This window comes from Myxine glutinosa, chromosome 11 (genome assembly GCF_964187855.1).
Source record: "Myxine glutinosa chromosome 11, kmMyxGlut1.1, whole genome shotgun sequence".
Taxonomy (NCBI): domain Eukaryota; kingdom Metazoa; phylum Chordata; class Myxini; order Myxiniformes; family Myxinidae; genus Myxine; species Myxine glutinosa.
The window spans coordinates 16,825,012-17,064,386 of record NC_136271.1 but is presented as its reverse complement, the minus strand read 5'-3'; the positions used below and the strand labels follow the sequence as shown (position 1 = coordinate 17,064,386).

The following is a 239,375-nucleotide window of genomic DNA, read 5'->3' as shown; positions in this document are numbered from 1 at the left end:
TCAGAGATCGCAAACCCTCGCCAAGATGTATTTTCAGTGGTTTTTAAGGCTTTTGTGATAAAACAAATATGTCGGCCGAACCACATGATCGATGACGTCAGCATTTTTTTTTTCTCCACTAATTTATTCCGAGATTATGCTCAAGAAATTTCATCTTGATCGGATGACGTTTTGTACTTGTCAAATTATGATGTCATAATGGAGGCACCTATATCATCATCATTCACAGATGTTATTCCACATGGAGAGTTCTTTACAATGAGCCATGTCTTAATTTTTTCTATTCAGCACTTTCGGAGATATAGAGGTGCAAAGTTTTTCGGTTTTTCCAAGATAGCGGCCGAACCACGTGACCGATGACGTCATTATTTTCTTTCTCCACCAATTTATGTCTACATGACGCTCAATAAATTTCATCTTGATGGGATGAAGTTTTGTACTTGTCGAATTATGATGTCATAATGGAGGCACCTATGACATCATTAACATATTTTATTCCACATGGAGAGTTCTTTACAATGAGCCATGTCTCAATTTTTTCAATTCAGCGCTTTCGTCGATATCGAGGTGCAAATATGGCGGCCGAACCACGTGACCTATGACGTAATAATTTTCATAAAATTTTTTTACAGGTGGAGTTGCACCCATGGTGAAAATTACCTGTCAATCGGACCAAAGGTTGCAGAGAAAATCATATTTATTCTGTGCGGACAAACAGACAAACGGACTCAAATGCAATACCCTCTCCTCGGGCGAGGGTAACAAGGGGTCAAGACATAGCTCAGCCGTTCGACAGAAGCTGACAACCTGCACTAGTTGCCAATTTAACTGCATGTGAAAAAGAAGGCAAGCATCAGACCTGGCTTTCTGACATTTTTCTCTTACATAGTGACGAGGTCCGATGTCGGATGTCCGGAGACACGAAAGACACTGCACTGAGAATACAAGCCGTTTAATAGTAGAGTAAATACACATGCGGGAGAGAGAGATCAGCTCGAAACTGACCAGGTCCCTTCTCAAATACAATTCTCAGTGAGCTTCATTTTATAGGCAAGGTCCAGCGCAGCAGAGATAACTATCTCTGCAGGCAGTTTCCGACAAGGCCAAGGCTTGTGCGCAATGCACCGCACCCAGTACCTTGAGGGTCACTCCATTGGAATGCGGGATCTTGGTTCAAAGGCAGGACAGCACCTGTTTCTTGTCATTTGTTAGATAAGCAGAGAGAATAACGTGAGAAGAAATCAAACACCGATTCCCACTCTAAATAATGTGTTTTGACCAAGCCTCAAGGATAAATATGCAATAAAATAAGATAAAGCATGGGTCAGCAGGTTTCAGAAGGGAATTAGCTGCAGTAATCAAGCAGAGTGAGTGGAAAAAGAAAACAAAGGTATATTCCTTCATACCAATTCCAACAATAGTCAACACGTTTCTGTCATCGGAATCTTTTCTGTTCCTTATCCAGTGGAGGCTGGAGTGACCGGAAACAATGCCTTAGGCGCAGCCTTGTTCCTCTTCTGCATAAACGAACTCATTGCTTTGTGTACCCTCTTCGTTTTTTGTCGGTAATGACACATTGTTGTACAGTAGTTAATCATACTGCAACATGGAAGGGGAGGAGGGTTGGGATCCATAGCTAGATTGTGTTAAGTGTAACGTGGATTGTGTGATCACATAGTATAGATTCCTTCTTGTAACAGATAAATGTTGAAAATGCCTGTTGAAAGGCGAAGCTGGGGAAGGGTGTTTAAAACAATACCACAAGGAAAAGTACTTCACACTTTTTCTTTTTAGCTGCGACGAGCAGCTCTATGAGAGGACCGCGTTGTTGTTCTTGTTGTTGGGGTGCCTTTTTGAATAGCGCATGCGCATACACTCGGACGTGCGTTGGTATGAGGTAAGAACATCGCGGACTAAAATCGCGATTTGTTTGAAGAAACCGGAATAAATTCAAATTATCCCTCTGCCACCCAGAATTAACATTAATAAATAACATTAATGAACTAACATTAACAGAAATAACATTCACGTCCATACATTATATGTAATCGGTTGATGAAGCTTGTTGCGTCGCAAAACAAAGGACAAGACCAGAACTGAAAGACAAAAAGACGCTAGTGCATGCGTATAATTTAATGACTGGTCGAATTTGGTAGCGCATATTGCAACGGATATCCTCATGATTCTACACGTCGCAGCTGGTGACCACTGGTTATTGTACACCGCTCCTTTCCTATGCCACCTCCAGGCATTGCAAATCGTCATTGCCGGGCACCGAAGGGGGCTCGGCAGTGACGCACGCTGAAAGAGAGTACTCAGTTTTCACTCTGGTTTCTTGTTTGTTTTCTTGTTTGTTTTCTTGTTTGTTTTCTTTCTTGTTTTCTTGGTTGTCCGGGCGATATCTCAGCCATCCTTTGAGCTAGGAAGCTGAAATTTCGGCACAGTAGTGAGCAAGTCCTTTGTCAAATACGGTATTTTTTGTTTTTTGAATAATCAATTAATTGAGGAGTTATTTAATTATTAGCGTTTAATTAAGTACTTATTTAATTAATTAAATTTCATTTCTCTTCTGACCATTATTAACTCAGGCACCTTTTGAGTTAGGAAGCTGATATTTGGACATGCCAATGACCAGGTGATTTGGCTGCAAAGGATATTTTTGATTTATTAATTAATCAATTAATCGATTAATTATTTAATTATTCGATTAATGACAAAAAAATTTTTTTTTTTAAAGTTACAGATTCTGATGAAATAGTGGTAGTTTATGTGTTCTCTGACCAAATTGATTAATAATTTAATTTTTTTATGATTATTATTTATTTATTTTCATTATTAATCATTTATTTATTTTCTTTCTCATTTGGCCAATATCTCAGGCACCTTTTGAGCTGGGAAGCTAATATTTGGACATGAGTGACCAAGTGATGTGGCTATCAAGGATATTTTTGATTTATTGATTAATCATTTCATCTATTAATTATTTATTGATTAATCGATTAATTATTTATTGAGTAATCAATTAATTATTTAATTTTTTATAAATGACTTATTTAATTAAATTTCTAAAAGATACATCTTCGGATGAAGCACTAGTGGTTTAGTTATGCGATTAGCCAATTGATTATGAAAATATTTTGTGATAATCTTTTATTGATTTTAATTATACAATTAATCAATCAATTAGTGTACACCTCTCCCTCCCAATGCAGCCTCAATGAGCTGCACTGCGGTATTGCCGGGCGCCAGAGGCGCCCCGGCAATGCCGCGCTGCAGCATATTTAATTATTTGGCATGGGGCGGTGTACTTTGAATGTATTTGTACTTGTTTTTCTCTTTTTCTTGTTTTTATACATGGTCGAGGCTTGTGGAAGAGCTTGGATACAGGACCTAAAAGGACACAACATAAAGCAAACGACAGGAGACGGAAATGCCAGCAGCAGTGAGGAGGGAGAAAGTAGATGGAGACGGACAAAATATGTAGGTAACAATGGGTGGTAGGGGAGAACGCAATGGGTGAACAAGATGGATACATAAGCAATATTTTGTGAGTGGAGGGGGTGGTTTAATGGGTGTAGAGAAGATCATGGTTTTGGATGTGGGATGACGAGATGGTGTTGAACATTGAAGACCTGGAGGGAAGAATGAGATTGAAGAGTGTGGAAGGTGGTTCTGCAGGTGGGAAAAAGAGGAATAAGTGAGTGGAGGTGACCAATGGTTCTGGATTTTGGCAGTTTCACAAGGACGGGGTGGTTGGTGACTGCAAGCGTCCTGCAGATACCTGGTGGGGAGGACGGGGGAGGGGGAGAGGTACAGAGCACATACAGGGCAGATGGTGTCGGACCAGAAACGAGTTCGAAGAAGGCAGAAAGACCACCGTGTCATCGATGATGAAGTCATAGGCCCATTGACTCAGCCTCATCGTGCGAGATTGCAATGATCTTGAAAGCCTTGGTTGCCATGGTGTCAAGCTGAGCAAGGTGTGACACAGGGGAACTATCCCAGATGGAAGAGCAGTACTCTATCAAGCTGCGGATGAAGGCCTTGTAGGTGGAAAGGAGCTCAGGTGTGCCAAGGAAGGACTTTGCATGACGGAGGATGCCCAGTCGGGGTCTGGCTTTGGAGGCCAACCTTGATATGTGGATTGCCCAAGAGAGATCATGGTTGAGATTGAGATCCACCAGTTTGAGTGCCTGAACTTCTTAGTGGGTTGTTGAGAAAGTAGATGTGAGGATTTGCTGTGTGGTCCTTTCGGAGAGTGAGACAGAGATTGAGTGGGATTGGAAGACATATTGAAAGACATATTCCAAAATCTCAAGATTGAAAGTCATATTCCCAATATTTGACCAGTTTGTGATTTTCTCAAGTTCTGAGCAGAGGGAAGAGTATGCTGCCTGTCTGTCAGAAAGATGAGGGATGTCACGGCAGAGTGTGGAGTCGTCAGCAAAGAGATAAAGAGGCTTTTCCAGAGAGTGAGTGAGATCATTGATGAAAATAAGGAATAATATGGGGCCTAGAACACTGCCTTGGGGCACTCTAGCCTTGGCAGCGATAGGAGAAGAAAGGGTTCCGTTGAGAGCCACATGTTGGTACGAGCATGGAGTTGGCCTTGGATTCTGTAGGCAGACAGTTTGGAGAGTAAGGCAGGATGCCAGACTCTATTGAAAACTCGATATATGTCAATAAATATGGCCCTGATCTCATGTCTGACATTGAGGACCACCATCCATTGTTGAGTGAGTAGAAGCAGGATGTCCAAGGTGGAGTGACCTGGTCTGAAACCAAATTGATTATCTGAGATTAGGCTGTTGGAGAAAAGGAAGGATTTTATGTCAACTGTGATTGTGGATTCCATTATCTTACTGATGATTGGAAGTAAACTAATTGGTCTGTAGTTAAGGGGATGTTTTTTTGATCCTTTTTATGTAATGCTGTGATGTTGGCAGATTTCCAAGCAGATGGAAGATGACTGAGGGCAAATGAAGTGCAGGGAGAGCAGCAGAGCAGATTTGTATGACGTGTGAGATGATGCCGTCTGGTCCAGTTGCAGAATCAGTCGAGGGTTGCCAGAAACTTTTCCATCTTCTCAGGTACAAAAGATCCAGAATCCAGGAGCAGTTCAGTATGATTGGGAAGGGTGGTACAGAGGGAGGGGTTATAGGGGCACAAAATTTTGAAGCAAACACAGAATTAAGGCATTTGGCCTTTTCATGAGCAGAGTTGGTTGTGGTGCCATTTAAAGTGAGGGAAGGGATGGAAGGGGTGTTAAAATGTCCTTCCCATTGGTGTTAAGCATTCTAACTAGATAACATGTCTCCCTCTGGGAAGTCTGACTGAATGGTGGTCATGATGGCATCATCTTTCCAATTGTATAAATAAGACCAGTTCTCTTTGTTAATCCAGTTGGCGGTTTATTGCAACTTCAACAATGAACACGGTCTGAAAGACATAAGAATGAACATAATGATCAGTAATGATTAAGAATCCTCTATCTCCCCCCAAGTCTTTGGCATGGAAAATATAAGTGTATAACAAGTATGTGTGTCTTTTGGCATGACAAAGACTGAGAATATGAAGAATATATGTAACTAACTTTGAAGCTAATTGAAGAACTGGTGAACCAGAAATCAAACACAATGTCAGTAATGGTCAATGCCAGAATCACATGTCATAGTCAGAGTGCCAGGCAGGCTTGCTAGTGCTTCGGCCGGACCGTCTGGGTGCAGCAGCTGGTTTGTCAAGCGCAGGGCGTGTGGTAACCGTATTGGGTTTGGGACCACTGACTTGAGGAGGTGACATTGGAGGTGCTGCACTGATATGCCGAGTTACCTGCGATGACTTAGTCATAGATGGGGATGTAGCATCATCAAAGAGCTGATGGTGGCCAGGAGGGCTCCGGTTGACCCTGGGTGATTCAACAGGAAACGTAGCAGGTGGCTGCGGTGGAGTGGTGTCAGAGTTGATGGTGGGATGTTGCGGTGGCATTGGACTAGTAATGGATGGGCCACAAGCCTCCTTGTGACTGGCCGGGGTTGTGGTGTGCACATTGCATGGGTGTGGGATGTTCTGCCGAACCATTGGTCTCTGCACTCCAATATCACCATCTATCGTCAATCTTGGTAGGGGTGTTAGCACAGGAATGTACTTTCGCAGGAATTTCCTATTGCGCAGAGTAACCCTTCCTGAACCGTCAACTCTTACCACATATTGGTCAAACTGGTGAACTTCGATGATGATGCCGGTTTTGTCCCATTTGAGGGGGTGTGGCCCGGTCTGATTCTGGATGCGAACACAGTCGCCGACAACAAGGGGCAAGAGTCTCTTGGTATGTTCAGACCAGCGCTCAGCGTCTCTCATGTGGCGGTTGCGAAGTGCTTCCTCCCGAGCTGCCAGAGTCCCATGCCAGGTGTTATGAGGTTTGTATCTGCCAGGTGGTATTGGGATGAAGTCTCGAATTTGGCGGCCAAAAATGCACATCGCTGGAGAGAGTTTTGTGTCTCTGTCTGGAGTATTTCTATACTGTAGCAGTGCACGTTGGAATGCATCGGTATCAATGCCTCCATTAGAGCTAGTGTTGTCCATGAGAAGACACTTCACAGTCTTGACACCAACTTCAGCACGGCAGTTGCTATGTGGATAAGCTACTGAGGAGAGTCGATGATGTACACCCCAGTCCTTGAGGAATTGACGTGTAGCGACAGCTGTGAATTCAGGACCACCATCGGAAGCTAATTCATCAGGGATACCAAATGTGACAAAGGTACGTCTTAGGCAAGCGATGAGTCCACCTGCACCATGTGAGGCTCTCTCAACTATCGGCCAGTTAGAATACCGGTCGACCACTACCAAGTAGTTGCATCCTTTGTAGTGAAAGTAGTCGGCACACATGCATTGGAATGGATAATCTGGAGGTGTCAGAGGAGTGGGTGGTGCACTTGGATTGGAGGGCGCAATCCGATTACAATGGTAGCACCCAGCACGAAGGGCCGCAATGGCAGGGGCGATGCCAGGCCAGAAGAGGGAAGACTCGGCTCTCGCAGTCATGGAGGTGACCCCTTTATGGGCAGCGTGCAGAGCGGCTAACACTTCGTCCCTGAGAGACGGTGGTATAAGGACACGATCCTCGTAGAGTATGACACCATCAACTGTATGTAGACTATCTCGAAATTGGAAGTATTCGCGTAGGGGTCCAGGGAGCTCATGACGGAATTCAGGGATACCTGACTCGATAAGGTCAACAAGGCTCTGCATGTTATTGTCACTCGCTATTGCGGTTCGAACCCTGTCCCAGGTTACAGATTTGAGGCTGAGTGAGGCGAGGGAGGACATAGCAGACGTGGAAACATAGTCGTCGGGGGTTTCTGGTGCTGATCTACGTAAGCCACTCAGGACGGTTTTGGAATGCGTCAGGATGATGGGTGTGGAATCAATGGCCGCCATATCGTCAGTGAGGGTCAGTTTCACAGGCTCTCCAGTAGGGTGGCGTGATGTCTAATCCCCGGCACATGGACCATCCGGAACCTGTATCGCAGGGTCTTCTCCTTCAAGTTCCTAAGTCGAGCGTTTGAGATATCCTCTAGACTTCGATCATTAAAGAATAAAGATCCTGAGCAGAGGTTTGTGGTCAACAGCGATTATGAGGTCTTCACATCCCAGAACAAAGTATCTGGCCTTGTCTAGGGCATCAGCAACTGCTAGGGCCTCACCCTCAACTGGTGCATAATGTGATTCAGCAGGGTGGGTGAATCTGCTGCCAACGAGTGTGATTTTCCATCCTGTGACAACAGAAGGGTTTTATGTTGGTACAGGTACAGTGTTTCTGCAGTAGCCAGAAGCCAATGCCAGTCTTGGACCAGTCTGTAGCGAGGCACGTGGGCTTGCTTGGGTCGAATATCCGGACACCCTCCTCGATCTCACTGGCAATGACAACTTTCGACTCTTCAAATGCATCTTGGAGGTGCTCATCCCACTTAAACGGTGTACTAGGTTTAAGTAGTTTCCGGAACGGCAACATTTTCTCTGCCATACTGAAAGCGTATGACACTTGATTGACAAGTCCAAACTAAGAACGTACATCTGTGATGTCTTTGGGTGTTGGGAAATCGAGGATCGCACGTAGGTATTTCCTGCAAGGACGGACACTATTGGGAGTTATTTGGAACCCAGCAAATTCCACTATATCTTCGCCAAACACAAACTTGTCAGGGTTCAGGGTGATTCCATTCTGTCCACAGGTGTCAAGCCACTGAACAGCCTGGAAGAAACTGTCTGCCAGCGAGTCAGACCATAGCAAGACGTCATCAACGCATTTGGTCTTATTGGGGATGTCAGACACGATCTCGTCATAACGTCTTGTATATCCATCACCAGACACAATATACCCTTGAGGAGCTGTTTTATAGCGGTATCTACCCTAGGGTGTGATGAAGGTGGTCAGGTGCCGGTCTTCTTTGCAGATGGGCACGCTGTGGTAACCGTTCCACGCATCAAAGACCGTCTTCTTGTTACCGTTCGGAAACGATCTCGCCTGATGAAAGGGTGATGGCGTGTGATGTGTTTCCCGTGTAGCATGGGCGTTGAGGGCCTGGAAATCAACGGTGCGGCGTGGCTGGCCATTCCTCTTTGCACAGACAACCATTCTATGGCACTAGGTGACGGGTTCACCAATGGGGACTGGTTCAAGCACACCCAACTGTACATCGTGGTCTATCCCAGCTTTGACCACATCCCGCCAGTGTAGTGGGACTGGTACACCGGTATTGCCACTGGTACACCGGTATTGCCACTGTGGTGTGCCACTAGTTCAGCATTAGGACCCACCATCAGTTTCATGGGCGGGCCATCCATTAGAGGCAATGTTTGATGCTCACAAGTGTTAAATGTGCTTGACTTATAGTATTCAAGGAGATACTGTTGTAGCTTCATGCGATTAGCATCAGTTGCGGGGAATGGCAGCTTTGTCGGGGGTGGTGGGGGTCGACGACGCTGAGGGCAACGGCACGCTGTAGTGGGGTCTTCCTGTAAGACTGCTGTTGCGTCCGGCTGCTGTGCTGTCAGGTCTACACCAATCTTGGGGAAGCTATCCGGGATGATGTGAAGGGCGACACAGGCTTCTCTACTGAGGAAGAGCTTGTCAGAGCTTTCTGTGACATAGGTCATTTGCCTAGTTTCAACAGCCTGACCCCATTTGTCTTTGCCCGACAAGCGGAGTACAGTGGCCCCAAGGATATTGATGCCTCCATCCTTGGCAGTGCGCATTCTCATGGTTACTGGGATGAGGTCAGATTTGCGCAAACCAAGGCGGTGGATGACCTTTATACCAGCAAGGCAACTCTGGCACCCTGTGTCTGCCATCGCGGGGACATGGCAAGTCATGGTCTGGGTGGAAAGGTCAAAGCCAAGGGCTGCGTAGTCTTCGCGCATGATTTTGACAGTCACACGAACAAATGGTTGAGGTTTTGAACCCTTCCTGATCCATGTATTAGAGAGTTTGTCATAAACATGGTGGTCAAGGGTGATGGAACGCTCACTGCGTGATCGACCCGAATTAATAACATTATCAAACTCATTACATTCATGCCCAGATATGTTAGGAGTTTCATTTGACTGTTGTTCTGATACGTGGACAGTACATAAAGTATCAAACACAGCATTTTCACTGTTATTAGAAGAGGCACTCGTGCGTTTGGGTTTGTTCCTACTGCGACATACACTCTCCATGTGATTATCGCGATTGCAATGCCCACATCTGTGACCATATGCCGCGCATTCTGTTTTGCGAACGTGGGCTGGGGCGCTCTTCCCGTGTCCCTTTTTGCCACAGTAGGAGCATGGGTCGTTTCTGTCCTTGATGGTTACCTGCTTGGCCTTTTGATATGTGCTGCTAGCTGCTTCCACTGAGTGTGTGTCCAGTCGTGTAGATGCTGACCGTTTGCCAGATTCTTTAGCCTCAATGAATTGGAAAACGTCCTCCAGGATCATGTCCTGGTTCTTGTCACCAAGGAGGTCAAGCTGGATTTCAGGGTCAGCAATTCCTCGTGTAAGAACATCACGCACGATCGCTTCTGTGTAGTTAACTTCAGCATCACAACTAGGGCATTTGATTAGGAATTTGCATATTCCCGCTTGACCACGTAGGCGGGCCCCGAAGCTGCGCACTGTCTCATCACGGTGTTGACGCAAATTATGTAGTGCTACTCTGGCGACCATAGTGTTCTCTCCGCGAACAGCAAGTTTTTTAATGGCTGCCATTACCACCTCGATGGGTTTGTTTGAAAGGCTACCACCTGTCGATCCTGTTAGATCCTTGCGCAGAGGTTCGTCACAGCACTCCAGTAACTGCACTACTTTATCGCGGCCAGTGATTTTGGTTGCATCGACGTATTCAGACCATCGTGACTCGAAGTGAGCCCAATCTTCACTGGAGCCAGCGGCGACAATTGTGGACCTTTTGACTTTTTCAACCTCGGCGGCATGTCCAGGGGCGTGTATGGCACTGTGGGCAGTGATGAGTGCGGCCACGATAGCAGGAGCGAGGTCTTCAGTGGTGTAGTCACATCCGGCGATTGGGCATCCCACAGCAGGCGTCGTGGCTTTGGTCAACCTGCACCGTGTTCATGAATAAGGCCAGTTCTCTTTGTTAATCCAGTTGGCAGTTTATTGCAACTTCAACAATGAACACGGTCTGAAAGACATAAGAACGAACATAATGATCAGTAATGATGAAGAATCCTCTATTGTAGATTCCCTTTAAATAAACCACCAAGACTGCCATGTTCACGCGAGGTAATCGTGCAAGTTTCAAAGTCCACTCATTTACAGGGATGATGAAGATTGGGTAGAACGCACCCGTCCACAGGCCTCGCACTGGCCAACATCGTCCGGAGATTTGCAGTACCATTTTCCCAATCTTATTTTGTCATTTTTATTATGTAAGATGTGAATACAAAAACTCTGGCTCTGTTATGGAGGTAAACAAAACAGTTGTTGGTTAATAGCTTTTTGGGGTTATATGTAGTGGTGGATATCTATCTATAATTCCAGTAATCTCTGTGTGTCTGTGTGTCTGTGTGTCTGTGTGTCTGTGTGTCTGTGTGTCTGTGTGTTTGTCTGTGACCGCTGTTTCTCGACAACCACGGGTCCGATATACTTGAAACTTGCCAGGTATATTGCTGGGGACCCGAGGATGTGCCTTTTCAAGGTTTGAAATTAATCGGACAAGTACCTACCGAGCTATGTCCAAAAAACGCTTCAACCAATCAGAGAGCAGCGAGCTATCACGTGTGCCGAACCGTTAATGCAATGCAAGCGTTAATGCGTTAATGCAAGGCTTTTCTTTTTTTCCCTCTTCTCTTTCTACTTTTCCTTGCGATTAAATTGCAAACAGCCAAAATACGTTGGCGCTAATTGAATAATTGGCCATTAACACTAAAATAATCGTAACTGCGATATGCCAACTTCCGGACAGTGCAGCCTTCCCTGTTGTTGTTGTTTGCAGCAGCTGTTTGCAGCAAGGCAAGGCTTTTCTTTTTTTCCCTCTTCTCTTTCTACTTTGCCTTGCGATTAAATTGCAAACAGCCAAAATACGTTGGCGCTAATTGAATAATTGGGCATTATGTTTTACAACTAATAAAAACGAATTTGCGATTCATTCGCTTTCCTGCGCGTTTGTGTACGCGATGGCGATTTCTTTACCAAACTCCGGAAGCCGTTCGCTTTGGACCGAACCATTGCATGTAAATAGAGGGGGGGGATTGTCACCACTCGCAAGCCGTTCGCTTTGGACCAAACCATTTCATGTAAATAGGGGGGGGGATATAATTTTAGATATATATATAGTACGGGCATGCCCTAGTTTATAACAAATTGCATAACTCACGCCCCGATGTAGTGGCTTCATGAAAAAGTCTTTTGTTAAAGACCAAAAGACCAATATAATCTTTCTTGATAGATCGATTTCCATATAATTTCTCTCGGAATGCAAAGGATTTGGACTCAGAATGTCAAGGATTCGGACTTGGGATGTCAAGGATTCGGACTTGGGATGCCAAGGATTTGGACTTGGGATGCAAAGGATTTGGACTCGGAATGTCAAGGACTCGGACTCGGAATGTCAAGGATTCGGACTTGGGATGCAAAGGATTTGGACTCAGAATGTCAAGGACTCAGACTCGGAATGTCAAGGATTCGGACTCGGAATGTCAAGGATTCGGACTTGGGATGTAAAGGATTTGGACTCAGAATGTCAAGGACTCAGACTCGGAATGTCAAGGATTCGGACTCGGAATGTCAAGGATTCGGACTTGGGATGTCAAGGACTCGGACTCGAAATGTCAAGGATTCGGACTTGGGATGTCAAGGACTCGGACTCGAAATGTCAAGGATTCGGACTTGGGATGTCAAGGACTTGGCCTCGGAATGTCAAGGATTCAGACTTGGGATGTCAAGGACTTGGACTCGGAATGTCAAGGATTCGGACTTGGGATGTCAAGGACTTGGACTCGGAATGTCAAGGACTTGGACTCGGAATTTTTTTTTTTTTTTTTTTTTTTTTTTTTTTGTATACAAGATCGAGGCTCGTGAAAGAGCGAACATTAATCACACAGAAAGACAAACAGACACACAAAACAAATAACATCGGGAGCGGCAGACAAGATGGGGAGAGAGGGGGAAGGACACAAACACAACATTTGAGAGCAGGGACCGAGAGACATGGAGACATCGAGAGCACTGTGGGAGGGAGAGGGCTTTGGGGGGGGAGGCATGGGAAGGGGGGGGGGGGGTGGGAGAGGTATAAAACATATGGACACTGCCAAGACTTCCAGGAAAGAAGTTGGAATTTCAAACAAGGTGGATCTGGGGTGAATTAGTGGGGGTAGAAAAGATCAAGGTTTTGGATGGGGGAAGATAAGAGATGGTGGTGAACAGCTGTTTTAAAGACCTGGAGGGAGGAGTGTGATTGAAGTGAGTGTGGGAGTTTGTTCCAGAGGCGGGAGAAAAGAGGAATGAAAGAGTGAAGGTGAGCAGAGAGCCGAGATTTCGGCAGTTTAACCATCAGAGGGTGGCTGGCAGATCTTGTGCGACCTGTAGGAATATTTGGGGGACAGAGCACAGAGAGAGCTGGGGGAGCAAGGCCGGAGAGGAGTCGGTAGAAGACAGAAAGACCACCTACCTGCCTGCGGTGAGTGAGTGAAAGGCCCTCAGAGATAGCTTCATCGCGGGAGATTCCAATGATTCTGAAAGCTTTGGATTCAACAGCGTGAAGCCGAGCCAGGTGTGAGGCAGGAGCACCAGCCCATAGGGGAGAACAGTATTCCATTGAGCTGCGGATGAAAGCCTTGTATGTGGTGAGGAGCTCAGGTGTGCCGAGGAAGGACTTCGCACGACGGAGGATGCCCAGTCGGCGACTGGCTTTGGAGGCCAGCTTGGAAATGTGGTTTTCCCAAGAAAGATCATGGCAGATGGTGAGACCCAAAAGCTTGAGCGACAGAACTTCTTGGAGAGGATTGTTGAGAAAGTAGATGGGAGGGTTGTCCAGTCGAGCTTTTCGGAGAGACATAGTAAGAGAGTGAGGTTTGTCAGGATTGAAAGACATGTTCCACATGTTTGACCAGTCTGTGATTTTGTCCAGGTCTTCAGAGAGTGAGGAGGCTGCAGACTGCCGATCTGAGGGAAGAGGAATGGAGCGGCAGAGAGTGGAGTCATCAGCAAAGAGATACAGAGGACTCGGACTCGGAATGTCAAGGATTCGGACTCGGAATGTCAAGGATTCGGACTTGGGATGTCAAGGACTCGGACTCGGAATGTCAAGGATTCGGACTCGGAATTTCAAGGATTCGGACTTGGGATGTCAAGGACTTGGACTCGGAATGTCAAGGATTCGGACTTGGGATGTCAAGGACTCGGACTCGAAATGTCAAGGATTCGGACTTGGGATGTCAAGGACTTGGACTCGGAATGTCAAGGATTCGGACTTGGGATGTCAAGGATTCGGACTCGGAATGTCAAGGATTCGGACTCGGAATGTCAAGGATTCGGACTCGGAATGTCAAGGATTCGGACTTGGGATGTCAAGGACTTGGACTCGGAATGTCAAGGATTCGGACTCGGAATGTCAAGGATTCGGACTTGGGATGCCAAGGACTCGGACTTGGATTCGGAATGCCAAGGACTTGGACTCGGATCAGGTGGACTCGACTACAACACTGGTGGAATGCGCCCATCCACTGGCCTTGCACTGGACAATATCGTCAAGAGATTTTGCAGTATAACTTTTTGGGGGAGTTGATCAGAAAGATCTCTAACAGGTGAGGGCGAAACGAAACTACCGGAAGTAAGCTGAAACACGTGTCCTTTTGTGGTTTGTTTTCAACGTATCCAATCACGTGACTGTTGTCGCGAAGGGTGCACGAACCGGAAGGGTACGTAGTTCCGCGGACGCCTACTCTTTGGTTGTGCGGAGGCTTGGTGAATTAATTCTGCCTGCATCGTCTGTTCATGTAGAAAATGACCAAGGATCAAGTACCCCGCGGCACTACCAATCAATATTCGAGGGCAATTACTAAAAAAAATCATGGGGCAACAATATTGTGCTGTATGTAAATTAGTGTTTGATTGATGCGCAAGTGGTGTATGTAGATTACTGTATGTAGATGTATGTAGATTACTGTATGTAGATGTCTGTAGATTACTGTATGTAGATGTATGTAGATTACTGTATGTGGATGTATGTAGATTACTGTATGTAGATGTATGTAGATTACTGAATGTAGATGTATGTAGATTACTGTATGTAGATGCATGTAGATTACTGTATGTGGATGCTTGAGCGCCGCCTACTGGGCGGTGTGCGTGTGCACAACCACAAGTAATAAAGTACGTTGCATGCTGTGCCTGGGGGCTGTGGCCTTGTCTCGTCTCACGTACTCGTATCGTCAGCGAGCACCAGAAATATTATTGATTAAAGTACATCATTCAATTGAACGTTAAATTATTTAAATATAAATAGTTGTACATGGTGTTAACGACAGGCACACATCATTATATTTTTCTTCACAATTATTTCGTCAGCAACTGTTGGGATTTACAATTTTGTTGGGATTTATTTTTTAATATCAAATAACTCCTTATTTAAACTGATATCTATTTTATATTTTCAATATTCACCGGATTATTGAGATTTGATTAATGTGGGTTCGGTACTCTTCAGAGAGAAATTGCGGGTGTATTGCGCAGTTGTGCTGTACTTTTCCTTCTCACCTTTTCAGGTGCTGAATATCGGACGTGAGTAGGAAAAAAAAAATCAAGACAAAAACCTTTTTGTGACATGGATACATACATATATACATACATGTTTAATAAATATAGTTGGTCATTTCAATTACACAATGAGATGTGTATTTTTCTTTTGGCGCCAAATTTGTGTGGTGAATGGATGCTCTGGCTGCTTCTCTATTCAGCAGTGAGCGCTCTCTGTGGAGTTTGTTTAATTTTTACGCACTCTCCATTTCGTGCGTTCATTGTTCACAAACACTCGCACTCTCTCTTTCTCTCACACGGTTTTATCCTTTTCGGCGGCGTTCATGGACTGACACGTCACACGTTCATGGTTTGATGTCTCTCTCTACCTCACCTGCCCCGTTCCACCGACGCCATGGCCTCTCGAGGTGATATCAAGCAAATTACAGGTGCGGAACCTTCTTGGCAGGTGGTACTTTGGTCATTGATTCTGGTGATAGGTGTGGGTGGTATTTTAATTTTGTAATCGGGGATTTGTTTTTGCCTTTTAATTTATTGTTTATCGAATCGTAATTTGCGTGATATCGACACCTCACCTGGTCATGTCATTGTGATGCCAATACTCCTCACCACGTTAAAAATACCTTTTGGGTTTTTTGCTGTGACGGAGGGAATGGTAAGTCAAGATGGACACTTTAGTTCCACATAGATAACCACGATGTATGGAATTTTATTTCCTCTCTCTCTACCCTATGTAAGACTTTAATGATGATCATGTGGTTCTTCAGCTTGGCGAAAGCACAAGATCAAAGCGCAGAGATCGGGAAACCTGAAAGAAGAGGCCGCGACCTGTAACCAGTTGGGAGAGCTCCTCTCGAAGCATGGTGAGCGATGGATGTGTACCTTGGTGAGGTGTGTGTACCTCGGTGAGGTGTGTGTACCTCGGTGAGGTGTGTGTACCTCGGTGAGGTGTGTGTACCTTGGTGAGGTGTGTGTACCTTGGTGAGCGATGGATGTGTACCTTGGTGAGCGAGGTATGTGTACCTTGGTGAGGTGTGTGTACCTTGGTGAGCGATGGATGTGTACCTTGGTGAGCGGTGTATGTGTACCTTGGTGAGGTGTGTGTGTACCTTGGTGAGCGATGTATGTGTACCTTGGTGAGCGGTGTATGTGTACCTTGGTGAGCGAGGTATGTGTACCTTGGTGAGGTGTGTGTACCTTGGTGGGGGAGGTGTGTGTACCTTGGTGAGCGAGGTGTGTGTACCTTGGTGAGCGAGGTATGTGTACCTTGGTGAGCGAGGTATGTGTACCTTGGTGAGCGAGGTATGTGTACCTTGGTGAGCGAGGTATGTGTACCTTGGTGAGCGAGGTATGTGTACCTTGGTGAGCGAGGTATGTGTACCTTGGTGAGCGGTGTATGTGTACCTTGGTGAGGTGTGTGTACCTTGGTGAGCGAGGTATGTGTACCTTGGTGAGGTGTGTGTACCTTGGTGAGCGAGGTATGTGTACCTTGGTGAGGTGTGTGTACCTTGGTGAGGTGTGTGTACCTTGGTGAGGTGTGTGTACCTTGGTGAGCGATGGATGTGTACCTTGGTGAGGTGTGTACCTTGGTGAGTGAGGTATGTGTACCTTGGTGAGCGAGGTGTGTGCACCTTGGTGAGCAATGTATGTGTACTGTTGTGGATTTGAGAATTATGTTGTGGTTTTTTTATTATCGTTGTAATGAAGCTTGTGTAAATATCACCCTCCAGTTTGTGTGTAAAGGTCAAAGGTCGTCCCCTTAGTTATTCCATATACAATCACGTAGCAAATCATAGATTTCCTTTTTTTAGTAGTTATCTCCTTATTATGTGTATTAGTTCAAGGCTTTGTCTTCCATTAATTGACACTCCATTGCACCGAATTCAAATAAGGTAGATTCCCTTCGCATTCCCCTTTTTGTCAGCCATTGCCAACTGCATTGGGCGGTTTTCTGCGTGCGGTTTTCTGCATTCGCCGCTGCTGCTTTGGGACCGTGTTTTTCGCCGCAAGACTCCATTGAGCACGAGGTCATCTCGGAGCAGAAGGTGGGAGGAGTCAGCCCAGCGCCAGGAACAAGGCGTGGCCTTGCCAACGCCTCCTTTAGGGGCGGGATCGGTGAGCCCTCGCGACCAATCAAGGCCGAGGTGAGCTCACCGATGGGCGTGTCCTGGAGGCCGGCGGCTTGATCGCCCCAGGTGCGATAAAAGCGCGCGCAAGCCTTTTGAGGGAGACAGCAAGCTATTTGTGAAGGAGAGACGGCAGATGCGTGAGAGAGTTGGCAGTGCACCGAAGCCCAGTCGAGTCCAGTCCAGTTGAGGAGGAGCGGAGAGTCCAGTGGAGCGGCTGACCAAGGAAGCCCCCACAGCAGATGAGTGAGGAGTCCACCACCGCTGAATCCACCGCAGCTGGGTGGGGTTGAGTTTCTAACGGCAGTTCGACCCGCGGCCGCGAAGCAACGCCGCCGGACGAACGAGAGTGTGGAGAGTCGGCGGCTGCTCCCTCCCGGCCCGATCGTCCTCTGGTCTGAGCTGAATCTTCCCTCCTTTCCAGCCACTCGTGCCTGCCTTCATTGCCCATTCGTGTGAGTCTGTCTTTGTTTGTTCTGTCCTGGGTTTGTAAGTAAGACTGCCATAGGTAAGCTAGCGTTGCACTGTGTCATTCTGGTCCGTCCCTCTTTCTGTAATTATTTTCTTATTCTTCCTTCTTCCTTGGTTTCTTTGATTGTGTAAAGAGTAGTAATAAATTATATTTGTTCTTCCTACTTCTGCCTTCTTCTTCACATCCGTTCGTCTTTGAGGTTTCCACATTGAACACCTGTGGCACGATTTGGCCAACGTTCAAGGATCGGGTTAGTTTCTGTTAATAGTTCGTGCTGCGGTTGCTAAAACCGCTCGGCAATTAACATCTGTCCGCGGTCCGAACGGGGCTGCGCACCTGCCTTTCCGGAGGTAGCTGTGCAGCGTCAGGGACCCCGTCGGTCAGTCAAAGACGAGGGGATTAATCCCCCCTCGGTAAGGGGAACAGAGGCCGACGTTGGGTTCCGTAACAGTACCTTGGTGAGCGGTGTATGTGTACCTTGGTGAGCGGTGTATGTGTACCTTGGTGAGCGGTGTATGTGTACCTTGGTGAGCGGTGTATGTGTACCTTGGTGAGCGGTGAATGTGTACCTTGGTGAGCGGTGAATGTGTACCTTGGTGAGCGGTGTATGTGTACCTTGGTGAGGTGTGTGTACCTTGGTGAGCGAGGTATGTGTACCTTGGTGAGGTGTGTGTACCATGGTGAGGTGTGTGTACCTTGGTGAGCGAGGTATGTGTACCTTGGTGAGCGGTGTATGTGTACCTTGGTGAACGAGGTATGTGTACATTGGTGAGCGAGGTATGTGTACCTTGGTGAGGTGTGTGAACCTTGGTGAGCGAGGTATGTGTACCTTGGTGAGGTGTGTGTACCTTGGTGAGCGAGGTATGTGTACCTTGGTGAGCAGTGTATGTGTACCTTGGTGAGTGAGGCATGTGTACCTTGGTGAGCGAGGCATGTGTACCTTGGTGAGCGTTGTATGTGTACCTTGGTGAGCGGTGTATGTGTACCTTGGTGAGCGGTGTATGTGTACCTTGGTGAGTAGTGTATGTGTACCTTGGTGAGTGGTGCATGTGTACCTTGGTGAGCTGTATACGTGTACTTTGGTCAGCGAGGTATGTGTACCTTGGTGAGCGAGGTATGTGTACCTTGGTGAGCGGTGTATGTGTACCTTGGTGAGCGGTGTATGTGTACCTTGGTGAGCGGTGTATGTGTACCTTGGTGAGCGAGGTATGTGTACCTTGGTGAGCGAGGTATGTGTACCTTGGTGAGCGGTGTATGTGTACCTTGGTGAGCGGTGTATGTGTACCTTGGTGAGCGGTGTATGTGTACCTTGGTGAGCGGTGTATGTGTACCTTGGTGAGCGAGGTATGTGTACCTTGGTGAGCAGTGTATGTGTACCTTGGTGAGTGGTGCATGTGTACCTTGGTGAGCTGTATACGTGTACTTTGGTCAGCGAGGTATGTGTACCTTGGTGAGCGAGGTATGTGTACCTTGGTGAGCCAGGTATGTGTACCTTGGTGAGTGAGGTATGTGTACCTTGTTGAGCTGTATACATGTACCTTGGTGAGCGAGGTATGTGTACGTTGGTGAGGTGTGTGTGTACCTTGGTGAGGTGTGTGTACCTTGGTGAGCGAGGTATGTGTACCTTGGTGAGCGAGGCATGTGTACCTTGGTGAGCGAGGCATGTGTACCTTGGTGAGCGTTGTATGTGTACCTTGGTGAGCGGTGTATGTGTACCTTGGTGAGCGGTGTATGTGTACCTTGGTGAGTAGTGTATGTGTACCTTGGTGAGTGGTGCATGTGTACCTTGGTGAGCTGTATACGTGTACTTTGGTCAGCGAGGTATGTGTACCTTGGTGAGCGAGGTATGTGTACCTTGGTGAGCGGTGTATGTGTACCTTGGTGAGCGGTGTATGTGTACCTTGGTGAGCGGTGTATGTGTACCTTGGTGAGCGAGGTATGTGTACCTTGGTGAGCGAGGTATGTGTACCTTGGTGAGCGGTGTATGTGTACCTTGGTGAGCGGTGTATGTGTACCTTGGTGAGCGGTGTATGTGTACCTTGGTGAGCGGTGTATGTGTACCTTGGTGAGCGGTGTATGTGTACCTTGGTGAGCGGTGTATGTGTGCCTTGGTGAGCGGTGTATGTGTGCCTTGGTGAGCTGTGTGTCTGTGCCTTGGTGAGCTGTGTGTCTGTACCTTGGCAAGCTGTATGTTTGTATATTTATCTTGGCGAGCTGTGTACGTGTACCTTGGCGAGCTGTGTACGTGTACCTTGGCAAGCTGTATGTATGTATATTTATCTTGGCAAGCTGTGTATCTGTACCTTGGCGAGCTGTGTAGGTGTACCTTGGCGAGCTGTGTACGTGTACCTTGGCAAGCTGTATGTATGTATGTATATTTATCTTGGCAAGCTGTATGTATGTATATTTATCTTGGCGAGCTGTGTATCTGTACCTTGGCGAGCTGTATGTATTGTTGCGGATATGAGGACTGTATTTTTTTGATTGTGTTGTATTGTATTGGAAATTGTGATGAATTATTGCTTGAGTCTGGCCCCTCCTGCCTCCAGTGTTGTGTAAAGGTCAAAGGGCGTCCCGGTAGTTAATTCCATAAAAGCACACATTGAAGGACACGATAAAACCCTTGTTCAGTAGTTTATATCCTTATTATGTGTTTTAGATTAAGGCCTTGTCTTCCATTAAAATGACACTCCATTGCACCAAGTGAAAAAGATAGATTCCCTTCATCCTTCATTCCCATTCCCAAAACCTCCATTTCCCCTTTTGTAATGGCCAAGCCTCAATTTGGCAATTACATCCCCTCCAAAGCTGCCATTGGCCACGAGGCAGGGTCGGGGAAGAAAGGCGTGCCCGCCCGTCGTCATCAAGGGCGGAGCCAGAGGGTCGCGCGACCAACCATGGCCGAGGTGAGCACACCGATGGGCGTGTCCTGAAGGCCGGCGGCTTAATCGCCGGCGGCGTTATAAAAGCGCGCGCGCAAGAGTGACCAGGGCTGAGCTGCGTGGTGAGGTCCATGAAAAGAGCTGAGTCGTCAGAGGAAAGCTGCGGAGTTGTAAGGTCCAAGAGAGAGAAGGGAGATCATCCAGCAGCGATTCGTGTTCAAAGGAGATCATCCAGGAAAGCACAAAGCTTGCTATTCGTCGCCTTGCTCGCCAGCAGCAGCGTCCACAGCAGCAACAACACTCAACAGCCGCTTGGGGCCTGGACGGCGGTTTTGAGCAGGGCCACGAAGGAACGGCGGCTGCCCAATGCGCCGATCGTGCTGCCGGACCCGTTGGACCTCCCTCTCCTTCCAGCCAATCCACTCTGCAATTCCCCGTGTGAGTCCGTTTGTTTGTTCTGTCCTGGGTAGTTAATTAATTTTGTATAAGCTAGTATTTTCACTGTGTCTCTAAAAGCTTCTGTATATTATTTTATTATCTTTCCTCCTCCTTGGTTTCTTTGAGCCTGTAAATAGTAATAAATAGTAATCGTATTTCAAACCTTTTTTTGCCTTCGTTTTCCTCTTCTTCACATCCGTGTCGTCTTTGTCTTTTCCCTATTGAATATCTGTGGCGCGATACGGCCAACGTTTGGGGATCGGGTGAATCGGGGAAACTGTTAGGTCGTGGTGCCATCCGCTCGGCAAACCAACATCCTTAACCGCGGACCGTAACAATTGGTGCCTGGGAGTGGGATTCGGGGCCCGAACCAAATTTTTAAAACATTTAGAAAAAAATTTGGTCAAAATTTGGAGCGGCCGAAATTTGTTTTGTTAAAGAAAAACCCGAATTTTGAAATCGCGCCATGGCTGGTCAAGGCGATCGGATGCAGGTGGGTGAGCTAGAGGAGGGGTTAGGAGTAACCCAGGATCAGAGGGACGAAGTAGAGGAGAACATTAGCAATGTGGTTGAGGAGGTTTCAGGCGCGCAAAATGGCGTCCTCGCGCACGTGGTTGTAGCGGCACCAAATTTTGCCGCGCCCGTGACCGTAGCAGCACCAAATTGCGCTGCGCACGTGGTCGCGGCAGCCGAGCCAGAAATGCCAGAGTACATGCGAGTCTTTATGATTCAAATGATGGCAAAAATGGATGTCCAAAATGATAAGTCCACCCGAGAGCAAAGAGAAATGGGTGAGCGGATAAGGGACGAATTGGGGGGCAAAATGGGTGAAATGGGGGGCAAAATGGGGGGCAAAATGGGAGAAATGGGGGGCCAAATGGGGGCAATGAGGGGTACCGTTGAGGGGTTAGACAAGAAATTTGAGGGGTTAGACAATGGGATAGAAGGGGTGAAACATGGGTTAATGGGGTTAGAAAATAGGATGGAAGGCAAATTGCGGGAAATAGGGGAGCAATCCATCCGCCCGAGAAATTAAACAAATGGGAGAGCAGATAGAGGAGGTGAAAATCGGGGTAGAAACCAAACTGGATGCTCAGAGGGATGAATTGGAACAGATGAGGGTAGCATCTACAAAAGAGAGGGAGGAGATGAAGGAGGAGATACGACGAGGTGTAAGTGAGGAGGTCTCGGGGGTACGCGAGGAGGTAAAGCGAGGTGAAAAGCGTATGGAGAAAGAGGTGAGGAATAATACGGCGAGGTTACAGGGGGGAATAGAGGGTCTGACGAGGGGAGTAGAACAGCTGACAGTGGGACAAAAGGAACTCGTGGACCAAGTGGAAAAGAACACTGCAATAATCGGGGGGTTAAAAGCGACACAAAAGGACATGAAAAATGAATTAATAGCGACACAGAAGGAATGTCAGATGGTACATGAGGGGTTGACGAAGAAGTTGGAAGAGGTGACAGAAGTAATGGAGACGAAGGACCGAGAGGTAAGGACGCACATAGAAACGGTTAAAGTGGCGTGGCGTTAGAGGAAGAGATAGAGGGGGCGCATCGGGAGATGAAGGAGGTAAAGGAAAAATTAGAGGAGGTGGAAGAAGGGGTGAGTGAAATTAAGAAGAGACGAAGGGAAACTAAAAAGGAAATAAAGGAGGAGGTAATGGAATTGGTACAAGGTCTGTGCTCGAATCGTGATGATGTGCTCACTAACCAAATAAAGAGTTTGCAGGTGGCAGAGGAGGTGCGGAGACGAGGTGCCAAGGTGAGTGGCGATATATTCGGAAATGCATATGATGTGAGGGGAGCTTCAGTCGGCTTGGGGGTTGATTTGGATCCGGGCGTTCGTGAGGGACCAATGGTGAGATGTATGACTGGTCCGGAGTGTATGGACAGAGGAGGTGTGCAAGGAGGTCTGGCTATGGGGAGTGAGGGGGGTGCTGGTGAGCAAGGGTGTGCGGGTATGGAGTGGGTAGCGGGTTGCGGAAGGGCGGCCCAGGCATCGACACCAGGAGGGGTAGTGTTTGGAGGGACGGGGGATGCGCGGGAGCCCCCCGGGAATAGCGTACTGTGGGAGCCCGAACGGTTTGGTCCCGCGTTGATCCCGCAAGGAGTGACGCGCAGGGTCCGACCTTCGGCGCCCACAAGGTCCCACTCGCGCCGTATGACGGCAAAAGCGATTTGAGGGCGTACCTGGCGCAGTTTGAGTACGTGTGTAAAGGCAACGGTTGGAATCCGGACAAAGGTGGAGTACACCTGGTAGGGGCACTGCGCGGTGCGGCGGCGGAGGTGCTGACAGCTTTACCACCGGGTGCTCTCACCCTGCCAGCTCTCCGTGCGGCTTTAATTAATCGTTTCGGTATCGAGCAGCAAAGTGAGCTTGTTAAAGCTCAACTTGCGCAGCGAAAACGCAAGCCCCAGGAGACCATCGGGGAACTTGCGCACGATATTCGCCGCGCGGTAGGGATTGCACAAGCGGACATGGCAACGAGTTCTCAGGAAAGCCTGGCGCTGGATCACTTTATCCAGGCCCTTCCGGATCTGGAGCTCCGACAACAGCTCGCCATGTGGCGCCCGCAGACCATGAGTCAGGCGGCCGACGCTGCAGCCCGTTGGGAAGCAGCGAGGCCCCTGGCCCGGGGAGGCGAGCGCCACGCAGTGGCGGTGCGTCAGGTGGGGCCCGAAATGGGGGGCGGCCCCCTAAGGGGGCCCGCCCCCGACGGGGGCCCTGACCTGGAGAGCATGGTTCGGAGGCTGGTGGATCGGCGTCTAGCGGGACCTGGACCATGGCAGGCGGCTCCAGTGGTAGCCCCCGGTAGTCCCCGACAGAGTACCCCAATTCGGACATACAGGGGGGGGAATTTGGAATACCGGAGGCAAGCACCTTACCAGGTGAGGTGCTATAATTGTGCTCGGATGGGTCACCGTGCGTGGGAGTGTCGAGCTCCGCGCCGGGATGTTCCCCGCCAACCGATGCCCTCAACTCCGCCCCATATCGATCGGCCCAGCCGACCTCAGACACCCCCCCGCCAGGGCCCGGGAAACTAGAACGTGCCGGGCATGCAGGGCGGTGTTCGGCAGTAGGGGATGGGGAGAAGCCCTCGTTGACGCGACAGGTCATTCATTGTGGCCAAATTGGAACAGGTAGTTTGACAATTCGGTGCAAAATTGCCGGCGTGGGGGTAGACGCCGTGGTGGACACGGGAGCTAGCGCCACGATCATCAGCCCCGTGGTCCTTAATTCGAGTGCAGACGGCTGGGGTAAAATCCAGCGTCTGGAAAATCATAGCTTGCAGCTGGCTACCGGGGCAACGGATCCGATCATAGGGCGTGGTTTTGTGACCCTCAAGTTGGGATCGGTAAAGCAAGAGATAGAGGTTTGGGTGGCGGAGGTGTGCGACCCGTGCTTTATAGGGTTGGATTTGTTGACTGCCGGCGGTTGTAAAATTGACTTGGGCCGGGGGATCCTGCAATGGGGGGTGGAAGAGCTACTGTTGGAGGGGGTGAGCACGGCCGAGAGGGTGGAGGTGGAGGCTCCTGAGGCCGTGACCATCCCTCCGGGGGCCGAGGCCATAGTGCCGGCCCGATGGTCAGCCCGCCCGACATGGCAGGAATCCTGCGGCGAACCGGTGGCAGCGCGATCCATACCTGGTTTAATCGTGGGCCGCACCCTTGTAAAAACGGACGGGCCGGTAGTGGCCGTCCGAGTAATTAATATTAGCACAGAACCACGCACTATAGTGAGGGGCACAAAGGTAGCTGGCTGCACCCCAGTTAGAGAAGTCGCGTCAGTGAGGGGCGAGAACATCCAGCCGAGCCGGCCCCAGGGGGAGCCTTCAATAAGTTCTAGGAATTGGCCCGATCCCATTTGCGAGATGGTAAATCGGAGTAGCATAGAGTTGGGAGGTACCCAGAGGGAGGACTTACACAAACTGGTTGGGTCCCATTTGGACCTCTTCTCCTTGTCCACCCAGGATATTGGACGTACGGGCCTGGTGAAACATCAGATCCACACTGGTGAGGCCCGGCCTATTCGTCAGGCCGCCCGACGGCTCCCTTGGAGCAAGAGGGCGGAAGCTGACGAGCAGGTTGAAAAAATGCTCGACGCAGGCGTGATCGAGCCCTCGGGAAGTCCTTGGATGTCACCTGTTGTGCTGGTCAAAAAGAAAGATGGGACCACGCGGTTCTGCGTGGACTATCGCCAGCTAAACAACGTGACACTCAAGGACTCATATCCCCTGCCAAGGATTGATGACACCCTCGATGCCGTTGCGGGCTCAAATTGGTTCACAACTTTGGACCTCAAGAGTGGGTATTGGCAGGTGGAGATGGATCGGACAGGGAAGGAGAAAACGGCATTTTCCACAGGTAAGGGGCTGTATCGGTTCACTGTGATGCCGTTTGGTTTGTGTAACGCCCCCGCCACCTTTGAGAGATTAATGGAGCATGTGCTAGGCGGCATGCCATGGCAATCATGCCTGACGTCCTGGTACATGCCAAGACCTTCCCCCAGGCGTTAGCTAATTTGGACCAGGTGTTCGGGTGCCTCAGACAGGCAGGGTTAAAGCTGAACCCGAGTAAGTGCACTTTGTTTGCAAGAGAGGTGGCCTATCTAGGTCACGTGATCGGCTGCGAGGGGGTAAAAACGGACCCAGACAAAATTAAAGCGGTAGAGGAGTGGCCCGCACCACGTACCATCAAAGAGGTGCGGGGATTTTTAGGACTCTGCTCCTACTACTGGCGCTTTGTGGCGAAATTTGCGGAGTTGGCCCGTCCCCTCCACCGGCTTACGGAGAAGGGGACGCGATTTAATTGGACGCGGGAGTGCCACGAGGCCTTCCAAAAATTGAAGGGGTGTCTAACATCCACACCCCTTCTAGCTTACCCCACTAGCGACGGGACATTTACCCTGGACACGGATGCGAGCCAGGAAGGATTGGGCGCAGTTTTGTCTCAGACACAGGAGGGCGTGGAGAGAGTGATTGGTTATTATAGTCGGGCCTTAAGTAGGCCCGAGCGAAATTATTGTGTCACTCGCAAAGAGTTATTGGCTATGCTGGCTGCCATGAACCATTTCCACCCGTACCTGTACAGGCGGAAATTTTCGGTTCGAACTGACCATTCCTCCTTGCAATGGCTCCTTCGGTTCAAGGAACCGGAGGGCCAAATTGCAAGGTGGTTGGAAAAGTTGCAGCAGTACGATTTTGATGTGACCCATAGGGCCGGGAAGGCCCATGGTAATGCAGACGCACTCTCTCGGCGTCCTTGTCTGGGGGAAAACTGCAAATTTTGTGCGAGACACGAGGAGAGGGAGCAATTGGGCGATTCTGCCCCGATTCTCGTCGTCCGGGCAACCCGGGTGAGAGGGCCAATTTTGCCACTAACCGCGGACGAGGAATTTGGAGATTTGGCTTGGAGCACGGCCCAGCAGGAGGATCCTTTCCTGGGGCCGGTGTTCAAATGGGTCAGATTGGGGCAAAGACCAAAGGGGGAAGAGGTCACCCCCCTCGGGGCGCAAACAAAGGCGTATTGGGCTCAGTGGCAGACCCTGGAGTTGGAAGGCAACATCTTATATCGCAAGTGGGTGGAGGTTCCCTCTGAAAGAACTTCCTGGCTGGTGATAGTCCCTGACAAATTTAAGAACGTCATATTGCAACAGGTGCATGGTACCCGCTCCGGCGGCCATTTGGGCAGGACAAAGACAATATCTCGGGTCCGCCGGAGGTTCTATTGGGTGAATATGGGGCGCGACATACAGGACTGGTGTCGGAGATGCGACGCCTGTTCTGCCAAAAAGGGACCAGCACGGAGGATGAGGGCCCCCCTTCAATTACATCAGGTGGGGGCCCCCCTTGAGCGGGTGGCTATGGATATTCTAGGACCGCTGCCCCGCACCCGCCAAGGTAATAAGTATATCCTCGTTGTAATGGACTATTTCACCAAGTGGCCGGAGGCCTATGCCCTCCCCAACCAAGAAGCAGGGGTGGTAGCACAGGCCTTCGTAGAAGGATTTGTATGTCGGCACGGGATTCCACAGGAGCTGCGCAACGATGAGGGACGAAATTTTGAGAGCCAATTATTAAAAGATGTGTGCAGACTCCTGTCAATTCGAAAGACCAGAACCACGCCCTTGCGGCCACAATCTGACGGGATGGTGGAAAGATTCAACAGAACATTGATCCAACAACTGGCATTGTTCACCACCACCCGTCAGGATGACTGGGATGAACATCTCCCGTACCTGTTGATGGCCTACCGAACTAGCCAGCACGGGGCCACCGCATGCAGTCCAGCGTTGCTCATGTATGGGCAGGAGTTACGGGCTCCCGCCGACTTGCTATGCGGTCCCGTGCCAGACACCACGGATACACCGCCGAGGGAGGGTTACGCACGTCACCTGGAGGAAGGCATGGAGCGCGTCCATGCCTTCGCCCGCCGCCAGCTCCATCTGGCGGGGGCCAAGATGAAGCGCAGGTACGACGACCGGAGCCAGGGGAGTCAATACGCTCCGGGGATGAAGATTTGGTTCTTTAATCCCCGGAGGCGGAAGGGTAGGTGCCCAAAACTCACCTCCCCCTGGAAAGGCCCGGGAGTCGTCCTGTCGCAAGTCTGTGACGTGGTCGTTAAGATCAAAATGGGGCCACGGCCCCCACCTCGGATCGTCCATGCCGACCGGATAAGACCTTATGCCGGCGAGCAGGCGCCCTCATGGATCGCCTCGGCTCTAGATGCCGAGGCAGGACCCAGTACCTCTTGCGACGGGGGCTCGTAGCGTCAGAGGACTGGGGGGATGGTAGTGGAACGTCCCCGATGTGGTGGGATGGCAACGCTGTCATCCCTCACAACGGGGGCAAAGGAGCACTAGATTTATGGGGTTTATGGCAGTCAAAACTAGCCCGGGAGGGTTAGGATATATCGTGTGTAGGGATCTAGAGAGATGACCTTAGGTAACGTTAAGATTAGGTAGTGACAATGATACCTGTAGTGGGGACGCAGGTAGATTAGAGTGGATGATAATGACGTGGTATGTGCTTAGTTTAAAGGGAAGACGGGGAGCACTAAGTTAGCAGGGCAACAGGTAGTTCAGATGATGCCGTGTGTGTGAGGATCGAAAGTGTATTGAGCAGGGTATGAGTAACTGATTGTGATTGTGAGTAGTCGTGTGATTGCACAGGTGTGCAACTGGACAGGTGGATGGAGCAGTGTATGAGTGATAGTGATATGAGTTGTGCTGACCAAATGGTCCAGGAAGGAAGGAGGGTGCAGGTGGGCCCAGGTGTGATTGCACAGGTGTGCAACAACAGGTGAATGGAGAACAGGTGTATGGAATAAATGGTATGGAATATATGGAGTATTGGAATGGATGGTCGTGGAGTGAGTATGGTGGAAACTGTGGAGTGGAGTGGATGGTGCGAAGGTGTGGATGGGGGAAAGGAGGATGGACCCCCATCACGAATACCCGGGGAAGGTAGTGTAAGTGTTAGGTAGAGGGTATAGGTAAATTGTGGTTGGATATTGGCATCTGTGGTGCGTGGTGAAAGAATGGTATTTGGATGGGTGCATTAGTGTTGTGGAAATGGCTGGGCGTGTAGCCTGTTAGTGTGTGTAGTTGGTTTGGGCACTCCACCACTGTGAGGATGTCGGCCAGGTGAGGCCGCAGGTGGGCTCTGGGAGCCGGTAGTTGTGGATGGGGCCCGAGGATCCGGAGGACGGACCCGGGTAGCCCAGTGCCAGAGGGCACCAAGGGGTGGCAGAGCCAGGAGGGGCCTTCCCCAGTTAGTTAGGTTAGGGTGAGGAGCTAGGTAAGCTCGGGTGGCAACTACAGTGGTGGAGGTGTGCAGGTGGGTAGACCTGCTGGGAGAGCTACACGCCCCAGCCCAGAAATTGTGCAAGGGCACCGGGAGATGAATCGGGGGAGTGAGACCCCAAATTGAGAAGCACCACAGTTTGGTCAATGGGAATTGGTTTTTAGAACCCATAGTGTAAGTTGGCCAATGGATTGGCAGGGAAGACCCCGGGTAGAGTAAAGTGTGTTGAAGTAATTTAGAGGATAGTTAGGATTGAAGTCTCCTCGCACCATCTACATCCACTCACCTGAGGTGACGTAACTCCACACCATGCCATGTTTTTATTATTTTTGATGCAAATGTTTGGAATGTGAGACGCATCATGACGTGGGTGTGACATTGTGCTTGTTGTTCCATCTCTCCCTCCTTATGAGGATTGATGATGAATTGGGTGATGGCAAATTTTAGATAGAGGGATTGTGGAGACGAATTTGGTATAGGGGAAATATGGGGAAGACGTGACAGTAGTGACGGATTTGTAAATGTGTAGATTGTTGTACATATGGGGTAAGGGCAAGGGTAGTGTAGGTGACAGGGGGGTGACGTACGGTAGGGACGAGCTTTCTCACTTCGCTCTCCGTACGCACTTCGCCTTGCATTGCCTTGTTTGATGTGTACCCTTGTGACCTTACCCCTCGCTCATCTGTCTGTCCCCCCTTTTGTCTCCCACATGAGGACCTGAGCGCCACTGGGCGCCGAGGGGAGCGTGCGTGAGTCGGCCATTGTGCGCCCGGAACTCCCAGAACCAGCTGTCTGCATCGATGCACCACATTATGGTCCACATGTCTGTGGCCGAGCACCACTTATGGACCCCATGGGTTGGGGCATGGCCCCTCTGCTGGAACCGGCCATGAAGGCCCGAAATCTTGCTGGCGGACCTTGGCCACAGGGCACCGATGCCCCACAGGTGAACCACACGTCGTCGGCCCTGTGGGCCATAAATAAAGAAAATAAAAACGGACACGGTAAGTGCATTTTATTGCAAATAGGCCGCCAGCAAAGGAAAAAGACAACAACTGGAAGAAAATAATAATAGCCAGCAGAGGGAGCCGAAGAGCAAGAGACCACCTGCAGGGTTAGGGGTTGTTGTTTTTATTTTTTATTCATTGAACAATGATGACTGTGCACCGATTGGTGCCTGAGGGTGTATTGGTGCGTTTTTGGGTGCTTTCATGGTGCATTGATGCAGAGCAGACTGTCTCCCCCCCAGAAAGAACAATCACAGGTCTTGGGTTGCGTTTTGTAAATAAAGTAGCGTCACTGTAAATAATGCTCCCCACCGTCAGTGTGTAGTTTGAAGACCATTCCGCAATTCGGTTAACTGTGGGCGTGAGTCTGTTAGGTAGGGTGCAATGGAGCAGCGGGACATATTTATCTATGTTTTAAAACTGTCGCACTCAGGGTCAGGTTAAAAGTAGAGGGAACTACACCTACGTGTCACACTAAATTAAAGTTGTAGGCCCGGGAAGTGCCTAAGAGGAGGAGGGTGCAGTGTTGCGGATATGAGGACTGTATTTTTTTGATTGTGTTGTATTGTATTGGAAATTGTTATGAATTATTGCTTGAGTCTGGCCCCTCCTGCCTCCAGTGTTGTGTAAAGGTCAAAGGGCGTCCCGGTAGTTAATTCCATAAAAGCACACATTGAAGGACACGATAAAACCCTTGTTCAGTAGTTTATATCCTTATTATGTGTTTTAGATTAAGGCCTTGTCTTCCATTAAAATGACACTCCATTGCACCAAGTGAAAAAGATAGATTCCCTTCATCCTTCATTCCCATTCCCAAAACCTCCATTTCCCCTTTCGTAATGGCCAAGCCTCAATTTGGCAATTACATCCCCTCCAAAGCCGCCATTGGCCACGAGGCAGGGTCGGGGAAGAAAGGCGTGCCCGCCCGTCATCAAGGGCGGAGCCAGAGTGTCGCGCGACCAACCATGGCCGAGGTGAGCACACCGATGGGCGTGTCCTGAAGGCCGGCGGCTTAATCGCCGGCAGCGTTATAAAAGCGCGCGCGCAAGAGTGACCAGGGCTGAGCTGCGTGGTGAGGTCCATGAAAAGAGCTGAGTCGTCAGAGGAAAGCTGCGGAGTTGTAAGGTCCAAGAGAGAGAAGGGAGATCATCCAGCAGCGATTCTTGTTCAAAGGAGATCATCCAGGAAAGCACAAAGCCTGCTATTCGTCGCCTTGCTCGCCAGCAGCAGCGTCCACAGCAGCAACAACACTCAACAGCCGCTTGGGCCCTGGACGGCGGTTTTGAGCAGGGCCGCGAAGGAACGGCAGCTGCCCAACGCGCCGATCATGCTGCCGGACCCGTTGGACCTCCCTCTCCTTCCAGCCAATCCACTCTGCAATTCCCCGTGTGAGTCCGTTTCTGTTTGTTCTGTCCTGGGTAGTTAATTAAGTTTGTATAAGCTAGTATTTTCACTGTCTCTAAAAGCTTCTGTATATTATTTTATTATCTTTCCTCCTCCTTGGTTTCTTTGAGCCTGTAAATAGTAATAAATAGTAATCGTATTTCAAACCTTTTTTTGCCTTCGTTTTCCTCTTCTTCACATCCGTGTCGTCTTTGTCTTTTCCCTATTGAATATCTGTGGCGCGATACGGCCAACGTTTGGGGATCGGGTGAATCGGGGAAACTGTTAGGTCGCGGTGCCATCCGCTCAGCAAACCAACATCCTTCAACGCGGACCGTAACAGCATGTATATTTATATTGGTGAGCTGTGTATCTGTACCGTGGCGAGCTGTGTACGTGTACCTTGGCGAGCTGTGTACGTGTACCTTGGCAAGCTGTATGTATGTATATTTATCTTGGCAAGCTGTATGTATGTATATTTATTTTGGCGAGCTGTGTATGTGTACGTTGGCGATCTGTGTATGTGTACGTTGGCGAGCTGTGTATGTGTACGTTGGCGAGCTGTATGTATGTATATTTATCTTGGCGAGCTGTGTACGTTGGCGAGCTGTGTATATACGTTGGCGAGCTGTGTATGTGTACGTTGGCGAGCTGTATGTATATTTATCTTGGCGAGCTTGTGTACGTGTACCTTGGCGAGCTGTGAACATGTACGTTGACGAGCTGTGTACGTGTACCTTGGTGAGCTGTGTACGTGTACCTTGGCGAGCTGTGTACGTGTACCTTGGCAAGCTGTATGTAGGTATATTGATCTTGGTGAGCTGGGTGTATGTATATTTATTTTGGCGAGCTGTGTACGTGTATCTTGGCGAGCTGTGTACGTGTACCTTGGCGAGCTGTGTACGTGTACCTTGGCGAGCTGTGTATGTGTACCTTGGCGAGCTGTGTACGTGTACCTTGGCAAGCTGTATGTATGTATATTTATCTTGGCGAGCTGTATGTATGTATATTTATCTTGGCGAGCTGTATGTATGTATATTTATCTTGGCGAGCTGTATGTATGTATATTTATCTTGGCGAGCTGTATGTATGTATATTTATCTTGGCAAGCTGCATGTATGTATATTTATCTTGGCGAGCTGTGTATGTGTACGTTGGCGAGCTGTATGTATGTATATTTTATCTTGGCAAGCTGTATGTATGTATATTTATCTTGGCAAGCTGTATGTATGTATATTTATCTTGGCAAGCTGTATGTATGTATATTTATCTTGGCGAGCTGTATGTATGTATATGCATCTTGGCAACCTGAATGTATGCATATTTATCTTGGCGAGCTGTGTATGTGCACGTTGGCGCGCTGTGTATGTGTACGTTGGCGAGCTGTGTATGTGTATGTTGGCGAGCTGTATGTATGTATATTTATTTTGGCGAGCTGTATGTATGTATATTTATCTTGGCAAGCTGTATGTATGTATATTTATCTTGGCAAGCTGTATGTATGTATATTTATCTTGGTGAGCTGTGTATGTGTCAGTTGGCAAGCTGAATGTATGTCTATTTATCTTGGCGAGCTGTGTATGTGTACGTTGGCGAGCTGTATGTATGTATATTTATCTTGGCAAGCTGTATGTATGTATATTTATCTTGGCAAGCTGTATGTATGTATATTTATCTTGGCGAGCTGTGTATGTGTACGTTGGCAAGCTGTATGTATGTATATTTATCTTGGCAAGCTGTATGTATGCATATTTATCTTGGCAAGCTGTATGTATGTATATTTATCTTGGCAAGATGTATGTATGTATATTTATCTTGGCAAGCTGTATGTATGTATATTTATCTTGGCAAGCTGTATGTATGTATATTTATCTTGGCAAGCTGTATGTACATATATTTATCTTGGCAAGCTGTATGTATGTATATTTATCTTGGCAAGCTGTATGTATGTATATTTATCTTGGCAAGCTGTATGTATGTATATTTATCTTGGCGAGCTGTATGTATGTATATTTATTTTGGCGAGCTGTATGTATGTATATTTATTTTGGCGAGCTGTATGTATGTATATTTATTTTGGCGAGCTGTATGTACTGTACGTATATTTATCTTGGCGAGCTGTGTATGTGTACGTTGGCGAGCTGTATGTATGTATATTTATATTGGCGAGCTGTATGTATGTATATTTATCTTGGCAAGCTGTGTGTATGTATATTTATCTTGGCAAGCTGTATGTATGTATTGTCGCGTAACCGTGATTAACACCACAGTTACGGATGACCGATTTGCGAGACTTTAACTCCCGAGGCGAACACTCAATGGCGGACTCAAGTTCAACACCAACGCGCGGAATGGCGGGGCGCAGCGAAGGCTCCGCAACCTTATCTATTAAAATCAAACACCCAGGAAAACTGCGTTCAGATATTATGTACAAAAAGTAATATAAGGGTTTATTAGGAAAAGTAAAGCCAGTGAAAAAGCCCGCCGGTAAATCTAATAATTCTAATAACCCTAAATCGGGACGTCCCCACACGACTGACAGCAAACACAAACGAGGGAGATTAATCACGAAAATAACACGTCCCGTCGTTCAAAATATACGCGGAGATCGGGCTTATCTGTCTTTGTCGTCTTGTATTGTTGGTGTCCAGCACCGCTCCTTCCGGCCCGATCGCACACCACGAGGCCCCTCGCTCCAAGCACCACGCGTCCGACGCAGGCCAGCGGCTCCACTTGACCAGGGACAGGAAGGACTCCTTTCAACTCCACTCGACTCGACGACGCGGGAGTGCTGGCAGCCAAGTGCCAACGAACTGCTCAGTGCCAACTGGGTGTGCTCTCGTGTGTCTCCTGCGACTCCCTACAACCCGAACTGCACTCGAACTGCGACTGGAATGGCGTGTCCTCTCCAACTCTCCACCACCGCTCAACTCTCTGGTGCCTGCCTGCGTCTGCCAGTGCCTGCCACGAACTCAACTCAACTCCACTCAACTCAACTCAACTCAACTCAACTCAACTCAACTCAACTGGCGAACTCTTGAAATGGCGTCCGACCGTCGCCTATATTGGTGGCCGATGACGTCACATTGCGCACTCCTCAGCCAATCAAAGCCTCCCGCGACTCCTGACATCTCCCCCGTTACGCGACCCTGCGGTCCTGGCATAACACGTGCCGGCCAGGTTTGTAGGCCTTTGGAGGTGTACACGGTGGCGGCCAATCGTGGTGGTGTTTTTGACCTGGTTTCCTGTCAATTTAATACGAAGTCCTTGTCAGGGAAAGGGGATTATTTAATGTTGCGCTAAGGACCTAACTAATGTTTATGTGGTTTGCAGTGCCATAATGGACAAAGGTTTGACTACTAGGTGAGACTCACAGGGGCGTTACCTTTAATCCCTCACTATTTAACACTCGAATCTCCAGGTAGATCCACACTCATACATCTTACCCCGACAACCGCCTAAACATCAAGAACTTATTACATGTAGAGTCCCTGTCACGACAGCCGAATACCTACCTATTCAGATCTACCTAGCTCTAGATGTTGCATTACCAAATTCATAACACAGCCCCCCCCCCTGGAACCGTAGCTCCTGCAAGGTTCACCGCAGGGCTACCATTCCAGCCTTAACACTTACTGTCACACACTTAATTAACCTACGAAATAAATCAGGAAGGGCTGTGGGAAGTGAGTCGGACTACCTACCTACACTTCCTTAACATGCTGAACCCCTTAACCATCATGCAAGTATGTACATCTTCTTCGTTGTTCCTGTGGAGGGAGGAAACAACAACACACAACACTAACTTAACCACAAAACTTAACCATTTTTCCAAAACTCAAAACTCTAACCTTTGTACATACCCCGGTCTACAGACCGCGTCCCCCGGTGGATGCCACAAGACACAACCTTACCTGCGGGGCCATCCCCAATGCATCCCCCTAAATTTTTCCACGGCCCTGTCCAGATGTTACAGGTGAGTGACACGGCTCGGTGGATTTCGCCCACATTCATGCTACACAGACCCCTTAACCACTCATTCTCATTCCATAGGTCATCAAGGCATTTCAAAAATCAATAAGGTTCTTCTTCAATACGCCCCCCTGCAGGACCATGGCATTGATGTCATTCACGTGTGTGTGCATTCCTCAACTAGGCAGCGGGGAGGTACCGCACAAAAAGATGGTGGGGGCGCATCAGGCTGTGGTGCCCGCAGTCCCAAAAACAAGTCAACCGACTTACAAGTTCATTGCCCCCCCCCCCCCTTTACCTCTTGGCCCCATGACAGCCCAACAGCCCCTTTCCGCCGTTACCTCGCCGGTGAGGGTCTCCACACACACCAGGCTCCTTTGCCTCCTGCTTTCGCGCAGCAACACGGGTCACCGGGGGACTTCCTCACCCCGCGGCGCCCAACCAGACCCTCCACCGACGAGCTCCAATTTCCAGTTACCACCGGCTGCCAGGGGTAATTGCCGCAGAGGGGGGCCCGCAGGCATCGCTCCTCAGAGCTTGCTCTGTACCTGCGGACACACACACCTTCCCCACCCATGGTCCCCAAAACACACTTCCTCCCCCGCTGCCATTCAATTCTCCACACAACTCAGCACAATTCAGTACAATTCCATAGATGGTGTAAAAGGTGTTACAAGGCTTGCCATGGCCTGCTACATGTGAAATTCCCCCAGTTCACATTTAAACCATCACATCTTCCCAAAAGCACATTTCCAAAAGCACAATTATCACCCCTCATTATCTCCAATAATCATCACACACTCTCCAGGTTCCACTCTCACGACCACATCAAAACACCTAACCACAACACAAAAACATACGCCACCCACAAGACACTGTGTGGCTCCCATTCCATCCCCTCACCGGCCATGTCATCACTCACACCCGCCTCCCAACTCCAATTTACATGTCCCCAATTTCCAAAGCAAGTCCTGAAGCCTGGGACAGTACTCCTCAAAACACTCACCTCAAGTGCAGGTAGTTGCAGGTTGGTCAGGTCCAAGAGCGTCATCCACCCTTCACAATCCCAAAATTTCACATTGGGCCTACCAAATACTTCCAAATTTCTCTTTTGTCCCCACTACACTGGCAGGTATGTGGATCCGCATCCAACGGTGATCATCGCTACACAACTACCTACAGCCACGTCAGCTCTGCACCTCTACCGTGCAAGGGTCACCGGGACAAGGTGAGCAGTCAAAACGCCAACATGGCCCATGAGTGTCCATAAGGGTGCGACCCACCATCCATCCTTCGGCCCCCCTGCGAGGAACACAGCTGCAGCAGCCCCAGCTGGCCAATGTGGTGAGCACTTGCTGCCACAACACACACTACCGCACACACAACCTCGGCCCTGGGGGGCACGGTCGCAGTGCGTGGCATCCCTACAGCCACGTCCCCTGCACCTCCCCATCATCCCCCAGTCCGACTACAGAACTGCAGCCCCCCAGTGCTCACCCACACTTGACCACACCAAGGTCCAGTCAACAGCCATGCTCCACCAGGAGACCCACCCAGAAGACATGGTCCACACACCTCGGACACGCACAGCACCACGTTGACCCTCAGGCTACACAACTACATCCCCATCATCCCGCGTCCCAAATATCAGCACAGTTGCCCCCGCAACCAGTTGAAAGCTGTGTCTTGCTACCCTATTAGTTTCATCACAGCCTCCAACACTTTGGTCTACACACCTGGATCAATAATGGCGTCACTATACAGTGTCCACCATGGCATTTCACAATCCACCCTTAAATTTGCATCTAACCCACAGATTACCCATGCCAAACATTTGTCACCTTTTACTAACCTCACCAAAGAAGGATGCTTTGCCATACACATGCCAGCCGAGCATGGCCCATATGCTCGGCTCGTTACACATCTCCCGATTCACATCCCCATGGCTCTCTTCCCAACCCGAGAGTCCATAAATCATAACAGAGCATCTGTGGAAGGTCACTCACACCATCACGTTCCACAGATGCCCCAATGGTTGTCCGGCAGGCTATCTCCATCCCTGTCCATTCGGTTTGACCCGCGTCCATCGACCAACACGGCATGGCAGGTCATCACATGCCAGTTGTCCCAAAGTCTCAGGGAGAGGGTGTCAGGTCGCATGCCCGGGTGATCACTACATCAGGCCTAAGCTGGCCATCTGCGGTGCCACCACCAAAGCGCGACCCACAACACCTCCCCCCCAGTGGTCCTCAATATTTGCCATCCCAGGCTTGAGAAACCACCTCGGACCTCCCTGGAGGTCTTAACCCCCACCAGGGTCCGGTGACCCTGCCGGCCCGAGCCACCAGCTCGGACGGCGCCCCGACGGACAAGGGACGCCACACTCCACCAGACCCCCCGTGGGACCCAGGTCGTACCTCGACACCCAAGGCTGGACCCCACGTCCAAATCTCGCCATCACAGCCCCCCAGCTGGCTGGCATACCCAAATTTTGAAAGGGGCAACTTTTGCCCGAGGCCATCACCCATGACCTCTCCATGTCCAGATCCCGCAGCCCGGGGACCAATCCCAACCATGGCTGCTCCAAATCAAGTTCCCATTGTAATTTTATTTTAAATTTTATTTTACAAATTTTCATTCCCACCGCCAAACCGCAGCTGCAGGGAACAACCTCTACCACCGGTTGTTCTGCCCCTCCCTGCAGTTGATCCAAATTCCCTACAGGGACCAAATCTCCAGAAGCTCTATCTCCCGATCCTCCAAGATCCAAATCCAGCCTGGAGCCAACACACTCCCCCAACTGGTTGTCCAATTTTGGAGCCTCTGTTTCCAAATAGCAGTGTACAGTGAGCGTCCCCTCGGTCATTCCAACCACCTCCTCGGACCAACTCACCTCTTCCCCCAGACTCCTTTGGGCCTGAACAAGCTCTACCTCCATGGGACTGTCACAGGTCTCCAGCCGCTGGATCAAATCATCCTCATCATTACAAATCATTCCTGGCCCCGCCAGGCTTTGATCAATATCCCCAATAAATACCCGGTCCGGCTCTATCGCATGGACCCCCAAAAACTCTACCCCCTCTTGCTCCGCACCACCGCCCTGGTGCTGCACAATTCCAAATTCATCCCCCGGTTGGGGTGTTGTGACATCCACACGGTCCCGATAAACAACCAGGCCAGAATGTGGGAAACATTCCCCATTACAACTCTCACATTCCAAATTTCCTTCCCCGCTCACCTGTGGACCCTCCACGTTTACCTGCAGGCATTCCCCATCTACCTGTACACATTCCCCATCCACCTGTGGACATTCCCCGTCCACCTCTGCACCTGCAGTCTCCCCATTTACTTCAATTGCCATTCCCTGTGCAATTCCCAATTTTGCCATTCCCGGTGCAATTCCCTGCTCGTGAGCAACATGCACATCTGCATGGGCCGTACTCTCTCCTGTTCCCAATCTAGCTTCCCCCCGTTCCGATTCAATTTTTGCCACCTTTGGCTTCTCCTGTGCCCCCCTTTGAGTTTCTACTTTACCCTCAAATTTCCCCAGTCTGTCCGTAATTTGGTTTTGCACTCTCCCTTCTATGCCATCAATTCGTTCCCCCAGCTGCTGTGCCATTTCCCCAATTTTTCCTTCCAATTGTTCATTCCTTTCCTTTATTTCATTCCTCCATTCCTTCCCCTGCGATTCCATTTTATTTTCCAACCCACTTTTCATTTCTCCCATATCCTTACTCATCCCCTTCATTCCTTCCCTCCATTCCTTCCCCTGGGACTCCATTTTATTTTCCATCCCACTTTTCATTTGTCCCATTTGTTCCTCCAATCGCTCACTCATTCCCTTCATTCCTTCCCTACATTCCTTACTCATTTTATTTTCCAGCCCGTCAATTTTTCGAAGCAATTGACCCAACATCTGGTCGGTTGTCGGGGCCGTTCCTACTGCTCCCGACTCCCCGGTGGGGGAGGGGGATAAGTTGGTGCTCGGGACGAGGGAGGTTCCAAGGCTCACCTCTGCATCTATTTCCCCTATTTCCGGCTCACTCCCAACGCTGACGGAGGCCTCGCTGCGCACCTCCATTTCGTCGACCTCCGACATCCGCTTTTCGGAAGGTCGTTCCCCGCGCGCGTATTTATTTCAATTCCAAAAACACAATTTAAATTTGACGAAGACGCGATATCGCGCTCCGTATGCCCAATTGATTATTAAATTTCTCCGCCTCGCCTATCCAAATTTTGCGTTCGAACGTCGGACGCAATGTACGCCCGACCGTGTCGATGTCTCGCCGCGGACAAAAAAGAATTTGTCCGACGGGTTCAAATCCTACACTCCTGACACCACTTGTCGCGTAACCGTGATTAACACCACAGTTACGGATGACCGATTTGCGAGACTTTAACTCCCGAGGCGAACACTCAATGGCGGACTCAAGTTCAACACCAACGCGCGGAATGGCGGGGCGCAGCGAAGGCTCCGCAACCTTATCTATTAAAATCAAACACCCAGGAAAACTGCGTTCAGATATTATGTACAAAAAGTAATATAAGGGTTTATTAGGAAAAGTAAAGCCAGTGAAAAAGCCCGCCGGTAAATCTAATAATTCTAATAACCCTAAATCGGGACGTCCCCACACGACTGACAGCAAACACAAACGAGGGAGATTAATCACGAAAATAACACGTCCCGTCGTTCAAAATATACGCGGAGATCGGGCTTATCTGTCTTTGTCGTCTTGTATTGTTGGTGTCCAGCACCGCTCCTTCCGGCCCGATCGCACACCACGAGGCCCCTCGCTCCAAGCACCACGCGTCCGACGCAGGCCAGCGGCTCCACTTGACCAGGGACAGGAAGGACTCCTTTCAACTCCACTCGACTCGACGACGCGGGAGTGCTGGCAGCCAAGTGCCAACGAACTGCTCAGTGCCAACTGGGTGTGCTCTCGTGTGTCTCCTGCGACTCCCTACAACCCGAACTGCACTCGAACTGCGACTGGAATGGCGTGTCCTCTCCAACTCTCCACCACCGCTCAACTCTCTGGTGCCTGCCTGCGTCTGCCAGTGCCTGCCACGAACTCAACTCAACTCCACTCAACTCAACTCAACTCAACTCAACTCAACTCAACTCAACTGGCGAACTCTTGAAATGGCGTCCGACCGTCGCCTATATTGGTGGCCGATGACGTCACATTGCGCACTCCTCAGCCAATCAAAGCCTCCCGCGACTCCTGACATCTCCCCCGTTACGCGACCCTGCGGTCCTGGCATAACACGTGCCGGCCAGGTTTGTAGGCCTTTGGAGGTGTACACGGTGGCGGCCAATCGTGGTGGTGTTTTTGACCTGGTTTCCTGTCAATTTAATACGAAGTCCTTGTCAGGGAAAGGGGATTATTTAATGTTGCGCTAAGGACCTAACTAATGTTTATGTGGTTTGCAGTGCCATAATGGACAAAGGTTTGACTACTAGGTGAGACTCACAGGGGCGTTACCTTTAATCCCTCACTATTTAACACTCGAATCTCCAGGTAGATCCACACTCATACATCTTACCCCGACAACCGCCTAAACATCAAGAACTTATTACATGTAGAGTCCCTGTCACGACAGCCGAATACCTACCTATTCAGATCTACCTAGCTCTAGATGTTGCATTACCAAATTCATAACAGTATATTTATCTTGGCAAGCTGTATGTATGTATATTTATCTTGGCGAGCTGTATGTCCGTATATTTATCTTGGCGAGCTGTATGTACGTATATTTATCTTGGCGAGCTGTGTACATGTACCTTGGCGAGCTGTATGTATGTATATTTATCTTGGCGAGCTGTAGGTATGTATATTTATCTTGGCGAGCTGTATGTATGTATATTTATCTTGGCAGGCTGTATGTATGTATATTTATCTTGGCAGGCTGTATGTATGTATATTTATCTTGGCGAGCTGTATAGTATGTATATTTATCTTGGCAGGCTGTATGTATGTATATTTATCTTGGCAGGCTGTATGTATGTATATTTATCTTGGCGAGCTGTATGTTTGTATATTTATCTTGGCGAGCTGTGTATGTGTACGTTGGCGAGCTGCATGTATGTATATTTATCTTGGCGAGCTGTATGTATGTATATTTATCTTGGCGAGCTGTATGTATGTATATTTATCTTTGTGAGCTGTATGTATGTGTATTTATCTTGGCAAGCTGTATGTATGTGTATTTATCTTTGCGAACTGTATGTATGTGTATTTATCTTGGCGAGCTGTATGTATGTGTATTTATCTTGGCGAGCTGTATGTATGTATATTTATCTTTGCGAGCTGTATGTATGTGTATTTATCTTGGCGAGCTGTATGTATGTATATTTATCTTGGCGAGCTGTATGTATGTATATTTATCTTTGCGAGCTGTATGTATGTGTATTTATCTTGGCGAGCTGTATGTATGTATATTTATCTTGGCGAGCTGTATGTATGTATATTTATCTTTGCGAGCTGTATGTATGTGTATTTATCTTTGCGAGCTGTATGTATGTATATTTATCTTGGCGAGCTGTATGTATGTATATTTATCTTTGCGAGCTGTTTGTATGTGTATTTATCTTGGCGAGCTGTATGTATGTGTATTTATCTTTGCGAGCTGTATGTATATGTATTTATCTTGGCGAGCTGTATGTATGTATATTTATCTTTGCGAGCTGTATGTATGTGTATTTATCTTGGCGAGCTGTATGTATGTATATTTATCTTTGCGAGCTGTATGTATGTATATTTATCTTTGCGAGCTGTATGTATGTTTATTTATCTTGGCGAGCTGTATGTATGTGTATTTATCTTTGCGAGCTGTATGTATTGTATATTTATCCTGGCGAGCTGTATGTATGTATATTTATCTTTGCGAGCTGTATGTATGTGTATTTATCTTTGCGAGCTGTATGTATGTATATTTATCTTTGCGAGCTGTATGTATGTATATTTATCTTTGCGAGCTGTATGTATGTATATTTATCTTTGCGAGCTGTATGTATGTATATTTATCTTTGCGAGCTGTATGTATGTATATTTATCTTTGCGAGCTGTATGTATGTGTATTTATCTTTGCGAGCTGTATGTATGTATATTTATCTTTGCGAGCTGTATGTATGTGTATTTATCTTTGCGAGCTGTATGTATGTATATTTATCTTTGCGAGCTGTATGTATGTGTATTTATCTTTGCGAGCTGTATGTGTGTGTATTTATCTTTGCGAGCTGTATGTATGTGTATTTATCTTTGCGAGCTGTATGTATGTGTATTTATCTTTGCGAGCTGTATGTATGTATATTTATCTTTGCGAGCTGTATGTATGTATATTTATCTTTGCGAGCTGTATGTATGTGTATTTATCTTTGCGAGCTGTATGTATGTATATTTATCTTGGCGAGCTGTATGTATGTGTATTTATCTTGGCGAGCTGTATGTATGTGTATTTATCTTGGCGAGCTGTATGTATGTGTATTTATCTTGGCGAGCTGTATGTATGTGTATTTATCTTGGCGAGCTGTATGTATGTGTATTTATCTTGGCGAGCTGTATGTATGTGTATTTATCTTGGCGAGCTGTATGTATGTGTATTTATCTTTGCGAGCTGTATGTATGTGTATTTATCTTTGCGAGCTGTATGTATGTGTATTTATCTTTGCGAGCTGTATGTATGTGTATTTATCTTTGCGAGCTGTATGTTTGTGTATTTATCTTTGCGAGCTGTATGTATGTGTATTTATCTTGGCGAGCTGTATGTATGTGTATTTATCTTGGCGAGCTGTATGTATGTGTATTTATCTTTGCGAGCTGTATGTATGTGTATTTATCTTTGCGAGCTGTATGGATGTATATTTATCTTTGCGAGCTGTATGTTTGTGTATTTATCTTTGCGAGCTGTATGTATGTGTATTTATCTTGGCGAGCTGTATGTATGTGTATTTATCTTGGCGAGCTGTATGTATGTGTATTTATCTTGGCGAGCTGTATGTATGTGTATTTATCTTGGCGAGCTGTATGTATGTGTATTTATCTTGGCGAGCTGTATGTATATGTATTTATCTTGGCGAGCTGTATGTATGACGTATGTGTATTTATCTTGGCGAGCTGTATGTATATGTATTTATCTTGGCGAGCTGTATGTATGTGTATTTATCTTGGCGAGCTGTGTACGTGTACCTTGGCGAGCTGTATGTATGTGTATTTATCTTGGCGAGCTGTGTGTATGTATATTTATCTTGGCGAGCTGTATGTTTGTATATTTATCTTGGCAAGCTGTATGTATGTATATTTATCTTGGCGAGCTGTGTGTATGTATATTTATCTTGGCGAGCTGTATGTTTGTATATTTATCTTGGCAAGCTGTATGTATGTATATTTATCTTGGCGAGCTGTATGTATGTATATTTATCTTGGCAAGCTGTATGTATGTATATTTATCTTGGCAAGCTGTATGTATGTATATTTATCTTGGCGAGCTGTATGTATGTATATTTATCTTGGCGAGCTGTATGTATGTATATTTATCTTGGCGAGCTGTATGTATGTATATTTATCTTGGCGAGCTGTATGTTTGCATATTTATCTTGGCAAGCTGTATGTATGTATATTTATCTTGGCGAGCTGTATGTATGTATATTTATCTTGGCGAGCTGTATGTATGTATATTTATCTTGGCAAGTTGTGTGTATGTTTATTTATCTTGGCGAGCTGTATGTATGTATATTTATCTTGGCGAGCTGTATGTATGTGTATTTATCTTGGCGAGCTGTATGTATGTGTATTTATCTTGGCGAGCTGTATGTATGTGTATTTATCTTTGCGAGCTGTATGTATGTGTATTTATCTTGGCGAGCTGTATGTATGTGTATTTATCTTGGCGAGCTGTATGTATGTGTATTTATCTTGGCGAGCTGTATGTATGTGTATTTATCTTTGCGAGCTGTATGTATGTGTATTTATCTTTGCGAGCTGTATGTATGTGTATTTATCTTTGCGAGCTGTATGTATGTGTATTTATCTTTGCGAGCTGTATGTTTGTGTATTTATCTTTGCGAGCTGTATGTATGTGTATTTATCTTGCGAGCTGTATGTATGTGTATTTATCTTTGCGAGCTGTATGTATGTGTATTTATCTTGGCGAGCTGTATGTATGTGTATTTATCTTTGCGAGCTGTATGTATGTGTATTTATCTTGGCGAGCTGTATGTATGTGTATTTATCTTGGCGAGCTGTATGTATGTGTATTTATCTTGGCGAGCTGTATGTATGTGTATTTATCTTTGCGAGCTGTATGTATGTGTATTTATCTTTGCGAGCTGTATGTATGTGTATTTATCTTTGCGAGCTGTATGTATGTGTATTTATCTTTGCGAGCTGTATGTTTGTGTATTTATCTTTGCGAGCTGTATGTATGTGTATTTATCTTTGCGAGCTGTATGTATGTGTATTTATCTTTGCGAGCTGTATGTATGTGTATTTATCTTGGCGAGCTGTATGTATGTGTATTTATCTTTGCGAGCTGTATGTATGTGTATTTATCTTTGCGAGCTGTATGGATGTATATTTATCTTTGCGAGCTGTATGTTTGTGTATTTATCTTTGCGAGCTGTATGTATGTGTATTTATCTTGGCGAGCTGTATGTATGTGTATTTATCTTGGCGAGCTGTATGTATGTGTATTTATCTTGGCGAGCTGTATGTATGTGTATTTATCTTGGCGAGCTGTATGTATGTGTATTTATCTTGGCGAGCTGTATGTATGTGTATTTATCTTGGCGAGCTGTATGTATGACGTATGTGTATTTATCTTGGCGAGCTGTATGTATGTGTATTTATCTTGGCGAGCTGTATGTATGTGTATTTATCTTGGCGAGCTGTGTGCGTGTACCTTGGCGAGCTGTATGTATGTGTATTTATCTTGGCGAGCTGTGTGTATGTATATTTATCTTGGCGAGCTGTATGTTTGTATATTTATCTTGGCAAGCTGTATGTATGTATATTTATCTTGGCGAGCTGTGTGTATGTATATTTATCTTGGCGAGCTGTATGTTTGTATATTTATCTTGGCAAGCTGTATGTATGTATATTTATCTTGGCGAGCTGTATGTATGTATATTTATCTTGGCAAGCTGTATGTATGTATATTTATCTTGGCAAGCTGTATGTATGTATATTTATCTTGGCGAGCTGTATGTATGTATATTTATCTTGGCGAGCTGTATGTTTGTATATTTATCTTGGCGAGCTGTATGTATGTATATTTATCTTGGCAAGCTGTGTGTATGTATATTTATCTTGGCGAGCTGTATGTATGTATATTTATCTTGGCAAGCTGTATGTATGTATATTTATCTTGGCGAGCTGTATGTACACTGTGTTCAAAAAGTATCCGACCTTTATTTTTCGTGCGTAAAAAAAAGAAGAAGCTAGGGAGGCGTTGATTGGTGCACGTATGTAGGCGATCCTAATGCGCACGCGTGAATTTTTTCCCACCTGCAGAAGCTGTCATTCGACGGCAGACCGCCGATGAGTGAGGACATGTAAGTGAGCGCCGTCGGATTTTCGTTTTTGACAAAACGACGGAAAAACTTTGACAACGCTACTGCATCAAATTTTGTGTAAAGCTTGGCGATTCCCAAGTGGAAACGATCCGCAAGATTCAACACCGTTCATTCCATTATGAAGGAGGATTTGGGCTTCAGGAGAATCTCAGCGAAGTTCGTACCAAAGCTGCTAACGATTGAGCAGAAGCAACTCCGTTTGGAGATTGCACAGGACATGCTGGAGACTGTGAACAGCGATCCCAGCTTCCTCAACACAGTGATCACTGGCGATGAGTCCTGGGTTTATGGGTACGACCCAGAAACCAAGTTGCAGTCATCACAATGGAAGCATCCAACATCCCCGAGGCCAAAAAAAGCAAGGCAGGTCCGCAGCAATGTCAAAGTCATGCTGACTGTCTTCTTCGACTCCTGAGAAGACATCATGCGGAATGCGACGGACCAGCTGCGCGCCATCCCAAAAGAGGCGTTCCAGCGCTGCTTCCGACAGTGGCAGAACCGTTGGGAGAAGTGTGTGGCAGCCCAAGGGGACTACTTTGAACGAGATTATTATAAAAAATTTTTTACCTGGATGCGAGTATCTTTTATGAACAAAGGTCGGATACTTTTTGAACACACTCCAATGTGTGTTTATCTTGGCGAGTTTTTTTTTTTTTTTTTTTTTTTTTTTTTTGTATACTGAATCGAGGTTCGTGAAAGAGCTAACATTTATTTCACAAACAAATCAACCAGACAAACAAAATATACAAAAAGAGGGAGCGGAAGACAAGATGGGGAGAGAAGGGGAAGCACACAACCACAACATTTGAGAGCAGGGAGAAGTGTGGGAGGGAGAGGGCTTGGGGGCAGGAGGTGTGGGAAGGGGAGGGGGGGGGGGGGGGGGGAGAGAGGTATAAAACACAAGGGGACCGAAATTCGCGGGGGTAGAAAAGATCAAGGTTTTGGATGGGGGAGGATAAGAGATGGTGGTGAACAGCTGTTTTAAAGACCTGGAGGGTGGAGTGGGATTGAAGAGAGTGAGGGAGTTTGTTCCAGAGGCGGGAGAAAAGAGGAATGAAGGAGTGAAGGTGAGCAGAAAGTCTTGATTTTGGCAGTTTAACCATAAGAGGGTTGCAGGCAGACCTTGTGCGACCTGTAGGAATATTTGGGGGACAGAGCCCAGAGAGGGCTGGGGGGGCAAGGCCAGAGAGGAGTCGGTAGAAGACGGAAAGACCACCAACCTGCCTGCGGTGAGTGAGTGAAAGGCCCTTGGAGTTAGCTTCATTGTGGGAGATTCCAATGATTCTGAACGCTTTGGTTTCAACAGCGTGAAGACGGGCTAGGTGTGAGGCAGGAGCACCAGACCAGAGGGGAGAGCAGTATTCCATAGAGCTGCGGATGAAAGCCTTGTATGTGGTGAGGAGCTTAGGTGTGCCAAGGAAGGACTTCGCACGACGGAGAATGCCCAGTCGGCGACTGGCTTTGGAGGCCAGATTTGAAATGTGGTTTTCCCAGGAAAGATCATGGCAAATAGTGAGACCCAAAAGCTTGAGTGACAGAACTTCTTGGAGAGGATTATTCAGAAAGTGGATGGGAGGGTTTTCCAGTCGGTCTTTTCGGAGAGACATCGTAAGAGTGTGAGATTTATCAGGTTTGAAAGACATGTTCAATTTGTTTGCCCAGTCTGTGATTTTGTCCAGGTCTGCAGAGAGTGAGGAGGCTGCAGACTGCCGATCTGAGGGATGAGGAATGGAGCGACAGAGAGTAGAGTCGTCAGCAAAGAGATAGAGAGGATTTTCAAGAGAGTCAGAGAGATCATTGATGAAGACCAGAAAAAGCACAGGGCCAGAACACTACCTTGGGGAACTCCAGCCTGAACAGGAAGAGGAGATGAGAGAAACCCATTCAGGGCCACACGTTGACTACGACCAGAGAGGAAGTCCGCCAGCCATGCGTGGAGATTTCCATGGATACCAAAGGAGGAGAGTTTGGTGAGCAGAGCAGGGTGCCAGACCGTATCGAAGGCACGTGAAATGTCAAGGGAGACAGCTCTAATTTCCTGTTTGGCGTTGAGGACCTCCATCCATTGTTGAGAAAGCAGAAGCAGCATGTCCAGAGTAGAGTGACCAGGTCTGAAACCAAATTGATGATCAGAGATCAAGCCATTGGAGAAGAGGAAAGATTTCATATCTGAAGCAATGATGGATTCCATGACTTTGCTGATAATTGGGAGAAGGCTGATTGGTCTGTAGTTGCTGGGATCTGTTTTTCCACCTTTTTTGTGCAAAGCGGTGATGTTGGCTGATTTCCAAGCAGATGGCAGATGACCTTGAGCAAAAGAGAGGGTGAAGAGAACAGAAAGAGGGAGTGAAAGAGCGGAAGCACATGATTTTAGGACCCGTGGGCTGATGCCGTCAGGACCAGTTGCAGAATCAGAGTCGAGGGTTGACAGAAACTTTTCCACCTTGTCAGGAGGAAAGGACACAGAGTCCAGGAGCAGCTGGGTACGACTGGGTATGGTGGGTACAGAGAGGGATGGGTTTGGGACACAAGATTTAGAGGCAAACACAGAGTTGAGGCATTCAGCTTTTTCACGTGCGGAGTCAGCCGTTAAGCCGTTTGAGATGAGGGAGGGGATGGAGGGGGAACAAACATCAGAAACAGATTTGACCAGACGCCACCAGCATTTGGAAGAGGGAGACAGATAAGAGAGTTCGGTCTTGAGAACGGTGAGATATTGTTTCCTGGCTCTCCTGAGGGTGGACACACACTTGTTTCGGGCTTTGTGAAAGGAAATGAGATTTCCTTCCATTGGATTTGCTTTCCAGGAGACGAAAGCAAGTTGTTTCAGGGCAACAGCCTCACCACAAGATTCCGTGTACCATGGACGGGAGGAAGGGTATGACAACTGAAGACGAGATGGGATAAATCTGTGCATGAGAGAGAGCAATTTACTTTGAAAGAATTCCCAGGATGAGTTGATGTCAGAGGCGGTAGAGATGGGAGACCAGTCCAGATGATTGATGGCTGCTTGAAGACCGTGCCAGTTGGCCTGAGTGAAATGCCAGACTCGTCGACGCTGAGGAGGCTCTCTGAGAATGGTCAGAGAGATGTCCACTTTGACAAGCACATGATCAGATGAGCCGATTGGAGCAGAAGAAGAGCAGCAGACATTTTCAGGGAAGTTTGTCATAACCAAATCCAGAAGAGAAGATGCTCCGTTGACTGAGATCCGGGTCGGGAAATTGACAGATTGTGTCAGTCCCAGTGAGTCGCAGAAGTCCTTTGCTGAAGAGCCATGGCTGGTGAGAGAGGTACCCACACCCAGCCAACTGGCATGGTGACAATTGAAATCACCACATATGAGGAAGAGAGAGTTGGGATGGGTCAATAGAAGTTGGTCCATATTATCAGACAGCGAGATGTAGATGGAGTCATCGCTGTTTGGTGGACGGTACAACACACATATGAACAAAAGGTGCTAGCGAAGGGGAAGCCGTAGCCAAAGGTATTCCTGGGGGTGAGGTGGAGAGAGGGCAGTGGAGGGCGAGTGAGGAAGAGAGTTTTTTATAAAGATAGCAACCCCACCTCCAGGACGAGGCTCAGGTCTATCATACCGGAGGAGGGAGTAACCTGGGAGAGATACCAAGGCATCAGAGACATCATGAAGGAGGAAAGTTTCTGTTAAGCAGATCACATCTGGTTTGTCAGAAGCAACCTGTATGGAGAGATCAGTCAAGTTTGAGCGAAGGCCCCAGATGTTTGAGGTCCATACCGTTAATGAAGAGGAAGGGGGAGCATCGGGTCCAGAACAGGGGGGCGGGGAGGGGTCGGGTAAGATGTGGGAGAGGAGGAAGAGGTAGGGAGAGCTGTTGAAGGTGTGTCAGAGATTTCAGAATAGCTTGGAGAAAGGGAAGAATGGGGTGGACAAAAGGTTTGATGGAGATTGGGTGAGGCACAGTGAGGTGTTATTTGAGGAGGGGGAAGAGCGAGGCAGAAGGTTGGGGGAGATGAAGGTGAAAGTTGGAAGGGGGAAGAAGCAGGGAGGATGCTTTGAGGAGGAGGGGTGAGAGGGGAGTCTAGGAGGGGAGGAGCGAGGGAGAGTCTCGGAGGGGAGGAGTGTGGGGGGAGTTTAGGAGGGAGGGGAGGGAAGGGGCAAGGGGGGAGATTTGAAAGGGATGGGTGATGGGGAGGATTTGGAGGGGAGGGGTGAGATTGCATTTTGAAAAGTGTACGATTCATGGGAAACAAACATTTTTTGCAAAATGAGTTTGAGACCTTCGAGTCAAAAATACGTTTGAGGACACTGAAGGAGGGTTGGAGTTCTGGATAGTTTAGGGAATGTAGAAAGGAGGAACTGTAAGAGATGGTATTATATATATTTTTTGGAATGAATAGATTTGGTGAGCAAGACGAAAGCATCCTTTTGTAGGAAAAGAAGAAAAGGGTGTTATAATATATGAGAGAAAATAGTTGTTCAGGGGAGAGATTATACATTTCTAACCGCGTGATCGCGAACGAAGAACGAACGAACAAATAAGAACAACAAATAAACGAATAAGACCTGGGAAGGAAATATTTTTTGGGGTTTTTTTTTTTTTTTTTTTCAGTAGAGATATTAAACAAGTAGGTATGGGGTGAACGACTGGGACGAAACAGAGAACGAAAATAATTGCAGCGCATTCGACGAATCGCTGAGAGAAAAACAAAACCACAAGGTCGGAGACGGTACGGTAGCCTAAGCCTACGAGTACTAGGCCGCAGAATACTCGATACGAGTGTATGTATGTATATTTATGTATGTATATTGGCGAGCTGTATGTATGTATATTTATCTTGGCGAGCTGTATGTATGTATATTTATCTTGGCGAGCTGTGTATGTGTACGTTGGCGAGCTGTATGTATATGTACCTCGGTGAGGTGTGTATGTGTTAATTGACATATGTGGGAGAATTACACGCCCAGACCAGGAACCCAGGTCCTCTGGTGAACCATACCAGTGCTCTGCGCATGCAATTTTCCCACAATGTCATTTAATTAGTTATGATTTTGTTAATTTATTTAATTGTGTATATGTACATTGGTGTCCATTTAGTACTCCATAATGTCCATTTAGTACATTTAGTACTCCATAGCATCTGTGTATATGTACATTATTTAGTACTCCATTTAGTACTCCATAATTTATTTAATTGTGTATATGTACATTGGTGAAGTGTGTATGCATTTACCATGGTGAGGTGTATGTATGCACCTTGTTCTTCTTCCTCTGATTCGGGGTTATCCAAAGCTTTTTGAGGGGGTTTCATTTTGCCGTGAAAACCCATTCTCTAAACATTTAGTACTACATTATTTCTCTAAACATTTAGAAGTGTGTATGCAGTACACTCCATTTAGTACTCCAGTACTCCATTAGTACTAAACATTTAGTTTTGCCCCCTCCGAGTCAAACAAAGCACCCATTACAACTCTTGCCAGGACACTGCTTCGGCAGCACCTCGCTCTTTGGAGAGTATGGTGCTGCGTTTTTGTTTGTTGTAGCCGTATCTGGTTGTGGGATGTTACCTGCACACAGTTAAAATAACGATCTTGGTTTCACTTATTTCCGACAAATTCCATGCCCGGCCACCACCACCCATTATAATTTTTCTTCCGTCCAAAAGACAGGTGGATGGGTCGCTAGCTAAGGTACCAGCTTATAGCTGCTTTGAATGATGACCCAGCTATAAGCTGTTTCCCTGGTGTTTCACATGCAGGCGACATACATCGGTGTACGTGCCGTCCATCGGAAGGACGTTAAGCCGATGGACCTGTCCGCCAGAACTGGTCGTCAGTCGATGGTAAAGATCCATCCGTGTCTTTCGTGAAGAGTAGACAAGAAGTAAAGCTATTTACTTTCGCCAAATTTGAAATTACTGCTCTAACCACCTCCAGTAAAATGTCAGGTCTCGCCGGCCGGTTCAGGAAAGACTCCGGCCACGTACCCCTGTCCCCCTACAAGAAGCTTGGATAATTGGGCATTTAAATATATATTAGCAGTAGTTGTTTGAGAACTCCTTGATAATTCAGTGCAGTTTAATTTTTTTACAGACACAGACCTCCGGTTCCTCCTTTCCTCGATGTTTCCCACAGAACGTCACGAGGAGGCTATTGAAGAGTATCGGCAGGAACTCCGTCTCTCAGAGGCTCTTGAGGATGTGCTGGGAGGGGCCGTGGCATCAAGAAAAGTTGGCGAGTGTTGTGCAGCACTCGGTAATTACTCAGAAGCTCTCAGTGTGAGTGCAAACTATCAGTGCAAATGGTTATTTTGGGATAACCGTTTGCTGAATCAATGTGTTTATTTTTCCACTGTTGCTAATGAAAGATAAGACGTTGGCACAATTCTTCATGCTTATCCTGAGATTTGCACAGACTTGCTCTGAGTGTTTCTGTTTCCAAAAACGGATTCGAATCCTTTATTGCATCCGTCTCCAGCACCAATACCGACACCTGGAGCTTGCACGCTCTGTGGGGAATGAGGTGGAGGAGCAGAGGGCCTGGGCCACCATTGGCCGAACGCATATTTTCCGACACGAGGCCAAAGTCAACCAGGGAAGCGATGAAGCTGGAGGTGACGACGTGCAAAAACACCCTGGTGGTGATGCGTTGGTGCAGGCAGAGGAAGCTTTCCGTGAAAGCATGAAAGTTCTGGATCAACATTTGGAAGGTGAGTTGGAATGTTTAGCGCACAATTGGCTGCGCAGCCACAACTTTCACACCAGCTTGTTGGAACACGAGACATTGTTGGTAGGTCTCATAAACTGCATTGCTTTGTCCTGCATTTTACTTTAGGTTCCTTGCCTGAAAAAGAAACTGCAGAAATGCGTGCTCGTCTCTTCCTGAACTTGGGTCTAGTGTACGAACTGCGGGGCGTCACCGAGCAGTGCGCCTACTATTTGCGCCAAAGCATCTTCATCGCTGAGTGTGTACCATTTCCATGTATTACTGTTTATTTTTACCCTCGCCAGAGGAGAGGGTATTGCATTTGAGTCCGTTTGTTTGTCTTTGTCCGCACAGAATAAATATGATTTTCTCTGCAACCGTTGGTCCGATTGACAGGAAATTTTCACCATAGGTGGGCCTCCTGTTTATATATTTTTTAATGATAATTATGACATCATACGTCACATGGTACGGGCGCCATCTTGGAAAAACCGAAAAGCCTTGCACTTCTATGTCTCCGAAAACGCTGAATCGAAAAAATTGAGACATGGCTCATTGTAAAGAAGTATCCATGGGGAATAACATATGTTAATGATAATGTCATAGGTGCCTCCATTATAACGTCATAATTCGACAAGCACAAAACTTCATCCGATCAAGATGAAATATATTGAGCGTCTTCTCGGGATAAATTGGTGGAGAAGAAAAAAAAAACAATGATGACGTCATCGGTGATGTGATTCGGCCGCCATATTTGTATTAACACAAAAGCCTTAAAAACACTACAACCACGTCCTGGCGAGGGTCTGCATTCTCTGATTGCTCTTTGTTGTTGTTTTTATTGTCAAACCATTGGATCTACCTTATCATAAAGGTATTGGTTGGGAGTTGCAAATATTTACGTCTACCATCTAAAGGTGGACAAAAGTTATGTTTTCACCCCTGTCTGTCTGTTTGTGAGTAGGATATCTCAAAAAGTTATGCACAGATTCAGAGGAAACTTGGTGACCAGGTTAGGTGTGTAACAATGACGAATTGATTTGATTTTGGTGAAGATCCGAATTGGGATCTTAGAATATTTTAAGTGATTCTTCACCATTGAAAGGACCAAAAACGATATCTAATATGATATATGAGCTATGGATGGATTCAGACGAAACTTGGTGGACAGGTTGGGTATGTGACAAGGACGACTTGATTCGATGTTGTTGAAGATCCGGAACCGGATACAATAATTTTTAATTTTTTTTAACAAATGAATATACACCATTGAGAGATGGTGCCAAAACGATATATCGAATGATATTTCAAAATGTTATGGACGAGTCATGACAAAACTTGGTGGATGATTTAGATAGATGACAAGAATAAGCCGATTAGATCCAGATCCGGTCTTTCAGTGGGATACAAAACGTAAACTGTTCAGCCTGGCTGAGATTCGCGCTCTGCCGAGTGCCGTTCTAGTTGTGACTGTGTCTGCAGACTTGCTTTATTCATGTTTGAATAGGTTTGGAAATAAGGATCTGTATATACATCTGAGCCAGGAACTTTCAATGAACTTGGAAAAGAGTCATACCATCACACTTATTTTGACATCATTATCCTATTATTATTGCACCATTGTTGATGATTTATATTTTTATTTGCATTGTTCAAGATCTTGGTGTCAATGAAGGAGATAGCTATTGCAATGTATCTAAGCTGCAGGTTAAAAAAGACCAGTGGTCCTACAACCACATCTCAGCACTACCGCCAAATACAACAACAACAACAGGCATTTTAAGGCCATTTTCCCTGCTAGAGTGGGGGTTAGCCTTGCGGGCCTCATGACAATCTTCTCCATTTTTCCCTATTTTCTGCATCTCCCCTTGTTAACCCCCTTGCCCGCATTTCTTCTTCCACCATCTTTAGCCAAGTCTTTCTCGGTCTTCCCCGTCCTCTACTTCCTTCTACATTCATTTCCATCACTCTTCTCAACCAGTCACTTTCATACTTCCTCAACACATGACCAACACAACACTACCGCCAAATGCAGGTGCCAATTTCCTTGTATCATCGTTGTCCTTCGTAGCCAAAGATGGTGGTTCACATGTGACATGCGAATAGCTGGGAGTGTGAATTTTTCTAGTGGGGGTTACAGTGATATAGCAAGGGATACCTGAGAAGACGAGACCACTTATTACCTGTAGTTTGGTGCAGGGATTTTGAATTTGACCCTGGTGCTGGCAATATCTCACATGCTCTTCATGAAAGGCACTGTGGGGTGTTTGACGTCCACAAAGTAATTCTCACTGAAGGGTCTCCAGCTTAACATCCATCTGAGGGACGACACTTGGTGACGTTACACCATGCCTTTGAAGCACCAGTCCAACAGTTTATAGTTGGGATAAGTTGGGCTGTGAATCAAACCCAGACTAGACTGTTCCAAGTTGAGTGTGAACACAAAACATCGAACTTGGCCAGTGTACAGTCACGCAATAGCCGACTTTTCAAAATATTTTATGGAATCTTTAATACCCTCAACTTTATTGTTGACTCTGTGGAGTTTTCCAGTTCTGCACTTCCGCATGACATGCTGTCATCGCACCACTATAGCAGGTTTTGGTTAAGTCCAACCTTGTTGGGGCACCTAGACGATTATGAGCATATTATGAATTCGACAATCTTGTCCGTCCCTCCTGTTACTTGCTTATTTGACCATTTTATTTTATTGCAGTTAAGCTGCTATATCCATCCACAGTCAGCCGCAGTGTTGAAGAAAGTTGCAGGCCACCATCAATTTTGTTGACCGAGTTCTGAAAATGTTGCCGTTTGTTCTGCATGTTGAGCTTGATAACTTGTCGACTCGTTGATCATCTGAAATATATGTTGAATCATAGGGACTCGTTGAATATTAAGCGTTTGGTTTATCTTGATGCTCGTTGTTTTTCTATTTATTTTATTTTACATGAACCTAGCTTTGTGTTTGAATCTTTTTTCTTTTTTTTTATAGACAGCATTCTTTGCTTGAGGACGTTTATAGAGGAAACCTGACACTAGGTGGCTATCATTTCCATTGTGGGGATGTGCGCTCGGCTGTCCGACGGCTTGAGGCCGCAGGTGATGCTGCGCAGAGACTCGGCGAGACAACAATGCAAGCAGAAAGCCAAGCAGCTCTTGGACAGGTATTGTAATTAATTGCCTAAATTTAGTGATTCCACGAGCTTTTAAAATAGCTGCTACTACTTTATGGCTCATTAAAAAAGTTATCTTATGTTATTACTGTTATTAGTACACACAGCAAACTAGACCCAGCAAACTAGTGTTGAAATTAAACTCGGTTGATTAAGGAAAGAGGGGCAATATTATTATTTCTTCATTTGTGTACAAATTTGAGGCACAACAGTGCAATAGTAACCAGAGAGTTCATAGAACATGATACCCCTTGTTGTGTTTAAGTGTATTTCAATTTTAATAAAATAATGATTTCAAGGATTCATTGTTTAAAAAAAAAAACAGGAAGTTATCTCTACTGAAACCGAATGCAGCGTCAATCAGAATTGTACACATGGCTATCTTGGCGGCTTATTCTTCACACTCTGCCATGCTACACCTTCTCATGCTATGTATCGATGTACAGTCAAATCTCGCCATCTGCGTGTTCATGGTCTGCAATTTCACGCATCTGTGCTTAACTTTTAGACACCCTTTCTAGACACCCTTTCTCTCCCTCCACACTGATACTTCTGCTTACCCGCGGAAAAAGTGAACACCGCCCACCTTAAACTCGCCCGGTTTTCATAAGTTTTTAAAGAGTTTCAATTTTTGGAAAACAGTACTTTCATTAATTTACCAGGTGATGAAAGTTGTGGTCAGGTTTCATTGGAATTGTGTGTGTAGTTCATGAGAAGAAAGCAACTACCTATGTTAGACCCCACCCCCGCCCTCCCCATAGACCCTAATATAACCTGACTTTCTTACTGCCGTGAACAAACTTTGGTACATCATGGATGATGATGGTTGTGGTCAGGTTTTAATCGAAATTGTGTGTGTAGTTATATTTGGAAGGAGGGGGGGGGGGGGGGGGGGGACTTAACTTAAGGCCCAATAACCGACCCACTTTGACCCCTAGCCAACTCCATTAGACCCCAATTTTTTTTTTTTAATGCCGTGAATAAACTTGAGTTCCAGAATACCAAATATTATTTTAGACAAGTTTTGTCACAATCCCCTCAGCAGTTTCGGAGAAGTTGCAAGTGTTTACGGACAGACTGACGGACTAACGTGCCATCCCATAAGCTCTCCAGAACGACGTTCTAGGTGAGCTAAAAACTGAAACTTATCTCGTTGACTCGCATGTTATAAACTATTCGCCATTCGCAGAGGTTTACAGGAACGCAACCCCAGCGGACGGTGAGGTTTTACTGTATCTAGTGTTTCTTGGAACTATTATGAAGACGACCTGTGCTCTGGTGTTTAAGCGTACAATTCAATTTAAATCAAAGTTGAAAGATGTTTAAAGGCATATAAATAAATTAATTTTATGTCTTACCGACGTTTTACACAGTGTCTCTTACATCACCCTATTTAACACGTTACATTAGTTATTTGTGCCTGTTAATTGTGTCCTTCATAACATCCTGAAAAACAGTAAGCTTCCTGTTTGGAATGATTTTCGATTTTGTTTGACTATCAGGCAGACAGACTAAAAATATTATCTCACTCCTCTCTGTGCATGTGCGTTCGGGACAAATTCAAAGCCAAAGCACGGTAAAATGAGAAACTTTCTATTTGATGTTCCGATTCATATTCAATATATAAGTCGATTTAAATAAGTTGCTCCTAATCATAAACTGATAAGACAGACAGACATGAATCAATTGTTTAACCCGGATCTTTGCTTCGCATGTGCGGGGTAATTATAACGTTATGTTTGAAAAGTGTCACCTCTTTATTAATGAACTGAATGTTCAAGTCATCACTCCATAAACAAGCTGTGCGTTTTATCTTTTTGCTGTTGTATGCAACAGAAAATATTAAACCGCTTTTATTAGTTAATCTTTATGCAGTTGTAAACACCACCATTAGAAAATATTTGTTTCTATTTTTTTAAGGTCTTCCTCTCACTTGGAGACTTTTCTGCTGCCAAGAGAGCTTTGCGAGCTGCACGGCGTTTGGGCCTTCCTTTTGAAACGGATCATGAGTGCGTTTTACAGCATCTTCGAGAAGGTATGTGTAAACTTTGCTGTGGTTGCCATTTTACAGGGTTAAAGATTTTCGAGGCAAGGGAAAGCCATTTTCTGAACATGTGAAATATTTATTGAACAAGCACAGGCTTAAAATGGTGGCAATGATGACACCAAAGTCATATTTTCTGCAAACTAAACTGAATTGTGTAAAATTTAGTTTTTTCCGAAGTTGGCATGTTAAAGGGTAGTGAAGTCCCTGGTGTTGACATGATAAGAGAAACTGCAATATTACAGGTTATGATACAGTACTACAGTGTTCATGTGAAATATATATATATATATATATATATATATATATATATATATATATATATATATATATATATATATATATATATATATATATATAATTATATATATATACATATATATATATATATATATATATATATATAATTATATATATATATATATATATATATATATATATATATATATATATATATATATATATATATATATATATATATATATATATATATCTATAATTCCAGTAATCTCTGTGTGTATGTTTGTATGTTTGTATGTTTGTATGTCTGTGACCGCTGTTTCTCGACAACCACGGGTCCGATATACTTTCAACTTGCCAGGTATATTGCTGGGGACCCGAGGATGTGCCTTTTCAAGGTTTCATATTAATCGGAGAAGTAGTTACCGAGCTATGTCCAAAAAACGATTCAACCAATCAGAGAGCAGCGAGCTATCACGTGTGCCGAACGTGGCGAACAGACTCTGCCTCGGACGGCACATTTGAGAGCGTATTCATTTATTTCACGTTGGAAAACTATGTTGCCGTTAAACTATGTTTAAAAACTAATTAAAACTAATTTGCGATTCATTCGCTTTCCTGCGCGTTTGACCCCGTTTGTGCACGCGATGGCGATTTCTTTACCAAACTCCGCAAGCCGTTCGCTTTGGACCAAACCATTTCATGTAAATAGAGGGGGGGGGATTGTCACCGTACTCGCAAGCCGTTCGCTTTGGACCAAACCATTTCATGTAAATAGAGGGGGGGGATTGTCACCGTACTCGCAAGCCGTTCGCTTTGGACCAAACCATTTCATGTAAATAGAGGGGGGGGATTGTCACCGTACTCGCAAGCCGTTCGCTTTGGCTTTGCGAATGGACCAAACCATTTCATGTAAATAGAGGGGGGGGGGGATATAATTTTAGATATATATATAGTACGGGCATGCCCTAGTATATATAATGTCGGTTGGGTAGGGCATATCTAGATCCAGGTAGATCTGCATAGGTAGGTGCTTCGTCTGTCGTGATCGGGAAACCTCATCTGTAATTTTTGTTTAGGTGGTTTGTCGGATTAGGTGTATATCTGTGATGATACAAGGATGATCGTGTGTTAAATAGTTGTAGGGATTAGGCTAATCCCCGCATGTGTGAAACCTGTAATTATCCTGGTGTCCCATATGGCAATGCACTCTTATACAGTAGATAAGATCCATTAGTATGAATGAATGAATGAATGAATGATTGTTTTAAGGCCATTTTCCCCGCTAGAGCAGGGGTTAGCCTTGCGGGCCCCATGACAATCATGGTTCCCTGTTTGAGGCAATGTTTCTATGGCCGGATGCCCTTCCTGACGCCAACCCTTAGTCGCCTCTTACAATGCGCAGGGATACGGTGTACCTATTCTAAACCGGGGTACACACCGGGATCATTCATCCCAGCAAGCTGGTACTCAAAATTTGCCGACCTCGGAAGGATGACAGGCTGAGTCAACCCCCCTGGTGTTAATTTAGCGATCGACCGGGATTCGAACCCAGGATCCTAGGATCCCAAGCCGGCACCCTAACCACTAAGCCAACACCAGGCATTAGTGCACCACATTAATTAATTCCCCCGCCGCCACAATGACTGACCGAAAAGACAAGCTGGAAGCGGCCGCGCAGTGGTCCACCATGGCGATCAGACATCGACCAGGCAGGCTGGGAGCCACGCCCAGAAGGACTCTTGATTGACAGGGGTGAAGGGCGAGCAAAGAGCAGGCCACTGATTGGCAGGGTAGGGAAGGATGTGTGATTGGTCAGGGGAAGGGCAGAAAGCTTTCCTGTGATTGGTGGAAGGAGCGACACACTGATTGGCCACCGACTGATGGCGTGACACGAAGGGCAAAAAGCGCTCATCCAATGAGAGGAGACCAACCCATTCAGAAGATTCGAGAGGTCGAGGGGCTGGTTGGAGGAGAGGAGGGCTGACGTCACATGGCGGCGAGTAAAACCTCTCGCTTGCCGACATTTTCTCTCTTCCCTTTGCCCTCTTGCGTTGGACTGTCCCTCTGCGTTGGAGCTCTTCCCTTTGCCCTCTTGCGTTGGAGCTCTTCCCTTTGCCCTCTTGCGTTGGACTGTCCCTCTGCGTTGGAGCTCTTCCTTTTGCCCTCTTGCTCTGGACTGTCCCTTTGCGCTGGACCTGTTCTTGCCTTTGGAGTTTGGTGGAGAGACCAGCGCCGACAATCCTCTTCCCCTGCGTTCACATACAAACGACGATTGAGGCTTGCAATTGGAGCGCTGACGAGCGATCGCGCGGGCATGCCGAGGGCCGCTCCACGCCAACGACCAGGCAGCTCCCGACCAACACCAGCGCTGCGTCGGACGAACACGCTCGATCCCAGACCATCCTTGATGAGGACACACACTGCAGATAGATAAGACGCACCACACAGAAACAACGTTTTCTTTTATTCACTCTTCCCCTGTGCTTGTATTTGAAGTGAGGTGTGCGGGATCCCGATTTAGGAACATTATTTATTTATCCTCACGTCCATTGTTCTCGGGTTCCGTATAATAAATTGTTCTTTTTTGTACATAAATTCCGTTTCGTGTGAGTTTAATTTCCTGCAGGTTGAAGACTGCCCGGCGAGATCGTGTCAGGTAAATCTCGCCGCTTCTTCCTCTTTCCTTCTTTACCCCGCGCATATGTATAGCGAAATCCGCCATTGAACGTCGCCTCAGAGTTAAAGCTCGTTTTGGCTATTCATGATTTCCCCGGTCTTGACCGAGGGAGAGTCGCGCTACAATATATATTTATATATGTTTATATGTATATCTATCTATAATTCCAGTAATCTCTGTGTGTTTGTTTGTTTGTACGTTTGTCTGTGACCGCTGTTTCTCGACAACCACGGGTCCGATATACTTTAAACTTGCCAGGTATATTGCTGGGGACCCGAGGATGTGCCTTTTCAAGGTTTCATATTAATCGGACAATTACTTACCGAGCTATGTCCAAAAAACGATTCAACCAATCAGAGAGCAGCGAGCTATCGCGTGTGCCGAACGTGGCGGACACACTCTGCCTCGGATGGCACATTTGAGAGCGTATTCATTTATTTCACGTTTGCAAACTATGTTGCCGCTATGTTGGCGTTAAACTATGTTTTAAAACTAATGTTCGCTTTGGCGTTGCGAATGGACCAACACATTTCATGGACCAAACCATTTCATGTAAAGCGTTCGCCGTTCGCTTTGGCGTTGCGAATGGACCAAAACATTTCATGAACCAAACCATTTCATGTAAATAGAGGGGGGGATATAATTTTAGATATAGATATAGTACGGGCATGCCCTAGTATATATAAGTTCAAAACACACCTGGTCACAAGTGTGCCGCTCTGACCGGGTCCTCAGTCGAGGTCCTCAGCATCATCCCGTTTCGGCCCTTCAACCTCGATACGGTCAGCTAAGGTGGGCCAGCAGGGGCACATACACATCCACATGCAGCAACTACACCTGGATGTGTACATACCCCCACCCCCAGCCAGTGCGAACGCAGACTACAACAACAACACCTCCACATCCAGAATCCACAACACAATAATCCACAACACATCCACAATCCACAACACCAAACAAACATCGTGGAACACTCAAACACCCACCTTTATACCCTTCACCACTCACCAAAAAAACACACCAGATCATTCATACACACACATCCACACACATGCACACACAACACCAACCAACCACCGACCCTAACAACATACACCACTCAACATACAAAAACGCACACTCGTGCAAAAATTAATTCATGCAAAAACACACACCCTCACCCACTCACTCACTCACTCACATACACAAAATAATAAATAATAATAGTAACAAAAAAAATAAATAATAATAATAATTTAAAAAACCACACACAACCAACCACCAACCCTTACCAACATGCACCACTCATGCAAACATGCAGAAACCATTCATGCAAAACCACACCCACTCATGACACACTCCTGCAACACACACACACACACACACCCACACACACACATATACACACACACACACATACACACACACACACACACACACACACACCTCCATTTCTATTCTGTAACCTCAACCTACACCGTTCGACGTGCCTCCATAAACTTCCTCCACATCCAAAATGAGCCTTTCAAGGCAACCTGGGCCACCTTGTCACACATCCTCCTTCTTTCTGTCCCACACACTCCAAGCCGAGCAAGAAATGCAGAAAAGGAATTGCCAATTGCCAATTGCCAAAAGGAACACGAAACTCGCCAACCCTTCTCCCGGCACTCTGCCTCCAGCTCACTGTACTTTCCTCTCTTCCTCTCGTGCACCTCCTCCATGTTCTCTTCCCAAGGTACAGACAATTCCCCGAAGATGACCTGTCTTGTTGCACCTGACCAAATGACAATGTCAATCTGACAGCCCTCGTCACACAGATCTCCTCTGGGAATACCAATTGTGGCTTTAGGTCTGCCACCACCTGCCAATCACAAGCATCTGAAAGCCCTCTTGCTTTCCACCGCCTCCTCTTTCCACCTCTTACCACTTGGCCCTCCTTGACAAACCACACCTCTCCCCCATCAGTCTCCTTCTCCACTCTTCTCTCTCTCGACCTCAGCACCTCTTGTTGCACCATCTGCACCACCACCGCCAGCACCTGATCATGTCGCCACCTGTATTGTCCTGCTGACTATGCTACTGAACATGCACTCAGTGCATGCTGCACCGTTCCCACACCTCCACACAAATAACATCTCTCCTCCTGCAACAACCCCCACAATCTCAAGTTTACTGGTGACGGAAGCACATCATACGTTGCCCGCAACAGGAAATTCAACAATATTGGCTCCATCCTCCAAATCTCTTGCCACTTCAACATCCTCACCCACACACCTTCCCACTTAGTCCAAGCACCTTGCTGTGCCTGACCGACTGCTTTCACATATCTCCCCTCCTCTTCCTTTCTTCTCACCTCCCTCTTAACCATCTTCCTCCTCTCTTTCACACATGCCTTTCCTCATCGCTCATGCTTCATCCACCCCAAGCCATGCTGTACCATCCCCATGACCTCCTCCTGTTGCAACCGCTCCTCCATCTCGTCCACCTCTGCTCTTGCATTCCAATTGCTCTTGCTTCAATATATATAATATTGCTTCACTTCCATAGATCTAATTTTGGTGTTCACTTTTTATGCAATTTGAAGAGAATGGGTTCAAAAATGAAGTACGAGGTGTGATTATGATTGTTTGAAAGGAAGAAAGAAAGAAACATTGGAAAATAAGATACAGTGGTGAGAAAAAGTTTGTGAACCCATGTGAGGTCTCATAATAGATAAAGAGAACCTGATTAAACAAATGGCACACAAAAGCATGTACTTTTTCCTTTATTTATTGAGCAAAATGATCCAACATTCAATTTCTTTGTTGGAAAAAGGATATGAACCTAAATTACATTTTCCACCAAACTTCAACCAAACGTTTCCTGTAACTCTTGATCAGTCCTGCACATCTGCTTGGAGGAATTTTGGCCCATTCATCCCTAGAGAACTGCTTTTACTCAGATATTTATGGAGTTTCTTGCATGAACTGCTCACTTCTGGTTCTGCCACAACATTTCAATTGGGTTAAGGTCTGGAGCCTGACGTGGCCATTCCAAAATGCAAAATATTTTCTGCTTCGGCATTCTGTTGTAGATTTACTTGTGTTTTTTGCATTGTTGTCTTGCTGCATGACCCACTTCCTGTAAAGCTTCAGTTCATGGACGGATGTCCTGACATTCTCCTGTATAATTTCCCGGTACAATCCAGAATTCATGGTTCCTTCCATGATGGCAAGCCGTCCGGATCAGGCAGCAAAGCAGGCCCAAACCATGATACTACCACCACCATGCTTCACGGTTGGGATGAGGATCTTATGGTGGAATGCAGTGTTTGGTTTTCACCAAAGATGACGTTTCTCATTTAGGCCAAAAAGTTTCATTTTCGACTCATCTGTCCACAGAATATTATGCCAATAGCCGTCTGGATCATCCAGGTGATCTTTGGCAAACTTGAGATGGGTGGCAATGTTGTTCTTGGAGAGCAGTGGTTTCCTCCTTGCTATCCATCCCCCCCAAGCACCCCATTCTTGTTCAGTGTTTTCCTGATGGTAGATTCATGAACACTGACATTAGCCAATGCAAGAGAGGCCTGCAGATCCTTAGACGTTACCCTGCGGCTCTTTGTGACCTAGATTATTGTATGTCTTGCTCTTCAAGTGATATTCGTTGGACGACCGCTCCTGGAAAGAGCAACAATGGTGTTGAATTTTCTCCATTTGTACATTATCTGTCTGTCTGTGCATTGGTGGAGCCGAACATCTTTAGAAATGGTTTTGTAACCCTTTCCAGACCGATGAGTGTCAACGACTCTTTTTCTGAGGTGCTCATAAATCCCTTTTGATCGGGGCATGACACGCTTCCACAAACCTCCGTGGTGAATAACAAAGTTTATCTTTTCATATAGGGCAGGGCCACCCAAACTCACTCCTGATTGTCATCCCATTGATTGAAACACCTGACTGTAATTGCCCCCTCAATTGAGCTGACTAACATCGAGGTTCACATACCTTTTCCGACAAATAGTTTGAATGTTGGATCATTTTGCTCAACACATAAATGGAAAAGTAGTTTGTTTTTTTTGTGTGCTATTTGTTTAATCAGGCTCTCTTTATCTATTATTCGGACTTAGATCTGATCACATTTTAGGTCAAATTTATGCAGAAATACAGAAACTTCTAAAGGGTTCACAAACTTTTCTCACCACTGTACCTCCCTCTCCATACAAGGGCAGACAAATATAAATATCCAAACTGTGTTAATCATTGAAACATATGATACAACATTGATGCTCTTCATCATTAACACTGACACAAAAAGCTGAGTAAAATGTCGTAAATCCTTTTCAACCGCAGAGAGGCTGCTCTAGGGTCACACACGGTTCTTACTCTGAATGCAGCATATTTGAGCACGTGTTTTATACATTCTTTCCTTTTTTTTTCCTCTATCCTTATAAAATATCACTTGTGTATTTTTATAGGTCATCTTGGATGTCAAATGCAAATGTGTTGTCGTGCACTTGTGATGTGCTCAGCTTTGCGTGGTCAAAAGGTGGAGTCTCGGTTAGCAGCCTTGGGTGATGACGCACACGAGGAGCGCCTCTCTGTGTGTGAACGACTCGGGGACCTGTGCAGCAAGGTTGGATGCAACAAGTTGGCAATGCGCTACTACAGACAGCAGGTGAAGCGAAGGTCATGATTTTCAAGGATGTTGCTTGGGAGGTTGTGATGTTGGTTTTGCCAGTCCTTGAGATGCAAGGCTGTGGTTTGTAAGGAGTCGTTAAAAATGTATTTGTAAAAATTGCGGAATTGAAATGTTTTTTTTATGGTCAGGGTTGGCAGGATGACCGAGAGGTATGCACGCTTTTCTCCAAACTGTCGAGACTGGGTTCATATCCCGAACCAGCTGTAACTGTCATCCCAGTGTTTCACAGGCAGGGTGATTCATCAATGTGTGTATCATCCCTTGGATGGGCGTTAAATTGGGCGTTCTATCTGTTGACATTAGGTGGTGGACGTTAGAGATCCCTTCGTGAAGAGAAGGCAAGCTATTGCTGGTACCCTGAACAAATGTACCCCAAGGCAGTGTTCTGGACCCAGTCCTATTCCTAATCTTCATAAATCTGTTTGACTCTCTGGGAAATCCCCTTTATCTATTTGCTGATGACTCCACTCTCTGCCGTGACATCCCCCATCCTTCAGATAGGCTGCAGCCTCTTCCCTCTCTTCTGACCTTGACAAAATCACAAGCTGGTCAAACACTTGAAATATGTCTTTCAATCCTGGCAAATCTCACTCTCTCACTATTTCTCTCCAAAAGGACCATCCAGTAACCGTCCCCTCCACTCAATCTATTTTATTAATGGTCCTCATTGAGGAAGTCCAGGCACTCAAACTCCTGGGTCTCCCGAACAGCCATGATCTTTCTTGGGTAAAGCACATTTCAAAGTTGGCCTCCAAAGCCAGCAGCCGACTGGGCATCCTCCTTTGTACAAATTCCTTCCTTGGCACACCTGAACTCTTATCCACTGACAAAGCCTTCATCCGCAGTTTGATGGAGTACTGCTCTCCTCCTGGGCTGACTCTCCTACCTCATATCCTGCTCATGTTGACATTGTGGAAACCAAGTCCAAGATCAATGGAATGTCCCACAATGAAGCTGAGCCTATTGTCCTATCACTTCACCATCGCCGACATGTCTTTCAATCCTGGCAAATCTCACTCTCTCACTTTCTCTCCGAAAGGACCATCTGGTAACCGTCCTCTCCCCTCCATCTATTTTATTAACGGTCCTCATTGAGGAAGTTCAGGCACTCAAACTCCTGGGTCTCCCGAACAGCCATGATCTTTCTTGGGTAAACCACATTTCAAAGTTGGCCTCCAAAGCCAGCAGCCGACTGGGCATCCTCCGTTGTACAAATTCCTTCCTTGGCACACCTTTGCCTGCTTCCACCTTGTATTTTGTCTTGCACCCTCTAGTCTTTTCTTGCTTTGTTCGCCCCATCCCAACCCCCCCCCCCCCCCCCCGCCCCCTATTCCCCCGGGTTTGTGCAAGGCACACAGGGTCCATCATTATCCCACTTATGGTGAAACTACCTAAATTCAGGGTCACTTCTTACCTCCGCTCATTTGTTCCAATTTTTCCCACCTGCGGAACCCACTTCTACATTATCTTCAATGTCATTCTTCCCTCCCAGTCTTCAAGACAGCTGTTCACAATCTCAGATCATCCCCCCAGGGGTCCCAGCCCTCCTATTTTTCCTATTTATTCCTACTTTTTAATAGGATCCTATAAATCTCCTATTTTTTGGTGGAAATTCCTATTTTTCCTATTTTTTAACCCTCAATGTTCCAAAATTTAAATTGATATATTAATTAGTAGAATTTCTGTATCTAAGCGTCAGAACAGACATTCCTATACCAATCGTCAGCCATGGAATTGCTTTCTGGGTCCATAATCGCAAGACAAATTTCCAAAACGACTTTAAGCTCAAATCCCCGAAGAACATATGTCTCTTTGTCTTTTTCTCGAAAACCGTTTGTTCGATCGATTTCACAAGTGGTGAGTGCATTTTTGAGGACTCAACAAAGTGCAGTGTTGAGGAAAAATTGAGTATGCAGTGATGACGTCACAAATAAATACTGTACGAAGTGGAGGCATGTCGTTTACACCATGGTGTAAAGTACGTGTTGTTATTGATCTCGACTGGAAATGATATGTATATCTTATGTATATTATGTTATTGTTATTTTTGACTTTGTCCTAATATTAAGTATATCCTTCCAAACAATTGTTTTACCTTTATGATTCGTGCTTCATGCTATTCAGTAACAGAATTATAAAAGATAAAATGAGATGAAAATAATATAACTATGTTTATCACGCATTTCTCTTGGATTATCTCATATACTTTGTGAAGAATGACTGAATGATACCTTGACCATTATCATTGTCCTTTGTCTTATTTCAAAAGTTCAGCTGAGCTCAATTTTTAAGGTTTGTACTTTACTTAGAGTAACAAAACCAACTGTGAACTTTGCGGTTATTCAGTTATTACTAACAACCTTTCCCTAAAGATTCTACCTGAAATTGAACTTTTCTACTAATTTGCTAAACATTGACATTTGATACTACATGTTTAACTCAATCTTTCGCTTATTACAATGAGATTGTATTTTGCCTAAAACTAATAGTATTTGGCAAAGAACTAATTCAATCGACAATTCACACATTTCATCATTTAATTGCAGATAATAAAGAAGGACCACGACACAAAATAGGGATTACAACTTAATTCTGTATACTTTCGTGTGGTAGTTGCATATTCAGCTTTTAACAAAATTACAGTAGAATTAAAATTTACATACGCAATGCTGCACAATAGGTAATGCAAGCAATGTAGGACAATAAAAAAACAAACAAACAAAAAACAATAAAGACTGTTAAAGTCTTGTTGTTTCATAATTTTCTGAAGATAGTACAACAACAATACCAAAGATACATAATTGAATTGTCATCGCTTAGCTTGAACTCAGATTAGTGTTCAAGCTATTCAGCAGTGGAGAAAATGCAATTATCGGGTGGTAAACATGTTAGGACATGTTATTTATCATCTTTCTTGTTTCAGGTATAATCTGCAGACCGGTAAGAAATTTGTTGATTTGCCTTTAAATTACTTTGTTTGTTCTCATTATTTTACTAACTTATGTTTCAGTTTTGAAAAAAAAAACTGTTTGGTTCACAGTTCTTTCCACTTCATGCGTTAACAGGTTAGGATTTTCTATGCTAATTCATTTAATCTTATCTCATATTTGTTTTCTTTTTGACAGGTATACTCCCAGCAGTATAATGCCTGGTGGGAGAACTAAATTTAACCCAGAGTGGTTGAAAAGTGGACATGGATGTAGGCTTTCTGACTGGTGTCAGCCTAGCAAGTCCTCAGTGTTCTCAGCTTACTGCTCGTTGTGCCATTCGGAAGTGAGGTGTGACAATCAGGGTGTGAAACAACTGACACAACATGCCCAAAACAAAGGGCACCTGAAGCGTGCGAAGGAACTGCTGGGTGGGTCACAGACGTTGCTGACATTCGTTCAACCATCAACTTCATCTGCTTCAGCATCAGGGTCAGCTTCTACAGATGAGCCAAGTCGTGCAGCTTTAGTCTGTATGTCCAAAAAAGACGCTATTACAAAAGCAGAACTTCTATGGACATTGAAAGTTGTTCGTTCGAATCTGAGCTACTCTTCCTGTGACGGTTTGAAGGATCTTCTGCAGGCAATGTTTCCTGGTGTTATCCCGGATGGTTTCTCAATGAGCTCATCGAAAGTTTCATATCTCATTAGCGAAGCCACAGGTCCTTATTTTCAGGACATGATAGTCACTGATGTTAAGAATTCAGCTTCTGGCTTCAGCCTCATGTATGATGAAACCACCAATAAACAGAACTTGAAGCAACTAGAAATCCGTGTATGGTATTGGTCTGATGCCGAGGAACAGATATTAGTATTTCACCTCAAAACTTACCTCATGGGTCATGCAACTGGAGAAGATTTGTCCAGGAAAATAATCTCTGCCTTGGATGAATCGAAACTGCAGCTTCAGGATATTATCATGCTCGGCAGTGATGGGCCTAATGTGAGCACCACTGTGTGGAGACAGATTGACAAAGCCATTCTCGACAACAGGGGCCCTGGTCTCCTTGATGTAGGGACATGTACTCTCCATACAGTACACAATGCTTTTGCCAAAGGACTTGCAGAGTACTGTGGAAACCTAACTGAGCTTGCAGTGGACATTTTCTACTGGTTCAAAGGCTCTGCTGCTAGATCTGTTGATTTTCAAGACATTCAGCATAAATTGGGTGCTGTTCCAAAAAAGCCTTTGAAGCATGTCGAGTGCAGGTGGTTGACACTGGGACCTGCAGTGGAGCGGCTGATAGAGATCTGGGAATCTCTCAAAGAGTATTTCTTGGTATTTCTTCCAAAGCAGCAGCCAAAGGACATGTTTAAACCCAGGTACAAAAGAATCAAAACAGAACTACAGCGACCGGAAATAAAAGCTCAACTGCATTTCCTGAAGTTCTTGGCAGCAACATTTGCAGAGTTCCTCACCTTCTTCCAGTCAGAGCAACCACTTGTGCACATTCTATATGACAAACTCCATGACCTGCTCAAAAAACTGATCAGAAGAATTATGAAGACTCCTTCAGTTGATGCTGTGAAAGACATCTCAAACCTTGATGTTTCCATTGTTGCAAACCAGCTGGAGAATGAATCCATGGGTGTGGGAGAGGATACCCGACGGTGTATCGCTAAGTTGAAAGTCTCTGAGAGGGAAAGGATGTATCTTGGGATGAGGAAGTGCTACCAGGCAGCCATAGTACACCTACAAAAGAAGCTTCCATTGACAAACAAAATCCTGAAGAATGCCAGATGTCTGCAGCCACAAAACAGGACTGCTGCATGGTCTCTTGAATCAGCCAAGAGCCTGTCCAGACAGCTGAAGAGGAATATTGACAGTGACAGCATTGCAGATGAATGGAAGGTGTACCAAGAGGAAGCCATTCCTACTGACTGGTCCCAGGAAACACAGGAGAATGAAGAAGAAGTCTGCATGAAGAGAGTGGACAGTTACTGGGGAAAAGTGTTGGCTTTAAAAGGCTGTACGGGAAACTGTAAATTCCCCCAAGTGAGACAAATGATAAGGATTGTCCTTGCACTGTCTCACGGAAACAGTGACGTGGAACGCGCGTTCTCAATCAGTGGGAAAAGTGTCACCAAGGAGAGAGTTAGTCTGAGCGAGGCATCAATCAATGGTCTCCGTGCAACAATGGATGGCATGAGATTGTATGGTGACCGGCCCGAAATGGTCCCAGTCACAAAGGGACTCCTCTCGTTAGGACGTTCTGCTCACATGCACTATATGCAGAGACTTGAAGAAGAACGAAAAGCCAAGGAAGATGAACAGAAAGCCAGGGAGAAAACCAGGCAAGAGAAAGAAGAAAGAGAGAGAACAGCTAAGATTGCTGTAGAGAAGGCAGCGGAGCTGTCTCGTAAGAGCGAGGACTTGAAGAAAACAGAGAAATCTCTGGCAGCAAAAGAGTCATCTCAGCAGATGTCACTGACTGTTAGCAACAGTCTGCTTGATCAAGCAAATAAAAAGCTTAAGGTGGCGCTTAAGAAAGGTGACATGACTGAAATTGCAGTAGCTCAGGCCATGCTTGAGTCTGCTCAGAAAAAGATTCAAGAGACACAGACTCGTATGGTGGAAACCAGGGAGGCGCAGAGAAAAGTGGAGAAGAAAAAGCAGACTTTGATAGAGTCCATGGTGGCTGCCAAAAAGAAGAAGTCATAGTTTTTGTTGTCGATGTTAAGACGGGTGGGCCCAAGTTCATTGGGGATGTGTCCATGCCCATACATGTACATGTATTTGCATAAATCTTGCAGCAATAAAGCTACCGATGTTGTTCCAATGCTGAAATCTGTGCTATTACTTCCTAGTTTTTTCCTATTAAACTCCTATTTTTTGTGATCAGAATTCCTATTTTTCCTATTATTTTGTCAATCAAAGTGGCTGGGACCCCTGTCCCCCACCCAAAACTATGATATTTTTTACACCTCAAAACCATCTGAGCCCCATAACCCCACCCCTTCCAAAATTTTGCTTTTGTATCCATCTTGTCCACCCCTTGTGTTCTCCCTTACTGTTTGTTCATGTCAAACTATTTTCTCCCTCCGCACTGCTATTAGCTTTCCCCCCATTCTCCTGTTGCATCATGATCCGTTCTGTGTTCTCGCTCTTCCACGAGCCTTGACCACGTCTGCAAAAATACATTATTTTTGAAGTGTAAAGCTATGGAAATTTAGGAGAGTGTTCGTCTCCCTTTTCTTGTGTAATTGTAAACCCCCAATAACTTAATCTTACAAAGCAGCTGCAAAAGGAAAGCCTTTTTGTGGAAGAGTTAAGTGTGAAGGGAGTTAGTATAATGTTTTTGACTCCTCTTATTCATGTTCACCATTCCAGTATATTTGTCATAATAACCTTGTAGTGACATTAATCAATCCATCAGCTATTGAGATATAACATCTGAGTTTTTTTTATGGCATTTGTATCAGTCCTAATCACTAAGTTTTATTATTATTATTTATTATTATTAATTTTTTTTAATCTTCCTCCCCAACTCCCTTCTCTGGTTATTTTGTATGTTTCCTACGAGGCAGCTGTCTTCAGCAGAATTGCTTGGTCGACCTCTTCCTGAAGTGGCAGTTATTCATGGCTCTTTGGGAGCAACAGCTTTGGAGCTGTCACAGCCTGGAGATGCAGAGAAACATTTTCAGCGAGAGATGGAGCTACGGGAAGGCACCACCAAGCAGGTCTTCAAATAAAACTATCTGTTCAACCGCTGCAGTTCGCTGTTTCCTTCTCTCTTCACTCTCTTCTTTCTGTTCATTTACTTGTCGCATCCTTATTGTCCCATTGTCAGCACGTTGCCTTCTACCCTCTGTTACCTCAGCCTTCCATGAAGTTTGAATTTACATGCAAAACCACCAATTGTTTGACTGTTTTGTATTATTTGTTTGATTAAATGGCATACTATTGCCAATATCTGCAGTATGGTTGTAAATGTGAACTTGATTTTATGTCTGGGTTGGAGGGTATGAGGGCAGGAGCTTGGTGAAAGAGTGGTATCCATAAAGTTGGTTGTTTTTTGGGGAGGCTCGCGTTGGCTACCTGCATAAAACGATGAATATCTTGTTCACCCATCTGTTGTACAGGACTGCCATTCATGGCTCAATGTGGCACAAGCACGTGAAGATGCCCAAAGTGCCTGGCCCGAAGTGAAATCTGCTTTTGAGTGTGCCTTCGTATGCGCCCATCATTTTGGCAAGCTTGGATTGCAGGTTTGGACCTCATCTCACTAAAAACAAAACAACAACAGGCATTTTAAGGCCATTTTCCCTGCTAGAGCGGGGGTTAGCCTTGCGGTCCCCATGACAATCTTCTCCATCTTGCCCTATTTCTGCATCTCTCCTTGTTAACCCCCTTGCCCGCATTTCTTCTTCCACCATCTTTAGCCAAGTCTTTCTCGGTCTTCCCCGTCCTCTACTTCCTTCTACATTAATTTGCATCACTCTTCTCAACCAGTCACTTTCATCCTTCCTCAACACATTACCAAACCATCTCAACCTGTTCCTCTTCACAGCATCAATCACAGGCTCTATTCCCATCATCTTTCGCAATTCATCATTTGTCTTCCTCTCTCTCAACGATACTCCGCACATCCACCGAACCATTCGCATTACCTAACGTGAAATTGTTGTCAAAGTACTACATTTCGAGTTGTCGCCTTTGGTAAAAGGATGTTTGCCAGTCCCGTTTTGTTTACCCAACTACTCTGATCTTTGGTTGTTTTTCATTGTGAAACGTGATATCGCGACACAAGGTTCTGTTGTTACATTCCAATATGTTTTTCTCCGTTTCATTTAGCGTCACACACTGCGCTTGTTGGCGGAGTCGGAGGAGCTCAACAAGCGGCCGGATGCCGAACAGGAAAACACGGCACAGCGTCTGGCAAACCTCAAGGAGGCAGGATCTCCCAACAGAGAGGAATTGAGTTCCGAGGACGAAGATAAATCGGGAAATGCATCAGACTCTGACATTGATTTGGATGCGTCAGATTCGAGTAAGTAAGCCGTATTGGAAGGGAGTGTGGGAAGTTCTGATAACGTGACCTTTTCCATCCACAAACTTAAATAGTAGCATCAACAATCTATTGGTATTTCCCTTCTCATGCTGTTTATTTATAACACACCGGCTTCCTGTCATGAACATGTTGGACAGTTTCCGTTTGACATTGGCTTGATGTTTTAGATCTGATCTGAGCAGTGTTGTGCTTGCCGTTCTTAGTGTCGTGAAGTTGAATGTGGACATGCATGCTGTCGCCTACAGATTCTGATGATCATGAAGAATATGATGGTGCTTTGAGTGCCAAAAGGAATGTCAACAAGGTATTGCTGTGGGTGTAACAGGTGGATGTAGGAACAAGGAAGGAGCCATCGTAAGAAGGTGGATTTTACAATAAAGAATTGGTGAGAGGTTGTTGTATCCTTTTTTGTTGTTGTTTCAGTGGAACCGACGGAATGAGAAGGGGGAGACTGTCCTCCATCGAGCTTGTATTGAGGGCAATGAACACCTGGTGTGCTTGCTGCTTGAACAGGTGAATGGACCTTAACTGTACTTTTATCGTAGGATGTTGCAGTGGCTGAATAGTGAGGACGGTGGACTTTTCCTAGAGATTGTGGGTTCATGGTGCATATATGGTGGCAGTGTTAAACTATGTTCGTCTCAAGAGAGTTACCTTGTAAGTTTTGAATTTTCAACAAAAGTCCAGTTGGCTCATTAATGACCTTAAGGGAGGGGCTAATCTGCCTGGCACACATGTTCTGAGCTCAATGTTATGCAAGTCCACTCTACACTTTGTGATTGATTCTCCAGGTGTGAACAAAGTGGAAATAGGATGGCCAACGTCATTCATTAGTATCTTCATTAGTTGGATTGCTGGCAGTGAGTTGCTCGGAGTGCTCATACTTTGCATTATATGCATAAAGCAGGGTAAAGATCGAGTCAGTGCCGCAGCGGAGTATCTGTCTCGCAGCAAGGTAAACCCACATTGGTCCAGAGGATGCATGTGCGAAGGCTCCACCAACAAACATGCCCTTGACGACCTTCCCCTTTTCAACAAGTAGATTTTTTTTTACTTCCTCAAAATCTCTTAGACTATTCTCTCTTTCTTCACTTTTCTGTAGATACGCAGTTTTTTTTATTTTAGGCCTGCCCTTTATGAGCATTCATTGGCTGTGACTGGAGCCTTTAACGTAAATTGAAAAAAAAAAGAAAGGGAGAGGGATTTAAAATGGCAGTCCAAAAATGGTAAATATCCGCACATGTTGGTCGAAAGATCCGCACGTGGTTTCACTACATCCATCTACCGGAAGCCTACCTTCACTGGGCAGTATACTCGCTGGGATTCCTACAGCTCCACGAGACACAAAATTGCCTTGATCAACATCTTTGTGAACAGAGCTCGGAGGATTTGCTCACCTTGTAATCTTCCTGCTGAATTGGACAAAATCGTGAATATTCTCGGTGACGATGGTTATCCGGAGTATACAATCAAGAGATATGTGCCCAAGTTTCTCAACACAACAAAGGAACACAAGATCGGTCCTGACAAATGTCCGGTGTATATCAGGATTTCATGGAAAGGACAATCATCACAAAGGTGTGAAGAACAAATCAAACATACGGTATCAAACACGTACCTGGCTGTGCAATCTCGAGTAATCTTCACTTGTTGCCGTCTGCTCACGTCGGTCAACAAATTAGCAATGTTATACATGAGTTTAAGTGCCGATGTGAAGCTCGGTACGTGGGCTGTACAACCCAAAGGTTGGCTGATCGTATCAAACAGCATGTTCCACTGGCGATTTGAAGAAAGAACTTGGGAGTGAGGACTCAACTGGTACGAGCATGCAAGAACGTTCAAGGACCGTCGCCATTTTGTCTTGTTCGTCTGCCATTGCACGGCACCTGGTTGCCAACCCCGGTTGTGAAGACCAGTACAATGCAGATCTGTTTTAGATATTGAGCCGAGGTCGAAGTACGTTACATCTACGTATGTCAGAAGCAACCTTCGCCCATTCCACGGACCCTACATTGTGTCGTCAAAATGAATTTGTACATTCTCTTATTCTCTTTCAACACGGAAAGATTAAAGGTGTTTCCTCGACCCATCGATGGTATGTCTGCAAATTGTGAGTCCCCGGCTTTGGGGGAACCCCATCCCCCCCTCCCTCCAAGGTATTTGTGCTGGTGAATCATCGCTATCAACTCCGCTCCAACCAATCTGAGCCAGAGATAATGGTGACTTAGTCAACCAATGGGTGTTCAGATTTCCAATTACGTCATGACTGATGAACCATTGGTGTCGCTCTTACAAAGACATGCTTATATATGCACAATCTTTCACTTCCTCTTTCTCTTGCTGTGATTTACCTTGAGGAGTTCAGCACGAAAAGCTTCCGTTATTTTTATTGTCTTGTTTGTTTTCTTGTATTTTAAAGTTCTGTAGTACCAAACATCCGTTCAATGGCCTCTTTGATTGTTTTTCCTCATGCTTTCAATTCCCAAGAGCAAAGTGATTTTGTATCTTTGATCTTCCATAGGCAGCTGGCTTGAGATCTTAGGGTTTTGAGTTTCGAGCCCCTATCGTGTAGTTGAATTAGCACCAGGTGGGTTGACTCAGCCTGTCATCCTTCTGAAGTCAACAAAATGAGTACCAGCTTGCTGGTAATGGGGGGCATTGCATCAGCTGCACAATCTCGCCTCCAGAAAATGATGCAGCCAAGCAGCCACAGGCTTCCTACGAACCATTAACAACCCTGTGGAACTGGGAATATTACCAACCCTGTGGTATCTGCCAGGACTTATATAAGCAGTGTGGTGTAGGGTCGTAAACACGACAGTACAATTCTGAAGAATGCAGATTTGGATGAGTGGGTGGAGGGGTGCGGTTCGATCTGAAGAAATCGATATTCCAGCAGCTACTAGACAAACAACAGGCATTTTAAGGCCATTTTCCCTGCAAGAGCGGGGGCTAGCCTTGCGGTCCCCATGACGATGTTCTCCATTTTGCCCTATTTTCTGCATCTCCCCTTGTTAACCCCCTTGCCCGCATTTCTTCTTCGACCATCTTCAGCCAAGTCTTTCTCGGTCTTCCCCGTCCTCCACTTCCTTCCACATTCATTTCCATCACTCTTCTCAACCAGTCACTTTCATCCTTCCTCAACACATGACCAAACCATCTCAGCCTGTTCCTCTTCACAGCATCCATCACAGGCTCTATTCCCATCATCTTTCGCAATTCATCATTTGTCTTCCTCTCTCTCAACGATACTCCACACATCCACCGAACCATTCACATTCCACCCTTTCCAGCCTTCGTTGCTGCTCTACATTCATTACCCATGTCTCGCTCCCATAAATCATGACATTTCTCACACATGCAGCATACACCTTTCCCTTCAGCTTCAACGACACTCCCCTCCTCGTCAGCACGCCACTCAGTTCCCGAAACTACTTCCATGCACATCTCACTCGAGCAACCGTGTGCAGCTACTAGAGGTGCACATTTAATTGATCCTTACTCCAACCACGTTGTCATTGCGATTCCTCCTTTGACCATTAACAAAATATCAGGTCTAAGTGTTCCACAATTGTATTGAATGGAGGGAATTTAAACTTTTTTTTTTTTTTTATTCAACATATTGTTACATTTGTGGGGGTAGGTAATGAAATACCTTAGTCAAGGTGAGATTGTACAGGGTAGGGTGCTCCGACTGTCTCAAAGAAGAAAAAAACCTTCCTGTAATTAAGTCAGGCCCTTGGGTATGTATATTTGTCTCCATGCGAAGGGTGGAGCTATGCTAATTAGTTAGGGTATAAGGGTAAATTCCCTGTGTGCAGTCGCCTCTGTATTTTTCCCTTCGTTCTTATAAAGCGCACTCGGGCAGCCTTGACCTTGGCACATTACAACACCGACAAGCCCGACAGAAACCCATCACATTTGTCGATTGGCAAGGCAACCCCACCCCCGAATGTTCTCGATGGGCGTCAAGAAAGGCCAGAAAGGGAATTGGTTCGAGGGTGACGTCAACGAAAAGAGGGGAAGGTGCGTTCCACCATCTCTCTCTCTCTCTCTCTCTCTCTCTCTCCCTCCCCCTCTCCCTCTCCCTCTCCCTCTCCCTCTCCCTCTCCCTCTCCCTCTCGGTCCTGGCTTTGGTCGTGGGCGGTCACACTTTGGCTTGGGTGTGCTCGTGAGGACAACTTGTGGAGCTCGGGAGACTTTTGCAATGTCGGAGGAGGTGGTGCTGTTTGACGGTGGTGCTCTTCGGAGACTGAGGAGATAGCGAGCAAACAAAAGGAGACTATCCTGTCTGCTTGCCTCACGGGTTCGAATCACGGCTGGCTATGGGCGCGAATCCGCGCCATCTTGTGTGCTTCCCGTGTGGGGTGGCTATACCGCGGATACGACCATCAAATTCCTAAAAGCCTCGTAGACCAGAGCTGAGTGCCAGCCGTTTACAAATACAAAACATTATTTTATTTATTTATCATTCCCTTGTCTGTAATTTCGTCTGAGGGGAGGATCCTTATTTAGGAATTTTAGTTTTACCTCACCTTTTTCATCGTCTTGCAATTATTTTCATTACATCCTTTATTTTTGAATTTCATTCTTGTATTGTGAATTTTACTTGTCCTGTACGTTTAATTGTTTGTGGTCTCGGAAAACCCTCGTCGCGTCCGCCGGTTCAGTTAAGCCTTGTCACCCTCCACTACCCCCGCGCATGTTAATACCGCCATAGTTGGATAAACGTCTCGGAGTTGAAGCTCGGTCGGCCATCCGTCACCCTGCGGTGTTCACTACAGGGTAGACACGCGACGATATGTTTAATTTATTGGATAGGTATTAAATGTTTGGTTGCTTTCTTTGGATTTCATTTTAATTTTGCTGTTAACATACTGGAGTTCTTTCCAACATGGTGTTTGCTCACTTATAAAATTGACAAATTGGTAGACACTGACAGAAAAACGTTATGCCTTCTGAATGCAAATGAATGCAAATGATATAATTTAATTTTTCCTTTCTACACAGGGTCATCCCCGAAATCCTCGAGATTACTGTGGATGGACGCCCATACACGAAGCATGCAATCACGGACATTTAGGTTTGTCTAATCGACTCACGAACTACACGTTTACCTTTAATACACTGGTAGATCGGGATGTCCATCGGCTGGGCGTGTATCGCGATGATCTCGTCTGTGGGTTTGTCCGTTTGTTGGCAGAATAACGGGACAATGGGGATACGAGGGGAGCTAGGATCGCCAAATCTGGCACAGGGTTTCATATTGTGTCTCAAAGGAGTTCAACTTTGAAATCACGATGACAAAATTTCAAATTAGTGCAGGACTGTAATATTTGCTAACGCCGTGGCCACGTGACAGTACAGGTTAGCGCCCGCTGAGTCGGCCGCACACTTTGACTCGTGTTTTGTTAAAATAAAACAACGGTGTGAGTGCGTTCTTGTTGTTGCCAACCATTTTTATCATGGATTATAATGATCTTTTTACCTCCACCACTGAAGTTGGATGGACATTATGTTTTCACTCCCATTCGGATTCGTCCAAATTTTGTTGGAGAGGTTGGGTATGTGACAAGGGCGAAATGATTCGATTTTCTTGAAGATCCAGATCCGAGGATTTTTTAAGTGACTTCACTTTTGAGGGATAGGCTAAAAAAAACAATATATAGCACGATATCTCAAAAATGTATGGATAGATTTGGACGAAACTTGGTGGACAGGTTGTGTGTGACAAGTAATGATTGATTCAATTTTGGTGATTTGAATCCAGATCCGGATCAAATCATTTGTTTCAGTGATTTTTCACCATTGAGTGATAGGGCGAAAAACGATATATAGCTTGACGACTTGTGAAAAAACTTGGTGGATGAGTTGGTAAGAGACAAGAACAAGCTGATTAACTTTTGGTTCACGTCTGGATCGGGAAAAAACTCTCTCCTAGCTAAATTAGTCCTTGAGCCAGACCAAAAGTAATGCTCCGGCGGGGGGAGTAATTCTCATTATGATTTTCCATTAGACCAATGTCTCAAGTGTCAGAAAAGGTGTGATGGACATCTGAGAACGGTAGCTTAGTGCCCGGATGGACGCCATCTTTGAAACCACCCAGCTCGAAAATGCCCATTTGGTGGGGTACATTGTTGCACGTGTATCTGGACTTCTATACTAGCTATCGATGTGCGGTTGACGACTAAATATACGTCCGATGTGTACCGTCTAAATAAAAAATAATATGAAGCATTTTGTTTTAGATTAATTATTATAAAAATCAATTATCGAAAAAAAATCATATATTTTTCAATATTTTATTATTAGACTTGTACTTTTTTTAGTGAAACAACACTGGTATGATTTTCCAAATTATGCATTGTGCTACACCGTTTATCTGTCTATAAAAATAACTCAAAAACTAAAACATATCATCCACCACGAGTTTACAACAAATAAATGTAAAGAGGCATAAAATGACTTAGGCCGCCGCTGGCATTATCTATTCTGACGATAACGCAAGTTAGGAATGTCGTACGGAGAGGATTTTAACACCATACGATATCTAATAAGCAGGCGGAAATTGTTACATTGGAAATCTGCACTTTGGTGGCCATCTTGGATTTCAAAATGGCCGCCAATTATATTAATTATTCATTACTAGAGTTTGGAAAGACGTATGGAGCTGATTTTAACACCATACGATGTATATTCCTAATAAGCAAGCGGAGGTATCATTGAACATGTCATGTTTTAGTCAAATAACACCGGTATGATCTTCCAAATTATACATTTTGCTAAACCGTTTATCTGTCTATAAAGATTTTCAGGCAATTTGGCCTGCATTATAATAGAGAACAACATATGCTATACAATATACAGTGCACACAAAGTTAATCATCAGAGTCGCCATCAGAGTCATTGGCATCCTGAGCCACGATAGCATCATCCTGCACCATGTTGGAGCATCCCTGCAGCTTACACACAACAGTGCACTTCAACCCATTCAGTATGCAGGAGCAATCTGACGGTCGACACGTCCTTCTGCATGTGCATGAGATGAGATTCAAGACGACATCTGGAGCTGGTAGACCCGCCATCCATCGGATTGTGAGCGAACCGCCATCATCGAGTTCCCAACCATGTCCTGCTGATGGTGTTGGGACGTCTGGTAGGTTTTCAAGGCTGCGTCGCCAGATAGCCGCCTGATAGTTGGCCCTAAGCGTATGCTGCATCAAGGAGTCTTCACAAGGCGGCAATTGTCCAGATTCGATCTGGCCCTTCTTTGCACAGAACATGTGATAACGGAGCGAATTAACACCGACGATCTTTGTGTTCTTGGCGTACAACTGACACGTGAAGGCCTGAATGCTATTGAAGACGTCTGTTGGTACATTCCACGAAGATCCCAGATCTGTGAATGCTTGAAGATACAGCTCATTCGCTTGCACACGCTTCAAAGCCTTTATCTTTCCTTGGCTAGCCAGAGCACTCACAGTGTCACACCCGCTCCATGCATGAAGCCCTGGCAATGCACTGCAAACTCCAGACCCCAATACCGCAGCCAACTTTCCAACGTCGATCATTCTGACTCGAACCTTTGTTCCTCATCTGATGAAGAGCTGACTATCGATGGTTCTGCTGAGATGAAGACTGATGATCAGAACGTCGGTGTCATCTGCCACTAAGATGATCGTCTTGTAGTGGGTAGCGGCGTGCTTTGCGTGGAGAAACATACGCGTGTCTGCTTCCTCGTGGCTACATTCGAGTGCTTGCACCAACTTCCACCTATCGCGGGTCAGTACCAGACATTTTTCACCACAGGTGACATACAGTGTTCTGTTGCCTAGCTTTTCGCGATTTGTTTCATGTTTCCACGACTCCGCCAGAAACACAACCAGTTTCTCCTTTGTCTGGCTGCAAGCAAGGAGACGCCGCCAGTTCATGATTTTGTGTGCGGGTCTGATCTCGCTGAAACTGATGCCTTCATTTGAACTGCGGTTCACACGCTCAGCTGCTTTGATGGATTCTTCTGTGTATGTGTCAAAGACAACATCGATGCGCTCACTGCCTTGACCAGCGTGAAGCGCTGCAGCAAGGATGCGGTCAGATAGTTCTTCGAACGTGTCGTTCTCGCCATGCATCTTTTGTATGAGAGCCATCGCATCAATTATTGTTGCACTTCGCTTGTCAACGTTCTCGGCTGGTTCCACAAGACCTTCCATGTGTTTCGCAAGTGCAGCTTTGTTCGTTTTTTTCATTGACCCATCAACGTTTGCCAAAGACCATGGTAACGGCCCTAGTGGGTGACAAAGGACAAGTTGCATGTCGAGGTTCCTTGTCTTGGCGATGAGTATCATGGTGGCAAACAGTTGTCTGTCAGCTCTCAGGACGATCTCCTTGTTTGTGCCCTTCACAACTTTCTGCTTGATCTTACCAAAGGTCTTCAAGTTTAGCTTGTTCAATGTGTCATGAAAGCCTGTTCCCTCTTCAAGACGTTTCTGGAAGCTTTGATACGCCGCTTCCCCCTTTTGCAGGGTGTTGAGTAGGTCATTAGAAACGTCCTCCCTCGCAGCCGCTCCGGTAGATATACTGAGAAGACATGACGGATCATCGGCGAATGGATTGGTCCAGTCATTTTCCAGTAGATCACAGATAGCTGTGACGCCAGACTCATCACGTTTGATGCGAGAAGTAGACAAGTCAGGGTGCTTGGCGTGAGATGTGTCGCTGCCATTCACAAGGATAGTTTCTCGTAGTTGCCTCAGTGCAGTAGCCCGATTTTCTGCAGTTAGATAGTATCGTGACACAGCCCCTTGTCGAAGACTAAAACCTCGTGTTCCTCCAGCTGTTTGCGTATCTTTGTTTACTGTTTCTTCTGTTGTCTGATCAACAGCGATTCTGGCAAATGGATTCCCTGGTCTAAGCTGTATGGAGAAGTAGCCTTGATTGAAATGCCTGTACAACTCGGGGCATGTTTCGTGGAGTTGCGTCATCTGTGCATAGTACACTGGTAGATATCTAGCATAGTTCACCTTGTTCATTGCGAAACACCAAGGGATCACTCTTCTGACACAAGCCAAGTGAAGCATCCAGTCGCCTTCTCTATCCGCACGAATCAACCCCAGCAGGGTCTCTACCATATCAATATACATCATCCAGAAGCGAGCCAGGTCTCCATGTTTGGTTCGCAGAAAATGTAGGTATTTCGCAAACATGTCAAAGCTCTGTACACATGAATCATCATCGAGAGCAGCAGCGAGAGTCTCGTGGCAAACATCCTCCTTGATGCTGCGAATTTTGAGGTCAGTGCTTCGAATCTGGGGTTCCTTGTCAGGATGATTGCTTTCTATCCACACCTGGAAGCCCTTCCAAATGATGCGCATTAGTGCCTCGTACATCAACTTGTGGAGTCGCACAGCACGGTTGTATTGCTTGCCTTCCAGAACCCTGTTGATGGAACCTTCAGCGATTACTCCTGACTCAACAGCTACATCCCGAAGGCCTGCATCTCCAAACATTTTCCCAATGCTCGACATGAAGTTACAGATGGTATGGAAGTTCCCCATCATGAGCACGATTCTTCCATATCGATCGACATCTTTCCATGCTATTTCGGTCGCCTTAGCAAATAGTGCCTGGTCTAGCACCACCGGTATACGCTCAAGCTGAAGTGATGACATGATGTTCAGAGCTTCTCTGAGGATTTCTTGCACCGTTGCCATATCTGTGGCAGGCGCGTTTATAGTCGGCAGGTAGCCAACTGCATCTTCCGTCACCTGAACACGATCTCTAGTCATGATGTTGAAACCAGTCCACGAACTGATTGTCTGGTCGCATGGTTCCAGCATGCGAGTCATAATCCATACGTGATTTCGGCGCTGCGCAAGGGATGTTGCGCCTGCAAGAGTGTCAGAAAGATCTGCAGGCTTGATTGCAGGTGGGCCCTCTCGTTTCCCACCGCTGTATATTGGAACTAAATCGCTGGATGACGGGATAGATCGCTTCTTATCTGCTTTGGATACTGCCGATGGAGGTTGGGGCGGCAAACACGACTGCGACTTCGGTTGGACGATGATACCGTTGACGCGATGCGATGTTCCGCCACCACTCAGCGATTCCTCTAGCCTGTTGATGTTATCGAATGCTAATACAGTCGGGACCGAAGGGTGCACATGTGACGGAAGTGGTACTGTATCTTTCTCCACACTTGCTAATTTGTCTATGCATAGCGCTGTCTCGATTTCTTCCAGAACTGTGTATGAACATCCGTGCCCGAGTCGATTCAATATTCTGATGACCTCTGTATTACCGGTGAGCGTTTTCATGACCCACGGAAGTAGGACATGCTTCGATGTTCTGATGGTACCCCGGTGTACAGCATTGATGATATCTTGAGCCATCGACCATACCAGTGTGTCGGCACGCGCAGAGCTACCCCCACTCCCGCAAATCAAAGTATGCAGAAATACACGAAGAGAATCTGGTATCTTCACATAATCTGAAGTGAGTTCTGCTGGCTGAGGCGGCCAATCTTCATTGTAATGAGCATCTTTGATCTGGTGTCGCAGTGAAGTAGCTGCACGCACAATGTTACTTTCACCGTCCGTTCGTTCAAATGCTTTCACTTCTGCTTTCAGGTTTACGCACTCTGCAGCAATCTCTCGCTTTGTCAGATTATCGGGCATCAAGTATACACGGTGTTTCACATTGAAGAAGATGAGCGATTCTCCAAACTCTCTTTGTAATGTGCGCTGCAGATTCTTCTTGATGGAGTCACGAACATCAACTGAAAATGTATCTGAAGACAGGATATCTGTTGCAACATCAACTATTGGAACAATCCTCGGGTTCAAGAACAAGTCAGTGCGAATGAAATTGAATATACATCGTATCATTTCTTTTTTCTCGATATTATCTTCAATGTCAGTTTCTACTTGAGGTTTTTGGGGCCGTGTGTAGTTTCTATAGCAGGAGAAGTGGTAGTGAGCCTCAGCTGCAACCATATCTCGTGTAGTCAATGCCAAAACTCTCTCATCATTGCGAGCTGTCGCAGCATCTCTTATTGTCTTATCTGCTCGAAGTTCAACAGCCAAGACAACTGTTTCACGGGTACGACTGCCTTTTATGAATTTTGAAGCACGCTGGCAAAAAATGCATTTATCATCGTAGACCGTTGAAGTTGATCCTGTCTCTTCCCGTGATGATCGCCGTCGCACCGCATCGCCAGTATCAACTGAAGAACTTCTAGCTGCATTGGTCAAAGTAGCTAGGTGGTTTTTGTGAGTGAAGTCTGATCTACAAGCCCTATGGTATAATATTGGAATATTAGGAAGTTCAACTGCGCCTTCTTGGACTAGCTTTAGAATTGGATAAAAGTTTCTAACTGCGGCTGCGTCACACAATGTCTTCCAAGAACTGTTGCCCGCTGCCTTGCTTAGTTCAGAGAGTGGCGACTTCTTGCTGCACAGGATGCACGTTCCGGACTCAGGTTCAATCTTCGCCCGTTTCGCCTCGACACCGGCCATCTCAGCTGAAAGAACAAAAAGACTGACGTTAGATTACTCCGATATCCGAAAAGCTCGCCAGCTTACATAGACATACTCATCCAAGTCAGTGAACATGTTAGATGGCGCCACAATACAACTCTATAATAGAGTTGTATGTGGCGCCATCTAACATGTTCACTTTTAGTTCTTAAGCCACCCACCCCCCCCCCCCCCCCCCCTCAGAAATTAATCAGGTCACCGCAACAAATCTCAGACTGAGATATAGAATATAGAATATAGATATAGAATAGACTGACGTCACTTTCGGCACTGGGTTCTGTGGGTTGATTATCGGCGGGAAATTCCAACTGACATAGTTTCGGTTTGTGGAAAGTGCATGCCTTTTCATATATTTTTTGTGTACACTCGTGGTGGATGATATGTTTTAGTTTTTGAGTTATTTTTATAGACAGATAAACGGTGTAGCACAATGCATAATTTGGAAAATCATACCAGTGTTGTTTCACTAAAAAAAGTACAAGTCTAATAATAAAATATTGAAAAATATATGATTTTTTTTCGATAATTGATTTTTATAATAATTAATCTAAAACAAAATGCTTCATATTATTTTTTATTTAGACGGTACACATCGGACGTATATTTAGTCGTCAACCGCACATCGATAGCTAGTATAGAAGTCCAGATACACGTGCAACAATGTACCCCACCAAATGGGCATTTTCGAGCTGGGTGGTTTCAAAGATGGCGTCCATCCGGGCACTAAGCTACCGTTCTCAGATGTCCATCACACCTTTTCTGACACTTGAGACATTGGTCTAATGGAAAATCATAATGAGAATTACTCCCCCCGCCGGAGCATTCACTTCAAAATATGGCCGGTTGGCTCAAGGACTAAATAGCATGCCTGATGGAAATGCCATATTTGGCAGCTGGCAAACCCCATCACATGACAGATAATATGTAAATTAATAAGAATAGAAATACCCTCTTCCTACAGGAGCGTAATAACCCCTCATACCTGGCAGGGATCAGTGAAGCACTTGCACTGCATGCCGCGTGTACAGTGCAACACTGCAAGTCTTTTCCACCACTGACTCGTAATACACTGTCCCATCACTACTAGATGGTGATATTCGGTACATTTTGCATCAGGAATTTGCATCATCCCCCCTCAACCCCCCAACCCCCTTCCCACCTACACCCCCATCTCCCGAACGCCGGTAATTACGATATTTGTTTAACACCGAAAACTCCTCTGGGCACAACCCAAGTACAACCAACAAATTTCAGTCGTTCCGTCCAGTGGTTTCGGAGTGCATACAAGATGCACACGCGCACACATATCCATGATGCTACGAGGAAGTAAGGTAAAATACCCTGATGTGTGTAATTTTGAGCCTGTTTTTGTGTTTTGTGTTTTGATGTCTTTTGCTCTTTATTTTTTCTTTATTTTTTTTTCTCTCTCTCTCTGTCTCTCTCTCTCTCTCTCTCTCTCTCTCTCTCTCTCTCTCTCTCTCTCTCTCTCTCTCTCTCTCTCTCTCTCTCTCTATCCTTCTTTCTCTATCTCTATATCTTTTTGTGTATGTGTGTCTAAGGCGATGTGAACTCTTGCAAATTGGTTTTGTAAGGCTCACTTGTATGTGCCTGGATAGGTTTGAGGGTAGGGGAGTAGCAGCCGAAAACTATATCCTATTCAGGTTATTACTGATGACTCCACCTTTACCTATCCAGATCCCTCCTGATAACTCCATCTTTAACTATCCGGGTTCCTCCTGATGACTCCATCTTTACTTATCCAGCTTCCTCCTGATGACTCCATCTTTAACTATCAAGGTTCCTCCTGATGACTCCATCTTTACCTATCCAGCTTCCTCCTGATGGACTCCATCTTTACCTATCCAGGTTCTTCCTGATTACTCCATATTTACCTATCTGGCTTCCTCCTGATAACTCCATCTTTGCCTATCTGGGTTATTCTGGATGACTTAATCTTTACTTGCTCAGGTTCTTCCTGATGACTTCATCTTTACATATCCAGGTTCCTCCTGATAACTCCATCTTTACCTGTTCAGGTTCTTCCTGATAACCCCATCTTTACCTATCGAGGTTCTTCCTGATGACTCCATCTTTACCTGTTCAGGTTCTTCCTGATAACCCCATCTTTACCTATCTACGTTCTTCCTGATGACTCCAATGCTGTATTTGGTGTGTTATTTGATTCTAATTCTCGTAACTCTAAATTCTAACTGTGGGATACATTGTGGGATTTCGTAGCAAAAATAAGTTGTCAAATCATGTCAAAATTCTTATTTTCACTTTTGGTTTCCACCTCCTCTTCTTTTTCCACCTTGCCCTTCTGTCGAGGATTTTAAATTTTAGATCAATATTAGGTCAACATAAATTGTAGTGGAAACAAGTGAATCCTCTTGGATTGCGCTGAGGTTCGGGCTTGGAATTTCTAGGAGGAAGTATAATTTGTATGCAATGAAAGTACATGTAATATGGGATCGAGTAAGCTTCACCAGTGCTCGTGCGCGAATTTACGTCACGTCGGCAGCGAGAAGGCGTTCCCCAACACGAACCAATCAGGAACTGCCACGCCCACTTATATGATCTCCGAATTCCTGTGACAGGAATTAGCGTTACACTGGCTGGAAGTCAATCGCTAGAGGCGCTTCCTCAGCGCCAATCACCAGTGCGCGTGCGCGAATTTACGTCACGTCGGCAGCGAGAAGGCGTTCCCCAACACGAACCAATCAGGAACTGCCACGCCCACTTATATGATCTCCGAATTCCTGTGACAGGAATTAGCGTTACACTGGCTGGAAGACAATCGCTAAAGGCGCTTCTTCAGCGCCAATAATTCAAGTCCTCTGCATGGTTTTACAATGAAGAGTTTAATACTTGGGAGGGATAAGGCTTTTGATACAAACATCATGTACATAACTTGAGTACAAAAATTGAAAGCACTAATTTGACAAAAAACCAATGACAACCAGCCTATCTCTCTCTCGACACTCCAGTTGAGCTCAATGATGTACTCCAGCCCATGGCCGATTACATCATCATTGAAGGCCAAAGGCAGATACAATATTTTGGGTTATGTCGGAGTCGATCAGAGGTTGTACCACATACACGATAGGACAAATGTAGACTGTTTGGTGCCAAGGGCATCTTGACCTTTGTATGAAAATGCATATATTCAGTTTTAAAACAATTTTCTTAACCACAATACAATTACTAATTTACCAACATTATAATTTAAATCCACGTCCATTTAAAATGGTATACTATTTCGTTAACATTCAAGATGGAACATATATATTTTGTATTAATAATAAAGCAAATATTTCTTTTTTCAAGATCGAGTACAAAAGTGCTGCATTTATTAATCCAAAACAGAGGCCGCTGTGACCATGAGCTCCACACGTCTCCCAAAAACACACCACACGGGGAGTTGGCTGGCCTTTACCCTACCCCACCATTTCACCAGGGCTGCTCCCAACACACCACACTCAGAGCAGAATTCTCTTTGACAAAACATAGTCTCCAATAATCAATCACCTTGTAATTATCCACGTAAAATACATTTCACCTTGTAACATCCTCGTACTCAGTAAATATGTATGTGTGTGTGTGTGTGTGTGTGTGTGTGTGTGTGTGTGTGTGTGTGTGCGTGCGTGCGTGCGTGTGTGTGTGTGTGTGTGTGTGTGTGTGTGTGTGTGTGTGTTGAATAAATAAAATCTTCTACACTTCCATTAAATTTGTGTCATTAATTTCAGCCAATGATATTTTACATTAATCGGGACCTACGTTACCTTGCAGAAATTGTGCGAAAACTACTCGACTATGGGGCTTGCGTAAATGATCCTGGTGGTCCACTATGTGAGGGTGTTACCCCACTACATGACGCCATCTCAGCTGGTAACCAAGATGTGGCTGAACTTCTGCTGCAAAAGGGTGCAGATCCGCTTCTTCAGAATGCAAAGGTTGTCCACAGAGCAATGTATATTTGATTACTACCTACTTTTTCACCACACAATCTTTTATTTTTTAGCTTATCTGTAATTGGAATTCCAGATAAGGTATTGTCATTGTGCACCATATATGTCTGTCCGTTGCCTATTTCGACCTTTCCGGCCAAACCGCTGGGCCGATCCAGCTGAAGTCAGACAGCAAAGTTCTGCTCCTAACACTGGTAACGGGGGTTGCAAAGCTCGTTCCACAGTCACGTGACTGAAAGTGTGTCAAAATGACGGACTTAGTAAATTCCTTCAAAAATATATTTCTCGAGATCCACCAGTCAGAATGCTACCAAATTTGGGTTATAACATTAGGCCAAAATAGGAGTGTTAAATTGCAGAGGTCATGCCAACCACGTGACCGGAAGCATGTCAAAGTGGCTGGCAGTAAATTTTGGGATAATCATGTAAATTCCTTCAAAAATCTTCTTCTCCAGACCCACTATTCAAATGCTACCAAATTTGGGGTACAACAATAGGCGAGGGTAGGGATGTTAAATTGCGGAGATCATGATCACATGACCGGAAGTGTGTCAAAATGGTTGCCTTCATCAATTATTTGGAAAATCGTGTGAATTCCTTCAAAAATATTCTTCTCCAAACCCACCAGTCAGAATGCTGCCAAATTTAGGATACAACATTAGGCCAGGGCCCAGATAAGCTATAGGTCGTCCAGTGGTCCTATTTTTGTAATCCTATGTCTTCGTTCCTTTTCTCATTTACTTTTCATATGTTTGCACACACAGGTGGCTCCCTCACTTCAATAATACCATCAATGAATCGCATAGGATTGGAGCAACAACACCTGTAGTCAGCAAAAGTAAATGGGCAGCTTAAATTAGGAAAACATTTTAAAAACGCATAAAGACCTGCCTTTTTTCTACGGAACTGCAGCAATTCATTTCCATTTTTATTGGAAACACTGCTAGTTCTGATATGATGTGCCCAAGAGCAAAAATGGTCATCTTTTATTGCCTTGGATGTTTAAGCAACCGCACGGTACTGCAGTTTTGCCTCTATTTGGTTGGCGTATCGGCTAACCCCCGCTCTAGCAAGGAAAATGGCCTTAAAATGCATGTTGTGTTGTTGTTGTTGGTTGGTGTATCACCCGCTTTGCTGTTCAAACTCCTCTTTTAGCATTGTAGTTAAAAAGAGTGGCTACGGCTGTCTTCTTTGAGGGATAGCAGTCCTTTAGGCAAGTCTGTTGCCCCCTTTCAGCTGGATAATGCACCTGCATAAAAAACCACCGTTTAGAAAAAAAAAAAAAAAACCCCCCCCCCCCCCCCCCCCCCCGTTTAGAGGCCATTTTTCCCCGCAAAGCAGGGGTTGGCTTTCGGGGACCGTGGTAGTTGTTGTTTTTTTTGGTCCCCTTTTTGAAGCAATGTTTTACGGCCGGATGCCCTTCCTGACGCCAACCCTTTTTGCCGCCTTTAACGACAAACAGGGAATTACCAGTGAACTGGTACTCAATTTGCCGACCTCGGAAGGATGACAGGCTGAGTCAACCCCCCTGGCATTAATTCGGCGATCGACCAGGATTCGAACCCAGGATCCTAGGATCCTAAGCCGGCACCCTAGCCGCCAGCCCAACACCAGGGATAAATGAACATAATTTATAAAAGGGACATATTCATATTGTTACAGCCATGGGCTTCGGGATATAAGAGGGGAAGTGCCTCAGTTCCTCCCAGGCTACCGGACCTGAGGCGCACCAAATACCAATAACTCTGTGCTCCGACGGGTTGCTAATCAACCGAGAACGCCAATTGGTTGACCACGTGGCCCAGGGTCCTCCGTCTAATTACCGTTTAACTGGGGGTTACGTGATTTTCTCGCCAGAGAATGTGCCCTCGTTTATGCACTGAACTTATTTTGCCTTCAGATCTGGGATGCTGCTGAGCAGAACTGGCAGTGCACACCGGATAATCAGATTAGAGCCATTTGGTTGGGGAATTAAAAGTCCCCAGGATAACCTGTATGTGCACGGTGCTATTTCAGAACAATGAAGGAAAGGACACATCCAGCAGATCGGAAGGCATCATTCAACAAGCAGTGAATTTGTTTACAAGTGTTGGGTTGAGGGGGGAGCACATAAGCAATCATTAAGCAATGAATGGTACCAGTAATCAATGTACAAGCAATCAATGAGCAATCGTTGGTACAACGTATCAATAATATACAAGGGATCAAGAATGTACAAAGCACAGGGACACAGAGCAGAGTTGTCCTGATCTGTCTAACTTGTACATCTAACGAGCGAGGTACCCGTGCCATACATGGGTGGGAAGCCAAAAGGAAACAAACAATGTGGAAACGGTGAATGCTAAACCATGGAACCAATAAATTCCACATTTTTTGAATGCCACCTTCAGTCAAACATCAGGCACAGCTGGATCGTGAAAGACTTGGACAAAAAAATGTACCCCGTCTGAATGGTTCTATACCCAGTTCATGGTGAATCTGCGTATGGCGAATCCGCGAATGTCACGGTTAGAAAGTAGGAACCCTCATAACTGTCTTCGTTGAGGAATAGCAGTCCTTTCTGCAAGTCTTTTGCCCTCTTTCAGCTAGATAATACAACAGGCATTTTAAGGCCATTTTCCCTGCAAGAGCGGGGGTTAGCCTTGCGGTCCCCATGACAATCTTCTCCATTTTGCCCTATTTTCGGCATCTCCCCTTGTTAACCCCCTTGCCCGCATTTCTTCTTCCACCATCTTTAGCCAAGTCTTTCTCGGTCTTCCCCGTCCTCTACTTCCTTCTACATTCATTTCCATCACTCTTCTCAACCAGTCACTTTCATCCTTACTCAACACATGACCAAACCATCTCAACCTGTTTCTCTTCACAGCATCAATCACAGGCTCGATTCCCATCATCTTTCGCAATTCATAATTTGTCTTCCTCTCTCTCAACGATACTCCACACATCCACCAAACCATTCGCATTTCCACCCTTTCCAGCCTTCGTTGCTGCTCTACGTTCATTACCCATGTCTCACTCCCATAAATCATAACACTTCTCACACATGCAGCATACACCTTTCCCTTTAGCTTCAACGACACTCCCCTCCTCATCAGCACGCCACTCAGTTCCCGAAACTTCTTCCATGCACATCTCACTCTAGCAACCGTTGCCGAGTCTGATCCACCTTCTCCATTCAGCATGTCTCCTAGGTAACAAAATGTTTTCACACCTTCCAGCTTCACGCCGTCTCCAAGATCCAACTCAACATTTCCTCCATCTGCTGCTCCCTCTGTGCACACCTTGCACTTGAATGTAGCTGCCACACTGGTTCATGACCCTCTCAAGCCACTACATTTTTGATGAACCCACTCAGCGCACATTGTACATTGAATGGAGTTCACTCCGACACCCTTCCTGCACACGGCACACGGCCACTTCCCAGTTCTTTCCACCTCACCACATGCTTTACCACTTGCCATTACCTTCGTTTTTCCGATATTCACCTTCAGACCTTTTGTCTCCATACAGCTAGATAATGCACCTGCATAAATGGGCATAATTTATATAAGGGACATATACATATTATGTATGGAAGAGGGAGTAGAATGCAAGTTAAATTGGGTAACAGAAGGGATTATGCATAAGAAGGAGGTTTGGGAGGGGAGATTGAATGAAACAAAGTGGGTGGGAGTAGGGGAGGGTTTGAGAGGTGGGGATAGAAGGATGTGCAGGGAACATCTAGGACTCCAGGTAATAAAAAATTCCCCTATTCTTGAGTATGTAATATGTACTCGTAGATACCGTTGAATTGCTACCATTCATGAGTTTTCTTTGAATCTTCTTCATTCTAATTACGTCTGTTATGGCTTGATAGGAAAAGCTTTAGACATTTGTAAGTTTCCCGATGTCCAATTTTGTTGAATCTGATGTAACGCTAATGTTTGCTGATCGCTACTGAAAATGGATCACTGTCGTAGAAACGTTTTGATCTGCACCACCTGCAAATCGCACGCTGCCCGTTGTTTGACAGGCATCTTGGTAATGTCTCATCGGTGACATTATGATTGTACCACTGTTAGGGGGAGACATCACTGACTGTTTTGCAAAAATGGTGTCACGAGTATGGAGCACATCTTGATGATGAGACGCGGACCTCGGCCAATAATCTTGCCCACAAACTACGCAATGCCATGATCAAAGGTGTGATTTTCTTTTTTTTGTTTGTTTTTTTGCTTTCATTTAACTATACATGATGTGTTTTGATCAAGATTATTAATTGCATTTTGTCGTTCATTCTTAGGAATCCTACCAGGCTTTGCTATTTAATGCTTTGTACACTGTTACCAGAAGTGATTGACTACACCCACAGTTTAAATGAACCGTCCCAATATACAAATGGGGAACCCAAACGCTCAGACCACCTCGACGCTAATATATCCCTTGATACCCTCCCTACAAAATAGATATGAAGTCTCTTTCCAATTTTTTGATTTGTAAAGTGGGTAATTTTGCAATTAAAAAGTAGAAATCTTCTTTCACTCTTAGCCATGACGTCACTCTCAGAAGTCGACCGCCATATTCGTATTGTCTCTGGGTTACATCGCGATACGATATAACTCAAAAGGTCAAATAATTTTGGTTTTTCCACAAATATGCCGGGTCAATGTGTCCTTGGTGGTTGTGGTAATACAAATTGAAATGGTTTTATGCCACACCAAATGGCCAAAAGACCCTTAGTTTGCCAGAAATTGGACAAGGTTTGGCTGAAATACCTGATTGGATCGAGCTGATAAAATGTTCACATTTGTGCTCGGAACATTTAACAGACCACTGTCATGAAGCAACAGAGATGGCTATAGATATTATGGTTATCCGCTGCAATTGAGAGAGGATGCCACTCCCACGATTAAGCGGAAGAAACAGCCGTCACTCAACTCTAAGACCATCTCTACCCAGTTACCAGCACATGTGCATGGGTGATTCCAGCAGTGAATCAAACACATGTGTTGGCCTGCCAGTGACCGATCTTGCCTCACCACCACCCAACCCATTTCTCCCCCACCCCCAATCTCCTCTACTGGGGCAGGGCATCGACTCGGCACGGACACGACGGTGGGACAAGACACAGCACAACCACGGCATGAACACAGCATGACTACAGACACAAATGGCATCCTGGGAAAGTAAAGTATGACACAGGATAATCCTGTAACTAACAAAGACACTGGGTCAGCCTGTGAGGATGGGACAAAGCATTCGCTGTTCATTTTGCCGGCGGTGTCCATGTGTGCCTGGGCGGTGTCCGAGTGTGCCTGGGCGGTGTCCGAGTGTGCCTGGGCGGTGTCCGAGTGTGCCTGGGCGGTGTCCGAGTGTGCCTGGGCGGTGTCCGAGTGTGCCTGGGCGGTGTCCGAGTGTGCCTGGGCGGTGTCCGAGTGTGCCTGGGCGGTGTCCGAGTGTGCCTGGGCGGTGTCCGAGTGTGCCTGGGCGGTGTCCGAGTGTGCCTGGGCGGTGTCCGAGTGTGCCTGGGCGGTGTCCGAGTGTGCCTGGGCGGTGTCCGTGCTGCGTCGGTCCGTGCTGCGTTGTGCTGTGCTGTCATGTTCTTGCTGTGTCGTGTCTGTGCTGTGCTGTGTCGTGTCCATGCTGTGCCGTGTCCTTGCTGTGCTGTATTGTGTCCTTGCTGTGCTGTCGTGACCTTGCTGTGCTGTGTTGTGTCCGTGCTGTGTTGTGTACGTGCTGTGTTGTGTTGTGTCCTTGCTGTTGTGTTGTCTGTGCTTTGCTGTGTCGTGTCCTTGCTTTGCTGTGTCTCCTCGCTTTGCTGTGTCGTGTCCTCGCTTTGCTGTGTCGTGTCCTCGCTTTGCTGTGTCGTGTCCTCGCTGTGCTGTCGTGTCCTCGCTGTGCTGTCGTGTCCTCACTGTGCTGTGTCATGTCCTTGCTGTGCTGTGTCATGTCTGTGCTGTGTCGTGTCCATGCCATCTTTCTTCTGGAGTAATGTAACTGATTTATCAATTAATATGAAAACCCTTATAAACCGTCAATTGAACGAAAAAATAAAACCTACCAATCTGAAGTGAACACGTGACCAGCGTTTTATCCTCACTAACACCTCCATTGTCGCCATGTTTGTCTGAATTGCTCGCACAAGTCTCAAAACGATACAGCTCCATAATTCCCCTGAAAGTGTTTCCAGTAGTTTCTTCAAAATTCTGCTGATCAGTTTCAACATACTGGGATCCTTCGGAGATGCTAATGACGATGGAATCGGTATCGGAATCCGAGCTCGGCATGCACTGTTTCTCTATGTAAACTGCCATTTGGATCAAGGTGGGTTATGAGTGTGACATCACTGGCGAAATTGGAAATTGACACACTTTAGGGCTTTTTCGGGACTTTGTGATTGGCAAAAAATTTCAAAATGTTTTCCCTTCAGATTAGACCATGATTAATGATTTTCAATGGTTTTCAGCAAAAAAAAGCATTTGTGTTGGTTTCATTATGACTGCCTTTTGTAATTTGTTTGAGGATGACATGCACGTTCAAAATCTGCAGTGATCAGTCCAGTGCCCTGACTTGAACTGAATCAAACCCTGGGATGTTTGGATGCCGACCTGACCCAGGTGTAGAGTTACGTATCACAACCGAACACAATTTAATTTTCAAATAAGGAATGGCATGATATTATCTCGGAATATACAAGTGTAAGCGATGACGGCAACCTATTAGAAAATGAAGGAAGGTTGTGATAAATGAATAATCCTGCATCTTTCCTTCCTGCTCCATTCGTTTTGGTCATGTAGGGTATAAAATACAAGACCATAACTTATAAATATTGCTTACTCCAGTGAATGTTTTTGATCAAATATGAGAATACCTTGTATTGCTCTGCGGCTGCAGTTGACCCCATGACCAAAAGAGACCTAACAGCTGTAGCAGACAACATATTTGACATGGAAGGAGTGCCGTCTTCCCATTCTCGACCGACCTGTCGCAAAACATCCCAAGGCCGGCCAACAGACCCCATTCGTGCTCGTGTGAAACAATCCAGCCGCGGCCTTCCTGCTATTCTGCCACCGCCCGCATCTCGCGGTCCGGCTTTACCCGCTTCGTATCAGCATTTTGGCAAACGGTAATTTAGGTTTTTATAGTGAAGGATAGTTAGGGTGAGGATGATTGTTGGGGGGGGGGGGGGGGGGGGGTTCATAATAAATTCATCTGATTATATCCACATTAAAAGTTTTTATAGCTCATCATTCATTTTGGTGTAGAAAGAGAAGAGCAAAAAATAAAGGTAATTTATTATTATTTTTATTATTATTATTTTTTCTTTTGCAATGATCTTGTTAAAATTTGTCAAATACTTAAAAAACATTTTTTTATATAGTTACCAATGTCTACATACACCAGTTACCAATGTATTGCTGCTTTTTCTTGCTTTCCCATTTTTCCCTACTTTATCAAATAATTTGTTTTAGCTTTTAACAGGAGAGGTCTTTGTTTTTGTTTTTTGTCTCCCATTTAGACCACTTGGAGGGAATGGTAAATCACAGCGCAGAAGGTCAACACAAGCAAAGTCTGAATCCAGACATTCTGAACACCACCCGCATCTTTTTCATGGCCCTCAAGAAACGTTCCGGCCATCCCTCGGTAACGATGAAGCGACGAATGCTTCCTCGTTTCATTCCCCTGCTCAGAACTCCTTGAACAAAGATAAAGAGGTCTCCAGTATCTCCAAAACAACTCGACCGGCTCTCATCCCAGCGGAAGACTATGTGGTGGATGACTGGCTTGTGGATGACATTGGCGATACGGCACGGGCTGCTAAGAGGGCACGCACGGATTCGACCAGCCCTACACCCCCGACACGGACTCGCCCTCACCGGACCACTCAGCAAAGGCTTCCTGTCGAGCGCACAATTGTCGGCCGGACCCACACTTGGGTACTTATGCCAGTCATCCATTCCCATCTTTTGAGTATGCGTGTCCGGATCTTTCGCTTCAATGCAAACGTTGTTCTTTTTTCTTCCATTTATTGTTCCCCGCTCCCTTGACGAGGTCGGAGACCCAACCAATGATAAATTTAATCCGACCGACCGATCATCTGTCCATGTACTTTTGTGTACACATTATTTTAAAAACTGTTAAACATTCAGCTTTCATTTTGCAGATATCTATACCCCATGACATTATCAACCAGATTAGATCATGGCTGTGATTGGCTGAATTGGGTTGTTGCCATGGCAACAATCTTGATAACTTGGCTTGTGTCCACGATATTTTAAAAAACGTTCAATGTTTAGCTTTCATATTACACGGATCTATTCCTCCTACCACCCAAAAGGTGGGGCACCGGGAGGGAGTATCAGCTCCTTGTTTTTCACATAATTAATCTCAGCTAGGCATAGCTTTATTTGTTTTTTCACCCAATTGATCTAAAAATATTGTTCACCAAATGAAACTGACCCAACTGTCAAACAGTCAAACAATGAACTGCCAACTTTGTTGAGTTGCAGATGAAATTAGATATTTTTTTCAATGACTATTTAAGGAAAGTACAGTGAACACTTAAATATCGCAGGGGTTACTACGTTCCTGGAAAATGCTGCGATATTTGAAACCGCGTTGGCTAAAACAAATTTTACTATGGGGAAAAGGGGGATAGGTTCCTGGGTTTCGGGAATATATCAAGGAAGCTGGGCGGAAGCCAAAAATATACACATCACAATTTTTAAAAATGTAAAATAAATATAAATCAACTTTCCGATGAAGTCTTCTGCTGTGTTGAAGCTGCTTTAATGTCCAGAAGCGATCGAACGTGCCCCCTAGCCCCCACCATTCCTCCCCTATTAATCCCTTAAATAGTTTTCTTTTGCAATCTGTGGATGTGTTTTTCAGTCGTATCGTCTCAAAACTCGAAGAGATTAACTTTGTAAAATTGGCCGTGATGTCCGTAAGTCTGTTAACTTTTTGCTATTTTTGCTACTCCTCCCTTATCACCTGGCTGATCGTTCTTATACTTGACAAATTATAGTAGCCTGCACAATCACTTGGGCTTCGATTTTTCCATTGCGGATCATGGGGGTTCGGGGTGGGGGGGTTGGAGAGGGAAGGAAGGGGGGTAGGTCCCCCTGCTGCTTTGGATTCCTGCCCGTCTCTTATTTGCCAAGCAATTCCTCTGAAGCCCGATACAGCCCTTCTATTCGATGGTCCGCAACGCTGTCTTAGATTTTAGATCAGAGGGGCTTCCAGGGGATCAGGGGAGGGTCCCCCCAAATCCTCCCTTATCACCTGGCTGATTGTTCTGAAACTTGACAAATTACAAGACAGTAGTCCGCACAACCGCTTGGACTTCAATTTTTCGATTTCAGGTCATGGGGGCTCCCGGGATTGGGATTGGGGGGGGGGGGGTCCACCCAAATCAGAAATCAGCAGAGGTCTGAACTACAACCTCAAGAGACAACCGCCAGCCCACTCGGGGCTACTTATTTATAAATTGCTCTGCAACTTTGCAAAGGACTTCTGCGACTCACTGGGACTGACACAATCTGTCAATTTCCCGACCCGGATCTCAGTCAACGGAACATCTTCTCTTCTGGACTTGGTTATGACTAACTTCCCTGAAAATGTCTGCTGCTCTTCTTCTGCTCCGATCGGATCATCTGATCATGTCCTTGTTAAAGTGGACATCTCTCTGACCATCCTCAGGGAGCCTGCTCAGCGTCGACGAGTCTGGCATTTCACTCAGGCCAACTGGCACGGTCTTCAAGCAGCCATCAATCATCTGGACTGGTCTCCCATCTCTACCACCTCTGACATCAACTCATCCTGGGAATTCTTCCAAAGTAAATTGCTCTCTCTCATGCACAGATTTATCCCATCTCGTCTTCAGTTGTCATACCCTTCCTCCCGTCCATGGTACACGGAATCTTGTGGTGAGGCTGTTGCCCAGAAACAACTTGCCTTCGTCTCCTGGAAAGCAAATCCAACGGAAGGAAATCTCATTTCCTTTCACAAAGCCCGAAACAAGTGTGTGTCCACCCTCAGGAGAGCCAGGAAACAATATCTCTCCGTTCTCAAGACCGAACTCTCTTATCTGTCTCCCTCTTCCAAATCCTGGTGGCGTCTGGTCAAATCCGTTTCTGGTGTTTGTTCCCCCTCCATCCCCTCCCTTACCTCAAACGGCTACACAGCTGACTCCGCACGTGAAAAAGCTGAATGCCTCAACTCTGTGTTTGCCTCTAAATCTTGTGTCCCAAACCCATCCCTCTCTGTACCCACCATACCCAGTCGTACCCTGCTGCTCCTGGACTCCGTGTCCTTTCCTCCTGACAAGGTGGAAAAGTTTCTGTCAACCCTCGACTCTGATTCTGCAACTGGACCCGACGGCATCAGCCCACGGGTCCTAAAATCCTGCTCTGCTGCTCTGTCTCACCCTCTCTCTGTTCTCTTCACCCTCTCTTTTGCTCAAGGTCAACTGCCATCTGCTTGGAAATCAGCCAACATCACCGCTTTGCACAAAAAAGGTGCAAAAACAGATCCTAGCAACTACAGACCAATCAGCCTTCTCCCAATTATCAGCAAAGTCATGGAATCCATCATTGCTTCGGATATGAAATCTTTCCTCTTCTCCAATGGCTTGATCTCTGATCATCAATTTGGTTTCAGACCAGGTCACTCTACTCTGGACATGCTGCTTCTGCTGTCTCAACAATGGATGGAGGTCCTCAATGCCAAACAGGAAATTAGAGCTGTCTCCCTCGACATATCACGTGCCTTCGACACGGTCTGGCACCCCGCTCTGCTCACCAAACTCTCCTCCTTTGGTATCCATGGAAATCTCCACGCATGGCTGGTGGACTTCCTCTCTAGTCGTCGTCAACGTGTGGCCCTGAATGGGTTTCTCTCATCTCCTCTTCCTGTTCAGGCTGGAGTTCCCCAAGGCAGTGTTCTGGGCCCCGTGCTTTTTCTGGTCTTCATCAATGATCTCTCTGACTCTCTCGAAAATCCTCTCTATCTCTTTGCTGATGACTCCACTCTCTGCCGCTCCATTCCTCTTCCCTCAGATCGGCAGTCTGCTGCCTCCTCACTCTCTGAAGACCTGGACAAAATCACAGACTGGTCAAACAAGTGGAACATGTCTTTCAATCCTGACAAATCTCACACTCTTACTATGTCTCTCCGAAAAGATCGACTGGACAACCCTCCCATCTACTTTCTCAACAATCCTCTCCAAGAAGTTCTGTCGCTCAAGATTTTGGGTCTCACTATCTGCCATGATCTTTCTTGGGAAAACCACATTTCCAAGCTGGCCTCCAAAGCCAGTCGCCGACTGGGCATCCTCCGTCGTGCGAAGTCCTTCCTCGGCACACCTGAGCTCCTCACCACATACAAGGCTTTCATCCGCAGCTCAATGGAATACTGTTCTCCCCTATGGGCCGGTGCTCCTGCCTCACACCTAGCTCGGCTTCACGCTGTTGAAACCAAAGCTTTCAGAATTATTGGAATCTCCCGCGATGAAGCTATCTCTGAGGGCCTTTCACTCACTCACCGCAGGCAGGTAGGTGGTCTTTCTGTCTTCTACCGACTCCTCTCCGGCCTTGCACCCCCAGCTCTCTCTGTGCTCTGTCCCCCAAATATTCCTACAGGTCGCACAAGATCTGCCAGCAACCCTCTGATGGTTAAACTGCCGAAATCTCGGCTCTCTGCTCACCTTCACTCTTTCATTCCTCTTTTCTCCCGCCTCTGGAACAAACTCCCTCACTCCCTTCAATCCCACTCCTCCCTCCAGGTCTTTAAAACAGCTGTTCACCACCATCTCTTATCTTCCCCCATCCAAAACCTTGATCTTTTCTACCCCCGCTAATTCACCCCAGATCCACCTTGTTTGAAATTCCAACTTCTTTCCTGGAAGTCCTGGCAGTGTCCATATGTTTTATACCTCTCCCACCGCCCCCTTCCCACGCCCCCCCCCCCCCCCCAAGCCCTCGCCCTCTCTCAGATCTCTCGATGTCTCCATGTCTCTCGGTCACTGCTCTCAAATGTTGTGTTTGTGTCCTTCCCCCTCTCTCCCCATCTTGTCTACCGCTCCCTATGTTATATGTTTTATGTGTCGGTTTGTCTTTCTGGGTGATTAATGTTCGCTCTTTCACGAGCCTCGACCTTGTATACAAAAAAAAAAAAAAAAAAAAAAAAAAAAAAAAAAAAAAAACTCCATAAACCAGTGAATAAATAAAATTAAAATAATCACTTTTATCTATCGTTTTCCACTTTGGTGCCATTCCATTATTAACGGTTCGTGGAAACCTCATTGTGTGCGATAATCACGGTTTAGCTGAAAAATTGCGATAAGTCAAAATTAAACCCCGCGATAACTAAATTGGTTCATCGAGGTCGCTGCGATTGGTCAAAACCTGTGATATTCAAGCGTTTACTCAATGCACTTGGTGACTAGCAGGATCATTTCACATTAGCATTGAAATAAAAACGTCACCACTTCCAATTTTGATACTTGGTTACAGTATCAAATGGGATACTAACTTGTGCAATACAAATTTTGACTTCCTGGGCAAAATAACCCAATATCGAGAATAATGTTCAACTTTTACAAACTCTTAACTTTGTTCAAGTTCGCTTGCAGAGTTGCTAATGATACCATTAGAAAGCTTTTTTGGACTCGCATTCGATTTGAGTTTTGCTAATACGGCCTTTGTACAATCTCCAAGTTTGAGTCTGAGCTTCCCATGGAATCAAAGGTTAGAAACAATAAGATCCAAAAAAGCGTGTAGATCCAAAAAAGTTTTTGCAAATGGCGATATGACTGAATGGCCTTTGTCTGTGCTAATTTAACTGTATAACTGTGTTATGGAACAACTTTTCTATGACCAGTAATTACCTCCACCACCAAAGGTGGATGGAGGTTATGTTTTCACCCCTGTCTGTCAGTCTGTCTGTCTATTTGTGAACAAGATCTCTCAAAAAGTTGTGGATGGATTTGGACGAAACTTGGTGGACAGGTTGTGTGTGACAAGTAAGAATCGATTCAATTTTGGTGAAGATCCGGATCCGGCTACCAGAATTTTTAAAGTTATTCCTTCACCATTGGGAGATGGGGCCAAAAATGATACATAGCAGGATATCTCAAAAAGTTGTGGACGGATGATTTTGATTAAATGTGATTCTGTATTGTGATTTTCTGGTCTACTCTGGGATACAAAACGTAAACTGTTCACTTGGCGGAGGTATGCTCTCTACTGAGTGCCGTTCTAGTTTAACTTTGATTGGTACCCATGATGAATAGGCATGTAATTGTGACCTCTCTCAAGGTAGCAGGTCCTCTGATCTAAGTTTTCTTTCTGCCAAGAAAAGTAGAATAATGTGTCGATGTACAGCACTTGTTGAAAAGAAGGAAAATTTTACATTAAATTAATGGTCAAAGTCAATTTCCAGGAGGTTTTGTGCTCGTCGCACATGATGTACCCTCTTCTTGTGTGGTCCATGTATTGTTCATCTAATTTGCCAGTGACTACTGCCTAATATTTGGCAGGATAGTGCAAAGATGACCTTTGAGCTGTGCGGCCTGGGTTTGATTCCCAAGCCGACTTTAAACCGTCAGATTGGTGCTTCGCAGACAGGGCGTTGCACCAACGTGTGCGCAGTCTCCCAGATGGACGTTAAGCTGGGGACCTGTCTGTCAGCATAAGATGGCCGACGCTAAAGAACCCATGGTGTCTTTAAACAAAGAAAAATGGTCAAGTTATCGTCGCCATCCTGAAGAAATTCCAAATTCCTGCTGTGGGGAAAGCAGATGCAAACTCCCTTGTGTAATTATTGCCGTGTGGTTGTTTTAGCCCCAATTAATGTGCATGTGTAGCCAAGAGCATTATGGTTATATAATGTATATTATCTCCAACAACTAAAGTAGAACAGTAAGGTTGCATTGTTGGGTTGATTGGGTGAACATAGCTGAGGTTGGGTATCTGCTGACGTAGGCCCATGGCCACGGTTGTGGTTCACTATTTGTTTGTAAATTATTATCGTTTTGCTGTTCGCATCTTGCATCTTGCATCTTTCACCAAACCCAGCAGGACAATTCCAGTTCTTTGTCGAACCATCTTGAGAACCCCTCCACATCGTTTCAATACACAACTGCTGCTCCAGCTTGTGCTGCTCCCTCGGTTCCACCCATGAGAATCAGAGTCAAAGTTCAGGAAAATGTTTTCCTCATACCAGTGCGTTCCAGGTATGTTAACATGGAGATGGAGATGCGTGCCCTCATAATTATTTTTTGGTGGAATATTGCAGCAACGTGCGGACTATTCTGTTGCTCTTTCGTTGTGCAGTGAACAGGAAGAGGCCACAGTGGAATGGTTATGTGGTCAAGCAGCTGAGAGGTACTACAGGGCCACAGGCCTCCTGCCTGATATTCGGCTGTCACAAGATGGAGCTCAGCTTGCTCCACACGATCGTATTGCTGATGTTCTTCTTTCTAATGAGGAGGTGCTAGTTCATATAATATAGTTTGCCTTTGAAGTTTTCCCCGGGTTCCTCGGGTTCCTCGGGCGAGTGAAGCGTACTTCGAGCTCTCCACGGCATCGAAGTTTAAGTGTTTTCCCATTCTTGTCTTTGTCAAATTTCCACTGGTTATTTTGCTGTGTACGTGTTATTGTGTGTTTCTGGTTGGTATTGGTTTGTAATTCGTACAAACTTGTGTGTAGTTAATCGTTTTCTGAGTCGTACCTCGTGCGCGGCCTGGTAACTTGGGGCTTCCCTCCCCCGTCGGTGTTTTGTCGGTTTGGGTTATTTCCTCCGCTGCATTGCTTGTTTCTTTTATTTTATTTTCTCCCCCTCACCTCACCTCCCTAGACAAAGAATTCTATGTTGATTCTTTCTCCCCTCCCGGACACGTTTGTTCGCTCTCCTCCTCGTCTCGGCTTGTGCCCCGCCCCCTGTATCCCGTTTCTCTCCCGCCTCTGCTCCTTCCTTCTCAAATCCATGTTCTCGCTTGGAGACTTTTCCCAGATTGTTTTTCATGGTTTTCATGGTTCTGTTTGGATATTGTTGGAATATGTTTAAACTGCAGCCGTGATGCTGACGCCGCCCCCTCCCCCCCCTCCCCCAGAATTTCCATGTTTTAAACGTTTCCCAGTGTGTACCCTGGTCAGAATAGGTACACCGTATCCCTGCGTGTCGTAAGAGACGACTAAGAGGGTTGGCGTCAGGAAGGGCATCCGGCCATGAAAGCATTGCCTCAAAGAGAGAACCATGACAATTACAACTACATATTGGCAGGGTGCAGCCCGAAGTGGAGATCGGTTTCTGAGGTTTGGGACATGGAATGTAGGGACAATGACAGGGAGATCAGGAGAAGTGGTGGAAGTATTGGTCAGAAGAAGAGTGGACATATGTTGTGTGCAAGAGACGAGATGGAAGGGAAGTGGTGTGAGAATGGTGAAGGGTAGGCAGGGACAGAAATACAAGTTTGTGTGGCAAGGGTGCCCGGAGGGCGTCAATGGTGTTGGTGTCCTGTTTTCTGAGGAGTTTGTAGACAGTGTGGTGAGTGTGACTAGAGTGAGTGATAGGTTGATGATGGTGAAAATGATGATTGGAAAGCTCTTGGTGAACGGCATCTCGGGATATGCTCTGCAGGTTGGTCGAAGCAATGAAGAGAAGGACAAGTTCTGGTGTGCGATAGAGAAGCTGATGGAAAACGTGAAAGATGAAGAAGTTGTTGTGGTGGGAGGAGACCTGAATGGACATGTGGGAAGGAGTATGGATGGTTTTGAGGGAGTTCATGGGGGTTACGGATATGGTGTGAGAAATGGAGAAGGTGAAAGGATTTTGGAGTTTGCTGATGGAGCTGATTTGTTGATTTGTAATACTCAGTTCCAGAAAGAGGATAATAAGCTTGTTACATACACGTCAGGTGGGTCGACGACAACCGTTGACTACCTGATGGTGCGTAGGCGAGATAGGGGGCACCTCCGGGACACAAAGGTGATCCCGGGGGAGGAGGCTGTTTCACAGCACCACTTGGTTGTCTGCGACATAAAAATGAAAGGTGCGAGGAGAGCTCGGCGGGTGAAGTACCAACCAAGAATGAAGGTGTGGAGGTTGAAAGAGGTGACAGTAAGGGAGGCATTAAAAGAGAGGCTGAGTAGGGTAGAGGATGATGTGGTTGAGCTTGAAAGTGGTTGGATGTCAATGAAAGCTAGTCTGTTGGGAGCCGTTGGTGAGGTATGTGGATGGACAAAAGGACCACCGAGGCACTCGGAAACATGGTGGTGGGATGATGAAGTTGGAAAGAGGATTGACGAGAAGAGGAAGAAGTTCAAGGAGTGGCAGAAGGCGAAGGGTACGGGAGCAGAAACAGCAGAGCATGAAAGTTATAAGGCAGCCAGGAAGGCTGCAAAGAAAGAGGTAGCAAAGGCGCAGGAGGCATGTAGGAAAATGTTCGGAGAACGCTTGGATTCGGAAGAGGGTCAGAAAGCAGTATTCAGGATTGCAAAGCACATCGCAAAAGAGAGGTGTGACGTGATGGGGGTGAGTTGCTTGAAGGATGAAGTGGGACAAATCGTTGTCGACCCAGATGGAATTAAAGGAAGATGGAAAAGATATATGGAAATGCTGTTGAATACAGAGAATGAATGGGATGGCAACATAGAGACTAACCCAGTTTTAGGACCGGCAGAGAAGATAACTGAGAAGGAAGTTGAGGAAGCGACAACAGCAATGAAGAGTGGAAAAGCGGGAGGGCCGACGGGAGTTGTGGGAGATATGTTGAAGGCAGCAGGAAGTTGGGGTGTGAAGAGAATGACAGAGATCTGTAATCTGGTGGTGAAAGAAGGCCGCATTCCAGTGGATTGGGAACTGAGTACCCTCGTCCCTCTATACAAGGGGAAAGGTGACCCTCTGGAGTGTGGCTCGTACCGAGCGATAAAGTTATTGGAGCATGGAATGAAGGTATTGGAAAGGGTGTTGGAGAGGAGGATAAGGAAGAAAGTGAAGATCGACAAAATGCAGTTTGGATTTATGCCAGGAAGAGGAACGACAGATGCACTTTTCATTGTGAGGCAGTTGCAGGAGAAGTACATGGAGAAGAGGAAGAAGTTGTTTTTTGGGTTTGTTGATCTGGAGAAAGCATTCGATAGGGTTCCACGCAAAGTATTGACATGGGCATTGAGGAAGTTAAGATTGGAGGAATGGTTGATCAGAGTAGTGATGGCAATGTACAAAAGAGCGCGCACAGCTGTAAGGACGTAGGACGGGAACAGTGGTGAGTTTGAGGTGAAGGTGGGAGTGCATCAGGGGTCGGTACTAAGTCCACTACTATTTGTAGCTGTGATGGAGGTGCTGGCTCAGAACGTAAAGGAGGGTTTACCGTGGGAGTTGTTGTATGCAGATGATCTGGTGTTGATTGCGGAAAGTATGGATGGACTGAAGGAAAAGATGAACAAGTGGAAGGAATGTATGGAGACAAAAGGTCTGAAGGTGAATATCGGAAAGACGAAGGTGATGGCAAGTGGTAAAGCATGTGGTGAGGTGGAAAGAACTGGGAAGTGGCCGTGTGCTGTGTGCAGGAAGGGTGTCGGAGTGAACTCCATTCAATGTACAATGTGCGCTGAGTGGGTTCATCAAAAATGTAGTGGTCTGAGAGGGTCATTTACCAGTGTGGCAGCTACATTCAAATGTAAGGTGTGCACAGAGGGAGCTGCAGATGGAGGAAATGTTGAGTTGGATCTTGGAGACGGCGTGAAGCTGGAAGGTGTGAAAACATTTTGCTACCTCGGAGACATGCTGAATGGAGAAGGTGGATCAGACTCGGCAACGGTTGCTCGAGTGAGATGTGCATGGAAGAAGTTTCGGGAACTGAGTGGCGTGCTGATGAGGAGGAGAGTGTCGCTGAAGCTGAAGGGAAAGGTGTATGCTGCATGTGTGAGAAGTGTTATGATTTATGGGAGCGAGACATGGGTAATGAACGTAGAGCAGCAACGAAGGCTGGAAAGGGTGGAAATGCGAATGGTTCGATGGATGTGCGGAGTATCGTTGAGAGAGAGGAAGACAAATGATGAATTGCGAAAGATGATGGGAATATTGCCTGTGATTGATGCTGTGAAGAGGAACAGGCTGAGATGGTTTGGTCATGTGTTGAGGAAGGATGAAAGTGACTGGTTGAGAAGAGTGATGGAAATTGATGTGGAAGGAAGTAGAGGACGGGGAAGACCGAGAAAGACTTGTCTAAAGATGGTGGAAGAAGAAATGCGGGCAAGGGGGTTAACAAGGAGAGATGCAGAAAATAGGGCAAAATGGAGAAGATTGTCATGGGGACCGCAAGGCTAACCCCCACTCTAGCGGGGAAAATGGCCTTAAAATGCATGTTGTTGTTGTGAAAGGTAATATGAAATGATCCCCGACCCATTCCTTTGTGGGTGTCGGGTAGTGTTTTAGGCCACCCACAAAAAGTAGACTGGGCAATGCTGGGTACCATTGCCAGTATTAAATAAGGCAATTCACTCTGTATTTATGTACACTACATGACCAAAAGTATGTGGACACACGAACATCGAACATCCCATTCCAAAATCATGGGCATTAGTATTGAAGTTGTCCCCCTGCGTCCCCCCCCCCCCCCACCCTCTTTGCTGCTATAACAGCCTCCACTCTTCTGGGAAGGCTTTCCACTAGATGTTGGAACATTTCTGCGGGGATTTGCTTCCATTCAGCCACAAGAGCACGAGTGAGGTCGTGCAATGATGTTGGGCGATTCGGCCTGGCTCGCAGTCGGCGTTCCAATTCATCCCAAAGGCGTTAGATGGGGTTGCGGTCAGGGCTCTGTGTAGGCTCTGTGCAGGCCAGTCAAGTTCTTCCACACCGATCTCGACAAACCATTTATGTATGGACCTCGCTTTGTGCACGGGGGCATTGTCATGCTGAAACAGGAAAGGCCCTTCCCCAAACTATTGCCACAAAGTTTGAAACACACAATCATCTAGAATGTCATTGTATGCTGCAGCGTTAGGATTTCCCTTCACTGGAACTTAGGGGTCGAGCCCGAACCATGAAAAACAGCCCCAGACCATTATTCCCCCTCCACCAAACTTTACAGTTGGCACTATGCATTCGGGCAGGTAGCGTTCTCCTGGCATCCACCAAACCCAGATTCGTCCGTCGGACTGCCAGATCGTGAAGAGTGATTCATCACTTCAGAGAACGCATTTCCACTGCTCCAGAGTCAAATGGTGGCGAGCTTTACACCACTCCAGCCGACGCTTGCCATTGCACATGGTGATCTTAGGCGTGTGTGTGGCTGCTCGGCCATGGAAACCCATTTCATGAAGCTCCCGACGAACAGTTGTTGTGCTGACGTTGCTTCCAGAGGCAGTTTGGAACTTGGTTGTGAGTGTTGCAACCGAGGACAGACGACTGTGTTCAGCACTCGGCGGTCCCGTTCTGTGAGCTTGTGTGGCCTACCACTTTGCGGCTGAGCTGTTGTTGCTCCGAGACGTTTCCACTTTCCAACAACAGCACTTACAGTTGACCGGGGCAGCTCTGGTAGGGCAGAAATTTGACGAACTGACTTGTTGGAAAGGTGGCATCCGATGATGGTGACACGTTGAAAGTCACTGAGCTCTTCAGTACGGCCCATTCTACTGCCAATATTTGTCGACAGAGATTGCATGGCTGTGTGCTTGATTATATATACCTGTCAGCAATGGGTGTGGCTGAAACAGCTGAATCCACTAATTAGTAGGGGTGTATGTATTTATGGATATATGTATCTTTGTACATCTAAAAAAATCATGACTGGCCCGATCTCCACCAAATTTTGCATCCGTGTTGGTAGAACCCAGGGTAAACCTCCATGCACCCTCCTCGGAAGATGACTTGCCAATGCTTCCAAATGTGGCGGGTGTTTCTACTGCATCACCTTTATGTGTGCCACCTGGTGACTCTTTCCTGTTAGCCACGTTGTGATGTCAGGCAAAGGGCATGCGGGCCATCCCTCAGTCCCGACTACATGCCAGCAAGGTTCTTGTTTTTCCATGATGTGTTACTAGAGTGCACAGTTTCTCACATTTAAGCATTAGGTATGTATTTATATATTTCAAAATTGCACATACAACAACAACAACATGCATTTTAAGGCCATTTTCCCTGCAAGAGCGGGGGTTAGCCATTAAAATTAATTTGTTGGACCTGATCATTATTATTAAAAAATTGCACATGATCCAAACAAATGAGTGAGAAACACCCTGAGTGTTTGAATTGTTCGACTCTAGTCTTGTATTTGCTTCCTGCAGGTTCTGGCTGAGGTGATCAATTGGGACCTCCCACCCCTGCCACAACGCTACTCTAAAGCATGCCAGTGCCTGGCAGTGGGTGTGTAATATATGTTTTGTTTTTTTTGTATACAGGATCGAGGCTCGTGAAAGAGCTAACATTTATCACACAAAAAAATCAAACAGACACATAAAACATATAATAAGGGGAGCGGTGGACAAGATGGGGAGAGAAGGGGAAGCACACAAACACAGCATTTGAGAGCAGGGACATCGGGAGATCTGTGGGAGGTAGAGGGCTTGGGGGGAGGAGACGTGGGAATGGGGGGGGGGGGGGGGGAAGGTGGGAGAAGGACACTGCAAGGACTTCCATAAAACACAAGGACTTCCAGGAAAGAAGTTGGTATTTCTTAAATAGTGGATCTGGGGTGATATTAGTGGGGGTCCTGTTTCTGCTCTGTGTTTTGACGGCTTCCGTGTTGTCACAATTTGTTATAATTAATGCTGATTGCTATAAATAGTTTTATTTGTCTTGATCCTTCCATAGCTGAACATCCTTTCATCCTGAGAGTCTTCAATTCTCTACAATCTACTCCTGCTGGCATGGAGCTGTCTGCTCAGATCAATGGCTATGGCTTGCCAGGCCCAGCACTTGTGCCGGCAATACGCTCCCTCAAGCTGCAAAATTGTTTGCGGGAAGTGTTGCTCAGCGGGAATCGGCTTGGGGATGGACAAGCCAATGAGCTGGGCGCGTTGCTCGCTGCAGTGCCAGGCCTAGTGCGTCTCGATGTGGCCGGGAATACCTTGACGTCCTTTGGACTAGTTGCCATCTTTGAGCGAGTGTCTGCAGATAGAATGCAGGTTTGTGATGACTGCTCATGAATGTCGATGAAACTCCACAATGGGGAGAAGGGAGACATCTTCTGAACGTGTTCCTTATCGGGCAGTATTTGGTTGGCTTTCACATATGCAACATCAACATCGCAAGCCACACTTTGTTGCTGTTGTCTTGTATATTTATTTCCAAGATATTTATTCTCTGAGCTTTGCAATATCCTGCAGACTCTAGAGGAGCTGAATTTGTCATTGAACCCACTGGGAGAGACCGCAGGTCCTGCTCTCGCTTCACTGATCCAGCATTACACGGCTCTGCGCAAGCTTGGCCTACAGGCCTGTGGTCTGTCTGCAAACACTGTGCAGAGCTTCCAGGCTGCACTCTTGGGTAAATATTTTCTCCACAATTTCACAAGCCATTTTCTTTTTCATCACCCTTCTTCCTCACTTGTATAATGAGCATACCAATACAATTACGTTTGTGCAGCCATTACCACGGTATTGATTTTATAAGGAAAAACCTACAAGAAAACCACAGTTCTGTTCTAGGGCGGTATGTGTAAGTAAAATGTATTCCCGTTGCAAATATTTTGACAATTATTTACCCTCTGAAGCTACCACAGATATGTCTTGTCTATCTCTTGCATATTTTCATGAAGCTGTATGTTTCTTACATAATAGTTATCTGCCTGACAGAAAATTTGCTGAGCCAGATGGGTGCTTCACTCACATTGGCCTGATCAGCCAAAGTTTAACCTTATACTGGTTGATATTTTCTTTGAAATGTTTCTTAAAGTCCATGTTGTTAATTCAGCAAATGAGAAAATGTTTATATATATATATATTTATATATATACGTATATATATATAAGCTTCTTTTTTTTTTTGTCTTCTCTCAAGGTGCCAAAAATCTATGTTTCTTGAACCTCTCTCATAACCCACTGGGTGATGGTGGGCTGAGCAGTCTGACCTCTGGCCTTCGCCATGACCAGCTTTCTCATCTCAAGCTGGCAGGCATCACCAGCGGTGCACGAATGGGCCAGAATGATCCTCTGGCTGTCCACCCTCTAGCATTGCTCTGCAAGGTTTCTTCTATTTTATTTTTCCCATGTATGCACATTTTCGCATTCATGGCAACTATTCCCTAATCTCTTAAACACACCTGCACTCCATATTGCTTCAAGTATAATTTTCTTTTGTAATATTGGTAGGATCGCCGCATTTGGACCAGGGACTGCTGGGTGGACTAAATGTCAAATCCTTCATACGCACTATCACCAATTTAGCAACCTATCATTGAAAGAGACGATGCATCGTCCTCTGGGAAAGTCGAATAGATTTTTACTTAGACATTTTTGCATGTCGAAACACTAACTATAATCTGTCGCTCCAGCCCGATTGTCCGTCTGACAGGATGGGCCCAAGCGAAGGACCAGACAAACCGACAATGGTTAAAAAAAACCACCTGTGAGGTAATGGCGTCTATTTCCCATTGTCTCGTGTTTTAACCACGCGGGGTTATCTACCAGTGTAGAACCGAATACTGAGCCACACACAGAGGTGAATGGAATAGGTTTTAGTGAACTGGGGTAGGGAAGATAGGTAAAGAGAGTACGTATTTATAGATAGTATTCACAATGATGCAATTATAATAATTCCTCCGCACCCACAAAACGGCATCTCCTTGACCGCGTAACTTAACCACTCATCTCACAGGTATATTAATACAGTGGTAGCAGACAAGAGTAAGGACGAAGGACGGGAACAGTGGTGAGTTTGAGGTGAAGGTGGGAGTGCATCAAGGGTCGGTACTAAGTCCACTACTATTTGTAGCTGTGATGGAGGTGCTGGCTCAGCACGTAAAGGAGGGTTTACCGTGGGAGTTGTTGTATGCAGATGATCTGGTGTTGATTGCGGAAAGTATGGATGGACTGAAGGAAAAGATGAACAAGTGGAAGGAATGTATGGAGACAAAAGGTCTGAAGGTGAATATCGGAAAGACAAAGGTGATGGCAAGTGGTAAAGCATGTGGTGAGGTGGAAAGAACTGGGATGTGGCCGTGTGCTGTGTGCAGGAAGGGTGTCGGAGTGAACTCCATTCAATGTACAATGTGTGCTGAGTGGGTTCATCAAAAATGTAGTGGTCTGAGAGGGTCACTAACCAGTGTGGCAGCTACATTCAAATGTAAGGTGTGCACAGAGGGAGCTGCAGATGGAGGAAATGTTGAGTTGGATCTTGGAGATGGCGTGAAGCTGGAAGGTGTGAAAACATTTTGCTACCTCGGAGACATGCTGAATGGAGAAGGTGGATCAGACTCGGCAACGGTTGCTCGAGTGAGATGTGCATGGAAGAAGTTTCGGGAACTGAGTGGCGTGCTGATGAGGAGGAGAGTGTCGCTGAAGCTGAAGGGAAAGGTGTATGCTGCATGTGTGAGAAGTGTTATGATTTATGGGAGCGAGACATGGGTAATGAACGTAGAGCAGCACCGAAGGCTGGAAAGGGTGGAAATGCGAATGGTTCGATGGATGTGCGGAGTATCGTTGAGAGAGAGGAAGACAAATGATGAATTGCGAAAGATGATGGGAATATTGCCTGTGATTGATGCTGTGAAGAGGAACAGGTTGAGATGGTTTGGTCATGTATTGAGGAAGGATGAAAGTGACTGGTTGAGAAGAGTGATGGAAGTTAATGTAGAAGGAAGTAGAGGACGGGGAAGACCGAGAAAGACTTGGCTAAAGATGGTGGAAGAAGAAATGCGGGCAAGGGGGTTAACAAGGAGAGATGCAGAAAATAGGGCAAAATGGAGAAGATTGTCATGGGGACCGCAAGGCTAACCCCCGCTCTAGCAGGGAACATGGCCTTAAAATGCATGTTGTTGTTGTTGTTGTGGTAGCAGACAAGACAAAAAGGTAGAACCTTTCCCCCGTGCGATGCTGGCGTGGGAACAGTTTATCGGGTCCTGGCTGGCACTCCACCCACCTGGTCTCGTCTCCTGCCCCTCTCCAGAACACCAACCGTGCAGTGACGGTAATTGTCCGTGGCGTGACCTCTAGTCTGTGAGCGAGCGTCGGGTTGATCAGGAGCCTGAGCCACTTCCACGAGAGGGCGCGCAGAGAGAGACAGACGTGTGTGTGTGTGTGTGTGTGTGTGTGTGTGTGTGTGTGTGTGTGTGTGTGTGTGTGTGTGTGTGTGTGTGTGTGTGTGTGTGCGTGCGTGCGTGCGTGCGTGCGCGCGCCCATTTTGAAACCAAGCCCATATAAAGTCCACACCCCTTTACAAAATGTTCACCTTTTATTGCCTTATAGCCTATAATTAAATTGCTTTAAATCAGACTTTTTCCATCTTTATTTATACATCATAATTCATAACCCACAACTTCCAAGTGAAAAATTCTACATATTTCAGAAAATTTATTAAAAATACAAAATTTGAATAACTTGGTTTTATGTGTCCACTCCCCTGAGTTAATACTTGGTGGAAACACCTTTGACAGAAATTACCTTTGACAGAAATTACAGCTGTGAGTCTGTTGGGATAGGTCTCTACCAACTTCGCACACCTTGATTGGGCAATATTTGCTCATTCTTCTGTAAAAAATCCTCTTCAAGTTCATTCGAGTTGTGTGGGGAGCGTTGATGGACAGCAATCTTCAAGTCATGCCATGGATTTTAGATTGGATTTAGGTGGGGGCTCTGACTGGGCCACTCAAGAACATTTATATTTTTGTTGCTTACCCTCTCCAGTGTAGCTTTGGCTGTGTGCTTTGGGTTGTTGTCATGATGAAAGGTGAACTTCTGTCCCAATTTCAGCTTTCTTGCAGAGGGCAGAAGGTTTTCCTGTCGGAATTTTCTGTATTTTGCTCCATCCATTTTCGCTTATATCCTGACAAGTGCCCCAGTCCCATAACATGATGCTGCCACCCACATGCTTCACAGTAGGGATGGTGTTCTTTGGGTGATGCGCCGTGTTGGGTTTTCGCGAAACATAACGTTTTGCATTTAGGTCAAAGAGTTCCATCTTGGTTTCGTCAGACCACAAAACTTTTGTCACATGGCTTCAGAATTTCCAGAGTAATTTTCCGGAGTTTTTTTTGCATATCTCAAACGGGACTCAAGGTGGGCTGTTTTTAGTAATGGCTTCCTTCTTGCCACCCTACCGTACAGGCCAGACTTGTGGAATGCTTGGGATATTTTTGTCACATGCACACAGTGACCAGTCTTTGCCATAAAGGCCTGAAGCTCTTTCAAAGTTGCCATTGGCCTCTTGGTGGCCTCTCTGATCAGTCTCCTCCTTGCTTAGTCATCCTGTTTGAAGGGACGGCCTGATCTCGGCAGGGTCTTGGTGGTGTACCATAAGGGGGGTGGACACTTGTCCAACCAAGATATTCTTGTTTTGTATTTTTTATTTATTTTCAGAAATTTGTAGAATTTGTATTTCATTTGGAAGTTGTGGGTTATGATGTTTAAATAAAGATGGAAAACGTCTGATTTAATGCATTTTAATTCCAGACTATAAGGCAACAAAAGGTTAAAATTTTGAAAGGGGGGTGTAGACTTTCTATTGGCACTGTATGTATGTTAGTCGTGGCCAAAAATATTGGCACCCTTGAACTTTTTTCGAATAACACAATTTTCTCGAAAAAGAAGTTGAAATTGACCACAAAATAAATTGAGTCCACAATTTTCTATTTCACTGTTAATATTAATTAATATATCCTTGAACAGAACTTAATATATCCTTTAAAATCAGAAAATAAACAGAAATGGCATTGACAAAATTATTGACACCCGAGACTTAATATTTAGTAGCACAGACTTTGGACAAAATAACTGCAGTCAAGCGCTTCCTATAGCCATGAACGAGCTTCCTACACCTCTCCACTGGCAGTTTGGCCCACTCTTCTTGTGCAAACTGCTCCAGTTCTCCCAGATTTGCCTACTCCCAACTGCTGTTTTCAGATCTCCCCACAGGTGTTCAATGGGATTTAGATCTGGACTCATTGCTGGCCACTTCAGAACAGTCCAGCATTTTGTCTTGAACCATTCCTGGGTGCTTTTTGAAGTGTGTTTGGGGTAATTGACCCCAAGTAGGGATAACCATGATCGTCAAAGCTCATGGGAGACCCCGCTTTCTGACACTGGGTTGAACATTGCGCTCCAAAATTCCTTGGTAATCTCCTGATTTCATGATGCCATGCACACATTCAAGGCACAGCAACTCATCACTAACACATCCAGTGTTAGAGACAGCACAGCAACCACAAAAAATCACTGAACCTCCTCCATGTTTGACTGCAGGGAAGGTGTCCTTTTCTTTGAAGGCTTCATTTTGTTTTCTGTAAACATAGAGATGATGTGCTTTACCGAAAAGCTCTAATTTGGTCCCATCTGTCCACAGGACATTCTCCCAGAAGGATTTTAGATTGTTCAGGTTTGTTTTGGAAAACTCCAGTCAGGCTTTATTATGTCTCTCTCTGCCAGCACTGGGGTCCTCCAGGGTCTCCTACCATAGAACCCCCTTTCATTGAGTTGTCGACGGATGGTGCGAGTTGAAACTGTCGTGCCGTGTGCCTGAAAGTGATCTTGAATCTGTTTGGCAGTTGATCGAGGTGCTTTCTCCACCATTCAAACAATCCGTCGCTGCAATCTTCAATCAAGTTTTTTCTTGCGGCCACGTCCAGGGAGGTTGGCTATGGTGCCATGGGCCTTAAACTTCCTGATAAAATTGCTTATGGTGGTCACAGTAACATCAAGGTCTCCGGAGATGGACTTGTAGCCTAGAGATTGTCCATGCTTGGCTACAATTTTGGGTCTGACTTCCTCAGACAATTCTCTGGTTTTCTTTCTTTTCTCCATGCTCATTGTGGTGCACACAGTGACACAAAACAGCAGAACGACTCCTTTTCTATCTTCAAACTGGTTCAATGAGTGATTTTTATATTGCAGGCACCTGCAACTCACCATCGGTGAGTTGAATTCCAAAGTAAAGGAGAATTACCTGCTTGAAATCTAATTATTTATAACGAATTATTTATAACGAAGAAGGAGCCACAAATATTGTCTGGGCCATTTTCGGATTTCTGTGTGGAATAAGCTAAGATTTAGTAATTTTTGCAGCTTTTTTGTTTTGTATCACTGCAAACCAAAGAAATACATATGTGGATACCAAAATATCTTTTAATTTCAACAATTTTCCTGAAGAAATGGTGCATTATTTGAAAGAAGTGCAAGGGTGCCAATATTTTGTGTGTGTGTGTGTGTGTGTGTGTGTGTGTGTGTGTGTGTGTGTGTGTGTGTGTGTGTGTGTCTGTGTCTGTGTGTGTGTGTCTGTGTCTGTGTCTGTGTGTGTCTGTGTGTCTGTATATGTAGTATACAACAACAACAACAGGCATTTTAAGGCCATTTTCCCTGCAAGAGCGGGGGTTAGCCTTGCGGTCCCCATGACAATGTTCTCCATTTTGCCCTATTTTCTGCATCTCCCCTTGTTTAACCCCCTTGCCCGCATTTCTTCTTCGACCATCTTTAGCCAAGTCTTTCTCGGTCTTCCCCGTCCTTTACTTCCTTCTACATTCATTTCCATCACTCTTCTCAACCAGTCACTTTCATCCTTCCTCAACACATGACCAAACCATCTCAACCTGTTTCTCTTCACAGCATCCATCACAGGCTCTATTCCCATCATCTTTCGCAATTCATCATTTGTCTTCCTGTCTCTCAACGATACTCCACACATCCACCGAACCATTCGCATTTCCACCCTTTCCAGCCTTCGTTGCTGCTCTACGTTCATTACCCATGTCTCACTCCCATACATCATAACACTTCTCACACATGCAGCATACACCTTTCCCTTCAGCTTCAACGACACTCCCCTCCTCATCAGCACGCCACTCAGTTCCCGAAACTTCTTCCATGCACATCTCACTCGAGCAACCGTTGCGGAGTCTGATCCACCTTCTCCATTCAGCATGTCTCCTAGGTAACGAAATGTTTTCACACCTTCCAGTTTCACGCCATCTCCAAGATCCAACTCAACATTTCCTCCATCTGCAGCTCCCTCTGTGCACACCTTACACTTGAATGTAGCTGCCACACTGGTTAATGACCCTCTCAAACCACTACATTTTTGATGAACCCACTAAGCGCACATTGTACATTGAATGGAATTCACTCCGACACCCTTCCTGCACACCGCACACGTGTGTGTGTGTGTGTGTGTGTGTGTGTGTGTGTGTGTGTGTGTGTGTGTGTGTGTGTGTGTGTGTGTGTGTGTGTGTGTGTGTGCGTGCGCGCTCGCGCTGTCAGCTGTCAAACCTCGCCATCCGCAATTTTGCTTATCTGCGCCTACCTTGTCGACACCCTTTCTCTCCCTTCTATTCGCACCGATACTCCCCTGTAGTCGCAAAAAGAGAATGAGCCCCGCCCACCTTGAACTCGTTTGGTATTCACAAGTTTTTAAAGACTTGCAGTTTTTGGATAACTGTATTTTCCTTCATTTAACATCACGTGTTAAATTACAATACTGTACCTTATAGCCAAAAAATATATAATTTTTAAACTTTTCATTCTGCATCTTCCGGCAGCATGCCACAATGTAGGAAAAATAAACTCTGTCCACCTTAAACTCGTTTAATGTTAACTTTTTATAACACTTAAAATTTTTAAACACTTTTGGTTTGGCTGCAACATAACAAAAGCAACAGTATAATGTAACAAAATAATCTTTCTGAAGAAAAAGAAGGATCGTGATTGTGGTGAATCAAAAGAACTCGAACGGCACTCAGTAGAGCGCATACCTCTGCCAGACTGAACAGTTTATGTTTTGTATACCACTGATAGGCTGGATCTGGATTCAGACCTGAACCAAAATCTAATCGGCTTGTTCTTGTCACCAAACCAACTTGTCCACCAAGTTTAGTCTTAACTCGTCCATAACTTTTTGGCCTGATCTCTCAATGATGAAGAACCACTAAAGAATTAAATAATTCTCGTATCCGAATCAATATTCAGATCTTCACCAAAATTGAATCGATTTGTCTTTGTCCCACACCCAACATGTCCAGCAAGTGTCGTCCAAATCTGTCCATAACATTTTGACATATCGTGCTATGTATCGGTTTTAGCCCTATCACTCAATGGTGAATTAATCATTTGGAAATTAAATAATTCTTGTATCCGAATCCATATTCAGATCTTCACCAAAATTTAATCGATTTGTCTTTATCCCACACACAACCGGTCCTCCAAGTTTCGTCCAAATCCGTCCATAACATTTTGAGATATCCTGCTATGTATAGTTTCTGGCCTCGTTTAGGTGAAGGTGAAGAATCACTTTAAAAATTCTACCAGCCGGATCAGAATCTGGATCTTCACCAAAATCTAATAATTTCGTCCGTGTCACACAGACGACATCTTTGCCAAATTTTGTCCGAATCTGTCCACCACTTTTTAAGATATCGTATTAACTTTTTGAGATGCATAACGACTTGTTTCAAAAGAAATATCAAAATTCGTGGAGCCATCAGGGTCATATTAAAACTCTTACATCTATTTCATTAAATGCTAATCAAGATTGAACTTTGACTCCACAGGAACTACAGGTTCAACTATCCAAAGTCAAATGGAAAATGTTTGTAAAAGTGAGAGGGTGGGGGGGAGGTGTGGGGGTTGCGTTCCCATGGTGGGATGTCACATTTCCACTGAATACCTTTAATAATAGTTTATTATTTATTTATTCATTTATTTTGCGGTGGGTGCAACGGAAAGGCAATTCCACATGAAAATGAAGTTTTGATGCAACGAACATACCACAGAACGTATGCTTATTATAATGAGACTAAACCACATTCAATTTGAAGTATTTTAAGGCAACAACAAAGAATGCAACTTCAGTATTACACAGCGACATTTTGAGATTGCTGCGATTACCAGTCGAGTAATTATCTTAATTCATTTTTATTTTCTCAGGCTGGATGTTTGCTCAAGGATTTGGATTTATCAGCAAACTGGCTGCATGATGGATCTCTCACTGAGCTCAGCAGGTGAGCACTGATTAAAAACATCGTAATGTGGTGGACACGAAAGCTCACTGGCGTGAGGGCATCATTCCACGCACCAAGTGGGCAGCGGCCACGCCCGAGGGATAGGCGTGGCCGCGGGATATACACTGGGCGCGCAGCCCGGAGCGAGCAGTGCGGATGAGTGAGCAATGAATAAAGAGCTCGATGATAACCAAAGCGTTGTGGCCTACCTTTGTTCAACGTGTGTGCTCCCGCACCACATTGGTGACCTCCGACTGGTTCAACCAAAGTTGAACCCCCGAACGCGCAATGGCCATCAACGCGATCAAGCTGCCGGAGTTCTGGGAAGCGCAGGCCGACACCTGGTTTCTTCAAGCCGAGGCCCAATTCCAGCTCCCGGATGACACGAGGTACGTCTACGTGGTCGCTGCCCTTGGCTCCGGCACGGCCGCGCGCGTCGTGTCCTTCCTCCGGCACCCGCCGGACGAGGGCAAGTACGCGGCGCTCAAGCAGCTGCTCCTCGATACGTTTGGCCTCCCAGAGGCCGACCGCGCCGACCGTCTTTTGCACCTTCCCGCCCTCGGCGACACGCCCGTCCGCCCGCATGGATTACATGCTAGCCCTGCTCGGCGACGGCCGCGCGGATTTCCTGTTCCGTGCTCTCTTCCTCTGCGCGCTGCCTGTACAGGTGCGGCTCGCGTTGGCCGGGTCGACCATTACGGAACCGCGAGCCCTGGCCCGGCCAGGGAGGCGGACAAGTACTTCGCAGCCCACGACGCGCGGCCGGCATATAGCACGGCCGTCGTGGGTCCCGGCGCTGCGCACGGCGCGGGTGGTTCGGATCCTTCCGAGCACGGCGTAGGTTTGGCGGATCGCCGCGTGGCATGGCGTTCGGTTCCTTCCGAGCGCGGCGTAGGTTTGGCGGATCCATGCGTGGCCGCCGCCACGCCCCGCCCACAACCGTCGTCGCAACCGGTGCGGCGACCACCACCGGGCCAGACCTGGTGCCGTTTCCATGCCAGGTTCGGCCACAAGGCCAGGTCCTGTCCCCCGCCTTGTACTTTTGGCAGGTTGGGAAACGACCAGGCCGGCACTCGCTTCCTGCCATGAGCGTCGGCCATACTGGCAGCCTGTTGTTCATCACGGACACCTTATCCGGGCGCCGTTACCTGTGCGACACGGGAGCGCAGGTGAGTGTCATTCCCGCCGGTACGTCCGACAAGCAGTCCGCGGGCCGGGGTCCCGCGCTGCTTGCCGCCAATGGTACGTCCATTCGCACGTACGGAAAACGTTGCCTTTCTCTGCGGTTCGGAGGGCAGGTTTTCCGATGGTCGTTCGTCACTGCTGACGTGCCTATGGCACTGCTCGGCGCGGACTTCCTGTGTGCCAATGGTCTACTGGTGGACGTCAAGCACAGAAGGCTTGTCCAGGCTGAGACGTTCAGCTCGCTCGCTTGCGCACTGCCCGCCTCGTTGAGCAGCTCCCGGAGCGGCTCATCGAGCGGCTTGCTGAGCGGTTCGGTTCCGGCCAGGTTCATCTGTACGCTTCCGGCAGCAAACGAATTCACCCGCCTCCTCGCGGGTTTCCCGGCCCTCACGCGGCCCACCTTCTCGGCGGGGGCCGTCAAGCACGGGGTGGAACACCACATCCCCACCGCCGGGCCACCGGTCTACGCCCGGGCACGCCGCCTCGAGCCGACGAAGCTCGCCGTAGCTGAAGCGGAGTTCACGACGCTGGAGCGGCTTGGCATCGTGCGGCGCTCCGAGAGTGCTTGGGCGTCGCCGCTTCACATCGTGCCAAAGCCCGGCGGGGGATGGCGACCGTGCGGGGACTACCGGCGCCTCAACGACGCCACCACCCCCGACTGCTACCCCGTCCCCCACATCCAGGACTTCTCCGCCCGGTTGGCGGGCATGTCCTTCTTTTCGAAGGTGGACCTCATACGCGGCTACCATCAGGTCCCCGTCAGGCCGGAGGACATCCCGAAGACGGCGGTCATCACGCCGTTCGGCCTTTTCGAATTTCTTCGGATGCCCTTCGGTTTGAAGAATGCGGCTCCGGCGTTCCAGCGCCTAATGGACAGCGTCTTGCGCGACTTGGATTTCGTCTACGTGTACCTGGACGACATCCTCGTCGCCAGCGCGTCCCGCGTAGAGCACCTACACCATCTCCGCACGCTCTTCGAACGTCTGGGCCGGCATGACCTCATCGTGAACCCCGCCAAGTGCCGCTTCGGCGTCGCCGACATCGACTTTTTGGGGCACCGCGTCACCAGGCACGGGGCCGTCCCCCTACCGGCCAAGGTGGAGGCGGTGAAGGGGTTTCCGCGCCCCCGCACGATCAAGGGGCTCCAGGAGTTCCTGGGCATGGTAAACTTTTACCATCGGTTCCTGCCCCGCATCGCCCAGCTCCTGCGCCCCTTGCACGAGGCCCTCCGAGGGAAGCCGGGCAAAGGTGACGTTACCTGGACCGAGCAGATGGACGCGGCGTTCGCGGGCGCGAAGCTCGCCTTGGCTAACGCCACCATGCTCGCGCACCCGGCGCCCGATGCACCGATCGCCCTCACCACCGACGCCCCGGACTACGCGGTGGGCGCGGTGCACGAGCAATGGGTGCGTGGTGCCTGGCAACCGTTGGCGTTCTTCAGCCGGCAGCTTCGCCCGCCCGAACGCCGCTATAGTACCTTCGACCGCGAGTTGCTCGGGCTTCACCTGGCGGTCAGGCACTTCCGCCATCTGCTCGAGGGCCGTGCGTTCACGGCCTTCCTCGACCACAAGCCACTGGTTTTCGCGATGGGCAAGGTTGCCGAGCCATGGTCGGCCTGGCAGCAGCGTCACCTCTCGGCCGTGTCCGAGTACACGACGGACATCCGGCACGTTGCGGGGAAGGACAACCCGGTGGCGGATTGCCTTTCCCGGTCCGTCGCCCACGCAGTCCACCTTGGCATCGACTATGCCCGGATGGCGGCGGACCACCATCACGGGCCTCCGCGTCACCGAGTTGCCGTTCGACGGCGCGGCCCTCTTGTGCGATGTCTCCCTCGGGCGGCCTCGCCCCATCGTGCCCGCGGGCTGGCAGCACCATGTTTTTGACGCCATCCACGGCCTGCCCCACCCGGGCACGAAGGCCTCCCAGAGGTTGGTCGCCGACAAGTTTGTCTGGCATGGCCTCCGGAAGGCCGTCCGTGGCTGGACCAGGACGTGCCTCGCGTGCCAGCGCGCGAAGGTGCACCGGCACACCCAGGCCCCATTGGCCCCGTTTTCGGTGCCGGCACGTGGGTTCGACCACGTGCACGTGGACCTGGTGGGACCTCTGCCCCCCTCGCGGGGCTTCACCCACGTCCTCACCATGGTGGACCGCACCACCCGGTGGCCGGAGGCCGTGCCTTTGACGGCGACGATGGCGGCGGACATCGCGCAGGCGTTCATCGCTGCCTGGGTCACCTGGTTCGGCGCCCCCTCGGACATCTCGTCCGACCGCGGCCCCCAGTTCACCTCGGAGCTCTGGGGGGCGGTCGCGCGGGGGCTCGGGGTCCAGCTGCACCGAACCACGGCCTACCACCCCCAGGCCAACGCCCTGTGCGAGCGGTTCCACCGCTCGTTGAAGGCCGCGCTCCGGGCCACCCTCCGCGAAGGCGGCTGGGTCGACCGGCTCCCCTGGGTCCTGCTGGGCCTCCGGACGGCACCCAAGGACGACCTGCGCGCATCCGCGGCGGAGTTGGTCTTCGGACAACCGCTGCGGGTGCCGGGCGAGTTCCTCCCCGACCCCACGGCACCATGGTCCGCGGCGCAGGAGCGCTCCGCGCTGCAGGAGACCGCCCGGAGGTTCGCCCCGGTGTCGACGGCGCACCACGGGCACCCGCCTACGCACGTCGCCCCGGAGCTTCGCACCGCGGAGTACGTCTTCGTCCGGCACGACGCCCACCGGACACCACTGCGGCCCCCGTACGATGGGCCTTTCCACGTGCTGGAGACCAGGGTGAAACATTTCACCTTGGACATCGGCGGCACTCCCGACCGCGTCTCGGTGGATCGCCTCAAGCCGGCCCACCTCGATGTGGACCACCCACCGCCGGTGACTCGGCCCCCGCGTCGGGGCCGCCCCCCTGCGGGCGGACCCCCGGCACCGCCCAGGCCCGCCGGCACGCCACCCCCCGGTCCTGCACCCATCCCGGGTGCAACCGGAGGCATCCCTGCACCCCGGACGCCGCCAGTCGCCAGAGGGCGCTTCGGCCGGGTCATCCGGTTGCCGCGCAAACTGGCCCTCCAGGTGCGCGGGAATTCTGGGGGGGCGCGTGTGGCGGACACGAAAGCTCACTGGCGTGAGGGCATCATTCCATGCACCAAGTGGGCGGCGGCCACGCCCGAGGCATAGGCGTGGCCGCGGGATATACACCGGGTGCGCAGCCCGGAGCGAGCAGTGCGGATGAGTGAGCAATGAATAAAGAGCTCGATGATAACCAAAGCGTTGTGGCCTACCTTTGTTCAACGTGTGTGCTCCCGCACCACAGTAATCAAGATCAGTTGTCATTATTGGTGCATTATTTTTGCAACCTGTACTCATTTGAGTCTAACATCGAGGTGTCTTGCTCATTATAAAAATAAGATAAAAACCACATTTAGAGGCCATTTTTCCCCGCGATGCGGGGGTTGGCCTTTTTCGGGGACCATGGTTGTTGTTGTTTTTTGGTCCCCTTTTTGAAGCAATGTTTTACGGCCGGATGCCCTTCCTGCCGCCAACCCTTTTTGTCGCCTTTTACGACAAGCAGGGAATTACCAGTGAACTGGTACTCAATTAGCCGACCTCGGAAGGATGACAGGCTGAGTCAACCCCCCTGGCGTTAATTCAGCGATCGACCGGGATTCGAACCCAGGATCCTGGGATCCTAAGCTGGCACCCTAGCCGCTAGCCCAACACCAGGGCTCCGCTCATTGTCAAACTAAAAACGGATTCTCATTTTTAACTTCTGCCAACCGAGATTCCGTATCGCACCTGATTTGCATTCTTTGTTTGAGTCACTGCAAGCCAATCTTCCCTATCAACAGTCACACGTTTATTTTCTGCTTGATATAAATATTCATTTTGTAGTAGGCAACAACCACTTTGCTGAATCTGCTTGGATGACAAGATGGCCCTGGTGGTGGTGGTTCATGGTTGACACAAACGTTTTATTTTATATATATATATTGTCGTGTCGCTGGGGATTAAGATCCCCGAGCTGACGTCTGGCCGAAACGAGCTTCAACTCCGAGGCGTACTCCGAACCTTGGTGGGATTGTCTTTGGCGCACGCGGCAAGGCCCGAGCCTTATCTAATCGGGAACACGCGCAGGGGTTATCCGAATCCACAAACACAAATGCGGGACAGAAAAATCCACAATACAAAAAAGGAAGATTCGACAAATAATGATTTAATGAAAATACATGCAAATAACAACGAAAGGTGAGGTAAAAACTAAAATTCCTAATTGAGACGTCTCCACTCAGACTCGTATACAAACAAGGGAAAAAGATAATGAAAGAAAGAAATAATGTTTTGGTGATCGGCCGGCACTCAGCTTTGCGTCCCCAAATGGCTGGCAAGGCTTGCTGGTCGTCGCCTCGAACCACCGTTCGGGAAACGCACAAAATGGCGTGGAGACAGGCCAGTAGCCAGCCGTCGGCGTGAGGCAAGCAGGCAGGATCCCTCTTTGTTTCGCTCGTGACCCCCTCCTTCTCCGCAGTGCACCACCGTCAACCAACACCTCTTCCTTCCACGTTGCAAAAGTCCGAAAGCTCCGACACGTCTCCTCACCAGCGCACCCAAAATCACAGCGTCCACTCGAGACGAGAGAGAGCGAGACGGAGACAGAGACGGTGAGACGCGTCTTTTTTTCCTCCAGTTCTCGAATGTTCCACCATGACGTCACACTGTCCAATCACCGAGCGATATCCCATCATCCATGGTGCCTCCAGCAATCACGAAGCTCGGGGCGTGGTCTCCTCGTCGTCGGAGGGCGGAGTCTAATCTCCGTTCGGGAATGTTCGGATGACGTCGATGGCCGTGAGATGGGGCTTGATTGGCACGATCGACAAATGTGCTGGGTGTTTGTTAGCCCTTGTGGCGCTGTGAGCGAATGGAGTCCGTTTGTTATAGTTGTTGTTTGGTGGGCTTTTTAATTGCAATAAAGACGGAGGGAAGATCACAGGAGGCAAACACGCACTGGGGAATTTAACCTTACAGATCCTGCCTAGACAGCAGAATTCCACTCCTCCGTGTGGAGACACCTAAACACTTAACCGGACATTCGACTCCACTTAGATACATTGAGATTGCTTCTTCTTCTTCGCAACACTCGGAGCATGCTAATTTATACGATTCTATCCCGACTGAGGTATTTCATCTACTCCCACAAACACAGCTATATATATATATATATATATATATATATATATATATATATATATATATGTATATATATATATATATATATATATACACACATATATGCATATTGTTATCATAGTTATATTAATGGTGGTCAAAGCATTCTGGGTAAAACCAAGAAGACAGCCAGAATCGTCACGTGTCCTGTTCTTGAACAGAAAAAGATGAAGAAGAACGAGAAGCACGATCGTGGATTTTTGAGAAACAACACACTCCAACACAGAATGAGATAGACGCGTATCAATCAACAAGGTCCTTGTAAGGGAGGACATCAAACAAGCTCAAGTTCACAGAAAAAAAATCGACATCATTTAGTGATGAACATTGTTCATGTAATTGTGTGTTAAATTCTGCAGTGAGTTCTAAAAGTGCTTTGAATTGGTGAAAGACCACCTACAAGCAGACACACACGCAGATAGACACACACACACACACACACACACACACACACACACACACAGATAGACACACACACAAGACTTGGGGAGACGTGTGGCCTATTTATTGACGTTCATTGCAGCAGCAACAATTCCTCTCAGCAGAAGCTAGCAACCCAAGAATCACCGTTTGTACTTGCTGATGTGCACATATGTAGTCTACGCAACACAATCTACATCGCAGACCTTTAAATCTTCGAGACCGCTACTGTTACAGCCACATACCAACCTTTACGGTATCTTCCCAGCGCATGCCCAACTGCGAACACGCTGCTTTCCTGTTGAGTGTTTTCCAAACTGGTGTAGGAACGGAAGGATCGACTCACCGTACGATACAACGAAGTCCAAAACTGCCCAGTATAATCTTGAAAAAAAACAAAAAAAAAACCACCTTTAGAGGCCATTTTTCCCCGCAAAGCGGGGGTTGGCCTTTTTCGGGAACCGTGGTTGTTGTTGTTTTTCGGTCCCCTTTTTGAAGCAATGTTTTACGGCCGGATGCCCTTCCTGACGCCAACCCTTTTTGCCGCCTTTAACGACAAGCAGGGAATTACCAGTGAACTGGTACTCAATTAGCCGACCTCGGAAGGATGACAGGCTGAGTCAACCCCCCTGGCGTTAATTCAGCGATTGACCGGGATTCGAACCCAGGATCCTAGGATCCTAAGCCGGCACCCTAGCCGCTAGCCCAACACCAGGGTTAATCTTGAAAGTTGTTTCAAAATATCCAGCTATTCTTGGGATTAAGGCAGCAAGTCTTGGCACTTAAATTTTTGACATCAGGTGGTACTGTCGAAGAAAGCAAGAGTTGGACGTCCCATGTGAGCTCAAAGTTTGACCAAACGTGCATCATGTCTTCAAACATTTGTAGACGATTCCCGATGAAGCTTTGTTTTGTCGTCATGTGCAAACCGAACACCCAAGGTGACGCCTGATTGGTGCACCCATTGCCGATCTTGCTGAAGATGTGCGCTAATGGTTGATGCAATTGTTGAAGGTGTACACTGCAGGTTAATATTTTGTTTGTATTTGCTCAGGTTCCTGGTTTGCTGCCATTCTCTGCAGCGGTTGGATCTGTCTGCAAACCCTGGCGTAACCCGCATGGGTCTCGAGGAGCTCTTAACTGCACTGCACAGCAATCAAATTCCGTTGCACTTTCTCAATGTTGCTGGTACAGTATTTACCATGTCCAATTCTCCTCCTTTTGGAAAAGCTGTATCTTTGTACCGTTTTCACGAGGACGTCATATTGCATGTATTGATTTATCTTAGCCTCTGTTGTCCATATTGTGGTGTCGATGGTTGTTTTTCCCGGTTCTTTGTGAGTGTACACAACTATTTCGGCTCTGTGAAAACTTCTAAACTTAAGTATGTCTCCTATAATTTCAGGGATGTACTTACTTGGTCCAGTTGCATCAATTTTCTCTTTTGGTCTCCTTTGCTCACATCTCTCATTTATCCTTTAGCATCCTTCTCCTGTTTACAACTCGAAACCTGTCAAAAATGGGGGAAATTGTTTTTCAAAAACCATACAAACCCCCAGCAATGGCTTCACTTCCCTTCCCCCCCCCCTCCCTTTCCTTTTCCCAATCCACACTCTGCCAACCTCAATGGTCCAGGCTAACTCCTAACCCATAATAATACCTATACCTATGCCTGTGCACTTCTCCACTTGATTTAATGTCGTCTCTTCACAACTCTTATGGCCAATAACTCTGACCATTTTACCTGCACCACCATAGGTGGACAAGGTTGTTTTCACCCATATATATATATATATATATATATATATATATAATGTGTGTATTTGAACAGGATATGTCAAAAAGGTGCAGATGGATTTGGACAAAATTTAGTGGACAACTCGGGCGTGTGTGACGAGGATGAATTTATTGGATTTTAGTGAAGATCTGGATAAGATAATTTATGAAGAGATTCTTCACCATTGAGAGATGCAAACATAAATCGATTCCCACCCAAATTCAATCGATCCCCGCTATTCCGAGTAACACAAATTTGATTGTAGACAAAGGATTTATTATGGGCATGCGATAACAGAAACTACTTGACTGAATCCTACAAATTGCAAATTTCGCCTTTGTTTGACTTGTATGCACTCATGAACCCCTGGATGGAATGAGTTGAAAACTGGTGGTTGTACTCGAGATGTGCCGAGGAGGATTTTAAGTGCTTAAAAAATAAAAAGAGATACTCTCAGGGGATTCAGGGTGGGTGAAGAACATAAATTCTCTCTATGTAAATGTATGTGGCAGAGCACCATTCCTGGTGGGAGGGGGTTTTACATACATGTCTTACTAAAATTCGCCAATTCTGAGGGAGTTAACCAGTCAGTAATTCGGAGGGAGTTAACCCGTTCCTCAATTCTGAGGTAGTTAACCACCAGCCATATGTGTGATGACTCTATTTACATCTCGCTGTCTGACAACATGGACCAACTTCGATCCACTCATCCCAACTCTCTCTCTCTTCCTCATAAGTGGTGATTTCAACTGTCATCATGCCAGCTGGCTGGGTGTGGGTACCTCTCTCACCAGCCACGGTACCTCAGCAAAGGACTTATGCGGCTCATTGGGACTGACACAATCTGTTCAATTTCCCGACCCTGATCTCAGTCAACGGAGCATCTTCTCTTCTTGACGAGGTTATGACTAACTTCCCTGCAAATGTCTGCTGTTCCTTTGCTCCAATCGGTTCATCTGATCATTTGCTTGTTAAAGTGGACATCTCTCTGGCCATTCTCGGAGAGCCTCCTCAGCGTCGACGAGTCTGGCATTTCACTCAGGATGACTGGCACGGTCTTCAAGCAGCCATAAATCATCTGGACTGGTCTACCATCTCTACTGCCTCTGACATCAACTCTTTCTGGGAATTCTTCCAAAGTAAACTGCTCTCTCTCATGCCCAGATTTATCCCATCTCGTCTTTCTCCTGTCCATGGTACACTGAATCTTGTGGTGAGGCAGTTGCCCTGAAACAACTTGCCTTCTCTTCATGGAAGGCAAATCCAACGGAAGGCAATCTCCGTTCCTTTCACAAAGCTCAGAACCAGTGTGTGTCTACCCTGAGGAGAGCCAGGAAACAATATCTCTCTACTCTCAAGACTGAACTCTCAAACCTGTCTCCCTCCTCCAAATCCTGGTGGTGTCTGGTCAAATCTGTTTCTGGTGTTAGTTCCCCTTCCATCCCCTCCCTTACCTCAAACAGCTAAACAGCTGACTCTGCATGTGAAAAAGCCGAATGCCTCAACTCTGTGTTTGCCTCAAAATCTTGTGTCCCGAACCCATCTCTCTCTGTACCCACCTTACCCAGTCGTACCCAGCTGCTCCTGGACTCTGTGTCATCTCCTGACAAGGGGGAAGTAAAAATCAGTTTGTCAAACCTCAACTCTGATTATGCAACTGGACCAGACGGCATCAGCCCACGGGTCCTAAAATCCTGCTCTGCCGCTCTATCTCAGCCTCTCTCTGTTCTCTTCACCCTCTCTTTTGATATAGGTCATCTGCCATCAGCTTGGAAATCAGCCAACATTCCCACGTTACATAAAAAGGTGCAAAAACAGATCCTAGCAACTACAGACCAATCAGCCTGCTCCAAATTATCAGCAGTCATGGAATCCATCATTGCTTCGGATATCAAATCCTTCCTCTTCTCCAATGGCTTGATCTTGGAACATCAATTTGGATTCAGACCAGGCCACTCTACTCTGGACATGCTGCTTCCACCGTCTCAACAATGGATGGAGGTCCTCATTGCCAAACAGGAAATCAGAGCTGTCTCCCTTGACATATCACGTGCCTTCGATACGGTCTGGCACCCAGCTCTGCTCACCAAACTCTCCTCCTATGGTGTCCATGGAAATCTCCATGCATGGCTTGCAGACTTCCTCTCTGGTCATAGTCAACGTATGGCCCTGAATGGATTTCTCTCATCTCCCCCTTCCTGTTCAGGCTGGAGTGCCTCAAGGCAGTGTTCCTGGCTGGCCCAGTGCTTTTTCTGGTCTTAATCGATGATCTCTCCGACTCTCTGGGAAATCCTCTCCATCTCTTTGCTAATGACTCCACTCTCTGCCGCTCCATACCTCATCCCTCAGATTGGCAGTCTGCAGCCTCCTCACTCTCTGCAGACCTTGACAAAATCAGACTGGTAAAACAAGTGAACATGTCTTTCAATCATGACATATATCACACTCTCACTTTGTCTCTCCGAAAAGACCATCTGGACAACCCTCCCAGCTACTTTCTGAATAATCCTCTCCAAGAAGTTATATCACTCAAGATTTTGGGTCTCACTATTTGCCATGATCTTTCCTGGGAAAACCACATTTCAAATCTGGCCTCCAAAGCCAGTTGCCGACTGGGCATCCTCCGTCGTGCGAAGTCCTTCCTTGGCACACCTGAGCTCCTCACCACATGGAAGGCTTTCATCCGCAGCTCAATGGAATACTGCTCTCCCCTCTGGGCTGGTGCTCCTGCCTCACACCTAGCTCGTCTTCACGCTGTTGAAACCAAAGCGTTCAGAAACATTGGAATCTCCCGCGATGAAGCTAACTCCAAGGGCCTTTCACTCACTCACCGCAGGCAGGTTGGTGGTCTTTCCGTCTTCTACCGACTCCTCTCTGGCCTTGCCCCCCCCATCTCTCTCTGGGCTCTGTCCCCCAAATATTCCTACAGGTCACACAAGATCTGCCTGCAACCCTCTTATGTTTAAACTGCCAAAATCAAGACTCTCTGCTCACCTTCACTCCTTCATTCCTCTTTTCTCCCGCCTCTGGAACAAACTCCCTCACTCTCTTCAATCCCACTCCACCCTCCAGGTCTTTAAAACAGCTGTTCACCACCATCTCTTATCTTCCCCCATCCAAAACCTTGATCTTTTCTACCCCCACTAATTTCACCCCAAATCCACTTTTTTGAAATACCAACTTCTGTCCTGGAAGTCCTTGGGTTTTATACTTCTCCCACCCCCCCCCCCCCCCACCCTTTCCCATGCCTCCTCCCCCCAAGCCCTCTCCCTCCCACACATCTCCCTCCTCTCAAATGTTGTGTTTGTGTGCTTCCCCTTCTCTCCCCATCTTGTCTTCCGCTCCCTCTTTTTATATATTTTGTTTGTCTGTTTGATTTGTTTGTGTAATAAATGTTATCTTTCACGAGCCTCGATTCTGTATACAAAAGAAAAGAAAAGAGGAACTGGGTGATTTGCCATAAATTGACTGTCAGAATTCAGCTTGAATTGTTGTACAGTCCTTGTACATGATCATTCGTGATCACGAAACAGCCTCACAAGCAAATCTGGATTTAATTACAAAATGGAGATGGGTTTAAATCAAACTAAAAGGTGGAACTAAATAGCGGAACCTTTTTTCATTCCTCTGCAGCCAATGGTTTCCAGTTGTCCGTCTGTCTCTGCGTCCCTCCTGTTGTCGGTTTGTTTGTTTGGTGTTACCACTATAACTTATAAACCGCTGAAGGGATTTCAGCCAAACCTGGGACAGGTATGAACTTGTATGAAATATAAAGCCGAGCTGAATCATTCTTGCATTCAATAGGTCAAAGATCACCCATCTTAGTCCTCATTTGAAAATCATATATATTGAACATACCTCAAGTTTGAAGCATCTTCTGTTGTCTGTTCTTCTCTTGTGCTCTCGCTCACGTGACCTTTAAGTTTTCATGTGACCGTTGAGATCAAATGTACTAGCTGGCTGGCTCACTTAAAGGAACATAGATGGGTGTTCCCAGGTCCCCTTGGGTTTGTGATGGCTTCTTCTTTTTTCCCATATAGGCTGCCAGATTGAGGGGCCATTGGTGAGCATCATAGACGACCTGAAATGCATGTCACACCTCTCAGGCCTCCGTCTTTGCTCATCTGCATTGGCTACTGAAGATCGCCAGGAGCTCGTTAAAGCCTGGGAGGAACGTGGCGGCACAATGAGTGGCCTTTCTTCCAAAATGAGCAGAAGTCTCATTCTTACGGCAAGCAAAGCTGAAACTGTGTGATTTGCAGAAAGGTTTTTATTCAGCAACTGAGTCGTGGACCTCTAACGATGCCACTGTCTGATGAACTTTTTTTTAAAACACATTCTCCAACATTTCTTAAACCACATTTACTTATTTATGACCTCTGGCACTTTGAAAGAACGCTGCATTTGTATGGGATATTCTTCGACTTATTGCAGGAATATTAATACCGGCAAATTATGGCGATGTTTTCTTAGTTGAGAGCTCTCGTGAATTGATAAATAACCATGTGTCGTTGATTGAATTATTTATTGGGCAGCTTGGGATGCGGTTGCTGAGTAGTGCGGGATGCACGTCCCATATCAGGTCTATGCACGTGTGCGCTAAACTACAGGTAGTGTGGCTCCCACTTGAGATTATTCTGGATGATAACACCAAGGAGTTTGAGAGAAGACAGCTTCTTGGCGGATAAGTTCGTTTAATTTCCAAGCTTGTGAACACCTCTGAATGCTGTCAAGCAAACTCACAAGGTAGTTCGCAACTGAACTATGCTTCCCCTTCATGTTGTCGTACTGTTGGCAATAGATGCCATGTTGTATATCTCTCATCACCCAATCGGCAATAAACCCGCTCAAATACCCATGCGATTGATTGCAGGTGTGACAGTGATTGGGCGGAGTTCATCATAATTAATAAAAGGGGTACTCTTCGGAACTGGGCATAATAAAACATACTAAGGCAGTTTTCCAAATCTGGGGAAACATCCAGATCTGAAAAACAAACGAGAAAGCATCTGTAAATGCAATGCCCATCCTCATCTGCTTTGTATTCAGACGACTTCTTCCGTATGCTAAACATAACAAACGGAAAAAAAAAAAAAAAACTGAAGATTTTCAGTGACCATGACCTTTTGACCTCAAAACCAATATGCTTCAATGACCCAATATGCAAACTGTTCAAATTTCAGGTCAGTCGGATGAAAATTGACGATTTTATGCAACCTTGACCTTTGACCTAAAAAAAAATCCACTTCTATCTTTTGATTGAACCAAGTGACCCAATATGTAAATTCTTAATTTCAGGTCAATTGCATGAAAATTTGACGATTTTATGTGATTTTGATCTTTTGACCAAATTTTGTCTTCTCCATATTCTCATAAAAGTTTGAAAATTTGATGACAATCTCATATGGTGGTTATCTATCACCTGGACAAACACACGTACGTAATTTGAAAACTCCGTCTCTTGCTGTGCGGGGAACGGACTCATTAAATATTTCGGTAAGAGTTTCCAAAGTCTCGTACGCAGATTCCTTTTGGAGTCGTGTAGGTTCAGCCGGATGGCTGGTTTTGGATGTATTGAGTTGCTTTAAACAGGTAAACATCAGATGTTGTTCTGATCAGGGGCGGTGGTGCTGGCAGATAAGGTGTTGACGCAGATAAATTTGAGAAAAGTGTTGTAGATTTATTTCATTTGCAACTTCAAAGGCCGATTTATTACTTTCAGTAAATGATGCAAACCTTCAGAAACGTGCTGCACAAGAAAGAAGAGGTGACTAGGGAGATGGGTAAAGTGGGACATCAGGCATACAAACAAAGAAATAAATGAAGAAAAAAAAATTACCCCACAAAGAAGGAAGGAAAGGTTAGTGGAGAAATTTTGGGTATGAATGATGAGATGTTTGGTGAACCGTCATGTCGAAGAAGGAAGAGTGGAAGAAAGAAAGAGTGGTGTTGGAAGGAAGAGTGGTATTGCACAAACCGAGGAAGGAGGTTCCATACACATTAGAAAAGAGGAATGGAAGTGAGCAATAAGCCTGGAATATACGAAATAAATAAATAAGTCTGCCAATAATTGTGGAAATTTTGTTTTATACTCCAAATGCAATGCGCAAGCAAGGTGTACACAAGTGTAATGTCCACGTCTGCAGGTTTGAAGTCTGCTACAGCAAACAGATCCATATCCACTCATCTCATTGACCTTTGACATGGAAAGGGGAAGTCTCCACACACAACAAAATCCATTTTTATGTTTAACTGTTTGATGCATCCAGAAGTAACTACACAAGCATGTTTATTGAAATATTTGTGACATTCCAAATCAAAGGCAATGTATAAAAGAAGAAGTAGAAGTCCTTTGCCATGAACACCATGGAAAGTTTTAAACAACAGCTTTTGTCTTGGATTTGAACACGTGAGTTTTCCAGAAGAGAAATGTCATATTTTGTTTGCTCTCCACATCCTGGCAATATCTTCCAGTCGAGCGTCAAGTACGTACGAGTGAATATGATGAAGCGGTACGTTACACGCAGGCACGCAACGAGATAGCAACAGGTGCTTGCACAGATTCATTTTGGTCAGCAAAGAACTGTACCGTACCTGCAATGCACAGTGGAACACCTCATTTAACAGGTATTACAGGGAAACAAATAACTTTGATGCAAAAAAAATAAAAAATATTCAAACATCTTTATTTAGTACCAGGAAATACAACCCGCCACTTCACCAACCGGGATATTGAGAGAGGGGAAGGGGAGAAAATTGTCTTCCTACTCATGTTCAATACGTCACATTCAATTGAAATGAAGTTGTTCCTCGATCATAAACTGTTTTTATACAGACAGACGGACAGGAACCAATTACTTAACCCAGCTCTTTTCCCTTCACGTGTGCTCGGAGTTACTATTGGCTAGAAAGAACGGGAACATCCACATAAATGCCACGGCTGCAAAGGCCCGTCGGAGGCTAGGTATTCTGCGTCAAATGGTTCACCTGGTCATAACCCCAACAGATCTCAATCATTTACAAGGCACAAGTCGGGAGCACAATGATGACGCCGTTGTGCATCGTCTTATCTCAAGTCGCCAAAGTAGAGCTCACATTGGTTAATGACTAGGAGGAAGGAGAGAGATGTAAAAGGGCACGTGCGGAGTATTGTGGTTGGGGCCAAACATTCCGCCATACTTGCGTATGGAATAAAAAGATGGCCCTTTAGTCCACAGATGTACGCATTCCTTTATATGTACTGGATATGATTTACCTGAGTCGAGTTCCTCTGTTATGACAGACGCGGCTATTGGTCTGTAATGCTTCTGCAAATGGCTTCCTGAAGATCTTCATCTGGAGAAGACAAGCAGTAAGAAGAAGAATGCTGGATGTACATTTTACAAGCTTTATGTTGGAACATGATCGCCGTAAGCAGCACAAGTACACACAATCAGAAAGCTCCTTACAGGTAGTTCCATAAAGGTGTATCGATTTATTCTTTGTATGGAACTATGGATGGAGAGTAGAGGGTTAGTGATTGGCTTATTCACCATATCATGTACCTGGGCCTCTGATTGTGTTGCTGAAATGTCACAAGGAAACAATATTTGGAAAATGTTTGATATTTAGTAAAGTTGGAGGTGGAAGGAGTTGGGATTACAATGACATGAATCCAATGATTATTAAATTATAGCTGGCAGCTCTGGAAATTATATAAATAAATGTATGCATCCGGTTCTTGTGTTTGGGCATCATCGCAAAAATGGTACCGATTCTCTTTTCAGCAATAATTAATATTTTATGTCTACCTGCAAGTCCTGCATCACACGCTCTACATAAGGGATCATGGACTGCTCCACCTGGAGTCTTGTGTTGGTCAACAGTGACCCCCTGCTCTTCGCATCATTCTCCGCCTTCCTGTTCACAAGTGCCATGTGTAGTCTACAATGTGATGCTGTGTCCATACCATCACTACTTGAGAAACTTGAGAAACGAGGTGCCAAAACTGCATCATTGGAGGTGTGGGTCCGCTTGTGCCATTGTTCCTCTCGTTCCAGATATTCTACAATGAGGGATAAAGGTGCAAACTTCTGCACAAACACGTTTAATGGAAAAAGATGCAAAGTTCAAAATCATGAATGGAGCAGAATTTGAAGGGGGGGTGGGAAACAACCCCCACCATTTCATTCATTATGATGTAAACAAACATACACAGGACAGGGCCTTCGGTGGTAACACGGCATGGTTGTGCCGGTCTAGAAAATACGAGTCAAGTTTAATATATATATATATATATATACTGAGTGCATGCTAAGTGGCATTGGCAGCAGGAAGATACACACTACTCACAATAACTTGCGGATATTGGCAGGTTCTTCGGTGTGGTTGATTTTTTGGATTAATTATGTTGAAAAAAAAGTTGTTGGTCCTAATTCCATGGTTATTAATGTGTGATAAAACACCATTCTTGATTTCAATACCCCAACCCTAACCCCTATAAAAAAAATAAACTCACTCCCACAATATCCCTAACTTATTGTGAGCAGTGTAGATGGCAGCACGATCAAGTGCTAGCAGTGGTTGTGGAGATGGGTGTAGTAAGAGGTGACGAAATCGGGAGAGAGAGGGGAGTGAAGGTTGATGGGAGAGCGGTGTTGCTCGTCAGAGGGCCATGTGGTAAGAGGTGGAAGGTACGTTCAATGTAGGATAAGATATAATTCACAATGCATTGCATTTTTAAGACTAGTACACCCGCTAACTACGGGAGCTGCAGGAAGGGTCATTCCTCTGGAGTATATAGATTACAGTCGATCTATGGTCTGGTCTCAAGAACATTGGGTGTGTTCATTTACCAAGTTTCTTGTGGAGAGATTGCCAAGTGATTTAAGCATTTGAGCAAGCACTCCATTCAAAACCGTTAAGGAATGGCTGGCTTGGCAAGCGCTAGCTAGCTGCTTGGTAAAGGAGCACAACCCGAGCTTCTCCCTTTCAGTTTCGTGTTAAACAGCAGGAGCGAGTTTCAAAAGTTCATGACGAAAAACGCCACGTTAGCGCCAGAAAGGGCCATGTTATTAACCCAACATTTGTGGGTTATGTAGAGTACAGTAGATCTTTGCTCAGTTCTGTAAGTAAACCTTACTTCACAGATGTCGGGATTCCTCCAAATTTCTTCATTCAGTGTTATAAAGAGCATTAGCGACTGTTTAAAAAGCTAATCATACGTGTTTGTGGTTTATAATATTTTTACTTTCTGTAGAAGCCGTTGCTCCCATGGAAACGCCATTATAACTATAAGCTATTTATTCATGTTATCACTGCAGGAAAAATGCCTTGGGAAAGTGGGACATTATTAGTATTAATATTGTTTTGTAATAACATTAACAATACTAGGGCATGCCCGTACTATATCTATATCTAAAATTATATCCCCCCCCTCTATTTACATGAAATGGTTTGGTCCAAAGCGAACGGCTTGCGAGTGGTGACAATCCCCCCCCTCTATTTACATGAAATGGTTCGGTCCAAAGCGAACGGCTTCCGGAGTTTGGTAAAGAAATCGCCATCGCGTACACAAACGCGCAGGAAAGCGAATGAATCGCAAATTCGTTTTTATTAGTTTTAAAACATCGTTTAACGCCAACATAGCGCCAACATAGTTTGCAAACGTGAAATAAATGAATACGCTGTCAAATGTGCCATCCGAGGCAGAGTGTGCCCGCCACGTTCGGCACACGCGATCGTTCGCTGCTCTCTGATTGGTTGAAGCGTTTTTTGGACATAGCTCGGTAGGTACTTGTCCGATTAATTACAAACCTTGAAAAGGCACATCCTCGGGTCCCCAGCAATATACCTGGCAAGTTTCAAGTATATCGGACCCGTGGTTGTCGAGAAACAGCGGTCACAGACACACAGACAGACACACAGAGATTGCTGGAATTATAGATAGATGGGATTATCATTAATTTTGTTATTCAAAGCGTCTTTGGAAGAATGCCACGATAAAGCTAATTTAACATTTATATACACCTCAATGTGGAACCCCATTGACGGCAATGGCGGGCAAACTCGCTCGGGGGGGGGGAGAGAAAACCCCTTTGGGGAGGGGGGCAAATTAATGCGCTACAACCTTCATTGTGTAACCCTTCGTCATCCTGTCAAGTTTGGTTGAGATTGGATAAGTAACGATAGAATGTATTGGCGTCAAAAATTAATCAGACAGACACAAATGGCGTATTTTAGTATGATGATGGTGGCACCCAGTTATGAAGTTTGGTCTTGATTCGGTGCAAGAAATCTTGAGAAACAGCTTTCACTTTAGTTTCTTGTACATAATACACACCCCAAATTTTGTTCACATATTTCTGCGTTTATTTTGATAAAAGTGTGTTTTAAATATGAGTGATTAGGGCATACATAAAGGACTTCTCCGATGCTCTGGGAAAAATCCTATTTCCTTTTTGCAGACTCCACGTTGTGTCATACAGTAGCCCTACCCACTGTCTGCTGATGTAGAAATGATGACACTGGCCTAATATATTAAATATGTCCTCCAATCCTGGAAAATGTCAGTCTCACCATGTCGCTCTGCAAGAAGAGTAAAATTAGCCCATCTATCTATTTCCTTGGTCAGCTGCTGGAAGATGTTCAGTCTCTTGAAGCTCTCGGTTTAACCGTCAGCTGTGAACTTTCCTGGGCTGACCATATTGCAAGGCTAGCCTCCAAAACCAACTGGGTATCCAACATCATTACAAGTCTTTCCTTGAAAAAAATAATAATAATTAAAATATCAGAGCTACTCAACCAATGAGGCTTTTGTCCGTAGCTCAATGGAGTGCTGCTCTCTGCCATGGGGTGGCACCCCAGCATCACATATTTCTCTGTTGGAATCTAAAGCTCTCAACATTATTGGAATCCCCTGCGATTATGCCAGAATGTAAGATCAGTTGTTCTCAAGATGGAAAAACATCGGTGATCTCTCTGGTTGATCTCCCTCTGCTCTTTCAGCCCTCCGACTCTTTCCAGCAACTCCCGGGTTGAAAACTTCCAGCGCCCCCTCTTTATTTTAAACATTTTTGTGGTCTTTTAAAGCACACCAACTATTTTGTTCCTCGCTTTTCCTGTTTGTGGGAACCCTCCTTTTTTAAACTTATTGTGGTCTTTTAAAGCACACCAACTCTTTTGTTCCTCGCTTCTCCTGTTTGTAGGAACCACCTTCCAGAGGCTGTTCCATTCCACTCTTCGCCCCGGATCTTCAAGCAGGCCGTGCACCTCCATCTCATGTCATCCCCCATTGACCCCAACGCAACCCTCTTACTTGCAGGTTGCTGAGCTCCACTGTTCATTTGGCCTCTTCCTGTTCGATCATTCTCTTGCTTAGTGTCAAACTGTTGCCTCCACTACCAGTTCATACTTTTCCATCACCTTGCTTTTCCATAAGTCTTGATATTTTAAAGAAAAAAAGGGAATTTTCATGCATATGAAAAAAAATAATCACTTTAATCGACAGACAATTTGACGATTAATTGTAACCCTTCACACATTTTAATCAAACTCTCACTATGGAAAATGGTTCATCGTAGCAACGGATAAGTTTTAAAGCAGGCTCACCCTCTCGATCTCGCTTTTTCGCGTTTCCGTTGTCAGTCGTGAGGCCGTGCCCAGTGTGCCAATTGTACAAATGCTCTTGGATAACACCTTGGACAGCCTCAAGCCACATGCCGCAGGAATGGCAGAAGGCCGAATAGTGGCCGAGAAAAGCACCACCGTGGATCCGGCTCATGTGAATCTTCAAAACGCTTTCCGTCTTGGACTTGAGGGAGCAAATGTGACAGTGGAAGCACAGCTCGCTTGCCTGAAACACACACAGTCTGGTGTCAATGAAGGCCGATTACCTAAAATTACCTGGAAAAACTACTGTGAGAGGCCCTTCTCGGGATGCAGTCATGACGTCATTGTGACAGCATCATCACGGCGTTCGTCCAGGTCAGCCAACTTTATAATCTTCATAGAACGCCCGACCGTTAAAAGTGCCTCCTTGTTGATTAGTGGCGCAGAAGACAATGTGTCCATGTGGCAGATGACACTTGATGGTTCCAGATCATGCAACAATATCTGTAATGGGACTCGATTTCACGTCCTCAATCACAGTTAAGGATGCTTCCGAGCAAAGTCATCGAGTGGATTTGACAGGGTTGTGATGATGCCCTAAAGAGCCCCATAAAACAAGGCCCGTTTTGTTTTTTTTAAAGAAAGAACAAAGACATTTATGTAAAATATAATGTATTTTATGAATGTGTAAATGTTCTCGTATTTGATGCAATGGCTGAATTATTATCTCCACCACCCAAGGTGGATGGAGGTTGTTTTCACCCCCGTGTGTCTGAGCTGGAAGTGCTCCCCACTCTCCATACAGTCCAGGCTTGGCCTGCTCGGACTACCATCTGTGCAGGTCCTTCAAAGATCACACGAGAGGCCAGCAACATGAAAACGACGAGGCAGTCCAGAGAGCCGTGCATAGCTGGTTGCGGAGTGTTGGACCGGACTTCTACCCCAGTGGGATTTTTAAGCTCGTGCAGCGCTGGCAGAAATACGTGGATCGTTCTGGAGATTTTAAGGAAAGTAATGTGGTATGTCCAGTTACGATTGACTACATCAGTTTTCTTGCATGTGATTTTGTTGTACTGTACAATAAACGTTTCACTCATACCGATTCAAAAAATTCAAGTTCTTCCTTTCTCCAATCGCTAAACTCACCTTCATCGTTTTCAAATGTATCTCTGAATTGAAAATCTCAAGAAAGCCAGTTTGTAATAAATATTCGATTTTCATTAATCGTTCCTTTTGCACTTCTTCCATGTCACACATTTCCCTGTCTGTTCCCTCCTCTTCTTGTACTCGCCTGTATCCTACCAACCCTATCTCTTACCAGCATATTACTCCAGGTCCGCTCCCTCCTACCTCCATTACATCACTGTCTTCACCCTAACCCTCCCTTTCAAAACTCCCCCCTCACCCCTCCTTTTCAACCCCTCAGATCGGCAGGCAGCAGCCTCTTCACTCTCTGCAGACCTGGACAAAACCACAAACTGGTCAAACAAGTGGAACATGTCTCAATCCTGACAAATCCCACACTCTCACTTTGTCTCTCCGAAAAGTCAGTCTGGAAAACCCTCCCATCTACTTTCTCAACAATCCTCTCGAAGAAGTTCCGTCACTCAAATCCTCTCTAAGCATCTTGATGGAGTACTGCTCTCCACTCCAGGCTGGTGCTCCTGCCTCACACCTAGCATGGCTTCAAGCTGTAGAAAGCAAATCTTTCAGGATTATTGGAATCTCCCGTGATTAAGCCGATTCTGAGAGCCTTTCTCTCTCTCACCGCAGACAGGTAGGTGGTCTTTCTGTCTTCTACCGACTCCTCTCCGGCCTAGTTCCCCCAGTTCTGTCTGTGCTCTGTCCCCCAAATTTTCCTGCAGGACGCACAAGATCTGCCAGCAACCCTCTTCTGGTGAAACTATCAAAATCAAGACTCTCTGCTCACCTTCACTCTTTCATTCCCCTTTTCTCCCACCTCTGGAACAAACTCCCTCACTCTCTTCAATCCCACTCCTCCCTCCAGGTTTTTAAAACAGCTGTTCACCACAATCTCTTATCTTCCCCCATTAGTCAGGTTCACTATGTTTTTTCGTTCAAAATCATGGTAGATTAGCAAACCTATACATTTTTGGAAACGTTATTACATGGAAAATCTGAAAATCAATGTTTACATTTGCCAATTCCGACCAATTCGATTCGACCAATTCGACCATTCGACCAATCGCTTCGATCGACCATTCGATCGATTCGATTCGATCGACCATTCGACCAATTCGATTTGCCAATCAATTTGACCGACCTTTGCTTGTGTGGAACGGACTGTGAAAACGATGCGGACTATATTGTCGGATACGACACACAGGACAGTGATGACGAACTCTAAATGGCATATTCTGTAATCGTGTATGTTTGATGCCATTGACTGCCTGTGTATATTTTGTCATTGACTGCCTGTGTAGATGTGAAGTTATACTGACTGCATGTGTATATATGATTTTGCTGACTGCCTGTGTATGTTTGGTGATATGAATTATTGTGACACATTTTGATGTTATTAACTGCCTGTACAAAATGATAACATGTATTTGATTATGCAACATATCGCGAATATAAAGACAGTATTTTGCAATTCAAAACCTTTGATTCGTGTCTTACCATTCCCCATAGCACTAATTTGATACTTTCATTGGATTCCTTGTCCCTGAAAATATAGGTTTAGTATATTTTAAAAAGTTTTTGGGGTAATTAGAGGCAGAAGTAGAACAAAATATGTATTTTACAGTGGCCATTTTGAAAATCCAAAATGGCTGCCATACAGGTATCTCTCCAAATGTAAACATTGATTTTTAGTTTCCTTATGCTATAACCTTTCCAAAAATGTATAGGTTTGCTAATCTACCCTGATTTTGAACGAAATATAATTTATTGACATAGTGAACCTGACTACATCCAAAACCTTGATCTTTTCTACCCCAGTTAAAACACCCCAAATCCGCCTCCTTCAAATTCCCCGTTTTCTTTCCTGAAAGCCCGTTGTGCCCATCTTCTTTATCCTGTGTACCCCGCCCCAGCCGTCTCTCTCCAACAAATGTCCCTGTTCCCTACTGCTGTTGTAATTCCCTCTCTCTCTCTCCCCCTTTTCTCCCACCCCCTTTGTGTTCTCTGTGTTAGCCCTTATTCAAGCCTAAACTAAGTTGACGACACAAAAAAATGGCCAACCGTACGTGGCATTTTCTCGATGAAGGGCTATTACGGATATTCAAGTCAAAATTCTTGACACCGAGACCCAAGGCAAAATGGTCGCACACAACATCGACCGTGAAGTTCTCGCATGAGGAAGTTCCAGATTTAAAAGCAGTTTTTGCGTCATTTTGAAACACTCGGTAAAGTGCCACACAGCATTATGATCGAAATTGTACGCCACATGACACTGAACATTATGCGGAACTTCCACCTGTTCCTGTTAATACTAACTATTATACTGCTTTAATTCACTTTAAGTTCATCTGTTCCAATACTTATGCTTACCTAAAATAGGATATACAGTCACGTGAAAAAGTAAGTACACCCCATGTAACGTTTTGACTTTTTCAACATATTTCAACATAGCTATTTGATCTTCATTTCAACAATATTGATAGATAAAGGTGATATAATATAACAAATATCATGAAACATTTACATTTTGTAGTCCATTGTATAATTTAAATAAACATAAATGCCAATTTCGCATGTGGAAAAAGTAAGTACACCCTTGGCTCCAACAGGTGGTATTGCCCCCTTTGGCAGAAACAACCGCAAGTTCGGCGTTTCTGATAACTATCTAACAGTCTCTGACATCGACTGGGAGAAATTTTTGCCCACTCCTCCATGCAGAATTCTTTCAGCTGTGCGATGTTTGAGGGGTTTCTTGCATGCACAGCTCGTTTCAAATCCCCCCACAACATCTCGATGGGATTTAGATCCGGGCTTTAACTTGGCCATTCCAGAACCCTCCATTTCTTTCTTTTCAGCCATTCCTTGGTGGATTTACTGGTATGTTTAGGGTCATTGTCATGTTGGAAGGTCCAACTTCGGTTGAGCTTCAACTTTCTGACATGGCCTCACATTATCCTCAAGCACCCTCTGGTACAATGAAGAATTCATAGTGGATTCTATGATGGTGAGCTGCCCAGGCCCTGATGCAGCAAAGCTGCCCCAAACCATAATATTTCCACCACCATGCTTTACAGTTGGTATCAGGTTCTTGTGGTCAAATGCTGTCTTTGGTTTTCGCCAAACATGTCTTCTGGTACTGTGGCCAAATAGCTCTACCTTTGACTCATCTGTCCAGAGCACATTGTTCCAGAAGTGCTGGTCTTTGCCGAGGTGTTCATTGGCAAACTTTAGTCTTCCCCTGATGTTCTTTCTGGACAGCAAAGGTTTCCTCCTGGCACACCTCCCATGTAGATCAAATTTGTGCAGCCTCTTTCTAATGGTAGACTCGTGCACTTTGACATCAACAGTGGCAAGAGCTACCTGTAGGTCCCGTGATGATATTCTGGGGTCCTTAGACTTCTTTCAGCATCTTGAGGTCTGTCTGCTCTCGGGCTGAAATGTTGGGGCGGCGTGGCTTGAACAAGTTGGCAGTTGTTTGGAATCTTCTCCACTTGTAGATTATCTTCTGGACAGTCGAATGATCGATTTCAAATTGTTTGGAGATCTTTTTAAATCCCTTCCCAGACTCGTAGGCATCTATAACCTTCTTTCTGAAGGCCTCAGAGAGCTCTTTTGATCTGGGCATGGTGACGCCGCACACTTCAACAACAAAGAGCAAACCAAACTGAATGTCTGAGGTTTAAATAAGACAGGTTCCTCAAAGATCCTCTCTAACAACATTCTAATCATTTGCATCTGAGCTGGTGCACCCGATTCAAATTTTAGGTATTTGAAGTAGTGATAAATGTAGGGGTGTACTTACTTTTTCCACATGCGAAATTTGCATTTATGTTTATTTAAATTATACAATGGACTACAAAATGTAATTGTTTCATGATATTTGTTATATTACATCACCTTTATCTATCAATATTGTTGAAATGAAGATCAAATAGCTGCATGTTGAAATATGTTGAAAAAGTCAAAACTTTACATGGGTGTACTTACTTTTTCACGTGACTGTATACACATGCCCATGACTTGACGTAACTCGATAACTAGTTCCAGGTAGACATACATTTCAGTTAATTAACGAACAAAATTACCAAAGGCTGCTCTTCATCACCTGCAACACGTGAGTATAAAGTTCTTCTTCCGAGCAGAAGCTCAATCCACAGCGACAAAGGTTTTCCGTTTTGGTTTCTGAAGCGGCAGTCTCCTTGTCAGCCACAGGTAGACCACTGACGTGAGAGAACTCCTGCAGTGATTCTAATGTAGTGAGCATATAACGAATGGTATGCTGTTTTGCTTCAGCATGCTCAAAGCATGACGGTAAATCCGAAAAGAGCTGGCGACACGTCCAACAGCTTCCACGCTTGCGAAACACTGCCGCCACGTCCGCAGGCGCTTTCCCTGCCAGCGCCACTGGAGTTCCTGTTGGGCATTTATATCTGCGGAAGAGAAGTTGAAATAAGAGGGTGTTTGTGCATAAACTCGGCAAAATAATGGAAATAGAGAAAAGAGCAGGCATACTTGAGATGGCTGCAAACTTGACTATGCGAAGTAAGAGCGCAAGCACAATTGCTGCAGTTCACCGTGAACGGCACGGCTCGACACAGTTCCTCCAGCTTGTCACGAGCCACCTTGGGGAAGGGCAGTGGAGCTGCCATGGCTTCGTCCTCTGGCAAAAGGACAAGAGAATGACGGTGCTATTCGAAAGTCATATTCACGACAGGATAATGGAATGACGTCGGCCTGTTATTTATTAATTCTTTTCATTTAAAATTGAGGAAGACAAACTCAAAATGGAAAATTTATAAATTGCAGGACAATGCCTGTGGGAAACAAACCCACACAAAATAAGCAGGGGGCCCTTACAGATAAGGGAAATCGATGTGAAATTGTGAATAGTTGCCACAATGAAGGGATTGAGAATGCAGTGGGATTTGAGAGATCATTTATTCGGCCAAGGCCGAGCGAAGCGAGATAAAGGCCGTTTATTCCCGATACGTATAACACCCCGGTATAACACCCATGCCTGCAGAAAACACTTTCTGGAACACCAGCCACATTTTCCATCCAATAATCATGTAACTTTATTTAAACGTTTTCCACGGGTTTTCTTTTGTTGTAGGTTTCGTGTCAATCGCTCAAGCGGTTGCAGAGAAAGCAAATGAAAACGGGAATAAATGTGAACAAGCGTTACGCCTAGGTCCCCCGTCGGTGAAGTGATGTGAGTTGACAAAGTGGAAGACACAAGGCGGCCATCTTGGATTTTGACGTGGCGACCCAATTTTCAATAGCGTTCTTCCTTATGCGTAGATACACCCACACACCAGATTAGAAGTTGGTAGTTAGTTTATATTTCAAGATATTTCGCTCACAAGGTTCAGACATACAGACTTGGCATTTAATATGGAATATATTTTTTTTCTTGACTTGGGTTTACTTTCGTAACTCAGTATTTCAATCTGGTGAGTTTCTTTTACACTTTGATGATTTATTTGTTAAAAGAACCATGTCACTGATTGTCTGCCACAGCAAGAAGTCCACAACAGGATTATATCACAGGTGGCATGACAAAATGTACGGACAGGTGCATTTGATGATTGGCTTCACAGTCGGGTATACAAGGGTTGTTGCGTTCTGTAATAGTGGAAAACAACTGCTGCACGTCTCCAAAAGTTATTGCCGCTTCCTCTGGAGATGGTCCTTCAACTCGACAATGCTGTTTGTCATGGAGTGGTGGCTTTACGAAATTACGGCATGAAACAGCGTGCTATTGCTCGGCAGTATGGCATCACTCAAGGTCAGGTGTCAAATATCCTGAAACAAAATGCTCAGAGGGGTGTCCCTACTCCAATACCGAGGCCAGGACGTCCCCGCAGAACCACAAGGAGGGATGATCGCCAGCTGCACCGGTTAGTCCGCAATGGCCGTACCAAGTCAGCTAATCGGCTTAGGGCTGAGTGGCAGCAACTGACAAATGTGCCTGTATCCAGAAGGCTAGTCAACCAACGACTGGTTCAAGCAGGCTATCGTGCCAGGCGTCCCCTGAGAAAGCCACGCCTGACCAGACAACACCGCCAGCGCCGATTGCAGTGGGCCAGAGAGCACCGTCAATGGCAGCCAGGACACTGGAATCACATGATCTTCAGTGACGAGTCAAGATTTCTGGTCTATCATCAAGATGGCCGCGTCCGAGTGCGCAAACAAGTGCATGAAGCCGACAACAAAGATTGTATAGTGCCAAGAGTCCAAGCTGGAGGTGGTGTGGTGACCGTTTGGGCTGCTTTTCATGCAGGGGGCAAAACTGACCTGGTTGTTCTGAATGGAAACCTGAACCAGTTCAAGTACAGGGCCATTCTGGAAGAAACATTGCTTCCATTTGCTCGTGCAGCCTTTCGAGGAAACTTTGTCTTCCAAGATGACAATGCACGGCCTCATCGTGCTCGTATGATCCAAAACTTTCTTGCTGACCATGGTGTAGAGCATATGGAGTGGCCTGCCATGTCCCCGGATATGAATCCGATAGAGAACTTGTGGGCAGAATTAACGTGTCAAATCGACAACTTGGCCCAGCAGCCTGCCTCTGTGCGTGAATTGCAGCAGGCTATTGTCACTGCATGGCAAGCGATTCCTGTCCAAACCTTGGCAAATCTCGTGAACAGCATGCCTCAACGTGTACGTGCTCTCCTGAATGCTCGTGGGGGTTACACGAAGTACTGAACTGTAATTTTACTGTCTGTAATCCCAGTCGTAATTTAACTTTTGTTTTTGTTGAAAAGATTTTTGGCTAATGTGCAAAATAAAGAGATACTTCTGGAAAATGCACAGAAGTTTAACACAGTACTGTCGGTGAATTGAGTTCGATATCAGTTTACATCACTTTCAAGGATCAATTTATTTGTTTCGAAATGTCAAATGTGGTTTTTGTTTCTTTTAAAGGTCACATTAACAAAATCTAGAATAATTTCAACATAATTCCAATGAACTTTTGGTTCTAAGACATCTTGAAAAGTAAGTTCACCCCCACAAAAAAAAAATTCCATATTAAATGCCAGGTCTGTATATATATATATATATATATATATACTGAAACGCAAAAGAAACTTACCACCTTTGAAACCTTTAAATATCAACAATAACACTGCGTGTAGTAAATGTGTGAACTTATTTGTGGACAATAGTGTCCTCACTGTCAGACAAAACGGTCACGGATGGTCACTTGAACCTTCAATGGTCACTTCATAGCAGAGCTGTTGAACAGCCGTTTTGACTGTCAGTGATTAGCCAAGGGGTACGGGATGATTTTAATGAGCTGCACGTGATGTCTTTATATTGGCTTTAAAAAGGCCAGTGCAAAATGGGCATTTTGACCGAAAAATTTGACCATTTTGACCAACTTCAAAAAGACCGAAAACGCAAAAGAAACTTACCACCTTTGAAACCTTTAAATATCAACAATAACACTGCGTGTAGTAAATGTGTGAACTTATTTATGGACAATAGTGTCCTCACTGTCAGACAAAACGGTCACGGATGGTCACTTGAACCTTCAATGGTCACTTCATAGCACAGCTGTTGAACAGCCGTTTTGACTGTCAGTGATTAGCCAAGGGGTACGGGATGATTTTAATGAGCTGCACGTGATGTCTTGATATTGGCTTTAAAAAGGCCAGTGCAAAATGGGCATTTCAATCAACGTGCCACGATTGTCAAGGGATCAACGGCAGCGTGCCCTGGGCATGCTGCAAGGCGGACTGAGCTACCGTGAGGTGGCACGTCGCCTTGGCTGTTCACACCAGACGATATCGGCCCTGGTGGACAGAGACACCCTCCACAACTCTGCAGATGACAGACCTCGATCAGGGAGGCCAAGAGTCACCACTGCAAGGCAGGACAGGCAGATGGTCCGAAGTCACCTGCGGGATCAATTCCGTCCAGCATCCCGCACTGTGGCAGAAACTCCGGGGCGTGCAAACCCACGGATCTCCAATGATACTGCACGAAGACGACTGCATGACTATGGTCTGACTGCCAGAAGACGATACAGAGGCCCCGTGATGACGGCTGCCCATCGCCGCAACCGACAGAGATGGTGCCAGCAGCATCAGCGGTGGACCTTGGCGCAGTGGAACGAGGTCGCTTTCAGCGATGAGTCAAGGTTCTGTGTGGACAGTCCTGATGGGTGTGAGCGTGTCTGGAGAAGAACTGGTGAGCGATATGCCGATTGTTGCGTGCGTCAAGCCAACAGGTGGGGTGGCCCAAGTGTGATGGTGTGGGCCGCCATATCAGGCCGGTACAAGACACCACTGGTGGTTGTGGATGGGAATCTTAACACCCAGCGGTATGTGGATAACATCCTGCGACCTCATCTGCTGCCATTCCTGCTAGACCACCCAGAACTGAGAACCTTTCAGCATGACAACGCTCGTCCCCATGCTGCTCGCTTTACCACTGCACCACTGCATTTCTCCAAGGCAAGAACATCAACACCATGCAGTGGCCTGCGCTCTCCCCTGACCTGAATCCCATAGAGCACCTGTGGGATGAGCTTGGGAGATGTGTAGTTGGCAGGGCCAGGACACGGGCAGAGCTGCTTCAGACATTGAGGACTGAGTGGGACAGAATCCAGCAGCAATCCATCCAAAGACTGGTAGGCAGTATATGCCGATGATGCACTGCTTGTATCCAAAACAATGGTGGCCACACACGCTATTGAAAGGGGACTGACATTGCAACCTGTGCTGTTCTGTACTGTAGAACAAACTGATGAGATGGTGTATCTTGGTCAAAAACTTGACATGTCATCAATAAAATGCCAATGTTTCAATTAGCAATTATTGTTGGTTTGTTATATTTTGAACTGTTACAATTTTATTACATTTCAAACAAGTGGTAAGTTTCTTTTGCGTTTTCGGTCTTTTTGAAGTTGGTCAAAATGGTCAAATTTTTTGGTCAAAATGCCCATTTTGCACTGGCCTTTTTAAAGCCAATATCAAGACATCACGTGCAGCTCATTAAAATCATCCCGTACCCCTTGGCTAATCACTGACAGTCAAAACGGCTGTTCAACAGCTGTGCTATGAAGTGACCATTGAAGGTTCAAGTGACCATCCGTGACTGTTTTGTCTGACAGTGAGGACACTATTGTCCACAAATAAGTTCACACATTTACTACACGCAGTGTTATTGTTCATATTTAAAGGTTTCAAAGGTGGTAAGTTTCTTTTGCGTTTCAGTATATATATATATATATATATATGGTGGTGGCCATCTTGGATTTTGACGTGGCGACCCAATTTGCAATAGCGTTCTTCCTTATGCCTAGTTGCCCCCACACACCAAATTAGAATTCGGTCATTCGCTTATGCACGCATGCACGGACGGAAGGGAAAACCATAGTCCCCCTTTCGCTCTGCGATGCGACGGGGGACAAAAAGTGAGGGCCTCGGCCGACATTCCAGAACATGGTCATTGGTCAAGGATGTCTGTGAATGCCCACTACTTGTAAGGTAATGTCACGTGCACACAATGATATTACAAGAAGTCAAGTGGAACAAGTCACATGGTATTTCCCCTAAGCACAAACGGCTACCGGTATCTTTGTAGAGGGCCGCACTTGATCCGATCCGACCCCACGTGCCTCCAAGACAATCCGTATTTCGTGAGTCAAAGGCCTTTTCCATTTAGATGTAAGCAGCGATGGTCAGTTTGTTTGTAGTCCAGATCATCGGAGATAAACCACCCTAACAACTCGGTTTCTGCCTCGGCCACGTCCTTGGTGCTAGCCGCCATCATTTTCAATTCACTAAACATAAAGTCTGAGCAAATAGATACGTCAGTAAATAATGACATTAAATGTAATTTTGCGATCAGCTCGGCCACCCCAGAAATGTATGGATGACTCGTACATACATACTGGTTCACTCACAATCAATTATTGAAAACACAGGAAATGCGCTTCATCCAAGTGTGAGACAAATTAGAACTGAAGCAAATGACACAATTTTTTTAATGTATTTTTAATACTGGCAGAATACCCACCGACCCCTCTGGGTGGGTAGACTCTACATTTTACTTGCTGATGAAACTATAGTCTGCGTTTTGCAAGATGTCTATAGATGTTTGTGTGGTGTGTGTCTAAAAGGGTCTAGATGGTCCGTCTAAACTTAAAGGGTCCGTTCCAATAGTAGTTAGGGTCTAATAAAGGATCTAAGGGGTCGAAAGGATCTAATATCATGTAAATGTCTTAGTGGTCAAAATCCGTCTGAAGTTCCAAATGATCAAGGGTCCAAACAGTCTAAAGGGGTCTAAAGATGTGTAACATGTCTAAAGGGTCTGATAGGTACAAAGAATCTCAAGGGAGTAAATGTATAGTGTTGTGGGGTCAAAAGGGTCTATGCTGTGGGTATAAAGGGCATAAAGGGTGAAGAGGACTAAAGTGTTGAAAAGGTCTTAAAGATAAAAGGAGTCTTAGGGTCTGGAGGCTCTTAGGTGGTCTAAGGATTATGACATTTACAACAGGGTCTACAGGGTATTCGTGGATTAAGGGTTCTTTTTTTTTTTTTTGTATACAGAGTCGAGGCTCGTGAAAGAGCTAACATTTATCAAACAAACAAATCAAACAAACAAGCAAACAAAGTATATAAAAAGGGGAGCGGTCGACAAGATGGGGAGAGAAGGGGAGGAAGCACACAAACAACATTTGAGAGCAGGGACATCGGGAGATGTGTGGGAGGGAGAGGGCCTGGGGGGAGGCAGGATAGGTATAAAACGTAAGGACACCAAGGACTTCCAGGAAAGAAGACAAAAGTCACCTCAAAAAAGTGGATTTGTGGTGAAATTAGCGGGGGTAGAAAAGATCAAGGTTTTGTATTGGGGAAGATAAGATGGTGGTGGTGAACAGCCGTTTTAAAGACCTGGAGGGAGGAGTGGGATTGAAGAGAGTGAGGGAGTTTGTTCCAGAGGCGGGCCTAACGGGATTTTATGGATCTAAAGCGTCTTGGGGGTCTGAAAGGTCTTTGGGTTGTAAATGGTCTAAATGGGTCTAAAGGGTCTAAATGGGTCTAAAGGGTCTCAAAGTGTATAGAAGTCTAAGGGGTCCAAAGGATGCAAATGGCTAATGGCACCTAAAGTGTCAAAAATGTATAAAGGGTCTTAAAAGGCATAAGGGGTCTTGGTAGTCCAATGTTTCTAAAGGTTTAAAGGTACGTTCCAATGGTATCTATCTATAATTCCAGTAATCTCTGTGTGTATGTTTGTTTGTATGTTTGTATGTTTGTATGTTTGTATGTTTGTCTGTGACCGCTGTTTCTCGACAACCACGGGTCCGATATACTTGAAACTTGCCAGGTATATTGCTGGGGACCCGAGGATGTGCCTTTTCAAGGTTTTAAATTAATCGCAGAAGTAGTTACCGAGCTATGTCCAAAAAACGATTCAACCAATCAGAGAGCAGCGAGCTATCACGTGTGCCGAACGTGGCGAACAGACTCTGCCTCGGATGGCACATTTGAGAGCGTATTCATTTATTTCCCGTCGGCAAACTATGTTGGCGCTATGTTGGCGTTAAACGATGTTTTAAAACTAATTAAAACTAATTTGCGATTCTTTCGCTTTCCTGCGATATGCGACCTTCCGGAGCTCCTGTGAGAGCGTGCGCCATTACGGATAGTACGGGTACGGGCATGCCATATGTTGGCGTTAAACTATGTTTTAAAACTAATTAAAACCATTTCATGTAAATAGAGGGGGGGGGGGGGGGGGGATTGTCACTGTACTCGCAAGCCGTTCGCCGTTCGCTTTGGCGTTGCGAATGGACCAAAACATTTCATGGACCAAACCATTTCATGTAAAGCGTTCGCCGTTCGCTTTGGCGTTGCGAATGGACCAAAACATTTCATGGACCAAACCATTTCATGTAAATAGAGGGGGGGGATATAATTTTAGATATATATATAGTACGGGCATGCCCTAGTGTAATTAATAGACGTAATCACCGTGCAACCGACGTTCGAACAGTACGTAATTGAGCCATATAGTCACGTGGGTTAGTGGCTGTGCATAGATACACTTGCTACATTATATACAGATTATTATTCCCAGTTTTAACGAGCCGAGTAATCAAAAAGTGAAAGTTAGATCGGCCACAGCTGCAATCATGGGAAAAGTGGACGGTGCCTTCTAAATTGATGACTTTTCCAGACTTTCAAAAACGTGGATGAATCCTAAAGCAGAAGGGAAATGTAGGTGAGAAAAGGTGGAACAATAAAGTAAAATGTCCAGCGGACTTCCTCAGACATTTTGGCAAAGTGACCGTACCGGACAGGTCGACGGCATGGTGATTATGAGAGACCGCAGCCATGTGGTCCAGGCATGCTTTACGGCTGTTGAATAGGTAGAAGCAGCTGGGACAGGCAAAGCAATGTATCGAGAGTGGAGGAGTGTCGGCCTGTTGAGTGTCAGTACCAGCGCAGCTCTCCTGGATAAAGACAGAGTATGACGTCATTAATAAATTGATTAAAAGGCATCAAAATCAAATCTATTCGTACTCGTCATACACCCAACCTGTCCACCAAGTTTCGTCTGAACCCGTCCGTATATTTTTGAGATATCCTGTCCACAAACAAAAGGACAGAGGTGAAAACATCATCTCCGTCCACCTCTGGTGACAGAAATAATAAATTAAAAGGCCAACATTGACACAGGCTTTCTTCCGCACTAGTAGGATTGAAAGTAGATTCTGCAGTAAATGAATGCTTACTGATCCACAAACATATAGGAGATAATTTGAGACGTAGTTATAGGCACAGGGCGGCTCACCGTGATCAGGTGGTTTGTATAATCCTGGTAGTTTGCGAAAACTTTATAGCACATGACGCAGCCAAAGTGTTGCTCATTCAACAAGCCCAACATGGCAGTAGGGTCGCAGGGAGAATGATCAAATCTGCACAAGGGATGGGGATCGGATAACATTTTACCTTTCACCCCTTGGTGGTATGCGTTATTCAACAATACACACTTATAAACTGCAGGTGTTCAAAGATAGGTTATCTTACTCTAGCAGATCTATAGAAAAGATCAACCTCAAAAACATTATTTGTTGTCTTCTGCCTGGGGTCCATTTGTGATCTTTGAGTAGTCCGTGTTCATGCTCCACGATTATTCATGGAACACCTGCTTTCTGTTCGTGCTTCGCTGTCCGTTCACAACCCTTTAAGCACTTGAGGCCTCACCGTTGTACAACCTTCAAAATCTCATCCTTTGTATGCATTAAAATTCCTTACAATCTACAGATTGTACTGTGCAGAAGTTCAGGTTATTACAATGATATTCATAGTTCAGGGTAAATTCATCCAATTATCAGTGAAAACAGTCACGTGTTTATCTTACTACAATTCACCAAATGTCTGTCCGTCTGTCTGTCTGTTCGAAGGTACCGTAAAAACTGCTGAACCGATCGCAACGATATTTTGGGTGGATAATCCTGGGATCTCCAGGAGTAAAATAGGCTATTTAGTTTTCCCAATTTCAGCTTTAGTCTCCAGCATTCTCAGGTTTGGACTCCCGCATAACATTCGCGTTCACATAACGTTCATTGTTCTCATTGTGACGATGTTGCTTTCCCGGGTGCCGCACGATCGGTGCAGCCGTTTGTGTGGCACCCGGGAAAGCAAAATGTCTCCATCGATCGCTAACAGATCGCTGTCTCCATCGATCTTGCCAAGGCCGTAACAGCTATCGGCTCAAAATCCTTTTAACTGTTGATTTGGTATAGTTACACGTTTCGGGAATTTGGTACACGTATCGGGAGTACATACGACATAGCGATTGTGAACACGATTATCGATCACGATTCACGATTCACGATCATCACGGTCATAGTGTATCGATCACGATTTGAAACACGATGGAATAATATTTACCGATATAAACAGTGATGTGGCTTTTATTGAAATTCTAAAGATACTGTTTAGATTTTGATGATTTGCGTGTGATATGATTCAACGGATGTTTATATGAATCGTTTAAAATAAAAAAAGCCTTCAAATTCTGATATTTTGCATTTTCATTTGGGCCTCCCAATTGGAGAGTTATTGCAAACAAGAAAGAGCATTCAGAGATTGCAGACCCTCACCAGGACATGTTTGCTGTTTGTGTGGTGTTTATTAGCTTCTGTGGTTGTGTGGTTTATTGAAGACATAGATTTATGTTCAATCCAATATGGCTGCCGAACCACGTGACCGATGACGTCATTATTATTATTATTATTATTTTTCTCCACCAATTTATCTCTCGACGTTCAAGAAATTTCATCCGATCGGATTAAGTTTTGTACTTGTCGAATTATGACGTCATAATGGAAGCACCTATGACATCATTAACATATTTTATTCCCCATGGAGAGTTCTTTACAATGAGCCATGTCTCAATTTTTTCTATGCAGTGCTTTCAGATTATAGAGGTGCAAAGTTTTTCGTTTTTTTTCCAAGATGGCGCCCATACCACTTGACCTATGAGTCGATCATTAAAAATTCTACGGGAGGAGGCGCAGCTATGGTGAAAATTTCCTGTTAATCAGACCAATGGTTGCTTATTCTGTGCGGACAAACAGGCAAACAGACCCAAATGCAATACCATCCTTAAACAAACAAACGGTAATCAACATCCTTTATAAATACACGTGATACAAACTCCTTTAGTAAATAACAAGAACGGTGTCATTTTATAGTTTCAGTCAATACTTTGTGTGTTCGCTCCCTGCCTTCTCGAGTGCCATCACTCTTTTACCCATTCTTCCTGTTTACGACTGAAGCACTCTCACAGGAACATTGTACCAAACATCCTGTAGTACATCCAACAGTTCTGCAAGGTTAGTCGGGCTCATGTTCTATTTTTCCAGGTAATCCCGTATGGCCTCGATGAGACTCGTCCGGACTATGTGGTGGCCATTCGAACACGGAGCACATCAGCTGTAACCTTGTTCTCCAAATAGTGTTTTACTATATTGGAAGTGTGTTCAGATCATTATCCTCTTCCGATTAAACGATTTCCACGCGGAACTGCATGGTGCTGCAGTATCTGCTTGTACTTCTCTTTTGTTAGCTTGCCATTGATTTTAACAAGTTTTCCTGCACTCAAAAGCAGAGATACAACCCCAGCTATAGTCACAGAGCCTCCACTGTGTTTAACAGTAGTCTGCAAACAGTGTGTCGTAACATTCTCCAGGTATTCGGCATACAAACTGGATCCACAATATTCAAACTTCGATTCAACAGACCAGAGTACCCGATTCCATTGATCAGTCGCCCAATCCTGGTGTGGCCTTGCAAATTTCAGTCTTTTTGACCTATTCTTTCATCTCAATAGTGGTTTCTTTGCTGCAACTCTGCCATGGAGACCTGCTGCAATCAGCCTTCTGTGTACAGTGTTGGACGAGATGTTAATGTTCAGGCCTGCTCTCATTTCATTCGTCAGCTGCTAACTCGATTTTCTTCGATTACATAAGCTGAGAAACTTCCAGCGTCTTGCCTTGGGGAGGTTCTTCTGGGTCTTCCTGGCCTGTTCTTGTCTTTAATCGAGCCCGTTTATTTCAGGCGTTGCAAAGTGTACCTCACACCATTGTCGGAGTCTCAATGAGGATGCAAAATGAAGTGAAACACCTGAAACACAAATCGGTTGTTGTTGGTGGTGGTGGTGGTGTGCTCATTCCGTGCCCCGTTGTATATTTTTATATTGCTTTGAGATGTATTACTATATAGAATTTTGTGCACGACTCCTGTGTTCTCCTAAAAGGTTCCTGCCATCGTAGAATAAACTACTAGTTTGAATCACTACATTAACTCCATTTCACACTTGTTTTTAGTCAATGCCAGTTTTAGTCAAAGAGGGCTTTTAAAACTCCGAGACTCCGAGATTAAACGGACATGAATTATTGTTCCAAATAAATCGATTATTAGCTTTCCAATGGCACAATTATTAAAAGCAGGAATCGCAAATACTCGAGCTTCCTCTTCAAGCCACGCACGCGTGACATGTCCCAACAAAATAAACCATAAATTCTAAAGATATCTAAAAGATTCCTTCAATTTAATAACTATCCAGATCAGCAAATGGGAATCGTACATTATACAGGTTTCAACCTTTCAATCAAACTCTTAACAGTGGGCCCACAACCTTAGTTGTGTCTGAAGGTCATCCAATCAGGCAGAGAGAAGAGGAGACAGACCGAGAGAATGAAACCAAGAATTAAGAGTTCAAAGTGGTGCACAAGTTACTGCCGATGAGGAACTGAATACCTTTTCATGTGTCCCTGGAGTAAGAACATGTTGTCAAATCTCCGGTTGCAGTTGACGATGGGACAAACCAAAAGGGTATCAGGTTGTTGGACTTGAGGGTGCAATTTACATCCATGACGAGCAATGGAATCGCGTGGATTCTGCCTCCCTAGGAAAAAAATAGAAAAAAGGTTTGACTTTCAAGTTCATTTACTTGGAATGTTTGCTCTAAAGACCACTAATGATTACAAGGACAGGATTCAAAAGAAATTTATACTAGAACGGCACTCGGTAGAGCGCCTACCTCCACCAGGCTGAACAGTTTACTAGTTCTGTATCCTACTGTAGGATACAGAATCCCCAGGAACAGTTTTGTATCCTACTGATAGGCCGGATCTGCATCCGGACCATTTGGCCTCGTCGCACAAAAAATCTATAATCAGCTTGTTCCTGTCACTTAACCAACTCGGCCACCAAGTTTCATCCGAATCCATAATTTTTTCAGATGTCGTATTATATATCGTTTTTGGCCCTACCACTCAATGGTTAAGTAAAAAATTCTACTATCCAGATCAGAATCTTCACCAAAATCTAAACAATTGATCCTTGTCACACACCCAACCCGTCTCGTGTTTTGGCAGAATCTGTTCGTAACTGAGATATCCGGTTTGCAAACTATCAAAGAATGAAAACTAAGAATCACTCAACACATGGCAAAACAGAACAAGGTAGAATGGCACTCGGTAGAGCGCATACCTCCGCCAGGCTGAACAGTTTACGTTTTGTATCCTGCCGATTGGTCAGATCTGAAGTTAAATCGAATTGGTCGTTCTTGTCACCTTATCAACTTATCCACCTAGTTTTGTCATTACTCATCCCCAACTTTGAGATATCATGATATAAATGTAGTCTTTGGAGCTCTCAATTTTAGAAGGTTGACCTCAAAAACAAGAATAATTGGTGGTTGAATTCATTTAGTTGATGTGAAAATCCTCTTCAAAGTTGAAGTCAATCGAATGAAAACTGACAATTTTAGAAAACTGGCCTACGTTGACCTCTTGGCCAATGTTGACTTCAAACATAGTTGGTGGTTGAATTCAGTGACCTGATATGCAAATCCTTGTGTCCTATAGGCGATTATAGGTGAGCAGACAGACAAGCAAAAAAAACCATACAAACAAACAAATTGGAGTGATCAACATACTTGTAAAATAAATAAATAAATTGCCAAATAACAAAGACAGTGAAGAAAACAATCTCCGTCCACCTTCAGTGACGGAGGTAAAAAAAAAAAATCCTTCTAGATTGGCACAATAAATAAACGTTGCAAGCAACAAGGGATGCAAACTGTTTTAAAGGATTTGCAACAGTATTTGTCAAAGCCTAATGGCAAGGAGCACTATTGGCAGACAGATGTAGACACCGTTTATGACTATTCCCAACACTCAAGTACAATTTCGCAACTTCAGGGTCAGATAAGAATTCCCAAAGTATTGAGATGTAAAGAAGAGCCACAGTCTAAGGTCTTTTGCACTCTGAAGCAGGTTCTCCTCAAGGATTTGCCTGTATTCGGCTCCATTCGTTGTTCCTTCTATACTTACAAGTCTCCCAGTCCCTGCCGCTGAAAAGCATCCCCACAGCATGATGCTGCCACCACCATGCTTCACGGTAGGGATGGTGTTAGATGGACGATGACCTGTGTGTGCTCTGTTTCCGCCAGACATAATGCGCTTTTGTATTCAGGCCAAAGAGTTCAATTTTCATCTCATCAGACCACAAAATATTTTGCCTCATGCTCTCTGTCTCTCACGTGACTTTTTACAAACTCCAGAAGTGCTGTCATGTGCCTTTTTCTCAAGAGTGGTCACTCTCCCATAAAGCCTAGATTTGTGAAGTCATGCAGAGACTGTTGCCCTCCCAGCAGCTTCTCCCATCTCAGCCAGGGAACTCTAGTTCTGTCAGAGTGGTCAGAATTTTGATCGAACAGCCAGCTCCAGCAATAGTCTGGGTATTTCCATATTCTTTCCATTTCCTAATGATGGAGCTCACTGTGCTATTGGGAACTTTCAACACTCTAGAAATTGTTTTCCTTCCCCAGATCTATTCCTCCTCACAATTCTATCTCGGAGTTCCACTGACAGTTCCTAAGACTTAATGGTAGTTTCTGCTCTGACATACACCCTCAACTGTGGGACCTTATATGGAAATGATGTTTCTTTCTGAATCATATCTAATCAATTGAATTGGCCACAGGTCAGAAGAAACAAGTTGTAGAGACATCTAAGGGATGATCAAAGGAAATTGGATGCACCTGAGCTCACTTTGGAGGGTCATAGTAAAGGGGCTGAATACTTATATAATGTGTGTGTGTGTATATATATATATATATATATATATATATATATATACACACACACACACACACACACACACACACACACACACACACACACACACACACACACACACACACACACACACACACACACACACACACACACACACACACACACACACACACACACACACACACACGATCAGCACGTCACTGTAATCAGCACGACGACTCCTCAGCACCATCCCGACACACACCACTGTGTGTGCTACGGAATGAGGTGTTTTTACGGCGGCCGGAGTGCAAATCCTGCCACCAACCTCCTTGAGAGGGAACCCAGTAAGTACCCTGGTGCTCATTTCGCCAACCTTAGGATGACAGGCTGAGTCAACCCCACCTGGTATTAATTCAACAGCTGTATGGGATTGAAACTCAGGACCTTATGATCCCAAGCCCGCCACCCTAACCATTAGGCCAACACCAGGTGCTGAATATTTGACTCAAGCCTTTTCATTTTAATTGATTTGTAAAAAAATCTTTTATATATGTATATATATATATATATATCCATTATTCACTGGCATTATGGGGATATGTGTAGATCAGTGACAAAAAAAAATCTCTAATCGATTTTCAATTCAGGCTGTAACAACAAAATGCAAAACAGTCAAGGGATGTGAATACTTTCTGAAGGCACTAGTTATATACACCGAGCTGTGCATAGATAACATCGATGGGTCCTGTGCTGTATTTACTCAGGCTTGAGTGGAGTGTGGAGGAAGTTGTGGGCTGAATGTGTCAATGCCTTGAAAGGATTTAAAGATGTTTTCCCGCTATAAAGAAGGTTATCCTCGGCTTGGCCAATAAAGCAGGTTTAGATGAGGTGGAAGAAGCCGACGTTACACAAGTTCTGCAATCACACGGAAAAGAGCTAACCAATGAAGATCTGAAGCAACTAGATTATGGAAAAAAAAAAACTAGAGATGTTAAATTGCTTGTTTAAAATTATTTTTAAATTGTTCCCTTTATAAATAATGAATTTTGTCTGACGATAAAAAAAATTTCCCTAGAATCTATTCCACACCCCCCCCCCCCCTCCCCGCTCCTATTTACATTAATTATTATGGGGGAAATTGGATCGCTTAAAATCGTTTCAGTTGAAGTCGCACTGTTCAAGAACGCAACTACGACGTAAAGAGAGGACTGACTGTACATGTACAAGACACCAATAAATTGGGAGAGTCCAAGAAAAAAAAAACATATATAACTGAAACACGCGCACACATGCACCGACGTAAATGCAGAGCCAGTGATTTTCCGTTCCACCTCAAAAAATTAATTCCGTTTTCGTGTCATCAATGGAAAAGGAAGCATTTATTTGTGCACTTGCTTTGGTAAAAGTACATTGTTCCTCGAGTCTCCACACCGAGCAATATCACACGTTTGAGGTCAGGCTTGAATAAATCACGGAGAGTGTCACGTGAGGATGGAATTGGCGAGAGAATGTGTCGGTCAGGAATGGGATGTTTTATTTCCCCCTTTATTTGCCTGAAATATCGTACTCCCAGGAACACTGCTGCAGCACACCAACAATCAAAACTATCTCGGCTTCGGCGTGTGCACACAGACATTAATTATGTAGGGGGGGAGGAGGACTAAGCAAGGCCCGTACCAGGGAGGACACTTTCCCATCCTAGCCACAACAACAAACCGCCTTTTTGTGACAGCAACTGCTGAGATATCCTAATTGCAGATTCAAGAGATGATTGGATTCTGGTGACCCAAATACGGCATTATAAATCTTCAACTTAGCAGTTACATCTTAGAAGTGACTTCAGTAACAATATTGTGCCCAGAATACAAGTTTGATTACAGGAGAATGCTTTGACACAGATAATATTATGCACATCTGGCAATCTGCACCTGGAGTATTGAGCCAAACTCCAATGCAGTATTTTGCCTCCTCTCTTGCTGCGGACTTCTCGGCTAATTTTAACTGCTGCAAACCATGAGCTCGGATAGATTCAGTACGCACCTGCCAACACAAAAGATACATACCGTTATCACTCGGATTGATGCCCATGCTTATTTTACTGCAATTGCAATGTATATTTTTAAATGCTTAGATAAAAGATTTTAAAAGCAAACTTATGTTTTGTGTCGTTTCCGTGAGCAGTCATCCCCAGCAATGGCATACAACATAAAGAAAGATTCCTGAGTTTAGTTATTAGCCCCAGTTGGACTTGGTCCAAAACGGGGGCTTATTGATTGGGTCTCGTCCGCCTGTCTCTGTCCACAACCATATTTCGGACATGTATGGACTGATTTTGTTCATACTTGGCACAATGACAACACACGATGATATACATATGCACATCATTTTGTTTCACGATGCGATCAAAGATCCCAAAATCCACCCCTTCCAATTCCGTTTTCTTTCCTGAAAGCCCTTGTAGTGTCCATCTTGTTTATCCTGTGTACCCCACCCCAGACCTCTCCTTCACAGATCTCCCGATGTCTCTGTGTTCTGCTGGTGTTGCACTTCCCTTCATCTCCCCCTTTTTTATATGTTCTGTGTTAGCTCTTACACGAGCCTCAACTTGGTATACAAAAATTTTTTTATATATATACATATATATACATATATATACATATATATATATACATATATATACATATATATATATATACATATATATACATATATATATATATATATATATATACACATATACATATATATATATATATATATATACACATATACATATATATATATATATATACACATATACATATATATATATATATATACACATATACATATATATATATATATATACACATATACATATATATATATATATATATATATATATATATATATATATATATATATATACATACACATATACATATATATATATTATATTATATATATATATATATATATATATATATATATATATATATATATATATATATATATATATAAATTTTTTGTTTGTTTGTTTGTCTGCACGTGCTAATCTCCTGAACGGTGAAAAATAGGAGGAAACCTCTAAAACAAAAAATGTCGGGATGGGCCCCAGGAAGGTTATAGGCTAGGTGGCGAGGCCGGTCGAGGCCGCTTCAGTCGGGCTGTGCCCATTTTGCAATTAAAAGCTGAGCTGAATTATAGTAGTCAATCTTCTACGGCCATGAGTAAAAGCTGAATTATAGTAGTAAATTCATTCAAAAAGAACTAAAAATGTCGGGACGGGCCCCGGGAAAGTTATAAGCTAGGTGGTGAGGCCGCTTCGGCCGGGCTGGGCCCATTTCGCTATTAAAAGCTGAGCTGAATTATAGAACTTCGTTCCAGGTGAGCTAAAAAATAGAACACTTAAGAATGCAATAGATGTCATGAAAAATGATTAACAAACTTGAACGAACGTGGTGCAAGCCCTTTCCAGGTAGTTCGGAATGACCTACTTGAAAGTCCTGCGAGCGTGCACGAATCATCTCCTTCTCCTGCTGGACCTGTTTGGATAGACGACCCAGCGTGGATTCAACCTTTTTCTTGCTGTCCTCAATCGGATCATACGTCCTCATGACCTGTGGGTGAAGTATCCAGTAACAGGACAAAAAAAAATTCCACTTTCTGCTGTTTGCAAATTACAACCTCGGATGGGCATTCAAAAGATTTTAGGAACTACTTTAGATCAACAATTGTAATTTTGCTACCCAAGAAGTTGCTTTCACTTTATTACCTCCACCACCAAAGGTGGATGGAGGTTATGTTTTCACCCCTGTCTGTCTGTTTGTTTGTTTGTTTGGCTGTGAACAAGATATCTCAAAAAGTTGTCGACGGATTCAGACGAAATTTGGTGGAGATGTAGTGTATGTGGCAAGGCCGAAATTATTAGATTTTGGTGAAGATCCGGATTCGGATCCGGCTAGAATAATTTTTTTAAGTGATTCTTCACCATTGGGAGATATGGCCAAACTGATATAGGGTATAGCAGGATATCTCAAAGTTGTGGACTGATTTTGACGAAACTTGGTGGACAGGTTGGGTGTCTGACCAGGAAGATTCCATTCGATTTTGGTGTAGATCTGAATATGGATTCGGATATGAGAATTATTTAATTTTAAGTGATTCATCACCATTGGGAGATTGGGCCAAAAGCGATTATATAACATGATATTTAAAAAAGTTATGGACGAGTTATGACTAAACTTGGTGGACGCGGTGGTTAGGCGACAAGAACAATCCAATTATATTTTGGTTCAGGTCCGAATCCAGATCCGGTCTATCAGTGGGATACCAAACAAACTGTTCAGCCTGGTGGAAGTATGCGCTCCACTGAGTGCCCTTCTAGGTGACAAAGAAATACGTACAAGGTAATTAAAAAATTATCATACCTTTGCTCCTCTAAGAAAAGAAACTCGATTCTACTGCTATGATTGGATTCTACTGTGGATGCAGAGAATCTTTGATGAATTTTGTGTCACAACTCCTCTTAGTGTGGGAAAACCTAATGCGTTTGATTGGTAATGGACTGACAACTGGCGTACCATGTAATTTTAAACGCGAACCTTGATTTTAAAAATGTACAAATCAGATTTTTTAATTTTTTTTTCCTTACTATGTCCACTAAATAAGATCATATCAAAAAGATCAGATATTCTGATGAATCTGCTTTAGTAAAATATAGATTTTACTGCAAGAGATATTCTTCCTTCGCAATTTGTGTTTTGTCGTTCAGTGGAAGGGCTTAATCAAATTTTTATTTTCCACTCCTCATGTACAGGTTAAGATTAAACCATACGAATTCATGAACTAGATTATATTTGCTAAATAATGATACAAAACAAGGCACTATTCATATCATTTTCAAAAACACCCCTCTGGTTGACACTTGTGCGGAACTGCCCTTTTGGCCTTATCACAATGGTGAAGAATCACTAAAATTTAAAGGTTCTCGTATCTGGATCTTCACCAAAATCAGATCATTTTGTCCTCGTCACACACAAACTATCCACCAAATTTCGTCCGAATCTGTCCACAACCTTTTGAGACATTCTGCTCACAGACAGAAACAGACATACAAATGGGTGAAAACACAACCTCCGCCCACCTTTGGTGGCAGTGGTAATAAAACAGGTGACAAATAGCGTGGCAATAGGTGAAGCATCGATATAAACAATATGAAAGGGGAAGGGAAACTCGTAAAACAAATTGTCCACGATTTGGCAACATTGCATCACTCAAAACATGCTTTAGCACACTCACACCCGAGTAAGAAGTGCTTGCTGGTTCTGCATCGTCTTCATACTCTGATAAGTCAATGTACGCTACAACAGGCCGCTCCCGACACTCCTGAAGGAAATTACATCAAAAAAACAACACCAAACTTAACATGATGTGAGCAACAAAAAGGTCGTGCTATCCACCAATGACCCAACAGAACTCTTCAAGCAGCTGCAAAAGGACAAATGATGATCGGGGGATTTTGAAACAAGATTTTATAATCACGCAACTTGACCTGGATTTGATTTTGTTAATGGACCAGATTGATGGAAAATTAAGCACAATGTACGAAGAAGCAAAACACTAGAATTGGTCAGAATGCACAAACAAAGGTTATTAACAAGATATCAAAACTAGGACCTACTTCTACTTCTACTACCACCACCATTCCCACCTTCTTGTTGGGTTAGGCAAGATAGCCTTTTTATTTTGGGCACAAGTCTTTCACAAACCGACTGGCCAGGCCTGACACTGACCGAAGATGATATAAGAATTTGGAATTTGGTCAGGATTCCTGCAATAACTCACCTCCTCTTCCTTGTGAAATGCCACGGGATCTTTAACTTGGGGATCTAATGCGAGCAGGCGGTACACAGAGTATAACGTCCGTTCAAAGGACGGCACACCATGATGGAATTCCTGCCCGCAATGCACCAATCCGACAGTTTATCTTCATGTTGGAAATTACACCTGGAGTAGACAACCCTTATAGTCCGGCAGCTAAGCTAAATATAGCATAACAATTGTGCATTTTGTGAGGAAAGCACCAAATTTGGCACACTAGTAGACTATCATATGAAAAGATCTGGATATTGGGCCATCTCAGATTCAGAGATTTGATATTTGCAAGATTTGCAGATTTTGCAGATTTGCAAGCTGAGATTGCAACGCCTTGACGGCCGACTCCTTCCTGCGAGCTGCCCACGTCACCCGCACAAGAAGAGCTCATCAAATCACTGCAGCGGCACTGCACATCCTGCAACGCCGTGCGTATGAACGCCACTGTATGACATATGTTGATGATGCAGAAGACCTTCCTGAGTTCGAAGACTGGTGTCACCAGAGAGGAGAAGACATTCCCAACTTTCAGTACTGGGCAACTGTGCTGGAACTAGAGATGTTGGTACTGGTCTAAGTGCGTTCTCTGCGGCAGGCTTCATTCACGATGTACCTTGATGCCCTGACGGAACTGGTCCCATGGTTCCATGCTTTAGACCACACACACTATGCCAGGTGGGTCCCTGTTCACCTGAGGGACATGGCTGCACTCCCAATGAAGCACCCAGATGTAGCCAGAGAATTCAGGGCTGGCAACTTCACTGTACAGAAGACGAAGAAGGTGTTCTCTTCGATCCCAATCGACCAGGCGCATGAACAGAATAACGCCTGCATCAAAGGAGATGGTGGAGCAGTCGGCCTCACTGACAACCCAAGTGCCCTGCGGCGTTGGATGATTGCCGGGCCAGAAGTTGCCAGGGCCATAGAAGAGTTCCAAGATGGTCATCAACACTGGGCCCAATATCGCCCAATATCCAAATCTGTTCATAATAGGATAGTCTACTAGTGTGCCACATTTGGTGCTTTCCTCACAAAATGCACAATTGTTATGCTAAGTTGCCCCACTATAAGGCGAGTATGCTACCTGTTAAGGTTCGGTTGGACAAATATACTTTTGTGGACGAGGATCGAACCAGAAATGATAGTGATCGCCTATTGGCACACATCTTATACTCGTGATCAATTTCAAACTGGAAAACTTCAATTTAACAAGTGACAGCAAAGAAATACTGATTAAAAATTGGCCAAAAAATTAAATAAAAAAAACACCTCATCACGAGTCATTGCAAACAATTATATCATTGTAGAAATTGGAGTCATCGAAATGACTTGTGCACACGAGATTAAACCAATCGATACCCTAAAATAATATCACTTTGAACGTCCTTTCAATCTACACCTTTGTTGAGTCTTCACAGTAGCATTACTACTGGGCAAAAGAAGAGGCAGAGGAGAAGAAAATCTATGCCTTTACCGAAACAAATTGAACTTCTTCAGATGGTTTGTCCACTCCATCTTTTGTTTCACTGCGTTCGTTAATATCACGAGACTCCATCATCTAAGATCTGTCAAAGTTTCACAAAATACAAGGAAAACAAGATCAGGCAGAAAGAAGATCGAATTTCCAACAAATAATTGGTACTTGGTCAAAATATCTATTTATTATTGCTGAAGACCTTTTTCAAAAAGCCTGACATCTCTTGTTGTTATCCGTGAGCATGCAGACCGAGGCTGCGGGGTAGCATCATTGGCTGAGGGCGGGGCTGTTCCGCTAATGCAGTGCCCTCTGCTGGTTAAGACAGGAATTTGTAATTTGGCCATGGCGCCGGAGATATCTCGCCGACTCTGCGCGAAAGATGCGCACGAGATCCTTAACGTCCATCGACTAATGCCGGCAGACGGGAAGCCAGTTTAATGTCCATCTGAGGGATGGCACGCACATTGATGAATCACCCCGTTTGTGAATCACTGGGATGACAGTTTATAGCTGGGCCTACATTCAAACCCAGGCGAGACAGCTTTGAGGCGAGGGTCTCTTCGAAAAGTTATCCACAACAGAATTCACAATTCCTGCACTCAAGCACCTGCGCCATTAAATCTGAACACATGGACCCGCGGTATACCAGCCAAACATGTGGGAGGCTCAAAAAGGTTATTGGGATGAGATACAATGCAGGTACACCTCGTACAACATCGCTCACGTTGTTTCGCTTTAACGTCCATGATCAAGTAGGGAACAAAGATTTGCGACCTGTCACCAACCAGTCGTGACGTTCCGCTTTTAAATTGCTACGTGGCAACATCAGACTTTGAGTCGTGCGACAAGTCAACTACCGGTACCTTCAGTTGCGGAATGTCTTCCTACATCAAACCTCGCTCCGCTGCCAAACACGAGTCAAAAACACCTGAGTGACAGGAGGCTGATGCCATTAACTGTTATAAAGACCTTTATCAGGAGAAGAAAAGAAAGTCAGTCCAACAGTGTTTGGATAAATAATTATTCAAGGTCGAATCAAGGTACGATGAGCAACCACAAGTCTATACATCCGAGGTAGACAAACCTGCCCATTCTCCCCCACAACTCTAGCACACTATAATCAAAATAAAGACCAATCAGTGCACCATCGTCACAAGAAGGAAGCCGGACATTACCCATACATACGCACGCACATATATAACTATATAAACACATAAATATACATACACATGTACATATAAACTGACATCTATAAACACACATATACAGATATATTATGTACTTGTAAAAGCTTTTTTATATTTGAAGTTATAACCTTAACCTATAAGCAATTGACTGGTTTTCCAACTGTCCGGATCATCAGCTGGGCACCGTTTTTAATCGAGGTTTCGATCCTTTCAGCCCAGAACCTCAAAACGGCGGATCCACAACCCTGACTGCAGGTCCACATCTGTAGATTACTCAACATCAATGGACCCACAATCTCAAAGTTGTGTCCAGACAGTCAGTCAACACAGCAATGCAACTCAGCACAGCTCTGATTCTGCAACTGGACCAGACGGCATCAGCCCACGGGTCTTAAAATCCTGCTCTGCCGCTCTATCTCACCCTCTCTCTGTTCTTTTCACCCTATCTTTTGCTCAAGGTCATCTGCCAGCATCCTGGAAATCAGCTAACATTACCGCTTTACACAAAAAAGGTGCAAAAACAGATCCTTGCAACTACAGACCAATCAGCCTGCTCCCAATTATCAGCAAAGTCATGGAATCCATCATTGCTTCGGATATGAAATCTTTCCTCTTCTCCAATGGCTTGATCTCTGATCATCAATTTGGTTTCAGACCAGGTCACTCTACTCTGGACATGCTGCTTCTACTGTCTCAACAATGGATGGAGGTCCTCAATGCCAAACAGGAAATCAGAGCTGTCTCCCTTGACATATCAAGGGCCTTTGATACGGTCTGGCACCCAGCTCTGCTCACCAAACTCTCCTCCTATGGTATCCATGGAAATCTCCATGCATGGCTTGCGGACTTCCTCTCTGGTCGTAGTCAACGTGTGGCCCTGAATGGATTTCTCTCATCTCCCCTTCCTGTTCAGGCTGGAGTTCCCCAAGGAAGTGTGCTGGGCCCTGTGCTTTTTCTGGTCTTTATCAATGATCTCTCTGACTCTCTGGAAAATCCTCTCTATCTCTTTGCTGATGACTCCACTCTCTGCCGCTCCATTCCTCTTCCCTCAGATCGGCAGTCTGCAGCCTCCTCACTCTCTGAAGACCTGGACAAAATCACAGACTGGTCAAACAAGTGGAACATGTCTTTCAATCCTGCCAAATCTCACTCTCTTACTATGTCTCTCCGAAAAGATCGACTGGACAACCCTCCCATCTACTTTCTCAACAATCCTCTCCAAGAAGTTCTGTCACTCAAGCTTTTGGGTCTCACTATCTGCCATGATCTTTCTTGGGAAAACCACATTTCCAAGCTGGCCTCCAAAGCCAGTCGCCGACTGGGCATCCTCCGTCGTGCGAAGTCCTTCCTCGGCACACCTGAGCTCCTCACCACTTACAAGGCTTTCATCCGCAGCTCAATGGAATACTGTTCTCCCCTATGGGCTGGTGCTCCTGCCTCACACCTGGCTCGGCTTCACGCTGTTGAATCCAAAGCTTTCAAAATCATTGGAATCTCCCGCGATGAAGCTATCTCTGAGGGCCTTTCACTCACTCACCGCAGGCAGGTAGGTGGTCTTTCTGTCTTCTACCGACTCCTCTCCGGCCTTGCTCCACCAGCTCTCTCTGTGCTCTGTCCCCCAAATATTCTTACAGGTCGCACAAGATCTGCCAGCAACCCTCTGATGGTTAAACTGCCGAAATCTCGGCTCTCTGCTCACCTTCACTCTTTCATTCCTCTTTTCTCCCGCCTGTGGAACAAACTCCCACACTCCCTTCAATCCCTCTCCTCCCTCCAGGTCTTTAAAACAGCTGTTCACCACCATCTCTTATCTTCCCCCATCCATAACCTTGATCTTTTCTACCCCCACTAATTCACCCCAGATCCACCTTGTTTGAAATTCCAACTTATTTCCTGGAAATCCTGGCAGTGTCCATATGTTTATACCTCTCCCACCCCCCCCCCCCTTCACATGCCCCCCCCCCCTTCACATGCCTCCCCCCCTTCACATGCCTCCCCCCAAAGCCCTCTCCCTCCCACAGATCTCTCGATGTCTCCATGTCTCTCGGTCCCTGCTCTCAAATGTTGTGTTTGTGTCCTTCCCCCTCTCTCCCCATCTTGTCTACCGCTCCCGATGTTATTTGTTTTATGTGTCTGTTTGTCTTTCTGTGTGATTAATGTTCGCTCTTTCACGAGCCTCGATCTTGTATACAAAAAAAAAAAAAAAAAAAAAAAAAAAAAAAAAATGCAATATCCTTATTCAAAATTATATAATTACTACTTTTATTGAAAGTATTAACACAAACTAATAACTTAAATTATAAATCATTTTATATAACAATATACGAAGCAATAAATACTCCACCCGACAGACATGTCCATGACACAGCACCTCCATCCAACCATAGACTCAAACATTGAAACTGTCATCCACAACCAATTTTACCATGCTGCACTGCGGATCCTAGCAACCACCAACAAATTATTTTAATGCTACTAACAATGTATTTTATAAATAATATTTTTATTTAAATACCTCAATTATTTAATATCTATAAAAAAATATCTATAAATAAATATCTATAAATAAATATATATATATATAACCAGTAATATTAATTAAAGAATTGAATTCACTAAAATAATTAATTCAATATTATTGTATCAAATGCGATGCAGTAGGAACTTGTTTACCTGAAAACCAACCAAACTCAAACAAAAGGTGACGACGGAGTCTAAAGACATTCTCACAAGACCTGATCAAACAATCAGCCAAATATCCTCTGTTTAACAAGATGGAAACTACCCTCAGCACATTCCACAAAATCATCCTTCACTGAACAAATTCTTGCAAATCTTAGTAGCTGAGATGAGAAGACATTGTAACCCATTTTAATTGGTACATTGCTACCTGGAAAGGTGTACAAGACTACAGGTAAACTGAAATCATCAACTTTATGATACACACTTGTACTAAAGCCATTCTGTCCAACTCTAACCAACACGTCCAGATATACAGCAACAGTACAATTATTACCACTCTTGTTTCCAATCAGGATATCTGGATATATAGATAGCCTGATATATAGTGTTAACACTATAAATAATAAAATAAGTGTTACAACCATATCTGATGTGTGTACATGTTATTTATGCTATACCGTGCTTTATTACCCCATGCGCACAAAGCAGTGGGGTTAACTTTCCTTGTTTTTTTGTATACCTAGCCGAGGCTCATGGACGAGCTAGTACAGGTACTCATTTTACAGGTACAGGTAAGCTGGTACTCATTTTGCCCACCTTGGAAGGATGACAGCCTGATTCAACCCACCTGGGGTTATTTCAACGGCACGACAGGGGCTCAAACTCAAAACCCTAATACCTCAAGCCAGCCACCTTAACTATTAAGCCAACACTAGGTGTACACTGTACATGTACATGTATGTATAATGATGCAAAGATTAACAGATTAGATTATGGGGTCAAGAGGTCAAGTCAGGTAAACATTCTGTTACTGCACCAACTTGTGTTGTGTCGTAAAGTACTCCAAGAATGAGGAATTCAATAATCTCCAACAGTTTTATTCAACCCTACGGCTACATCGGACGCACGTTACGTACAAATCCTTTCCACGCTCCGTCCTTTCACCCGGAACTCCTCCTCTTCCTCCTGGCCACGCCCCCTCTAGCGTACATTCTAGTAATTCTACGCACATTGTGCACAACGCCACAACTTGTGAACCAGTGATGGGATTTTGACAAAATTTGCTACAACTATGGCTATGTCTGTGTCTGTGTCTGTGTGCTCATCGCATAAACATTTTGGCATCAAGGATCTTTTGGAATCTGTCGCTCCAATAACCTTTTCAACGGCCCACGTGACTTTCATACAACGTTCCCTCCCGCCTGAATACAGTGCGTACAGTGCTGGTTAAAATGTTTCCAAAACCTCAAATAAAAGTTCGTTTTAATTATTTAATTGATTTACCCACAGGTCGTTTATCGCATTTTCAGATTCCTTCACAATGACTTTCAAAGGTCGTGTTAAAATAAATAAATAAGTTCCAACATGAGAAGATACAGTTAGTTAACACTATAAATAATAAAATAATAACTCCTCGGTTAATAATAAACACTCGTGCACCGAGTACAGCACCATTACAAGCATATGGTTTACCAAGGCAGTTTAAACGAGGCGCCAAAACTCATCATCCACCTACAGAAGAAGTGAAAACAAACTGTACAAAATCTGCTATAAAACGGATAAACGTGTTTTAAAAATCACATAATAGAAAACTCCACCTTCTCCATTCGCCTTTCGCCCCGCCTCCTCTTCCTCTTCATCCGCCTCTTCTTCCTCTTCTTCTTCTTTTTTTCGCTCCTCTTCTTCTTCTTAGCAACAAATGTTTTTGGTTGATTTAAGAACCTCATTTTGGTCCTCGTATATTTCAACAATAAGATGATATATATATATATATATCGTAAAAATACTTTAAATAGGATTTAAATTCCATGTAACGAGCTGAATCACAGTTTTAATACATTTTCACTTTTATTTAAACAGAAAATAATTCCCTGAAAAGAAAATCGGAAGGTGAGCTCAAATTATCTTTCAACGCTACTTTATATAATCTAATTTAATATAATCTAACATACACGCCTCTTTTTCTACGTCACAACTACAAAATAGTATTTAAATATTTTAATAACCCTTTTATCATTCCGTCGAATGATTTATGACTGTGATTGCAGGACCAATTAATAGTTCATCTATTTAATACGTTTATGTTACATTTTACCTCATTGTTGATACACATGTAAATATAGCATCCATTATTTTTTGAAAACCAGGGAAGAACCCACTTTAGTCCCCTCAAACCTTCCCGCTAATCCTGTGCACACCCCGAGTACAACCACCAGTTTTAAACTCATTCGTTCCACGTTCCACCGGTTCAGCCTTCAGGAGTGTATATAGTGAAGCACACAGCGGTTGGGGTGTATAATGATATTTCATTCAGCGAGGATGGTGGTCCGCTTTTTAAGTTCCAAGAATCGTTAAGATGATTTTCTCTTATGATGATTAATTAATGATTGTCAGTAAAACAGTTAATATTATTTTCTGTTATGATGATTCATTGAGTTTGATTGTCACTGAAACTGTTTAAATGGTTTTCTATTCACTGTCTCTCCTGTGCAATTTATTTTCGTCTTTTGAGGTTTGTTATGAGTCGTCGAATTGTAAACTGAAGGACTCGAGTGATTGTCTCGCTCTTTTCCAAGTGAACGAAATACAAAGCAATCGGTGTGGATCGAACATTAATGCCGTTCGGTGCGGTATAAACTCAAAATGTGAAATAATACGTTACTTTTGCATAATGTAGCGGCTCAAAAATCCCATAAATAACAATAACATCCTGATCACGTGAGAAAAACATCCTGCTCATGTGAGGAAGTGGAGCCTGAGTGGCGGAGACCTAGTGGGACATTAAGGCAGGTGTGGGTGATTAAATCGAGGTGTGGGGTTAAGCCATAATTTCCATGTTTTTTTTACCACGGATAATAAACAAATAAATAAACAATAAATGAAATTAAACAAAATGATAATATGATAATGATATAATTTATATATATATATAAGTGATAATATGATAAACAAAATAAATGAAATTAAATGGACATAAATAAACAAAATGAAATTGTGTGTGTGTGTGTGTGTGTGTGTGTGTGTGTGTGTGTGTGTGTGTGTGTGTGTGTGTGTGTGTGTGTGTGTGTGTGTGTGTGTGTGTGTGTGTGTGTGTGTGTATATAGCCTATATCCATATATACAGACTTGGCATTTAATATGGAATTTTTTTTTTCTTGACGGGTTTACTTTCTTAACTCAGTATATCAATCTGGTGAGTTTCTTTTACACTTTGGTGATTTATTTCTTAAAAGAACCATGTAACTGATTGTCTGTCGCAGCAAGAAGTCAACAACAGGATTATATCACAGGTGGCGTGGCAAAATGTACGGACAGGTGCATTTGATGATTGGCTTCACAGTCGGGTATACAAGGGTTGTTGCGTTCTGTATTAGTGGAAAACAACTGCTGCACGTCTCAAAAAGTTATTGCCACTTCCTCTGGAGATGGTCCGTCAAGTCAACACGACAATGCTGTTTGTCATGGAGTGGTGGCTTTACGAAATTACGGCATGAAACAGCGTGCTATTGCTCGGCAGTATGGCATCACTCAAGGTCAGGTGTCAAAGATCCTGAAACGAAATGCTCAGAGGGGTGTCCCTACTCCAATACCGAGGCCAGGACGTCCCCGCAGAACCACAAGGAGGGATGATCCACAAGGAACCACTCAGCTGGAACCACAAGGAGCCAGCTGCACCGGTTAGTCTGCAATGGCCGTACCAAATCAGCTAATCGGCTTAGGGCTGAGTGGCAGCAACTGACAAATGTGCCTGTATCCAGAAGGCTAGTCGACCAATGACTGGTTCAAGCAGGCTATCATGCCAGGCATCCCCTGAGAAAGCCACGCCTGACCAGACAACACCGCCAGTGCCGATTGCAGTGGGCCAGAGAGCACCGTCAATGGCAGCCAGGACACTGGAATCACGTGACCTTCAGTGACGAGTCTAGATTTCTGGTCTATCGTCAAGATGGCCGCGTCCGAGTGCGCAGACAAGTGCATGAAGCCTACAACAAAGATTGTATAGTGCCAAGAGCTCTTCTCCAATGGCTTGATCTCTGATCATCAATTTGGTTTCAGACCTGGTCACTCTACTCTGGACATGCTGCTTCTGCTTTCTCAACAATGGATGGAGGTCCTCAACGCCAAACAGGAAATTACAGCTGTCTCCCTTGACATTTCACGTGCCTTCGATACGGTCTGGCACCCTGCTCTGCTCACCAAACTCTCCTCCTTTGGTATCCATGGAAATCCACGCATGGCTGGCGGACTTCCTCCCTGGTCGTAGTCAACGTGTGGCCCTGAATGGGTTTCTCTCATCTCCTCTTCCTGTTCAGGCTGGAGTTCCCCAAGGTAGTGTTCTGGGCCCTGTGCTTTTTCTGGTCTTCATCAATGATCTCTCTGACTCTCTTGAAAATCCTCTCTATCTCTTTGCTGACGACTCTACTCTCTGTCGCTCCATTCCTCATCCCTCAGATCGGCAGTCTGCAGCCTCCTCACTCTCTGCAGACCTGGACAAAATCACAGACTGGTCAAACAAGTGGAACATGTCTTTCAATCCTGACAAATCTCACACTCTTACAATGTCTCTCCGAAAGGACCGACTGGACAACCCTCCCATCTACTTTCTCAACAATCCTCTCCAAGAAGTTCTGTCGCTCAAGCTTTTGGGTCTCACTATCTGCCATGATCTTTCTTGGGAAAACCACATTTCCAAGCTGGCCTCCAAAGCCAGTCGCCGACTGGGCATCCTCCGTCGTGCGAAGTCCTTCCTTGGCACACCTGAGCTCCTCACCACATACAAGGCTTTCATCCGCAGCTCAATGGAATACTGTTCCCCCCTCTGGGCTGGTGCTCCTGCCTCACACCTTGCTCGGCTTCATGCTGTTGAGGCCAAAGCTTTCAGAATCATTGGAATCTCCTGCGATGTAGTCAACACCGAGGGCCTTTCACTCACTCACCGCAGGCAGGTTGGTGGTCTTTCTGTCTTCTACCGACTCCTCTCCGGCCTTGCTCCCCCAGCTCTCTCTGTGCTCTGTCCCCCCAATATTCCTTCAGGTCGCACAAGATCTGCCTGCAACCCTCTTATGGTTAAACTGCCAAAGTCTAGGCTCTCTGCTCACCTTCACTCTTTCATTCCCCTTTTCTCCCGCCTCTGGAACAAACTCCCCCACTCCCTTCAATCCCACTCCTCCCTCCAGGTCTTTAAAACAGCTGTTCACCACCATCTCTTATCTTCCCCCATCGAAAACCTTGATCTTTTCTACCCCCGGTAATTCACCCCAGTGTTCATATGTTTCTTGCAGTGTTCATATGTTTTATTCCTCTCCCACCTCCCCCAAAGTCCTCCCGATGTCCCTGCTCTCAAATGTTGTGTTTGTGTCCTTCCCCCTCTTCCCCCTCTCTTTTGTGTCCTTCCCCCTCTCTCCCCATCTTGTCTGCCGCTCCGCTCCCCTTGTTTTTTGTGTTTTGTGTGTCGGTTTGTCTTTTTGTGTGATTAATGTTAGCTCTTTCACGAGCCTCGATCTTGTATACAAAAAAAAAAAAAAAAAAAAAAAAAAAAAAAAAAAAAAAAAAAAAAAAAAAAAAAAAAAAAAAAAAAAAAAAAAAAAAAAAAAAAAAAAAAAAAAAAAAAAAAAAAAAAAAAAAAAAAAAAAAAAAAAAAAAGTCCAAACTGGAGGTGGTGGGGTGACCGTTTGGGCTGCTTTTCATGCAGGGGGCAAAACTGACCTGGTTGTTCTGAATGGAAACCTGATCCAGTTCAAGCTCAGGGCCATTCTGGAAGAAGCATTGCTTCCATTTGCTCGTGCAGCCTTTCGAGGAAACTTTGTCTTCCAAGATGACAATGCACGGCCTCATCGTGCTCGCATGATCCAACACTTTCTTGCTGACCGTGGTGTAGAGCATATGGAGTGGCCTGCCATGTCCCCAGATATAAATCCGATAGAGAACTTGTGGGCAGAATTAACGCGTCAAATCGACCACTTGGACCAGCAGCCGACCTCTGTGCGTGAATTGCAGCAGACTATTGTCACTGCATGGCAAGCGATTCCTGTCCAAACCTTGGCAAATCTCGTAAACAGCATGCCTCAACGTGTACGTGCTCTCCTGAATGCTCGTGGGGGTTACACGAAGTACTGAACTGTAATTTTACTGTCCGTAATCCCAGTCGTAATTTAACTTTTGTTTTTGTTTAAAAATTTTTTGGCTAATGTGCAAAATAAAGAGATACTTCTGGAAAACGTACAGAAGTTTAACACGGTACTGTCCGTGAATTGAGTTCGATATCAGTTTACATCACTTTCAAGGATCAATTTATTTGCTTCGAAATGTCAAATGTGGTTTTTGTTTCTTTTAAAGGTCACATTAACAAAATCTAGAATAATTTCAACATAATTCCAATGAACTTTTGGTTCTAAGTCATCTTGAAAAGTAAGTTCACCCCCACAAAAAAATATTCCATATTAAATGCCAAGTCTGTATATACCTGTGCTGTCTTGTCTTGTCACTGAACAACTCCCTCAAACTTTTGTGAAATCGTACCAAACTTTCAGTCTGTACCTACCTCTCCCGTGTGTATGTGCTGAGGGTTCCTTTTTGAATATATATATATATTTTTTCAACGTAAATCTTCAACCTAAATTGTTTATAAAAATGTATAAACAAACACTACAAATAAATTTGTGCAAAATAATTATTTGTATTATGATTGGTGTAAATCATAACAACACAGCAACTCAGGTACAGTCATTATCCTCAGGTAAAACAAGCCCGTTCCTCCGTAATGATACGTGGTGAGGCGAGCGCAGCAAGCCGATCCAAGCTGGTATATACAGTATATATATATATAGGGTATATATTAATATATGTATATATATGTATATACTGTATATGTGTGAAGAAGCAGCTCTTCGTTTGGAAAAGAAGTCCACAAATAGCCTGAAAAATGACGCAGCTTTATTTAAAAACCAACTTATACAGATCCGGAAGAAGCCAAGACATCTACAGCAAGAGCCAGTCTCATGCCACGTCAAGCCTTCCTGAAAACACATTGATTCTCATTCACTTATATATGAATACGATTATCAGAAAATCTCCGAGAGAACAAAGCGACTGGCGAGAGTCCCTCCCACCGTTATCATTCGGGGGAGTCAGCCCTTCCTTATCATTCGGACCAAATGTTTCTCTGGGCTCCGAGAAAACAGAAATGTAACTCACAAAGAGTGCATGCTTGGCCAGATAAGCCCAGAGCAAATATATGGGTTCACATGAGTAATTCAAAGCATGTTTATACAGAGTCAGGCGTCGCTGTGATTAATACAAAATATATATGGTAAAAACAACAGGTTTATGTTATCTAGCCTCGAAAAAGCACACGTATACAATTTGTCCAGCATGACCTCAGCGAGCCTTTCCTCATCCAAAACTAAAACGAAGCAAAAACCCTTTATTAACTTTATGAAAATAGCATTTTTAAACAACATTTAAATCATAACACATTAGCAACCAACGTCTATAACTGAACTTTAGGCAATAACAAATCTACTACTTGACATTCCTTCCTCTTGTCTCGTCGAGACAAAGTATCTTAAGAGACAACGTGCCACATCGGGCTTTATTGAAAAATAATTGTGTAATGCGGGTATCTCCCAAGGGCATATCGTGCGCCCAAAGCGCCTCGCCCGTGCATTTGGCGAACGTGTCGTGTGGTGCGTGCTCGGAGCCTGAGGGCTCAGAACATGAAAGTCCATTAACGTTTCGGATCCACAACGAAGGTGTCTGGTCCAGATGAGGTTCTGCTCCGCCAGAGGGCCCGTCACCTCCCCTGCGGAACTTGCTCCCCCCACCCTTTGCAGACTCAGTCCTTGCAGATCTTCGAAGTTAATCAACGATCATGCCCATGAGGTCCCTCACGTGCTGCTGTTCTGGGGAATACATAGTATTGTCAGTATCTTGTGTCTCAATTTCCTGGTCAGGGTACAGAGCGTAAAAATCCGATTCACTTGAAGCATTTGAACTTAATACATATGAAGCAAAGAGAGGAACTTCCTTTATGTCAAAGTCTCCCTTGGGCGCCTGGTCGGCTTACGGGTCTAGGATATCCACGTCGGGTCCCTCGACCGCCAGACCCAGCGTCGCAATCAGATCCATAGTTGGGTTGAAAGGGGGCGTGCAGCTGTCAGCTTGTAATACATAAGCAGCGTTAGCCAGTACACGCAAGGGGTTTATAGCACAAGTATCACAGTCATCACATACACCGTTACAGGCAGCAGCCAGTTCCCACATGGGATCCGCACAAGTATCACAGTCATTACAAAATTCAATGCAATTTTCTGGAGCGCCGGTCGCAACTGCCTTGTTGAAGGACCCGTTCAGGTCGACGGCCTCTGTGGTCAGAGCCATAGTCGTTGTCGGCGGCTTCTTCACTTTCCATCCTGTAAAATACTTTCTTATACAGAGGAGGACTAGAGATTTCATTAGTGCCCCCCAAATTACTACCCCGATTATCACAGCCAGTGCGGTCAATAACCACTTCACTATGGTGCCCGTCCATCCCTGGAACCAGTCAGTGAGCCAGCTAAATGTATAAGAATTTTCGCGCGCGATCCGATCGATCCAATAGTATGTCATGAGCCGTAGCGGTGTCGTTTGCCACCTTTTCTAGGGCCAAAGCCAATTTATCTATCCGGAAACTATCCATGACTGTGCCCGCTCCTGGGAAGAAGAAACCAAACACCTTTTCCCATAGACTCCCGTGTAGTTTAGTGGTTCCATCTTCGTTCATGACTGACCTCTTATAACGCCTGTCCAAGGACTTTGGGTCTAGCTCATCCAGTATCTCAACGTCAGGAAGGACTGAACCCAGATAACATGTGCCCCCCCAATTATTTGGTAAATAGGGGTAAGCCTTGTCGCCGCATATAAACATTGTCCCATGGGGTGGGACCAGGTGGGTGGATAAGCACTGGAGTCCCTTTACCACCCCATTAATCCTACTAACCCCCCTAGAGAATGTTATAGCCGTTATGTTGTGGTTGCGTTTATCTTGCAGTACTATTCGTAATGTAATCCCCGAGCTCCCTTGTCCCAGCTTCCCGGGGAGAGTGTAGGCGCATTCTGATTCTCCCATACGCAAGTGGCCGGAACCCTGGAGGCAGACCCTCCCTTTCTGTGGTTTGACCCAGACGGGGGCAGGCCTCTCGGCCACATGGGCAATCATTGACGGGCGATAATTAAATTGTCGATTGCAACTCTTGCCGTTGTCAACCCCTTCTCTTTCCAGCGTGGTGACTAAACATGGGGAATCGATAGGTTGTGAGCAGAGGTCATTGAGGGACGAGGGTAGCACTATCATGTGTATTCCTGTGGTGCCTGCTTGGGGAAAGCGCATGCACGACCAGCAGTGTGTCCTATTTTGAATTGTTGCCACCTCCCTGGCCACTTTCCAATATGTGTTTTCCCCCCTCTTTGGGGCCTTATCCTGGGGTTGCGGCGTGAGTATGTATTCGATGCATGGTATGTAGTTCTTTTCGCCACCGGCCGCGCCAGGGGTCCAGACGCTGCACCGGACCTGCATAGTCATGCCTTTCTCTAGGCGCGTGCGTGTTTGTAGCTTAAAATCAGGGGTTCCCCATTGGTATCCTGGTTGGGCCAAGGTCTTAATGCTAGCTTGCCCGTCTTCCCGGAACTCTCGTTGCTTTTGTAGTACCATGCCAACGCGTCCAGGCCCTGCCGACAGTGCTAGCCAATTTATGTTCACCCAATTTGTGTGCAGGGCTTTCTGTTCGAAACATGGTAGTGATACTCTTTGTCCCCATGTTACGGTGAGGTGTCGGGTTTCGTTTTCGCATCTATTGGAATCGGAGTTTCCCCTAGCTGCTGTCGCTATCAATAGTATTGTACCTATGATTAGGCCCATCCTTACTGTGGTTGCTGTGGTGTAGTGTCTGGTGCTTGTATGGCCAACTTACAGTGCGTGGCGTGGATCCACGAAGTCTTGCCCTCGCAAAAGACTGCCGTTGGTGTAGTCAGCAACACCTGGACTGGTCCCTTCCACCTTGGTTCCAAGGCGTTCTTGCAGGTGAAGTGCTCCACGAACACCTGGTCTTTTTCCTCTGGTGGAACACCTGGTCCACAAGTCTCCTGGGAGCGCCTGGTCTACAGGTCTCCAATTCATAGATTCAATTCATTCAATTCATAGTTTCATAGAACACCTTTTCTCCAATTTCCTAATCCACTTTTTTTCAAGTGGATCCAATTTTATCCAATATTCAATTTTTAAATTCAATCCCATTTAATCCAGTCCAATTCAAATTAAATTCAATCCTTCTCTCAGCATCCCATTACCTGTTTCCAACATCAATAAAAATAAAATTATAAAATTAATAAAAATCAATCATCTCAAATCTCAAATCAAATCAAAAAATCAATAAAATAATAAAAATAAACGAAAATTACTTCAGCTAGAGTTTCAACTAGAATTAACACAAACAAACCACCGTTAACCTCCATTAACACAAACAAACCACCATTAACCTCCATTAACACAAACAAACCACCATTAACCTCCATTAACCTCCCCCTATTATTTATTTATTTTCACGAATAAACAAATAATAGAAATAACCTGGTCTACTTCCAATTTCAATTCTGGTCAGTTCTGGTGTCTGGTCACACACAATGTTTTCCTCACCCACTGTGATTCGCTCAAAATAGATTCTCACTGTTATGTCTGAAATTCGTCTCATGAAAACCCATTCAAGAGTCCGGTGTAACAGATAGCCAAACACATAGACACGCCGAAGACCCCAGGGTACCCATCAAACTAGCTTGTCCGCAGATCCACAACACAGCGAAACATGTAACTTTACTAAAATAATCACTTACTCATAACTAATACTCATAATAACTCATAATTACTTATGTAATTACTCATACCAATACTTACTTAAAATAATGTAATATCCCAATCTTCACCCCCTATGCAAATCGAAGCACCCCGGACGATCCACAACCAATATCAACCACTGTAGCCGTCTTCCCGACTCCAGGCAGCCACACGCAGCCACATACATCTCCCTCCACGTCACACAAGACAACAGCCAACGAGTGTGTCCACCACACAGAAACCTTTGGCAATGCAACAACCGAACTCCCAGACAACCAACAACAAAACCCAATCCATCTCCATGGCTCATCAAGCAGTTCCAACTTAATCCAGCTTCACATACCGATTTCCCCAAAAACTCGTGAAACTTCACCCCCATTCTGGAAAAACCCTGGACTAAACCCTGACACCCTAAATAACTTCAGACCCATCTCCAATCTACCCTTTCTGTCAAAAGTTTTGGAACGTGCTGTGGCCACTCAACTCAAACATCACCACTCTGCCAATAACCTGTATGAAACATCCCAATCCGGATTCTGCTCCAGCCACAGTACTGAAACTGCTCTCCTCAAAATCACCAGCGACCTTTTCTCTCCTCTGATGCCGGCAACCTCAACATTTTCATCCTCCTCACCTCAACGCCTCCTTTGACATCATCAATCACGCCATCCTCCTCACCCTGTTTAGACCAGCTTGTGCCTATTAAACCCAAATCAGTTCACTCCCAAGCCCACAAGGACCACCTACAGCACTGCAAAGATGTCCTCTACTCCACCTACTACCCTCAAATTATCCACTCTGGCTCCGGAATCCCAAAAGCACTCTTCTCTACAATAAACAAACTAAATAAACAAACTTTACAACGTGAACAAACTCCTCAGCGCCCTGGATACCGCCACCTGTCATTCAGAGTAGACAACAGCATCTCCTTTCTGGCTTTCAGCATCTCCTTTCTCCTTTCTGGCATCCAAATGAAATTCTGGCTTCAAATCAACTTCCTCGAACTTAACTATGATAAATCTAAATTAATCTTCGTTTGCCCACAACCACTCACCAAATTCACCCATAACTTTGCCCCCAACATCGATGGTCATTTGAACACAAATTGAACAAAATTAATCGAACAAAACACTTCCATTAACTCGACATTCTTTTCACAGCACAAAGTTCACTTGAACATCTTTTTCCTGGATACTCCCTCTTTATTTTTATACCATACCATGCTTCTCCACTTGCAACCCAAATATTTTCCATGAAATAAATAAAATGAATTTTTATGAATCTTCTCATTATTTGAAAGTTTACAAAATGTCCCAAATCTGTATATTATTTTCTACTGTGGTTATATTAAACCATTATTTTACAAAATCCAACTTTCAATAAACTGGAAAATGCTTCGCCATGGAATAGTCCACCACTCATATAAATAATCATAAGAGTTCTGCGAAACATCTCCATCTTTAAAACTTAGCCAACCAATTTTAAACCACATGTTTTCCCCCCAAAAAACAAGTCACATTCTTTGTATATTGCCAACATTGTTCATCGTTTAAGTATCATCCAGAACTAAATTTTTATAAACCATCAACTTGTAGATGCATTTATTTATATCCCATTAACCCAAGAACTCTCAATTGCTTGGTTATATTTTAGTAATGTCATATATCCATATTTCTTTTCCAAATTGTTCCTGATATACACATTAATCCCATCTGTCTTTGTTTCCAGATGAACTCAAATCAGGAAATCAACACAAATCCTTATTACCTCCAATCAATCACACTGCACATCATTCCCCGTCCTTGATGGATAATTTTACATCCAGATGGGCACAGCATCCCATTTTTGGCGACCCAGCCCTGAAACAAGCCCCTGGACTCCTTGCAGGCTGGACCAAAACCCCTGGACGAAGTTGCATCCCAGTACTGACTCTGCTACCTTCTTGCAAACCACTTCAACTCCATGAATTTTACATGTTTCGTGAACGGAACAAAGCACTCTGTAATCGTCAGATTGAACCTGCCCCAAACCCGTCCATATAAACTCCATTGTTGTCCTGTCCATCTCTCTGTTTGTGGATCCGGTGCAAAGTTACACAAAGTTCCCGTTTACATTTTGTGACTCACAGCTCCTGCCTCCATGGAACAATGACGCCTGAGCACTCAATTAGCCCTCCCAGTACCAAAGACTTACAATCAGACCGACAGACAGACAAATAACAGAGGCATGTCGCCAGCCCCAGCACAGGACATCACCTTTCCGGGCAGGCACAATATAATCCACAGCATCGAAATGCCAATTTCTATCCGGAGCCTCGCAAAGCCAAAATCCATGCATGCGTGCTCCATCATGCAACCCGATCTGTACTTGGTGCGCCCGGCGCCCCCTATAATCAGTGAGTTATAATAACCACAATATCTCTGGCACCCAACTCGTGATACCACAATTTAATCCACGTTACTTGCATCTCTTCATCCTCCCAAATGTCCTCCATTTAACGTGACTCAAATCCATCTCAAATAACGTATTCGTCCTGTGACATTGCCTGGCATATATGTCGCAGCCGGCCACTATTCCGACATGGCTCGTCTGACATGAACGTCCGACATCCAGCAAAGTCGAAATGACCCACAATGCATTTGGGCACACATCCTCCTCTGAGAGTGGGCGAGTTATCGCCGGCACTCTGAGCAAATCTCATACAGCACACCCGTGACTCGCGGCTCGCTCGGCTCCTGCCCGAACGCACAATATCCCTCTACCCAAACTTCCACGGAGCCGCACGGCGGAAACACAGGTTTGTACCACACTTTAATTAAACGAACATTGCCAGGATTCTCGGATAGACGTTTAATTTCACAACACACATGACAAAAATCCGATTTAAATTCAGAGATCGCCGATCGACCTGGCACAACCATCTCAACGCGACGACGCCACGCCGCCCCCCGTCTTGGCGCGCACCCTCGTGCCTCCACACGAATCCCAACACTCCCTGCACGCCGCTCTATTCGCGTTCACGGCGGGGTTTACCTCACGTTGGGACATGCAGTCGGCTGTCATAACAAAGTGCGAAAAGCTGTCATAACAAATCTACGACCTGGCATGTAGTGAGCTGTCAGAACATTGAGCTGTCAGAACTCATCCCTAGCTCGTAAACATCGCAAAAAACAGGATCTCCGACGCTCCACCTCTCTGACCCAAAATGCACTATGTGACATCATCATCCTAAAGGTGAGCTGCCTCAGGAATATATCCCACACATACAATCCACAATATCTGCCATTGAATGAACTCTTCAATTCAAGTAAAACACACATATTGATTCGAATTCTGAATTTAGTTCAACAAATTCAAAATCTCCGTCCGACTGCCGCTCGAAAGAAAAAAAACAGCCCATCCTGCAACCATCTCCAAGAAACCGCTTCATATCAACAGTAGGTCGACAAGGGCACTCCGAGTGCTTTCCTGACCCGATTTATATCAATCCGCTTCCCAAACAACTCCCAAACAGATGAAAATCCGGACTCAGTTCAGGACCTCGCCTGTTCTCTCGGATAGACGCTAAAATGGACATTCCCGGCCTGAATTTCCCCCATGTCGAGCAGACCACTTACAAAGCTTCACACCGAAACCCTCTGCTTTGCATATGTCATACAGACAGATACATTGGCCAGATACACACGTCAATTAACATCCCAATATACATTCATTCCTCATTCATATACTCATAGAAGTCTCCCAGACTTCGCGCGAAACTCAGATCGACTCAAATCATGCCTTTCTCCAGCCACTCCCAAACAATCTTTGCTCATTCATGTTACGTCTCTCATTCAAGGAAAAGGATTTTTGGGACGGGTTGGACGGGGGTGGGTTGAGGTGAAAAAAGGGAAGGCAGGGCGGGGGGTGTTGGGGTGTTGCCTAGAGCCCCGGGACTGAGCTCAGGTCTTGGGGGGGTGGGGGGGTCTTGGTCTGGCATCTGGTCCAGCGGCATCAACCGCTGATTTACTTGTTTAACTGCTTACTTACTTGTCCTCTGGCCAGGGATTATTTAAATCTTTAGTTAACCCAGCCCAGTCCTTTAATGGTCTTACCGCGGCAAAATGATGCCTCTTAAACATGAAAGATGCCGGGGTTCCCTTAAGGGGTTCCCCTTCTTGCATTAGCTTGCTTCCCATCTTATTGCTCTGGGCTGATCCTTCCTGGAAAGTTCTCGGCCTGGCTCAACCTTTACGGCTGTCCGACCTCACTTTCCCCCTTCCCTTGTACCGAACGTTATCTTCACCGATATCCTGCGCAAATCCTTTTACTGGCCATGTTCCTATGGCCCTCTATGTTCCTATGGCCTTCTATCTAAGTTAGCCACAGCCCTTCGTTCCCTGGCATGCAATGGCATACCCCATCTTGTCTCTGGGCTGTTCCTTCCTGGAAAAATCTTGGCCACCTGGCTTCAGCCTATATGGCTGTCCGACCTCATTTTCCCCTCCTGGTGCTAACTGTAACTTTAAGCTTACTGTTAAGTCCTTACTTGTTTATCCTGGCTTTAACAAAGCTACGTCATTCTGAGGCCTAAAATGAGCCTTTACTTACAATTTCTGTTCGAGTGCAGGCATCGCGGAAGACAAGGAGACTGAACCCGCTTGAGGGAGGAAGGTACGAATTTGGAATAATAGCCCTCTGATATAAAACAACTCCCACCTTTAATCAAATCCGCGTGCCGGCGCGCCTCAGGCAGCCTTCCTCCTGTCCCTCGGGCTCCGTTTCCCGTCGTCCGGTGCTGACCCCACTCCTGGTACCATCTGTGAAGAAGCAGCTCTTCGTTTGGAAAAGAAGTCCACAAATAGCCTGAAAAATGACGCAGCTTTATTTAAAAACCAACTTATACAGATCCGGAAGAAGCCAAGACATCTACAGCAAGAGCCAGTCTCATGCCACGTCAAGCCTTCCTGGAAACACATTGATTCTCATTCACTTATATATGAATACGATTATCAGAAAATCTCCGAGAGAACAAAGCGACTGGCGAGAGTCCCTCCCACCGTTATCATTCGGGGGAGTCAGCCCTTCCTTATCATTCGGACCAAATGTTTCTCTGGGCTCCGAGAAAACAGAAATGTAACTCACAAAGAGTGCATGCTTGGCCAGATAAGCCCAGAGCAAATATATGGGTTCACATGAGTAATTCAAAGCATGTTTATACAGAGTCAGGCGTCGCTGTGATTAATACAAAATATATATGGTAAAAACAACAGGTTTATGTTATCTAGCCTCGAAAAAGCACACGTATACAATTTGTCCAGCATGACCTCAGCGAGCCTTTCCTCATCCAAAACTAAAACGAAGCAAAAACCCTTTATTAACTTTATGAAAATAGCATTTTTAAACAACATTTAAATCATAACACATTAGCAACCAACGTCTATAACTGAACTTTAGGCAATAACAAATCTACTACTTGACATATGTATATGTATATATATGTATATATATATATATATGTATATGTATATATATGTATATGTATATACTGTATATGTATATGTATATATATGTATATATATATATATACTTATCTACCGAGCTCTCTATGTGTGCTTTATCGGCTTCTCAGGATCATGAAGCAACCTTTTTTTGTTTTACAGACGGGATATATGAACGCTACCTCGTGTTCAAAACATTGATAAGAACCCCCACTTACTACTTAGAACATGGGAACAGTGTATGGCATCTTAATTGGAAGACAGATGGGGAGAACGTTGAGAAAGTGCAAAGGAGGGAAACGACTTGCTCTCATTTTCCAGGAGAAGGAGGAGAGGGATGACGTCACAATGCACAAGATCCTGAATGGACTCATAAAACTGGACCCAGATCACTTATTCGTGGTTGCGGAGTGCAGGTCACCAAGGGGACATTCCGTGGAATTATTCAAGGACAGATACCCCCTGGACTTACCGAACAAGTTGTTCAGTTACCGGGTAGTATCGAACTGGAACAGCCTACATACCTGATCAGGTGGTCATTGAAGCAACTACAGTAGATTCCATCAAAACAACGGACAAGCACTGTAGTGGGAGAAAGATGTAAACTAGGATGACCCATCTCATTTGTACCTAAGTAGTGAACATATTGCACACCAAAGAAAAGACCACCGAGGATCGACAGAGCATTAAACCTTTCCTCGTAATCGATGATCATGATGATGACGTCATATACCCATCTGAGTACTTAGCCTGTTATTCTGGGATCCCAGGTTTCAATCTTATTTGGTTGTCCTGTATTGACCTCCTATAATTCTTGTAATACAGTACTTGTCAAAGTATACTGATCTGATGATCTCAGTACCAAATAGAATAACAAGACACAGGATGACGGCCATTTTCATGATGTCATTATCCCCACGCTTTTTGAAAAATTGGCCCCGGCCGTCTGTCCATCCGTCACGCTCTGTCCTCCTAAACTGCTGTGCATAAATTCACCAAACTTGGTAGTCATGATCACGACATGGCTCGAAAGTGCAAGAGCTGTATCATTTTTGGCCCTGTCACCTGGGCCAGGTTCAAAAGGTTAAATACAATAATGAAATGAATAATGAATGTGATCGTTTTAAAGCCATTTTCCCCCGCTAGAGCGGGGGTTAGCCTTGCGGGCCCCATGACAATCATGGTTCCCTATTTGAGGCAATGTTTTTATGGCCGGATGCCCTTCCTGACGCCAACCCTTGGTCACGCTCTTGCGATGCGCAGGGATACGGTGTACCTATTCTAAACCGGGGTACACACCAGGATCATTCATCTGAGCAAGCTGGTACTCAATTTGCCGACCTCAGACGGATGACAGGCTGAGTCAACCCCCCTGGCGTTAATTCAGCGATCGACCGGGATTCGAACCAAGGATCCCAGGATCCCAAGCCGGCACCCTAACCGCTAAGCCAACACCAGGCAAAAGGTCAAATACAGAAAGATGAAATTACGGACACGTTTTTAAACATTTTAAAATGAAACTTTGCTTATGCAATTAACTTTGGGGGAAGCATGAAATGTACAAACATTTTTTGGATTTGACCCACTGTTCCGGCTCAGGGGTTGGGGACTTAGGGTCACAAGGGTCACAGGGTCAAAACGAGGAAAACATTTTAAACTCAAAATTTGATATTGGGTCATTCCTTGTGGAACTTTTTGCCATCTTTCAACCTTGCTTTAGGTGGGAGGCCTGGGGATTTGCTATGACGCGCAATCGACTTCACTCTAGTTCCTGTGCTCCAGTCATCACTGGTACAATTTCGGCGATCTTCAGCTTCGAGAATCTTTGACTTAATTCTCAAGATCCTGGTATTTGGTCATTTTCTTGATTTGTGTGTTTATGCCACAATCACTGGGTACTGACGCCTCAATTAGCAATGCTGTCTTTCCTTTTTTTTCCGTTTTTTTCTTTTTTTGTCGACGTAGTCAAGGCTCGTGGAAGAGCCAAGACATACAATGGATCAGGATGCAACATAACAAATGGAATAGCAGGAGGAGAATGGGAAATGCCAACAGCATGGTGAGAACGTAAACGGAGACGGACAAACAAGGAATGCAGGCAACGATGAGAGAATGTAAGGGGTTGGACAAGATGGATACAGAAGCAAAATTTTGAGTGGAGGGCAAATTGTATGGAATCTCGTCCTGAGCGTACATGTGAATAGAGGAGTGAGTGTGGTGAGATAACGGGTGTAGAAAAGATCATGGTTTTGGATGGGGGATGATTTGATATGTCGTGAACAACTGTTTTGAAGTAACTCAGTACTTTTTTGTACCTAAGTACGATATCCGATTGCAATTGGTTTATTTTCTATGTTCACACGTGATGGCATAATCAGGTCGTACAGTGAGCGTTACTTCCTCCTTTTCAAATGATTGTTTTTTTTGTTCATGTTTCCATGCGTGTTCTTGAACTGGGATATTGAGTTTTTCGCAGATATGCCAGTGGATTACTCCACATACTTTATTGTACCTTTGTGTGTACAGCTGGTCTGACATGAGTTTTTTACATCCCAATAGGATGTTACTCGTGCTCTCTCTTTCTACCTTGCAGTACCTACACCTCTCTGCTTTACCTAGTCCCGCCATTTTATTTGAGCCATTGGTATAGTTTCCTCAGTCTTGGGTATTTATAATGATTCGTTCTCCTTCCCAGTTGAGCTGACCTCTTCTTATCCATTCCAATGAGCCTTCTTTGCCTATGCCCAATCTGCCTAACTCTTTTTTTTTTTTTACCTTCCTGCTCTTTTATCATTCGCCCACTTTTCAGTGTATATCTGTTGATATTTTGTTTTGTATTTTTCTTTCATTACCTCCACCACCGAATGCGGACAGAGGTTATGTTTTCACCCTTGTCTGTCTGTCTATTTGTCCGTGTCTTTGTCTGTGAGCAGGAGATCTCCAAATGTTGTGGATGGGTTTGGACAAAACTTGGTGGACAGGTTTGGTATATAACAAGAAAAAATTGATTCGATTTTGGTGAAGATCTGGATCAGAATTCGAGAAAATTTGAATTTTTAAGCTATTCTTCACCATTGAGAGATTGGCCCAAAAATGTTATATAGCATAATATCTCAAGTAGCTTTGGATGGATGATGACGAAGCTTGGTGGATAAGTTGGGTATATGACAAGAACGGGCTGCTTAAATTCTGATAAAGGTCAAGATGCGGTTTATATGGGATAAATTAAAATGGCAAATTGTTTTGGAGCAGCCTTGGTGGGAGTTGCTCCCCGGGCTGCAGGATTCGGACCAGGGGAGGTTAAGGGGGTCGGCCTCTTGTGAAATATTGGGTTGTGCCAGCAGATTGGGCTCTGTCCCCCAAATATTCCCACAGGTCGCACAAGATCTGCCAGCAACCCTCTGATGGTTAAACTGCCAAAATCAAGACTCTGCTCATCTTCACCCCTTCATTCCTCTTTTCTCCCGCCTCTGGAACAAACTCCCCCACTCTCTTCAATCCCACTCCTCCCTCCAGGTCTTTAAAACAACTGTTCACCACCATCTCTTATCTTCCCCCATCCAAAACCTTGATCTTTTCTACCCCCGCTAATTCACCCCAGATCCACCTTGTTTGAAATTCCAACTTCTTTCCTGGAAGTCCTGGCAGTGTCCATATGTTTTATATCTCTCCCACCCCTCCCCCTTCCCATGCCTCCCCCCCCCCAAAGCCCTCTCCCTCCCACAGATCTCTCGATGTCTCTCGGTCCCTGCTCTCAAATGTTGTGTGTTTGTGTCCTTCCCCCTCTCTCCCCATCTTGTCTACCGCTCCCGTTGTTATATGTTTTATGTGTCGGTTTGTCTTTCTGTGTGATTAATGTTCGCTCTTTCACGAGCCTCGATCTTGTATACAAACAAAAAAAAAAGCTGGGGAGCTGCATTGGTAGGACTCGGACGTGGAACTCGACTACCGGTGTTGTGACATGACCCGGGCCCCACGAGGAGTCTGGTGGAGTGTGGCATCCCTTGTCCATCGGGGCGCCGTCTGACAAGTGTTTCGGGCTGATAGGGTCATCGACCCTGGAGGGGGTTGAGACTACTGGTAGTCGGAGGTGCTTCCTTCTGGGTCACGTGTCCGATTTGGCGGGGTCGTATTAAAGCGGGGTTCTATCAAAGTGGGATGTCTTGGTACCCGGTCATCACTGCCAGCAGTTATAAAGTGGCGGGTCTCGTTATTTCTGTTGGGGTGGGGAGGTCAAAGTTGCAACAATCGTTGAAACGAGACCTCGTGCTTAACGGTTCGTGTTCGGCCTATCAGGTCATTCTACAATTCTGATGGCTTACACCCAAGCATGTATGTGATCACATGAAGGTCGCGTCCATGTTGCAATAGTATCACTATTTTTTTATTTGTAAAGATAGGACATAATTTATTTTATGTCTAATGACACCTGTTCACTGAGCAGTCTTGGTCATTACCAAATGCATACTGGAGCAGGATTCAACCTCTTCTATTCAGTCCTATGCGCAACAACTCCGCTCAACAACTCATGCGTGTTTGTTTATTCCTTTTACTTATTTTGATATTTTGATTAATGTAATTTTATATTTATTAAATTTATTAATGTGATTTTATTTGATTATTATTATTTTTATATACATTTGTAAGTTTCATGAAATACTTTTATTGTTGTAAACTTGACAAATTTCAGTCTTCGAACTGCCCTGTCCAGTGTTTAAATATTTCAATAAACCGAAATGAATGAATGAAAAATTCAATTACAAATTTTGCCCACTGGTTGTCAATGTCTGAGAATGCCTGAGGTGTCATGCCTGAGGCCTGGGGTGAAACATGCCTGAAACATGCCTGAGGTGTCAATGTGCCACTAATTCAATATCCTGGAATGTTGGGTCAGAAATTTGGAATTTTGCCAGGATTCCTGTAACAATCTCGTAATTCATTGAACTCACCAGTGACAGAATGTTTTTGTCAAAAAATATATATTTATTACAACTGTGCTCATTTAAGAATGTGTATTTTTTTTTCAAATTACATTATTTTCTGTAAATGTTGTTTATCTTACGTCATGTTTAGACAGTGTAAGGCAGCCAGACGATGACCACAAACTTGCCAAAGCTACAATGCCTATCGGAGAGAGTGTTTCGTGTTCTGGGATGCAACCCAGGGCCTGCGACCCTGCAAGGCACAAACACTTACCTCGTGGGAACAGGGAACAGGTATGCCACCATTTTGTTACCTTACCTGATTAGCCTTAATATGAAAAATTCCACAGACACTTCAATAACTAGTAAGAGCACTTGTTAGAGCGCATACCTTCGCCAGGCTGAACAGTTCATGTTTTGTATCCCACTGATGAGCTTTGAAACTTTAAAAAAAAACCTTTTCTGAAATGTTTTTGAAACTTTTTCTGAAATGTTTTTGAAACTTTTTGAGATATTCTGCTATGTATTGTTTTTTTGCCCTATTTCTCAATGATGAAGAATCGCTTTGAAAAGTCTTCACCAAAATCGAATCATTCCGTCCTAGTCATACACCCAACATGTCCACCAAGGTTTGGCGGAATCCTTCCATAATCTTTTGAGATAACGTGCTATATATTTGTCCCTTCAAACGTCAAAAAAACAGGTTGGCCCCTCATCCATGTCCTAGACTAGAGTTTAATGCTTACCTCATCTAATTCATGCAGTTACTTAAAATTAATGCTTTCAGTCATTACTCAGTCAGAATAATAAACAACGTAATATAAATGAACCCTCAAAAGTAACCTGTTTAGTAAAATGGATATCCACTTCTATTCTCACCTACTTGTGGGGTAAAGCCAGGGGGAATTTTTGGCCTAAGTCTTTCACGAACCAGCTGGCCAGCCTCGACGTTCGACGTTGGAAAAGTTGTAACTTGTTCCAGGGTGCTGGCGTGAACTCGCCCGCTTTTCTCCGTCGGATGTTCAGCGGTTTAGTGCCAAATTTTGAGGTACCGGAGCCCTGCAAAAATGTGTTGGCCGTGACGTCATCCCCAGATCTTATCTACTGTTACGTGGTCCCCTCAGTGCATACCAGGTCTCGGTGACCCCCGGACCGTGAGAGGACCCTCGCCAGCAAATAGTATTATATAGGCGCATTCGCCACGCAATCCATAGGAATTTCACCCAGGAGACAACTGATGTGCAAGTATATATTTCCAATGGTAATGATACCAAACACTTTCAAAGACACAACCACGGAGATTTTCCCCGAGCAATCAACCATACACAACCAGGCGCAATCAATATTACAACCATGTGAACTCATCTACACAAACTCTAAGATGGCCATCTTAATCTTATACATTCCTCACGTGAGCCCCACTCCTGACTCCCTCCGTGGTCAATGTCTCTCCTCTCCGCACACGGGCGGTTGGACGAACCCCGGGCGGACGTGCTCCCAACGTGCAGTCTCGTACTGGGGCCGCGGCTGCAGCGCACCTCCTTGCCAAGCCACGGGGCAAACCCAGCGCGGCGTCCAACGTGCGCGAGGCCCCAAGTGCGACCCTTACGCGTCCTTGTAGATGGGCAAAAACCCAGCGCGGCTTCCGACGCGAGCGAGGCCCAACGTGCGGACCCGTACGCGTCTTGGTAGACGGGGCAAAACCCAGCGCGGCTTCCGACGCGAGCGAGGCCCAACGTGCGGACCCGTACGCGTCTTTGTAGACGGGGCAAACTGTCCCGGACGCTTGGTTTCGTGCACGAACTCACGGTGACTGGACGTGTCAAAAGGTATTTACCGCCCAGGTAACTCCTCTCGCCAGACGTTTCGAAACGGCGCGTTTTCCACGCAGCGCAAGGTCGCTTCCACCTTTTGTCGGAGCGGGGCGAGGAAGAAGGAACCTTCCTTTCCCTCGTGTCTTTTTCCTCCCTTTCCCGTCACTTCCGCTTCCGGCCACTTCCGTTTCCTGCCACTCTTTCAGAAGGGCTCCTGACCCTCCAACCACAACAACTACACAACAACTTAATATACTACACACGGAAGCAAAGACCTGCATGGTACTTCACATACATTCACATAAATATGTAACACTCCCCCCCTTCAAGAAAGAAAGTTTGAACCCAGCGAAAACTTTCTTTGCCGGCCAATTTGGAGAAACAAACCAGATAACTCAACCCCCCCACATTATCAGTTCCCCCCGGGCACAGTTATCACTTAAAAATAAAGCCAGTTAAGCCACTCGATAGCACTTTTCCGGGAGGCCAAGCCGAGTATTCACTACATGGATGCCTTTAGGAACGCGGAGTTCACGGTTAGTCCGTGCAGGAAAGTTCTCTACATGGGCGCCTTGAGGAACGTGGAGTTCACGGTTAGTCCGTGCAGGAAAGTTCTCTACATGGGCGCCTTGAGGAACGGGGAGTTCACGGTTAGTCCGTGCAGGAAAGTTCACTACATGGACGCCTTTAGGAACGGCGTTCACGGTTAATTCGTGTAGGAATCTTGGCTCGGCGGCTCCGCCGCCTTCAGTGCTTCAACTTCTCAGAACGTCCCTAATAATTAGGGTGGGACCACTGGTCCCTGTAGTCCCCTGAATACCGGTCTTCTTCTCGGCCACTACTTTGCCCATTCTTCCTTCGGGAGCGGCCGTAACTCAGGGAGCCTCCATAATAATATTGACTGCGGCCACCACCAACACTACCGCCCAGTTGTCCTCTCCTGTAGACCTCTCGACGCCTACGAAATGCCTTCCCTACTGTTATGGTCCGACCCTCCAAATCCTTGCCATTCCAATTCTTCTCTGCCTCTCTGGCGTCTTTTGTGCTGGCAAACGTGACAAAGCCGAACCCTCTTGACTGTTGCGTTTCCCAGTCTCTTACCAACCGCACTTCCACCAGCGGCCCATATCTGTTGAAGACAGAGGTCAGAACTTCTTCCTCTGTTTTGAAGTTCAGTCCCCCTACAAATAACTTGGCACTTTTGTCACCATCCCGAGCTGGTGTGGTGTTATTTTCCCTGCTGGGCTCTTTATCAACCCTCAGGTTACCATAAACTTGACCCCCGGCCAAATCATTCCCGAGAACCACAGATACACCCTCTACAGGAAACGTGGCTTGTAAACCGACGGTGACCGGTCCTGACACCAAATCGGACTCCAACTGGATGACCTGAAGGGGAGCACTAACACCGCCCCCGATCCCCTGTAAACGAACACTATCCCCCGTTGCCGTCTCCTCGGACCATGGCAAAATGCCTTCAAGCATTAAAGATTGATGGGCCCCTGTGTCTCTCAATATCCTAACCGGTCTCCGGTTAGTCGAGGCTCCATCCAGTGACACAAACCCCTCGGAAATAAATGGTTGGTAACCCTCTTGATGGCGATTTCTTACGCTAGCCATCGCATTCGGAGTTGTAATAGTCGGACTCCGCTCTGGGTTGTCCCTTTTCATGAGGTAACAACTGGACATCAAGTGTCCAGGTTTTTTGCAAAACGCGCAAGTAGGCCCGGAGGAAAAACTCGGGGTCTGCCTCGGGCCCCCCGAACTATAAGTTTGTCTTGGGCCCGCATCCCTCTGATTTCGAACCGGTGGGGTATCATAGTTGTCCCCATAATCATCTCGAGGCCGCCGCCATGTATGGTCGTTCTCCGCACCTGCTGTTCCCCACCTCCCCTGCGGAGATCTAGGCGAGGAGTTAGGTTCGTGGACCCCTATTCGGTGGGTTAAGGCATAATCATCTGCCATGGTGGCTGCGTCCCACAACTTTGGTACCTTCTTTTCCTGCAGGTACACTTTGATGTCCTCGTGGACACACTGCTGGAATTCCTCCACCAGGATCAAGTCCCGCAATGTCTCGAAGTCTTTCCCGACTCCTTTTGACTCACACCACCGATCAAACATGTTTTCTTTCACTCTGGCAAACTCCACATGGGTCTCACTCTCCCTCTTCCTGGCATTCCTGAATTTTTGCCTGTAAGCTTCCGGAACCAACTCATAGGCCTTGAGGATGTGCTTCTTCAGTACCTCATAATCTGCACATTGGTCCATTGGTAGCGCCGAATAAATTTCCTGAGCTTTCCCCACCAGCACACTTTGTACGAGTATGGTCCAGGCCTCCTCCGGCCAGTTTAATTGTCGAGCCACTTTCTCAAAGTGTGGGAAGAATTTCGCGACTTCCTTTTCACTGAACGGTGGAACCAGCCTCACATGTCTGCCCACATCCCAGGTTTTCTGGTTAGGTGTCGACCCCGTCAGCAAGGGTGGTGCCTCTCCCCGTTCTCTCATTAACTCCAGCTCCTTGAACTTGATTTCCCGCTGAAGCTCCATGTCACGTTCCTTTAATTCCCTTTCCGCTTTTCTCTCCTCTGCTTCGAGGTCCCTTGCAGCTCTCCTTTCCTCTGCTTGTTCCTTTTCTCTTCTTTCCTGGAGTTCTCTTTCCACTCTCCTTTCCTCTGCTTGTTTCTCTTCCCTCCTCTCTTCTGCTTTCCTTTCTTCTTCTGCTCTTTCCTTTTCTGCTTTCCTTTCTTCTTCTGCTCTTTCCTTTTCTGCTTTCCTTTCTTCTTCTTTAATCCGTTCCTGGCTCCGTAACTGCAACTCCAGTTTCCGGAGCTCAACGTCTTCTGGTTCTTCGGGTAGCCACTCCCAGGCTAACTCGTCCCATTTTCCTAATCCCACCATAGATTGTATCACCGTGGCCTGCAACTCTGCCTTCCTCAAATTAGTTCGGACCTCCAAGTTAAAATGTTTGGCCAATTTCAAGAGGTCCGACTTTAGCAACGCTCGGAACTGTGCCTCACTCGGTGTTACCCCAAAGTTCTGTGCCACAAACGCCATGGTGTCTATCGTTAACACCTGTTAACCTTCACCCAAGATTTTACCCAATTTCTCAAAAAAAAAAAATATTACCAATTAATAATTAATTAATAAATTTTAATTACCAAAAATATTATTATTTTATTATTTCATACACTTTTAGATCCCGGACGTAGACCCAATTGCGAAACCGCAAATCGTAATTTGGACGAGCCCCCAATTCTGTTACGTGGTCCCCTCAGTGCATACCAGGTCTCGGTGACCCCCGGACCGTGAGAGGACCCTCGCCAGCAAATAGTATTATATAGGCGCATTCGCCACGCAATCCATAGGAATTTCACCCAGGAGACAACTGATGTGCAAGTATATATTTCCAATGGTAATGATACCAAACACTTTCAAAGACACAACCACGGAGATTTTCCCCGAGCAATCAACCATACACAACCAGGCGCAATCAATATTACAACCATGTGAACTCATCTACACAAACTCTAAGATGGCCATCTTAATCTTATACATTCCTCACGTGAGCCCCACTCCTGACTCCCTCCGTGGTCAATGTCTCTCCTCTCCGCACACGGGCGGTTGGACGAACCCCGGGCGGACGTGCTCCCAACGTGCAGTCTCGTACTGGGGCCGCGGCTGCAGCGCACCTCCTTGCCAAGCCACGGGGCAAACCCAGCGCGGCGTCCAACGTGCGCGAGGCCCCAAGTGCGACCCTTACGCGTCCTTGTAGATGGGCAAAAACCCAGCGCGGCTTCCGACGCGAGCGAGGCCCAACGTGCGGACCCGTACGCGTCTTGGTAGACGGGGCAAAACCCAGCGCGGCTTCCGACGCGAGCGAGGCCCAACGTGCGGACCCGTACGCGTCTTTGTAGACGGGGCAAACTGTCCCGGACGCTTGGTTTCGTGCACGAACTCACGGTGACTGGACGTGTCAAAAGGTATTTACCGCCCAGGTAACTCCTCTCGCCAGACGTTTCGAAACGGCGCGTTTTCCACGCAGCGCAAGGTCGCTTCCACCTTTTGTCGGAGCGGGGCGAGGAAGAAGGAACCTTCCTTTCCCTCGTGTCTTTTTCCTCCCTTTCCCGTCACTTCCGCTTCCGGCCACTTCCGTTTCCTGCCACTCTTTCAGAAGGGCTCCTGACCCTCCAACCACAACAACTACACAACAACTTAATATACTACACACGGAAGCAAAGACCTGCATGGTACTTCACATACATTCACATAAATATGTAACATCTACCATTACATCAATTTTTAACATGACACTAACAATTTGAGTCCCCAAAGATACACACACACACACACACACACACACACACACACACACACACACACACACACACACACACACACACACATAAAGTTCGGGGCCGGATAAACATCCGAGGGTATAGAAGGAGATGTCAGAGCAGATAAGCAGGAAGTTGATATACAGTATATAACGTCATGCCTATCTGCTCTGCCAACACGAGTCCGTGTCATTGATGTATTACAGGCCTTCCTTTACACGTACAACATGATAGCCATTATTCAAAAGAACAGTCGCATCACTCATCCACCCAGACTTCAACTAGTCATAGGCATCCAAACTTTTCCATGCTGTCACATCTTCCAGGGTGTAAATACTGTTACGTTTGTGGGGGGTAGGCAATGCCTTAGTCCAGGTAGAATTGCATAGGTAGTGTGCTCCTACTGTCGTGAAGAAGAAGAAACCCATATATCATAAGTAGGAAATTCGTTTAGACCGGATGTCGTAAAAGCGCGTATCTTTGTTCCCATCACGAGGGGTGGGGTTATGTTAATTAGTTAGGGATTATGGGTAATGAATCCCCTGTATGTAATGGCCTCTGTTATTTTTCCTCTGTTCCTTATGACACCAGCAGCACACACACAAAGCCAGGCAATTGCGCATTTATAACACTAAATAAAAGCAACTGGAACAAGACATTCAACTACTGCTGGCACTGCCAGCCGTCACATCGCCTCATCAACCATGCATGGCCGTAAGGCCATGCCCTGAAGAAGAGTGATTGGTCCGGGGTTGATGGAAACAAGGACTGCTAAGGTGAGACTATTGGATTGGTGGAGCAGGTACGGATTACGTCAGAGCCTTGAGTATAAAAGAACGCTCTCCGACATTTCTCCTCTTGACTTTCTCTGGACTTCCATTTGGCTTGCTCTGATTTTCGGGATTTCGACGAACGGTCGAAGTTCACGAGTTTTCTTGCTCTTGACTTCCTCGAATCTTCTGGCTTTGGCGGTGAACGGTCATGATTTTATATCTCGCTCTGCTTTGGGATTTCACGGCGAGCAGTCGGAGTTCATAGCGCTCCTGCGCGAGAGGAATTCATTGACGAGTACGTGAACATTTTGTAGCGCTCTTGTGCTGGGGACATTGGAAGTCGGGACGATCGGGAGGACGAGCACAGCTGAGTGAACGAGGGCGTGCGGAGGCCTTTTTCCTGCCAGGGCCGGTGCCGCGTCCGGATTGCACGCTCAGGGCCTGGACGACTCCTGACAAGGTTCAAGAGCAGCTCGGAGCTAAGTGCCCACGAAACAAATGCACATTTTTTTTACTTTCGTTCTTTTAGATTTCCCTTTTTTTCTTTCTTTTTTGTATACAAGATCGAGGCTCGTGTAAGAGCTAACAATTAATCACATAAAAACAAACTGACACATAAAACATATGATAAAGGGAGCGGAAGACAAGATGGGGAGAGAGAGGGAAGCACACAAGTACAACAGTAGAAAACAGGGGCATCAGGAGATCTGTGGGAGGGAGAGGGCTTGGGGTGTGGGGGCATGGGGAGGGGGGGTGGGAGAGGTATAAAACACATGGACACTGCTAGGACTTCCAAGAAAGAAGTCGGTATTTCAAAAAAGTGGATCTGGAGTGAATTAACGGGGGTAGAAAAGATCAAGGTTTTGGATGGGGGAAGATAAGAGATGGTGGTGAACAGCTGTTTTAAAGAAATGGAGGGAGGAGTGGGATTGTAGAGAGTGAGAGAGTTTGTTCCAGAGGTGGGGGAAAAAGAGGAAAGAGTGAAGGTGAGGAGAGAGTCTTGATTTTGGCAGTTTCACCAGAAGAGGGTTGCTGGCAGATCTTGTGCGACCTGTAGGAATATTTGGGGGACAGAGCACAGACAGAGCAGGGGGAGCAAGGCCGGAGAGGAGTCGGTAGAAGACAGAAAGGCCACCAACCTGCCTGCGGTGAGCGAGTGAAAGGCCCTCAGAGTTAGCTTCATCGCGGGAGATTCCAATGATTCAAAGATTGTGTGTATACGGGTCTGTGTGGGGACTTCCCATTTAGGATATTAGTCTTATCGTGCATTTTCTTGTTTGCTGGCATTTATTTTCATTAAACCTGTGTATTTGTTGCCATTTGAATTCCGTGTCGGATTTATTATTAATAATCATCAGGTTCGAAGACGTCGGGTGGAAGCCGTCCAAGTAAGTTCGTTATCCTCCTTTTCCTCGCGTGTAAAGAATACCGTCATCATTGGATTGAACGCCTTGGAGTTAAAGCTCGTTTGGTCATCGGTGTCGCCCTGCGGTGTTCACTACAGGGCAGACACACAACAATACTTTTTGTAAACACAAGAGAATTCATGAAATTTGGATATAAAATGGTTGGAAAGTTCGTCTCGTGCAAGACACGAGACGGGAGAAGTGCTTCTGGACCTTGTTGTATTCAGCAATTCGCCCGGGTCTGTGTTGCCGATAACCTGTATTGTTATAATATCACTCCCTGGACAAAGCTAGACAAAGTGTCCAACAGATCGAGATATCCAAGGTTTGGTCCCTATTATTTGGCCATCGAAAGCACACAAAGCACAATACTCAACCAATCATGAACATGGGTGTTTCTTATTATTTGTTTTCTAAACTGTTGCGGAGCTAAGCTCCTCCCCCGATGGATTGATGTGCCAGAGCGCCACTCCGGTGCGCTCCGGCTGGACTACACCCCTGTGGATGTTTAACGTCCTAGCAAACTGGACGACCGGCTTAATGTCTTTCCGAAGGACGACACCAATCACACAGTTTAAAGTTTGGTCGATAATCAAAGCCAGACTTGGCTGTTCAAAGGTAAGTGTGCTCCACCATCCTTTCAACCATATAAATAAAGAATACATTTATATATTTTCTTTCTCACTATATTATTCCAAAATGCAAATCGAAAAAGATTGGTATTTCTTGGACAATTGTAAGTATCCGATTGGGATAAGTATGACGTTTTGAAGGCGCCTAATGGACTGCCACCCTATACTTGTGCTCTACCACAGGCGGATACTGATTGATGCTGGAGAAGGTGTTCTGCAGTACAAGGACTGTATGAAACAAGCCTGCCTCCAGTTGAACTGCACTATACAGGAAATCATCATTACCCATTGGCATTTGGATCACTGCGGCGGAGTTGCAGATATACGGCGATTCACAAATTCTCGTGAGTTTTTCTCATCGTTAGCCCGTCCCCTGCACAGCGGGAGACAGAATTTTGCATTCGCCTGTGTGTGTGTGTGTCCAGGCCATAACTTTTTTTTACCATTTGAGTTTTTGTCATCAAATGTTCAATAAACCCCTATTATGTGAATATGGAGAGAATAATTAATAAATTTAACATTTTCTTTAACTGGTGTTTTCGTCAAATTTAGTTTGAGTACAAAATGGATGCGGACAGGCTTTGCATTCTGGGATGCTTTCTAGTTAATCTTTGTGTTTGTTCATTTGTTACCTTGACAATACTTGCAATGAAGTTACCTGGCAAGGGGAAGGAATACACCTGATTGGGAAGGATTTTTCTTAGGAAACTCAGCAAGACTTACACCTGGAAATCTATGCAGTGGGTTATTGACAAATCTTCAAGAAGGAAATCTTTGTCGAGCTTTTTACTTTCTTAAGCCTTTTACTCGTTGAGCCTTATTTTTTATCCCCATACCGGTTTCCCCAGAGGGCACTATAGGTTTGCTCTCCGGTTTGTCTGTCCGTCCGTCCCACCTGTGGTTTTTCAGACTTTTCCCCCATACCTTTTAATATATTTCACTGAAACTTGGTACATGGATTTATTATGACAAGTTACAGAAAAAGTTCGACTTTCAGGGCATTTCGTCAATTTTTCAGTTATGCCCTTTTTCGACTTAGAAAATATCACATCAGTAGCAGACATTTATTGCAAAGCAAAAATCTTGCTCTTGTTCAAATTATTTTATTTTATTAATTTAAGGTGTGAATTTCTTTTGTGACTTCATTTGCTGAAAGTTATAACAGTACATACCGTATTTTCTAGTGTATTAACCGCACTTTTTATCGGCAAAAAAGTTTAAAGTTAGGGGTGCGGTTAATACACAGATATAGAAAAAATAAATCAATCTTAAAAACAATCGATGCTGAATTTCAATTATATTCCAATTGTCATACATATACCAGTAAATCTATATTCTGCATAGCGAGGAACGTTTAGAGCTTTCAAAATTATGTAAACCTATGTAAGTCCAAGCGATCTCGGTTGCGATATCGTGCTATATATTTGTCCCTTCAAACATCAAACAATCAGTTTGTGCCTTCAAACATGCCCTAGAAAAGAGTTTAATGCTTACCTCATCATGTGTGAACTCCAACAAACTACCTTAATTTCTCTCTTTCTATATCAAAGAAATGGACGCATCTTTTGAAGGGTTCGTTGGGATATTGTTTAGATTGTACGTTGTAGCAAAGTGATGTGATAAGTGAACGATGTTATCATTGCCTTAATATTTGATGATCAGTTCACGAAGTTTCTATTGTGCACTTCATGCTTTTTCCAATTTCTGGTCGATAAAGGAAATGTAATTTGGAGTTGGGATGTTTGCAGTCAATCTGAAAGTGAGCAAGTTACCCCGAGTGCCATTCCAGGAGGAGCCTGTTGAATATGGAGGTGGCTACACCTTTCTATCGCATGGCGATTTGATCACCACTGAAGGTGCTACCCTCAGGTACAGATAAATATATGTACGTTGTATATATTGTACTGTCTACTCTCCCTAGGATGAGTGGAAATTGTTGTGGTTCTGACTCCTCGGGGTTAAATAATGCATTTGTAGTATTAAGGGATGACTGGCTATCGTGGTCACTAGGTGACTGCCCGAACCCGTGCGGAGTTATCCGAGGGGACGACCGTCACTGTTGTGAAATAAAACTCAGATCTCTTCCAAGAAATGAGGCTTTATTGAACTCTATCTCTACACATCCTATAACACAAGAATGCAGATTATTAGTTCCACAAAGAAAACAATCAAGCATACATCTCCTTCTAGTTTCCTGCAAGCAAGCATTTACGTACAGTACCTGTTAAATCTCAGGAGTCTACAGCACTGGGATACAGAATGCCACCCGATAGCACACGGAATGGACGCAGCTTAAATATGCTCCCTCAAGGTCGTCCCTTCGCTCGGATCGTCTCCTCACTCAGCTCGAGACATTACATCATATTTCATCACAGTCACATTGGTGTCAGGAGTGTGGGATTGGACCTGAGGCACAGGAAACCGTTACCTCAAAGCGAGATTGCAGAGTGCACTGCAAGTGTAAAATTTGTTAGCAGCCAGACACTATGTCAGGTTTGGGTGAGCTGGACCTGGGAGCACGTGCTGTTTGGACGTCACTGTGCTCAAGAAGACATTGTAGAGGAGGGACCTATAGAAGGCACGGTCGTGTCATCACCCTTACTGTGTGCTAGCCTCTGATTCCCTACTAGTTACCCCAGTGCCCCTAAACGAACCAGTGACACAAGGCAGCAGGTCAACGTCAAACACAGCAGCAGGGGCCTAATGAACAGCCAATTGAGATGTTAACACAGCTTATGGCTAAGATGGGAGCCGGGCTGAGGCAGGGCATGAGAAATTGATAGGACAGGCTGGGGGCTGATCTTAGTGGGAAAATTGACGTTGTTAGTGTTGAGCTAAATATCGAGCGGGAGAAAAGGGAAACAGACTTGGTGTACCAAGCGCACTTCCACTCCTCTTTCCCCCGTAATCCCTCTTTGGAACAGCTTTCCCATCAGTGTGTTCCGGACTTCTAGCAAATTGCAACAATTCAATTCATGAGTCAATCGTCTAGATCTCATTATTTGTTATTATTTCCTATTTTCTGTCCTTGCTTTTTCTCCTCGGAAGCCCCTCTACATTCTTGGGCTCGACTCTTCCCCCTGCAGTGTTGATTTAAAAACAACCTAAGGTCAGCCATAGCAGTTTATCCAGTGATTCCGGTGGCAACATTTTTAAATTGTCCATTGTTCCAGCACACAGTAGCCCATACTTTTTGAAAAGTACCATGTGATTTATTTTAAAGAACATCCACAATCGAGTACAAGCAAATAACTCGGCCTGCTTGATGTCCCCTTCCAAATACTTCGTTCTTTGATGTACTGCTCTGCTTACAAATAACCAGGATGACAGCTTCTGGTCACGTTCCTTTTTATTTACTTATTTTTCATGAGAAATCCATCTTAATTCAAGGGTCACCACCGAGCTATCCCAACCGTTCTGGTTCCTCGTAAAGTTGAGCCATTTGTAGCTGTGCTACATGTGACCTCCATGACTTAATGTGAGAATTTCTCTGTTGTACACCATTGAGCCATGTTTGTCATGTTGGCTTCTATTTTATAGGCAAACAATACTGAAGGTTCTGTCCAGCTAACTCAGAAATCAATGTTGGGCCCACACTTCAAGCAGGTCATATTGTAATCTCCATACGTTTCCTGTGGTTTTGATGCCCTCCGCTAGCGATCCGTTGGCCAACCTTTGTTCTGGTGGCACAAATCCACGAAAGGCTTCCTTATCTCACTTTGTCTGATGTCTTTTGTGCTGACGGGCAGGATTTTTGTTTTAGATCATGGTTTCACTTTTACCTCCATTTCCTCCTTCTCCACTATCCCTTGTGTTATCAGGTAGTTCTTGTGAAACATGTTTGATGTGTGGTTGAAATGAGTGGTTCAGACCTCGTCCCCTTCAAATGGGTTAACCATGACCGTTGTTAACAGATTATTTTTTTTACAGAACAAAGGATTAACAGATTGTTATTTTTCACAGATGTCAAATATGAAACAATTACCTTGGCCAAACGTTTCAAGCTCGTAGATCTTGCCAAACCAGGTACCTCTAAATAACCCAAAATAATTAAATCTTCTAAATGGGGTTAGGGTTGGGGTTAGTTGTTCGGGTCAGGGTTAGGGAAGTTGCTTGTTGTTTAGGAAGACATGGGAGGTTTAGACGTGTATAGCCTATGGGATGTTTGCAGTCAATCTTAAAGTGAACATGCTACCCCGAGTGTCATTCCAGGATTAGCCCGTTGAATATGGAGGTGGCTACACCTTTCTATTTTATGTTTTTTGTTTTCAAGATCGAGGCTCGTGTAAGAGCTAACATTGATCACAAAAAGACAATCGGACAAACAAAACATGATAAAGGGAGCGGGAGAACAAGATAATCATCATTGATTGTTCATCATTGAAAACTTAACTATGATAAATCTGAAATAATCATCATTGGCCCAAAAACGCTCACCAAATCCATAACACCCATAACTTTGCCCTCAACATCGACGGTTTCCCAGTATCCACCTCCCCTCACATCCGGAATCTTGGCATCATCTTTGACCAAACCCTCTCCTTCGACAAATACACTAAACACATTACAAAGACAGCCTTCTTTCACCTGAAAAACATCGCCCGTCTCCGTCCATCCCTCTCCTCCATGGCTGCAGAAACCCTCATCCACGCCTTCATCACCTCCCGTCTGGACTACTGCAACAGCCTCCTCTATGGTTCACCCTCAACAATCACCAATAAACTCCAATACATTCAGAACTCCGCTGCCCGTCTACTCACCCATTCCCGGACCCGTGACCACATCACCCCCGTCCTTTACAAGCTTCACTGGCTCCCCATCCCCCAGAGAATCCAGTACAAAATCCTCCTGTTGACCTACAAAGCCCTCCATAACCTGGCCCCATCCTACCTGACTGACTTCCTCTCCAGACACACTCCCACCCGCAACCTCCGCTCTGCTGGTACCAACCTCCTGACCCCCCCCCCCCATCCGGACCAAATTCAGATCCTGGGGGGACAGGGCCTTCTCCATCGCTGCTCCCACCCTCTGGAACTTACTACCTCACACCATCAGAGACTCCTCCTCACTCACCACATTCAAAACATCACTCAAGACCCACCTGTTCAACACTGCATTCAACATTTAACCCACAGCATTTAACCCCTGACTATCTCTTCTCCTTCTCCTTCCTTTTGCTTTGATTATTTACCTGTTGATTTTTGTCTTTTTGCACTTGTTTTTTGTACTCTGTCAAAGCGTCTTTGGGCTTCTTGAAAAGCGCTATATAAAATAAATGTATTATTATTATTATTATTATTAAGATGGAGAGCAGGGACATCGGGAGATCTGCGGGAGGGAGAGGGCTTTGGGGGAGGAGGCATGGGTAGGGGGGGGGGGGGGGGGGGCGGTGGGAGAGGTAAAAACAAAATACATATGGACACTGCCAGGACTTCCAGGAAAGAAATTGGTATTTCAAAAAAGTGGATCTTGGGTGAATTAGCGGGGGTAGAAAAGATAAAGGTTTTGGATGGGGGAAGATAAGAGATGGTGGTGAACAGCTGTTTTAAAGACCTGGAGGGAGGAGAGGGAGAGTGAGGGAGTTTGTTCCAGAGAAAAGAGGTATGAAAGAGTGAAGGTGAGCAGAGTCTTGAATCGCCACTTCTATCGCCACTGAAGGTGTTTCCCTCAGGTACAGACAAATATACGTGCATTTGCTTTTTTTAGCTCACCTGGAACGGAGTTCCGGGGAGCTTATGCGATGGCGCGTTGTCCGTCAGTCCGTAAACACTTGCAACTTCTTCTCCGAAACCGCTGAAGGGATTGCGACCAAACTTGGCACAAATGATAGCAAAGTCATCCCCAAAGAAGATATTGAAAGTGCTTATGAGTCTTTTTTGGACAATCTCTATAAATTCCAGGAACCTGGAGTCTTGGATGCATGCCCATGCTTGTGGACGTCGAAACACCTGATGAGGAAGGTGGCGTTCAACAGAAGGCGATGGCTAATTTGACTGCGTGGCACGATTCTTGTCGAACATAATTCAACAATGCGAAGCTAGCTGTAGCAGCCATGAAGGTGAAGGCCACGGATGACAAACGAACAGGAAGAGTGCACCAAGACGTCCAAGGGAGACATATGGAGCCCACTTGTTTCTAATGAAAAACCAACAGGAAAAGCACGACTTCACGAACTATCAACATTTGATTCAACATCAAATCAAAGCCTTGCATACTTCTGGTCCGAGATTAAATTAATGAGATTGATGTGTCATTTTGGCTGTTTCTTCCTGTTTCTGAATATAATGTTTGGCGTTACGTCTTGGCTCATCCCCATGGCAAGAGTTTCCACATCAGTGCCAGGAGACTTCGAAACTACGGTTCCAGAACCACGAGGTGTGTGATCGATTTGCATTTGATTCGATGGCAGAGATGTGAATGTCGTCTAATCAAATGCAAATCGATAACACACCAAAATTCTGACACGTGAGTCTTTATGATACACAAACTTCAGACAAGGTTCCCTCATGGCATAAATTTTGACGATTAACGAATGTTCCATTTCATTCATTCCACCTCAACTCATCCACCGTAACTCATTCACTTTATTTTTAGTTCACCTGGAACGAAGTTCAGGGGAGTTTATGCGATGGTGCATCGTCCGTCCGTCCGTCACTCCGCAAACACTTGAAACTTCTTCTCCGAAACCGTTGATGGGATTGCGACCAAATTTGGCACAAATGATATTTGTTGTTGTGACTAAAGTTTGTTCACGGCAATAAAAAAAATCGGGGTCGAAGGGGGTTTACCAGGGTCAAAGTGGATCCAGGTTTGACCCCCAAAAATAGGAATTTGCTTTTTTCCCTGAAAAAAAGTTTTTCTTTTTTCTGTTTTTTTTCTTCTTTTTTTTTTCTCTTTTTATTACCAACTCAATATTTCGATGAAACTTCACCACAAGCTTCATCACCCGTGTTGTACCAAAGTTTGTTCACAGCTTTAAAAAAAATCGGGCCGTGAGGGGTCTACTGGGGGTTGCCCACCAAAATAGGTATTTGCAGTCTTCTCTGAACCAACACACACAATTTCAATGAAACTTCACCGCAACCTTCATCACCCGTGATGTACCAATGTTTGTTCAAGGCATTAGAAAAATTTAGGTCTGAAAAGGCATATAGGATGGGAGGGGGTGGGTGTTGCCCCCCCGCCCCCCAAATATGTATTTTTTTGTTTGTTTGTTTAAAGTCTTATGATTACGTTAGTATGATTCTACATGATGCCCTGTATTCTAGCAACCATTGAAATTGGTTTAAAATACCTTTAGTCAGTGCAGTATATTGTTTATTATACCAGGTGTGCGCCAGGGGTATTGCTCCTATGTTTTTATTAAAAACATCCCTTTCACCTTTACATATGTCATTAACAATGTAGGCATGTATAATAAACAGTATATGCATATGTGCATGTATGTGTTTCTATATGTACGCGTGTACTGTATCAACTGTAAACTCACTCTCTTTGAAATTGAGGAACGTGAGCGGCCGTTAATGATTTCTCTCCTTTTTGTATGTATTTTATTTATGTATCAATATCATACCAATGTCTTTTATGCACGCCTGCTGTTCTTGCAGACTGAGAAGAAGGCCTATTTGGCCGAAAGCTTGTCAAAAATAAAAGATTGTCCTGAAGCTACGTCCGTAACTTATTTAATTTCTTCTGATTATTAATTTCTTCTGATATATATTTTTATATTTGTGACTACCTGAAAGCACCCGGCGTTGCCCGGGTTCTTTTTGAATGAATTTACAACTATAATTCAGCTTTTACTCGCGGCCGTAGAAGATTGACTACTATAATTTAGCTCAGCTTTTAATTGCGAAATGGGCCCAGCCCAGCTGAAGCGGCCTCGACCGGCCTCGCCACCTAGCCTATAACCTTCCTGAGGCCCGTCCCGACATTTTTAGTTCTTTTTGAATGAATTTACTACTATAATTCAGCTTTTACTCGCAGCCGTAGAAGATTGACTACTATAATTTAGCTCAGCTTTTAATTGCGAAATGGGCCCAGCCCAGCCGAAGCGGCCTCGACCGGCCTCGCCACCTAGCCTATGACCTTCCCGGGGCCCGTCCCGACATTTTTAGTTCTTTTTGAATGAATTTACTACTATAATTCAGCTTTTACTCGCGGCCGTAGAAGATTGACTACTATAATTTAGCTCAGCTTTTAATTGCGAAATGAGCCCAGCCCAGCCGAAGCGGCCTCGACCGGCCTCGCCACCTAGCCTATAACCTTCCTGGGGCTCGTCCCGGCATTTTTAGTTCTTTTTGAATGAATTTACTACTATAATTCAGCTTTTACTCGCGGCCGTAGAAGAATGACTACTATAATTCAGCTCAGCTTTTAATTGCGAAATGGGCCCAGCCCGGCCGAAGCGGCCTCGACTGGCCTCGCCACCTCGCCTATAACCTTCCCGGGGCCCGTCCCGACATTTTTTGTTTCAGAGGTTTCCTCCTATCTTTCACCGTTCAGGAGATTAGTGCGTGCAGACAAACAAACAAACAAAAACTTTCTTTTATATATATAGAAGATAGATATTTCAGTTGAGCTGTGTCAATTTTCAATCTGATTCACCTGACATTTCAATTTACCATTTCAGTTTTGTCATCAAATTTTCAACAAAGCTTTATTATGAGAATATGGAAAAGACAAATTTAAAATTTGGTCAAAGGTCAAGGTGGCATAAAATCGTCAATCTTCATCCGATTGACCTGAAATTTTAAGAATTTGCATATTGGGTCACTGAAATGTTTTTTTTTGTTTTTTTTGCCATATTCATTATGTTCAGCATACGGAAGAAAAAGTCTGAATACAAAGCAGATGCGGGATGGGCTTTGCATTTTCAGATCCTTTCTAGTTGAGTATTTGGCAATTAATTGATGCCTTCGTGTTGGAATTGGTTGTTATTCATGTTTGTTACCACTATCCCTTTAACTTGTGCATTTAACAAGCCAGATGCACTGGTTAACATAACAGCTTATTGCAAGAATGTTTTCAAACAGTTTGAGAGCACATACTATCTGCCACTATTCCAGTGGGTCCAAGTTACCATAATATCAAAGCAAGCGTTATAGTTTAGATCAGAGATTGTCATCTAGCCCAGTCTATACTCCCAGATAAAAGATGGTTTCTTGAAAATGATTCGTCAATAATATCCTCATTTTACAAGCTTCTGGCAACATGCATACAAAAAAGTTTAACGGTTTACTCTTGATATCTGGTAGAGATTGACATGTTTGGAGGCTGAATTTGGTTTACATTTAATGGTTTGATCTGTTTTGCCCAATTCACATCCTATGAAACTTTTCCCCAAAATTTCTGGCTCATCAACTGCTTTGTTTTCTGCGCCCCACTTCCCACAGGGTGCTGCATACACCAGGACACACCGACGACCACATGGCTCTGCTGCTCGAGGAGGAAGGAGCTGTGTTGTCAGGAGATTGCGTGCTCGGTGAAACCACAGCGGTGTTCGAGAACCTTCGTGACTACATGAACTCACTAAAAACAATATTGAATCTTGCTCCTTCTCTTATTTACCCAGGTATATCAATTTCCCAGCTCTACTTTTGGAGGTTATCTTTGAAGACTTGTAAATTGTATTGTGGTTACTTATCGGTAGAAAAAGGGCAAACCAATAACACCGAAATCTTCACCTTTTATCTGCAGTCATTGCTGATCACGCTTATACGAATCAATAGTGATCGCCTTTCCATGAAATAGCAATCACCAGTAATTTGGGCAACGTATTTGTCCAAAAATGCCTTATCAATAATGCTATTGTTGTGATTTTATTTGTGGAGGTGATCTCATTGCTGAAAGTGTCTCTCTTCCCTGGCGGGCTTTATTCACGTAGTGCATCGCCACCTCATGTCATCCCCAATTCGGACGCATTATCTTTATTACCCCCAACCCCTTCATAACCCCCTTTATTACTTTATTACCCCTTTATTACCCTTTCCTAACCCAACCACCTTACTTGCTAGTTTCAGGGTTTACTCCTCACTCTCCTCTTTTCTTTATTGTTAATCCCTTTGGATATTTGTGCCACTGTCTGTTCTGCCTTGCTCTTCAATGATCCTCGTTCCTGTAAAGGGAAGAAAAAAAGTCTGGAGGTGCAGGTGGAGGTGATGAATTTCCTACATTCTCTCTGCCCTTCTCTAACTCGTTCTCCATCTCTCTTTGTCTCTCCTTCTCTCTCATTGGGTGACCCGTGGACGCAATGACAGTTGTGCACCCACCATTTGGAGAGGTTCCTGAGCATGAAGAGTCAAGACCTCTGATGGATGTTGGATTCATTTCCCAGCTGATGATTCTCCACACATCTACCTTCCTGTACCAGAGCTTGAATAGTCTTCGGAAGATTACAATCTTTATCTTGAACAACTATTAGTAATATAAAGCAGTATGACCTCCTTGCTTATCAGGTGACGTATGTCTGCCCTGCATGAGAATTTTTACCAGTAATCGGTAATCTATATTATAATAGCCGTAGATGATTCTGTCTGTCTGTCTGTCTATCTGTTGGGTGTCTGTCCGGGGTGTGGCTTACTCGGTTTGCAGAGTAGCTCCACCCATAGCTCCACCCATTCTGGGAGTGGCTATAAACAAATATCCACCATTTTATTAACTCGCATAGCTTTGAGTCCTGTTTTGTAGGCCCGTGGTGTCTTGCTCTCCCCCAGTTTTATTTCAAATCAAATTCGATAAATCATTTCATTTTTCACAGTCGCTAACATAGTTTTAGACTCGGTTGAAAAAAAACGGGAAGAAAATCCGATGAAAGTTGCCGTTTATAGAACGAAATGAATTCTCAAAGGCCTGTAACTTCAAGGCCATTGAGTCTCTCTCACGCCTTTATCTCCAATCTAACTCACCATATGATTTCATTTTTATCGATGGTTTTACTTTTAGACTCGGTGTCAGCAATAATTGAGAACAATCCACACACGCGGGAAAATGCAGAGATATATTTTTTAAAATCGCGTCATGGTGTATCATACACCGCCCAACATGACACCGCCGGCAATGTGTCGATATATATTAAAAATTCGCTTTTGCTTTTCCGTTATGATATATTACTATTTCGTTTGATGATAGTCGTCACAAAAACGTCAACAATGATGCCGACATATATTTCTTCGTTTTTATTTCATTCAACATATTAGCCGGAAGTAAAATATGTTTCAGGAAATTACCGAGAGATATTTCTTCGTTTTTTTTATTAGTTATGTGCGCATACACTTTAAATAGGTTTATTTGAAATCTTTAATTTTCCACAAACATTCCACACACGCGGGAAAATGCAGAGATATATTTTTTAAAATCGCGTCATGGTGTATCATACACCGCCCAACATGACACCGACGGCAATGTGTCGATATCTATTTTAAATTCGATATATCATTTCATTTTTCACAGTCGCAGACTCGGTTGAAAAAAAACGAGAAGAAAATCCGATGAAAGTTGCCGTTTATAGAACGAAATGAATTCTCAAATGCCTGTAACTTCAAGGCCATTGAGTCTCTCTCACGCCTTTATCTCCAATCTAACTCACCATATGATTTCATTTTTATCGATGGTTTTAGAGTCGGTGTCAGCAATAATTGAGAACATTCCACACACGCGGGAAAATGCAGATATATTTTTTAAAATCGCGTCATGGTGTATCATACACCGCCTAACATGACACCGACGGCAACGTGTCGATACATCTATCTATAATTCCAGTAATCTCTGTCTGTACGTTTGTACGTCTGTACGTCTGTTTGTCTGTGACCGCTGTTTCTCGACAACCACGGGTCCGATATACTTGAAACTTGCCAGGTATATTGCTGGGGACCCGAGGATGTGCCTTTTCAAGGTTTCATATTAATCGGACAATTACTTACCGAGCTATGTCCAAAAAACGATTCAACCAATCAGAGAGCAGCGAACGATCGCGTGTGCCGAACGTGGAGGACACACTCTGCCTCGGATGGCACATTTGAGAGCGTATTCATTTATTTCACGTTTGCAAACTATGTTGGCGTTAAACTATGTTTTAAAACTAATAAAACCGAATTTGCGATTCATTCGCTTTCCTGCGCGTTTGTGCACGCGATGGCGATTTCTTTACCAAACTCCGGAAGCCGTTCGCTTTGGACCAAACCATTGCATGTAAATAGAGGGGGGGGATTGTCACCGTACTCGCAAGCTGTTCGCTTTGGACCAAACCATTTCATGTAAATAGAGGGGGGGGATATAATTTTAGATATAGATATAGTACGGGCAATGCCCTAGTATTAAAAATTCGATATATCATTTCATTTTTCACAGTCGCTAACATAGTTTTCGACTCGGTTGAAAAAAAACGGGAAGGAAATCCAATGAAAGTTGCCGTTTATAGAACGAAATGAATTCTCAAACGCCTGTAACTTCAACTTCAAGGCCATTGAGTCTCTGTCTCTCTCACGCCTTTATCTCCAATCTAACTCACCATATGATTTCATTTTTATCGATGGTTTTGGACTCGGTGTCAGCAATAATTGAGAACATTCCACACACGCGGGAAAATGCAGAGATATATTTTTAAAAATCGCGTCATGGTGTATCATACACCGCCCAACATGACACCGATGGCAACGTGTCGATATATATTAAAAATTCGCTTTTGCTTTTCCGTTAAGATATATTACTTTTTCGTTTGATGACAGTCGTCACAAAAACGTCAACAATGATGCCGACATATATTTCTTCGTTTTTATTTAATTCAACATTATTAGCCGGAAGTAAAATATGTTTCAGGAAATTACCGAGAGATATTTCTTCGTTTTTTAAAATTAGTTATGTGCGAATACACTTTAAATAGGTTTATTTGAAATCTTTAATTTTCCACAATATAATTTACTTGCCATTTATCATTTGATGATTACGAGACAAATTCCTCTTGAGGATCGTGACAATTCATGCGCTGCGTGGAAACTTCTATTTCCAAAATGAATGAGACGATCGATGAAGAACGCAGACTTGAACAGGATGCAGCAAGAAAACGAATGAGACGGGCGAACGAGTCCATCGACGAACGTCAATGCAAACTTGCGGGGTCACCCGTGGGAATCCCACGGGCATGGATGTGTGTGACATTTCGACATATTGAGTTTGATGCTGCACATTCATTTTTACAAAATGGTTACTGGCAAGTCATCAGATCCAGAAATGGTGTAAAAACCACCGTTTAGAGGCCATTTTTCCCCGCAAAGCGGGGGTTGGCCTTTTCGGGGACCGTGGTAGTTGTTGTTTTTTTGTCCCCTTTTTGAAGCAATGTTTTACGGCCGGATGCCCTTCCTGACGCCAACCCTTTTTGCCGCCTTCAACGACAAACAGGGAATTACCAGTGAACTGGTACTCAATTAGCCGACCTCGGAAGGATGACAGGCTGAGTCAACCCCCCTGGCATTAATTCGGCGATCGACCGAGATTCGAACCCAGGATCCTAAGCCGGCACCCTAGCCGCTAGCCCAACACCAGAAATGGTGTCATGAACACAATTTATTTACGCACAAGCACAAAAGCAAGACGGGCCGATTTCCGATTCCGACGGGCCGACGGGCGAGACGGGCCGATTTCCGATTCCGACGGGCCGATTTGGAGCAAGAAAAAGAACGAGACGGGAGAAAAAGGAGAGAAACGAGACGGGGAAAGCCGATTGGAGAGGCGAGTGAGGCGCGATTGGAGAGGAGTGTGAGGCGCGATTGGAGAGGAGTGTGAGGCACGATTGGAGAGGAGTGATTGGAGGGGAGTGTGAGGCACGATTGGAGAGGAGTGTGAGGCACGATTGGAGAGGAGTGTGAGGCGCGATTGGAGAGGAGTGTGAGGCGCGATTGGAGAGGAGTGATTGGAGGGGAGTGTGAGGCACGATTGGAGAGGAGTGTGAGGCACGATTGGAGAGGAGTGTGAGGCGCGATTGGAGAGGAGTGTGAGGCGCGATTGGAGAGGAGTGTGAGGCGCGATTGGAGAGGCGTGTGAAGGATTGGAGAGGAGAGGAGTGTGAGGGATTGGAGAGGTGAGGGATTGGAAAGGAGAGGGATGTGAGGGTTTGGAGAGGAGAGGAGTGCTAGGTGGAGAGAGGAGAGTGTCAGGTGGAGACAGGAGAGTGTCAGGTGGAGACAGGAGAGTGTCAGGTGGAGAGGAGTGAGGGGTCACATATTATGTGAAATAAATAAATTGTGTTCATCACACCATTTCTGGATCTGATGACTTGCCAGTAACCATTTTGTAAAAATGAATGTGCAGCATATAACTCAATATGTCGAAATGTCACACACATCCATGCCCGTGGGATTCCCACGGGTGACCCCGCTAGTTAATTGATATTAGGTTACCGGCTGGGGTAGATTATCAAATGCTCGGCTTATGTCCTGCCTGAGACGTTTTTGTTAATTCCTGTCCAGTAGACTTATGTTCCTTGCTGTTGTAATGTTGCGCAGTATAGCGGAATACTGTGAAGCATATACACATCGACTAGTGAGAGATTCTCCTGTTTTGATGCGAAGCAAACAGTTGTGTAAAGGTTTTTTGACCCTTAATTCTCCTGTGCCTGGATAATGTGAACTAAGAAAATATTCAAATCAAAAATTCTGCCTTGGGGCTTCTGTCCTCAGGTAGAGTGTATGTGATGTCATCAAGAGCTCTACTCCGTGGAGAGTTTGCAGAGGACGAAGAGGAAGGAGAAGAGGAGAGTTAGGTGACCGAGACAAATTCCACAATGGTGATCTCGTCATAAGACAAGAGAAGCAACCACTGATTTATGAATGCCTTTGTCTTGTTTACAGTTGGAAGTAGCCTTGCCAGACCAATTGAGTGGACTGGTCTTTGCACATTTTTATGACGTCATCCCAGTCTACTGTAGAGGCACAGTGTCATTGGTAGCTCGCAACCTCTTGATCTTATTGGGTGGAGAGGTCATGGATTCCAGGCGGCTCCGGGAAAGGAAGGGCACTGAGAGATGTGTTCAAGACCTGTGCTTTAATATCAATGAGTGTTGGCTCTGCCTTCATTTGTGAAGTAAAGGAGCTGATTGGGAGGAAATATGAAGCAGAAACTCTTGCTGAGAGTGTTATGAGGTAGCAATAACATTTCCTTGGCATTCTAAACCTGGCATGCCGCTAGAAAGGGGGTTTTGTTAAAATTTGTTTTTATTGATTGGAGGCAAGATTAGTCTTTGGAAACGGCAATAATTCAAGATGTATTTTTATGTAGGTCATGGGCCTGTGGTGAAAGATGCCGTTGGGTGGCTCAAGAATTACATAACTCATCGAGAACACAGGGAGATGCAGCTGCTGTCAGCGATGCAGGCTGAACCAAGTCGTTCATACACACCGAGCGATCTTGTCAGCATTGTATACACGGTAACATTTTCATTTCAACCAATTGCTTTCTTGATCTTGGTATCTCGTGTCCTACCTGGTACCCCGTTGGCATTGCTTTCTTGATCTTGGTATCTCGTGTCCTACCTGGTACCTCGTTGGCATTGCTTTCTTGATCTTGGTGTCTCATGTCCTACCTGGTACCCCGTTGGCATTGCTTTCTTGATCTTGGTATCTCGTGTCCTACCTGGTACCCCGTTGGCATTGCTTTCTTGATCTTGGTATCTCGTGTCCTAGCTGGTACCCCGTTGGCATTGCTTTCTTGATCTTGGTATATCGTGTCCTACCTGGTACCCCATTGGCATTGCTTTCTTGATCTTGGTATCTCGTGTCCTAGCTGGTACCCCGTTGGCATTGCTTTCTTGATCTTGGTATCTCGTGTCCTACCTGGTACGCCGTTGGCATTGCTTTCTTGATCTTGGTATCTCGTGTCCTAGCTGGTACCCCATTGGCATTGCTTTCTTGATCTTGGTATCTCGTGTCCTACCTGGTACCCCGTTGGCATTGCTTTCTTGATCTTGGTATCTCGTGTCCTAGCTGGTACCCCATTGGCATTGCTTTCTTCTTCCCCTCAGTATTCATATTACAATTTTTACTTACTATATATACATGTTTAGCCTGGTGTTGGCTTAACGATTAAGGTGGCTGGCTTGAGATCTTAGGGTCTTAGGTTTGAGCGCCTGTCACGCTGTTGAAATAACACCAGGTGCATCGACTCAGCCTGTGATCCTTCCGAGGTCGGCAAAATGATTACCAGTTTACTGGGAAGAATGAGCCATTCAAGTATCCTGTGCCGGAGTGGTGACCTGTCCAGGATTGTGCCCAATCATACTAAAATACGCCATTTGTGTCTGCCTGATGAATTTTTGATGCCAATACATTTTGTCGTTACTTATCCAATCTCAACCAAACTTAACAGGATAACGAAGGGTTACACAATGAAGGTTGTAGCGTATTCATTTGCCAGCCTTCCCAAGGGGGTTTTCTCCCCCCCCCCCCCCCCCCCCGAGCGAGTTTGCCCGCCATTGCCGTCAATGGGGTTGCACGTTGAGGTGTATATCAATGTTAAATTAGCTTTATCGTGGCGTATTTCCAAAGACGCTTTTAATAACAAAATTAATACAACAACAACAACAGGCATTTTAAGGCCATTTTCCCTGCTGGAGCGGGGGTTAGCCTTGCGGTCCCCATGACAATCTTCTCCATTTTGCCCTATTTTCTGCATCTCTCCTTGTTAACCCCCTTGCCCGCATTTCTTCTTCCACCATCTTTAGCCAAGTCTTTCTCGGTCTTCCCCGTCCTCTACTTCCTTCTACATTCATTTCCATCACTCTTCTCAACCAGTCACTTTCATCCTTCCTCAACACATGACCAAACCATCTCAACCTGTTCCTCTTCACAGCATCAATCACAGGCTCTATTCCCATCATTTTTCGCAATTCATCATTTGTCTTCCTCTCTCTCAACGATACTCCGCACATCCACCGAACCATTCGCATTTCCACCCTTTCCAGCCTTCGTTGCTGCTCTACATTCATGACCCATGTCTCGCTCCCATAAATCATAACACTTCTCACACATGCAGCATACACCTTTCCCTTCAGCTTCAACGACACTCCCCTCCTCATCAGCACGCCACTCAGTTCCCGAAACTTCTTCCATGCACATCTCACTTGAGCAACCGTTGCTGAGTCTGATCCACCTTCTCCATTCAGCATGTCTCCGAGGTAGCAAAATGTTTTCACACCTTCCAGCTTCACGCTGTCTCCAAGATCCAACTCAACATTTCCTCCATCTGCAGCTCCCTCTGTGCACACCTTACATTTGAATGTAGCTGCCACACTGGTTAATGACCCTCTCAGACCGCTACATTTTTTATGAACCCACTCAGCGCACATTAATAACAAAATTAATGATAATCACATATTGTTAATGTTATTACAAAACAATATTAATACTAACTAGCAACGGTACCCGCCCTACGGGCGAGGCTTCAATTGTGAGACCCAAATGAAAAGGTAAAATATCAGAAATTGAAGGCTTTGTTATTTTAAACGATTTATATAACCATCCGTTAAATCATACCACACGCAAATCATCAAAATCTAAACAGTATCTTACTATAATTCACCAAATGTCCCACATGCCACACATCCACACAATCACGTGTATGGATGTTACGTGTGTGTGCCATACACGTGCCGTGTGTGTGGATGCTACGCACGGGTGGGAGGCGAGAAGCAAACAGGCAATGCAGATACGACGAATGCTAAAGCATGAAACCAATAAATTCCACATTCCTGTAGCACCTTCAGTCGCACGTCAGACATGGACAGCAGGTTCGTGAAGGACTTCCATGAAAAACGTACCCGTTCGCAAACAAACGGGTACGTTCACGTATAGAAACATCGATCGTGGGACCGTGGCGAATCTGCATATGGTGATCCGCAAAGTTCACGTTCAGAAAGTAGAAACCATCACGGCATGTCGTCATTCACTTGAACTCGATATCTCTTTTTTCATTCCAAACAACATAACTCCAATTAATCACAAAATAAACTTTTAACAACATCGTTAATGTTTCCTTCATTGTAAAAACTACCAAATGAACAGTTAAAAGGATTTTGAGCCGATAGCTGTTACGGCCTTGGCAAGATCGATGGAGACAGCGATCTGTTAGCGTATTCACCGCCCAAATAGATATGTGGAATTCTCTCATGTTGAGATTAAATGTCTTTGAACTTTTCCCGAGGTCATTATTTACTTCTAATGATGTTTACATACGAATGATGTTTAATGATGTTTATATTGGTTTTGGGTCGTCCTTTCCGCATATCTCATGGGATTGTAAGTTGGATAGACGGCCGTGATGGCGGCGAGGAGGGTGGAATTCTCTCAAGCAGGGATTCAACGCCCACAACGGTACCCGCCGCCCTGTGGGTGGGGCTTCAATTGGGAGGCCCAAATGAACAGGTAAAATATCAGAAATTGAAGGCTTTTTTTATTTTAAACGATTCATATAAATATCGTTAAATCATATCACACGCAAATCATCAAAATCTAAACAGTATCTTACTATAATTCACCAAATGTCCCACAGTGATCGATACACTATGATCGTGATGATCGTGATCAATAATCGTGTTCACAATCGCTATGTCGTGTTCACTTTGAAAATGTTTTTTCTCTGCAACCGCTTGTCCAATCAACGTGTTTCCTTCAGTTGAAATGGGTTAGAATTCTCCCAAGCAGGGATTCAACCCGTGTCCTTATAAAAGGTCTTTGTCCGAGGTCACCGAGTCCGATCGAGTCCGTGCATCGATCGGTGCAGCCATTTGTGCGGCACCCGGGAAAACAACATCGTCACAATGAGAACAATGAACGTTATGTGAACACTAATGTTATGCGGGAGTCCAAACCAGAGAATGCTGTAGAATAAAGCTGAAATTGGGAAAACTAAATAGCCTATTTTACTCCTGGAGATCCCAGGATTATCCACCCAAAATATCTTTGCGATCGGTTCAGCAGTTTTTACGGTACCTTTGAACAGACAGACAGACGGACGGACATTTGGTGAATTATAGTAAGATAATGTCCCACTTCCCCAAGGCGTTTTTCCTGCAGTGATACCTTGTATAAATAGCTTATAGTTATAATGGCGTTTCTGTGGGAGCAACGGCTTCTACAGGAAGTAAAAATATTACACACCACAAACACGTATGCTTAGCTTTTTAAACAGTCGCTAATGCTCTTTATAACACTAAATGAAGAAATTTGGAGGAATGCCGACATCCGTGAAGTAAGGTTTACTTGCAAAACTGAGCGAAGATCTACTGTACTCTATATAACCCACAAATGTTGGGTTAATAACATGGCCCTTTCTGCCGCTACCGTGGCATTTTTTGTAGCGAACTTTTGAAACTCGCTCCTGCTGTTTCATGCGAAACTGAAGGGGAGAAGCTCAGGTTGTGCTCCTTTACCAAACAGCTAGCTAGCGCTTGCCAAGCCAGCCATTCCTTAAGGGTTTTGAATGGAGAGCTTGCTCAAATGCTTAAACCACTTGGCGATCTCTTCACAAGAAACTTGGTAAATGAACACACACCCAATGTTCTTGAGACCAGACCATAGATCGACTGTAATCTATATACCCCAAAGAGGAATGACCCTTCCTGCCCCTCCCAGAGTCTGCGCGTGTACTATCGTCAAAAAACTGCTTCGGCAGCCATATGCATCTGAAGATGCAAAAGCAGTGGTCTTCTTCTATATGTACATGTGATCTACTTACATTTGCTTATTGTATACTAACATGTGATAGCTCTGCTTTGAAAGCTGCACATGGTGGCACTACTTTGACTAATCTTATCAAAAACACGCTGAAAGCTTAACGGTGGTTAATTAGTCTCGCCCCGAGACTATTGCAACACCCCTGCCTGCTTGTTTATCTGTCTGCCTGTGTGTCCGCGTCTATATATTTTCACTTTGAAAATGTTTTTTCTCTGCAACCGCTTGTCCAATCAATGCGAGACTTGAGAAAAGGTCACATGGTATGACAGCCATATTGGATTAAAGGAAAATATTTGGACATTTTTCTCCAAAACCGCACAACAAAAAAAAAGTAAACTTGGCATATGTCAACTCCCCACAGGGTATATAGGATGATAACAATGATGTCATCGGTAAAGTGGTATTTCAGCCGTAATTGCTTGAATTTAAATCGTTATCCGAAAAATCTGAAACTTCACATATCTGATCTACGATGCAATGTTAGTGCAGATTAAAATTATGATGTCATCAGTCACGTGGTCTGGTGGCTATATTGGATTGAAAATAGAAACGCAAAAAATCTTCTTCTCCAGAACTCCTTAACAGATCGATGCAAAACTTCATACATATAATCGACTAGCCATGGGGAATATTGTTACGTTTATGAGGGTAGATGAAAGAGTCCCATAGTAAAGGTAGGATTGTATAATTGTAGCATGGACTGTGGACGCATAGGAGAAATCTCGATGTACTTAAGTAGGGAAACTATAGCTTAAGATTGTTTATGTGTCTTCACACGAGAGGTGGAGCAGTGATATTTAGTTAGGGATTAAGGTTAGTTTTCCCTAGTATGTGATTTTCCCTCTGTCGTTTTCCCTAAAGTTTTACATTTACTTAGGCCGGCCATGAAAACCCCCATTAAACAACGTTTTCCAACCAGCTCCGGCCCTATGAACACTCACGGCAACTCAGCCCCGCCCACATGAACACTATAGGCAAAAGGCCCTGCCCAGTAGAGGTGGAGGATCAGTGGGTGGAGAAGAAGGCCGGCAGGCCACGCCCCGAGGGACGCGATTGGTTCTCGATCGGGTGGAAGAGGAGTACGCTTCTTCTGCTGTGTCCGACAAGAAGTTGACCATTTTGGTGCTGAGTTAAGTGTGCACGCTTTTGGAGGGCTAGTTGAACTTTTGTTGCGTCGGCAGCATTTATAAAGAGGTTAATGCTGTGGTGCTCTTTGGGGGAGCTGGAGGCCGCGTTATGCTCGCCCAGGCAGTGGAACCTGAAAGAAGGCGGTCTTCACTGCTCGCCCCATGGCTCTGGGCACCTTCGACGAGCGGGCTTTTCGTTGGCGGTAGCCATCTTATATGCTTCCTGAGCCTCGCCACTACCATTCTCCTCAAAAAGGGCCACTTGAGGCCAAAGCTGAGTGCCGGATGGCCAAAAAGGGATTTTATTTCCTTTAATCTGTCCCCTTGTCTGTTTTTGAGTCTGTGAGGAGGTACCTCAGATCGGAATTTGATTTACCTCAACATTTATTTTGATATTGATTTTGATTTGATTTATTTTGATTTATTATTGATTTATTTGATTTATTTTTGATATTGATTTACCTCTCCTGCATTTATAAATAAATTATTTTTTGAATGTACTGTCGTGTTTACTTGTTTCTGGTTTCGGAATAAACCCGTGTGTTCCGTTCAGGTAAACGCTTTGCCTCCCTTCATTCCACGTGCGACAAAGATACGGGGCATTTTTCGGGGTGCCGCCTCTGGAGTAAAACTGTCTCGGTTATCTGTCATCCAGCGGACAATCAGGACAATATATAGCAGGACAATATATAGTTTGAAATTTATTTAATATTCACCTTCAATGACACAATTTATCCATAACTGTGCACAAAAGTGGTTGTTAAATATTCTAATAGTTAGTCAATAAAATCAATGAAGCTACGGATAATGGTAATGTGTTTGACGTAATAGGGTGCACGGATGATATGGGCATATGGGCCATAATAGCAGTAGGCCATAATAGTAGCGTGTCCAGTTAACGATTGTATTTTTGTTAAGAATGAGTGTGTGAGGTGGGACTGGTTAACAAGGCAACCCCAGAAAATGGTAATGACTTCAGGAAAAAGAGTACTTGGGTACAGTTGCGGAACCTTTGAGGAGGAAATGAGGTCAAAAGGTGGACAAATTGATATGAGAGATCAATCAACGGCATCCACATAAGACCTGCTGCCTTGAGTGAAGGTTATTGAATCAAAGACTAAATAAGGCAAACTTTATTGCAAATCATTCTGCAGGAGTTGCGACCGCAGCGATTACTAGCAAACAAAAAACTCATAAAGACTACAAATCAATGCCGTCTGAGTTTGGCCTAACAGGTGACTTGAGAAGAACTTTATGAAACTTGGATCCATCATTTCATGCTGGAGTCAAAGTGAACCAGCAAGGAGTGAAGATATTTTCACTTCACTCAAAAAAAAAATCAGTATGTTGGAATATGTCTTTCAATCCTGAGAAATCCCACACACTCATTCTCTCTCCCACACACTCACTGTTTTTGTGGTATAGGTGTACATCCCGAACTCTCATGCCATTGTGTTATACATTCAACAAATGAAGCTGTAATCACAGACAAATCGTTAATAATTTCCTACAAACGTTTTTCAGTGCATTATTTGTTTGTTGGTGTACGTATATTGTTTGTTTTGTTGTTCTTTTTGATTTGCAGGACATTCCAAACAACCTTGTGAAATTAGCAATTGTCAATGTTCATCAGCATTTGAAGAAATTGGAAGAAGAAGGAAAGATTGGTGAGTTTTGATACCTATTTTTTTTATGAGCCATTATAAATGCTCGCAGTGTTAGTGTGAGAAATCTCTGAGGATATCCCGGAGACTCAATAGCTCAGTGGGCTGTCACCGCGTAAGTGATGAGGTTCCTGGGTTTGAGTCCCGGGTTGTCAGAATTTTTTCACACTAGGCCCATGCAGGAATTTACTTCCTGTTTCTTAAATTGTTATATACTAGGGCATGCCCGTACTATATCTATATCTAAAATTATATCCCCCCCCCTCTATTTACATGAAATGGTTTGGTCCAAAGCGAACGGCTTGCGAGTGGTGACAATCCCCCCCCTCTATTTACATGCAATGGTTTGGTCCAAAGCGAACGGCTTCCGGAGTTTGGTAAAGAAATCGCCATCGCGTGCACAAACGCGCAGGAAAGCGAATGAATCGCAAATTCGTTTTTATTAGTTGTAAAACATAGTTTAACGCCAACATAGTTTGCAAACGTGAAATAAATGAATACGCTCTCAAATGTGCCATCCGAGGCAGAGTGTGCCCGCCACGTTCGGCACACGCGATCGTTCGCTGCTCTCTGATTGGTTGAATCGTTTTTTGGACATAGCTCGGTAAGTAATTGTCCGATTAATATGAAACCTTGAAAAGGCACATCCTCGGGTCCCCAGCAATATACCTGGCAAGTTAAAAGTATATCGGACCCGTGGTTGTCGAGAAACAGCGGTCACAGACAAACGTACAGACGTACAGACAGACAGACAGAGATTACTGGAATTATAGATAGATATATATATCTTGTTACGGTATCCAGGGCGGAATCTCACTCCCTCACTCCCGGCACCAATTTGTTATGGTGCTCGGAGGAATTCCACTCCTGAACACCGAATGTGTTATGGTCCGGGGTTCGGGTTTACTATGAGGGGGTTAACCTCCGCTCTCTCCCGAACTTACCGGACGTGCGGCTGCCGCACACGAATAACTTTGTGCTTAGCAGGTTGCGAATCAGCAACTACGAACACCGATTGGAGAACGTACCGTACATACCCACCTGCGGTTTCCTTTCTTCCCTGATGGAAATTTACACGGCCGAGCGAAACCTTTGTTCACCGCCAGAGTGATAATGCTAAAGCCGTTCAGTCGATGTTAAACTGGATACGAACAATGGCGGATCAATCGAGAAGAGACATTCACGGACAGAAAGAAAGGAAAACGTTTAAACAATTTGATTTATTACAAATATTTACAATACGATTATTTTAATAACAAAGAAAAAAGGGACGAGAAGCAGAAACTTAGCTTGTTCTATGCCTTATTACGATTACTACGGATAAATGAACAACGAAGGAACCTGCTAGCACAAAGGTTACGTGCTCTCAAACCCCTCTCCTCGTGGTGCCAAACGTCCCGTTGCTGCCACTGAGAAGCACCAGCAGGTAACAATGATCCCAACACGGACCGGCAGAGTGAGGTCGATCGTCAGCACGTTAGAGTGACCCAGGCCAAGAGAGGAGCACACGTGCCAGGCCAACAATCCAGGCAGAGTCAGACAGGCCCGGAGTGTAACAATGCAGGTGTAGAGGCCTGCGAGAAAGAGGGAGACCAGCCATGAGCACTAATGTCCACGTACTCAGTGGGGCAAGAGAGAGACCGGGAAGAGAGCAAAGTGTCCACAATGTCCAAGAGCCAGCACAACTGCGACCGCCTTTGACCAAGAGCATGCAAAAACCATGACTGCCTGTGATGCCACGAACCAAGAGAGAGAATCAATCTCTTTAAAATCCCTTTGTTCACCCTCCAGAGGGGAAGGGGGAAATCTTGGAGGTCTCTTAGCTCCCGATTGGTGGAGCCCGTAACTCCACCCCTTCCACCCTGATTGGTGGGTTTCTGAACCTGGACATCCATGGTGTCCCTTGAAGCCCGGTGCAATGCCTGGTAGCTTCCCTTATAAGTGGAGGACCTATATTTCCTTTCCCCAACGCATGACATAATAACCTTTTTTCCCCTTATTTTCTCCTGCCTATAGAATTGTCTTAGTATTGTTCCTTTATCTTTTGAGGTACCAACTTACTGTCACATGTTATGGGTGAATTAAGCCCTTTGCTCACTGAAGATCCTGATTTTTATTTTTTTTACTCACACATTCACTTACACTTTCATTCATGTCATTGTCTTCCTTTCATTCCTCAATTGTTTAGTTCACCTCTGATCTACTACAATCCTCTTGAGGAAGTTCAGTCATTCAAACCCCTGGGTGTCACTATCGGCTTTCTTTCTTGGACAAACTACATTTCAAAGTTGGCCTCTAAAGCTAGCCACCATCATTTGCTAGCTAGCCGCCAAATTTCAAAGTTGTCCTCTAAACTGGGCATCCTCCGTCAAACAAAGTACTTCCTTCGCACTCCTCTCCACCTAAAAGGCCTTCATCCACAGCTTGATGGAGTACTGTTCTCCCCTCTGGCCTAGCTCCTCTGACTCGCATCTTCATCAGCTTGAAGCCATGAAAATCAAGGCATTTAAGATTATTGGAATCTTCCGTGATGAAGCTGAGTCTATGTGCCTATCACTTCACTCATCATCGCAGACAGGTCGGTGATCTCTCTGTCTTATTCTGCCTCCTTTCTGGTCTTGCACCCTCTGCTCTTTCCGTGCTTTGTCCACCCACCAGGTTTCGACAGGACACACATGGTCCACCATCAACCGCCTTCTGGTTAAACTACCCAAATCCAGGATCACTACTCACTTCCACTCATTTGTTCCCCTTTTCTCCCACATGCGGAACCAACTTCCACATTTTTTTCAATCTCATTCTTCCCTCCATGTATTGAAGACAGCTGTTCACCACCACATCATCCAAAACCATGATATTTCCTACCCTCGTTACTGCCCCCCAACCCCAAACCCTCCTCCTTCCAAGTTTCCCTCCTGAGAGTTTCCTTCTTTGTCCATATTGTCCACCCTATGCGTCCTCTCCTGTCCCTCATTCCTCCCCACACCCATTGTTTGTCCAAGTCTGCCTCTATCTTGGCCTTCAACCAATGATGTTCGTGTTTCCCCACTCTCTCATTCGGGTTAGGGTTAAGGTTAAGGTTCGGGTTAGTTGTTAGGGTTAGGGTTATGGTTAGGGTTATTGTCTTGTTGTGTCCTGATCCATTCAATGTACTAATTGTCGCTCTTCAACAAGCCACGGCTATGTTAGGGATAGGGTTAAGATTAGTTAGGGTTAGGGTTATTGTCCTGGTCCATTCAATGTACTAATTGTCGCTCTTCAACGAGCCACGGCTATGTTAGGGATAGGGTTAAGATTAGTTAGGGTTAGGGTTATTGTCTTGTTGTGTCCTGATCCATTCAATGTACTAATTGTCGCTCTTCAACGAGCCATGGCTATGTATACAAATAAAAAGATTGACATGTAAAACTGTATTCCCACGTGTTTTATCACATTTATTCAGGCGTGCTCCATGAGAAGCACATTATTTGGTTTTTTTCATAAATTTCAAACTTTGTTGTCGATACCTTAATGATAGTCTTTGCTCAAGCACCCTTAGATTGCACTACTTTGCACCGTTTATTTTCTCTAAATGCAGTAGTTTGTTGCACAGGGTTTTGTCAAACTTGTTATTCATTCCCTCCAACTCATTCAAAATAATTTGTATTAGTCTCACTCCATATATTAAGCAAGTAAGTTGTGTTTCTTTCAACTGTTTTAGATCGTACATTGTTAGAGGAGTCTCAGAATTTGAAATACCTTTGGATTTCAATCAAATAGTTGTGGCCTTTCTTCATGGAGGACGTGATGTGCAGGAAAAATCCGAGTTCCCTTACAAGGAACTTCCATGCAGGAGGAGAGGCCATAAGGCCCATAGAAGCCTGCGGCTGGTGTTGCCAACCCATGATTGCTTGCCCGTGCTCAATCCTTTTTAAACATGAGGGTCAAGCAAGGAAGCAGCACGTACCACTTTTGAAGCGGTTGTTTTGACTCGGCCAGGGTTTGAACCACCGACCTCCAACCATTAAACCACAGAGCTTCCTGGAAGAGATTGAAAGGAATCCAACAAACTCTTCCAGGAAATATCTTGTTTATTCGCAACTAGATCCTTTGCATAAGTTTCTTTTATTTAATAGTTTTGTATTTTTCATCGTCCAGATCATCCAAAGTGACTTTCTTCCACGTGCCCGACTCGTGAACGTGTCTGTTGCAGTTAAAGACGAAGGTGGGAAGCAGGAGCAATGGCGATGCCGTTTGTGATGCGTTGATGCATATTGCACAATACATTTACAAGAACATTAAACCGCATGTAACCACGTGTAACAATGAGCGGTTTTATTGCACTTGTGATTGTAGAAACAGTTAATTTCTGTTACTTTAATTTTACCACGGATTTTACAAGGTGTGTTGCAGAAATTAATATAATATTGTCAATTTATCATGAAAAGTTTCTCAAACGATAAACACTCATAACGAGTTTATTTCGGGTCAGGCAAATGTTAATCTGAAAAACATTTAATAAACTTCCAATGCACTCTTAGTTCTGCACCTGTTTTTAGTCATTCGATGAATCGCAACTTTATGAGCTTCGTTGCGGTAACTTTGTCTTTCTGCTCTCAACTACTGTCTGGTATTTTCTTTTTTGGACAATAACCGAAGATCCTAGAGGTAATTATACAGTGCATTCAGAAAGTATTCAGACCCCTTTACTCTTTTCACATTTTGTTATGTTGCAGCCTTATGCTGAAATCGTTTAAATTCATTTTTTCCCTCATCAATCTACACTCAATACCCCATAATGACAAAGAGAAAACAGGATTTTAGAAAGTTTTGCAAATTTATTAAAAATAAAAAACTGAAATATCACATTTACATAAGTATTCATACCCTTTGCTATGACGACTGAAATTTAGCTCAGGTGCCTCCCATTTCTCTTGATCATCTTTGAGATGTTTATACACCTTGATTGGAGTCCACCTGTGCTAAATTCAATTGATTGGACATGATTTGGAAAGGCACACACCTGTCTATATAAGGTCTCACAGCTGACGATGCATATCAGAGCAAAAACCAAGCCATGAGGTTGAAGGAACTGCCTGCAGAGCTCAGAGACAGGATTGTGTCGAGGCACACATCTGGGGAAGCCTACAAAAACTTTCTGCTGCATTGAAGGTTCCCAAGAGCACAATGGCCTCCATAATTCTTAAATGGAAGAAGTTTGGAACAACCAGGACTCTTCATAGAGCTGGCCGCCCGGCCAAACTGAGCAATTGGGGGAGAAGGGCCTTGGTAAGAGAGGTGACCAAGAACCCGATGGTCACTCTGGTCGAGCTCCAGAGATCCTGTGTGGAGATGGGAGAAACTTCCAGAAGGACAATCATCACTGCAACACTCCACCGATCTGGGCTTTATGGTGGAGTGGCCAGACGGAAGCCAAACAGTTCAATCTTGGTTTCATCAGACCACAGAATCTTGTTTCTCACAGTCTGAGAGACCTTTAGGTGCTTTTTTTGTAAACTCCAAGCGGGCTTTCATGTGTCTTTCACTGAGGAGAGGCTTCCGTCTGGCCACACTGCCATAAAGCCCACATAGGTGGAGTGTTGCAGTGATGGTTGTATACTTTCTGGATGGTTGTATACAAAATACTTTCTGAATGCACTGTACATGTATTTTGTGATGAGCACAGACATCACGACATAAGGTACAAAATATCAAAGTATCACGTTTGATGATATTTCTTTATCATACTCATCATGGTATGAAAGGCCTTGCACATGAACCTGTTCATAGCATCCAATCCTGAGAATTTAATAAACTAACACTAAAAAGACTTGACTCTACTTTCTACAATCACCGAGGGTTGGGAGGACTGCAGACATGCACACTGGTCATTTTATTGGATGAAAACCTTGAAGCTAATACGTGCGTGGTATTAGCCATCTTGCCCAATGTTGGTTCTGCAGAAGTGGCGGACCTCAGTAAGTGAGAATTTTCTTGAACCCAGAAACGTCCTGGATGAACGCTACCTGGCATGTGCAAAGTTCAACCTTTTTTTTTTTGTATACAAGATCGAGGCTCGTGTAAGAGCTAACATCAATCACACAAAAAAAAAAAGACACACAAAGCATACAGTAAAGGGAGCGGGAGATAGGATGGGGAGAGAGAGGGAAGCACACAAGTACAACAGCAGAGAACAGGGACATCGGGAGATCTGTGGGAGGGAGAGGGCTTGGGGGGGAGGAGGCATGGGAGGACGGGGGGGACGGGGGGGTGGATATTGATGTACTGTACTCTTTACAGAGCATTGGTGATGCCAAAGCAGTTTATTGGCGAGTGCCATACAGGGTGGTTTGCCATTGCCTTTCCATTGTTGTTTCCCAGTGCTCTATCCTTTTAAATGCTGATCGCCAAGCAAGGAAGCAGCATGTATCATTTTTAAAGTCTTTGGTATGGCTCGTCCAAGGTTTGAACAACCGACCTCAGAGCGAATACGCGAACCATAACACCACCAAGTCTGGTGAAAAAAAACAACATCGTATTATATAATTTTTATAAACAGGAATTAAATTCCTGCGCGGGGCTAAGTGTGCAAAACTCTGACAACACGGGACTCGAACCAAGGGCCTCCATCACTTTCGCTTGACAGCCCACTGCACAAGCAGTGAATACATGAACCATTACACCACCAAGTCTGGTGAAAAAAAAAAATATCGTATCATATATAGTATATATACATACACACACACACACACACACGATATCTATGTGTTCTATATATGATGTATATATAAATATCAGGACACAATCATGTCTCTCACCTGTGACTGGAGGGAATAACCAATCAGCTCTCACCTAATCAATTACCCCAAGTGGCTACGATTATAAAGAAATTCACTCCTCCGATGCTCTTTTAGCCGAAGAAAGCTACATAAAGCAACTAAGAAAAGCTACACAAGGTAAGTCCTTTTGCTGTTTCAAACTCTACCTGGGTTTATCAACAGCTGCAGACATTCACAAGTAGGACATACATGGGAATCTCATGAGAATATTGGGGTGGTTTGCCAGCAGGCTTTTGATAAGGTACCACGTAGGAGGTGCTTAGCCAAGGTGAGGGTTTGTGGAGTGGCTGGTCATGTTGCTAACTGGATTAGTGATCGATGATGATGATGAGGTGGGAAGCGTGGGGATTTCTGATGGTGCGCCATCAACTTCGCTCTAATTCAATCTAACCTGATATAGCTGGACATGAACGATGTTTATATTTTTACAAAAAAAAGGAGCATACACTTTAGTATTACTGTGGAGAGTGTACACCTGTCGCATCATATGTGGGATTATATTGAGGCGTGCTTGAGCTCCAAACATTCTGTTCTTCTGAAGTGTGTTCTGCAGATTCAGTATTCCTGTAACATATAAATAAAAGGTAATTACAATGGAGAACAGACAAGTGTATGATAATCATGCACCAACTACTACATGATAATAATTTACTCGAAAACATCCACAATCTTTTCCAACCTAAACTGGCCAGCATTTATTTATTTATTTTTATACATAAATTTACACCAATGGAGGAGCAAAATAAGGGAGGAGTCGGTTTATACCATAGATGATTGGATCAAAGTGGAACCGAAAGACAAAGCTGACCAAAACCTTTTCTACCTTTTCAGCAGATGTCAGTATACATGGGAATACTGGGTCCGCAGGTTTATGGTAGGGATAAAGGGATGGCTTGGGAAGAATAATTTTGAGGGCAAACTATATGAAGACATTCTGCCATGTCTCGGTCAGAATTAGCTGTAAAGTCATCTCAGGTGAATGTTTGGGATGGACATTGATCATACACTAGAGACGCACTTAATGGGGCACCATTCAGACTTTGAGGAGACAGAGGTGGGAGGGTCAGCCTTAAGATTCACCAGATGGTGTTTTCTAGCTCACCTGAGGATGGACACATGTTTGTTACAAGTCTTGTGGTATGAATCAGGATTGCCCTCAATTGGATTGGCCTACCACGATGAGAAAGAAACTTTATTGCAAAGCTACTGCCTCGCTACAGGATTCAGGATATCAAGGCATTGAGGATGGACAGCAGAGCTGTGGATGAGATGCAACAAACCTGTGAGATATATATATATATAAATATATAATATTTGGTAGCACGGCCTTTGGACAAAATAACTGCAGTCAATCACTTCCTATAGCCATGAATGAGCTTCCTCCACCTCTCTACTGGCAGTTTGCTCCACTCTTCTTGTGCAAACTGCTCCAGTTCTCCCAGATTTGAAGGGTGGCTTCTCCCAACTGCTGTTTTCAGATCTCCCCACAGGTGTTCAATGGGATTTAGATCTGGACTCATTGCTGGCCACTTCAAAACAGTCCAGCGTTTTGTCTTGAACCATTCTTGGGTGCTTTTTGAAGTGTGTCCTGCTGCAATGCTGCAAGGCCATTGTCCTGCTGCAAGACCCATGACCTTCGACGGAGACCCAGCTTTCTCACACTTGAACTTGTTAACACTTGTTGAACATTGCGCTCCAGAATTCGTTGGTAATCTCCTGATTTCATGATGCCATGCACACATTCAAGGCACCCAGTGCCAGAGGCAGCACAACAACCCCAAAACATCACTGAACCTCCTCCATATTTGACTGTAGGGAAGGTGTTCTTTTCTTTGAAGGCTTCATTTTGTTTTCTGTAAACATAGAGATGATGTGCTTAACCAAAAAGCTCTAATTTGGTCCTATCTGTCCACAGGACATTCTCCCAGAAGGATTTTGGCTTGTTCAGGTGTGTTTTGGAAAACTCCAGTCGGGCTTTCAAATGTCTCTCAATCAGCAGTGGGGTCCACCTGGGTCTCCTACCAAATAACCCCCTTTCATTGAGTTGGTGACGGATGGTGCGAGTTGAAACTGTCGTACCTTGTGTCTGAAGGTCAGCTTGAATCTGTTTGGCAGGTGATCAAGGCGCTTTCTCCACCATTCGAACAATCCTTCTCTGCAATCTTCGATCAAGTTGTCTCTTGTGGCCATGACCAGGGAGGTTGGATACAGTGTCATGGGCCTTAAACTTCCTGATAACATTGCATATGGTGGACACAGGAACATCAAGGTCTCTGGAGTGGACTTGTATCCTTGAGATTGTCCATGCTTGGCTACAATCTTGTGTCTGACCTCCTCAGACAATTCTCTGGTTTTCTTTCTTTTCTCCATGCTCATTGCGGTACACACAGTGACACAAAACAGCAGAACGACTCCTTTTCTCCATTCAAACTGGTTGAATGAGTGATTTTTATGTTGCAGGCATCTGCAACTCACCATAGGTGAGTTCAATTCCAAAGTAAAGGAGAATCACCTGCTTGAAATCTAATTGTTTCTAACAACTTCCAAAAGGTGCCAACAATATTGTCCGGGCCATTTTAGCATTTCTGTGTGGAATAAGCTAAGATTTAGTAATTTTTTCAGCTTTTTTTTTGTTCCGCTGCAAACCAAAGAAATACAAATGTGGATACCAAAATATTTTTTTATTTCAACAATTTTCTGGAAGAAATTGTGCATTATTTGAAAAAGGTGCAAGAGTGCCAATATTTTTGGCCACGACTGTACGCACTTGTCTGTGCAGTCATACATCAGGTCAGCGGTACATCATGCAGGCAAACACATACTTGTGGAGAGGAATGTTACAGGAGGTTGGGGAGTGTTAGCACATAACACAAAGTGGAATTGAGCTCTTCGCTTAAACAGCAATTCTGTCATTGGGGCAGAAGACCGGCTTGTCATAATGTAAAATAGAACAGTTAGGGAGACAATAGTCAGTCCTGCTATTATGAAGCTGAAGCATACAGCCTGTTGCTCTTTTTAATTTTTTTGTATACTATGTCGAGCCTCGTGTAAGAGCAAACAAACACAAAGAACATATAACAAAGGAAGCGGGAGACAAGAGGGGGCAAGAGAGGGAAGCACAACACCACTAGAGAACAGGGACATCGGGAGATCTGTGGAAGGGAGAGAGCTGGGGCGGGGTACACGGGATAAACAAGATGGACACTACAGAGACTTTCAGAATGAAAACAGGGAATGTCAAGGAGATGGGATTGAGGTGAATTAATGGGGGTAGAAAAGATCAAAGTTTTGGATGGGGGTAAGCGATGGTGGTGAACAGCTGTTTTAAAGACCTGGAGGGAGGAGAGGGATTGAAGACAGTGTGGGAGTTTGTTCCAGAGGTGGGAGAAGCGAGGAATGAAAGAGTGAAGGTGAGCAGAAAGTCTTGATTTTGACAATTTCACCAGAAGAGGGTTTCTGGCAGATCTTGTGCATCCTGCAGAAATATTTGGGGGGCAGAGCACAGACAGAGCAGGGGGGTGAGGCCAGAGAGGAGTCCGTAGAAGTCAGAAAGACCACCGACCTGCCTGTGGTGAGAGAGAAAGGCCCTCAGAATCGGCTTCATCGTGGGAGATTACAATGATTCTAAAAGCTTTGGTTTCTACATTGTGAAGCTGAGGTAGGTGCACCAGCCCAGAGGGGTGAGCAGTATTCCGTCAAGCTGCGGATGAAAGCCTTGTATGTGGTTAGGAGCTCAGGTGTGCCAAGGAAGGACTTCGCCCAACGGAGGATGCCCAATCGGCAACTGGCTTTGGAGGCCAGCTTGGAAATGTGGTTTTCCCAGGAAAGATCATGGCAGATCGTGAGACCCTAAAGCTTGAGTGACAGAATTTCTTCGAGAGGATTGTTGGAAAGTAGATGGGAGGGTTTTTCAGACGTTCTTTTTGGAGAGACATAGTGAAGGTGTGAGATTTTTCAAGACATGTTTCACTTGTTTGACCAGTTTGTGATTTTATCCAGGTTTGCAGAGAGTGAAGAGGCTGCTACCTGCCGATCTGAGACATGGAGCGGCAGAGGGTGGGGGATTACCATTGGCAAAGTGTAATCAGCAGTTTGTGTAATCCTTCACCTTTATGTGACACTAGCAAAAGTATCCGTCCCCAGTGACTGGAAAAGCTAGCCATCGTGGTGATGAGAATAACCACAGAAGATAGACGATAGAAGATAGAATAACCCAGAAAAAATGATAGAGCAGTTGTCTGGAGAAATTAAATCCATCCTGTAGCGCTCAACTTCACCAAAGGTGGCGCTATTCAAACCAACTTCAACAGCGAGGACATATCCTATCATTTTTTCTGGAACTTCCAGGTTAGTCAGGTTCACCATGTTAAAAAGAAAAAAAAAAAACACATTTAGAGGCCATTTTTCCCCGCAAGGCGGGGATTGGCCTTTTTCGGGGACCGTGGTTGTTGTTGTTTTTTGGTCCCCTTTTTGAAGCAATGTTTTACGGCCGGATGCCCTTCCTACCGCCAACCCTTTTTGTCGCCTTTTACGACAAGCAGGGAATTACCAGTGAACTGGTACTCAATTATCCGACCTCGGAAGGATGACAGGCTGAGTCAACCCCCCTGTAGTAAGGGAAACATATGAAAATCTGTTAACTAAATTGTTACCAAAAAAATTCTTCACCAATATGTTTGTAAAGGTGTGTAATAACATGTGTTAAAATGTTGAAGGTCAACTCCCGTGGGAAACCCAGAAAAAAAGCTGTTGAATTCGGGTACCGAAAAATTATTTTCGAGAATTTTTATTTTTTTAAATCGGCCCCTAAGTAACTTATGAGGGGTCAAATAAGGGTTTTTCATGATTCTGAGTTGATTGTTAACATTTATATTTCACCACAGACACTCCTTTGTGGAAAAATAATTTCTAAATATATCTCATTTTCTACTTTGCAGGACATGGAGTCTAGCAATATGGATGAAGACGTTACTCCACCTGTGCTCAATTGCTTCATCTGTGCACGCTCGGATACACCAGCTGAAAGGCTCATACAGGCAACTCCAAAGGGATACTCAACTTTATTGAAACAAGCAGAAACTGTCGAAAATGTTGCTGTTGTGGAACATATGAAGGAGGCTCAAAAGGAAGGAAAACTGAGGTACCACCAGAAGTGTAAAAATGATCTGTACAACAACTTTGTTGCAACCACCAAGAAGTCAGCTCAAGCATCAAAGGCAGAGAAAGAGTCATCAAAGTTGAAGAGAAGACGCACTACTTGTGAGTTCAGTTCATCAACTGGCTGCAGTTCTAGAAGATCACAGTCAGTTGACCTCCTGTATAAGGATGTATGCATTCTTTGCAACCAACCAGCCCAGCTCTACAAAAATAATCCAGCACAAGCTAGAAAGAAATACAGAGTGCCAGATAATTTGACTGCAGATACACTGAAGGCAAGCTTGCTGAAGACAGCACGGAGTCGCGGGGATGACTGGGGCACTGAAGTCACTGGACGCCTGGAAGGGATCAACGACTTGGTAGCAGAAGAAACACTGTACCATTTGCGATGCAAACTTATGTTTGCGAGAGGTGACAGTTTGTCCAAGACTGATGAGGAAGGAAAAAGGAAGAGAGGACAGAGGAGTATTGATGAGGAGCGAGAGGCAGTTTTTATTGAATTCTGCGAATGGTTAGACACAGAATTAGAGCATGGGGTAATGAACATGGACCAAGTCCATGAAAAGCTGCAGGAGTTTGATCAGTCACCAGAGAAGAGCCTTTCTTATTCAAAGCATTGGCTAAAGATAAAACTTCTAGAGAAATACGAAGACACCTTGTATTTCACAACACAGGAAAGAAGGGCAGATGTACTCTGTCTCAAAGATGGCACCGACAATATTCTGCGAGAGCATCATGCTAATCTTGACCATGGAGATGAGAAGACTCAGATCATAAAAACGGCACTCAAGTTCATATCCAATGATATTCCCTTGATTGATTTAGGTCCAAAGTCATACCCCACCACACACAGTATGACTGACATCGATAGTCAGCTGACACTTGTTCCTGCAAGCCTTCAGATGTTCTTGAGACCGATTGTCAAGACAGACGAAAGAGTTGCCGTTTGGGGGCAGAATTTTATTAAGGCCTGTCGACCTCGGTCTGGAGTATTGCCACACCAAATGGGGCTTGCCATACAACTTGATCATAGATTTGGGTCAAAATGGATGCTCAACAAGTTCCACCGGCTGGGATACACTGAGTCTTACACGGAGACACAAAACTACAAATACTGCTTCCTTAATAGTAGGAGTGGAGATGATGTTCCAGATACTTCTGGCACTCTTGACACCATTGTGGAGGAAACCGATGAACAGATCAATGATGAGGTTGCGGTTGATGCTGCGCTTGAGGATCAATCAGTGATGACAGCCAAAGTGCCAGCCAGTGAAAGTGAATTGTCAAGTAATGATCAGGTGGTCTTTATGGAGGTTGGGGAAACAAACAATGCAGTCACTCAGTTTGTTGGAGACAATATAGATTTAAACATTGTCTCTATTCACGGAAACACTCCCTTTCACTCAATGGCTTGGATCGAAGTCACCTCTCCGGCACCACCTTTGCCAGATCCACAGACAACAGCAGCTTTCCCCCGGGTGAAGTTGAAGGCACTCGACAAAGCTAAGATCCTGAGAGGAACTGAAGTAAAGATTATTCCATTTACGAACAGGAAACAGATAGGAACGAACGCGATCATGTTTCTCCCCCTCGCTGAGCTTTCCTCCTCCCTGGCTCATGATCAGCCACTTCTCACTCCAGGTGACACACTCTGGGCAGCGGGGTGGGTGATCAAAGCCAACGATCCTGAGTTCCCACACTCCAACTGGAATGGCTGGATGAAGAGAATCCATGCTAATGATGCAAAGCAGAGCCTACCTGCAGACCCGGGATTGGATCCTTCTACAGAGCATGTCTCTGAACCCCAGTGACTATGGATGGACAATAGGTGTGCATGGGTATGAGCCAGTTCCAACACTGGACCCCACGGCTCCTGAGGAGCTATTGCAGTTCTCGAGCTGTAATTGTCATGGAGATTGCAGCAACCGGCGATGCAGCTGCAAGATGAATGGGGTCACGTGCATCTCGGCCTGTGGAGTCTGTAATGGCATTACATGCAGAACCTGCAGTCATGATGTTGTTGAGTCTGAAGAAGACATAGACAATGACTGTTGAAACTTCTGACATTGTGAATGAGAAATAACTCTTGAGTATTATATATGTATGTAAAATAAAAGCTACTTTGTGTGTAAATGTAAAAGTGAAAATATAAATGTTAACAATCAACTCAGAATCATGAAAAACCCTTATTTGACCCCTCATAAGTTACTTAAGGGCCGATTTAAATAAAAAAAAATTCTCGAAAATAATTTTTCGGTACCCGAATTCAACAGCTTTTTTTCTGGGTTTCCCACGGGAGTTGAACTTCAACATTTTAACACATGTTATTACACACCTTTACAAACATATTGGTGAAGAAATTTTTTGGTAACAATTTAGTTAACAGATTTGTGAAATATCTCATAAAATGCCCTTACTACTGGCGTTAATTCAGCGATCGACCGGGATTCGAACCCAGGATCCTGGGATCCTAAGCTGGCACCCTAGCCGCTAGCCCAACACCATAATTTCATTCAAAATTTTGGAGATTAGCAAACCTGTACATTTTTGGAATCATGAGAGCATGCAGAATCCGAAAATCAATGTTGGCATTTGCACAGACACAGATTATGGATTTTCAAAATGGCCGCCATAAAATACATATTTTTCGCTATCTCGGCTTCTGGTCAACCGAGAAACTTAATTAAATATGCTAATCCTATGTTTTCTGGGTCAGGGAATCCAATAAAGCCCTCAAAATAGTGCTTAGGATTATAGAAAAGCAACAAACAAAGATAATTGAAAACCATTGTCTTTATATTTGTGATATAACTGTATTACATAATACATGATATTGCAAGTCCTTTGAAGTTATATGTATGGGTTTATAAAGCAAGAAAGCAGGCTTGTTAGTATCAGATTGAACGATAAGTCCTATACACAGAATCTACTAGGTCTATACCATTCAGGCATATGCTTTTACAGATCTTCATCACTGTCCTGAGTGTCATTTTCGCAAAGGTGTCTACGCAAATGCCAACATTAATTTTTGGATTCGTCATGCTCTGAATATTCCAAAAATGTATAGTTTTGCTAATCTCCAAAAATTTGAACGAAAAAACATCGTGAACCTGACTAGGTGGCTGAAGGAGCTCCTGGCCCCGCTAAAACCTGGCTGGTACAACCTTTTACCTATTTGATAAATTTGGTCCAAATCTGTCCAGAGGTGTAGGAGTGTATATGTAACACATACACACATACAGATCAACATTTGTAGTTGTAGATGACATGTATGAGAAATTAAGATACAGCAATTTGGGATCTCGCTTTGTTGATAACATAATTTAATGTTTTATGAGGAATAACTCATGGCTTATTTGAAACTATTCTTGCTTGTTCATTGGCACAGATCTTGTCCACAAAAAACATCTGGAAAAAAAAAAGTGCATCAAAATTTGAGATTTCTATGACTTTGCATTCCTGAGATAAAAAAAAAAAAAACATACAACACGGATGATCACTTAATTGAGGACTTCGTTTATGACCGCTTGCACTGAATAAGTATTTGGCCATGAAGGTGTGCACAAAATTTCACCTTCCACCTGATCGTCGTCATTCTTGAGTTATTGTTGTAGAACCTTGTATTCAAGCTCTATAACGTCATTGTGCAATTTGCGAATTGCACCAAAATCATTTTATTTGACTCACAATGAACAGGTGAGAAAAATGGTGGCTTCGTACAAGAAAACTCAGCATTTTTGAGTTATCGAACACACGAATCAAAACAACTGAGTAATTTATTGACACTTCACTGGAGGAGTCTCACTGATTGTGAATGAACAAGAGAGTTTTTTTTTAATCTACTGCATGAAAGAAACTGAGACTTACCTTAACTTGCAGGAGCAAATGGATGCAAGTAATACGACAGCCTGTAAAACAAGAGTAGCACTTGAAACAATTTGGCAAACCGTAGCCCATCTCACCAAATATATTCTTATAAATACATGGACTCTCAATTTGACATAGCAAGAGGCAATTTGACCAATCGTGTCTGTCATTTACATCCGATTGGACCTTCATTGAACTCATTCTAACTAATTAACTTTTATCCATTTACTTGCTTACTTTACTCCTCAACAAACTTAATTTGTGAGGTTTGAGTGACATTTCCTTTTCTTGGATTAATATTTTCTGGAAACTGTTTTCAATGTCGTCCTCATTTGGACTTATGGACTCCGACCAATTAGAATCAGGTCAGGTATGGGAGAATGCGCCGGAGCAGCGCGTCGCCGCATCCACTTTCTGATGGTACTCCAGGGGCCTCCGTCTGGCCATCCCCCAGGCTAATGCCTGGCCCATCCCTATCTCCTTGAGATACCGATCAATCGTCTGCAACCACGAGGCACGAGGTCGGCCCGTTGGCCTCCTCCACTCACGAGGCTCCCTTGCTGAGAGTATCTGGTGAGCTGGATCAGCGTCCGGAAAACGAGCCACATTATTCATTTAAATTTAATAATGAAATTAGAATAAGAATGG

General features: G+C 45.1%; 3 protein-coding genes across 14 annotated transcripts; 2 read left to right on the top strand and 1 right to left on the bottom strand.

Moving 5' to 3' along the window:
- The first annotated feature begins 15,362 nt into the window (after positions 1–15,362).
- TONSL (tonsoku like, DNA repair protein) lies at positions 15,363–132,486 on the top strand. 4 transcript variants are annotated; one of them, XM_068130248.2, is made up of 27 exons: positions 15,363–15,686; positions 16,026–16,121; positions 52,032–52,174; positions 52,374–52,605; positions 52,731–52,860; positions 55,594–55,765; positions 57,695–57,809; positions 65,228–65,373; positions 71,913–72,065; positions 72,468–72,593; positions 73,180–73,375; positions 73,642–73,700; positions 73,820–73,909; positions 78,407–78,479; positions 88,720–88,883; positions 92,960–93,080; positions 95,772–96,003; positions 96,397–96,814; positions 102,956–103,113; positions 103,214–103,370; positions 109,172–109,250; positions 109,698–110,011; positions 110,213–110,372; positions 110,885–111,069; positions 118,951–119,024; positions 126,901–127,034; positions 131,664–132,486. In XM_068130248.2, the coding sequence occupies exons 1-27, from the start codon at positions 15,653–15,655 to the stop codon at positions 131,876–131,878; spliced, it is 4,176 nt and encodes a 1,391-aa protein (XP_067986349.2). In that variant the 5' UTR covers positions 15,363–15,652; the 3' UTR covers positions 131,879–132,486. The 4 variants fall into 4 exon arrangements, 2 of the variants coding, with proteins under 2 accessions (XP_067986349.2, XP_067986350.2); XR_013624907.1 differs by having other exon boundaries at positions 15,409–15,686; positions 118,951–119,413; positions 131,664–132,135; XR_010986286.2 differs by lacking the exon at positions 131,664–132,486 and adding an exon at positions 111,378–111,456 and having other exon boundaries at positions 15,409–15,686; positions 126,901–126,955.
- A 796-nt stretch (positions 132,487–133,282) lies between these two features.
- Positions 133,283–171,806, bottom strand: ZNF451 (zinc finger protein 451). Of its 6 annotated transcripts, none has more exons than XM_078786437.1 (15): positions 171,748–171,802; positions 167,144–167,208; positions 166,278–166,368; positions 164,228–164,314; positions 162,424–162,546; positions 160,876–160,987; positions 156,639–156,786; positions 153,163–153,286; positions 152,662–152,821; positions 144,868–145,015; positions 144,461–144,785; positions 139,213–139,456; positions 135,572–135,667; positions 134,879–134,958; positions 133,691–134,217 (listed from the first exon to the last, which is right to left on the bottom strand). In XM_078786437.1, the coding sequence occupies exons 3-14, from the start codon at positions 166,359–166,361 to the stop codon at positions 134,912–134,914; spliced, it is 1,698 nt and encodes a 565-aa protein (XP_078642563.1). In that variant the 5' UTR covers positions 166,362–166,368; positions 167,144–167,208; positions 171,748–171,802; the 3' UTR covers positions 133,691–134,217; positions 134,879–134,911. The 6 variants fall into 6 exon arrangements, 5 of the variants coding, with proteins under 5 accessions (XP_078642562.1, XP_078642563.1, XP_067986354.2 ...); XR_013624908.1 differs by lacking the exons at positions 167,144–167,208; positions 171,748–171,802 and adding an exon at positions 171,067–171,121 and having other exon boundaries at positions 134,049–134,156; positions 134,191–134,217; XM_078786436.1 differs by lacking the exons at positions 167,144–167,208; positions 171,748–171,802 and adding an exon at positions 171,067–171,339 and having other exon boundaries at positions 133,283–134,217.
- Positions 171,807–172,798: 992 nt separating this feature from the next.
- On the top strand, positions 172,799–227,404 carry LACTB2 (lactamase beta 2). Of its 4 annotated transcripts, XM_078786434.1 has the most exons (10): positions 172,866–172,935; positions 187,756–187,957; positions 188,213–188,340; positions 191,566–191,708; positions 200,557–200,717; positions 202,122–202,242; positions 209,769–209,947; positions 215,644–215,792; positions 222,807–222,888; positions 227,078–227,404. In XM_078786434.1, exons 4-10 carry the CDS (start codon positions 191,587–191,589, stop codon positions 227,122–227,124), a joined length of 861 nt encoding a protein of 286 aa, XP_078642560.1. In that variant the 5' UTR covers positions 172,866–172,935; positions 187,756–187,957; positions 188,213–188,340; positions 191,566–191,586; the 3' UTR covers positions 227,125–227,404. The 4 variants fall into 4 exon arrangements, 3 of the variants coding, with proteins under 3 accessions (XP_078642559.1, XP_067986348.2, XP_078642560.1); XM_068130247.2 differs by lacking the exon at positions 187,756–187,957 and having other exon boundaries at positions 172,857–172,935; XR_013624906.1 differs by lacking the exons at positions 187,756–187,957; positions 188,213–188,340 and having other exon boundaries at positions 172,799–172,939; positions 191,570–191,708; positions 209,769–210,873; positions 214,748–215,792.
- The last annotated feature ends 11,971 nt before the right edge of the window (positions 227,405–239,375 follow it).

Excerpts from the sequence above, each read along its gene's own strand:
- TONSL (XM_068130248.2), top strand. The coding sequence starts at position 15,653 with ATGGCCTCTCGAGGTGATATCAAGCAAATTACAG. Across the intron at positions 111,070-118,950 it reads CTCTAGCATTGCTCTGCAAG|GCTGGATGTTTGCTCAAGGA; the intron begins GTTTCTTCTATT and ends TTATTTTCTCAG. Across the intron at positions 127,035-131,663 it reads GCACTTTCTCAATGTTGCTG|GCTGCCAGATTGAGGGGCCA; the intron begins GTACAGTATTTA and ends TTTCCCATATAG.
- ZNF451 (XM_068130253.2), bottom strand. The coding sequence starts at position 166,361 with ATGATGGAGTCTCGTGATATTAACGAACGCAGTGAAACAAAAGATGGA. Across the intron at positions 145,016-152,661 it reads CCATGCCGTCGACCTGTCCG|AGGACGAAGCCATGGCAGCT; the intron begins GTACGGTCACTT and ends TCCTTTTGCCAG. Across the intron at positions 135,668-139,212 it reads GAAAAAGCGAGATCGAGAGG|AATATCTGGAACGAGAGGAA; the intron begins GTGAGCCTGCTT and ends CCCTCATTGTAG.
- LACTB2 (XM_078786433.1), top strand. The coding sequence starts at position 191,587 with ATGACCACAAACTTGCCAAAGCTACAATGCCTATCGGAGAGAGTGTTT. Across the intron at positions 191,709-200,556 it reads CTCGTGGGAACAGGGAACAG|GCGGATACTGATTGATGCTG; the intron begins GTATGCCACCAT and ends GCTCTACCACAG. Across the intron at positions 215,793-222,806 it reads TTGTCAGCATTGTATACACG|GACATTCCAAACAACCTTGT; the intron begins GTAACATTTTCA and ends TTTGATTTGCAG.